This window comes from Eumetopias jubatus, unplaced genomic scaffold, assembly GCF_037043125.1.
Source record: "Eumetopias jubatus isolate StellerSeaLion01/CBP00866 unplaced genomic scaffold, mEumJub1_p1.0 scaffold_8, whole genome shotgun sequence".
Lineage (NCBI taxonomy): Eukaryota > Metazoa > Chordata > Mammalia > Carnivora > Otariidae > Eumetopias > Eumetopias jubatus.
In genome coordinates this window covers 58,348,212-58,636,569 of record NW_028274814.1, presented here as the reverse complement: position 1 = coordinate 58,636,569, position 288,358 = coordinate 58,348,212, and the positions used below count along the sequence as shown (strand labels likewise).

The 288,358-nt window shown below is 38.7% G+C and overlaps 3 protein-coding genes, 1 non-coding gene and 1 pseudogene across 4 annotated transcripts; 2 read left to right on the top strand and 3 right to left on the bottom strand.

The window, feature by feature from the left end:
* Positions 1 to 15,732: 15,732 nt before the first annotated feature.
* On the bottom strand, positions 15,733 to 16,189 carry LOC114216554 (small ribosomal subunit protein uS13 pseudogene; annotated as a pseudogene).
* Positions 16,190 to 54,551: 38,362 nt separating this feature from the next.
* Positions 54,552 to 198,336, top strand: ST8SIA1 (ST8 alpha-N-acetyl-neuraminide alpha-2,8-sialyltransferase 1). The gene is made up of 5 exons (XM_028113253.2): positions 54,552 to 55,242; positions 108,214 to 108,358; positions 143,638 to 143,747; positions 150,240 to 150,332; positions 197,453 to 198,336. The coding sequence occupies exons 1-5, from the start codon at positions 55,007 to 55,009 to the stop codon at positions 197,937 to 197,939; spliced, it is 1,071 nt and encodes a 356-aa protein (XP_027969054.1). The 5' UTR covers positions 54,552 to 55,006; the 3' UTR covers positions 197,940 to 198,336.
* Positions 198,337 to 232,132: 33,796 nt separating this feature from the next.
* Positions 232,133 to 232,239, bottom strand: LOC114216674 (U6 spliceosomal RNA). Its single transcript, XR_003610815.1, has one exon. It is a non-coding gene; the product is annotated as a U6 spliceosomal RNA (small nuclear RNA).
* Positions 232,240 to 233,814: 1,575 nt separating this feature from the next.
* On the top strand, positions 233,815 to 248,777 carry LOC114216579 (sulfotransferase 6B1-like). Its single transcript, XM_028113193.2, has 6 exons — positions 233,815 to 233,959; positions 236,326 to 236,510; positions 238,129 to 238,255; positions 244,006 to 244,100; positions 244,249 to 244,435; positions 248,659 to 248,777. The coding sequence occupies exons 1-6, from the start codon at positions 233,815 to 233,817 to the stop codon at positions 248,775 to 248,777; spliced, it is 858 nt and encodes a 285-aa protein (XP_027968994.2).
* A 15,416-nt stretch (positions 248,778 to 264,193) lies between these two features.
* CMAS (cytidine monophosphate N-acetylneuraminic acid synthetase) lies at positions 264,194 to 284,675 on the bottom strand. Its single transcript, XM_028113254.2, has 8 exons — positions 284,322 to 284,675; positions 277,256 to 277,398; positions 276,957 to 277,112; positions 271,517 to 271,650; positions 269,185 to 269,279; positions 268,650 to 268,821; positions 267,694 to 267,847; positions 264,194 to 264,792 (listed from the first exon to the last, which is right to left on the bottom strand). Exons 1-8 carry the CDS (start codon positions 284,579 to 284,581, stop codon positions 264,602 to 264,604), a joined length of 1,305 nt encoding a protein of 434 aa, XP_027969055.1. The 5' UTR covers positions 284,582 to 284,675; the 3' UTR covers positions 264,194 to 264,601.
* Positions 284,676 to 288,358: the final 3,683 nt, after the last annotated feature.

Below are 288,358 nucleotides of genomic sequence, written 5' to 3'. Positions count from 1 at the left end.
TTTCTCCTCATGTCTACACTCAGATACCCTCTGACAGGAGAGACACTGATCAACTGAGCAATTACCTGAAATAAACAAAGCTAAACCCAAATAGGCTTTTAAAAAATAAGGGGAAAAAAAAATAAGGGAGCCTAAGTTACTTTTAATTGGCAAGTTCAATTCTCCTTTTGCTTCAAGCCTTTACAGGATAAGGCTCAGATCAAGATGAGAAGGCCTCCTTTATTTTCTAGAAAAATAAAGAATGCTTATTTTTTTCTCATCTCGTAGTATTGTAGAGGTGCTGATTCCTCCACAAAAAACATGACTTTAGATGTATTTGTTAATTTTATTTTGTGCAGGCACGAGCTCCCACTGAGAAAATTCTGATTCCAAAAACAATTTCATATATTCATGGTCACACCAGCGTGATGGTCAGTGGCAAGGACATTGCTATATCCTCTACCCAGCCCTGTTTCCTTTTTTCTCCTGGGCACAAAGTTAAATTACATTTAAATTACATCTCAGCCTCCCCAGTAGTCAGGTGAGGTCATATGACTACATTTTAGTCAGTGGAATATGAGTGGAAGTAATATAGGCCACTTCCAGGCCAGGCCTCTAGAACTTCTTATGCAGTCTATGTTGGTCCTTCTTTCACCTGTCAGCTACATCTAGCTGAGGATGCTGGCTGGAAGAGCCACTGGATGGAATGTGCCTGGGCCCCTTGAATGATTGTGTGGAACAGAGCCCCAAACTCTACCTGTTAAGAATTGTGATGGGTCTGGGATTTTACCCTACTTGCAAGATAGCAAGTTAACCCCTTACTGTTTCTTGGATCCTGGCAGAACACCCAAAGCTCCTGAGTCAGAGACAAAGGACTTCATTATTCCTGGCAAAAGCAGTAGCCCAGTGCTTCATATTGGCTTGTGTCTATTCTTGTCTCCCAAGTTCCAATCAGGCAGCACAGGACATATGAGGGATGTCTACACATGCAGTGGAAGGCTTGAACACTGAGTTTGGGGAATTCACCACTTTAATAGTAAGGAGAAGCAAGACTGCACTTTGCCAGGGGGAGGACATTATGTCATTTTTCAAGATGGCTCATAGGAAGTGTAACTCTGAGAATGGCTCTGGTAAAGAATAGTTGGGGTCTTGACATGACCAATAAAACTGGCAATGATACCCAGGGCCCCTGCAGAACTGGGCAGGAAATAAACCTTTAGTAGGTTAAGCCACTGGATTTTGAGTTGCTGTAGTAATTAGCCTATCCTACCTGATACATAGGCTCATCTGGGAAGAACCAACCTTGCTCATCCCAGAAACTGAGAGGTAATCCCTTCTTTTCTTCTGCCTCATGCTTCATTTTCTCTATCTACAGCTGATAAACACCCAGGGGCTGGATTTTTAGACTGAAGGAAGCATCCATTTTTTTCTAAGGTAACTTTTTTTCCCTCAAAAATTATGACTAGAATTCAAGTATCAAGGTTTCATTTTTTTTTAAAGATTTTATTTATTTATTAGAGAGAGAGAGAGAGAGAGAGCACAAGCAGGGGGGAGTGGCAGGCAAGGGAGAGGGAGAAACAGACTCCCTGCTGAGCAGGGGGCTTGATCCCAGGACCCCAGGGTCATGACCTGTGCTGAAGGCGGATGCTTAACTGACTGAGTCACCCAGGCACCCCTCATGGTTTCAGTTTTATTAGATTCAGTGTCAATGTTTTATCTAAATATACACATTTGAAAAATTTGATCAGTGGCAATTCTGAGAAATTGGCAAAAATTTTCAAGGTGTCCCAATTAATGAGCCATTACTAAGCATAATAAATATTATTACTTTTATTTACTAGTGTTTATATACTAGTAGTAATAATAATTATACTATCACTATCATTAAGTTTTTAATACCTATTTCTTTTACTCACAATGGAAAAGTCAAGTGCTAAAAATATTGTAATAGTGGGTATTGTGCAAAAGAACTAGCAGTATGATGTTTTGCAATATCCAGGGAAGCTAGCAAGAACATTAGAATGTATTTCTTCTCCATGAGCTACTGTGGTGAGTTCTTTTAATGTTTAATGCTGAACTAGGAAAATTCACAAGAAGACACATTTTTCTGTGGAAAATAGTGTGAGTTATTACTAGGTCTCATATGGTATAAAAGTACTTTATGTCATATCAAGAGTGAAACAATGGGTTACATTGCTTGAAATAATATTTAACATTTTCCACCACTGATAGGAGTTACAAGTATCATTTGTGTTCATAACGATTGGATCTCTTTCATTTTAAAGATGATACTACTGATCTGCCACCTGTGGAATGAGACATTTGAGTAGCTTTCCAGTAATAGAGATAGATTCATATAGACCCACTCCTCCCACCCCCTTTCTGTCCTGTTAAGGGCAAATTGTACAATATAACCTGAAAACAAAACAAAACAAAACAAAAAATTGGCCCACCAGGGGGATATGAACATACAACTTTTACCTCATTATTGTACGTTGGCACCATTTTCTACTCAAAAGAGCAACCCTGTCACAGATAATAGGTCCCTGCCCCGCGAAGTTCTTTTTTTTTTTAAGATTTTTTAAAAAATTTATTTGACAGAGAGAGACAGCGAGAGAGAGAACACAAGCAGGGGAAGCAGGAGAGGGAGAAGCAGGCTTCCCGCAGAGCAGGGAGCCCAATGTGGGCCTTGATCCTAGGACCCTGGGATCATGACCCAAGCCGAGGGCAGACGCTTAACGACTGAGCCACCCAGGTGCCCCTAACAATATGTTCTTAATCAATTTTCTATTTTCACAGCGTTTCAAGCAGACTGCACTATGAATGCATCGCACTGAGTTATATTTCTGTTCAAATATAGAGACGTAATATATATTTTTCCTCCTAGAATTGATCTTCTGGGGTTCTACATTTTGTAAAAATAAGAATTTCCTATTTGGATTTCTGGATGACTTAATTTATGACTATCCAACCAACTTTGATGTCTGATACCCACTGTGGCAAAACTAGTGACTGTTCATAATGATATATGGGTGGATGCTATTTCCTGAAGTGATTTGTTGATGTTTGTTTCTCCAGCAGATTTATGTTGTCTATTAAGTCTTTCACCACCGTCTGATATAATTAATGACTTGTGAAACTTGCCTCTTGTAGCACAAAATCCATCACATGGCAGGCAATGCAGATGGGCATTCCATGAGATGAGCCAAAATTTTTAACAAAAAGCCTTCCTCAGCCCATTGGGAGCAGATATATGAAGAGTCCTTGCCACCTGGAATTTATTCTCCTTCCCTATTCATTGTCCCAGAACATGGGGCAGCAGCTAGACTTTGATTGTGGCTGAAACGGAAGCTTTGGTTAGCAATAGGGTGAGCCTAGTCCAAACCAGTGTGGTCATCCAAATGTTTTCTTCAGACTTCACTGATATTTGCCAGTACCTTTGTTCTTCATTCACAGCTCTTTCCTTTACTCAGTATTTTATGAAATTCTCTATATATTGTGTTAGGTTATTTCCTAGACATTTAATAGTTTTATTGCTATTGTTCAGGGTATCCTATTTCCTAGTACATTTTATAGTTGGGTGGTGCCGCGATAGAGGAATGTTGTCGATTTTTACATGTTGATCTTGTATTGAGCAAACTTGCTGGACTCCCTTATTCTCTGCACCAGTATTGGTTATTTTGTCTCTTTCCTTCCAATTCTTATACCTCTTATTTCTTTTTCTTGTCTCGTTATGTTGTCCAGGACTTTAGTACTATTTTGAAAAATAAATGGGATAGTAGAGGATGTCTATGTGAATTCTCTTCATGAAATCAGATGATTGCTGTGGCTTGCAGTAGATAGTCTATTAAATTAAGAAGTTCGTTTTCTTAGTTTCCCAAGAGAAACACACTTTTTAATGACTGTATAGTATTCTTTTGCACAAATACATTGTTATTTATTTAGGCAATGTCCTACTGAGAAATATTTAGGTTATTTTCAGAAATGTATTTTTGCTATTACAAAAAATCCTACAGTAATAATCTTTGTACATATTTCTTTCCACATTTGTGTTAAGTATGTATGTAGGAAACCTTTCTTTTCTTTTTTTTTTTTTTTTAAGTAGGCTTGATGCCCAGCATGGAGCCCAATGTGGGGCTCGAACTCAGGACCTTGAGATCAAGACCTGAGCTGAGATCAAGAGTTGGCTGCTTAACTGACTGAGCCACTGACACCCCAGTAGGAAACATTTCTAGAAGCATAACTGCCGAGTGGAGGATGTGTTCTTTAAATTTTTGATAAATGTTATCAAAGAGAGAAAGACCTGAGCATTTATTCATCTTGTTCTGTACATTATTTCAAGTTAACTAAAGACCCTTAGTTGATGAGAGTAGTTGGTTTTATAGAATCCCAAATGAAAATATAGGTAAGGCGATAGCATTATAAATGCATCATTTTGTGATTTTCAAAGCAGTAATTGATTCAAAGAGTGACCATTAATGGATGTCAAAATCTTGAAGGGAAAAGTTGATGATTATAACAGAAGGATCGACAGCCACTGTCTGAATATACTTGTTAGGGTTAACATTGACATAGCCCAATAACCAGACTTTATGAAATATACATGAAGTAGTCTCACAAAAAAGCTTGAACCTGAATCTAGGCTTCTAATATCTAATTTCCAGTTTAATGGGAGGAGAGGGGAAGGAAAAAAATTTAAATAGCACCAGGAGGAAGCAATCAGACAAATCCAATATGGGGACACTCTACAGAAGAACCATCTTATTTCATTCACAAGTCAGTGACATTAATATGAAAGGGAGAAGTGACTTCTAAATTAACAGAGCTTTAAAAAATATAACAAATAGCATGTGTGGACCTTGTTTGGTTCCTGTTTCAAATGAATCTGTGAAAGATATTTTTAAGACAGTTGAGGAAATATTATTACAAGCAAGGTATTAGATGATACTGAAAAATTACTAAACTGTTACAAAAGAAAATAGAATTACATTTATGTCCCTATATTTTAGTGAAACTTATGGAAGGTACCTATGATTCTAAATAAAACAATACCAGGGATTTTCTCGAAAGTACTATAGTACCACCCCTCAAAAAACAAAACAAACCAAAACTAAGCCAAACCCAAACAAAAAACAACAAAAAACAAAAACAGGAAAAAAAGGAAGGAAGAAAAGAAAAAGAGTAGTTGAAACAAATATGGAAAAATGTTGATAATTGTTTAACCTGAGGAATATGCAGGTCAGTTACATGGTTCTCTGTACTTCTGTGTGCACTTTACAACTTTCATCTCAAGTCCTTTTTTTTTAAGATTTTATTTATCTATTTGTCAGAGAGAGTAAAGCAAGGGGAGCGGCAGGCAGAGGGAGAAGCAGGCTTTCTGCTGAGCAAGGAGCCTGATGCAGGACTTGGTCCTAGAACCCTGAGATCATGACCTGAGCCAAAGGCAGACGCTTAACTGACTGAACCACCCAGGTGTCCCATCTCAAATCCTTTTAATTATTACAAATTAGCTAAAGTCTACAGGGTTTAAAAATCTGAAACCAAATTATTTTGCTTTTGTGAATTGCAAATACAAAAAAAAGTCATAATAAAATTTTCTTGATTTTGGAAACTCCAAAGAAATTATAATCCAAATGTCTTAAATTACTCCCCCCACCCTGCCCATCCTCCCAATTCTAATTTCCCAATCTCTTTTCTGCTCAGTCTCAGCCAGATGATTCTCATTCCAGTGTCTGTGTAGATTCAGGGATTATTTAATACAGTGATTCTGAATCTGATGACCAGACTCCTTGAGTTTCTGATTTCATTTGCTTGAGATGAGCTAGGGCAGTGGTCCTCAAATTTTACTGTGCCTTAGAATCCCTGTGAAGGTTCAGGAAAACAGATTGCTGGACCCTACCCCCAAGCTTGCATTTCTAACAAGTTTCCAGGTGATGTTGGTTCTGGTCATGGTCTGGGGACCACAGTCTGATAATTATTGGGCTATGGAACTCACAGTTTTTAAAGGCTTGAAGTTGATTTTAATGCCAGCCAATGCTGAAAATCAAAGCTAGAGAAGCTTCAATGGGTACTGCCTTTAAAGGATATGGTTCTTTTGGGAGCTCAGGAAGTTAATTTAAACAGGCTTCCTCTTTATTTTTTATTGTTATGTTGATCACCATACATTACATCATTAGTTTTTGATGTAGTGTTCCACGATTCATTGTTTGCATATAACACCCAGTGCTCCATTCAGTGTGTGCCCTCCTTAATACCCATCACCAGGCTAACCCATCCTCCCACCCCCCTCCCCTCTAGAACCCTCAGTTTGTTTTTCAGAGTCCATCATCTCTCATGGTTCGTCTCCCCCTCCGATTCACCCCCTTCATTCTTCCCCTCCTGCTATCTTTTTTTTCTTAACATATAATGTATTATTTGTTTCAGAGGTACAGATCTGTGATTCAACAGTCTTGTACAATTCACAGCGCTCACCATAGCACATACCCTCCCCAATGTCTGTCACCCAGCCACCCCATCCCTCCCACCCCCCCCAGCAACCCTCAGTTTGTTTCCTGAGATTAAGAATTCCTCATATCAGTGAGGTCATATGATACATGTCTTTCTCTGATTGACTTATTTTGCTCAGCATAACACCCTCCAGTTCCATCCACATCGTTGCAAATGGCAAGATCTTATTCCTTTTGATGGCTGCATAATATTCCATTGTGTAACATGCTTCCTCTTTAAACAACAGTCTACTCAACACAATCACAATTTCAGCCCCCTGCACCTACCCCACCACAAAATTTAAAATATTCCCAAACTCCTAGAGAAGAGCTATCCCAAACAAAATGATGTTCCCAGAACATAGTACTCAGTAAACTCCAAAGTTGGGAACTCTGGTGACTGAAGGAGATAGACTGAAAAGAAAAACTTTGATTTCAGGTTCATCAGAATGTCCATCTAAGTGAGTTTTTTGAATTCCATGATCTATGAATGTCAATTCGCCAGAGGTAATTATGGTACTGTGTGTTTGCATGTGAGGGAGGAAAAATCCACCTGTGGATACTGTCATCTCTCTCAAGAACACAGACATTTCAGTGATAGCAGACCCAGTTAGGAGGTCTTTTGTGGATCTCTATTTTTGCCTCAATAAGAATATTCAAAACCTCTTCATTTCCATTTACCCTTTGAGTGTGGGCATTCTTTGGCAGCGGCTACCATCCTTTTGTAAGCCCCCAAGTTCAGGTCATGCTACGGAAGCCACTTCAATGTCCTCTTCCTAAGGAAGAGCCTGTGAAATCTGCTTCTCCTGGAAGATTTTCACATAGTCTCCACTTATGTTCCAAGTGGAGAATCAGCCTCAGCAGATTCCTCAACTGAGGCTCCTCTTGTTGAATCTCAAGGGTTTGTCTCTGGGAGCATAGGGTGGATGGATGCTTCTGATATGTGCTCCTCAAGACATGTTTTCCTCAGCCTTTTTTTCAGGACTCGAGTAGCATGTCTTACTCTTATATCTTTATTTTCCCAATTGTGGGATATATCTCAAGTACTTCTTTGCCCACTGCTCTTCCTCTTCTCCTTTCAGAGAGGCTCAGCTGAGTTTTTCACATTTAAATCACTTTTAAAAATCATATCCTGTACTTTTCTACTGTAGAAAATTCCAAGAAATTCCATTTTTGTTTTTAATTCTTCTTTCTTCCCATCCTCAATGATTTTTTTCTCATGTACTCTTCCAGTTTGTTTTGTGGGATCTCCCATTGTAAGAGAAACGAGTCATTAAGGTATGGATCTACTAAATTATCAACTATTAAAGCAAACCTCACCTATCTTCCCCTTTTAAAATTGGCTAATCTGACATAGGAGGTGTTTTTCCATCAACAAAAATCTAATGCAGGCCTACACTTGATCTATTGTTATCCTGCCTGGCTCCCTTTTATCTTGCCTCATCTTGGTTGTGTCTTTCCTTAAGAGTCCCAAATTCCATGCATTTCTTGGCATGTTCCTACAAGGCATGGTTAATACTTACATTGTCCACTTATAATAAACTGTGTTATTTTGAAACTCACCCAATAATTCTTTGAATATTTTACTCTATCCTTGGTCCCCCCACTGAGTCTGTCCAAAAATTTTATTTAGCAATTTTGCATACTTTTCCCAGTCTTCAAGCGTGATTCCCCCAGTTGATCTCACCATGGCCTCTCTACACCTTTAACCCTGTCTCCATTGGAGGACATGCGGTGGGTCATTTCAGATGACTATTGGAGACCTCATCTCTCGTTCTTTTGTCAGATTTTTTTTGGGTTCCAGTCACCCTTTATGCTATAAAACTTGTACATCTTTCTCTTTTCCAATACCTGGGGGTATTGGAAAAGATCTTTTTTTCATTTAAATATATCTATTCTGGTCTCTAAAATCTCATTTTCCCTTTTGTGTCTCTCTTGTTTGCCTTCTGTCCAACTTCTTAAAAAATCTTTCTTCCTTCAGTTTAATCAACTTGTTTTCCTTTAGTTTTCATTTTTTTGCTGTTTTCTGTTCTGATGGTAAGTTAGTCAGACTATTAGTTTGAATCCTGTGTGTGGTGTTCATGTTAAGGACATATCCATAAATTCCTATTTTATTGAATTTTAAAAACCAAGATTAGGAGTAAATTTTTCCACTCTGCCTTGCTTTCTGAAAATTCACGGTTCCTGTTATTTTATGTTTCCTTCTATGGTTTGTAAAGATATTCCCAATTTCCCCCACCTAGTACCTTCTTTTCCTAACTCCTTTTTATATTTCAAGCCATCTTTTACTTCTTTTCTTTTTATTATATTGTGTAGTCCTTCTTCTCCATTTTCACTAGACAGTTTTACTTTCCTTGCCATCTATTTCCACTATGATTTATTAATTGGACCAGGACTCATAGTTGAAATGAAATTCTTTATTTCCAAACATGGAATATTCCCCTGTTATTTTTTTATTAACTGACCTCTAGGTAACTGAATTATGATCTTTATTTATATGACTTTGAAATTATCTGAGAGTAGTTTGGGGGCCAACTCATGACAATTTATGTAAATAATTGATATGTATTTGAGAGAATGTGGTTTGCAGTGTTTGTGCAGTGTTCCATATCACTCCATTAGGTCAGGTTTGTAGGGTGTGCTATTCAGTATTTTATAGCCTTTTTTCTTTTTGTCTGTATTCTATCAGATACTGGGGAAAATGTGTTAAAATTTTTTCCATTTTGATTGTGGATATATTAACTTTCCCTTATAGTTATGTAAAATTTTCCTGTCTATATTTTGTGGTTATATAAATAGACACATATACATTTAAAACTGTTACATTTTCTGATATATTAAACCATTTATTTTTATAAATAAAATGTTTCTCTAGAATCTTAGGTGAAATGTTACATAGAAGTGGTAAAAGTAGACATCCTTTTCTTGTTAATGATCTTAGGGGGAAGGCATTCTTTCACCATTAATTATATTAGCTTTGTGGTTTTTGTAGATGACTTTTATCAGGTTGAGAAATTTCCTTTTATTTCTGGTTTATTGCATGTTTCATTATGAAAGAGTATTGGATTTTAGCAAATGGTTTGTGTATTGTGTGTGTGTCTATTGACTTGATTGTGTAGATTTTGTCCTCTATTCCATAATATGGTGCTTTCCATTGATTGGTTTTCATGGTAAACCAACCTTGCATTCCTCAGATAAACCTCATTTGGTCTTGTTATATAATCTTTTATGTTTTTCTAAATTCAGTTTGGTAGTATTTTGTTGAGAATTTTTACATCTCTATTCATAATGATATATTAATCTGTAGTTTTCTTTTGATATGTATTTGTCTGATTTTGTTATTAGGATAATACTGGCCTCATGGAATGAATGAGTTGGGAAGCGTTCTGTACTGTTCCATCTTTTGGAACAATTTGTGAAGGATTGGTGTTAATTATTTATTTGTTTGGTAGTATTCACCAGTAAACCCATTTAGTCTTTGGTGTGTGTGTGTGTGTGTGTGTGTGTGTGTGTGTGTGTGGTGGGGAGGGTTTTTTTTTTTTTTAAAGATTTTATTTATTTATTTGAGAGAGAGAGAATGAGAGATAGAGAGCACGAGAGAGAAGAGGGTCAGAGGGAGAAGCAGACTCCCCGCTGAGCAGGGAGCCCGATGTGGGACTCAATCCCGGGACTCCAGGATCATGACCTGAGCCAAAGGCAGATGCTTAACCAACTGAGCCACCCAGGCGCCCCTAGGGGAGGGTTTATTACCAATTAAATCTTTTTGCTTGTGATATGTCTATTCAGATTTTCTTTACTTCTTGAATCTATTTTTTTTTAAGATTGTGTTTATTTATTTGACAGAGAGAGAGACAGTGAGAGAGGGAACACAAGCAGTGGGAGTGGGAGAGGGAGAAGCAGGCATCCCACTGAGCAGGGAGCCCGATGTGGGGCTCAATCCCAGGACCCTGGGATCATGACCTGAGCTGAAGGCAGACGCTTAACAGCTTGAATCTATTTTTTAATAGCTCATGTCTTTCTGGGAATTCATCCATCTCACTTAGACTATCTAATTTGTTGCCATTTAACTGTTATAACATTTTTTGGGGAAATTCTTTTTTTCTATAAGATCAGTGGTGATGTCCCTGCTTTCATTCTTGATTTTAGTAAATTGAGTATTGTGCCTTTTTTTTTCCTTTGTCAGTCCAGCTAAAGGTGTGTCAATTTTGTTGATCTTTTCAAAGAACCAGCTTTTGGTTTTATTGATTTTCTCTTTTATTTTTCCAATCTCTATTTCATTTGTTTCCACTCTATTTTTTATTCCTTCCTTCTGCTTACATTTTGTTTAATTTATTCTTTCCTAGTTTCTTTTTTTTTTTAAGATATTTATTTATTCAGAGAAAGAGAGAATGGTAGAGAGCATGAGAGAGAGGAAGGTCAGAGGGAGAAGCAGACTCCCTGCTGAGTAGGGAGCCCGATGTGGGACTCGATCCCAGGACTCCAGATTCATGATCTGAGCCGAAGGCAGTTGCTTAACCAACTGAGCCACCCAGGCGCCCTCTTTCCTAGTTTCTTAAGATGGAAGGTTAGTTTATTAATTTGAGTTTTTTCTTCATTTTTAAAATGTAGATGTTTATAGCTAATAATTTCCCTCTAAACACTGTTTTAACTGCATCTCATGATTTTTGGTGCACTGTAATTTTGTGTTTATTTATTTAACAATATTTTCTAGGTTTCCTTGTGATTTGTTGTTGGACCCATTGGTTATTTAGTATTGTGATGTTGAATTTACACATTTTTTGGAAAATCCCCCAAATTTGCTTCTGTTACAGATTCCTAATTTCATTCCATTGTGGCCAGAGAATATACTTTGTATGGTTTAAACTTTTATAAACTTACTGAGGCTTGTTTTATGGCCTAACATATGGTCTAAGGTGAAGAATGTTCCATATACCCCTGAAACAAATGTGTATTCTGCTGTTGTTGAATGGAGTATTCTGTGTCTGTTAGATCTATTTGGTTTATAGTGTTGTTCAGATCTTCTATTTCCTTGTTGACCTGCCTTGTTCTTCTATCTAGTATAGAAAGTGGGCTATTGAAGTCTCCAATTAATGATAGTGAATTGTTTATTTTTATCTGTCAGTTTTTGTTTCATGCATTTTGGGGCTCTAGTGTTAGGTGCTTATATGTTTATAATTGCTATATTTTCTTGATGAATTGATTCTTTTATCATTATAAAAGCCCTTCTTTGTCTCCAGTAACAATTTTTGTTACTAAGTCTAAATTTTGTTTAATATTAGGATAGCCACTCCAGTTTTCCTTTATTTACTATTTTCACGGTGTATCTTTTACATTCTATCAATCTGTGCTGGAAATTACAATGAACATCTTAACTTAAAACTACCTAATTCATATTAGTACCACCTTAATATGAAAACTTTGACTCAGTACAGTTCTGTTTCCTCACTGCTCCTTTGTGCTATTATCATAGAAAGTACATCTTTATTCATTATAAGCCCTTCAGAACAGTTTTATAGTTATTATTTTATGCAGTTGTCTTTTAAATCAGATAGAAGAAAAGAGTTACAAATTATAGTACATTTATAATGTCTTTTATATTTCTAAATGTAGTTACTTTTATTGATGCTTTTTATTTTTTTATATGGATTTGAGTAATTATTTATTGTCCTTTTATTTCAGCCTGAAAAATTATTATTAGTGTCTCTTGTAGGGTGTATCTACTAGTGATGGATTCTATGTTTCTATTTATCTGGGAATGTCTTAATTTTTCATTTATTTTGAAGGTTAGTTTTGTTGGATATAAAATTGTTGGTTGACAGTCTGTTTCCTTCTTGTCCTACTGTTCTTTGGCTCTGTGATTTCTGATCAAATGTGTGAACTTGTCAATCATTATTTTTCAAATATTTTTTCTTCCCCCTTATCTCTTTTCTCTCCTTCTGGTATCAAATATATGTTGATATACTTAATGGTTTCCCACAGGTCTCTGAAGCTCTGTTCATTTTGTTTATTTTCTTTTCTTTCTATTCCTAAGTGTGGTTAATCTCGATTAACCTAGGTTTAACTTTTCTGGTTCATAGCTATGACAGTTGTGAGGCTCTTGGTTTTCATGGCTTCTACAGAGCTGGTGAATGCAGATGAGACTAGAGAAAGTTAAAACATCACAAGGCTCACTACTGTTACTGTGATTCAGCCTTGAGTAAATGTCCCATGGATTGTTGCAAGCCAGTGGCTAAATTCCAGAATACTGAAAAAGTTGCTTTTGACAATATTTTATTTTATGGAGGACCTGATTTTCAGAGATCCTTATCCGACAATCCTGAAAGTACTTCCCCATGTTTTAAAAATATTTTCAAAAAATGTTAAATTTGTTTTTCTCATTGTGCAGCTTTCTAGATAATTTCTTCTGACCTATTTTACATTTCACTAACTCTCCCTTTAGCTCTACCTCATTTGCTATTAAAATTTCCCAATGAATTTTCCTCTTCCTCCCCCCTTCCACCTTCTTCTTCTTCTTCTTCTTCATAGTATAGTTTCTTTCTTAGTCCCTTTCTTTCTTTCTTTTGTTTGTTTGTTTGTTCATTTCAGGATCCCAAAGAGTTTTCATCTCAATAACTATGTTCCTTTGAGTCAATATTGCCATAGTTTGTAAGAAACTTTTCAAATAAGGACGTAATGATGAAAAAAATAAGTACATCTTATGTTCATGAAATTCATTATTACATTTTTTAACACTAGGAGTTCTGTTTGCAGCCTTTACAAATCTGCTGGTCTTTCTTCATAGTTTTCTGATTCCTGCAGATGCTTTCACATGAGTCATTTATGTTTTCACAGTAATTGTAGAATTATATTTCTGATAACTTCAGTATATAATCTTTTTTATGCCTGTTTCTGCTGTTATTTCTGCTGGTTTTGCTCATTCTACCCTGTTTCTTCCTGTTTCCAGTGATTTTGGGGTGTGATCTGTACATCTTCCCTTTAAAATTATTTGTGGAGGGGCACCTGGGTGGCTCAGTTGGTTAAGCTACTGCCTTCTGCTCAGGTCATGATCCCGGAGTCCTGGGATTGAGTCCCACATTGGGCTTCTGGCTCAGTGGGGAGCCTACTTCTCCCTCTGACCCTCTCCCCTCTCATGCTGTTTCTCTCTCTCTCTCTCTCTCTCTCTCTCCCAAATAAATAAATAAATAAAATCTTTTAAAAAATAAAATTATTTGTGGAAATTCCTTGATGCCTAAGGTGAAGATGAATTCTTACAGAAAGGATTTATGTTTGCATTTGCCAGACTCCAGGGAATACTACAATCTGAGATAATTTTAAACTAAATTCTTAATATAAGATGTTTTCACAATCCAGGAAATATGAACATGATCTAATGATCCATGTGTGCACTTATTTGTGTTTCTAGTTTTTCAGATTCATTCTCACTGCTCTCCTTTTCTGTTCAACTGAGATGCTGTTCTTTATGAGTGTTTCTAGGTTTGGGCTAGTAGAGTGGGTTGACATTGTTTTTACATTTATAGGGCTTAGGGTTTCTTCTTAGTTTCCTGAATTTCTCAGCATAATGACCACAAGCTACTATAGCCAAAATCCTCGTGGCTTACAAAAAATAAAAATGTACTATTTTGTTCATGTCACAGTCAGATATAAGTCAGATGGCTCTCCTGGGTTTATCTCCTTCACAGTTTCTCAAGAAATCTTTCACTTTTAGATAAGGAAGCTGAGGACCTTACAGATTACCTTAAGGGCCAGGACTGGAAGTGGTATACAGAAGTTCCATTGTCCAAAACTAGACATGTGCCCACAAAGAAACTATGAGTAGGAATAGGAACAGCAGTCTCCCTGTGGGTTTGAGATGAAGAAAGAGGATCTGTGAGCACATCTGCTTTACCTCTCCATCCAAGACCATAAACCCCTGAAGGCAATGAGGACAAAATCACAAGTTCTCCAGGTTCAGCAAATACTCAGAGCAAAAGTAGCCTCCTTGCTTGTTTTCCCTCTTGGTTCCTATCTTCAACTAAATTTAGGCCTTGGAATTGCTTACCATCTCCTCTTCTCGTCAAGGCCTTTAAGATAGATGAAAGCATGTAAGCTGTATTCAGCATTTACAGTTGTTTTCAGCTGGAGTGATGGCTCAGAAATCCAGCCAGCCTGTGTTTCAGAAATGGAAGTCATGAAAGCATTTTCCATTGCTTGGGCTTTTTAGGGATATGCTATTCATGTGATTCCCAGGAGCTCAAGTACCCAAAATTAATTGTTTGTTTGGAGCTGATAATTATTAGGTTCTTGTTTTGCAAATCTAAATAATACATGTGTGAAGATAGAAGGAACAGCATTACATAAGTTTTAAGTGATCTTACCTCTAAGCCTCATACCAGCAATTTCAGGAAGAGCCACTTTGTCTTTCTAGGTGAATGGCAAGACCCTTGGCCTTATCCTCTGTCTACTTGGGGCAAAGATGATCTGCTTTTTCATGAAGCTAATCAAAATTACAGATGATTTCCAATTTACCATGATTCGACTTAGGAGTTTTTGACTTTATGATGGTATGCAAGTGATACACATTCAGTAGAAACTGTACTTCAAATTTTGAATTTGGATCTTTTCCTGGGCTAGCGATAGTGGTGTAACCCTCTCTGGTGATGTTGGGGAGAGGCAGCAGCAGCTCCTGGCCAGCCACGTGATCATGAGGGTAAAAAACCAGTACACTGACAACCATTCTGTACCTGTACAGCCATTCTGTTTTCCATTTTTACTACAGTATTCAATAAATAGCATGAGGTATTCAACACTCCATTTTATTTTATTTTTTAAAAGATTTTATTGGGATGTCTGGGTGGCTCAATCAGTTAAGCATCTGCCTTTGGCTCCGGTCATGATCCCTAGGTCCTGGGATCGAGCCCCACATCGGGTTCCCTGCTCCACGGGAAGCCTGCTTCTCCATCTCCCACTCCCCCTGCTTGTGTTCCTGCTCTCACTATCTCTCTCTCTGTCAAATAAATAAATAAATAAAAATTAAAAAAAAATAAGTAAAAGATGTTATTTGTTTATTTGAGAGAGAGAGAGAGTATGAGTGTGGGGAGAGGGAGAAGCAGACTCCCTGCTGAGCAGGGAGCCCAATGGGGGACTCAATCCCAGGACCTGGGGATTATGACCTGAGCCAAAGGCAGATGCTTACCTCACTGAGCCACCCAGGTGCCCCAACACTCTATTTTATTTTATTAAAAAAATTTTTTTTAGGTGTATAAACTATTAACAGACAAAGCCTACAGATTTATTTCTTCTTAGACACACCCACGATGCGGCCACGGCACCCTGTGATCTTGGTGTGCAGGCCTTGGACACCAAGTCCCTGGAAGTGGTGCAGCCCTCTGTGGGCCCTAATCTTCTTCAGTCACTCCAGGTCTTCACTAAGTTTGTTGTCTAGAACATTGGCCAGGACCTGGCTGTACTTTCCATCCTTCATGTTCTTCCATCTGTTCAAAAACCAGTCTGGGATCTTATAGTGGCAAGGATTCTGCATAATGGTGATCACACGGTCTGCCTCATCCTCAGTGAGCTCTTGGCCCTCTTGGTGAGATCGATGTCTGCTTTCCTCAACACCACATGAGCATATCCTCACCCCACACCCTAATTGCAGTGATGGCAAAGGCTATTTTCTGCCACCCATTGATATTGGTGTTGAGTACTTGCAAAATGTGCTGGAACTTCTCAGGGATCACTAGAAACATGGTGGCAGCCCCAGCGACAGCGTGTAGACCTCCTGTGGAAGAGCCCAACACTCTTTTTAAAAAATAGGTTTTTGCATTAGGTGATTGGGCCAACTGTAGGCTAATGTAAGGGTTCTGAGCACATTTTAGGTAGGCTAGGCTAAGCTGTGATGTTCAGTAGGCTAGGTGTATTAAATGCATTTTTGATTTATGATATTTTTACTTTGTGATGAGTTTATCAGGATATAACCCTATCATAAGTAAAGGAGGAGCTGTACTCATTCTAGTTTGCATTTGCCTCTTACTCTTGGGCAGTGCTCTTTCTCCAGTTTTTTCTGACATTCTTATTTTAAATTGGTTCTGTCAACTTAGGCGTGTCCAAGCTCTACATGTGCAGGGATGGGGAAAAGTTCTGTCTTGTTTGAGTTGGACATCAAAGTGGAGAGACTAGAGACCATTTTCTTTATAGTAAGAGGCAGTATGTCTCTTGGATGCAGACTGCCTGGTGTGACCTGATCCCTTTCCTCACCTGCCATGTATACACCTTGGGTAAATCACTTAGCTCTCTTGTGCCTTGATTTCCTTGTCAACAAATTGGGTTAAAGAACAGTAATCCATATCATAGTGTTGATGTGAGTGTTAGGGGAGTTAATATATGTAAAGAATTTAGAACAGCTCTTTGTGCATAGTGAGCATTAAGTGTTACCTGTTATGATGGTTGACATAAAGAACATTTTATTAATCTCATTGTTTCATTCAATCAAGTTACTATTACTATAATAAAAGTAATTTAAAAAATCTGTTCCCAGAACCATAGTCTCAGACTTTTTGATATAGTGACTTTTCTGCCACTCACTACCCCTCCCAACGTGGGTAAGCTACTAAACCTCTCACTGTGTTAGCTTTTCCATTCACAAAAGTGGACATCACAGTAGTGTCCATTTAGAAGGTTGTTTGGAAGACCAGTTGAGTGAATATGTTAAACTCCCAGAAGAGGGTATGGTGTACATTATGCATATAACAAATGTGAACCATCCCCACATCTTGTCACCACCGTTGTAAAAGTCCATATGTCTCCTTTCATCTAAATCCTAACTCTCCTGGACCCATTTGAATACTAAACAGAACTCAGGTATATAAATTATGTTTTATTTTCAACCCTGTAAATTTTTGTATTTGTGAAATACACTAATATACCAGAATATTTTATTAAAAATAACTGTGCTTTTTTTTTTTTTTACAGTTCGGTGAAGTCAGTGATAAATTTCAAAAATCCCTTCTGATTTTCAGGATTGGGTCTCTAAAATGTAATAAAAACTATTAACTATAGAGAACAAACTGATGGTTACCAGAAGGGAGGTGGGTGGGGGATGGGTTAAATAGGTGATGGGCATTAAGGAGGACACTTGTTGTGGTGAGCACAGGGTGATGTATGGAAGTGTCGAGTCACCATATTGTACACTGGAAACTAATATTACACTGTATGTGTAATTACTAACTGGAATTTGAATTAAAACCTTAAAAAATTTAAAAAGAAATGTAAAACAACCAAAACCAAACCAACAAACAAAAAAACCCCTGCCTATTCTAGGGTATAGAGAGAAGGGTTTCAGTGTTTAGAGTAATATGATAATGTTATCCATCTTTCATATATTATGCCAAGTCCTTAAAAATGTCTCACTTGATCCTTATAGCAACCTTATAGGGTAGGTGCTGTTGTTATTCCCATTTATTAATGAATATACTGAATCAGAAAATGATTAAATAAGTTAAATAATTTGCCCAAGGTGACACCACTATTAAATGACTAAAGCACAAAAATTGAATCCAGGAAGTTTGGTTCTCAAACATGGACTCTTAAAATGCTATGATTTGGAGGGAGAAGGATTTTATTTTATTTATTTGTTTTTTAAAATGTGAAATGTTATATATATATATGTATATATTTCTATATATTAAAAAACTTTTTTAAAATCTCTCCACCCAACATGGCATTGAACTAACGACCCCACAATCAAGAGTATATGTTCTACCAACTGAGCCAGCCAGGCACCCTGGGAGAATTTTTTAATCCTGCTTTGAACTTCTTTGACAATTGCTTTCTCTATGGATTCTTTCTTTTCTTAGGACAATATAATCAGATAGATCTAAAGTAGGGGCAGACACTGTGTGATATTTCATAAAGCAAGCAGTTTTCTGGAGGGCCTTTGTGTGTAGAGGAATACTCACTTTTATTTGTATGTCAGTTAATGTCTGTCTAATCCTTAATACAAATTTTTTTCAAATAGTCACATATTTATACAACTATAAATAAAAACTTATTTATGTAGCCAATTAAAACTTCCAAATATTTTAATATAGATTGTAATCATATTTTCATAAGTCTAACAGCAAATTTTCTTAAATGTTTTAAAGTCTTAAAAATGAACATAAAGCAACACAATGATTACAAATTTTTTCTTTAGTTTTATATGCAAACCAGTTTTTTAAATTTTATTTTTTATTTTTTTTAAGATTTTATTTATTAGAGAGAGAATGCACACACAAGCAGGGGTGGGGGGGGGAACGGGCAGAGTGAGAGGGAGAAGCAGTCTCCCTGCTGGGCTCTATCCCAGGACACTGAGATCATGACCTGAGCCAAAGGCAGACACTCAACCATCTGACCCACCCAGGCTCCCCACAAACTAGATTTTCAAGGATGGATATCATGACTCAAAATTGAGCATTATCTTTTTTCTCTTACAGAGAAGGCTGGGTCCATGAAAGCTAGAGAATTTTTCAGCTTCCTTCTTTCTCCCTCATCTACTTGAATACTTTTGTCAGAGTAAGAGTTTCACTCATTTAGATTTTCTCAGCTTTAAAAAATAGCTCTCTCTGTTTTATTTCTTTTATAAATTATCTGTCCACTTAACAAGGTGAACCTAAGTTTGTACTTTCTGTGCTTCTCAAAGGTGAACAATATTACCTGAGTTTAGAGATCCATTTAAAAGTAAATTCAATTTACTAGCTTACTATTATTGCAGGTAAAGAAGTACCAACTTTCCAAGTATTTGAAAATATAATTCTGCTGGTATTTCACACTTAGAGCTGGTCTCCCCCCTTTCTTTTGCTATTATTTTTAATAAGTGCCACAGGAACATTACTACTTTCCTATGGAGACCAGGTGTGCAATCTTCAGTACTGTGGAAGTTTCCACTCCCAGTCACAGGGTTTATTCCTCTTCAGAGTTTATGTGGCTACATAAACCAGGGCTCTGCAGCTTGACTCAGAAACCAACTGCAATGCTCAATATTACTAAATGTAAATACTAAAGTCTGCTAATGGAGCCTGTGGTCTCTTAACACAGAACCAAACATCCTTATGAGAAAACCCCAAATATCAAAACTACAAAAACAAGCAGAAACCCCAAAAAGTACTTGATATAAAAATAGGTATATTTTTATAAGGATGTGGATGTTAAGAGTTACAGATAACAGTTTCCCAACCTTGGCACTCTTGATATTTTAGACTGGGTAATTCTTTTTTGTAGAAAGTGGTCTTGTATATTGTAGAATATTTAGCAGCATCCTGTGCCTGGCCTCTACCCACTAGATGCTAGTAGCACCCTTCCCGCACTTATCACAGCCAAAAATGTCTCCATACGAGCATTGCCAAGGGTCACCTGGAGAACAAAATCTCCTTGGTTGAAAACTCCTGATATATCATATCATAATCCAAACGTATGCTGCTTTACAGAGAATCAGACCCAAATAGAAGCTTTTTAAAAAACTTCTCTTACTATGATATTGCTGAGTAGAGATGGAGAGTAGAGGATTCTCAATACTCCTCTTGCCTCTTTCCCTACTTTTGCAATTAACTACCACATCTACTGGCCCTTCACTCTTAATTGCTTTTTTAAAAAAATAGCTTGATTGATTAATGTAGAAAATGACTGGCTTATAAACTTTTTAAGCCTGGATGCTTTCCATTAGATTTGGCAGAATCCTAACTCAAATGGTCTAATAAACATAGTGAATTTATTCGCTCAAAAACTGGAAAGTTCAAAGGTAGATCTACAGAAATAGATCCAGAGACTTCCATTAGGATACTATTAGGATGCAGTCTCTACACCCATTTCTAAGCTCTGCTTTCTCTGTGTTGGTTCTTTCTCAACTCTGTCCATGTGGTAGTAAGATGGACACTAATATCTTTTTTTTTAAGATTTTATTTATTTATTTATTTTATTTTATTTATTTATTTGACAGAGAGACACAGCGAGAGCAGGAACACAAGCAGGGGGAGTGGGAGAGGGAGAAGCAGGCTTCCTGCGGAGCAGGGAGCCTGACGTGGGACTCAAATCCAGGACCCTGGGATCATGACCCAAGCCGAAGGCAGACGCTTAATGACTGAGCCACCCAGGCGCCCAGACACTAATATCTTTAGATGTACATTCAACTAGTTCAACTTCAGTACAAAAATATTTTCCATTTACTAATAATTTAAAAAAAAATCCTAAAATAGAATCTTATTGACTCTGAGTGACCTGGGTTGGGTCAGTTGCCCATTCCTGAATCAGTCACCATAGTAAGAGAGCCACAGTGTTCTAATTGCCCAAGTTTAGTTCACAAGCCTAATCCTGGAATGGGGTGGAGTCAGTTTCATTTGCATTGCGTGGGCAGATACTACAGGAGGGTTGGCTGTTCCTGTGCTAGGACCGAAAGAAGGGGATTAGAGGCTGCAACAGAAAAAAACCTAAGATGTCCATTCTAAGTATGCTCATTGGGAATGCCAGGAAGAAGATTCTGCCATGTTTTGGTTCATACATTGGAAAACAAGACTCAGTAGACAATGCAATTCATGGAAATTCTCAGATTTTGATATATTGTCTTCTCTTAGCTTTATAGCATACTTGGAAGTCTCTGTGTATTTTCATTGGCATTTTAATAAATACAATTTGATTGGAAGGGTTTGGTGTTTTATTTTAATGAAAGAAGTTATTTCTCTATGCCATGAAGATATCCATGGCACATTATACTGTTATAAGTGTGAAAACACCACATAGTTTATTGATAACTTTATGGTAACCTTTATCTGCCTGATAAAGTTGATTTCAATGTTGTTTTTGATTTTTATGTTGTTTTGATTTTTATGTTGTTTTATGCTTAACATCTTTGGAGAAAGTAGTTTTCCTACCTTTAAGGGATATGAGAACCAGCGTCAGACACACTCAGAAGAGAACATTTAGATAATTTCATTTTCTGAGATAGTTGGTGATGTTTTATATGCAGCTCCAGGGGAAATAATTGACAATATTTTTGTAAGGAAGAAGACTTTAAAAAATCTGTTTCATTGTGTGAGAAAGTTAATACAACTTAGTAAAAGGCAGTAACATTTAGTACCCAGTTGTATTTGTTTTTGCTTTTATATCTACATTATGGGAAATGCATGCTTCCTAAGAAAGTTATAAAAATTTCATACACTCTGTTTCTTCCATTGTATTTTTTCTCTCTTTATCTTGTCTTTCCTTTACAACTCTCTTTTCTCTCCCTTTTTGCACTGTATTATTCTTTTATCCTCTTTTACTTTTCCTTTCTTTTCAATCTGGTCCCTTTGGGTTAGTTTCTTTAGCTCTTAATAGTTTATTGAACAGCATACAATGGTTTTACCTAATTTTTATATGGATATGAAATTGCTACAATTTAAAAATATCTTATCACTTAAAAATTTTTGATCTTCTCATCATTTCTCTGTATAAAAAGGTTTTTTACTAGTGAATAACCCCATGCAGAATTAAACTTTCTATGGTGGATTGTCTTCAAGAGTCTGTTCTCTCCCTTAAAACAATTATTGCTGGATACAAGGCTGAAGCACTCTGGCATAATAAAAAGCACATAGACATAGGATCTAAAATAATGTTTTATTTTAGTTTATTTTAAAACTTATTTTTGTTATAACATTTTAATTTTATATACAGTAAATTTTATGCTTTTGGGTGTCCAGTTCTCTGAGTTGTGAAACACACGTAGAGTCATATAATCACCACAACCACAGTCAAGATATGTAACATTTTCATCATCTGAAAAAAGTTTCTCGTGCTCTCTTTTTGTAATCAGCCCTGTCCTGTCCCAACTTCTGGCAACCACTTATATGTTCGCTATTCCTATAGTTCTGGCTTTCCCATGATGCCATATATTTGGAATGGCTTGGTATGTAGCTTCTTGAATATGGCTTTTTAAACTTAGCATGATACATTTGAGATACATTTCTGTTGTTGTGTATCAGTAGCTCTTTTTAAAAAAATTACTGAGTAATATTCCTTTTTATGGGTGTATCAGAATTTATCACTCACCAGTTAAAAGATATTTGGGTTGTTTCTAGTTTTTGGCAATTATAAGTTAATGCTATAAACATCCAGGTACACATTTTTGAGTGAACATGTTTTTATTTTTCTTGAGTAAATGTCTAGGAATGGGATTGCTGATTCATATAGCAAGTGTATATTTAGCTTTATAAGAAATTGCAAACTGCTTTCCCAAGTGACTGTACCATTTTGTGTTCCCATCAGTCATGTATGAAAGTTTTAGTTGTTTTGCACCCTCATCAGCATTTAATATTGTTAATGGCTTTAAATTTAATTATGCTATTTTAATTGTCCAGTGATACTCACTGTAGTTTTAAATAATTACTCATTATTTATAATGAATAAAGATGAAAAACATCTTTTTAGGTGCTTATTTTTCATTTGTATATCTATTTTGTTAAAGTGTCATTGAAATTTTTTTTTAACTGAGCTATTAATTTGCTTATTGCTGAGTTTTGAGAGTTCTTTATCTATTCTAGATACAAGTCCTTTGTCAGTAATGTGATTTGTAAATATTTTCTCCAAGTCTGTGGCTTCTTTTTTTAAAAAATTAATTTATTTTGTATTTTTAAGAAAGATTTATTTTTCTTTTCTTTCTTTTATTAACATATAATGTATTATTTGTTTGAGGGGTACAGGTCTGTGATTCATCAGTCTTACACAATTCACAGTGCTCACCATAGCACATACCCTCCCCAATGTTTATCACCCAGCCACCCCATCCCTCCCACCCCCCCCTCCACTCCAGCATCAAGTCTGTGGCTTCTAATTTCATTCTCTTAACAGTATATTTCAGAAGCCAAAATATTTTAAACTCAATGAAATCCAGTTCATCAACTTAAAAAAAATTTTTTTTTATGGCTGTGCTTTTGCTGTCATATTTAGGAAATCTTTGCTTAACTTGAGGTCACAAAGATTTTCTCTTGTATTTTAAAATTTGTATACTTTTGTGTTTTATATTTAGGCCTAATTTGAACTAGTTTTTGTTTTAAGTATATGTTATGTATTGAGGTTCTTTTTTTTTTTTTTTTTTTGCATATGGATGTCCAATTGTTCCACTACCACTTGTTGGAATTGCTGTTTTTGCTCCATTAAGTTTCCATTATACCTTTGTAAAAAAGGTATTATCGTCTGTATTTTTGTTGGTCTACTGTAGGCTCCCTCTTCTCTTCCATTGATATAAATGTCTATTTTTCATCAATACCACACAATTTTCATTAGTGTAGCTTTACATTAGATCTTTAAATCAGGTAGTATGAATCCCTAATGTTTTTTTTTTCAAAATTGTTTGACTATTATAGTTCCCTTGGCTTTCCATATACATTTTAGAATCGGTTTATTTCTATTTATACAAAATGCTCCTGGGATTTTTTGGGGGGATTACTTTAAATTTGTAGATAAATGTTGGGGGAATTAGCTATTTAGCAATATTGATCCTTATACTCTATGGATATAGTATATCTCTCCATTTATTTAGGTCTTTTTAAATTTCTTTCACCATTATTTAATATTTTTCAGCATACTGATCCTGCACATATCTCCTTAGGTTTATATTTACTGCATTTATTTTTTGGTGTTATTTTAAATGGTACTTTTTCCTCTCAATTTTGATTTATAATTATCTATTGCTTGTATATAGAAATATAATTAATTTTTATATATTGATCTTCTCTCTTATCACCTTGCTACATTCATTTATTAATTCTAGGAGCTTTTTGTACTTTCCTTTGGATTTTCTATATAGAGAGTGATGTGGGAAACAAAGGTAGAAGAAAAATTATTACATTTCTTTACTATCTACAGCCCATTGACAAGTCCTTGAAACAGGCAGAGTGGCATTCCTCTAGGGACTCAACTGCCTCATTGTTAATACTTTCCTAAGGGCAACAGGCAATCTTAGCCCAACCCCCAGGGTCCTGTAAATCTACTTTAACATATAAAAATTCCTTTAGAAATTTCCTTTATCTCTAAACCCCCCAAGATACATGTTGGCAATCATCCCCCAAGCATATGGCCCACCGATATACATCTGAAGGATCTCATGACTAAGGTTTTATTAGATGGTAATAAATGACCTTTTCCTAACAATAACTAGTCCCCTCAAGGTCCTGGAAATCTTGTTTCCAAAAGTCCTTAGAGACTTACGCTATCCCTAACCCCTCTTCCAATTTATAGGTATATAATCACCACCCCTTATGACCCAATTGCAGCTCTTTCTGCCCATGGGTCCTGTCCCCCGTACTTTAAAAAAATCACCTTTTATGGGGCACCTGGGTGGCTCAGTCATTAAATGTCTGCCTTCGGCTCAGGTCATGATCCCAGGGTCCTGGGCTCGAGCCCCACATCAGGTTCCCTGCTTGGCGGGAAGCCTGCTTCTTCCTCTCCCACTCCCCCTGCTTGTGTTCCTGCTCTGGCTATCTCTCTCTCTGTCAAATAAATAAATCAAATCTTAAAAAATATATAAAAAAATAAATTAAAAAATCACCTTTTTGCGCCAAAGACGTCTCAAGAATTCTTTCTTGGCCTTCGGCTTCAAACCCTAATGTCTTTCCTACATCAGATAGTACGTGTCATTTGGAAATAGAGACAGTTTTATTTGTTCCTTTTCAATCTGTAGGCTACTTACTCTTTTCTTCCTTTATTACACTAGCTAGGACTTCCAGAATGATACTGAGTATGAGGGGTGGAAGCAGACCCTCTTGCTTCATTATTTTTTTTAAAGATTTTATTTATTTATTTGAGAGAGAGAGAGTGAGAGAGCATGAGAGGGGAGAGAGTCAGAGGGAGAAGCAGACTCCCCGCTGAGCTGGGAGCCTGATGCAGGACTCCATCCTGGGACTCCGGGACCATGCCCTGAGCTGAAGGCAGTCGCTCAACCAACTGAGCCAACCTAGGTGCCCCTCTTGCTTCATTATTGATCTTAGCAGGAAGTTTTCAGTCTTTTATTAGTGTGTCTTAGGTAGGATATAGGGTCTGGGGAAGTATTTTTATAGATTTCATTATCATGAGAAAAGCATTCAGTCTTTCATATTTCTAATTTGCTAAAGATTTGTATCATGAATAGCTATTGAATTTTGTAAGTTGCTTTTTTTTGGCATCTACTGAGATGACTAGTTTTTCTTCTGTTAATATTGTGCAGTACATTAATTGATTCTACATTGAAACAGCCTGGAATTACTAGGAAAATACCCACTTGGTCATGATTACTGTCTGTTTAACATGTTACAGATTCTATTTGCTAATAATTTGTTGAAAAAAATTATGATCATATGAAGGATAGTTTTCCATAGTTTTTATTTCTTGTAATTGTCTTTGGTAGTGGTATTAGAGTAAGGCTGGTCTCATATAATAAGCTGAGAAGTGTTCCTTTCTATTCTATTTTCTTGAAGAGATTATATAGAATTGGTATTATTTCTTCTTTGAATGTTGGTAGGGCATGGGGTTTTTATTTTATCTGTTTCTTCTTAAGTGAATTTTGGTAATTCCTTCAAAGAATTATTCAGATTCACTTGAAGAATTTTTCTATTTTATCCACATTTTCTTTTTTTTTTAAGATTTTTATTTATTTATTTGAGAGAGAGAGAGAGAAACAGCATGAGGGGGAAGAGGGTCAGAGGGAGAAGCAGGCTTCCCTCTGAGCTGGGAGCCCGATGTGGGACTCAATCCCAGGACTCCGGGATCATGACCCGAGCCGAAGGCAGTCACTTAACCAACTGAGCCACCCAGGCGCCCTATTTTATCCACATTTTCATATTATAGGCATAGAGAAATAGGTAGCATTCTCTTATTACCTTTTCAAAGTCTATGTGGTCTGTAGTGATACTCCTTCTTTCTTTCTGATATTAGTAATGTGTGTCTACTCTCTTTTTATCCTGATCAATCTAGTGAGAGTTCTATCAATTTTATGAATTTATTTAAATAATTGGCTTTTGGTTTCATTTATTTTTGCCATTTAAAAAATTTCAATGTCATTGATTTTGCTCTTATTTTTGTTAGTTCCTTCCTTCAACTTGCTTTGGTTTCAATTTGTTCTTCATTTTCTTGTTTCTTAAGGTGGAATCTTTTTTTTTTTTAATTCTATTTAGTTAACATATAGCATATTACTAGTTTTAGGGGTAGAATTTAGTGATTCATCAGTTGCATATAACACCAAGTGTTCATTACATCAAGTGCCCTCCTTAATGTCCATCATGCAATTACCCCATCCCCCCCATCTACCTTCCCTTCCACAAGCCTCAGTTTGTTCTCAATAGTGAAGAGTATCTCTTTAGGTGGAATCTTAAATGATTGATTTGAGACCTTTTTTCTTTTCTAATACAACCTATTAATGGTCTATACCTATCTATCTATCTGTCTATCTGTCTATCCATCCATCCATCTCCCATAATCACTGATTTAGTTTCCTGCTACAAATTTTGATATATTACATTTTAATTTTTATTCAGTTTAAATGAGTTTCTAACTTTCCCACAACTTTCTGTTTGCCCCATGTGATATTTAGAAGCAAGCTGTTTAATTTTCACTTTGTTGGCTATCTTCCATTTATCTTTCTATTATTGACGTAATTTAATTCTGTTATGGTCGAGAAATAATTTGTATGATATAACTTCTTGCAAGTATGTTAAGGTTTGTTTTATGGTCAAATATATAGTTTGTCTTGGTGAGTGTTCATGTAAACCTGAAACAAATGTGTACTCTACTTTTGTTGGGTAGAATATTCTATATTCTATAAATATCCATAAATGTTCACTAGGTCAAGTTTGTTCATAGTGTTGCTCAAATTTGTATCCTTGTTGTTTGGCTGTCTTCTTGTTCCGTCAATTACTAAAAGAAGACTCTTTAAGTGTCCAGATATAATTTTGGATTTATTTATTTATTTCTCTAAGTTGTATTAGCGTTTGATCCATAGATTTTGAAATTCTACTATTAGGTGAACACAAATTTAGGATTCTTGTGTATTTTTGGAGAGCTAATCTTTTATAATTATGTAATGCCCCTCTTTATCCATACTTCTTTAATATGAAATATCCTTTGTCCCATATTAATATAATAACTCCAGTTTTCTATTGATTAATAATTGCATGGTGTATTTTTTCCCTCCTCTACTTTTTTTTTTTAAGATTTTATTTATTTATTTGACAGAGAGAGGGACAGCAAGAGAGGGAACACAAGCAGGGGGAGTGGGAGAGGGAGAAGCAGGCTTCCTGCTGAGCAGGGAGCCAGATGAGAGGCTCAATCCCAGGACCCTGGGATCATGACCTGAGCCGAAGGCAGACACTTAACGACTGAGCTACCCAGACACCCCTCCCTGCTCTACTTTTAACATATCTATACCATTGTAGTTAAAGTGAATTTCTTGTAGACCGCATATAGTTGGGCCTCATTTTTTTAAATCCAATTTGAAATTCTTTGTCTTTTAATTAATATACATAGCTTATTTATATTTTATACAAATATTAACCTGTTTGTGGTTCAGTCTGTCATTTTATTATTTTTTCCATCTGTTTCTCATTTTCTGTGTTCTTTTGGATTGTTTGATTTTTTTAAATATTCCATTCATTTCATATTATTGGTTTATTGGATATATATTGTGTGTGTGCAGGTATGCACATGCTGTGTAGGGATTACAGTATACTAACCTAACCTTTCACAGTCTACATAGGGTTAATATTTTGCCACTTCAAACAAAATTTAGAAATCTTCTCTTTATCCTCTTTCTTTTATGTTATACTTGTCATGTTATAAACATAAATAACTGAAAACCCACATCAGAAAATGTTATAATTTTTGCTTTCAATGACTACATATTTAAGGAACTTAGAAGAAAATAATTAAGAAAAAATATTTATCTAAATGCATACCCATTTTTGTTGTTCTTTCTTTATTCATGAAGTTCCAATATTTCCCTGTTACCATTTTCTTTCAGCCAGAAGAACTCCTTTTACCACTTATTTTAGAGAAAATCTGTGGGCAACAAATTCGCTTAGTTTTCTTTCATTTGAGAGTATATTGATTTTGTCATCATTCCTGAAGGTTATTTTTGCTGGACATAGAATGGTGGGTGGATAATACTTTTCTTTCAGTACTTTTAAAGATGTTGTTTCATTGTTTTCTGGCTTCCCTTGTTTCTGATGAGAAATCTGCAGTCATTCAAATTGCTGTTCTTCTATATGCAGTGTGACTTTTATGGCTCCTTTGAAAGGAGCCATAAAAGTCTAGCATCTTCACTCAGCCTTTGCTGAAGAAGATATAACCACTATTTATTCTGGGTTGTAATGGTTGCATTAGGGTGGTTAGCATGTAAAAGATATCTTTCTTGCTAATCTGCCACTTTTCTGTTTCTTTAGCTAGAGAGAGGCAGTTTTCCCTGAGAAAGAGAGAAACTCCTTTTCTTAATTTTTGGTCTTCAGCAATTTTATTGTAATGTGTTTGGGTTTGATTTTCTTTGAATTTATCTGAGCGTTGTTCACTGAGCTACTTAAATACATAGATTTAAGCCTTTCTTCAAATTTGGGAAATTTTCAGTGTAATTTCTTTAGATTTTTTTTCTTTACTAGTTGTTTCTCATTTTCCTTTGTGGTGACAATGATATGACTATTAGACCAATTAATATTGTTTCACAAGTCCCTAAGGCTCTGTTAATTTATTTTCTATTTCTTCCCTCTGTTCTTAAGCTTGGATAATCTCCTTTAATCTAGTGTCTACACTCTTCCCAGTTTCATCTCCATTCTGCTGTTGAGCCCAAGCACTGATTTTTTTATTCCCAATATTGTATTTTTTGGTTCTAAAATTTTTATTTGATTTGTTTTTATAGCTTCTAATTCTGTGCTTAAAATTTCTATCTTTCCATTCATTTCAAGAGTTTTCACCTTTGCTTCAGAGCATAGTCATAACATTAAAGTATTTTTCTGATAGTTTGGATATCTGAGTCATCTAAGCATTGTCCTCTCTTGATTGTTTTCCCTCTCAATAATTAGGTACATTTTCATGGATTTTGGTATTTCGAGTAATTTTAGATTGCATCCTGGACATTTTGAGTAGAATGACATGAACACTGAGTTCTGTTAAAATTCTCTGAAGAAAGTTGATTTGTTTTAAAAGACAATTAGAGTTTCTCTGGTTGCAAGACAAGATGGAGTAGATAAACTTTTCCTTATGCTTTCTAATAAGTACAGCTAAAAATCCTAGACAAAATACATAAAGCATAGAAGACTTTGGAAGGTAGAGAGAAGGCAGAAAGATTAGGGACATGGGACATTTGGAAAATCTGGCAGAGTTTCTCTTTGTTGATTTTGTTGTTGTTGATGATTTATATACCGGGGACTAGATGCTAAAGAGCAACCCAGAAACATTAATGGGCGTAGACCAAAACAAGCGCCAGGGAAAACTGCCTCTCTCTAGCTAAAGGAACAGAAAAGTGGCAGATTAGCAAGAAAGGTATCTTTTACATGCTAACCACCCTAATGCAACCATTACAACCCAGAATAAATAGTGGTTATATCTTCTTCAGCAAAGGCTGAGTGAAGATGCTAGACTTCCCCTTCATCTAGCTGTGATGACACCCCTCCCCCAAACTCTGCTTGAGGTGCAGTAGAAAACACCTGGGGAGCCCGGATTTCCATCCCCACCTGGGAGAAGTGGAAAAGTATCCCTTCTCACCCACCAGCATGGTGTCAGAAAAGGTCTGCTAAATCAGAGGATTGATTTATTGATTTTTATTTTTTTTTAAGATTTTATTTTATTTATTTAGCAGAGAGAGAGATAGCAAGAGCAGGAACACAAGCAGGGGGAGTGCAAGAGGGAGAAGCAGGCTTCCCACTGAGCAGGGAGCCCAACGTGGGGCTCGATCCCAGGACCCTGGGATCATGACCCAAGCCGAAGGCAGATGCTTAACCACTGAGCCACCCAGGCGCCCCTGCTAAATCAGAGGATTTAGATAAGAGTCTCATAACAATATTCAAAATGGGGACGCCTGGGTGGCTCAGTTGGTTAAGCAACTGCCTTCGACTCAGGTCATGATCCTGGAGTCCTGGGATCAAGTCCCGCATTGGGCTCCCTGCTCAGCAGGGAGTCTGCTTCTCCCTCTGACCCTCTTCCCTCTCGTGCTCTCTCTCATTCTCTCTCTGTCAAATAAATAAATAAAATCTTTAAAAAAAAACAATATTCAAAATGTCCAGAGTACTATCAAAATCGTTCATCATTCTAAGAATCAGGAAAATCTTAACTTGAATAAGAAAAGACCATCAGTGCCGATACTGAGATGATGCAGATGTTGGGATTATCTGACAAGGAATTTATTATTTATTGATTTAAAATGGTTTTCTTTTTTTTCTTTTAAGATTTATTTATTTTAGAGTGAGAGAAAGTGTGAGTGAGCAAGAGAGGGAGGTGCAGAAGGAGAGGGAGAGAATCCTCAAGCAGACTCCCTGCTGAGCCAGGAGCCCCACACAGGGCTCAATCCTAGGGTCCGGGGATCATGACCCAAGCCAAAATCAAGAGCCAGCTGCTTACCCATCTAAGCCACCCAGGTGCCCCTCTGACAAGGAATTCAGAGCAGCCATCATAAAAGGCCTTCAACAAACAATTACAAACATATTTGAAATAAATGAAAAAATAGAAAGTCTCAGAGAAAATAGATAATATAAATAAAAGCCTATTTTTCTGGTCCTCTGGCAAGAAAAAGAGGATTTCTCTTTGAGTTTTTGTTATCTGTGCCTACTGCGTAGTGGGCCACCCTTGTGTTAAAGTTGGGTGATAAAGGAGGGAAAAAAAAAATCAGAAAACTCACTGCATTACTGGTCAACACAGTTTTAATTTCTTTTCCTAATCTGCCTGCTATGATTTAATTTTCAGAGCTCTCAGGTGGTTGCTTTTTGTATCATCCAGATACAACATCCAGAGTTGTAATTATGTAATAGTAGATGTACTCCATCTTGGCCAGCATGGGAATCTAACAGCATTTTGAAGTTAGGGTGGTTGCCGACCCACCCTGGGTTCAAAGTAGTGAAAGGAAAATGCCTGAGGAATAAACGGCTGGAAATACAACCCCCTGATTATAACAAACTGCTTTAGTAAAAGTTAAATCACTTATGGGGCCAGGGAAAAATAAAGTGAGACAACATAAAGTTAAAGCAGGTATTTGGAAACAAAAGAAAAATGTGTCCACTTTGCACTTTGCTGGGTTGCACAGTATTGCTAGCTAGAAGGAAGAAAAACTACTTCAGCACAGGTGAGCACCTTGCCTAAAGGGTTTTGTTAAATTCACTCTATTTACTACAACATGAATGAATTTAAATTGACAACAAAATTAATAAAAAAAAAACCCAAATGCAAAATTTTGCAGTGGCATTCTCTATACCCAAGTGCACAAGTGGAATAATTGTGTTTATGAATGGAGGGCTTTGCCATTGCTGGTAATTCTACTTTTTGCTTGATTTTAATTGGTCATGTTGATTAGGAATTTTTAGACTTGCCTAAACCCTCCTCTGTCTCTGGCCTGTGGCATAAAAGTGGGTGACTCATGGAAACTAGCTGCTGCTTATTGTGCTTAAAGCAAGTAGTTCTGATAACTCCCAGCATGTCAGACATGGGGAAAGCTGTTCAGTAAATCCAATAGGCTAAGATGACCAGGATGCTGTGGTTGTCTTGGTTAATTCTTTTCCCTCCAATCTTAGAAGCAAGTCAGGCAAAATTTCCTCTTTCATGAGAATGACATAGACATTCACCATCCTCTCCTAAGGGTAGCTGAACTCTCCTGTATATTTTGACAACCTGGCAAGGTGAGGTTTAGACTCAATCACAGTCAAATGCAAGTTAATATATGCATTAATGATAGCGTGAACGTCTCCCTCTCAGAGGAGGAAGTCCAGAAAGATTTGAGAATAACACTGGTATATTGACTGGTTGAAGATGGTTAATCTGGCTAAGATACAAGGCTGAATTCAATTAGTTGAACATTGGAGAATGACTTGGGTTGGAGGCCACAAGATGCAGTCCACACAAGGCAGGAATTACACTGATATATTTGCCCAGGCTCTGCTAATAAGAAAGAGACACAATACTTTGTGGGGCATTTGGCTGTGGGGAATACCATACACTGTTCCTGGGCATCTTGTTAACCCTAATATATTGAGTGGCAAGAAAAAGAAATCTGAATTTGAATGAGATCTAAAACAAACAAAAAAATCAGGCGTTGAGAAACTTGCAGAGGGCTCTAGCCCCAAACAGTATCATTTGGGTTGGCCTAACGCACAAATTGCTTTGGAGGCTTTTACTGTCTAGACTCATGTAGACTGGAGTCTCTTGCAGAAGTCTTTAATACTCTCCTCTCCTCCCCAAACAGCAGCTTCTGGAATATTGGGTTTATAGTTACATGATGCCAAGAAGAGATGTGACCCTTTTGAGAAACAATTACTGGCTTCTTACTGGGATTTAGTGGATGTTGCTCCCACTAATCAGGGATTTAAAATGATTCTCAGATCCAAAGTACCTTTCTGTCTTGGGTAATGTCAAATTCTACTTCCCATAAGGAAGGAGCATGTCAGAAGAGCTCAGTGTTAAAGTGGAAATGTATGTGGATATAGGAGTACCCCCACCATATACCCATCCATATTCCGTATATTCCTCACTGGCCGTGGCCCTGGGGATTATAGTGTATCCATGACTGTATTGCCTCCCTGCCCTTGGGACTAACAGCTGGAGCTTCCAAAAGTGGCAGCTCTTAGTGCTGAATGGTTTGAATCATAGGTTTTTCTCCTTGGTTTTTTTCTTTCTTGCCTTTTTTTTTTAGATTTTATTTAAATTCAAGTTAGTTAATATATACTATATTATTAGTTTCGGGGGTAGAATTTAGTGATTCTTCCATCGCATAGAACACCCAGTGCTCAGTACATCAAGTGCCCTTCTTAATGCCCACCACCCAATTACCCCATCCTCCCACCCACCTCTCCTCCAGCAACCCTCCCCTCAGTTTGTTCTCTGTAGTTAAGAGTCTCTTACGGTTTGCCTCTCTCTCTCTATCTTATTTTATTTTTCCTTCCCTTCCCCTATGTTCATCAGTTTTGTTTCTTAAATTCCATGTATGAGTGAAATCATACGGTATTTGTCTTTCTCTGATTGGCTTATTTCTCTTAGCAAAATACCCTCCAGTTCCATCCATGTCATTGCAAATGGCAAGATTTCATTCCTTTTGATGGCTGAGTAATATACCATTGTGTTTATATGTGTGTGTGTGTGTGTGTGTATACCTATATGTGTATATGTGTGTGTGTGTGTGTGTGTGTGTGTGTGTGTGTGTGTGTGTGTGTGTGTGTATAACACATACCACATCTTCCTTACCCATTCATCAGTCGGTTGACATCTGGGCTCTTTCCATAGTTTGGCTATTATGGACAAGGTTTCTCTCATTATTAAAGCAAAGTGAATTTTCTGGTTTACTAATAAAAGTTCCCCAATTGCCCAAATTGAGAATGAAATACAATCTAGAAGTTTGCCACATTTGATCACTGGCTCATAAAACCTTGGCTGAAGAAGCAAGGGTAAGTTTGAATAATGGGTCAAAATTGAGGGTGGTGTATGCATAGTACTGCAAGAACTTGACCTTGCCAAGGTCTTGATGTATAGTCACACAACGCTTTATGGGGAATGCAATTATGGAAATACCTGTAGGAATTCCAATGGTGAATTGAAGTGGGCTATGGAGATGCCAACCAGAAAGACCCAGCTGATGGCTCAGAAGGGGACCAGAATGTAGAGGTTGTCCTTGTCCTGTAACCACCTGGTTACTCGAACTGAGCAGCATGAAGATGCTCACGTTATGAAATATTGGGTGGAAAAAATGACAAATTCCTTTGCTTCCTGTTGAAGCTTCTAATAAGGTGAAAGGCTGTATAAATGTCAATAAGAGAAGAACTACCTGAAGATGGCTTTGGCTAAGAGTCTCTGAAGACCCAGCATTTAGGTGACAAGTGAATATATAGAACTCTTACTAGTAGTTGCAGCTGGTTTCGGATGGGTCCTGCTTGGAGTAGACATGTAATCTACTTTGGTTGGTGTTTACCCAGTGACCTAAATGAGAATACCATGTATGGAGTGGCAAGTTATACATTAATCGGTTCCCTAGATTTCACTGGATCAAGGTGTGGATTTATCGGCTGGCAATGTACAAAAATGAACTATAGAGAGTAATAATGAATGGACAGATATCATTGACTATACACAAAGTAAAAGTTGGGTTGAGAACTAGGATGAGCAATTAAAACATCTATTAGTAACCTGGGGGATGATGAGGCAGGAAAGATGCCTGACTCACTTTGGTGAATATATCTTTCATCTGACTATGTGGGTAGTAAAGGGGAGACACTTTTGGACAGTTTCTGGAATGTGGGATGGGAACAAAAGGAGTGGGGCTTGATGCAATCACAATCCTGCCTTCTTCCTAGCTCACAAAATTTTTCTTTGTTTTTCTGTATCCGTATTCGTTGTCTCTGGGACTGCCCTTGTGTGTCTGGAAGAAAGAGATAGTATTCAGAACACTATTTTAATTTCTCTGAATTTGGCTCAGTGCTGTCTCACTGGTTAGTGGTAGAAATAGTTTCATCATCCTTAACCTTTTTTACCCTAGTCCTTTTTCCTGGGCAAACTCTGTCAAGGCTGTGCCCACTGCCTATGCTGTGGTTGGGCAGAGACTCCCACCCAGGAAGGCTGAAACAAGGCAATAAATGAAAACTGTGGGAAAGAAGTATGTAACTGGGTAATGATGCTAGGAAAGGGCATCATCACATCTTAAGAGAACATCTTAGAACCATGAGAATCATACTTTTCAGATGTGGTGTTGAATCATAGCCAATGCGAGGAAAAGCCCCCAGATTTGTTTTCTCCTGACAAGGAGAACTGGATTAAAGCCATACTACAAGACTCACCCAAAGAATGTACTTGGGAAATTTAGAGAAAAGATACTAATCAGCATCTCATGATGACTCACTTGAATAAGAGCAGTTTGCAATTGCCATTATGGGTATGTTATGTTGGTTGTGTTTATTGTACTGGTTCTTTTGCAGTTTCTAGAGAAGACCTACCCTTGAACTGGAGCGTACGTGGCAGATTTGGCATCTGTAGCTGATTTGGTACCTTGTTCAGCTGAGTTGACAGCGTGTTAAGGCAGTTGGGCATGATGGGAGATAATTTGAGGCATCACTGCCTTCCTTGCGTGTCAGGGTCTACTTTGCTCTTTTGACAATATCAGATGTGAACGCAAATACAGTGCTATACAAGTTTGTTTTGATGGAATCAGGATGGTGCTCCAAAAGGTGAATATTGGCTTAATAAGATTATCATATATCACTGATAGTTCATTCCTGGAATTTCAAGAAGAAAAATTGCACACAGTGGCGACATTTGTTGTGCCTTAAATAATATTGGCCAAGATGTACTAAGAGGGACTTGTGGGTTTTGGGAGATGGACTTGACATGTGAAGACAAGTGGAGATAACTCTTGTGGAAGGTTATCATCAGGATAGGAAAGAGCTGTTAAGTCGGACAAGGGTAACTAGTGGGACCACTGCAGTCTTGACAGTTGATCTGAAAAGATGATAAAGCAATATGAGAATGGGCTTATGTATTACTAAATTGATGGAGGATCAGGCTTGCTAACATCTCTGTGGGAAGGCATGAACCTTGACACATTGCTTGCAATAGAATCTGATATACTTGAAAGGGCAGTGCCCATGAGTAAAGGAGGCTCAGTCTGGAAGAATCCATTTGTGGGAAAACTATGGCCAGCCTGAACTGGCAAGATGTCATTAGGAAGTGTGATCTTTATTTTGGTTCCATCACACCCACAGTGCCACCAATTAAAAAAGGTAATTATATTTCCTGTATGTGGTTGGGTTTTGACAAATTAAGGATCATTGCTTACCATGCAGAACAGCCTAAATCTTCTGAATCAGAATCTGCATTTTAAGAGATTCCCCCCCAACTGGTGAATCACAAGTACATCAAAATTTGAAAAACACTGAAATAAGCTTTCTCTATCCTACTCATATTGTAGGATTGCCTCTATTTTTTCAGTAGATCTGGAAGAATCACTAGGAACTTAACCAGTTTTGATACTTTCAAATATATTATCTTGCATAAGAGAGATTTTTCAAATGCCATATATTTACCCAGAACTGCTAGGCTAAGTTTTTGTTGCTCCATTTGCACCCAAACATTTCTATCAGTAGGTGGTAGGGTGTTTGTTTTAGTAAGTATAATAGGAGTTACATCTAAATCCCCATTCTGGCTTCTTTGACCTTATCTCATTGGTATTTTACAACTTTGTATTAGAGTTTTCCTGCAAAACAGAACCAATAGTGTGTGTGTACACACACGCACACATATACATTTATTATGAGGAATTGGCTCACGTCATTTTGGAAGCTGAGAAGTCTACTATCTGCAGGCTGGGGAGTTGGGAAAGCCAGTGGTATAATTCCAGTCTGAGCCTGAAGTCTTGAGAATGAAGGGAGCTGATGGTGTAAATCCCAGTCCAAGGCAGGAGACCAACGTTTCAGCTTAAGCAGGCATGCAGGAAGAAAAGGGGCAAATTTCTCCTTCCTCCGCTTTTTGTTCTGTTCAGGCCCCAGGTGGATTGTGAGATACCTACCCACATAGGGGAGGGTTATCTACTGAGTCCACCGATTGACATGCTAATCTCATCCTGAAACACCATTACAGACACACCCACAGATAATGTTTAATCTGGGCACCCTGTGGTGCAGTCAAGCTGACAAATGAAATTAACCATTATACAACTAAAGAAAATTTTTTTTTTGTTTCTTGTCTTTACTATTCTAGCACTCTGATTACAAGTCTAGGTGGTATGTATATAATTGTAGAATTCTATAAATGGAAAGACCTTCAAAATTCTCAAGCACAATTCTTTGATTTTAGAAGAAACATCTGGCCCAGAAAGATTAGGTGACTTTGTGATCACTGTGGATAGAATTTGGTATGGTGTCCATAATGACATTTGGAAAGAAATGAATATATTATGCCAGATGAAGTAGGCATTTAATCTCCACCAGGTCTCATAAAATAGATTAGTTTACAAAGTGCACAAAGAGTTTATTTGAACATGACCCTGTTCAAAGAATTTGTTTGAACATGACCCTGCTTCTGTATATCCTTACTGACAAGAACAAAGATATTTGGGTATGGAAGAGCAGGGAATTTCTTTGCTTTAGACTGTGAATTTGGGAATACAGACTTGTCTTGATAATTTTTTTTTCATGTTTCATGGGCACTTTGTATAATGTAAAAGTCTATTTCATAGTACACTAGTAGGAATCAGGGGTAGGCATAATCACTGAATCCAGCTTTATCTCTAGTAACACACAAAAGACTGTGCTAAAAAAGTGCTAAAAAAGATGAAGACTGTAAACACTGTGTGAACAGGGACTGTCTGTCTTGTTTCATAGCTTTATTTTTATACCCACCATAGTGGTTTGGCTGTAAAAATGGCCTTTTATTTGTATTTGATTGGTGCCTGCTCTTAAGTAGTTTAAAATCTAATGAGAAGGCGAATCACGTAAATCTAATAGGCAGATAAGAAAAAAGGTGAAAATTCAAGCCAGCTTGCAGTAGTTCTTGGGGCAATGCTAAAAGAAGTTTGTAGATACTGGCATAAAATCACAAGGGGAAAGATGACTGGCCTGGAATGCTGTGGAGGAAAAATAAACGTTTATGAAAAGGATGGGATTTTGAAGTTGGGTAAGATCTGGATAGGCAGAGGCAGTGACAGATTTCAAACTGATGAGGGAGCAGAAGGCAAGCTGAGGATGAAGCACAAACTGACACCCTGCAACCTCCCTGACCGCCCCCCCGCCCCCCCCATGGGATGTGTGTGACATTCCTCCGGGAAACTTCCAACTATCTTAATGTTAATACTTCGCTAGAGGGAAAACAAATTTAGCTTGATAATTCCAAGGCCTCCAGTATCCGGAGGGTCTTCTTTAGCATATGAAAGTCCTTTTGCAGACCTCCCTTTTTCCTTACCTCTCCTAACCCCATAGTATATAATCAATTGCTCCTCACTACCCCAGTGCAGGTCGTTCTGCCCATGGGTCCTGTCTCTGTGCTTTAATACCTTTTTGCACCAAAGATGTCTCAAGAATTCTTTCTTGTCCTTCAGCTCCGGACCTCACCTATATTCAAAAACTACATCAAAACGAAGGGACTTAATGAATGAAGCAAGCACAAGAAAGGTGGGGACACGGAGTAGAATGACTTGGCTGGAAGCAATTGTTTATATGGGGATCTAAGTCTGAGTATAAAGGTTGGTGAGACTATGGTGCATCTTGCCTGCTTGGCTATGAATTTTAAGCAACAGATGTATGTAACTAGGAGTCCTTTTTTGACTGTGGATGATGCAATTAAAAGTTTCTTAGGTTAATATTTCAGTGGTATGCAAGATGGATGAGTGAGATGATTGCATGCAAAGAGAATGATAGGGAACGAAAAAAAATCAGAAGCAGAACTGAGATGGTAGCAGAATGGGAAAATGGATTCTAAAGACACACAAAGAAAAAATCGGCAGACTTCAGTACTAATTAGATGGCATAAGTTCACTAATGCATCATTCTTTCTACCTATAAGCTAGGATTTTCTTAAAGATGAATATTTACCATGCATAAATTTATTTATTTATTTTTTTAAAAGATTTTATTTATTTATTTGACGGGGGAGAGAGAGAGAGAGAGAGAGAGAGAGAGCAAAAGCAGGGGGAACAGCAAAGGGAGAGGGAGAAGCAGGCTCCCCGCTGAGCAGGGAGCCCGATGTAGGGCTCAATCCCAGGACTCTGAGATCATGACCTGAGAGGAAGGCAGATGCTTAACCGACTGAGTGACCTAGGCACCCCTATCATGCATAAATTTAATAATTGTTCTTTTCAGTGTAAAAATGTTAATCCACTTTTATTAAGCAATCTCTGAATGTATATAGGAAGAATAATACCTCAAGTCCCTTCAGTTCTGTTGCTTAGGGTTACTCCCTAAAAAAGCCTAACGAATTTTAAAAAAGTTTGTTAAGGTGTGTCTAGGTAGACCTTGAATAAGAATAAAATGATGTAAATTGTTTAACTTCTACATGCTTCTGAATGCTCCTTTGAAAAATAGGAATAATACTATGTAGTAAATCAGAGAACTGTCCTGAGGATTAAGTGAGTGAAAATGTGTTTAAGTGCCATACTTACTATCTCAATAAATGTTAGATCCCCCTCTACTCTTTCTCCACCTTATATTTAATGCATCTGAAATATCATGTTTTGAAATCATGGAAACTTGCTGTATACCAATATGGCCATTTCTCTTCAAGAAAACTATATTTTTATTTTTATTTTTTTTTAGTGGGGGGGAGAGGGACAGAGGGAGAGGGACAGAGGGACTCTCAAAGCACGTTCCACATGCGCAGTGTGTTATCCTGATGCAGGTCTTGATTTCACAACCCTGAGATCATGACCTGAGCTGAAATCAAGAGTCAGACGCTTAACCGACTGAGCCTCCAAGGTGCCCCTAAAACTATATTTTTGGAAATGATTACATATCAACACACAGAATTTTGATACTCCAGTCATGCCATGAGCAGTCTTCCTTGAATCACCTCAAAAATACATTCCATATGAACAGAGATACATTCTTCTTTTTTTTTTTTAAGATTTATTTATTTGAGAGAGAGAACACAAACGAGCACAGGGAGGAGCATAGGGAGAGAGAAACTTTAGCAGACTCCTCACTGAGCTCAGAGCCCAACGGGGCCTCAGCTCAATCTCACGACCTGAGATCTCAACCCTGAGATCACGACCTGAGCCAAAACCAAGAGTCTGATGCTTAACTGACTGTGCCACCCAGGGGCCCCGAAGGGAGATACATTCTTATACACCATTGATCATGTCTTTACTCAATACTTTATTCCTTTGCCTTCAGTGATACTCTTTGGATTTTCATTCCTCTTCGGTCAAGCCTTTTCCAACTCTTTTACATAATCTTTCTCTTCTATCTGCTCACCTGTAGTTGGGTATTCATAGCTCATTCCTAGGCACTGTTCTCTCCCTCCCTTTTTTCTCCACTAAGCAATTTCATCTTTGTCTCCATCTGTGATTCCAAATAAATATCATGCCCAAATCTCTCTACTGAGTTTTAGATACAAATAGATAGATCCCTGTCTAGATGATATCTCTATCTGGATGCCTCAAAGGCACCTTAAATCAACACATCTAAAAACTCAGGTCCTCAGACCCAAATGGCTCTGCTTCTAGTGTTCGCTATCTTTTAAGAATGGCGCCTTTTGTTATTTAGTCAGAACCTATGAGTTACCCTCAATACCCACATTTCTCTCATGTCTTACTCAAATTCATCTCCAACTCCTGTAAATTTTATCCCCTAAATATTTCTTTAATCAACTTTTTTTCCTTAATCTCTACTGCAAGCATCCCACACTTAATGTCTTCCTGAATATACTTTGGTTCCCCCAATTTTCTTTCTTTCTTTTTAAAATTTATTTTTCATTTTACAAATTGAATAAACATATTTCAAAAAGTCAGGTAGTAGCTTCAAACAGTAAGTAAATAAGTGGGGCACCTGAGTGGCTCAGTCGTTAAGTGTCTGCCTTCGGCTCAGGTCATTTTCCCTGGGATAGAGCCCCGCATCGGGCTCCCTGCTCAACAGGGAGCCTGCTTCTCCCTCTCCCACTCCCCCTGCTTGTGTTCCTTCTCTCGCTGTGTCTCTCTCTGTCAAATAAATAAATAAAATCTTAAAAAATAAATAAATAAGTAGATACGTAAATAAACACATAAATAGTTCTCCCTGCTCCATCTTTTGTTCCCTATTCCACAGAGGCAACACTTTCAGTTCTTTTTGTTGTTTCTTTAGTAGTTACTCCATAATTCTAAATAATATGCTTATATTGCCTTTTCTTGATCTTCAAAGAGTTTATTTATTTATTTGATAGAACACAAGTAGGCAGAGTGGCAGGCAGAGGGAGAGGGGGAAGCAGGCTCCCCACTGAGCAGAGAGCGCTTGATCCCAGGACTCTGGGATCATGACCGGAGCTGAAGGCAGATGCTTAACTGACTGAGCCACCTAGGCACCCCTACCTTTTCTTGATCTTTAAAAAAAACATTGTGTATTGTATTCTTTCTAAGGAAAATGAAGATTTGGTTATCTTATACCGCTATCTTACCCCATCCTTACTCAATATCATTTATCCATTTTTTTGTTAAATTAGCATCTATTATTATTTTATTAAGAATATAGATTTAATGTATAAAAGTTTTTTTTTTTTAAGATTTTATTTATTTAGTTGACAGAGAGAGACACAGCGAGAGAGGGAACACAAGCCAGGGGAATGGGAGAGGGAGAAGCAGGCTTCCCGCTGAGCAGGGAGCCCAATGTGGGACTCGATCCCAGGACCCTGGGATCATGACCTGAGCCGAAGGCAGACACCCCACAAAATTTTTCTTCCTTAAAAAAGGTTTTATTTATTTCTTTATTTGAGAGAGAGAGGAAAAAAAGGGGGGGGCAGAGGGAGAGGGAGAGAGAGAATCTCAAGCAGACTCCAATGAGCACATGAGCTGAGCTGAAATCAACAGTTGGATGCTTAACCAACTGAGCCACCCAGGTGCCCCAAATGTTTCTTTTCTTGCACAGTGTTTTGTTTTATTTGGAGTTCATTATTGCCTCAGTTTTATAATGATTTAGTCTTCTATATACTTACTAGTACTGCATTCCAGCGTAACACAAGTGTCTATTCTCAACACATTCAAACATTCTGCATGGTTTCATCCCGGGAGAAATCCTTTCTCAGGTCCTCTGTTTTCCTGTTCCAATATAGAATTGGTTGTTCTCTTTTCTCCTCTTTTTCAGCAATTTATATGATTTCATTTTTTCTCCTCTCTTAACATATCAGTTATACTTATTTCTAAACATTCTTTAGGGGCTACCCCAGAGATTGCAGTATACATTTTTAGTTAGTTTAAGTCTACCTCCAAATAATGCTATACTGCTTCATTTGTAGTTCAACTACCTTATAGCAGAATATTTCTAATTCCTTCCTCTGGACCCTAATGACATTGCTGTCACTCATTTCACTTATCCATATGCTATAATTACTCTATACTATTACTATTATCTAAAGCTATTATCTTTTTTTAAAGCTTTTGTTTATTTATTTGAGAGAGGGAGAGAGAGAGAGAGAGCACGCACAAGCAGGGGGGAGGGGCAGAGGGAGAGGAAGAAGCAGATTTCCTCTGAGCAGGGAGCCTGACACAGGGCTCGATCCCAAGATCCCGGGATCATGACCTGAGCTGATGGCAGATGCTCAAACAAACTGAGCCACCCAGGCACCCCTAAGCTATTATCTTTTAGATGAATTAAGAATAAGAAAAATAAAATATTTTTATTGTACCTTAATTTATTCCTTCTCTGATGCTCTGGGTTTTTGACCTAAACCATTTCCTTCTCTCAAAGAACTTCTTTTAACAATTTTCAGAGGATAGATCTACTGATGATAGATTCTCCCAGTTTTGCCTGGGAGAGTCTCTATTTCTCCTTCACTTTTGAAGGATATTTCCACTGTACATACAAGAAGTTGGTGATTTCTTTTCTCTCAGCACTTAAATATTTCACTCCACTATCTTCTTAAATGGCTTCTGATGAGAGATCAGTTATAATTCTTTTTTTCTCTCTGTGAATAAGGTGATTTTCTCCCCCTGCCTCAGCTTCTTTCAAGATTTTCGCATTGTTTTTGGTTTCTGTAGTTTGACTATGATATACCCATGAGTAGTTTTTTGGTATTTATCTTGCTTGGTGTTCCCTGAGCTTCCTGGATTTATAGTTTGGTGTCTGTCATTATTTTTGGAAAATTCTCAGCTATTTTTACATTTTTTTCTTTCAAGATTTTACTTAAATTCAAGGTAGTTAACATACAGTGTAGTATTAGTTTCGGGAGTAGAATTTAGTGATTCATCACTCACATACAGCACCCAGTGCTCATCATAAGTGCCCTCCTTAATGCCCATCACCCATTTAACCCATCTCTCCACCCACCTCCCCTCCAGCAACCCTCAGTTTGTTCTCTAAAGTCAAGAGTCTCCTATGGTTTGCCTCCCTCTCTGTTTTTATCTTATTTTATTTCTCCTTCCCTTTCTCTGTATTCATCTGTTTTGTTTCTTAAATTCCACATATGAATGAAATCATATGGTATTTGTCTTTCTCTGACTGACTTATCTCGCTTAGAATAATATTCTTTAGCTCCATCCACATCATTGCAAATGGCAAGATTTCCTTCTTTTGGTGGCTGAGTAATATTCCATTGTGTATATATACCACATTCATCAGTTGATGGACATTTGAGCTTTTTCCATAATTTGGCTATTGTTGATATGCTGTTATAAACATTGGGGTGCATGTGTCCCTTCGAATCAGTTTCTGAATCTTTTGGATATCCTTTGGATAAATACCATTGCTGGGTCATAGGGTCTTTCTATTTTTAACTTTATGAGGAACCTCCATACTGTTTTCCAGAGTGGCTGTACCACTTTGCATTCCCACCAACAGTGTAAGAGGGTTCCCCTTTCTCTGCATCCTCACCAACATCTGTTGTGTCCTGAGTTGTTAATTTTAGGCATTCTGAGTGGTGTTAGGTGGTATCTCATCATGGTTTTGATTTGTATTTTTCTGATGATGAGTTATGTTGAGCATCTTTTCATGTATCTGTTGGCCATTTGTCTTCTTTGGAGAAATGTCTGTTTATGTTTTCTGCCCATTTCTTAACTGGATTATTTATTTTTTGGGTGTTGAGTTTGATAAATTCTTTATAGATTTTGGATACTAGCCCTTTATCTGATATGTCATTTGCATATATCTTCTCCCATTCCATAGGTTCCCTTTTAGTTTTATTGATTGTTTCCTTCACTGTACAGAAGATTTTTATCTTGATGAAGTCCCAATAGTTCATTTTGCTTTTGTTTCCCTTGCCTCTGGTGACGTCTAGTAAGAAGTTGCTGTGGCCGAGGTCAAAGAGGTTTCTGCCTGTATTTTCCTTTAGGATTTTGATAGATTCCTGTTTCACATTTAGATATTTTATCCATTTTGACTTTATTTTTGTGTATGGGGTAAGAAATGGTCCAGTCCATTCTTCTGCATGTTGCTGTCCAATTTTCCTAACAGCATCTGTTGAAGAGACTTGTCTTTTTTCCATTGAATATTCTTTCCTGCTTTGTCAAAGATTAGTTGAACATAGAGTTGAGCGTCCATTTCTGGGTTCTCTCTTCTGTCCCATGGATCTCTGTGTCTATTTTTGTGCCAGTACCATGCTGTCTTGATGATGACAGCTTTGTAATACAGCTTGAAGCCTGGAACTGTGATGCCTTCAGCTTTGGTTTTCTTTTTCAACATTACTTTGGCTATTTGGGGTCTTTTCTGGTTCCATACAAATTTTAGGATTGTTTGTTCTAGCTCTATGAGAAATGCTGGTGTTATTTCGATAGGGATTACACTGAATGTGTAGATTGCTTTGGGTAGGATAGACATTTTAACAATATTTTTTCTTCCAGTCCATGAGCATGGAATGTTTTTCCATTTCTTTGTATCTTCTTCAATTTCTTTCATAAGTATTCTATAGTTTTCAGTGTTCAAATCTTTCACCTCTTTGGTTAGATTTATTCCTATGTATCTTACAGTTTTTGGTGTAGTTGTAAATGGAATCCATTCCTTGATTTCTCTTTCAGCTGCTTCATTATTGGTGTATAGAAATGCAACAGATTTCTGTATGTTGATTTTATATCCTGCGACTTTGCTGAACTCTTGTATCAGTTCTAGCAATTTTTTGGTGGAATCTTTCGGGTTTTCTATATAGAATATCATATGTCATCTGTGAAGAGTGAAAGTTTGACTGCTTCCTTGCCAATTTGGATGCCTTTTATTTCTTTTTGTTGTCTGATTGCTGAGGCTAGGACTTCCAGTACTATGTTGAACAACAGCGGTAAAAGTGGATATCCCTGTCATGTTTCTGACTGTAGGGAAAACGCTCTCAGTTTTTTCCCCATTGAGGATGATATTATCAGCTATTATTACTTTAAATGTTTTTTTCTGTTCCTTTCTCTCTTTTCTTTCTGATATTCCAGTTACATGTATATTACCTTTTGAAATTGCCCCACACTTTAATTTGGGGCATTTCTATTTACATATATTCAAGCTTGCTGACTCTCTTCTCAGCCATATCCAGTCACTAATGAACTCTTCAAAGTGGTTCTTCATTTCCAGTATAGTGAATTTTTTTCCTAGGACTTAAATTTGACTTTTTGTTAGAGCTTCCATCTTTCTGCTTATTAGCAGGCTGTTCTTGCATGTTGTCTACTTTTTTCATTAAAGCCTTTACATCTTAATCATAGTGACTTTAAATTCCCTGTCTGATAATTCCAACACCTGGGTCATATGTTCTATGCTGTGTCTGATTCTGATGCTTGCTTTGTCTCTTCAGGCTGTTTTTTCCCTTGTTTTTTCCCTTGTAGTATGCCTTATCATTTTTTGTTGAAAGCCAGATGTGATGTATTGAGTAATAGGAAAAGAAGTAAGTAGGCCTTAGTATGAACTTTTATGCTAATTTGGCTGGGAGTTCATCTGTGTTTAATGTTTGCTTTATCTAAAAGTGCTGGAGGCTTCAGATTTCTCTAATGTCATTGGTTTTGTCTTATTATTGACTTTGGGGTTCCATAAGTAGAAAAGTCTTTCTACTTTCACAAGTAGATCATAGTTTTTTTTTTTCTTTTTCCAGCTTAAGTGAAACAGGAAGGCTATTGGGGATTGAAGTAGAGAAATGCTCTTCCTTCAGGTAGGATAAGGTTATGATAAGGTCTTTTTCCCTGGAAAGTAGGACTTTGTTATGGAGAATCCTTTGGGCATATTTCACAGTGGTTACTGTTTTTCTCTATCCCTGCCAGAGCACCAAGAGGATCTTTCTCAGTTTTTCACCCTGAAAACCTGGTGGGATTCCTGGCAGTAAAACTCATAGTAGTGTGAAGGCCCACCTGACTCCCAGGAGTTTCTCATCCCTATGCTAGTTCACCCTCAGCTTCCAGCAATTCCACTTTTACTAATTCCAAATTATCACTGAGCTGTTCCCACCAATTTATGACTCCAGCATCTCTTGCTCTAGACAAACAGGCCTCAGCTCAGACTCTGGGTTTGCCTCTTTCTCCAGACTGGAGCTGGTAGTTTGCTTTATGACCTCAGTTCTTTGATGAGTACAAGAAAAGCTGTTGATTTTCAGCTTGTTCAGCTTTCTTATAAGGATGGGAGTTACAACTTCCAAGTTATGTCTGAGTTGAAACTGAAAGCAATTAATTGCTCTTTTGATCTGAGGCACAGCTCTCTCCCTAAGAATTCCCTTTGTCTCTCTCCTGCATGAGAACCCTGGATTTCTGGATCCCTAGCTCCCTCTTTTTGGTAAACCTATTATTTGACTGGAGTATCTCCAGTATCTTCTCAGTGCATGGGAATGAAGTTCTTCAGACTTTGCATTTAAAAAAATGTCTTTACAATCATATGGTTTCACTCATACGTGGAACGTAAGAAATACTGCAGAGGATCAGAGGGAGGGAGGGAAAACTGAATGGGAAGAAATCAGAGAGGAAGACAAACCATGAGAGACCCTTATTAATCATAGGAAACAAACTGAGGGTTGCTGGAGGGAGAGCGGTAGGGGGATGGGGTAACTGGGTAATGGAATTAAGGAGAGTGTGTGATGTGATGAGCCCTGGGTGTTCACGCAACTGATGAATCATTGAACTCTACATCAAAAACTAATGATGCAGAAAAAGCATTTGACAAAGTGCAGCATCCTTTCTTGATCAAAACTTTCAGAGTATAGGGATAGAGGGTACATACCTCAATATCATAAAAGCCATCTACGAAAAACCTACAGCGAGTATCATTCTCAATGGGGAAAAGCTCTCAGCTTTTCCCCTAAGGTCAGGAACGCGGCAGGGATGTCCACTCTCACCACTGCTATTCAACATAGTAATAGAAGTCCTAGCCACAGCAATCAGACAACAAAAAGAAATCAAAGGCATCCAAATCGGCAAAGAGGAAGTCAAACTCTCACTCTTTGCAGATGATATGATACTTTATGTGGAAAACCCAAAAGACTCCACCCCAAAACTGCTAGAACTCATACAGGAATTCAGTAAAGTAGCAGGCTATAAAATCAATGCACAGAAATCAGTGGCATTCCTATACACCAACAACAAGACAGAAGAGAGACAAATCAAGGAGTTGATCCCATTCACAATTGCACCCAAAACCATAAGATACCTAGGAATAAATTTAACCAAAGAGGCAAAGGATCTGTACTCAGAAAACTATAAAATACTCAGGAAAGAAATTGAAGAAGACACAAAAGAAATGGAAAAACGTTCCATGCTCATGGATTGGGAGAATCAACATTGTGAAGATGTCAATGCTACCTAGAGCAATCTACACATTCAATGCAATCCCCATCAAAATACCATCCACTTTTTTCAAAGAAATGGAACAAATAATCCTAGAATTTGTATGGAACCAGAAGAGACCCCGAATAGCCAGAGGAATATTGAAAAAGAAAAGCAAAGCTGGCGACATCACAATTCCGGACTTCCAGCTCTATTACAAAGCTGTCATCATCAAGACAGTATGGTACTGGCACAAAAACAGACACATAGATCAATGGAACAGAATCGAGAGCCCAGAAATGGACCCTCAACTCTATGGTCAACTTATCTTTGACAAAGCAGGAAAGAGTGTCCAGTGGAAAAAAGACAGTCTCTTCAACAAATGGTGTTGGGAAAATTGGACAGCCACATGCAGAAGAATGAAACTGGACCATTTCCTTACACCACACACAAAAATAGACTCCAAATGGTTGAAAGACCTAAACGTGAGACAGGAGTCCATCCAAATCCTAAAGGAGAACACAGGTAGCAACCTCTTCGACCTCAGCCACAGCAACTTCTTCCTAGAAACATCACCAAAGGCACAGGAAGCCAGGGCAAAAATGAACTATTGGGATTTCATCAAGATAAAAAGCTTTTGCACAGCAAAAGAAACAGTCCACAAAACCAAAAGACAACCGACAGAATGGGAGAAAATATTTGCAAATGACATATCAGATAAAGGGCTAGTATCCAAAATCTATAAAGAACTTATCAAACTCAACACCCAAAGAACAAATGATCCAATCAAGAAATGGGCAGAAGACATGAACAGACATTTTTCCAAAGAAGACATCCAAATGGCCAACAGGCACATGAAAAAGTGCTCAACATTGCTCGGCATCAGGGAAATCCAAATCAAAACCTCAATGAGATACCACCTCACACCCGTCAGAAGGGCTAAAATTAACAAGTCAGGGAACGACAGATGTTGGCGGGGATGTGGGGAAAGGGGAACCCTCCTACACTGTTGGTGGGAATGCAAGCTGGTGCAACCCCTCTGGAAAACAGTATGGAGGTTCCTCAAACAGTTGAAATTAGAGCTACCATTCGATCCAGCAATTGCACTACTGGGTATTTACCCCAAAGATACAAATGTAGGGACCCGAAGGGGCACGTGCACCCCAATGTTTATAGCAGCAATGTCCACAATAGCCAAACTGTGGAAAGAGCCAAGATGTCCATCGACAGATGAATGGATAAAGAAGAGGTGGTATATATACACAATGGAATATTATGCAGCCATCAAAAGGAAGGTGATCTTGCCATTTGCAACGACGTGGATGGAACTGGAGGGTGTTATGCTAAGTGAAATAAGTCAATCAGAGAAAGACATGTATCATATGACCTCACTGATATGAGGAATTCTTAATCTCAGGAACAAACTGAGGGTTGCTGGAGTGGTTGGGGGTGGGAGGGATGGGGTGGCTGGGTGATAGACATTGGGGAAGATATGTGCTACAGTGAGCGCTGTGAATTGTGTAAGACTGTTGAATCACAGATCTGAAACAAATAACGCAACATATTTTAAGAAAAAAGAAAAAGAAGAAGATAGCAGGAGAGGAAGAATGAAGGGGAGTAAGTCAGAGGGGGGATGAACCAGGAGAGATGATGGACTCTGAAAACAAACTGAGGGTTCTGGAGGGGAGGAGGGTAGGGGGATGGGTTAGCCTGGTGATGGGTATTAAAGAGGGCACATTCTGCATGGAGCACTGGGTATTATGAACAAACAATGAATCATGGAACACTACACCAAAACAAATTATGTAATATATGGTAATTAACATAACAATAAAAAATTAAAAAAAAACTAATGATGCACTATCTGTTGGCTAATTGAATTTAAATAAATAAAAAAAATGTAAAAAAATAAAATAAGTCTTTATTTTACTTTCACATTTGAGTCATACTTGAGCTGGGTGTAGAATTCTGGTTTGGGAAAAATTTTCACTAAAAATTTTGATGGCCTAACCTCATTTTCCTCTCATTTCCAATGTTGCTTTTGATGAGTCTAACATCATTATTATTTCTACTTCTTTGTATGTATGTGTTTTTCAAAAATCTTTCACAATTTTTTTTTCTAAAATTTCACTGTTATATATTTTGGTAATGGCCTTTTTAATTCATTTTATTGAGTCCTTAATGGACTCTTTAATTTTAGGTTTTTTTGTTTTGTTTTGTTTTTAGTATGACTGTGAAAATTTTCCCCTTTCTGTTTTCTTCCCCTACTGGATTCCTATTAATTGGATGTTAATTTTTCTGTTTGAGTCTATAACATTACCTTAAAAAGAACCCTCTTTTATCTTATTGGCCTGTTTTCTGGGATACTTCCTCAATTTTGTATTTCAACTCTTCTATGAATTGTGTATTTGTGTGTTTACCATATTTTTAATTTTAAAGGACTTTATCTTTGGTTATCTGAATATTCCTTTTGTTCTTGCTTCATGGATTGTCTCTTATTTCTGTGAAAGTATTAATTACAGCTTTTATTGAAGATTCCTTTTGTTTTCTGCATTATCTTTCCCCCTTCTGGGTTTTTTTGCGTGTGTTTCTTATTTTGTCTCTATGTTCAGGTTGGAGATTCCCTTCAAATGTCTGGGGATCCTGGCTCTCTACTCATATCTAAGAATGAAGCTCAAAAAAGAGGTTAGAAACTGAATAGAGCTTTCCTAGTGGTGGGCTTCCCTATAGGGTGTTGGTCAGGGATACTGCTGTCTGATTGGAGAGCTGTACATATCAGAATCTGCAGGTCTTCTTCCTAGTGCTGTTCAATTTCTCTAGAGAGGTAACCTTGTATTCTAAGCCAATTTGGAGGACAAGATCTAGAGGCTTCACTGCTCCTTTTAAAAGACTTTCAAACAAACCTCTTATTTGGTTTCATCTATCACTTCCACCTCCAGGAATGCCTCTTAATTTCTGAGCCTTTCAAGATTACTATAGTGCAAATTAGCTTGATTCTTTTGACTTCTGTCTATACTCCCCCACTGTGCCAACACACACACACACACACACACACACACACACACACACACACACACACACACACCATCACTTGAAGGCTCAGAACTTTCTACATTCTGATAAACCAGTTATCACTTGTTCAGTTGCTTACCTGAGTGTAAATTTTTTGACATCATTTGTCTGCTTTTGTCCTTTTGAGTTTATGCCTCTTTTATTCCTTTATTGTCCTGTTAGTGGAATCACAAGAAAGAGTAGAAATAAGCAAATGCATTTATTCAGATAAACTATATTTATAGCTCTTTTGGTGGCTCATCCAGTTCAGTGTCTAACTTTGGCTCAGGTCATGATGCCTGGGTACTGGGATCAATTCCTGCTTGGGGCTCTGCACTTTGCTGGGAGTCTGCTTATCTCTCTCCCTCTGCCCCTCCCCTGCTCATGCTCCCTCCCTCTCTCTCTCAAATAAATAAATAAAGTCTTTTAAAAAACCCTATATTTATAGCTCTTTTCATTCTACAACCCTATTTGCTTTGGTGTTGTAACTGGCTATGAAAAAGCCATATTTTTATGCTTTTGTCTCTCCATTCCAAGCCATTTTGACAGGATAATGAGAGGAGACTGAAGAAAGGATGCCATTTGATTTTTTTTTACCTCAAATCATTGACAATTTTATTTAATATATTTTTTAAAGATTTTATTTATTTATTTGACAGAGAGAGAGAGAGCATAAGCAGGGGGAGTGGCAGGTAGAGGGAGAGGGAGAAGCAGGCTCTCTGCTGAGCAGGGAGCCCGATGTGGGGCTCGATCCCAGGACCCGGATCATGACCTGAGCCTAAGGCAGACGCTCAACCGACTGAGCCACTCAGGCGCCCCTTATTTAATCTTTTAGTGAGAGATTTCTATGTGACTATTAGTATTTGTCTTCATACCTATTAGCATCCAAGCTGGCTTGTAAATTGTGTCCCATTTACTCTGATCATCTTTCCACATCTTGGTCTCTCTTGACTTCTCAATGAGAGTTTCTCTTTTTCCTCTTTTCTCCATGGCTTCAATTCCATGGTGGTTTTGTCCCTTATACTGACAAGGGTGACTACAATGCTGATGTCACAAAAGTGCCCCCCATCAAGTTTACATATGGCATAAAATAGCTTTGCACATCGTGTTTACTGGTTCAGTAAACAAACATTTATAGAATTTTAAAAGTTGTTTAGTTCCTGAGCAAATGCTACTGTGTACTCAAATGCAGACATAGAAAATAATACCTAAGCTACCTACTAAAAGTTATTTGGATCAAAAGTCTGGGCTTGCCATTTGATATACAAGACCAAATACTGTTACTGCCCAGTTGCTATGACAAAGCTACATATGAAAAATGCTAGCAAAACAACACAACACATCTGAGTGTCTTATTTGTTGAAGTCAGCAAATACTATAGACATTCAGAGCAGGAGGTCAAAGGGAATAGGAGCAGAAACCACAAATGTTTACTGAATTCCTATCCCATGACGCCTGTATTTTAGATGGTTTGGGAACACATTGAGGGAGAAATTTTTAGCCACTTGGGTTGGCCTTTAATGATGTGTTGAATTTGTATGGAGGGAGAAGAAAAATACAACCCATGCAAGAAGAAGGTGGACCCCAAAATACAGTGCCAAAAATGATGCCTGTGTGACTTGGAAAGGTGAGGGCAAGGCCTGTCTAGATTTGGTGTTCATGCTTAGGAAGAGCAGGGAATGCGATTGGATTGTAGTCTGAGGCAAGAGCCAACAAAGGTAAGAGAACCTTCGTTTTCAGAAGAAGGAAAAGTAGCACATTGCATTTCAGAAGTCTCTCAATATAAGACACGACTTTGATGCATTTTTATGATGTTAAATGTGGATACATTTACATAACCCCTTCAGAACTGCAGCATCTTATTTTTGGTTGTTGGTTTATTTGCTATTTGCTCTGCAAGTATCTCTTTTACTTGGGGAAGAAGAGAGAAAATGGGGTGGTTTGTGTTCTATTTATATTGTAGGAAAAAGGATGGCCGGTGATTTATCCATAGCTCTGGCAACTATGGGAAAGATCCCTGGCCTTTCCAGAACAGAAGAAGGTGGGTTGGTTACTTTGCAGGACTTCACGTGATCTTCATTTCAAACAATGTTTATTAGGCTCCACTATGTTAAGATATAACTTTGGAATTTCACAGTTCCTGTCTCTACTGATTTACCTAAATAGGAGAGATTTCTGGGGCATACCTGGTCATGGAAGGCAGTGGGTCATTCTCCTAAGAGACCTTAGTAGTGTTGCAGTATTAAGACTATGGTGGTCGTTCCGTCATTTTTGGTAAATAACTTTCCAGCAACTTCTCAAGTTTCACCTCTCAGTGGAGAAAGATGCTGGAGAAAGATACCAGGCCTCTTAGCAGTCAGCAGAGATTGCGCTGGGGCGCTGCAGCCTGGTCCGCTGAGCAAATGGAGCTATGGCCCTGGATTTTGGTTTCGTGATGACTAAGCTGACCCGGTTAGTAGGCTGCTGGGTTTCTTTGTCCCTGCACTTTCTGCTTGATGAGATGCCTAAGCAAATGGAATAGACAACCGCTAGGAGGTACCCGAGCTATGCGTCTACCGCCGGGGCGAGCAGAAATGGCTAACTGTGGGTCCCTCGGCTCCGCGGGTACAGGCTGGTGGCGCTTTTCCAGGGTCGGGGCTGCGATTAGCTTGTGGGTGGAGCGAAGGAGAGGTCTAAGAACAAACAGCCCTTTAATCTAAAAGGCGGAGGAGGTGAACGCCTCTCCAAGGCATTATCGTCCCCGAGGTCTGCGAGCTTGGGCACCAGCTGGCTGCACATCTGGATGCAGCAGCGCCTTTTGCTGCAGGGCGGAGTCGAGGCTGAGGATCCCGGTGTGCACGCACCTCGTCGTGCGCGCGCGTGCGGGTCCGTGAGCATTGGAGTGTGTGTATCTGACTGTGTGTGTGCGCGCACGCGCGCATGAGTGTCGGCTGGAGCCGCGGCTCCGGGATCGGGTAATGGGGGTGGGGGCCCAGGAAGGAATAAATCTCCGCCGGCCTCCTTGCGCCTCACTGCGGGTTAATAACCAACCAGTTATAGAGAGACGAGGGTGTCGGCGGCAGGGTGACAGCCCCGGCGTGCCGGCTGCGTGTGGAAGGGTCAGGTTATCAGCCAGTCTCTGCCACACTCAAATATATACATACATTGGGGGTGGGAGGTTATTTATTGTTTGCCTCTATCTCCAGAGAACAAGGGCGGGAGGGAGAGGCGCGCGCTCCAGGCGAGCGTCGCGGATCTGAACGGGTCGAAGGAGGCAAATTTGCGGGTGGGGGAGGGCGGGGGAGACCTTGATTTCCACCAATCCCCGGGCATTTGTCTGCGAAGTCCGGGGCGCAGCGGAAGGCTGCGGCGCGCCGCTGAATTAACTGATGAGAGCGAGTTCTTTTCTTCTTCGGGAGGGGTGGGGAGCGAGGGCCCTGGCGGGCAAGGCGGAGAAGCCCGGGGCAGGATAGCGGTCCCGGGCTGTCTTGGAAATTTCCAAGGACTTGGTGCGTCGCGGAGAGCGCATCTGGGGGGTGCTTGGCGGTGCAGCAGCGCAGGAGGCGGGGAGAGGCGGCGAAGGGCGCAGGAGCATCTCTCAGAAGGGGACGCCGCGGACCAGTTGTCAGGGAGGGAGCCGAGCCTCTCCCCGGACCCGCGCCGAGGGCGACAGTGATGCTGCAGAACCCGCGGGAGCGACTCACCGCGGCCGCTCTCTGCGCTTTCAGAGACCTCAGCGCCCGCCTTCTGCAGGGGAAGCGACCATGACCAGAGCTCGTGACTCGCCCCCCGACCACTTCCCCTAGAAAGAAACCCTTGAAAAAGTTGCATTTAAAAAAATCCTTGCGCTGACCTTTGGGGCCGTGGGGGCCGAAGAAACGTGCGTGCGAGTGCAAACAAGAAAGCGAAAGGTGTGTGTGCATGGGGGGCCGGCCGTGGGGGGACCCTCCGCTGCCACTTTGCCTGACGCTGTGCTGAGGCCGCCCCCCGGGACCCCGGGGCTGCGATGAGCCCCTGCAGACGGGCCCGGCGACACACGTCCAGAGGGGCCATGGCAGTACTAGCGTGGAAGTTCCCGCGGGCCCGGCTACCGGTGGGAGCCAGTGCCCTTTGCGTCGTGGTTCTCTGTTGGCTCTACATCTTCCCGGTCTACCGGCTGCCCAACGAGAAGGAGATCGTACAAGGGGTGCTGCAACAGGGCACGGCGTGGAGAAGGAACCAGACGGCGGCGAGAGTCTTCAGGTACTCCTCCCCTCGCGGCTCCTCCCAGCTCGTGTCCTTTACTCCCCGTGCGCCGAGGACAGGGTCACTGGCTAGGACCGCCTTGCAGAGGCATCTCGTTCATCCAGTGCTTCTTGTCCTACTCCCTTTCTTTGCCATGTCTAAACCTGAAGACTTTAGTCAGGGGTCCTTCCCCACCCCTTACACCAAGACATGTGCAGACACCTGCTTTGCCCACATAAAGCCTGTAAGCATTTCTTCCCCAGCCTAAGTTATAGTCAGTGATTCGTCGGTAACTGGTGGGAAGGAGAATCCAGGCGAACTTTGTCCTTTGCACTTAATGAGAATTTATCTCTTGGGCTCTGCAGATGTTTGAAGCTATGGAGAACTAGAAGGTAAGAGGCATCTTCCTGAGGTTAGGTGAGTGGTTGGTAACATAAATCACTAATGAGGGAGTGATGGGCAAATCTTGGGCAGGAAGAAAATGGACACCTCTCCACCATCCTTCTGCTTTGTGCAGTGTGCCCATGACAAAACACAAAGCACTTACTGATCCCCTACTAAGAGCCGGGTACTGTGTGATTTTTATTGAAGACTCAACAACTTTTCCAGTAACAGATATTATTATTCCCATCTTACCAATCACAAACTGAGTCTTCAGAAGGAGTAGTTACTTCCCCGAGGTCATGACATGTCCCTTTGAAGTGTGGGAGCTGAAATTTTCACCACATAAAACTCTACAGCTCCCAGCTTTTTTTGGGGGGGGGCTTAGACTGCGGAGGCCTTCTGGAGGATGGGAGATGGGCTTTAGGTAGAGACTTGAAATCAGAAAACAAACAAAAAGCTCAAGCCAGGTTGGAAATTAAAATGCTGGGGATCACTCAAAGGTTGTAATTTTCCTTCCTTTCTGTGAATTTCAGTTTAAGTGTCTAAAAATAAGTTCTTGGCAGCAGGGGTTGTGTAGTTAGATTGGGAGGGAAGGCAATGCTCCTTCCTCACTTCCCTGGGCATGTTGAGGGGGACACACAGGGGCCTCCACGAGGGCCAGGTGCCCCTTTCCCCTTTAGTCCCTAGGGCCAAAGATGCTGCAGTTGGCTCTTCTTGAGACTGTAGTGGTCTAGGTGGGGAGTGCTTTCCTTTGCTCTGCCTAGGATCTTTGCAAGCAGTATAGACGGGCAGCTGAGAGCCAACTTAAACATTTTCACTACTGTTGGTTACAAATGTTCAGAAACATCTATAAATTACAAAAAACTTTTTAAACAGTTGGTTTCCTTCTCCTCCTTGGTCGGGCCTGCTCCTGGAAAGAAGGTCAAAGAGATAATAGCCAGTTCTTTCAGGGGAAGGCAGATGAATTCTTTGAACTGGGAGGGAAGACTTTCCTTCTCTCTTTTTCTTTAGAATTCAGCTATCATTAAGTTTAAAAATAACCCTACACCCCTTAAAAGTATGTAAGGGCTAATTTTCTCTCGCCTTCACAGTATTGATTGTTGGACTCAAGCACCCGAAAGGCATAGCATCCAGCAATTCTTTTCTCTAAAGACAGAAAGCACTTTTATCCCAAGTAATATAAGGAAATGAGTTAAGAATTTCCCATTGATTTGCAGTGAAAGAGTCCATTTTTGGTATAGGAGGAAGAATAAGGATGCTCTTTTAGAGCATAAATTTCTTTTGCAGGACATAATCAAGTGGAAAATGCTTCATATTCTGAGAAACACAGGCTGATCATTTCTGAGACACATTTGTCCCTTGCTCTTTGTAGCCTGGAGTAATCTTCAGTGTGGCTGTCATTTGGTCTAGTCTCTATGTGCAGAGAATTACTAATTAAAATCCACACAGTATAAAAAACTGCCTAAACACATATCCCTCAAAGTTAGTGTCTGTAAAAGTGTGTAAGATGCACCATTGCTTGTTGAAAAGAGTTTGGGCTTTGGAGTAGAATTCTAGACTAGTAGAATTTCTAGGCTGTGTGTGCCATGACTAGATAGATAAGAAACAGAGTTATCTTTGGCAATCCACTCTATCTCTTTGAGTCTTAGTTTCCATGTATTTTATTTAAATTCAATTAATTAACATATAATATATTATTTGTTTCAGGGGTACAGGTCTGTGCTTCATCAGTCTTATATTACCCAGTCTTATAATACCCAGTGCTCATTACAACACATACCCTCCCCAGTGTCCATCACCCAGTTGCCCCATCCCTCCACCCTTTTCCCCTCCAGCAACACTCAGTTTGTTTCCTAAGATTAAGGGTCTCTTACAGTTTGTCTCCCTCTCTGGTTTTGTCTTGTTTCATTTTTTCCTCTTTTCATAGGGATAATAACATTTACCTTGCAGCGTTGGTATAGGTTTAAATAAAAAAAATGATGCCAAGTGTTTGGCACATTTACCCAGTCAATGGTGTTATTATAATTGTCATGAATTATAATTTTCTGTATATGTTACAACTTAAATAAGGACTTCTGGCCAGCCCATAAGAATTTGGAACATTTTGCCTGCCAAATTTGCAGAGCAACATTACAGGGCAATATACTACCCCCACCCCCCAGCTTCTTTACATTGAACCTAATAAATAGGGACGAGGAGTTTTAAAAGATAAAAGTATCATGCTTTGTTAAGTCAAAAAATTTTTTGTACTCTGCATCTATAATAAAATCTGTTGTTTTAAATGTGGATTTTTAGTTTGTGGGTAGTAGTGTATGTTTTTAAAATATTAGGTCAGCCAGAGGCCTTTATTATGTTAAGAATGCATAACTTTTGCAAACAGGTGGCTGTGTTTTCCAGTCTAAAATACCTTCTGCACAGGGCCACCTGGGGGGCTCAGTCGTTAAGCGTCTGCCTTCAGCTCAGGTCATGATCCCAGGGTCCTGGGATCGAGCCCCGCATCGGGCTCCCTGCTCCGCAGGAAGCCTGCTTCTCCCTCTCCCACTCCCCCCTGCTTGTGTTCCCTCTCTTGCTGTGTCTCTCTCTGTCAAATAAATAAATAAAATCTTAAAAAAAAAAATCTGCACAAATAGAAATATATGTACACAAATATACAATATGCACTTATGTGTGGAGATAAATGCACATTCATAAACTGTGATGTCATGTATATCTATAAATTTATACACATATTCACATATACATATATATCAATAATTACAATCAGATAATTGACCAATATTTAATGAATGACTGTTATACACCAGATATGAGTTAGGCCCTGGGAGTTGGCAGGGAACAGGATGGACAGATTGCTTTCTCTGAGACAACTTACCTTCTACTGGGGGGTCTGACAAAAACAAATGAGTAAAGCAATAGGATGATTTAAAGTACAGTTAAATGCTATGAGGACAAAGGAAAGTGTTTTGTTATGTGTATAAGCATTAGAATTTCAGATTACATTTTGCCCTCTGTGCTTTCATTTACTTTTGTGATTTTCTTCTCTTGGCTCAGACCTTAAGTACGACTTCTCAGAGGGGAACCTTGACAAATCTCATAGGAGAAGGCCGCAAGAAAGTCACAGGACTGCAAAGGTTTTGAACTAGAGAGGAGGTTTTCATAACATCCACATGGCAACAGAAAGATAAAGGAATCAATTGACCATATCATAGAAATATTGGAGAGTTTCTGTGCAACTCTTGTTGCTTCTGAACGAGTAGTCAAGCAGTGTGGGGAAATGCTGAACCAAAGTGGCATTTGTCTCTTCCATCAGGGCCTTACCCACTTCATTTGCTTCTCTGAAAGAAACTTTAGCTCACAATTTATGCTCAAGACTTTATCCTTGGTGTCAGACATAGTAATAATGACAACAGTAACAATAACAAAACTGACAAATTAGGAGCTTATAATGTGCATGACACTATACTAAGTGCTTTACATGTACTGTCTCATTTAATTCTCCTAACAACCTTGTATAAGTGGATACATTAACATCCACATTTGTAGAGAGAAACATGCCCAGGTCCCTGCCATCAAGGGATTTGCTATAATCCCAGGGCCGGGCATATGTGTGTATGATTAACTAACCAGCTGGACATAGGGCCATCAAAGAGAGGCAGCATAGCAGAGAGTAAAACTTATGGACTCGGGAGCTGTCAGAGCATGGTTGGAATCCCAGCTGTATCCCTTTCTGGTTGTATGATCATTGGTAAGTTCAACCCTCAGAGCTTCAGTCTCCCCATTTGTAAAAGGGGTTGTATAATAATTTTACAAGTTCGCAGTGCAAGTTACATGGTGGCATATTGCAAGCACCTAGAACGATGCTTGCCACATACTTCTGTTCAATGCATGGTCGTTATAACAAGAGAAACATGAGCAAAGTGCTGGGGAAGTTCACAGAGCATGGCTTTTAATACTGCTGGAAGGAGGGAAATCAGAGAGGAGGTGGTGTTTGCGCTAATCCTTAAAGGATGATAAAATTGGGTGGTAGTAAGAGTTGAGGGCAGAAGGATATTCAAGGCAGGGAGAACAGCAAAGGCCAAAGCAGGGAGATGTGGAAATTCTTGATGTGCTTCCTGTATGGAAAGGTATTAGTTTTCCCACAGAGAATGTAGTAAGAAGGTAGACTGGGAGGTAGATGGAGGCCAGGTCACCATCTCTGAATGGGCTTGAGGTGTGGTTTGTGAAAAATGAACAAGCATCAAGGAAGTATCCGGGGGTACCGGCCATGTGTCAGCTGTCAGCAGAGTTGGCACCTCACTGTTACTGGTGGACTGGGGGATAGAGGATAACACACCCAAGTGCTCTGAAAATTCTGTATATTCACTGGGTGCTAACCATTACTCTAAGCCACGACATTCCTCCTTCCTTTCCCAAATTCTGAACGAAATACTACTATAAGCGTTTCTAGCTTTATGTACCTTCATTTCTGTCCATATTTTTGAATCTGTGGACCCCAGAAGCTTCAGATATTTCCACAGCTGCCCTGGTGGCCAAAGAAGTGCCCTGGGGGGAGGGGGAGGAGAGGGAGGCAGGTGCAGCACTATGTGTTTATGGGATGTAAGGCTTATGTTTGTTAAGGTGGAGATTTATGGAATTCACTTTAAAAGTAGTTTAGGAAAAAGATAGTTTAATACATTTTGGTGCTTAAGAAAATAAGCTTCGATTATGTTGTGGATTTACAAATGTGAAAAAACTTCATTAGCAATAACCACAATAGCAAGAATAAATCATTAACACTGATCGGACACATAAAATACACCAGGACTGGTTCTAAGTGCTTCTATTTCTTATCTTTTGTTCTCATAGCTACTTTACAAGGTAGATATTTGTATGTTCTTTGTTTTATGGATGAGGAAATGGAGATTCAGAGAGATCCATTAACGCAATGATGGGTCACGTTTCCAACCCAGAGCTATTTGACTCTTAACTAAGCCTTATGCTCATTCCCTGATAATCTTAGATAAATGAGGCACTGCTGCCTCTCTCCCTTATGATCTGGCCATGAATACTTCTCCAGCGTCATCTTTCATCAGCATTCCTCTTTAGGTATAGTAGTACTGGTGAGGGTTCTAGTTGCTGGAACAAGCCAGGCTGTGTTGGTTTTGCTTGTCATTCCCTCTGCCTGGAATGTCTTTCCTTCAAGGCCACAACTCCTCGCTCTTCACCTGGCCAATTCTTACTCATCTCTCGACGGTGCATTTACTGGTTAAGAGCAGAGGTCCCAAAGTTAGTTGTGCTAAAATTCTGATTCTTCCATTCGCTGTGTTCTTGAGCAAGTCAGCCTTCACTGTCTGTTTCCTCATCTGTAAAATGTGGCTTTTTTTTTTTTTTTAATGTGGCATCTTGTAGGATTGTTGTGAGCATTAGAATGGATAATGTGTTGAAAAATGCTTCTGGCATATAATTAGTGCTTAATCCATGTTATCTCTCTTCAAGGTAGCCTCCCTTACTCCTTTCTTCCTTCCCCGGCTGTGTTAGAAGCTTCTCCTGTCTCTTTTTTATTGCCTTGTGCATATTATTGCATTTCTTTAATTATCAAAAAACATTTACTACTATGCGTCTACCACTATTACCGTAGAAGACGCTAGAACTATAGCAGTTAACTTATAATTTACTTTCTTCAAGTTTATGGGCTAATGAGGGGAGACATAATAAATAGATAAATATACAAATACAAATATCTGGTAGTGACAGGTGCATTTTTCATGATGCTGTATTAAAAGTATTAGTTTATTTGTCTGCCTTTTCTGCTGGCTCATTCATATTTGCATTCCCAGAGCTGAGTGCGATTCCTGGCACAGTAATTTTTGTTGAGTTATTGTGTGAATGAACGTTTCAGCAAGGTGTGGGCCCAGATAGCTAATCAGTCAGTCAACAAATACTTAATGAGGTCCAATATTCTGCTTGGCCATGTGGGCATCAAAGGAGAAAATGACATCCTCTCTGTTTTGAAGTTCTTACTCTAGAGCAGAGTTTTTCGTCTCAGCACTACTAATATTTTGGGCTGGAAAATTCTTTGTTGTGGAGGGCTGTCTGTACGTTGTAGAATATTTAGCAACATCCATGGCCTCTGTCTACTAAATGAAACAAATAGATACATCTCCAGATTTAGCAAAATGTCTCCTGGGGGGCAAAATTGCCCCTGGTGGAGAATCACTGCTTTAGAGAAACAAAACCAACCCAACTGATAGGATTTTTTAAAATCCCAGAAAATATGCAATGGAGAGCTAAATCTGGAAACTACAAACCGTAAATGCTTTGATTCCTGGAAGAGGAGTGGATGAATTGTACTTTGGTAGATGGCCAGGTCTTGGTTAAAGAAAGGTAGCAAGAGGGGATGCATTTTGGGAAATTTACTTTAAGCAACTATCTTTATTGAAAGCTTGTGTGAGAGTTGGCTAGGGTTCTCACCACTGCCGCACTGAGACCCTGGCAAAAGGAGCCAGTGGGGCCTCGCTCTGTTCCTCCTTTGGTCTCAGCTCTTTGCAAAGGGACAAGGCATCACTGGGGCATTTGTAGACCCTGGAATTCCCTGCTGAAATGACCCAGGCCCACTTCCCCAGACTGCCTGCCTGTGTGGGGAGTTTCCCTCCACCCCCCCATCCTCAGGGTGGCTTCTCCCGTTGCTGTGTGCACTTCTTGGCCAAAGGATGGCCAAGGAACAGCTCTTTGTGGGAGGCGGAGGCTGTGGAAAGAACTTGGATATGGGACTGGGGGTTCACATGGACACGTGGGGGTGCCCTCCCTGTGTCTCCTTGTTCCAGTATCAAACTTCCTGGAGTTTGAGAAGCCTAAATTTGAACTGGCATCCCAGTTTGTTATGCAGATATATTTGTTCAGGGAAAGGGATAGGAGGTTGGAATATATTTTTTATCTGTTTGTTGATTTGATTGTAACTTTTAAATATTTAGATACATTTGTGCTTTTGTCCTCTGCCTTGCAAACTGAGGTTGTTTTTTGCAACTTGGATGTCTGTTAGTCTTCATTTTGGAGAGAAGAATATAAGGAGCTAGTTGGATCAATCGAATAATTTTATGTTAGTGTAGAGTATGGCCAGTTTGTTGACAAAGTTGTGTTAGGAAGCCAGAGCTGGTGAATTAAGAACATACAGAGTATAACCCACTGAATGAGAAGGTACAAGCCACTCATGTGGAGGTGGGATAGTGGTTGTGGTGGGGTGGGTGAGGGGAGCAGGTAGCCCCCTCAGCATCTGAGCTCCCGCTTTGGGGAAGGGAAACCCATATGGGGTCATTCTGATTGAGGATGCAGTTTTCAATAAACCCCCACAAAAGAAGTAGAGTCACAAGATTTATCAGATCCTAGAATTGAGGGGGTGCAATGAGCTGGAGGAACAACAGCCTCTGGCCTAGGTCATGAACGAGCAGGAGATCCAGAGCAGGGTAGCAAGCACCTATTACTTTTAAGGTGGTTGGAGCAGAGGTCACTAACATTTTTCGGGCTTGACTGTAAGCTGTTATTTTAAAAGATTCCCTGGGAAAAGTAAAGCAGGAACTTATGGCAGGAATCCTAAACTTAAGTTCTTATCTAAATGTCCAGACTGTGTGTGTGAGCAGGGTTATCACACTGTAAAATGTTTAGGCAGCAACTGAGAAAAACAAGTTTTTTTTTTCTTAAAAGTTGTTTTTCTCATCACAGTTATAAATCATCTTGGAAGTGATGCTGACTATGTGTAATTAATGCAATTTCTTTGAGGGAGTTGATAGATTTCTAGTAAAATACAGTACATTTTATCTTTTCATTCCACTTTGGATCTCTTGGGAGTTGTGTGACCTTGGGCAAGCTGCTTAACCTCTCTGTTCCTCTGTTTTGTTATCCAAAAAATGGTATATAATATGCTAACCCACTTCATAGGCTTGTGATGATAATTGAGATAATTATTGTAGAATCCGTAGCCATCCTCCCCTAGCTGGTGAGATGACAGGATGCTTGTTCCCACCTAGAGAGAGTCTAGATTTTGGGGCCCCAGAGAATCAGGTTTTGATCCTGGTTCTGTCATTTATTAACTTTGTGACCTTGAAAATTTTTCCTGACCTCTCTGAGCCTTAGCTGTGGGTGGCGGTACTTACCTTAAGAGGATTAGGTGTTGAATTATTGCTAATTATTAAGCCATAATGATGAGAAAAGCTGCTTCCTGGGACACATCTGATGCCTATTACTTGTACTTTCAGTAATGGAATATCTAATGAAATGTGACCTTATGACACACCCTCTTCTTCCATAGTGTTAGTACTAAGGATGCTGTAAAATGGCCAGTAGAATTTTAAGGAAGAGAACAGGGCCCAGTCATAAATCACCTGTTCATTCATCTGCATTTACTAAATGCCTGTTGTGCACCAGGTACGGGCTGGGATACAGCAGTGGAAGTTAAGACATGATTCCTGATTTTATAAAATTTACAGTCTGGTCTAGTGTCATTAGTTAAGTTAGTAAGAAATTGAGTAATGTAGTGTTCCAAGGGCTACAGTTGGTCTGTTTCAGATAATTATGCGGAGTTTCAAAATGAGTGATTTTGGGCTGTCTTCTCGCTATGGCATTGCATGAGAGGGAAGCAGCCAAGACCAGAGGGACTGTGTCACTCTTTTAATTAGGTGCCAGGAGGAAGCTGAAGTGAATTCAGAGTTACACATTCTCTACTAATCAGGGCTTAAGTAACAGAGTACACTACCAGAGATTTCCAAGTGAGTATAATGAGAACGGGCTTTTGGGGAACAAATTGCGTGTTTCAGTTATTGATACAACAAATATATGCATGATTTTATGTCCCCTGTACTTATTTAAAAAAATCTATAGTGTTCATTATTTGTCTGATTTTGGAAGTAATAGATACTGTAGGAAAAATTTAAATGTAGTAAAAAGGAGGAAAAACCACTCATAATTCCATCCCTCAGAAGTACTTCATTGTGAACACTGTTTCTTTTGTGCGTATTTGTTTGCATATGTGTATTACTAAATTGTATATATTTGTATATTTAGTTTTATATTCTTTTATCCACTCCGTGTTATATCTTTAACATTTTCTCATATAATTAAATAATTTTTAACTGCCAAGCTTGTGATAAAATAGCTTTATGATTTTCATTTTGGAAAAATGTTATTTACTGTGAATTTTTAAAATGTTACTAATTTGGAACAAATTACTTTCTTCCAAAGGATCCTTATAAAGGATATCATATTTGCATGTTAGATTATTTTTTTAAAATATTTCTTCATATATTTGGTAAATACTGAGCATGGGAAATCAAAAGCCTCTTTAAAGAGTTCTGCTTTCTCAAAGTTGGCATTTAAGTGATAAGAGCAGCAGTTTGTGAAAGTAATTGACATTTAATCACCTAGAGACAAACATTGCTAATATTTTGGTATATGGTTTTCCAGAACATTTAGTGCTTCCTCTGTGTGTGTTTATAAAACAAAAATATAATGAATTTGACAGTATATTGTAAAATTTTTAATAACGATACATGTAGATCTACATCATCCCTTTTTATTTATTTTTTTTAATTATTTAAAGTCAGTGTAGTTAACATATACTGTGTTATTAGTTTCAGGGGTAGAAGTTTAGTAATTCATCAGTTGCATATAACACCCAGTGCTCGTTACATCAAGTGCCTTCCTTAATGCCCATCACCCAATTACCCCTTCCCTCCATCCATCTCCCCTCCAGCAAACCTCAGTTTGTTTCCTAGAGTTAAGTGTCTCTTATAGTTTGCCTCTGTCTCTATTTTCATCTTATTTTATTTTTCCTCCCCTATGTTCATCTGTTTTGTTTCTTAAATTCCATATATGAGTGAAATCATATGGTATTTGTCTTTCTCTGACTTATTTCACTTAGAATAATCCCTTCCACTTCCATCCATGTTGATGCAAATGGTGGGTATTCATCCTTTTCTGATGGCTGAGTAATATTCCATTGTATATATGGACCACATCTTCTTTATCCATTCATCTGTTGAAGGGCATCTTGGCTTCTTACACAATTTGACTATTGTGGACATTGCTTCTATAAACATTGGGGTGCGGGTGCCCCTTCTTTTTACTGCACTGTATCTTTGGGTTAAATACCTGGTAGTGCAATCGCTGGGTCATAGGGTAGCTCTATTTTTAACGTCTTGAGGAACCTTCACACTGTTTTCCAAAGTGGCTGTACCAACTCGCATTCCCACCAACGGTGTAAGAGGGTTCCCCTTTCTCCACATCCTCACCAACATCTATTGTTTCTTGAGTTGTTAATTTTAGGCATTCTGACTGGTGTGAGGTGGTATCTCATTGTGGTTTTGATTTGTATTTCCCTGACGCTGAGTGATGTTGAGCAATTTTTCATGTGTCTTTTGGCCATTTGTATACCTCAGCCCTTTTTAATGGCTGTAAGATTTTCCTTTGTTAGAATAGTTAATGATTTATTTAACTAATCCACTATTATTAGATATTCATGTTGTTGCAGTTTCTTACCTTTGTAAATAATGCTGTGATTAACATCTTTGTGTATACATCTTAAATATTTAATCTGTTTATTTTCTTAGCATAAATTTCTAAAAGTAGTTTCTTGGCAGTTTTTTTCCCCCCTACCATCAATTCTTATAACTGGCTTCTTTGGTTGTTCATAGAATATCTTCAGCTTTGGCTAAGGGCAGATTTGAGTTTTCCTCCATTTCAGTGTGGAAAGTGATTGCATAAATAGAAAACATACAATGACTGTTAACATTAAGTGATGAAATTCTTCAGGAATTTTCAAGAAGTGGAAGCATCTAAGAAAAATTCCCATACAACGGGATGTGTACAGTAGCAGTCCCCTCACTGAGCACTGTGGCGACCTCTCTATGAGGAATTTATTTAGTGCCCTGGAAGATGTGCCTTTGTCTGTCATGATTATTCTCTTCATTACAGAACAGATGATAACTAGCTCAGTGTTTCATTCTTGTTTAAAAAGAAATGCCTTTACAGAACCATTTGTACTATTTTCTAGAATTTAAGCAATTAAAAACTGTAATTTAAAAAGAAAGTTTACCTTTTCCTCATGACAAGGTAGAGATTTCAAGGAAAATGATTAATATCTTAAATAAAAAAAATAAAACGATTATATGTTATGACTATTATTTTAAGAGACTCTTTCCTATATACTAAAATTGGAAGTCTTTGGGGGGGATGCTTGGGTGGCTCAGTCAGTTGAGCATCTGCCTTCAGCTCAGGTCGAGGTCTCAGGGTTCTGGGTTTAAGCCCCGTGTTGGCTCTGGGCTCAGCGGGGAGTCTGCTTCTCCCTCTGACCCTCCCCGCTGCTTGTGTGCGCTCTCTCTCTCAAATGGATGAATAAAATCTTTGAAAAAAAATAAAATTGGAAATCTTGGGCTTGAAACTAGAACAGGTCATATGTACCTGTGCAGAGGGTGAGCGTACAGTAGAAAGGCACAAAAATCCCATGATGATATTTTGTTAGGTTGGTTTTTTGGAAGTTGGGTGTTGGTGATTGATTGTGTTGATACTGGACTAAATCATCTCTATCCTGTGTTATTCTCCTCGTTTGCACCTGTTTGAAGCAGGTATACATACTGTTGCTTTGGTGCTTTAAGGTCAGACGTTGAGTCTTGTTTATATTTGTCTGCCTCTGATCCTTCCTCACAGTCTTACTGACTGTCTAACAAGTACTTGTTTTATGAATGAAAACATTACATTTTCTGCATGGCCTGTAGATAGCTGTCTGAATACCCTTCAGGGGTAGTTTCATTTATTACATAATATTAAGACTCCATGCTATTAATATTCACTACCAATTCATTTGTTCACTCCTTCACTCGTTCCTTTTTTCAACAAATAACTATTCAGTGCCTTCTGTGTGCCAGGTACTCCTATTAGGTGCTGAGAATCAAGTAGTTAGCCAAGAAGACATGGGCCTTCCCCTCACAGAATGGATAAGCACACGGCATACATTATAAGAAGAAGAGTGATATTCTCCAGAATAATCTCTCAACTCCTTTTTATGGAGGAAAAACAAGCCTGGGTTTAACTTCACTTTCAGAATTTAGCTGTGTCTGTGTTTGGGCCAAAATCCTTCCTCTGGTCCACTCTGTTTCTGGCCTGCATAGTGATTGTGAGGCCAGAGGCCTTTGTACAGTTTAGTGGTATGACATCTTTTGATTCTGGTTAACCTATGCAACATGTGAAATATTAAGAGAGGAAAAAGCCCTTTAAAAAATTGCTAAAAGATACGAGTCCATGGGGGAAAGCAAAGCCCAATTACTGGTAGAATGAAAGAGACCTAGAAGCAGGCTGGCTTGGATGGGGATTGTTTACTTTGTTTGCAACTGATCCTTTTTAAAGATTTTTTTTTTAAAGATTTTATTTATTTGAGAGAGAGAGCACGAGAGGGGGTAGGGTCAGAGGGAGAAGCAGACTCCTTGCTGAGCAGGGAGCCTGATGTGGGACTCGATCCCAGGACTCCAGGGTCATGACCTGAGCCGAAGGCAGTTGCTTAACCGACTGAGCCATCTAGGTGCCCCTGTATACAACTGATCTTGACTTAACTAGCCACCCTGCCATAATAAAGGAGAGGGAGTTTGACAGAAGGGGGAGGGGCTGGAAATAGAATGCTGTGGATTAAGGAGTCTCAATTTGGGATACAAACACAGTCATTTTAGTTTTTCCTAATAACTGCTCCAACCATGCCATGGTAGCCCTAACTCCTGACTCCCACTCCCCGCCCCACTTAGCTGGCTCTAATGGGTCTTTGGGCTAATGTGGTCAAATTTTATCAATTTTTATCCATCTTAATTATTGGGACAGTCTATTCTGGTGCTTAGCTCAGTTTTGTTTATTTTAATTCTTTAAAAATTTATTTATTTATTTTAGAGAGTGAGAGAGAGAACACGAGCAGGAGGGGCAGAGGGAGAGGGAGAGAAAAGCTCAAGCAGACCCAACGTTGAGTGCAGAGCCCCATGTGGGGCTCGATCTCATGACCCTGAGATCACAACCTGAGCTGAAACCCAGAGTTGGGGGTTCAACCAACTGTGCCACCAGGAGGCCCTCAGTTTTAGTTTATTTTAAAGCACAATGAAAACTCCTGTGGCTACCCTTCCTGCCTGCTTTGGCTCTACCTGAACCTCCAGGAGCATGTAGTGGAAGTGTGAAGGGCCTTTTCTGAGGTAGAACCCTACTCCACCCTGCTCTGGGAGCTACCTCTTCCCCATTGGGTAGGAAAGACATGAATATTCACAGTCCTTTTTCTCTGTTAATGATTATGGCTTCTCAGGTGAATCCTAACAGGCTGCCCACCTCTTCTAAGGCAAACTGGTCTGGTTCCTTCACCTGGTGGCCAGCCTTCTTAGGTGGAATACTAGTAAGCGCTCCATCCACAGGCAGCTCCCCATTCTTGCCACCCTGAAGGGATTTTTTACAGCCCACCGCCTCCCCGTCTCTTTCCATTTCTGTTTCTTCTTTCCAGTTTTGCCCTTAAAAATAAAAATTTTACTAGCAAAAATGGGTTTATTTGGGGATAGTGGAAAATTGCAATTTGGGAAAAGCAACGGTTGGCTAAAACCATAGGCTGGGCCAACAAAGGAGAGGAACATTATTTTATGGAGAAGAAGGAGGAAGTTGAGAGGGGTTGTTCTAAAGGAAAGTCCATTGAAGGACGGCAAAAGTTGAGGGTAATGATGGTTTCCCATTGGCTGCTTTGCAGGGGTAGTTGATTTCTTGTAAGAGATGCAATGTACATCTTTTCTTGTTGGGAACTGTAACTGATGATTCTTCCTTGTTGGTTCTTCTGGGGGGGGGGCGCGTATATAATTGATAATTCTTAAGGTAGAGTGGTACGGTGTGAGGGCTCCCCCTTCTGGCCTCCTGACTCCATCGTAGTGAGGTTTTCCTTGGTTAATCTTCACAGGAGAGAGCACAGAGCCAGGGGAGGGCCAGTGCCGCAAACAGCCCAAGCATAAAATGCCTGTTTCTCTTTATTGAAGACTCTCATTGTCTTTACAAGTGATTCTATTTGAACATCCCCCACCCTTCTTCTTCCTTTGTTGGCAGGGATAGAAGGCACTTGCTCTACATGAGGCAATAGCCTCATGAAAAAACATGGCCCTCCCAAGTCTGTGCCTTTCCCCTGGTCCTACTCCATGTGAATCAGCTGTGTGGTGAGAGGACCGCTTCACGGTCTAGTACCACTTAGAGAACCTGTGGGGAAGTGGTTGGCTCCAACTTCTGGCAGCTTTCTGAACCTAAAAAATAGGGTAATTAGCGAATGTTGGTCTTAGTTCTGGCTTCTGACCATAACTCCCAAATAAGAGAGAAAAACCTCCTATTTTGTTATATTTATTTCTTGGGTACGTTTTTGTACTCTCACAAAATTCAGTCATACTGTTTCTTAAACGATCCCTGTGGGCCCCAGAAATCAGGAAATGCTCAGTGGGTCAGTTCACTTTCATACTGAAGAGGTGATCAAGGTTTCTTATCACAAACAAAGCATTCAATGGGGCTCCTGGGTGGCTCAGTTGGGTAAGCATCTGCCTTCAGCTCAGGTCATGATCTCAGGGTCCTGGGATCAAGCCCCATGTCGGGCTCCCTCCTCAGTGGGGAGTCTGCTTCTCCCTCTCCCTCTGCCTCTCTCCCCCGCTTGTGCTCTCTCTCTCTCTCTCAAATAAATAAATAAAATCTTAAAACAAAAAAACAAACAAGGCGTTCAAGACCCCCCAACCCCTGTTTTGGGGGCTTACCACAAATGTCTCCAATTGTCACCATGCCATTTAGAGTCACTCTTCTGCCAGTTCTTCCTCATTTCCTTTTATTTTTGCTCAGGAAGCTTGGGGGCAGACTGCCAAGTATGCTGGCTAAGCAGACTCCAGCTGGGGAGTGTTATCCCTTTGGGCAGGCACTCCCAGTCTTGATTTTCTTGAGTGCTCCCTCCTCTTTAGGAAAGGGAAGCAGGGCCACTCCTGAACAGGTTCCTCTCACTCCTAATTTCCCTGTATGTTGACCAGAATTGGGGGGTGGTTGTGTGGTGGGGCTGGATCCAGATCACCCCCCCAAACTCTGCTAGGGGTCTGGCCACATATCCAGTGGCCCTCTCAGGTCAGTGAAGGGTACTTAGCAGCGGTGTCTCCAGATTTGGATGTAAACCAGGATTCCAGCATAAAATCCCACTGAACATCCTGTTATAAGAGGAAAAAACCAATAAAGAAACTGGAAGATTGCTCCTAAAGTATCAAATTTCAAGATTTATAACTTTTAAGAGTCTAAAAAAATTCCCTTTGGGCTTTTAGAGTAGAGATAGTCTATGGAAACTTAAGTTCATGTTTCATGAACATTTGTTGAGCACCAATTATGTGCAAGTACTATGCTAGATGCTTTCATGTGCAAAATATCAGTCCATCTTGGTTTTAAAAACTCTAGGTTTGAAAATCAGCTCCATTTCGGGTGCCTGGGTGGCTCAGTTGGTTAAGCGACTGCCTTCGGCTCAGGTCACGATCCTGGAGTCCCGGGATCAAGTCCGGCACTGGACTCCCTGCTCAGCAGTGAGTGTGCTTCTCCCTCGGACCCTCCCCCCTCTCATGCTCTCTCTCGCTATCTCATTCTCTCTCTCAAATAAATAAATAAAATCTTAAAAAAAATAAAAAATAATAAAATCAGCTCCATTTCTGGGGCGCCTGGGTGGCTCAGTCGTTAAGCGTCTGCCTTCAGCTCAGGTCATGGTCCCAGGGTCCTAAGATCGAGCCCCACATCAGGCTCCCTGCTTGGCAGGAAGCCTGCTTCTCCCTCTCCCACTCCCCCTGCTTGTGTTCCTTCTCTCACTGTGTTTCTCTGTCAAATAAATAAATAAAATCTTTATAAAAAAATAAAATCAGCTCCATTTTTTTAAGCAATAATGATATTTTTAGTAGAATAGTTGTTATTTTTTATCTGCCATATGCTAGGCACTGTTTTAAGCACTTTACACAGTGTTATCTTTTGGCATTCACAAATACTCTGTGAGGGAGGTATTATTATCCTTATTTTACAAAGAACCAGGCTGTGAGTAATTATTTCTTTAAGGCCATTTAGATTGTAGGTGGTGCTGACAGCTAGCTTTTAAAGAGTGCTTACTATGTGTCAGACCCTCTTTTAAATACTCCCTGTATGTTAACGTCTTGATAACAGCCCTATAAGATAATCTGCCCCCCCCAAATCACACAAGTTTACTGTTTTATCCTTTTGTAGGATAGAAGTTTAACATGAGTCCCAGTGGGTTAAAATCAAAGTATCAGCAAGCTGCAGTCCTTTCTGGAGGCTCTAGAAGAGGATCCGTTTCCTTCCTCATCTGGGTTGTTGGCAGAATTCACTTCCTTGTGGTTGTATGATGGAGGTGGCCATTTCCTGGCTGGCTGCTAATTGAAGGCTGGCCTCAGCTTCTAGAGGCCACCCTCATTTCTTGGCTCATGAATCCTTTCCTTCTTAAAAGCCCCCAAGAGCAAGTTGGGTCTTTTTTTTTTTTTTAAAGACCTAATTTTTCTAGAGCAGTTTTAGGTTCACAGCAAAATTATGAGGAAAGTTCAGGGATTTCCTGTATACCCCCAGCTGCATATATACATAGCCACCCCAATTATCAGCACCTCCCCCAGAATGCTACCTCAATTGATGAACCTACATTGACACATTATAATCACCCAAAGTCTATAGTTCATCTTTTCAGCCTTGGCATTGTTCATTCTAAGCGTTTGGACAAATGTGTAATGATATGTATCTATCATTATAGTAACACACAAAGTGGTTTTATTGCCCTGAGAATCCATTGTGATCCACCTGTTCATCCCTCCTTTCTCCCTCAATGCTGGGCTGATTTTTTAGTGTTTCCATAGTTTTGCCTTTTCCAGAATGCCATATAGTTGGAATCATATAGTATGTAGCCTTTTCAAATTGGCTTTTTTTCTCTTAGTAATAAGCATTGTTTCCTCTGTGTCTTCATGGCTTGATAACTCACTTCTTTTTAATGCTGAATAATATTCCATTGTATGTACCACAGTTTTTTTTATCCATTCACCTACTGAAGGATGTCTTAGTTGCTTCCAAAGTTTGGCAGTTATGAATTATAAAAAAACCACAAACAGTTTGGCCTCACAGATTTAAGGCATTGGCATACCGATTCAATAAATGTTAAAGAGGTGGATGCCTATCTAATGAATATACAGCTGAATAAACTCCTTTAGGTAAATACCAAAGAGTATGATTGTGGATTGTATGATAACAGTATGTTTAATTTTGTAAGCAACTGCCAAACTGTCTTCCAAAGTGGCTATACCATTTTGCATTCCCACCAGCAATGAGTAAGAGTTCCTGTTGCTCCACATCTTAGCCAGCATTTGGTGTTGTCAGTGTTCTTGATTCTGGCCACTCTAATAGATATGTAGTGGTGTCCTTTTGTTGTTTTAATTTGCATTTCCCTGATGACAAATGATGTGGAGCATCTTTCACATGTTTATTTGCCGTCTGGTGAGGTGTCTGTTAAGGTCTTTAGACCATTAAAAAAAGTTCAAGATGTAATTGGCATATAATGTTATATAATTTTCAGATGTACAACGTCATGATTTGATATTTGTGTATATTGCAAAGTGATCACTACAGTAAGTCCACTTAACATCTGCCACCACATAGTCACAATTTTTTTTTTACTTGTGATAAAAACCTTTAAGATTTACTCTTTTAGCAACTTTAAATATACAATGCAGTATTATGAACTATAGTCACAGTGCTGTACATTACATCCTGAGCACTTACTTATTTTATGGTTGGAATTTTGTACCTTTTGATCATCTCTATCCATTTTGCATACCCCTTACTTCTGGCAACCACCAGTGTGTTCTCTGTATGTATGAGTTTGGTATTTTGTTTTTTTGTCATTGTTGTTATTTGGTGGGGGGCCCATTTTTGAATTGGATTGTTTGTTTTCTTATTATTGAATTTTGAGTGTTTTTTGTATATTTTGAAAAACAATTCTTTATCAGCTGTGTCTTTGCAGATATTTTCTCCCAGTCTGTGGCTTGTCTTCTTGTTCACTTGATGTTGCCTTTCACAGAGCAAAAGTTTTAAATCTTAATGGAGTCCAATTTAGCTATTGTTTCTTTCTTAGATTGTGCCTTTGGTGTTGTATCTAAAATATTGCCATACCCAAGGTCATTTAGGTTTTCTCCTATGTTATCATTTAGGGGTTTTATAGTTCTGCATTTTACATTTAGGTCTGTGATCCATTTTGAGTTAATTTTGTGAAGGTATAAGGTCTGTGTCTAGATTAATTTTTTTTTTTTTTTTGCATGTGGATGTCCAGTTGTTTTAACACTGTTGAAAAGACTAAGACAGTCCTATTTTATTGATAGAGAAACTGAAGCAAAAGGAGCTTTAGGACCTCACTCAAAATTATGCAGTTAGGAAATGGTCTTGCTGGCTCTAGGGCTCATGGGCTTTAGGGCTCTAGGGCCCCTTATTATGCCAGACTGCTCCTTTGCAGTAAGATCAACATTGACATTCAGGGCTTCAAGTTAAATCCTGATGCCTCCTTATATTGTAGTGTCTTATTACAAAGGAAAGAATCTCAAATGGAAAAATTTCAGTCTATAAAAGTGAATTAATTCTTGTTGTATTTGACTATTGTTAATATCCAAGACTATTTTTACTATTTACTCCTCAATGATCCTGCAAATAAAGCAGTGTGCTAAAGCCTTGGGCAAGGTGTCTCTTTCCTTCTTTCTGTCTGGCATCTCTGATTCATCCCAGTGGCTTAATTTTAGAGGTTTTTTGGGCTCTCCTATCTTGCTGTCATAGCCCACTTGGTTATTTCCATTTATATCTGTGAGGTGGATGCCAAAAAATCATACAAACTATGCCATGGTCAGGGGGACTAAAACCTATACAACTGTGAGAAACAGGAGTGGAACAGCCACTGTTTGGAGACTTCTTCTGTGTTACCTAAAAAAGGAAATTATTCTTTGTCTTCTCTCCATTGTTGAAATCCCCAGAAACTTCTTTCGAACTCAGTCACTGTCTCTGAAATTGAATCTGTGTGACAATATTTTGAGTTATTCTGAAGGATAATCTAGAGGTCTAATTTCTTTCTTTTTTTTTTAAGATTTAGTTATTTTTTGACAGAGAGAGAGACAGTGAGAGAGGCAACACAAGCAGGGGGAGTGTGAGAGGGAGAAGCAGGCTTCCTGCAGAGCAGGCAGCCCAATGGGATCATGACCTGAGCCGAAGGCAGACGCTTAATGACTGAGCCACCCAGGCACCCCTAGAGGTCTAATTTCTGTTAGAAGTGCTATTTCTGTCTTTTGAAAATTATTTATAAGGTAATGCATTTTTATTGTAAACATTAAAACTTTATACAGGTGTATATTAAGCAAGCATAAAGGTCTTCTCAGTCTCTTTCCCTAGAGGTAAACAGTGTTAATGTTTTGATACTATCATTATTCCAGGATAGTAGGTGTAAACTAGGACTATTTCAAACTAACCAGGATATATAATTCCCCTACTGTATATGAGTTTTTAAAAATTTAAATCTATAGAAACATCTAATTACACTCCATATACATATATTACACATAGTGATAGCTTCTAATATGGCTCCTAATGATCCCTACCTCCTGGTATTCATGTGTCATCCCCTTCTTTTGAGTGTGGGCTAGATTTAGTGACTTACTTCTAGAACTGAATGGAATACTGCAGAACTGATGGTATGGCAGTTCTGAGATTAGATTTATAAAGACGGTGGCTTCCATTTTGTATGCTCTCTTTCTCTATTAGGTCACTTGTTCTGGGAGAAGCCAGCTCCCATGTTGTGAGGACACTCAGGCAATTTGGAGCTGTGGTAAGGCACTGGTGATGAACATGTGGTAAGAAACTGAGCTGTTTGGTCAACAGCCAGCAAGGAACCAAGGCCACCAAGAGCCACATGAATGAACTGAGAAGTAGACCCTCCAGCCTTAGTTGACTGCAGCTCCCGGCCGATAGCCTGACTGCAAGTTCACGAGAGACCCTGAGCTCATCTAGCTAAGACACTCCTGACCCTCAGAAACTGTGTTAGAAAATAAATCTTTATTGTTTGAAGCTGCTGAATTTTGGAGTAATTTGTTATATAGTAATGGATAACTGATGCATTTATTAAGTAATAATCAAATCATATAAAAATCATTTTTGACAACCTCCTCTTTTTGGAGGATATGGACCCACAACATATGGGTCAGTGGATACCTCATTTAGTATGTGTGGCACAAAGCAACATTATCTTATTTTTAAAAAAAGATGGCGAGAATATGAAATTCCATTTTAGGGTTGACCATAGTGTCTTTCTTTTCTTTATTTTTTAAAATGAGAAATGGCTTAACAAACATCCTGGAATACATTTTTCTGCTTCTGTAATTATCTCTACAGAATAGCTTCTTAAAGGGAAAATTTCAGGGTCATGAAACAAGACATTGAATTTTAAAATTGATATTTATGAATTGTCTTCCAATTGAAGTCATCTCTTTTGTGACCAAGAGCCTGTTGGCTGTTCCAGTATGGAATATAATTAACCTTAAAATGTTTTGCTAGGGCACCTGGGTGGCTCAGTCCATTAAGCATCTGCCTTTGGCTCGGGTCATGATCCCAGGGTCCTGGGATCAAGCCCTGGGTTGGGTCTGGCTCCTTGGTCAACGGGGAGTCTACTTCTTCCTGTGCCCCCACCCTGCTCTCATGCTGTCTCTCACTCTCTCAAATAAATAAATAAAATCTTAAAAAAATGTTTTGCTGGAGCACCTGGGTGGCTCAGTTGGGCTCTCCTAAGCCTTCGGCTTAGGTCATGATCCCAGGGTGCTGGGATCAAGCCCTGCATTGGGCTCCCTGCTAGGCAGGGAGCCTGCTTCTCCCTCTCCCACTCCCCCTGCTTGTGTTCCTGCTCTCTCTATCTATCTCTGTCAAATAAATAAAAAAAAAATGTTTTGCTAATATATAGGTACAAAATTATCTTTTAAGTTTTTATTTACTGAAGTATAATTAACATAAAGTATCATTTTAGTTTCAGATATACATCAAGTGATTCGGTATTTTTATACATTATAAAATGACCTCCACAATAAGACCACCTGTCACCATACAAAGTTATTACAATATTATTGACTACATTCCCTATGCTGTACATTACATTCCTATGGCCTATTTACTTCCTAACTGAAAGTTTGTGTATCTTTAATCCCCTTCACCTATTCCAATTCAACAATGGAAGGAAACAAAAATATCACTTCAAAGAGATACATGCACCTCTATGTTCATTGCAGTATTTACAATAACCAAGATACAGAAGCAACCCAAGTGTCCATTGATGGATGAATGGTTCAAGAAGATGTGATGAACAATAGAATATTATTCAGCCATAAAAACAGAATGAACTCTTGCTATTTGCAACATGGGTGGATCTAGAAGGTATTATATTCTAAGAATCCGGGTTTGTGTTTATGTTCCACATGAGGTCCAAATTGTATCTGGGCTTGAAATCCTCCAAACTCACAAGCTTTTTTGAAGGAGACAGGATGGGAGCCATTCAGGATATCATCCCGAGCCTGAACATAAAGTAAGTTCAGCTGCACGGGGTCTCTCGAGTCCACATTCTGATCGGAGTAGAAGAACTTCCGTCTAAGTAGCAATGTTTCGTGTTCATCTACTCCTTGTTCTCTGAATGTTTGGCTGTGATCCAGCCAATTTAAGTCATCATCCGTGTGAAGCTTGGCCTTCAGCTTCTCCATCTTCCTCTCGCCTCGCAATAGAGTCCTGTCTCTTTTTTAGCGTCCCTGTCCCTTCCTCTTTCTTTTCTTCAATTGTTTCTTGGATTAAAGAGTACTCTTCATAGTTTGTTATTCCTATCCTGCTGCAAATAGTAACCAGGAGTTCCCCAACGGTCTTGTAGTCATCCACCATCACTGTTTTCACGGATCCATCCAGCATCCGGATTTTCTGAGGTCTCTGTTTCTTCTTATATTCCAAAATATCCCCATTTTGCAACATGTAGTAATCCAGTGTTCTGCCTGCTTCCAGCCAAATTCCTTTCCTGGGGTCTTCATCTGAGAGAAACAGCCCATAATCAGAAGCTTGGCCAGTTTGAGCCTCCGGTTACCTGTTCCCTAATGACTCGACATGCATCGTACACGGCTGTAGATGGTTCAAACTGCATGGTCTTCACCACATTGCAGTGGCGGACACAAATCTTTAAGGACAGGACCACCGTTTTCCTAAATGATTTGAAGATCCTCACTTAGAATGTCTTCATCTGTGATGAGAGCCTCCAAGTCTGTGCAATTCTTCCTCTGGCATAGATGCTCTAAAGGCTAAGTTCTACCGGCCTGAATTCTCAGTTTATGTAAAGAGTTGATTTCCTTGAAGATATCCTGAAGAATCTGAGAAGACTTCCAACAGCAATACCTAAAACTTGTTCTATGCAGGGCAAAGAGAAAAGCTCCAGAAATCTCTCTGCATTCCTCTCAAAGCAGTCTTCCAGCAAACCACAGAACCAAGTGACTGTGCCCCTCTTCCACCTCCAAGCCAACTGGATACCTGGCTCAAGCTCAGCCATTTAGAGGCATCTCTGTTTTCAACAAGTTGATCCAGGAGTTTGTGGGCAGCAAGACATCCAAGGGTCCAGGAACCCAGTCCAGATGTTACCCTACAACAGTGCGCGGGGGATGCATTTACTGTCTCATTGCAGAGCGCCTGCCCCGGAGTGCAGCCGCCGTCCCCCTGCACGCCCGGCGACCGCTCCGCTCCCGCAGCCGCCTCAGCCGCTGCCACCGCCGCTGGCTCCGGGCGCGGAACAAGAGACGAGGGCGAGCGCGAGGGCGAGCGCGAGTGCATGGCCCGCGAGCACCGGGAGGGCAGGAAGCGCGTCATCACTTTATAGGTGAAAAATTATAATTTTAAATGAGACTGAGCTTCATTTTACTTTTTATTATTATTATTATTACTGAAGATTTCCTCTCCTATGAAGGGCATTTCTAGGTCTTTTGCCTATTTTTTTCTTGAGTTGTTCATCTCTTCCTTTTTGATACCCAAAGTGTCCTTTGTTAAAGGACTGTGGCTCTTTGCCATATCTGTGGCACATACTTTTCCCAGTTGTCTTTTGTCTTATGTTTATGTTTATAATTTTTTTGTGAAGACTTTAAAAATAATCAACAATCAACTTCATCAGTTTTTTCTTTTATGACTTTTGAACCTTTGTGTCATGATTCCTGCAGCCCAAGATATTTTCATCTAGTATTTTTATGATTTAATATTTTTACATTAAAATTTCTGACCTATGATTTATTTTAGTATAATGAGGGAGAGATCCAGTATTTTCCCTGTATCTTCTAGCATCATTACCCAACAGCAAAAACAAAAATCTTACCTCCTTCCACTCATTTGAAATACCAAGTTTACCCATGCTAGATAATCCTATCTGTGTGGGTCTATTTTGGAAGTCCCACTTTTCTTCCATAGCTTTCTCTGATTAGTTCTATTCTACAGCCATACTGTATCAATTACTGTAGCTTTACAGTATATTTTAATATCTCATAAGGCCAGTTTTTGTTTTTTTTGCCAGAATTTTCTTTGTAATTCTTTCTTATTTTTCTCCTAGGTACAATTGAGATTGCTTTTCAAGTTCAAATGATTTCTGTTGATATTTTTATTTGAATTTCATTAATTGATACATTATTATAAAATTGAAACTTTCTATCCAAGAGTAATATATGTTTACTTATATAGTCAATCCTTATTTTATTTCCCTAAGCAGAGTATATAGTTTTTTTCTTTTAGATTTTGCTCAGTTCTTATTGAGATTACTCCTAGATATTTTGTTTTTGATGCTATTTTTTTTCACCAAGAAGTATCTTGTTTTCATAATTATTTCTGTGATTATTGTTTATATAGGAAAGTTATTAATATTTATTTATAGGAAGTCACCTTATTTAAGTTTCTTAGTGTAGTTTTTTTTTTTTTTTAGTTTATCCTCTTGGGTTTTCCAGATATGCACTTCTATATTTATGTATCTTATACATAATGATAATCTGTTCTCCTTTCTAATATTTACTTCTTGTGTCTTATGTTTTTTAATGGGCATGCTTTCAGCGTTTCTTCAATGAATTCAATGCTGGATTTCTTTTGTCTTCCTCTTCTCTGTCTGTCTTCTGTTGAATCTTAACTTCTCATCAGTTTTTAGCTCTGTGATTTGGGCAAGTTACTGACATGAAGAAAAGTGGAGCTTAGAGAAGTAGGGAGTGGCTGAGCCAGGATGCAAACTCAGGAGTTTCTGGCTTCAGGGCTCACACTCACCTGTTTTCTCTGTTTATTTCCTTCCTCCTTTCCCCGCCTCCCGTCCCCTCCCTTTCCTTCCCTTCCCTTCCCTCTTCCACCCCCCTTCCTTCTCTGTCTCTTTCTCCCCCCTCCTTATCCCCTCCCTCTCTCCCTTCCTTCCCCTGCTTATTGTTTATGGATCCTCGAAATCTAGTCACCAAATTTCATCCCCAAATGCTTTTGGTGGAAATCTGCGATTGATATGATAAGCATCTGGATATACCATTATGGTGATTGGAAGCGAGGTGTGATGGGATGTCTGACTTTAAAAACAGTAGATTTCATCAAATAACATTGCCTTTCTATGAGAGGGTTTATTTTTTTAGAGGCAAGGGGCTTCCTGAATTGGTTTATTTGTTTACCCTAACCACTTTCACCTTTTCCAAATTATTGAAACTTCGTAATTTCTTCGCTACTTCAAGACCTCTTGCTGCGTGTTCTCTTGTCCTTCACTACCGGAAGGTCCTCAGTTTGACAGGAAACACAGATCACTGAGAGAGGCTTAAATCAAATGACTCTGGTTTCTGGAAATGTCATTACTTTAGAAAGGAGCACAGGAGAGAGGGAAAGAAACTAGTTCAGATTTTTGTGGAAGAAAGGAAAGCAAAAGGCAAACAGAAGTTCTCTTCAGAAGAGAGAAAACAGTGATAGGTTTAAAAAGTTGATATGTGTTAAATTTGCTATATTTTGTCTGCATGAATCTTACTTCAGAGAAAGATTGGTTGCTCTAAACTAAGTCTTTTGTTAGTAAGGCACAGGTCTATCTTGGGTGGTTGTGATGGGGATGGATAAAGAGTAGGAGAAATGTCAAAAATAGGAACCTCTTACTTGCAAGTGGTAGTATTTGCAACTCTACTTAGCACATCTTTTTTATTTAACAGATCATTGTTGAATTCCTACTATGATGATAGCTTTGATGGGGGGAGACAAAGAAAGGGTAAGGCATTTTCCCTGATCCAGGTGCTTTTAGCCAGTGGGTCAGACAACTAAGTAGTGGTACTTAGGAGTAGAGAAGAGTGCTGAACTTACTCCTGAAGGATGAATGGTATTTGAATCAGCAGGGAAATGTAATGGCACATTGTGAGCCTGGGAAAGAGACAGGCATGAGAAATGGTTTTGTTTGTAAGTTAGCGCTGAATGGCTGGCTTTGGCAGAATTAGGTGGGTATGAAAATGAAAGAAAATCTTGAGCAGTTAGGAAGAGGTTCAATAAAAGTTTGTGAGCTACTGGAAGTTCTTTGGTATGGAAGTAACTCGATAACTGTGATTAGGAGTACAGATCTGGTAGTGGCATGGGGCAGATTGGCAGAGGCAGGGACAGGAGCTCAGAGGCAGTCAGGCCAAGAGCCCCATGGAGAGTGCAGACAATGGGACTAGCATAGAATGGGCAGATCTAGGAGACTCAGCAGAAAACCCTCTAGATTAAAAAATGATTTAGTAGAGTTAATGGCAAAGAAGGAAGATACACAATAAATATGGTTTGAGCCTCAAGTGCTACTATTCAAAACTAGACTGACAGGCAAATTTAACATTATCTGTATACTCTCATCCTGAATACATCCATCAGTCATGGAATCTGGGCTGAAATGACATTTTTTTTTTCCTGCCAGTTGAGCTAGTTACCATTTAACTTTTTTATCCTTAAAGTTTTTTTCAGTTGTTAGATGGGATGCTTGATGTGTTCCCGTAATGCTTTTATCCATTATATGTTGAATTATCGTCAAATGATCCTCCAGTAGATGCTCCAGTGAGTGAAAAGCCAAAGCTATCACCATGATGGCATAAATAGAGGAAGAGGTTAAAAGCCTGTTAGAAAACATACTGGCTGGCTTCCTTCTCTTCTTTGATAACAGGAGGATCACTGTATTTGAGCTTTTTTTGATGACTAAAGATCTATAATGAGTGCTGGTACTAATGAGCATGGAGGAGGGAAAGGGAGAGTGTAAGGATGGGCTGCTTTGTCAGTTCTTCTGTTTTAGCCCATTTTGCAGTGGATGTTTGTGCACTTGGCAGGATTGAGCTAGTAGGGGTCTGGATAGATGGGAGAGGCATACTCCCTGACATACATATTCTCTTCCTTTATTCTTCTCAGATAAACCAACTCAGTGCTTTAAGGACCACAGAGTGCTTATTCTAGGTGCCCCCCTTGCCCTGCAGCACACCAAAACATAGACACATACACACACGGAACAAATACAACCAAGTACTTTTTCAATAGACAAACTTTTAAAAAATAAAAACCTCTGAATTTGCATTATGAGCAACTACCAGGGTGTAAACAGAGCATATCTGCTTGTGCCAGGTATCTGACCACCAACTGATCAGCCCATATGGCCTACGATACTTTCCCACTGGCACCACATGCCTTTGGCTCCATGGACATCCCAGCATATTCCAGATATAAAAGCACCTGTTGAGAAGTTTAAAGTGTACTTACCATAAAAATCGTCACATTGAGCTTATGCATAAATTAATCACTTCTGGTACAATTTGTGTATATTCCAATGATTCTGTTTTGTTGTTGAACGTCAGAGGTATTTGGCTTAGTTGTCTAGGTTCACTGAAATAGGGTGACTTTTTTTTTTTTTAAAGATTTTATTTATTTGACAGAGAGAGACAACGAGAGCAGGAACACAAGCAGGGGGAGTGGGAGAGGGAGAAGCAGGCTTCCCGCTGAGCAGGGAGCCCGATGTGGGGCTCGATCCCAGGACCCTGGGATCATGACCTGAACTGAAGGCAGATGCTCAACGACTGAGCCACCCAGGCACCCCTGAAATAGGGTGACATTTATGAACAAGTGGTTACCCAAACCCTTTGGCACAGGCTGGAATTCTCCTGCTTCTTATTTTCAGCTCCCTTGGATATTATCCCATTTCTATCCCTGATGCTTTATGTGTAGAAATAACTCCTTCAGCATGTGTTCTGTGCTTTTCCTATTTTCTTTGTTGGCAAACTCAGGTGTGTTTATTTGGTGATTTTAGTGCACTGAGTTTTGTTGTCCTTCTGTATCACCTAGTATTACTTTATGTGGAAAGATGAATTCAAATAATAATGACAATAGCGATAGCTAACTTTAAGCAATGCGACAGGTTCCATGCAAAGGAATTTAAATGCATGATCTTATTTAGTTTTCTCTGCTAATCTATAAGATAGATACTATTTTACTCTTATTTCCAGTTGAGAGAACTGAGGCTTAGTTTATGGGAACATATCCAAAGTCTCTTATGTATTAAGAGATAGGACCAGAATTCAAATTCAGGTTGGCTTGCCTCCAAAGCTTACTAACCATGGACTATTATTATACCAGCACATTTATGGATGAGTCATATTTGAATTGTAAGTAATACAGATAGGTCTCAAATTAAATTTTTCGAAAATTATGGCATAAAATATTGTCATGCAAATGCTGATCTCGACATGCCAAATGGTTAGTCCAATAATGCGGTAGAAACTAAAGCTTTTTGCTAAATTAAAAGCTCTGATTAAGACTTTTAGAGAACCTAAACATTGCAAAGAATATGGGATGCTTGGTTTAGCGGAGTTTTTTGAATTTGCCCATATTGACTACAATGCTTTTTAGAATTTCAAGTATCAAATTATTTTTTAAAATTTGCTTTTTTCCCCATTTCTGTGATGCCCTTACTTGTTTGGCACACCAAATACAAACATAGTCTGCCTTTTAGTTAATTCAACAATGACTAAGGTAATTTATATTTACAAACAAGAGCAGTAGCAATTGAAAATTACAGCCAATTCCCCACAACACTGATGATGCACTGATAAAACATGTCTTTTCTAACAATTGTGGGAATTTCAAAACTGCATGTGTCAGGCACAAAGGAAGCGTTGTTACATAGCCAAGTGTTGCACAGAAGCCAGGCCTCTTTGTAGAATGTTGAATGACATCCTTGGTAAACTCTCAAAATGTGATGATTCTAGTTCTTGAATACTAAATTTTAATAACTCTTAAAAAATGAACTTTGTAGATTGTTAGTAGGTGGTCCTTTGTCACAAATAAGAATCAGAATCTAAGAGACATGCCGTTCATTGGTTATAACTCAAAATCTAAGAGACATGCCTTTGAACAAGTCAGAAGTGTCTGACTGTCTGCATCATCCCTTCATGTCCTGTCAGTAGGACCTGTTGGTCCAGTATCCTGGCCAGAAGCAATCAGGGAAATAGAGGAAGAGGGGGAGCTTTTAAAGCTGGTTGGTTTATCTATGTATTTAGAGGAAAAGGAGGATCTTATTAACATTAACCCATTACCTTTGGAGTATACATTATAATTTATGGAGTATTTCAGTTCATCTTGATTTTCATATAAGTACTCAAAAGTAGGTGTGGGATCTTTATCAGCATCAGCATTTTACAAACAAGTACCAGAGAAAGAGAGTAAGTGACTTGCCCAGCATCATACTTGCTAACTCTTCACTTTTTTGAATGTTACTCTCTGCCTTTTTGCCTGTGGGATAAAGTCTAAACCTCTTCTTTTTTAATAGATTTTATTTATTTGAGAGAGAGAGAAAGAACGCACAAGCAGGGGGAGGGGCAGAGGGAGCAAGGTGCCCGACACGGGACTTGATACAAGGACCCTGGGATCATGACCTGAGCTGAAGGCAGATGCTTAACCGACTGAGCCACCCAGGTGCCCCTAAAGTCTAAACTTCTTAGCTAGCCACATAAAGCCCTTCATAATCTGGTCTTTGCCTACTTTCCAAATTTAATCTCCTGTAAACTATGGCATATTTATTTGCCATGTGTATTCTGCCTTTCTAATCATGCCAAGTCTTGTGGCTCTGTTAATCGTGTTCAGGATTTCCCAAATTTAGGGTTTAATGGGGTAGAAAGTCATCAAATAACCAAATAAATGGACAGTTCTGATAATTTTATATTTTGGCAAATAAGGAAATGATAAAATACCAACTTTTCATTAAAGACTTTATACGTTACCTCAAAATGTAGAAAGCACACAATCTCGGGGAAAAAAACTGGTTGCTAATTAAAAATAAAATACAAAAGCCTCATTCATCGCCTATATTTTCCTCATTTTGCCAGAGACTGTTGAAAAAATTATTCTGGACTGGCACTGGCCTGTGGTGTTTGGGAACTTTGTGCCTTTGTACACGCTGTTTTCTCTGTCAGGAATTCTCTCCTTTTTCCCACGCCACTAGCCTTTGGCCTGTCTGACTAAATCCTCTTAGGCCTTCAATTCTCAGTTTACATGTTGACCTTAGAAAATCTTTTCCCATCTCCCTCCACCTGTTCTCTCCCCATCCCCCACCCCTCCAGTTATCTCTTCTCAGTGGCATTCTGTGCATCTTCTTCCATGCCCTGATAAACTGTGCTGGGGTTTATTTACTACTCTCTCGCCACAAGACCGGAGATTCTAGAAGACAAACTGCATCTTATTCACCCCCTTTCCTAAAGTTTAACACATAGTATTTTGCAAACAGTGTGTAATGAATATTTAACAGATGAATTAATGAGTGAGTAAATGAATAATACCTGTGTGCCCTTCATGCCATTTGTTTGTGTCTTGTGTAACTGCCGTGACCTTCAGTTTTAAATGCAGAGGATCCCTTCGAACAAACACAAATGCTCATTGAATTGAATTAATTTATGGGTTTTGACCTCATCGGTTCTTTTATTTTTCTTTGTTAAGGAGAACTAATTATGTTCTCCATTATCAGAGTGTCTGGGAACAGTCTGCAGCTGCTGTCTGAAATAGCTGCATGGGCGTTAATGCTTCTTTCGGCCCTTCTGGTCAGGTTGTGTTTTTCTTTCTGTCTGTTCACTTTTGATTTACCATGTTGATGATCACATTTTAATTTATTATTATGGCAAAAGGAATGTTGTGTCATGCTATAAAGTACATATGGAGAATATTCAGGATGTTTTGTAGTCTGATCTTTCTAAATCTACAGAGGCTTAAATCCTTCACCTTTTTGTTATTGTTCTTTTTTTAAAATTTTATTTACTTATTTGAGAGAGAGAGAGTGAGTGCACACAAGTGGGGGGGAGGGGCAGAGGGGAGAGGAAGAAACAGACTTGAGCAGGGAGCCCAAGGTGGGCTCCTCACCACCCTGACCCAAGATCATGACCTGAGCTGAAGGCAGATGCCCAACTGACTGAGCCACCCAGGTGCCTCCTTCTCCTTCTCCTTCTTTTTTTTTTAATAATCTCTACACCCAATGTGGGGCTCGAACTCACAAACCTAAGATCAGGTGTCACATGCTCTACTGCCTGAGCCAGCCAGGCGCCACTCTATTAATTGTTCTTTTTAAAAAATTTTGTCAAAACAACTTTTTTTTTGCCTTTTTTAAAAAAAGATTTATTTATTTGAGAGAGAGAGAAAGAGAGCACACAAGCTGGAGGGGCAGAGGAGAGGGAGAGAGAATCTCAAGCAGACTCCACACTGAGCTCAGAGCCCGATGTGGGGCTTGATCTCATGACCCTGAGATCATGACCCTGAGATTATGACCTGAACCAAAACTAAGAATTGGACACTTACCCGACTGTGCCACCCAGGTGCCCCACTTTTTTTTTTTTTTTTGCCTTTTAAAAATTTTTGTCAAAATAACTTATCTAGAAAAGCTAGCTATAGCTTCTCATAAGATTCGGTAGTAATACAAACACTCTCATTTGGGGACATATGACTCCTAGGCAATATAAGTTACTGGATTGAGCATTTTTCCAAATCAAAAGATGACTGTGACTTGCATTTTTCTGATTGACTCTTACTAAGTCAGAGGGGAACTGCTTCTTTGCCTTTCTCACAGACATGCCTCCTGTAGATAGGAAATTGCTGGGATCTCTTCCCTAAGGGTGTACAGCCATGAGAAGCCCAGGCTTCAGTCTGGGCTTGGATCTATACCTTGGAAGAAACATTAGCTTCTCATCTTGAAACTCTTCCTTTGCCTTCTTTAGCATTCCGTTTTGTTATAAAAATAACTTACATTTATAGATTCATAATAATAATAACTACAACTACTTATGAGCACCTTCTATTTACTAGGTACTTTATACACCTTATTTACAATATTTTCAACTAATACTTTGTCACCATTTTATAAATGAGAAAGCTGAACAACAGAAAGTTAAGTGGTTTGGCTGAAGCCATGCAGCAGCAAGTGGCAGAGTTAAAGCTGTATGACCCTAAAGTTTCTATTCTTTTCATTTCACCTTGCTGCCTTCCTTGTCAGGTGACCTGTTTCATAGCTATGTGGTTTTGTGCTGCTGCTTAACTCCTGCAAAGAGAAATAAAATATCTGACTCTTGGGACTGTTTTGAGAACTAAATGGGGTAGCACACATATGAAAGGACCTGGGATAGTGTCTTGTGCATAGTAAGAATGGAGTATTTTTCTTAATTTCTTGTTTTTCCTCTGTGTTGTTCTTTCTCCATTGACCCAACCCTATTCTCCAACCTCAAAATTAGACATCTCCTGATGGTCTGTCCTACCATCTGTTCTATTCTCTTTTGTATTTCTCTACGACATAATGTTAGTCCTCTTGGGTCGCGTAAAGGAATGTGGCTATGACTCAATCTTTCATTATTATTAGAATAAAAAATGTTGGGAGCCAAAGTTTGAGCCTTGGGACATAACCACATTTAGGTGAGGAGAAGAAGTGCTGTTTTGTCAGGAAAGAGAGAAAAAAAAAAACAAATAGGAGGTTGTTGGGTATATTGATACACTGCCATAGATATCCAGGGAGGAGGGGCTTGTTGGAAGGAAGGATTTGGTCAACAATGTCAAATGCCAGAGTGGTCAGGATGAATAAGAAGTGAGGAAAGGCCATTTGATTTGATTTGGTCATTTGGATATATTTGAAGACCTTGGAGAGGGCAATTTCAGGACAGCAAATGGGCAAGTGAAAAGATTGATGAAGATATAGGGGCAGTAGTGCTTTGATGTGTTTGGTTTGTAAGAATTCTCAGAGAGAACTTAGCATATCTTAAAGCTATAGCATATTTGAAGGGATTTTTCCTTAACTTAGGACAAATATAAGTATTTTTATGGACAGAAGTTAAGGATTTAGTTATGAAGGAGATTTTGGGGCACCTGGGTGGTCAGTTAAGTGTCTGCCTTCAGCTCAGGTCATGATCCCAGGGTTCTGGGATCAAGTCCTGCGTCAGGCTCCTTGCTCAGCAGGGAGCCTGCTTCTCCCTCTTCTCCTCCCCCCTGCTCATGCTCGCTCTCTCTCAAATAAATAAATAAAATCTTAAAAAAAATAAAGGAGACTTTGAGGACTCCCTCTCCTCTTCTCCTGAGGCACTTCTTCTTAGAAGTCACTTAAACTCCATCTCTGCTTCTAGGAAACCCAACTTAAGAGAATTGATGCAAAAGGATCCTTATTTTCATTCTGATTTTTCAGTTTCCAAAGATGGCAATGTAGGAACTTGCCTTTTCAGTTTCCAAAGATGACAATGTAGGAACACACCAAATCTACAGCTATGTATGGATCATTTCTCCCTGAAAAAGATCTGAAAACAGATGAACTGTTTCTCCATAACAAAGGATGAAAAGACCACATTAAGACGGTTCTTGACACACCCTCAAAATGGGGACATTATCAAAAATGTCAGGTGGTTTAGACAATCACAGAAGTTTGAGAGACAACCAAGAGCTAGGGCAAGGTTGAATAAGAAAGTTCATCACCTACCCAAGGCCACTTCAAGACAGAGAGGTGGCTGTTTCACTTAATACATAGAAACAAACACAGAGAGTCAAGCAAAATGAGGAAACAGAGAAATATGTTCCCAGTGAAAGAATAAGATCAAAACTTCAGAAAAAGACCTTAATGATATGGAGGTAAGTAATCTACCTGATAAAGAATTCAGAGTTATAGTCATAAAGATGCTCACCGACCTCAGGAGAATGGATAAACACAAAGTGAAAATTTCAACAAAGATAGAAAATATAAGAAAGTACCAAATAGAAGACATAGAGCTTAGGAATAAAGTAACTAAACTGAAAAAATACACCCAAGAGGTTCAACAGCAGACTGGACAAGCAGGAGAATGGGTCAATGAGCTAGAAGATAAAGCAATGGAACTCATCCAGACAGAGCAGCAAAAAGAAAAATAATTTTTAAAAAATGAAGCTAACTTAAGGGACCTCAGGGATAATATCAGGTGGAATTATATTCACATTATAGGGGTCCCTGAAGGAGAAGAAGGAGAAAAAGGAGCAAAAAACGTATTTGAAGAAATAATGGATGAAAACTTCTCTAACCAAGGGAAGGAAATAGACATCTAGATCCAGGAATACTAGAGAATGCCAAATAAGATGAACTCAAAGAATCCACACCAAGACACATTATAATTAAAATGTCAAAAGTTAAAGATAAAAAGAGAATCTTAAAAGCAGCAAGAGAAAAATAAATTGTTACTTATAAGGGAACCCTGTAAGGCTGTCAGAATATTATTCAGCAGAAATTTTGCAGGCCAGAAGATAGTGGCATGACATTAAAATTCCTGAAATGAAGAAACTTCTAACCAAGAATACTCTACCCAGCAAAGTTATCATTCAGAATTGAAGGAGAGATAAAGAGTTTTTCTGACAGGCAAAGGCTAAAGGAGTTCATAATTACTAAACCAGCCTTACAAGAACTGTTGACACACCCACAGCTAGCATCATACTCAATGGTGAAAAGCCAAAAGATTTTCCTCTAAGATCAAAAACAAGACAAGGATGCCCATGTTTGTCACTTTTATTCAACATAGTTTTGGAAGTCCTAGCCACAGCAATTAGGCAAGAAAAGAAAAAGGCAACCAAAAAAAAAAAAAAAAAAAGGAAAAGAAAAAGAAAAAGGCATCCAGTTTGGAAAGGAAGTAAAACTGTCACTATTTGCAGATGACATGATACTATATATAGAAAACCCTAAAGACTTCACCATACAACTGTTAGAACTAATAAATGAATTCAGGAAAGTCTCAGGATAAAAAACATAAAAAAAATCTGTTGTATTTGTATACACTAATAATGAACTACCAGAGAAATCAAGAAAACAAACCTATTTGCAGTCATTACTTAAAAAGGAACAAAATACCCAAGCATAAAATTTAGCCAAGGAGGTGAAAGGCCTATATATTGAAAAACTCTAAGACATTGATGAGAGAAATTGAAGAAGGCACAAATAAATGGAAAGATATTTCATGCTCATTGATTGGAAGAATTACTATTATTAAAATGTCCATACTATTCAAAGCAAGCTACAGATTCAATGTAATCCGTATCAAAATTCCAATGGCATTGTTTTTTCACAGAAATAGAACAGATAATTCTGAAATTTACATGGAACCACAAAAGACCCTAAAGAGCCAAAAAAAAATCTTTTTTTTTTTTTAGGTGGTGCTGTTATATCTTTTTAAATTTTTTTTATTGTTATGTTAATCACCATACATTACATCATTAGTTTTGGATGTAGTGTTCCATGATTCATTGTTTGTGCATAACACCCAGTGCTCCACGCAGAACGTGCCCTCTTTAATACCCATCACCAGGCTAACCCATCCCCCCACCCCCCTCCCCTCTAGAACCCTCAGTTTGTTTTTCAGAGTCCATCGTCTCTCATGGTTCGTCTCCCCGTCCGATTTCCCCCCTTCATTCTTCGCCTCCTGCTATCTTCTTCTTCTTTTTTTTTTTCTTAACATATATTGCATTATTTATTTCAGAGGTACAGGTCTGTGATTCAAGTCTTGCACAATTCACAGCACTCGCCATAGCACATACCCTCCCCAGTGTCTATCACCCAGCCACCCCATCCCTCCCACCCCCCCACCACTCCAGCAACCCTCAGTTTGTTTCCTGAGATTAAGAATTCCTCATATCAGTGAGGTCATATGATACATGTCTTTCTCTGATTGACTTATTTCACTCAGCATAACACCCTCCAGTTCCACCCACGTCGTTGCAAATGGCAAGATCTCATGCCTTTTGATGGCTGCATAATATTCCATTGTGTATATATACCACATCTTCTCTATCCATTCATCTGTCGATGGACATCTTGGCTCTTTCCACAGTTTGGCTATTGTGGACATTGCTGCTGTACAAAAAAACAATCTTGAGAAAGAAGAACAAAGCCAAAGGTACCATGCTCCCTGATTTCAAACTATATTACAAAGCTCTAGTAATCAAAACAGTGTGGTATTGGCGTAAAAACAGACACATAAATCAATGGAACAGAATAGAAAACTCAGATAAACCACACATTTTTGTTCAACTAACTTTAAGACAAATGAGGCAAGAATATAGAATGGGGAAAGGACAGTTTCTCCAATAAATGGTGCTGGGAAAACTGGACAGCTACATGCAAAAGAATGAAACTAGACTACTATCTTGCACCATACACAAAATTAACTCAAAATGGATTAAAAATTTGAATGTAAGACCTGAAACCATAAAATTCCTAGAAAAAAAACATAGGTAGTGGGGCGCCTGGGTGGCTCAGTTGGTTAAGTGACTGCCTTCGGCTCAGGTCATGATCCCAGGGTCCTGGGATCGAGCCCCTCATTGGGCTCCCTGCTCGGCAGGAAGCCTACTTCTTCCTCTCCCACTCCCCCTGCTTGTGTTCCCTCTCTCGCTGTCTCTTTCTGTCAATTAAATAAATAAAATAAAATCTTAAAAAAAAACCCAAACTTTAAAAATAAAAAACACAGGTAGTAAGCTCCTTGACGTCAGTCTTAACAGTGCCTTTTGGGTCTGACTTCAAAGGCAAGGTAACCAAGAGCAAAAATCAGCAAATGGGACTACATCAAACTGAAAAGCTTCTGCACAGTGAAGGAAACCATCAACAAAATGAAAAGGCAGCCTACCAAATGGAAGAAGATATTAAGATATTTGCAGATCACATATACTACATGTGGTTGATATTCAAAATATATGAAGAATGCATACAACTGAGTAAAAAGAAAAAGAAAAACAAAACCAAAAACCAAAAAAAAAAAAAAGGCAGAGGACCTGAATAGACATTTTTCCAAAGAATATATACAGATGGCCAACAGGCACATGAAAAGATGCTCAACATCACTAATCATCAGGGAAGTGCAAATCAAACTATAATGGGCTGTCACTTTACACTTGTTAGAATGGTTGTTGTCAAGAAGACAGGAAATAAGAAGTGTTGGTGAGGATGTAGAGAAAAGGGAACCTTCATGCACTGTTAGTGGGAATGTAAATTGGAGTAGCAACTATGGAAAACAGTCTGGAGGTTCCTCAAAAAATTAAAAATAGAACTATAATATGATCTAGCCATTTTACTACTGAGTATCTGTCAGAAGAAATGAAAATACTAATTCAAAATGAACTCCTTTGTTAATTGCAGCATTATTCACAATAGCCAAGATATGGAAATAACCTAAGTGTCCATTGATGGATGAGTGGATAAAGAAGATGTGGTATATATTTACAATGGAATACAACTCAGCCATAAAATAGGATGAAATCTTGCCATTTGTGACAACATGGTTGGACCTTGAGGGTATATGCTAAGTGAAATTAGAGAAAAGCAAATACTGCATGATTTCACTAAGAGATAGAAATAAAGAAACAAAACAAAACAAAACTCGACTTGTAGATGCAGAGAACAGATTGGTGGTTGCCAGAGTGTAGGGTGGTTCGAGGTGGGGATGCAAAATGGGTGAAGGGAATTAAGAAGTACAAATGTTTAGATATAAAATAAACAAGCCACAGGGATATAATGTACAATATGGGGAATATAGTCAATAATTATTGTATTCTGTATGGTGACAGATGGTAACTAGAATTACTCTCTTGATCATTTTACAATGTATATGAATGTTGAATCCCTATGTTGTACAACTGAAACTAATATAATATCATATGTCAATTATACCTCAGAGAAAAAGGAGACTTGAAGATGCTGTAGATCAGAGATAATTGGTTGGTTAATCTATATAAATTTTGAAGAAATCCTGAGATTATAACATCAAGATGAGAGAGAAAAATCAAATTAATCATATTTTCTCCATGTGGTTGTATTATTTTTTAACTTTTAATTTCTTCTTTACCCTTTTTAATATTTTCCAGATTTTATATACCAATCATGTTACTTTTTATTTTCAATAGCTCTTAAAAATCAGATTTAAAATGATAAGGTAATATAAGTTCACAACACTAAAAAGGCATAGAAACACATAAGATGAAAATTAGAACTCTCCACATAACCCTAAAACCCCATTTCCATTTCTTAAAAGCAGCCACCATCAAAATTATTCCTGGTAGCACACATATGTTTTAAAATCAGAAAATATTGAAAAATCACAGTTAAAGTTAAACTTGAAAAGGATAATACTGCCTGGCCCCTGATTTCCTGACCCCTCTTGAAAGACTAATAAAATTAGAGGAATATAAATAGGAATAAACTTGTAAAAATGAAGAGAATGGAAGAGGAGACAATAGCAGAGAAAAGACATCAACAAAATTTTAGGAGATGAAAAGCAGATGGCTCAGTGATATCTGACCAGGAGAGTACAGAAATCTAAAACTTGTGTGCTTGCAGCTGGGAAGCCAGCAAGAAGGGAGCCAGTTCATGTTCCAGAATTCCTGAAAGACTCAGCAATTAGAGGTGAGTGCTGATGACACTAAAAACGGGAGGATTGGTTGGAAGTATTCTAGATCTCCCTTTACCCACAAACACAAGAAGTTGCCCTTGCACATCTGTTAGAAGACTGGGGATGAAACAGAGACTGTGGATGTGGGACATCAGATGAAAATAGGGGAATTAAGAGAAAGGTTGTGTTATGAAGAGTGAGACCTCAGCCCCACCTTTTCACTAAGCTCCCAGAATATTATCAGTTAGGCTTATATCTTATCAAGAAATTGGGAAGTTCTTCTCTGGGGAAACTGACTACTGTAAGAGAAAAAGCTGTGGATACTGACATTTGGGGATCCCCTTGTGAAATGTCTGGGTCCCTGCTGGATCACACTCTGATGAGGCCTAGCAGTTGGTAATCATCACTACCCAAGTATAAAGAACTTTCATTCAGTTGTTTAGTACCTCATTCTTAAAGGTAATCAGGCAGCTGTGGATCTGTGAATATTTCTAGAAAGCCTCTAACATGAAAAACAGCAAAATGAACCAAGAGAAAAAACATACACCAAACAGACAATGCAGGAAGCAAGAGAACACATAAAAAATGTTCTAACTGGGACTCTCACACACACACAAAATACACTGTATTCACAAAGAGTAAAAGGCTATGAAATAAAACTTTTTGAAGATAAAAAAGAACTTTTTGATATTAAAAATGTGGTAGTGGAAATTAAAAGTCAGATAGATTTGTAAGATAATGTTTAGGAAATCATTTCCCCAAAAGTAGAAAAGAAAAATAAAGAAGTGAAAAATAGAAAAAAAAAAAGATGAGAAGTCTGGATAATAGGAATTCCAGTAAGAGAAATAAAAGAAAGGGAGAGTAGAAGTTATTAAGGAAATACTAGAAGGCTGGTTCTATCAGAAGGACCTATTTCCTGGTTGCAAGGGACCACCAAGTGTCCAGCAAAATGAATGCAAAAAGACCTACCTAATGCATATCATTGTGAAATTTCAGAATCCCTTGTTTAAGATCTTAAGAACTTTCAAAGATGAAACATGATTATAATAAAGTGATTAGATGTCAGTGATGCTAGATTTCTCAGCTAAAACACTGGAAGCTAGGAAACAATGGGTAACAACCTTCAAATCTGAAAAAAAAAATCTAAATTAAGGTTTTGTACCCAGCCAAACTAAGAAGTGTTTTCAGTATTCAAAGCCTCACAAAATGTATTTTGCTTTCACACTTTCTCAAGAAGGAAATAGAGTATATGTTACACCACAATGAGGAAGTAACAACAAAGGGAAAAAATGGATAGAGGAGACTGGGTAATACAAGACAGAAAAGAGGGAAAGCAGTTCCCAAGATGACAGGTGGTTTATCAAAGTTGTAGAGGAAACAGCCCAAATTAGAGCAGAGCAGAGGCTCCAGAAGAGATGTTTCCAAAAAAATTGAGCAGATTGATTTCCTGATGTATTTGACCACATTGAGAAAATGTTATAGTTCTTTGAAGAATGAGAAGAGGAATTATTGAAAGGTACATAATACATGAAGCAAATGAAAAAAGTTAGGCAATAACTAACTCCAGGAAGAGCAGATTTTAAAAAGCCTACAAGAAAGAAAACAGTGATAGTATATACTGCATGACTCAGCTCTTAAATTATACTTGGAGACTTATAATACTATAGTAATATTTCTTTAACTAAACAGTTTTTAAAGATTTTACTTATTTGAGAGAGAGAGAGAGAGCATGAGCAGGGGGAGAGGCAGAGGAAGAAGCAGACTCCCTGCTGAGTGGGGAGCCCAATGTGGTGCTTGATCCCAGGACTCCAGGATCATGACCGAAGCCGAAGGCAGACGCTTAACCAACTAATCCACCCAGGCACCCCTTAACTAGACATTTTTATGTAATTATGTAGGGAATGTGGGGTGAAGAAAGTCTGTGTATGTCTGTTTGGGTTAGGATTAGAAAGTGCTATCTTCATCTTCCATAGTAGTAAGTCAATAGTACAAAAATTTGGAAAATAAAAACAGCAGTATTTGAATGATAATCAAAATATGAAAACTGTTGCCTTTTTGGTCTAGACGTGGGGGTGGGGAATATGAAAGAATCTTATTTTTGTTGCCTTGGGGTACTTTAAACTCTGTACATATTTTGCTTTGCTAAAAGTAAAAAAATTTTAAAAGATGATATAACATCTTCTTTGAGGCAAGGGGACTCTATTAGTATATACCATTTAACTCAGCAAATACTTTTAAAAAATTATCCCAGGAAAATAATTGTGGGTGTGTTCACAAATCTAAGCATGAGAATGTTTACCACAGAGTTGGTTTGTAGCATCAGTAAACTGTAAGCAGATTAAATTCCCATTTCAAGAGGGCAAGCACTGATCTCATCTTGCTTAGTGCTATATCTTGTTTAGTATCTTGGGTCTCTGGAATTGTATCTGACACATACTAGGTACTCAAAAATATTTGTTGAGTATTTACTAAGGGAATAGTTGAATTAATTCATAGGAAAAATGCACACAAAACAGTCCATTAACAGTGGTTATCTTTGTCAGGAGGGATTATCTGTGATAAATTATTTTTGCCTATTTTTCTAACTTTATTTTCAAAAATTTCAAAAATTAACAGTTTAAAGTTACAGATTTCTAAAATTTAAAAAATGGTACATTAACATTTTAAAAGCAACCACTAATAAAGAGGAGAGTGTTGGCAGTCCATGGAGGTGAGGCTGAGATTGTTTTATAACTATACTGTATTTACTTCTGAATTTTCTGATGACTAAGACCAAAGGACCACTTAAAGGGTCAAAATAACTCTCATTGTTTGATAAGTGAAAGCATACATTTTTATGTAATTAGAAAGAAATCTTCCTGACACTAAAGTCAAGGAAGAAGTTATGTAGATAAACAAGACCACAGAAACATAATAGACATTATCTTCAACCTCAGTTTTATGGAAAATTAAATGCTATTCTTGATGTAGCTTTCTTATACTGACCCTCAAAAAAAGCGTAACTTTGTATGGCTTGGTGAAGGCATTTAGACAGGTTGATTAATTAATTCAGAGACTTCTCAAATTTTTTTAGAAGATTTTATTTATTTATTTGACAGAGAGAAACACAGCAAAAGAGGGAACAAAAGCAAAGGGAGTGGGAGAGGGAGAAGCAGGCTTCCTGTGGAGCAGGGAGCCCAATGCGGGGCTGGATCCCAGGACCCTTGGGATCATGACCTGAGCCAAAGGCAGACGCTTAACCACTGAGCCACCCAGGCACCCCAGACTTCTCAATTTTTACATAGGTTACAGTTCCAAAAGAGTTTTTTAAGGCCAAAATGACCAATTTTTTAACCTTTTGTTCCCCAATACATTTCTACCCAATGGAGTGTGGGTTTGTCCTTCTACCTTTTGTTTTATAGCCAATTTGGTACATTTTCTCCAAATGGTTAGATATTCTATTCATTGAAGGATTTTGAGGCAACTAAACCATTTCCTTCATGATCTCATGTGAAGGATTCCTTAGCAGGTCATCCCTCAACACTTGCCCCTGTACCCTGTAATGGGCAGGTTCAGAGTGAACATAGGCAGGCATCCCTGGCTCGCTGCACATTTTCATCAGCAATAGTTGAAACATTGCTTTCAATTTTTTTCAGAATTATCCTAAACTGTCATTGGGTTAATAGACATTCGGCATCTGTGCTTTTTCTTTAGCAATAAAAGCAATCATTTCTGACTTCTCCAGGTGTATGCAATCTTGTTAACCCCTGAGCCCTGAATACATCATAGTATGTTTATCTGGTCTCTAATTTTCAGCCTCTGCTTATCCTTTATCCACAAACTAAAAAAAAATTTCCATTTCATCTATTATTTTCTTTCTCTTTTGCCAATTGTTTCTTTATTCGCTCTTTGTCAAAAGACTCATTTCATCTATATTTGTAATATCCTTTATTTTCTCAATGCTTTGTTTTAAAAAATCATCTCTACTCTTGTTTCCATTTCCAAGCCTACGCTTCTTCTGAACTGTTGCCATCAGCTCTCTCAATACCTCTGTACTTTTCTGTCATGATGGGGGTCAATGATATTCACAAAACAATTCAAAACTAAGTACAAGTGTAGTGAACATAGCAACAAGGTGAGGGATAATGGGTGGATGCGATGAAAATGACTGCCTGATTGTTTTCACAATATGTTGGTGGTAAGCTAAGTTGACATGTTTGACCTGGAAAATATCTGTCCCTGTCTATGAAAGTTTATAGGGTGGATATTTGAAAATAGTTGCTTTATTTTTTTTTTTAAGATTTTATTTATTTATTTGACACAGAGAGAGAGAGCACAAGCAGGGGGAACGGGAGAGGGAGAAGTAGGCTCCCTGCTGAGCAGGGAGCCCGATGCGGGGCTCTATCCCAGGACCCTGGGATCATGACCTGAGCCTAAGTCAGTCGCTTAACCAACTGAGCCACTCAGGCTCTCTGAAAATAGTTGTTTTATGTAATGTGAATAGCTGACTTGCTCATCACTTGACTTCATTATAAAGACTCTAGCTCCGAGTAGCAAATGAGTTAACAAACACACCCTGTCATTGCTCCCAAATACCTGTTCCTTTAACCACACATTTAATGGGAACTAGATGACAGTCAAAGGTTGTTGACCACTTGAAATGCTGATGTTGTGCTGAGTAAAGAGAGACTTGTATGTTTTAGAGAAGCAGGTGGTACAGTTAATATTCTGTTAAGAAAATTGAGAATCCCTGGCTGTGTTGTGTTGTTACACAAACTTCCATCCTGTGGAAATGGGTCATAGCACAAAGCCAAAATTTTTCTCAGAAAATAAATTTGAATCTGTTCAAATACTGGAACAGTTACTCACAGAAATAACAGAAGTGTGTGCCTTAAATCATAAAAGAGACAATTAGGGTTCGGAAAAATTTCAGGACAAATGCTCCAGTCCTGCATCTAATAGGCAGTAGAGCTGAGGTGAATTCAGGGAACTTGACTCCTGAACTTCACCCTCTAGAATTTACCGCTCCCCTGGTTATCTTAATGTTTGTTGATTCAGTTCCTGAGTTTAGAAAAATCTGTGTTTTGGAAAACCCATAATGCAGTTGTCTCCTCCTTTTCGTTTGCTTTGCCTTCCTATAATGTCTGTTCATCTTTCACAGAAATAATCTCAGACTTAGGTGTCATTAGAATAGGAAAAGATGTTTCTGAATAGAATTCTTATATTTAATACATAATGGCTGGCTTCTAGTACAATTGAGGAGCACCATTGACCATGATTACATAAAGAAATCCCTCCTGCATTCCATCATGCTGGGTAAACCTGTACATTGGAGAAATAACCCAATTATAAATAGTGTAATTTGTAATTTGGAGTATTTGCCATTTGGGCAAGTTCAAAACTCAGTGGGGTATGGGGGTTTATGTGTGGACTGGTGGCTTTGATCTGAATCTTATTTTCAGAACGCCATGTTCTCCTGGACAACTGCTCAGCTGCCATCCGGAGTGGACACACCTTCCCTTTCCTATGCTTCTACCCAAACCTGCCGAAGTGAATTCACTGCCTTCCTCCTTTTAGATTTCAGGCCACTGAAAACATACTGTCCAAATTTGGTGCATATCCATTTAGCTATTTTGCCATGATCCTGCTAATAGACTAAGAGAGAAATAATTTTATTTATAAAGATTAAACATATATAATAGGAAAATTTTGTCTTTCAAATCCCTACATTTTCCAAAAGGGGAAAAAAAAACCCAAAATAGTACATATAATGTTTTCTCATTCGTAAGTATAATGGTAAGTGATTAGAGGAGAGTGAAAATTGAGAGCCGAAGGGTGAAATTGCTCTGGATAAGAGAGAGAAGTGATGGAGAGAGGATGGCTGGGGTGGGGTGAGAGGGAAGGATAGGATTGTGTCTGGGGAGAGACAGTCATCCACTGGAAGATTTATGAAGTTCTATGGTGTGGTGACCCTGCCCCCTCCAGTACAATTTCAGTAAAAGCCAAATGTCTTTGTATGATTTTGGATGGATATATTCTGGAGGATCTGTGCATGATGCCACAAGACGGTTAGTGGTGCAGGTAAAGCCACACGTACACCACCCTACATGATCCTCTCCCCCTGACGTGCTCGCCCCATGCTGTATTAGAGCTTCACTGGTTTCCTCCATGTTTTTGAACATACCAGGTAGACTCTTGCTTGAAGGCCTTTGCACTTGCTGTTGACTCTACCTGAGCGCTCTTCTCCCAAACATCCTCACCTCCTTCTGTTCTTTACTCAGTTATCTGACAGTGAGGACTTACTTAGCCCCCTGTTGAAAACTGCATCACCTGCCCCCAAACCACATTTTTTATCTTGTTTGTCTAGCTTCTCCATTAGAATTTAAAAGGGCAATATATTCCCTGTCCCCCTTCCCCAATCTGTCCCTAGTGCCTAGAATAACACTGGGCACATAGAAAGTGCTCAGTAAATACTTGTTGAGTGAATCAAATAATGACTGCTGTCCAAAGGAGCCGAGTTACTTCCTGTTACCAAAACAGCAAACAGGTGATTCTCAAAGATTAATATTAGAATCTTTCTAGCTATATAGATAAGGGCATAAGTAGGAAGACTGAAGAAAAGCATTCATTGAAATCCTTCCTGGAAAAAAATTTATGTGTTTTAATTCAAATAATTATGTGTAGATGTTAAGTACATTACAAAATGAACATGTATTAGGGAAAACTGGATCATCCTTGAAATATTTATGCTCCAAAAGTTCCTCCTTTAAGTCTGCTGTTCCTGTTTTAGAGAAATGCAAATTACACATGGCAGTAATCTACCTTTCTTTGGAACATTTTTCCTTTCTTACACAGTCACTTCAAATGTGAAGAATAAAATGCTGCTAAATAAAAGATTATTTGCTATCTTCAGTAGTATACAAGAGCTGTTTTTCTGTTTTTGTCATCCTGGCAAATTGTCTAGAAGATTAATCTTTGAAGAGACTTCTTATTTTATCTGTAGAAAACATTATTTTAAGCAATAATCTAATGAAAGTATTTCTCCTCCACACCATTCAAGACAATTTTACAGAAAGATATGATGAATACAAATCTTTACCCTGTATTGAGTGTGTATTTTGAGTCTCTTGGGTCAAAGATGTAAGCTATTATAGGGGTCCATACTGTGAACAGAAGGTATTGCCTTTGTCTAGAGAGGGGCCTGTCACCACTTGCTTTCACTCTCCTGCCGTAGGTAGGGCTCTGCTGCTTGTTTGAAGCAACTGCTGCAAGTTCTTGTTCTATATCCTGGACGCTCAGTCATAGTGACTCCTGACTTTTAAGCTTGCCTCAAAACTGACCATTTAAGACAAAGATTCCTTTAAGTTAGGAGGAAAAAATAAGGATGTTGGCTCAAATCCTACCTCCCATAATCTTGGTGAAATCTGCCATTTACTTACTTAGAATAAGAAATATCTCTGATTTCTCTGTAGGCCACCAGATTCTTCACTTAAAGAAAAGCCCTCTTTTATTTGATTTGCTAACTATTTAGCTTCTAGTCTTAATAGAGTGAACATATAGTTTATCATCCAAATAGGGACATGTTTAGGAATGGAAGGGAGGTGGCTATTAATAATTATAACCTAGGATTGTGTGAGGCAAGCTGAGTATTATGGTTCCTAACTATGAGGGAGAGTGAAATGAATACTTATTGAAACCATGATATGTGTTAAGTGCCCTTGGGGGTGCGAGCTTTCTCTCTCTCTCTCTCTCTATATGTACACGTACATACATATATATATATATAAAATCTCACTTTCAAAGCCATCCTCTGATGTGGACCTTGGGCACATTTTCAACCATGAATCTGAGGCTCTGAGACACTAACTCAAAGAGTTAACATATAATAGTCTAAAAGGAATTTTAGGAACTCCAGGAGAGTTTACAATAAGGACTATTGATTTAGCTATCTGGAGGAAATGCATTAGATACATTTTTGGCCAAAAGCCAGGCGTTAAAATCAATAATTGACTGAAGTCAGATATCACTAGAATAGAAAGAACTTTTTGAAGACAAGATTAAACCTGAAACCTTATCAAATATTTTAAAAGTCAAATTTTGAAAGTTTGACGCTACAATGAAGGAAACAGACTTTATCAGCACCATCAACTGGTGGGCCACTCCTCTGGTTCCTGTGCTGCGGGTCAGTGATCCTAAAGGGACACTAACTGCAATCAGACTAACCTTTAGTGCACAGGATAAGGAACTTGGGATTCACCACTCAGCAAATCTCAGAAATCTTTGATCTGTTATTACTGAGCAATGTTTACCAATCTACAGCAGTTATTTTGACAAGCTTTTGTTTTTTGGTCTCCATAGACTAAAACCATAAGGAATTGACTTCACTTTGAGTTTTGGTTAGTGAGAACAAAATGCACCTTGAGATTCTCTTGTTTTTCTAATATTTTCTTCTTTTCTTCCCACTTGTTATTTATTCATTCAATCAACATTTATTAAGCACCTGTTCAGTGTATCAGCCGTTGTTTCCGGAGATGGGGATACAATAGTGACTCGAAGACAAAAGTCTCTCTCCTGACAGAGTTTACATTCTGGGACTTGGGGAGACAGACAATAAGCAAAACTTTAAACATACAGCATATAAATAGTGTTAAGTGCTGTAGAGAAGAATAAAGCAGGTAAGGGGGATGTAAAGAATTCTGTATTATGACTGGGTCATGATGATTTCTCATGGTGTCAGTTTTGGGAGTTTTTCTTTCTCATGGAATTTTTTAGGGGCAAATTTGGCATTTAATTCCTCATGGTAAGATACGAAGTTTACAACTAGGACTCTTTTTCTTGAACAATTCATTGTCTAAATGGAATTAAGTAACTGAAAATTACATATAGCTCCTAAAGTTTAGCTTGTTAATATTTTGAATGCAGCACATCAACTAACTAATTCTACAAAGATTTGAATTATCATGTAATCTCAACCCTGTTATTCTGCCTTACATTATTATTTAAAACTTCATCAATATTTGTTGGCAGAAAAATGCTATGGTATTTTTCCTAAAGTTATCTTCCAAACACACTCTTCTCTCAACATATGCTTTCACTGACAATTTGTTCTCCTATGTAGTCAATAATGCTTCCAAATTCAAAAGTACATAAAATTAAGAAATTTCACAATAAATTTATTATCAGCATTTTCTTCTTACAGAGATACATTTAAACTTCCTCTGACTGATAGAATTTCAATATATAAAACAGATAAAGAGATTTTCACTCTGGTTACTTCTAAATTGCTCATCAGAATTTTATTTTGTTTTTACTTTTTTATTTGAGTATAGTTGACATACAGTGTCACATTAGATTACTTTCAGGTGTACAACATAGTGATGCAACAACTCTAGATGTTATGCTGTGCCCATCACAAGTGTAGCTATCTTGTGTCACCATACAGTGCTGTTACCATTCCATTGATTCTATTCTCTGTGCTGTACATTTTGCTTACCAGATTTTTAAGTTGCATATTTAGTTATAAACTGTAAACTCCGACAACACTCCCTGTGTGTGTTGCTCACATCAATACCCTGTTTAGATATGATGGTGCTATAAGTTTTTACACAAACAGTTGTCACACGCACATTCAGGGATGCAGAAGTGGCATTGAATTGGATGTTTGGCTACTTGACTATTCAGCCTTCCAGTAGCTGGGTATGAAGCTGAAGTGGAATAGCAGCTTTTGGCCAAACATGAAACAGCAGTAGAGCTTCCTTTCACCCCTACTTTCTCAAATTTAGTCACTCCTCGGAAGGGGCCCAGTAGGGAGAGCCATTGGACTGACAGCTTCCCAGCCTTCTTCATCTCTGGTGACTAAAGCATTGAACATGGCATCTGAGAGAGTCTCAGCAAGGTTCATTTTGATACTGGGCATTATTAACTGAGTGAGTGGGTTTTCACCCTCATTTGCCTGTTTAGTTTCCCCAGTACCTTAGTCTTCCTTGCCGGTGGACACAGTCAGTGAAGGTGGTTCTTTTGGCTTAGTTGATACACAGGGCTTTCATTAGAAGGGGATGAGAACCTGAGTGAGTTTTTAGCAAGTGGCTCCCAGGCTTCATATTTACTTTCTTGATGCAACTGTGGCATCATTTGATATGAACTCTGCTGAAGCTTGAATTCGAATAATAAAAAGTATTTAAATTTTGGCTCCGCTACTCAACTTACACTCATCCGAAACTTAATAATCTGCAAATTTAAACCTGAACATAAAAATGGATTTACTGGGGCGCCTGGGTGGCTCAGTTGGTTAAGCGTCTGCCTTCGGTTCAGGTCATGATCCCAGGGGTCCTGGGATCAAGCCCCGCATTGGACTCCCTGCTCGGCGGGAAGCCTGCTTCTCCCTCTCCCACTCCTCCTGCTTGTGTTCCCTCTCTCGCTGTCTCTCTCTGTGTCAAATAAATAAAAATCTTTAAAAAAAATGGATTTACTTTTGCTTTTTTTGACCCTGTGATTTTATTGTCTGCTGCAAAACAGAAGCAAATAATGAGTAGCATCAGTGCAAAACATGAGAAAGGGGTTGGGGACCAAACTGACTAAAAATGCTAAGAGCTGGTGTATGTCTTCTCTCCAGGATCACTGGCGGGTTGGATGGAGGTAAAATCCAGTATTCAACTGTCAACAGTTTCTTAGTATTTGTGTTGTGTACTCTGATGAAGGAATGTGTCTTGCTGTCTCATACCTCTGTAACAGCTTCCCTGCCTCAGATGACTTGCTTCCTCCTTCTTCCTGCCTGCTCCTCCCAGACTACAAAACTCAGAGCAGGAAATCCTTCCTGGAGCCCCGAGTGTGACTTCATGCCCTCTTCTTTCTGAGCAACCACAGCTGTCTGTGCACATCTGCAGTGGTGCTGGTCACATCCTCCTGCCTTCATAAGTAGTGACTTGCTTGTTGGTTGCCCACCTCTTGAGCTTGTTTTCTGAAGACAGGTCTGGTTTTTAATTCAATTTTTATATTCCAAGCACCTAGCACAGTGTTAGGTGAGGACTCCATAAAAACCATGACTACTGCTTCTACTATGGCTACTCTTACTACTGCTGGTGGTACTATTCCTACCACTGCTGTTGCTGTGATTGCTGCTGTGGCCAGTGCTGCTGGTGAGCTAGTGGCACCCTCCCAGGCCTGGGGAGTGCACAAGCTTTCACACTGTGATCCCTTTTGGGCACCTTCCAGAGAGGGGCATGGCAAGGGACGATGAGGCATGCTGGATGGAGGGAAAGCTTTGAGAGTTATGATAGGAGAAGCACTCCCATATTGCAAATGGTGATATGATTATTACAAATTTGCTATAGCTCTTGGATTTTTAAAAATAATTGTACACATGTGACACTTTCATTTTCTGTTGAATATTTGGTTTTCCCACTGATTGCTCTGACCATGGTGATGCTGTAGGAAGAGACGTAAATTTGAGTCCATCTAACACACATTTTATTAATAATCAAGCAAACACTTATTAACCTAATGAACTTGAACAGGTCTCTTGGCCTGAGCTTCAGTTTCATTACAAGTTTATGATAATGTAATTATCTCTTAGTTTTTTTGAGGATGAAAAGAGGAAACCAATGTGAAAGGGATATATAAGCTGCCAGGCTCTAGACAAAATGAGGTGTTATTATATGGCTGTGGCCAATTTTTCCTGTTTGTAGCACTTTGTACTGAATGGCAAGTTTACTTGGTTTGGAGGTGAGAGCTATGGTCTGGTTGGAAGTACCAGATAATGAGGTTAAAAAAAAAAAAAACCAAAACAAGAAAACTGGGAGCAAAGCCATGCCCCCCCACTTCACTACTTATGTGACCCATGATAAGTTCCTGAAAAAAGAATCTTAAAGCTATTTAGCTCCAAGGTCATTCACTGTGAGGATGAAGTGGAAAAATATCTGTAAAGGTGCTGGGTACATTGCAAGTGCTTGGCCATTGTTTAGAAAGCATTCCTTCAGAAGGGCAGAGAATGGTAAAGGTGAATCAAAAAGGTTCTGAACAGGCAGCATGCAGAGGAAAAAGCCTAACTCGTACTGGTGTGACCTGAGTAAGTCCTGTAATGGCCCTAATTCCATTTCCTCAGATATGAATTGGGAGTAATAATAGTTTCTTAATTATCTCTTAGGGTTATTGTAAAAACTGAAAGTGGTAAAATATCACCCGACGTGTAAAAGTGGCTCAAAGATTTAGTTTAGAGTCATGCCTATGGTAATTCTCCTTATTTCCAAAGATGGCCTTTTTTTACTTATTTTTTTAAATCTTTTTTAAAATTATTATGTTAATCAGCATACATTACATCATTAGTTTTTGATGTAGTGTTCCATGATTCATTGTTTGCGTACAACACCCAGTGCTCCACGCAGAATGTGCCCTCTTTAATACCCATCACCAGGCTAACCCATCCCCCCACCCCCCTCCCCTCTAGAACCCTCAGTTTGTTTCTCAGAGTCCATCGTCTCATGGTTCGTCTCCCCCTCCGATTCACCCCCTTCATTCTTCCCTTCCTGGTATCTTTTTCTAAGATAGTCTTTTTTAAAAAATAGATTTTATTTATTTATTTGAGAGAGAGAGAGGACATGAGCAGGGGGAAGGGCAGAGGCAGAAGCAGACTCCTTGCTGAGCAGGGAGCCCAATGTGGGGCTTCATCCCTGGACTCCTGGATCATGACCTGAGCTGAGGGCAGATGCTTAATGGACTGAGCCGCCCAGGCGCCCTCCAAAGGCAGTCTGAAGCCATGTCTAATTTTATAGCGATGGAATATAGTGTCTGGGATACTCTTGACAAAATGCAGGCAAGTCAACTGTGTAACTTGACTGCCTCCATTTCAGGCCACCTTTTGGGTGATGAAACAATGAAAAGAATACATGAAGATGAAGGAGGAGAGGAAAGAGGCACAGCTGGTGAGAAATGGAAAGATGATGTCAGAGCAAGAAGTGATGAAAATTCTAGCAATTTTTTTTAAGTAGGCTTCCATGCCCAACACAGGGCTTGAACTCACGACCCTGAGATCAAGACCTGAGTTGCGAGAGTCGGATGCTTAACCAACTGAACAGCCCAGGCGACCTGCAAATTCTAGCAACTTTGATCAGATGAAGGCTTTCTTCCTGAGCCCCTCTCCCCTGTCCTTTCTATGGAAATCCTTGTAAAGAGGAAGCAAACCAAAGCACGTTGGGAAAAGCCCCATGTGGTGGGGAGAGTGCCAGGGCCCCTGCCTGAGGAAGCAGGCTCCGGACACTGACTCAGTGTATTCTTCAGCGAAGTTGGGACTATGTAATAATGACATGTATTGAAATTGTACTGTGTGTGCCACCTGGACATTTTTAGTGAATTCTCAAAAATAATGTCAGGCCAGTTGTGAAGCTGAGATGTTCCCCAGTTATGGAGTTAGTAGGTGGCAGAGTCAGGATTTGAACCCAAGTACTCCACATTACCTCCCCCTTTCAGCTTTAAGCTTCTACACCATGGTGGCCAAAGATGTCTGAGCAAGCAGATCTGTGGGGGCACCACTCAGAAGTGGTTTATGTTAGCAGTTTGTTTTATTGGTCCTTCTAAAGGTAGAGCTGGGGCATAAGCTCTTTTACCCCTGAGAGCTCAGGGAATAAACAGAGTTGGTTTCTGACAGGTTTTTAAATTGAGAAGAATGTAAATATTGGCTTGTAGACTAGTAACAGGGCTTCCATTGGAGGGGCAAGCAGAAGAGTAGCCTGTGAACTAGCCCAGAGGAGTGAGGTGACCCAGGAGACCCTGGTATTTCGGATGCTAAAGGAGTGGGGATCCCTTCTCAAAGGTCACGGTGCTAAACTGTGCCCAGTACTGCTAAGAGGTTAGACCAAACAAGAACCAAAAAGGCCCATGAGATTTACCAGTTAGAACGCAGATGGCTTCACTAGTGTTTGAAATCAAATCACTCATCGGGCGCCTGGGTTGCTCAGTCGTTAGATGTCTGCCTTCGGCTCGGGTCGTGATCCCAGGATCCTGGGATCGAGTCCCGCATTGGGCTCCCTGCTCTGCGGGAGGCCTACTTCTTCCTCTGCCACTCCCCCTGCTTGTGTTCCTGCTCTTGCTGCATCTCTCTCTGTCAAATAAATAAATCTTAAAAAAAAGAAAAGAAATCAAATCACTCATCTCATTCTGTTTCTATTTAAAAGGATTTGCCCCAGTTGTCGTTCTTTAATTTTGCCCCCAGTTTTGGGGATTGTGGCTTCTTTTGGGCCACTCTGTGCATCCGCTACTTCATACAGCTCATGTAAAGTGCCTTGTCACTGAAATTATCCCCCTGATTGTTAAATCACCATGAAGATACACTTCTGCTGCAGCTGCATAGCTCAACAGTCTCCAGAAGACCCTCCAAATCTTTTCTGGACCAGGCTGTTTAAGTCAATCAACAAATCTGCAATTATAATGATCATGTTTGCCTTCAAACATATTTTAGCTACATCAGAGAGCTAATGTATTTTTTTTAAACTTTTTTTATTAAAAAATATTCCAGTCATGCATTTTGATGGCTGGAAGAGTGAATTAATAGTAGTCTAATCTCCCTGGAGACACAGATGCTTTTGTGAGCTAGCACTGAGGTAAGGCTGCACATCTCGGTGGGAATGACAAGTGAATGAGTCTGCCGCTCGCTTAACCTGCTGTTCTTTTCTCTCTCTATTTTCTCTCCTAGGAAACAGATGGAAGACTGCTGTGACCCCGCCCATCTCTTTGCTATGACTAAAATGAATTCCCCCATGGGGAAGAGCATGTGGTATGATGGGGAGTTTTTATACTCATTCACCATTGACAATTCAACTTATTCTCTCTTCCCCCAGGTTAGTACAGTTTGTTGTTGCCTTTCAATTTAGTTTCCTGTGTATCTTGATATCGTAGGGAAAAGATAATTGAGTTTGCCTAATTAATCAGATCTCCTTCTTTTCATCTCCTTTCTTCTTTTCCTCATTATAAATGTTTTTCTTTATAGCTGTCACCTTTTTTGGTGAAGAAATCACATAATGTTTCCATGCAGGGGCAGAAGTAATAGTTTTCCTAGCCCTTCTGATTTGAGAATATCAGGGCTCATATGAGCCCTTCTCATATGAGACTGAAGGGAGCGAGCAGAGAAGGAAGCAAGATCAGGAATTTTGGAATTCTTGTGTTTCGAGGTTGGCTGTGGAATGATCTTGAAGATTTGCAATACTGGAATGTTTTCTTAGGACTGGTGTTGCTCTCGGGGACTGGGGACCATATGGTCAGAAGTTTGCTTCTTAGAGCTCTTGGATCTTAACCCTGTGGTTAGACACTGTTCTGAAGTGGAGGAGTGGTGGATAGGGAGAGAAAGGATTCCACCACTTTTGAAGTGGTCTCAATCAAGCCTTGTTTACTTAAGGTTTTTCTTCTTGGTTTCCTGTGCAATGAAATCAAATGTTTTACTAAAATATATGCAGTGAAAGGGCAAAGTAGAGAAATCGTTATTTCTAGGGAGCCCTAGTTGGAGAGGGGGATGGTTCTTAGGTGTCATTAGGGAGAAATGGAGAAATGAAGCTTGGCCTCGCCAAGTCTTCAAGCCACTCCTGGTTTGGCCAGATGATCAGGCAGAAAGGGAATCCACAGTTAGAGTTGGCAAACAGAGCTGGACCTTTCGTGTATCTGTATTAATAGCGATGAGTCTTCAAAGGAGGGAGCCGATGAAGCTGAGACACAGGCCCTGCCAAATCCAAAGACACATTCTCTATGAAATAGCCCATCTCTGCTAGTTCATCCCTAGATGTGTTAGTTGAACTTAATGGTCTTAGTGTGTAATGATGTTTTTAAAAAATTTTTTATTTTAAAGTAGGAAAGTAGAAGGTTGAATTCATGGCCATCATCCATGTGTTTTCTCTCTCTTCTCCATTTGCCCTTGGGAAGCTTCTCAGTGTCAAAGGAAATGAGTAAGAATGGTAAAATGTGAGATTGAATTTCTTCTCCATTCCTTACTAACCAAATGCCCCGCTAAGTCACCTAACTCTTCTGAGACTCAGCTTTCTCATCTGTGCAGTGGGGAGAGCAGTACCTGTCCTCCCACCTCACCGATTTGTGGTCAGGATCAAGGTGGATAATGCATGTCGCTGTACTTTGAAAACACACAAAGCATGATGTAATTGTCCTGGTTCATATATCGCATCTTCACATTGAGGAATGAAGGATATGATTGCATTATTCAGGGTTTAAGGCAGGGAAGAGAAATCTTCCTAGGTTTTTTTTAGCAGAAAAATATTTCTTATTGGGAATTAGGTGCTTTAAAAAGCATTAGAAAGAATGGAGAAGTGGTAGTCAAGAGGTGGCTGCTGGAATTACTTAGTTCAAGAATTTACTGCCATAACTGTGGTTAAGAGATCAGAAAACCCTGGCTGCCACTGCTGTTAACATGGTCACAACAGTCTGTGACAGAAACAGGGTCAGGAAGATGGGTTCCTATTCATCTTCTCCTTCCAAATCTCCCTCAAGTGCATCTAATGGGGAAGATTAATTTGCATCTGGAACATTAGTTGCAGAGAAATCCAGGAGGGGCAGTTTTTAAAACAATCAAGCTTCAGGGCACCTGGTGGCTCAGTTGGTTAAGCGACTGCCTTCGGCTCAGGTCATGATCCTGGAGTCCCAGGATCGAGTCCCGCATCGGGCTCCCTGCTCGGCAGGGAGTCTGCTTCTCCCTCTGACACTCCCCCCCTCTCATGCTCTCAGTCTCTTATTCTCTCTCTCAAATAAATAAATAAAATCTTTAAAAAAATAAAATAAAATAAGCTTCAGCAGGAAGCTAGGAAAAAGATGGAATAGAGGGTGAACAGGCCAATCCATGGTACCCTTTATGTACAAAACCTAATATCAACTTGCTATGAAGTGAAGAAGAGATAAGGAAGCAATCTTCTTTAAAGCTCATCAAATAGAAACATTTTTAAAGAAATCCAAAATAGTCTTTTTATACACAAGGGTTTTCAGTCATCCCAACTGACTTCTAACTTTGTGCTAGCAAATAGATTTGAAGAAAAGAGATGATTAAAGAAATACAAACTAGCCTCCTATCTTATCTGTCAGGTGCAGCAGTAAGATCGCAGGAAACATTTCCTTTTTAAAGCGTGTGCACGTGAATTCTGTGCTTCTTTGTGCTGGTTGCAAGACCAAGGAACCATCCCTGAATAATAAGGAAAAATGTTTTTTCTTAGGAAGCAGAAGTCATTACATCATTGTGTGTGTGCAGTCATGACAAAGAGCTAAACCAATTCAACGAGTAGATTTTTTTTAAAGTTACGCGTGTATTTTTCTGCTGAGATTCTGAAATGACTAATTTATAGAAATCCCGGAAAATCAGTTTGCAGCAATAAAAAGGATGGTATATATCCCTGTGCCCTCACTTCATTATTATTCCTTAGTGAAATATTCCTACATTGTTATCAGGAAGCTAAGTTACCGGTTAATTGATATGCTTCATTCATATTCCTATGGGAAGAAAGTTGTGTGTGCTAGTCAGGCAGAAAGGCAACTAAGTGGGCTAGGCTCGATGTTGTTGGTTGAACAAAGCATCCCTTCTTTCCCTGAATTTCAGCAAAATAATGCCAAATCACTCATGTTGTAACTCAGATGTATAACTCTACATCACATTTTAAATTATATAGTTTAAACGGTTAATCTTAATTTTATTACACTTTCCTCCTAAATGCTCAATGTATGTTAGCTGTCATCATTATCATTATTCTGTTGCCTACTTTTATCCACTGTTTTTTTTTTCTTACTCCTGGGGTTGTTGCCAAGAAGCAATACAAGGTCCTGCATGTATTGTGCAAAGTTAACAGGCCCTGAATCAAGGCTGGAGAGTCCAAGGAGGGTCCAAGGAGAGCCAGTGTGCATTTTATTTATTTATTCACTTATTTATTTATTAAAGGTTTTATTTATTTATTTGACAGAGAGTGCATAAGCAGGGGGAGTGGCAGGCAGAGGGAGGGAGAGAAGGGCTCCCTGCTGAGCAAAGAGCCCAATGCAGGACTTGATCCCAGGACCCTGGGATCATGACCTGAGCTGAAGGCTTGAGTGGCTTAACTGACTGAGCCACTCAGGCACCCCGCCAGTGTTCTTTGAGATGCCAGAGTGAATCTCCTTAATTACAATTTTCTTTCTTTCTTTCTTTCTTTCTTTCTTTCTTTCTTTCTTTCTTTCTTTCTTTCTTTCTTTTTCTTTCTTTCTTTCTTTCTTTCTTTCTTTCTTTCTTTTCTTTCTTTCTTTTCTTTCTTTCTTTCTTTCTTTCTTTCTTTCTTTCTTTCTTTCTTTCTTTCTTTCTTTCTTTCTTTCTTTCTTTCTTTCTTTCTTTCTTTCCTTCCTTCCTTCCTTCCTTCCTTCCTTCCTTCCTTCCTTCCTTCTTTCTTTCTTTCCCGTTCTTTTTCTTTCTTTCTTTCTTTTTCTCTCTCTCTCTTTCTTTCTTTCTTTCTTTCTTTCTTTCTTTCTTTCTTTCTTTCTTTCTTTCTTTCTTTCTTTCATTAGTTGTTTCTTATTTGGACCTCTGTAACTTCCTATAGTGTTATTATCAAATTCATTCAGTTCCACCTCATATACAGTTATCTACATGACTACATATCCACATGTTACAGTTTTCTGAAAGTCCTTATCTGCTGATCTCAATACCATCTTGTGAGCTTTTGAGGAACAAGAGTATTATTTCAGTGTTGGTCCTAGTGCAGGATTTCCCACTTGATAGAGATATTCATTTCCAGCTGCTTGTGTTTACCTAGGGCTCCCTGTCTTTATCCTGCCTGGGGTGATCCACTGCAGTGCCCTGGCTTGAGCAGTTGGAGACCAAGCAGGACATTTTGATGCAGCTATTTCCAATGGCTCTATAAATGTATTTTCGTCAAGTATTGGTTGAACATTATTAGGCTTAAAGGGCTGAATTTTAACTCTTACATAGATTTTTCTAGAATATGCAGTGTGTGTGTGTGTGTGTGTGTGTGTGTGTGTGTTTGGAGGGGACATTGTTTTTTTTACACTATATACTATTTTTATCTTTTTTTAAATTAACATATAATGTATTATTTGTTTCAAGGGTCCAGATCTGTGAATCAACAGTCTTATGCAATTCACAGCGCTCACCATAGCACATACCCTCCCCAATGTCTATCACCCAGCCACCCCATCCCTCCCACCCCCACCACTCCAGCAACCCTCAGTTTGTTTCCTGAGATTAAGAGTCTCTTATAGTTTGTTTCCCTCTCTGGTTTTGTCTTGTTTCATTTTTCTGGAGGGGACGTTGTGATGGTAAGTGTTCCTACTTTGAGAATACTCCCATCTCCTGGGTCCCCACTTCCTGCTTTGCCAAAGACTGTCCCTTTTAAGTATGCATGGTCCCATGTGTGTAGATATTACTTAAATAAATACTCTTTTGACCTAAAACGTATTCATGCCCAGAAAAAGCATAAATTTCCTTGGAAATGAGTGAGGGAGCAGCAGGAATGTTAGAAACCACAAGTGTGCAGTTATAATCTGAAAAATATTTCCTTTTGGTGTAATAAAAACACGATCAGCTCACTCTTCTCTTATATTGTGCTGAATCGTCATGTGATATAAATCACAAGCCAGACTAGCCATTTTTTTCTCAGAATATCCACCCAAGGCCATTTGTAAAGAATCACAAAGCATCATTAATGCACCCCAGACACACTCATTTCCAACTCCTCTGGTTGCCATAAGCTCTCTGACGCGTTCCACTTGGCCTGGACCTGCATTTCCCTTGGCCTGTGGGAAACCCAGCAGGACATTCTGAAGTAGTTTTGTCTAAATGGCTTTGTTAAAATGAAAATACACATTTTTTTTTTCCTTTACAGTCATGTGTTTAATAGAATCATCTGAGCTCCTGGATATCCCTGAGTCTCACAGCAATTTTTTTTCCTGCTAATGAAATTTGGATTATACTATTTTTCTATAGCATTTGGTAACTTGTTTTTTTACTTATCAATATTATTGTGATAATTTTTCCAATCACGTACCTTTTTGACTAGAAGGAAACTAAGGGGACTAATGTTTGGTGGGCATAGATCTTTGCCAAGTCTGTGTTAGGTTCATGTTGTCAGGCTTATGTTTGCCTCCTTTATAGTAGAAACTTGGCACAGAAGCTTAGTGGAATAGGGGCTTATTTATCTCCCAAAATAAGGAATTAGCAGGTTGGTAGTTGAGGGTCCGGTGATGGCTATACAGTGCCATCAAGCTCCCAGGCTCCTATCTTGATACTTTAATGTACTTCTTTGATGGCCAAGGGACCTTCCAGTTTGGGTCCAGGATCCCGCTAGGAAGAGGGAGGAAAGAGAAGAGGGAATATGGAACATATTCTGCTGATGTGTCAGTGGTCAGGATTCAATCACGTGGGCATGTCTAGGTGCAAGAGAGGCTGGGAATTTTAGTATTTCAGCTCTAGGCAAATGTGCTACATGTGCTGGCCTATCCTCTCTGCCTCAGTTTCTTCTCATGTTATCTCCTGCTATCGTTATGGCAACAATGTGTGGACGTTCATATGGTCTTCATTTCATGGATGAAACAGACCCAGAAGAGTTAATAACCTTACTCAAGGTTCCAGAGCTGGCAACAGGAAGGGCTGGGACCTGAAACCTGGCCTATCTGATTTCAAAGCTTCCATTGTTTATTATCTTGTTTGTTTTTATTTCCTTAAAAGACATTGGTTCTGGTGGATTAGTTGTTCATTCTTATCACTCAGTCACCTTGAAACCATTTAAAGGTATTTCACTTCCATTATATGAATATTCTTAGAAGAAGTGGAGAAATTTCTTTTGTAGATACTTGAGAGAGAAACATAAAGTGTAGATATGCAGGTTGTAAGATCCTATACAGTACGGTAGCTTCCCTTTGAAACTAGTTTCCAGTATGGCACTGTAGTTTCCCTTTGACTTTGAGCTCCCTAGTGGTCCCTAATGAAAGGAGAAGTAAGACCAGTTACATTATTTTGATTTCTATTAAGTGGGTTCCTGGACCCAGTTTCAACATGTGTGTGGAGGCTTCCCCACATTACCAAGCAATTCTCAGACACCAGCTGGGTGTCTTCCAATTCAAGTCAGTTCTGACACTATCTACCCAGTGATAACATCACGTTCCATAGACAAAGGTCTCAGTCCCACAAGACCACCTTCTACTTCAGATCCCAGTTGCTAAGTCCATGTTGTTACCTATGCTTCTGACTAAATGGCTACAGATCAGAGGTTCCCATTACCTCTCCCTGAGTTTGATTAATTTGTCAGAACAGCTCACAGAACTCAGAAGATCCGCTTACTCACTATATTACAGATTTACTACAAAGGATATTAAAGGGTACAATCAACTGCCAGATGAAGAAGGGCGATGTCCCAGACAAAGGAGCTTCTGTTCTTGTGACACTTGGGGCCCTTCATGGTGGCAGTTGGAAGTCTTCAAGTCCATCAACCTGGAAGCTCTCTGAACCCCATCTTTTTGGGGTTTTATGGAGGCTTCAATACATAGGCATGATGAAATGATTGACCACTGGTGATTGATCCAACCTCTAGCCCCTTTCCCCTCCCCAGAAATCAGGGGGTGGGATTGAAAGCTCCAGTCCTCTATTCATGGTTGGTTCTCTGGCAACCACTGCCACCCTTAGGTGCTTTCCAAAAGTCACCTCATTAAACCTTGTTGTGGAAAGAGGCTTGTTATGAATAACAAGATATCCATTTCATCTTTATAATTCTGAACGGATTTCAGGAACTGAGGGCAAGAGACCAAATATTATGATAACAGGTGCTACCAATGCTCTTATCTCTCAGGAGATTCCAAGGGTTTTGGGAACTGTGAGCCAGGAACTGTGAATGAAGACCAAATGTATATGAGAAATGTTTTTTGATCATCTGAATGATGAAATATATATATATTTCTTATAAACCACAATGTTGCATCTATAATAGAGAAATCCAGGTTCTCAAAGGGAAGCAAGTTAATCTTTGCACATTGCTTCTTTATTAGAGGAATCATTTTCAGATCATTTACTCTATTGCTCTTGGTCAGGTGCCAACATGAGAGAACTGTGTAGGGAATGGAATTTAAAGATCTGGGTTCTAGACCTGTCCTTCATATGATGACATTTATGATTCCTGACAAATCATGTACCTGTTGTCAGCCTGAATTTTATTCAATTCAGGACTAAAAATACCTGGTCTTCATATTTCAGTGTTATGAGAAATCAAGTTAAAATGAGATTATGGATGTAAAAGTGCTTTGTATGAAGGTGCTATACAAACATCTAATACTGTTACTGTTATTATCTGCTAAAGCTTTTATGGCATGCAAGCATTTCTTTGGCATTTTGGTAATACTAGAAACCAATGGAAAAAAAAAAAAACCACTACTAGAAAAGGAGTGAAGTTAATTTTCCAGTCCGGTGAGTAGTAAGAAGAGATAAATCTGTTGAGTCGGGGACTTAGGGAAATATAAAGTAGTAATGGAGAATGCTACAGACTCTACCAGTTGTACTTTTGTGTCATTATAGTTGGATAATAATTATGATAAACTGAAAGTGCAGTATGAGATAAGTTATTTCATTTTTAGTGAATTAAGATCGTGTATCTAAATGAATTCATAGCCAGTATTCTTCAAATTGCTGTGTAACTGAGGAGATGAGGAGAGTGGATCGTCACAGGACGTCTAAATATCTGTTACCTTTGTAGGAAAGGAAAGCGAAGGATTAGAAGTGAGGTTGTACATGGAGTTGCCCCACAGTGGAGCTGAAGGGTAAACTAAGTTTCCTTCTTTTGCAAACGTAGAAATAATTACAAATTAAGACCTTGCTCTAGTGAACATTCACAGATTTTCTACGGTTGAGAACAAAATGAAAATTAAATGTAAGGTGCATTGTGCCAAGGTGCAGAACCTTTCTAAAATATTTGACAGTGTGCAAAATTTAGTACAAAGATTGATTATGGCTCAGGCTTCTAGCTTCCTGGGAACAATTGAAAAGGATGCATGATGCCAATTACCACTGAGTCAAATCTCATTCAGTAGGTCTGATGGGAGTGATAACTTTTTTCAGGAGGTGTTATTGTTCCATATAACATTTTCTTCTTAGCTTTGGTGACATGACAGGGTTTTCCTGTAGAAAAAGCTTGTATATCCTTTTTTTTCTTTTTTCCAATTGATTTCTTCATCTTTGTCCTTCTTATAGGCAAAGGCCCAGCTGTAGAAGGGAATTTCCATCCGATTTTGCTTTAGTTTTGAGCATCTGAATGCCAGTAGGCCTCTCTTTCATTTCTGCTATTGATATGTTTATATGCACTTCTTAATTATATTAGACTTTTTTTTTTTTTAAGATTTTGTTTACTTATTTGACAGAGAGAGAGCGAGCACAAGCAGGGAGAATGGCAGAGGGAGAGGGAGAAGCAGGCTCCCCGCTGAGCAGGGAGCCCGGCTCGGGACTCGATCCCAGCACCCTGGGATCATGACCTGAGCCAAAGGCAGATGCTTAACTAACTGAGCCACCCAGGTGCCCTATATTAGAAATCTCTTAAATGCATAAAGGTGCATTTGATTAACTTAGAGAGAGGTATCATATCAACACTGACTTTCTCTGGCTTAATTAATTTGGTCAGGGAATGAAAAGATACCAGTGAGTACAGAGAACATTTTCTTAATGTTTGTATTTGTTCAAATCAATTCACTCTCTATTCTACTAATTGGCCTGTAATTTTCACATGGAAGATAGCACAGTATGCTTGTCATCCCTCATGGCCTGACTGGTCATATCCTGTGATCTGTAGGGTTCTGAACTTCTGTGTTGATTTGCCCAACAGGATGGGGGAATTGGTGGGGTGAGGATAGCAGTGGACTTCAAGTTCCCACCCTCTAGTCTGGAGATTTTAGTAACTGGCAGCTTCTAAGAGGTAGTGGCCAGAAGAAGGCAGGACCCACCCTTCTAGAGGCTTGGGAATGGATCATTTAGTCAAGACAGACACTCAAGGGAACAAGGTGGGGGTCCCCAGCATTGGCTTCATAATTAGGGACTGTTTTTGAGAACAGGCTGAAGCACAGTTCTGGGACTGTGTGTGAGCTCGGCACTGATTATCTGGAAGGGCACCCTGAGGCTGTGTTTTGAAAATAAGATGGAAGCCAAGTCCCCAGAGCTACACCTCAAGGTCCAGGCTAGAAGACCAAAGGCATAACTTGGTGGTGATTTCCACAGCTGTGGCTGACCACTAGCCAAACCATTCCCCTAATGGCCAGGATTGATCCACATTTCCCTGGGCTCAGGCTGAACATGCAGTGGCCCCAGATGTGGGTTTAGGATGTATATAGAGGCTGAGAATGAAGCCTGATAAAGCAGAATTTTTCAGACAAACGTAAGGTTTTCTCCTATGCCTAGCTCTGTGGAGACTGACAGAACAGAGGGAGCAGCAGCTAAGTAAAGGAGAGAATCTAGGCGGATTGTTAATTAAGACATTGTATTGGCGGCTTGTCAGAAAAATAGGTGAGAGGATAATTGTGGTGGAGAAATGTAGGTGGTGAGAGGGTGGGGGTGTGGGTCACTTCTGCTGACTGTAAAGGAAACAGTGTGCTTTTGGGGGATAACCAACTTTTTATATTCTGAAAACCCCCCTTTTTTTTAAAAAAAAAAGATTTATTATTTTAAAGAGAGAGAGCATGCATGAGCAGGGGAAGGGAAGAGGGAGAGGGAGAGAGAGAATCTCAAGCAGCCTCCCCACCGGGCATGGCGCCCCACGTGGGGCTTGATCTCACAACCTTGAGATCACGACCAGAGCCGAAATCAAGAGTCGAACGCTTAACTGACTGAGACACCCAGGTGCCTCTATTCTGAAAACTCTTATGCATAGGATTTTTTCCCCCTTAAATGCTATTTTTTTCCTATCTACCCAGCCTTAGAGTTTTAGCTCTTTGCTAAGAAAAAAGAAAAGGTGCTGAGAAAAAGGCAATTGCAAATCAAATTTATACAATAATCTTTTTATTTGGGGTATTCTGCTACTAATAAAGCACTGGCTAACAGCTGCTTGTAAAATATACATAATCTAATAATTTTGCTTAAATTTTCTTTTCCTAGGGTTCTGATTTTATACACATTTTGGGTCTAATCAACGGTTCAGATAATAGCCTATATTCTCCAAGTATTGTTAATTCCGAAGCCATAACTTAAATTTGCCAGTTGTTTCTTTTTGTTGGAACCTGACATAGACTTTGACAGCAGCACGGCAGGTCAACAAGAACTGAAATGACTATGGTTCACAGGTCTTCTAGGTGACTGAGACGGGGGGTGCTGGGAGGTTTCCTTAAATCCAAAGGTGTGTGTGTTAGTGGACTCAGGAAAAAATATAGTGCTTCTATATGACCCATGAAATTTAGAACAAATCAAGAATCTACAAAATAAAGTCAGAGTTCAAACTAAATGTAAAAATAAGGCTTTGAAGCATCCGAAATTCCCTTTCACATTTGTTGGACTTACCACCTACAGGAATATGCCCTGCTGCCAGCAAAACTGCTTTCCTAAAATTTTGATGATTCTATATAGAACAAATGTTCAACCATTCCTTCAGGTATTTATTGAGCAACTGCTACTGGGTGCTAAATACTGTGCTAGTTCCTGGGGAAATAATGGTAAAATGGAATGAAAACAGACTCAGTCCCTTCTCCCATTGGGTGCTATCTTCAGTGGCCCATAGGTTCCCTGCCTTTCACATGTTCAGAATTCCGCTCCTGCCCTCTCCGTCCTACCTCATTTCTCTGTCCCAGGTCGTGACCCGTCCAGTCACTTAAGCTGGACACCTGGGTCTTAAGCTTGAATCCATCCTCCATACTAACCACTATCCAAGTCCAATTTTATTTTGTAATTATCTCTTGAATTTATCCCCTCTTTTCTTCTCTACCGCTGGTGAGTTCAGTGTTAGGTGGACTAATTCAAGAACTCTCTAATAGTTTCACTACTATGAACTTGCCTCCCTGCGATATCCTTCGCCCTGCTGCCAACATTATCATTATAAAATGTAAATCTGTTCACTTCTCACTGCCCACGATGGAAGCAAGAGGAAATGGCCCACACAACACACTCACCAAGCTTGTGGGAGCAGTTTTTACTGGAGAAAACTCATGGAGAAGGATTAAGTAGCAGCTAGCAGATACCCTGTTATCTGATACATCAGATAATCTGTGCCTTTTTAGGATTAGAAATGATGAAATTCTAGATGTTCTAGACTCTAGGAAAGGGAACCTGAAAGTGAGCCAGGCTTTTTAGTTGTCTAATTAGGAATAGATGCACTAACCCCTTCCCTGGTGTGGTTCAAAGACTGGTGTGATATAATAGTACTAGAATAGTAATAGAACCTTGTCTTGGCCTGATTCATCAGCTCAGTGTTCATGGGTAATGGAAAGTCCTCTGTAGCCATGACTGGCAGCTAGGGGACAAACCTTGCAGATGCAAATGACATAGCTTGACCAGGAGAGGATGTATCCATCAGCTCATGGTTGGACAAGAGCTGTCCTCTTTCCAGGGATCCTGCTGTTGACCATCTTTATGTCTGTAAAACCTTCCCAGTTCCCTCTCCTAAATCTCTATTACCCTGCCATCTTAATTTAAAATCTGTTCTTTTTAACCCCCGTAATTTGTATATCTCTGGGTTACTGTACTGTTGAATAACAATTATTTGTTCACATGCTTTCTGCTTAGCCGACTGAGCCCCTCGAGGGCAGAACCTTGACAGTTGCCTGGCACATAGCATAGCAGGTGGTAAATGAAAATGTGCTGAATGAGCAATAGAAAGGATGTCTAATCTTTCAAAACCTTTGCAACCACATGTGTCAGCCCAATTCTTTTGCAAGGAGGCGTTCCTCACTAAAATGACCCAGGATCAGTTGCTCCTAGGCAACAGCGTTAGAAGAAGGGGGGGGGTCTGGTGATAACAGTAATGCAGAGTGTTGGATGGTGTGTCCATAGTCACCCTGTTGGTGCTCAGAACTTCATCTTAATCTTGAGATGACAAGGTCATACGGCTTTAAAGTTAAGCCACAGCTTTGGTGCTGGATATGTAGTTACTTTGCTTTTGTTTTGCTATTCTTACTCACTTTTAAAACATATATTTTTTTATTTTTTATTTTATTTACTTATTTTTTGATGAGGGTTTATTTATGTATTGTAGTTTCAAGTTTTTATTTAAATTCCAATTAGTTAACATGTAGTGTAATATTAATTTCAGGAGTAGAATTTAGTGATTCATCACTTATCATATAACACCCTGTACTCATCACAAGTTCCCTCCTTAATCCCCATCACCCATTTAACCCATCCCCCTGCCCACCTCCCTCCAGCAACCCTCAGTTTGTTCTCTATAGTTAAGGGTCTGTTTTATGGTTTTCCTCTCTCTTTTCTTGTTTCCCTATGTTCATCCGTTTCATTTCTTGAATTTCACATATGAATGAAATAATATGGTATTTGTCTTTCTCTAACTGACTTATTTTGCTTAGCATAATACACTCTAGCTCCATCCATGTCGTTGCAAATGGCAAGATTTCATTCTTTTTTAGGGCTGAGTAATATTCCTGTGTGTGTGTATGTGTGTGTGTGTGTGTGCGCATGCACGCACGCTCACGTACACCACATCTTCTTTATTCATCAGTTGATGGACATTTGGGCTCTTTCTGTAGTTTGGCTATTGTTGATAATGCTGCTCTAAACATTGGGGTGCATGTGTCCCTTCAAATCAGTATTTTTGTATTCTTTGGGTAAATACCTAGTAGTGCGATTGCTGGATCATAGGGAAGGCATATATTATTAAGAAGTTGTTATTGAGGGACGCCTCAGTGGCTCAGTCAGTTAAGTGTCTGCCTTCAGCTCAGGTCATGATCCCAGGGTCCTGGGGTCGAGTCCCGCATCAGGCTCCTTGCTCAGTGGGGAGCCTGCTTCTCCCTCTGCCTGCCTGCTCCCCAACCCCCCCCCCCCACTTGTGTTCTCTAATAAATAAATAAATAAAATCTTTTTAAAAAAAGAAATTGTTATTGAATAGAGCTGAAGGACATTTTGAAGTTTGTGAAGATCATTTCTTTCTCTTTCTGATATCTATTTCTTTTTTTTCCCCATTGCCTCCGTCCACCATCCTATTCCAGATGACAATGACCTCTTGCTTGGAATTTTGCAATAGTCTCTTACTGGCCTTCTTGTATCTAATCTGGCTTCCTCTCCGGTCCATTTCCACACTGTAGCCTGAGTTATTGTTTTAAAATGCAAATCAGATAATGCCATCACTTTGCTTAAAACCCTTCATTAGCTTCCCCTTGATTTCACCATAAGACTAGCTCCTTACCGCCCACAGGGCTCTTCCTGATCTGGTCCCTGCCTGTGGCTTCAGCATGCAATTCCACAGTGTTCCTCTCACCTCTTACACTCTGTCTTGTCTTCTTTCACCTCCTCAGAAACACTAGACACTCTCTTTCTCTAGAGGTTTTCAATACACCGTCTCTTTTTCTGGGAGACTCTTGTCTACTTTTACCCGGTTCACTTATGTTAATCCCTTAGATCCTGTTTGAGTATCATTTCCTCCAAGGGGCCTTCCTCCCAAGCACCAGGAACCTCTCATTTGCAACTTTGTAGTCACTTGTTTAAGTATCTGATTCAAGGTTCTGTCTGTCTGTCTGTCTCTCTCTCTCACTTAGCTGGGAAGCTCCCCAGGAACAGTGTTTAATCTGGGAGGTTAATACCTGGGACATACAGAGATTCCTTAAATTTTAGTGGAATGAATGAATGAAAGAAAGAGAGAGAGAGGAAGGAAGGAAGAAAGGGGCTGCTTGGTTTTGCTATAAAATCACCAGCTGTAATTCTGGTAGACCCCACACCCTACGTTTTGGTATAAATATAGAGAGACTTGGAGTGGAAGGGAAAAACCCCCACATTGGAAGCAATCTGTTTTGGGAAACTGAGAAGGACTGTCTCAGACTGGGCCTTAAGAGAAGACTGTGGAGACGGTCTAATAGCGTTACAGTGAGCTGCCTTTGTTACTGCAGCTATGTTTTGCCCATGTGTGGTTATTTATCAATACCAGCCCGAGGTACTGCAGTGAAATCAATCTTATGAGACACCACAGTGGAGAAATTGCTGCCCTTTCGGAAGATTTAAAATCATTATCAGAGATGTCAACTTGGCCAGTCTCTGCCCTCTGTCCAATGAGAAATAAATGGTGGAAGCAGGGATGGAGCCAAGAGCGGGGTGACTTCTGGGTCTCCTCCCTATCGTGAGCTGGCGCCCCCCAAGCTCCAGGCCCCTGTGTTGAGGCCATGGTGCTCTCTGTTTTCCTCAGTCTTTCAACCATCAGATATTCCTGCACCAATTTCCCTACAAAATGAATGTGTGGGATTTGTATTTTGAAATCATGGATATTATAACACCACCATCTTTTAAATTAACATACTGCTTCCCTGCTTGTTTTCACGTTATCTTGGCTCAGCTACTGAAGGAAAACATTTTTTAGTCTTTGTAGCACTGTGAGCCAATAGGTTTAGGAAACAAGCCAATCAATATGGCTTCCAAACAACCTCTTGCCAGAGGCAGTAATAATTTTTTAACCTCTTGGAAATTTAGAGAGGAAAAAAAAATTTCTGTCAGATTATAGACACTAGACTCGTGTAGGCAGTTGGAACAATCATCTTTTGACTTGAAAACTTCGTGACTGTTCTAGAAATTAGTAAAGGACATAAATTAATCCTCTAGAACTTCCTTTTTTTTACATTGTAATCACATTTCATGGAAATAGTCTTGTAACAGAAAGAGTGAAATGCTCTGCAGTATTCAGAAGGAAGAATGGAACAGGTCAAAAATTAAAAGTAAATGATAATCATTAAATTTTTAAGGCATTTTGTAATGTTGTTGCTGACCTTTTCTATAATGAACAAATAGAGGCAAGGAAAGATTTAGAAGACGAAGATTTATGTTTAGGGAAATAAATAGTGGTAAGGATTTATAAGATATGAGGTAGATAAAGTAAGGGCTAGGAAACTGTTGGTAAAAGGCAAACTATTATTTAAATAAAAATAGTGGCAACAAAATGTCATAGATAATGTCATGTCCTTAAAAAAAGAGTGCCTGAAGGAAACACAAATTTTGTGTTTTGGTTGTATTATACCATGGGAGTCTTGGTGAATCATGTTTCCAGATGGTTGAGAGCAGCTGTAAGCAGAACAGTGGAGGGGGGTATATAGTGAATGGAGACGGGCAGATGTGGGGAAGAGGGCACTGAAAAAATCTAGAAAACCAGGAAAGAGATCAGAGCAATATGGTTATTGGAGCTTTCATACTTTAAAGTTATTAATAGCTAATATTTACTGAGTGATTTCTAAATGCCAGGCTTGGCACTTTTTATAATTATCCCTTATTTAATTCTCTTAATGCCTCCATGGAGGTAGTTTCTTTTATTTACCCTCATTTTAGAAGAAGAGAAAGCTGAGGCTAACAAAGGTTCAGTAACCATCCTAAGGTCACATGGTTAGTAAGTGGCAGAATCTCTGACTATATAATTTGTATGCTTAACCGTATGTCCTCCATGACTTGAGATCTATTTCCACTACCTGGGCACTTAGAAGATGACTGACAAATGATTTGATGTATTATGTTATGTGTATAAATATGGAGTCTGTTTTGTTATTGTTCCATCTGCAAAGTGTTCTTCAATTAAGATGTGCTTGAGAAGTTCTGAGGATTAGATTGGCCAACCCCGAACTTTCTATTGCCAGTGCTTCCTTGGGGCTTGGCATTATGTTTAGTACACTTGAAAGGAAATCATTCTAACCTCAAAAATCACCCTGTGAATGTACATTTTTTTCTCACTGGTCAATTATGGGATATGTGAGCCAAATGGTCCATCAAAGCCACTGCTGTCAGAACAATGAAAGCTTCATTTACTTGAGAATCCTACTCGTAAGTGCAAAAAAGAAAAAGGAAATCTCTGTATGCATGGGAAATGTAGACATCATGGGCTTACCCGATAGTATGTGAAAGGCTACCAAAATTCCAAGAGGAACAGGGTGTCTAGGAAGAATGGATGCAAGTGAATATGGCCAAATAAATTGAAAAAAAGATATTTAAAATTTTTTTATTGTTTTTAATTCTAATTCCAGTATAGTTAACATACAGAGTTATATTAGTTTCAGGTGTACCATATAGTGATTCAGCAATTCTATACATTACTCAGTGCTCATCATGAGACGTGTACTCTTAACCCCCTTCACTTATTTCACCCATCCGTCCACCTGTCTCCCCTTTGGTAACATCTGTTTGTTCTCTAGAGTTAAGTCTGTTTTTTGGTTTGTTTTTTTTACTTTTTTTTTTAATATAAAAAAATAAGTAAACCAAATGCTAAAGGCTAGTGCTGCTATGGGGGCCTGTAACACTCGGGGGTAGGCCCACTCTCCGAAGAGAGCAGTCGGGGGGGCGCAAGCCACCTTCCCCACTGGCCTTCCCGCCGTCCTGGAGCCGGTTGCGGCACAGTGCCGTCTTTTTTACGTTTTTTCCTTTGTTTCTTTGGTTTGTTTCTTAAATTCCACATAAGAGTGAAATCATATGGTATTTGTCTTTCTCTGACTAACTCATTTCACTTAGCATTATCCTGTCTAGCTCCATCCATGTTGTTGCAAATGGCAAGATTTCATTCTTTTTGATGGCTGAGTAACGTTCGTTGTGTATATATACCACTTTTCTTTATCCATTCATCTATTGATGGACACTTGGGCTGCTTCCATAATTTGGCTACTGTAAACAATGCTACAATAAATATAGGGAGGCATATATCCTTTTGAATTAGTGTTTTTGTATTCTTTGGTAAATACCCAGTAATGGGATTACTGGATTTAAGGTAGTTCTATTTTTATTTTTTTGAGGACCCTCCATACTGTTTTCCAGTGAGGCTGCACCAGTTTGCATTCCCACCAACAGTGCATGAGGGTTCCATTTTCTCCACATCCTTGTCAACATTTGTTGTTTCTTGTGTTTTTGATTTTAGTCATTCTGACAGGTATAAGGTGATATCTCATTGTAGTTGTGATTTGCATTTCCCTGATAATGAGTGACGATGAGCATCTTTATGTTAGCCATCTGTATGTCTTCTTTGGAAATACGTCTATTCATGTCTTCTGCCCATTTTTCAATTGGATTATTTGTTTTTTTGGTGTTGAGTTGTATAAATTCTTTACATATTTTGGATGCTGACCCTTTATTGGATATGTCATTTGCAAATATCTTTTATTCAGTAGATTGTCTTGGTTTTGTTGAGTGTTCCCTTCACTGTGCAGAAGCTTTTTATTTTGATGTAGTCCCAATAGTTTATTTTTGCTTTTATTCACTTGCCTCAGGAGACATATTTAGAGAAATGTTGCTATGGTTGATGTCAGAGAAATTACTGCCTGTCCTCTCTTTTAGGATTTTTATGGTTTCAGGTCTCACATTTAGGTCCTTAATCCATTTTGAGTTTGTTTTTGTGTATGGTGTAAGAAAGTGGTCCAGTTTCATTCTTCTGCATGTAGCTGTCCAGTTTTCCCAGCACTGTTTGTTGAAGAGACTGTCTTTTTTCCATTGCATATTCCTGCCTCTTTTGTCAAAGGAAAAAAGATATTTTAATGACCTTTCAAAGATGTTTTAATTCAGTAATTATTATCCTACATATAAATAAAGCAATAAATATAAACTGCTTAAAACTATTATGCTATGAGAAATAAGTCAGTCAGAGAAAGACAAATACCATATGATTTCACTCACAGGTGGATTTTAAGAAAAAGCATTTTTATTTTAAATTAGAAATAATAAAGTTTAACTAATTCAGTCTCTAAATATGTAATATTATAGATAAAATGTTTAAGCAATATTAATGAAAATCAAATATATTAGAGAAAACAAAATATTAAAGAGTGGTTCATTATATTTTGGTAATTTGATAAGGTTTTGTGGGTACACTCTAAAGCTGTAGTTTACCAAGAACTTACAATGTGCCAGGCTTTTTGCTATGTGTTTTATATGTATTATCATATAATATTTTATTGTTTCCATTTTACATGTAGAAACGGAAGCTGAGACCTGTTAAGTGACCTGTTCAGATCTCCCAGCTAGCAACTAGTTCCAAGCTGAGATTCCAAACTGAGTCAGAATTTGCACTCAGACCTGTTGAACCAAACTCTTAATTTACCCACTTAAGCCGCATTGCCTTTCCTCTCAGGTTAATATATCATAGAATGATTACAGCACAATAAAGTTTCTCCCCTGGTATGTCTGAAATAGCTGGCATAGTACATACGGAGATTCCCATTGTGTTTTTCTTATGGAAATGGATGAATGTATACTCAGCCGCTTTTATTGATAGGACCCAAGTTGTTTCAAGGTCGCTAGATAGGGAGAGTGAGACATAGGTGCTCTCAGGCACAAGAGGTGCCAGTGAACCTGGTATAGTTTTCTGGTAAGTAATTCAGCAATGTGGATCAGAGGCCTTAAATATGTGCTTATTATCTGACCCAGCAATTCCACATCTAAGGATTTATTTTAAGGAAATAACTGGACAAATGTTCAAGATTACATGTGTCAGGTCAGTGACAGCATGAGGAATCTATGTGGATGGGTTAGGGACAGCAATCTTGTTGAGAGGTGGTCTTTTTTTTTTTAAGATTTTATTTATTTATTTGAGAGAAAGAGTGAGCGAGGGAGAGCACACGGCGGGGGAGGGGCAGAAGGAGAAGCAGACTCCCCACTGAGCAGGGAGCCTGATGTGGGACTTGATACCAGGATCCTGGGATCATAACCTGAGCCGAAGGCAAATGCTTAACCGACTGAGCTACCCAGGCGCTGGAGAGGTGGTCTTGAAGAGGCTCTTGCCCAGTGTTTTAATAAAATTAGGCAAGCTTTATTTTTGTCCAAAGGGAAAAATAGAGTGGGTTGGTCCTTCCTTCCCTATTCACCTTCCTGGATTTGCCACAATTCAAAGATGTTTATGGCAGCATTGTTTAACATAGTGACAAATTGGGAACAACCTAAAATATATACAGTAAGGAAATGGTTAAATTTTGAATCACCTATCCAGTGAAATAGTACACTGGCATTAAAATAATGATGGAAAGATGTCCATAATATCATGTTAAACAGCATGAGTAAGATGATCCCATTTTAGTTAGAAAGTAACAACTGTTTAGGATGAGAGGTCTCAGTCATCGAGGGCTGAGAAATCACTGTGGGTAATATCTGAGTTATCTCTTAATGTTATTTTGAACTGAAATTAGGGAGACTTCAAAAATGCTGTGGTCTGTCTTCTGTCTCTTAGAATCATGAATTTTCACAAACTGCCTTATAAAAAAAGGACCTATTATTTCATTTGGGCCTGGCAAGAAGAGAATCTTTCCCCATCTTTGGCTAAAAGTTCCTTAAAACATGTATTTTTCTGAATAAGATTTATACTTCTCTTTAACCTCCCATCCTGAATAAATATAAGATGCCTAAGACCCTGCCTGGATTCTAGAGTTTAAAATGCAAACTGGCTACAAGCAAGCCAAGTGTGGCTCTCAAATGTATTTTATTCAGCCTTTACAATTAAAAAAATTATTTAAAATATATTGCCAACATTAAAAACTAGGAGATTTCACATAGAATTTAGTAGCACTTGGATAAAAAATTAAAATATCTGGCAGCACTGGGTCCTATGCCCATCAATAGGGTCTGGGCAGTTCCTGATCTTTTTGGTTTTGTCATGTATCCTTTGTTTACCACAGTACTTAGCATTCCCTATTGCCTTCCATGAACTACTCTTATGCTCCTTGCCTGGATTCTGTAGGCATTTGATTTTGGAACTCCTGTGTGCTAGACTGTGTTAGCTCAGATGTGTATCCTTAACCTTTACACCAGTGGTCTGAAATTGTTAACAGATTTGCTTCATTTGCTTATATTCCTGGCATTTCTGGATCAATCAATCAATTAATCAAAACATCTTTGTACTTACTATGGCCACTATATAATGTCAGAGGTTAAGATTTACAAGACATGATTTATACCTTTGAGCAACTTATTCTCCACTTGTGGGGGATGAGTGTATACACAAAATACAAATAGTAGGTAGCAAATAGTACTAAATGCTAAGTGTCTAGAGTGTCAGTTAAAGGGAGTGACATTGCTGTAGGGTTCTTTTTGTGACAGTGGGTAGGATTATGGATGCTGATCCCTGAAGATAAGGTTGGTCAGGGAAAGTTCTGGAGAAGGAAGACATTAGGTTGTATTTGAGAGTTGGTAGGATCTGGTGGGTTACAGACTTCACTGTTCACATGAATTGTTTAGGGGAACTTCAGCTTCTCCAACTCTACCCAGAGCTGAAGTGGGACCAAGAATATGTATCTTTTCTATGCATTTTAGGGTGATTCTGTTATATGTGGGCCACATGATAAAAAAGGGGGAGAAGATGACTCAAGTAGATAGGGTAAAATAAACAGAGATAAGAGTGTGAGTGGAGAATTCAGAGGCTATAAAATTAAGCTGATTCGAGGCTTATATGTGCAAGTCGTGGGAGATGATTGAGGGAGCGATGTAGGGAAGAGAGGAATGCTCTAGGAACAACTTCTTTTCCTTTTTCTCACAAGAAAGAATGACAGATACTTTTTGTTTTTGAGGGAGAGAGAGACAGAAACAGAGTGCACACATGGGCAGGGATGAGGGAAGGGGCAGAGAGAGAGCCCAACGCGGGCTTGATCTTGCCACCCTGAGATCATGACCTGTGCATAAATCAAGAGTTAGTCGCTTAACTGACTGAGCCACCCAGGCGCCCTGACAGATACTTTTTTATTGTTATGTTAATCACTGCACATTACATCATTAGTTTGTGATGTAGTGTTCCATGATTCATTGTTTGTGCATAACACCCAGTGCTCCACGCAGAACGTGCCCTCTTTAATACCCATCACCAGGCTAACCCATCCCCCCATCCCCCTCCCCTCTAGAACCCTCAGTTTGTTTTTCAGAGTCCATTGTCTGTCATGGTTCATCTCCCCCTTCGATTCACCCCCCTTCATTCTTCCCCTTCTGCTATCTTCTTTTTTTTTTTCTTAACATATATTGCATTATTTGTTTCAGAGGTACAGATCTGTGATTCAACAGTCTTGCACAATTCACAGCGCTCACCATAGCACATACCCTCCCCAGTGTCTATCACCCAGCCACCCCATCCCTCCCACCACACCCCCACTCCAGCAACCCTCAGTTTGTTTCCTGAGATTAAGAATTCCTCATATCAGTGAGGTCATATGATACATGTCTTTCTCTGATTGACTTATTTCACTCAGCATAACACCCTCCAGTTCCATCCACGTCGTTGCAAATGGCAAGATCTCATTCCTTTTGATGGCTGCATAATATTCCATTGTGTATATATATACCACATCTTCTTTATCCATTCATCCCAACAGATACTTTTTTGTAAAGGGGGTTGGGGTGGGGAGAAAGCAGAAGGAGCCAGTTGTTCTCAAAGAAAATATTCTCTGCTTGATTTCTTCATTTTGTCATGGAATAGTTATATATGAGACAATACTAGGTTTGCTTTTTTAAGAAATTAATAATTTAATAGTTAATTAGCCAGCAATTGATCCTGGTACTGTTGTTAAGGTGCTCAGTCAGTTAAGTTGGATTAACAGTTTAACAATCTGCTGCATTACTGAGTAATTGCACCCTCTTTATGGTTGAAAACAAAATAGATGTCTTAATTCACTCCACATTTTAGTGCGACAGACATTAAGCTGGAGGTCAGGGGTTTTGCTCCAGTACGTCATAAAAGGCCTAGTATATGGTTGTTTGGAACCCAGTAAATACCTGCCAAATATCTTTAACTGAAATGTGCTTGATATTTGTAGTTCTTAATTTCCAGGTGGGGGAGAGTTTGATTAGATTAGTAGTTTTCTGCACCATCAATTTCCTTGGGGTGTCTAAGTATCACTTTCAGAAATAAGAGGCACCAAGAGAGGTGCCCACCTGCACCTCAAACAGCATCTTCTCTTTTGTTTTTCTATTTTTGTTTTTTAATGGAGATTTTCTGCATAAAATCTTATTTGAAAAACAACAGAAGACTTCCATTGTGAAACAAACAAAAGAACATCAACAATTATAAGTTTGAAAGTCTCTGAGGTACTGAAGAAATGATTTGATTCAATTTCACATGTATTTACAAGCTGCTGTGCACAGCTTTAACACATAATTCTCATGACTCATTGAGCATAAATGAATTCTTATGTTCCTCTGATCTGTTTCAGTTTTTGAGCAATCCTTGAACTTGTAGAAGATCTTATTGGACATAATACCTGCAGACACTTCATGGTTCTTAAGGGTGAAAAATGACTTGGTAGGTAGATAATAGGGTAGGGAGAGTGGGGGGAGGTAGGGGAGGAGACATTGTAGCAGCCTCAACAAATGTAGGGAGACAAGAAATTCAGGCTGTTTTGGAGGAGAAGCACAGTAAATAAAATGGTGTGGAGGGAATATGGAGTGTGAGCATAAGTGATGTGGTATGAAACAAGAAAGAACAAGGAGTTTGGGGTGTTGGGTTCTGAGTGCCTCAATGAAGATCTCAAATGTTTTTGTCTATGGATGGTGGGGCAAGAATGGGACATTTTGTACATTTTTTGTAGGGGAGTGACTTGCACTAGATTTTGTTTATTTAAAGATTTATTGAGGGATAAGCAATATAGAAAGAACTGTGCATATTGAATGTGTGTAATTTTATGTGTTTGGACAATATGTAAACACTTGTGATAGCATCACTTTTGTTTTGGAAGAAAAATTAGTACATGAGAGTGAAGGATAGATAGTGGGCAAGAACTAGAATCCAACAATCGTGGTAAGCCATTACAAAATTTTTGCAATGAGGTGAGGCGCCAGGGTGGCTCAGTGGGTTAGGCTTCTGACTCTTGGTTTTGGCTCAGGTCATGCTCTCATGGGTTATGATCTCATGGGTCATGGGATTGAGCCCTGCCTCGGGCTCTGTGCTCAGCAGGGAGTCTGCCCCTGCCCCCATGTACACATGCTCTCTCTCAGTCTCTCTCTCAAATAAAATAAATCTTTAAAAAAGTTTTGCAATGAGGATGGAAGGAGGAGAGTAGAAGAACCTCTGCAGAGGTAGGTGATAGGGTGATATTGAGAGAAAATGACTCCAAGATTTCTAGGCTGTGTTGCTGAGAAAATACCGGTCCATTAAAAATAAGGTAATAGTATTGATCACTTACTTTGTGCCACATGGAGCTCATTTAATCCTCACAACTGTCTGAGGTGGGTACAAATGAGAACACTAAGGCACTGAGGTTAAATAAGTCGCCAGTGGTCATAGAAGAAACGTTAAGTCAGGACTCAGATATGGTCAGGCAGGGCTCAAGGGCAATGCTTCTCAATAGGAAGATGCACTGTATTTGCAGAGTAAGATTCTTGCGGTGGTACTTCTACCTCCGGAGTTGAGACTGCGAAGTCTAGCAATGAATGGCATGAACTTGATTCCTGCTGCTGCCGCCGCCATTTTGTGCTCTACTACTAAGAATCACTGGAGGCTACCTTTGAAATGTTGTGCGTACCCTTCATAGTCCTTTCCTTTCCACCATGAAAAGTCTCCCCTGTTTGAGAACTTTTGAAATGCAGCCAGCTTCTGGCCTAAAGTAGAGGTACGGGACTTCCTTGCTGCTTTGGCATTCATGGGTCAGAAACAATGTCTAACAAATTTCAGTTAACTGGGAATTGATTATGAAACATTTGATGAATCTGCTTAATGGTCCCATGAACTGATGTAATATTTGGCTTCTAAGGGTTGTGTCCCAACTATAGATTATATGTGAAAAATACATAATACTCCTTGGAATGCTTATGTATTATTTTTTATAATGGATTGAATCAAACATTTTAATGGAGAAATAGTACCCAACACATGACTATATCACATTATTCAATTTCCAGAGATGCATCCTGTGTAGAAAGAATATTAATAATGAGTTTATCTTTTTTAAATCACAATTTTATTAGTGGAATGGGGAATACAAATCTTAGCATCAGCTTTCTAGAAATTCACTTTCATATAATTGAAGGACAGTGAAACTTCTTTGAATGGTATGGATGTGCAAATATTCTATAATTAGTACTTATATATCCCCAGGAAAAGTTTTGGGTAATGTTTTTTAAGGGTTCAATAATTAAATATCTGTAATAAGAAGAATTAGTCTCTGAAATAAATTAATTACTAGATATTTTCATCATAAAAATGCTTACGCATGCAAAGTAAGAAAACAGCAGAAATTGTAATTTGGATTTCCAAGGGGCTAGTTAAATGACTGAAAAAGCAAATACATATTTGCTTATTTACCAGAAAGGACCAAAGCTGCTTTTGATTCAGCTACATCTTGTCATTATTTTGCCTGTTAGCTGGATGCCATACTTACTAGGAATTTGCTTGGGTTGTCAATCCTTAGTTGAAATAATAAAGTGGGGTACAGAGATAAAGAGATGTGCATCTGAAGAATATTGTTGGAGGGTTGGGGGCTTAATTGATGCACTGGTTAGAATGTAGTTAGATCCTTGAGCGGACAGTGCAATTAAATATGTCAAGGAGGGCATAATTAGATGGGTGGCTGAATGGTGTAATTACATTCATAAGAGGGGGGCTGTAATTAGATGTAAGACAGGGGGTGTATTTAGATGCCTCAGTCGAGGATATAATTAACATGTGGGTGAGAAATTAAATTATGTGTGTGGGTGAAGCATAATTATGTGTGGGAGTCCATGTGGATATGTGGGTGAAGGTACATAGAAATGAATGGGTTGGACTATAATTAGAAGTACAAGTTCATATTCCTGTGGACAAAAACTTGAGATTTTCATCAATAAGGGCAAGCATATGTTTTGACATCATGAGTAATAGTCACTGGCATATATAGCGACAGCCTTTCAAGCCACTTCAAGGGTTGCAAATCAAAAGCTCTGCTTTTCTGTTAAGATTTGAGACCCACATCTAACATTGATAGTGATTCCTCTTCTTAATAATGGCACTTGGTAGTGTTCTGAATACTGAGTGGTCTGGTAATTTTTCTAGCTTTAAAACATAACTGCGTGACATGGAAGACTTGTTCCCCTTCCTATCAAAGAGAGCTGTTTGGAGGGAGTAGTCGGGCGAAACAAACAGACAAACAAAGAGTTTTCCTTTGAATTGTGAAGCGTGAAAATAAAAGTCCAACTTTTTTAGCTAAAACAATATCAGCATAAAGTTCCATGTGTAACAAAATAAGGAAAATTTGGCTTGATAGCTTCACTTATTTTTTTAGTTATAAAATAATATTTATTTAGAAATATTTATGGCATGCTCCCTTTCTTCTCCCCTCACCCCCCAATATGAAAACAACCAAGCAAGGAATGTAGGTTACAGGTGAAACAGGAACAGAAGTGGTAGAAGGAGGCTAGAGAAAGAAGAATCTAGAGCAAGGTAGATGCAAAAGTTATTTGGTGCATCTGGAAACTTATATTGAAGCAGTGAGAGTTATGATTGTTGTCATTAACACTGAGTTTATCTTTTTTATCTAATATATCTGAGATATATTAAGTTTAAAACAGTGGACTATTTTGTTGCCATCTTCAAAAGCAAGAGTATTTAAAAATACTACTTTGTTGCTTAGATAAATTCTTGAAATTAAAGATATTTCACTGGCTATTAGTTTGCTTAATCTGATTCAATCTATTACTCAATTCTCATGTCTAGGCACTGCAGAGCCTCCTCTTGTTTGTTCAGAGCTTAGATTGTTTCTGGCCGAGCTCCACTATGGATAGAATTGTCAACCTTAAGGGGTGCCTGGGTGGCTCAGTCAGTTAAGCGTCTGCCTTCGGCTCAGGTCATGATCCCAGGGTCCTGGGATCGAGCCCCGCATCGAGCCCCGCATCGGGCTCCCTGCTCGGCGGGAAGCCTGCTTCTCCTTCTCCCACTCCCCCTGCTTGTATTCCCTTTCTCACTGTCAAATAAATAAATAAAATCTTAAAAAAAAAAAAAAAGAATTGTCAACCTTGAAAATAAAGTAGCCAGTTATTTTACCAGGAAAATGAGTTTATTTAGGAATAGCAGAGCACTTGCAATTTGGGACATGCAAACTGTAATCAACCGTAGACAAGTCTGGAGAACAAAGGAGAGGGGGGTTTGCTTTTAGAGAGGAAAGGAAGGAGTTGAGAGGGGTGGTTCTGAATAAAAATTCATTGGAGGAAAGCAAGAGTTCAGGTTTGTGGTGACTTCTCATTGTCTGGGCTGTTGCTGGGCTAGGACAAAATCTTCTTTTCCCTCCTGCTGGGGGAGGATAATAAGCTTCCTCCTGCCCAGGTAGGTAAAGTATGCTGCAAGTAGTGGTACAGGCTTGAGACCCCTTCTTCAGGACTTCTCAACTCCATTTTGAATGAGGTTTTCCTTTACTCATTTTCACAGAATCCAAGTGGGTCACCTCTGGGATTTTAAACTTTTTGGCTTCCTTGTACTCCCAGAAGCCTAGATATAAGATTAGGTTTTTTGTTTTGTTTTGTTTTGTTTTTTATAACTTGGATGTAGGGACGTTACAGCCTGCCCCCAATATCTGGTTTTGCCCTATAGTGGTTCTATAGAACATTTTTTATTCTTCAGTTTTTATTTCACATCAATGCATGATGCTAATTTTTTACATTTTAGACATGCCTTAAAGACTATTGTAAATTAATTTGTATCAGAGATGTTTTTACTAAAGTGTTGTGTATTCCTGTAAAAGTAGTTACTGCAGCATTGTTTAATCCAGTTCTCTATCTACTAAGTGGTTGACATTTTTTCTTTTCTCCATGTGCCTCCTCCCCTTCCCGCAGGACAAGCTCAGACTCTAAAAGGGTTAGTGATTGACGGTGGTTAACTCACTTCCTCGTAGAGATAGTGTAATTATCATTCAAGACATCTAGTTATGTCTATGGGATAGAAGATGGGTAGGCACAGAGTGTCCTCATGTTAGTAATTGAAGTCACTGGCCCTTAGTGCTTTGTTGTCTTGTGTGATTGCACATGAAGAGGAAGAAGTGAGGCATCTTGCTTTGGAAATGACTTTGGTAAATAATGCTTCATTCACTTAATTATAAAAACCATTTTGGGATGCTCTAGAGCTATTTACATAAGGCACAAAAACCATGGCTTAGATTCTTCAGATTTTAATAGCATTCTTCCAGAAGTCATATTGTAAGCCAGGAATAATTTATCAGGTGGTATTTGTAATTTGCTTCTGAAAAAGTCTTGTAGCCTGTCTTCACCTTCATTTATGCCATAAAACATTAAAGACCCTAATTTTTGTGTTTTTTCTTTCAACTTTCCTAAGATTGTTTAATAGACCAGAAATCTCAGCTACTTTTCTTATGCCTAAAAACTTGAGATCCCAGGTCTCAGGGTCACTTCCTCATAGAGATGTCCTATATAGCACTCTGTACTTTCCTATTATATTTATTAAATTGTTTTTCCTGTTAACATGTTAGCTCCATGAATGGGGTACATGTCCATTTTGTTCACCAGCATATTCTCAGTATACACAGCAGCTTCTGGTCCATCAGAGGTGCTCAACAAATAGTTGTTGAATGAAAAGGTAAGTTGGACATCAGGCTATTTAAGAAGAGACCCAAGCAACGTAGGCCATGGGCCATGATAAGGATAAAGGGATAACTCAAAAAACAAAATTGGCGATGGCTTTATTTATTGGCTCTTATTTAGAGAGTGGCAGGGCTCATGTCTGTTCTTGCAGTTTGGAGATTAAAATATATATCCATTGTGACACTAAGAAAATTCCACTTTAGGGGTGCCTGGGTGGCTCAGTCGTTAAGTGTCTGCTCGATCACGAGCCCCGCATTGAGCTCCCTGCTTGGCGGGAAGCCTGCTTCTCCCTCTCCCACTCTCCATGCTTGTGTTCCTGCTCTCGCTGTGTCTCTCTCTCTGTCACATAAATAAATAAAATCTTAAAAAAAAAAAAATTCCACTTTAGGTAAGGTACTGGTGAAAACAGATTAGATGTTCGACAAAAATCTGATTAAATAATTAACATATTAAACAAATAGTCGATTATCTGCTCTGTGCTTACTTGGGATATAGAGTGTTGAGCAAAAAAGATAGGCTCCTTGCAATGATTCACACAAAAAAATGTACATTTAAAAATTCATTAAATTCAGGTACCTGGCTGGTTCAGTTGGTTAAGCGACTACCTTTGGCTCAGGTCATGATTCCCGGTCCTGGAATTGAGTCCTGCATCAGGCTCCCTGTTCAGCAGGGAATCTGCTTCTCCCTCTGACCCTACCCCCTCTTGTGCTCTCTCTCAAATAAATAAATAAAATCTTTAGAAAAAGTTCATTAAATTCATTGATTCATAGAAGTAGTTGATGTATCCTCAAAGGCCAATGATAAGAAATATTTTGTTCAAGATCAATATAATTCTTTGAAGTTGAAAGTATCTCACCCAAAGATAAACTACATATTATAGTAGTCTAGCAATATACAGATACATTTTTTCCTAGAGAATTAAATTTTTTAGTATATAGTAATGTACTAATGCCATATATAGGACTTCAGAGTTTCTGATGATGTTCAGTGCATCACCTTATTTTAATTCTCATAATCATACTGGAAGACAGATGGGATAGTTATTATCATGCCTGACTTCCTGTGAGGCACTGAGAGTTTGAGGGGACTGGCAATCCAGAATATGAATACCAGATGGTTAATATAATATAGTCATTAAGAAGATGGCCATTAGGGTGCCTGGGTGGCTCAGTTGATTAAGCGACTGCCTTCGGCTCCGGTCATGATCCTAGAGTCCCGGGATCGAGTCCCGCATCAGGCTCCCTGCTCGGTGGGGAGTCTGCTTCTCCCTCTGACCCTCCCCCCTCTCATGTGCTCTCTCTCTCTCATTCTCTCTCTCAAATAAATGAATAAAATCTTAAAAAAAAATCTAGAATCTTAAAAAAAAAAAAAAGAAGATGGCCATTAATAGATGGGACAGTGATAGGCAAAAATATATGGACAAAGATCCGTCAGGTGAATTAGTGGTCCAGCAATATTTTGAGCTCATCCATATGGTTGATCTGCCTAATTCATTCTTTAATTTAGAGAATATTTGTTTGTTGTTTGTTTTTTTTTTAATTGAAGTACAGTTGACACACAGTGTTACATTAGTTTTAGGTGTACAACATAGTGATTCCACAAATCCGTCCATTATGCTATATGCTCACCACAAGTATAGCTACCGTATGTCTGTCCCTATATAACGCTATTACAATACCATTGATTATATTCCCTATCTTGTACCTTTTATTCCCATAACTTGATCATTCCATTACTGGGAGCCTGTATCTCCCAATCCCGTTTACCTATTTTGCTTATTCTCCTGGCTTCCTTCCCTCTGGCAGCCATCAGTTTGTTCTCTGTATTTATGGATCTGTTTTTGCTTTTTGTTTGTTTACTCATTTGTTTTGCTTTTTAGATTCCACGTATAAATGAAATCATATGGTATTTGTCTTTCTCTGTCTAACTTATTTTCACTTAGCATAATACCCTTTAGGTCCATCCATGTCACAAATGACAAGATCTTATTTTTTTTTTATGGCTGAGTAATATTATGTTGTGTGTGTATGTATAGATGTGTGTGTGTGTGTGTGTGTGTGTGTGTGTGTGTGTACCGTGACTTCTTATCCATTCATATACTGATGGACATAGAGTAGTATTTTTTAAGGTTAGCAGGAGGAGTTTTATAGTATACTATATTCTCAGACCCAGTAGACATTTTCTGGCAGGGATGCAAGGAGATACATTTGAAAGGAAAGGATGCAATGCCTTAATAAAAAAACACTCTTTGCCAAAATAATAATATTCATGTGGAAACAGATGACCAAAAGTTCTTTCTAGGTACTGTACCCCAGAAGGAGAACATTGCATTCACATATTCTGGTAGGCACTGACCATTGCCAAGCTGAGATATTCTGTATTTAAAATAGCACAGTGACAGTATTATATCAATTAGTTAAAATTCCACAGTGTTTTCTCAGTTAAGTTTTTCCTCTCTGTAAAGCTTTGGTGAGATGTTATTGTGCCCAGAAGAGTGTGTACATAGGAACTTGAGAAATATTTATTGAAATGAAATTGCTTGTGTGAGGGCCAGCAGTTGACCAAATGGAGAAGTAGCAAGCAAATATTAACAGAAAAAAAGAAATGGCTTCCCCCATCCCTGGCCTTTAGTTCAAGAGCTTTAAAAAAAATTTTTTATAGTATATGAATATAATAGTTACATTTTACAATTGTTAAGGTAGAGTTAGACAAATCACTCTATTATCATGTTTCCCCAAACCCATGGAATCTCAGTATTTTGCGGCTTGAACAAGTCAGTGAACTGTGCTAGAAGAAGGAAAGGGATGAAAGAAGGGAAAGAAGAAAGAAGAAGGGAAGGAACACTGTACCAGGAGCTCAAGGAGATGTATGTACAACATCTCATATAATCCCATATAATCCTGTGATACTAGCCCTCTTTAGAGACAGGAAGTGGAACACTGAGGGGTCAGACAGCCTGCCCTATAGTCCCACAGTCCTACAACCTGGAAGTTAGGAGGTAGGAGGCACCTAGCTTTTTTTCTTTTTTTAAGTTTTGTTTAATTATTATATATAGGGAGAGACTGCACATGAGTGGAGGGAGGGGCAGAAGGAGATGGGGAAGGAGAAAATCTCAAGCAGACTCCCTGCTGAGCACAGAGCCTGACACTGGGCTTGATTCCACAACCCGAGATCATGACCTGAGCCAAAATCAAGAGCCCATTGGCCAACCGACCGAGCCACCCCAGTGCCCCTGGAGACACCTGGCTTTATGTTACTGCTTCTACTTCTGCCCTTTCCCAGATACGCTGCTTCTGTGCCCAGATTCTTGCCTGGAAGCCTGGGGTTGCTAGTCAATCTGGTTCAAGAACTCTTTCTTTTCTCTTTTTTTTTAGATTTATTTATTTTAGTGGGGGAGGGGCACAGGAAGAGGGAGAGAATTCTCAAGTAGACTTCCTGCTGAACATGGAGCCCAACACGGGGCTCAGTCTCAATGATTTTAGAATCATGACCTGAGCCGAAACCAAGAGTTGGATGCTTAACCAACTGAGCTACCCAGGCACCCCTCAAGAACTCTGACAACAATGAGGGAGGGTTTAAGTTGGCTTTTACAAGACAAACTAAATATTATTATTATTATTGTTATTATTAATTATTATTATTATTTTATTATTGGGGGGAGGTAGAGAGAGAGGGAGAATCCCAAGCAGACTCTATGCCCAGTGCAGAGGCCAGTGCAGGGCTTGATCTCACAACCCTGAGATCATGACCTGAGACAATATCAAGAGTCCTATGCTTAAATGACTGAGCCACCCAGGTGCCCCAAGGCAAACTAAATATTAGTTGAGCATGAATGAGCCCACACTTTTAAAATAACTATATACAAATAGATATGCAAATAAACATGTATAACTCACTGAGCTCAGATCAGGCTTCTTTTTTTTTTAAGATTTTATTTATTTATTTAACAGAGACACAATGAGAGAGGGAACACAAGCAGGGGGAGCGGGAGAGCAAGAAGCAGGCTTCCCGCTGAGCAGGGAGCCTGATGTGGGGCTCAATCCCAGGACCCTGGGATCATGACCTGAGCCAAAGGCAGATGCTTAACGACTGAGCCACTCAGGCGCCACTCAGATCAGGCTTCTGTCTATACTGTGAACCAAATCTATCCTTGTTAAGGTTACCAAGTAACCTTCATGTTGTTAAATCCAGGGGGCAATTTTTAGCTATTATTTTACTTTATTAATCTATTTATTATTGCAAATCTATTGTATTTGCTACTATTTTCCCCCTTCTTTTTTGAGAAACTTTTTTTTTAACTTGTCTTCCCAGACACCACACTTTCCTGTTTTTTTTTTTTTTTCTGCCATTTTATTGGCCACTCCTTAGTCTCCTTAGTGTCCTGACTTCTTGTTGGAGTGTCCCAGGATTCAAGTCTTTGACCTCTTCTCTTTTCTGTCTACACCCATTCACCATCTAGTCTCCTAACTTTAGTTCCCTAGTGTATGCTGATCACTCCCAGCTTTCTCCAGGAAAGACCAGTTCCCTGGATGTATTCTCATATTTCAGTTGCCTCCTTGACACTGCCATTTAAATGCCTAAAGGAGATGTCATACATGACATATTTAAAATTGAACTCCAAATCATTTTCCCCAAAACCTGCTCCTCTGTAACCTATACCTCAGTAAATGGCAGGTCCATCTTTACAGCTGTTTTTGCCAAAACCCTTGGCAACATTCTTAATTCCTCTTTTTTCTCTTACTCTATTTCTATTACATCAGCAAATCCTTTTGCTTTTCCTTCAGAATATCTCCAGAATCTGCTCACTTCTCACCGTCCCCACTGCCATCACCCTCGTCCAAGCCACCAGAATCTCTAGTCCACTGTTACAGGAGACTCCTGACTGGTTCCTTTCTTTCTACCCATGACATCTTATAGCCTGTTCACACAGAGGCAGAGTGGTTGTTCCAAAATATGGCATAACGTCACTCCTTTGCTCTCTCTACCTTGACTTGATGTTCATCTTGGAACAAAACCCAAAGTCTCTATCATATCCTTCAAGGCCCTACAGAATCTGTTCTCCAGTCTCTCTGCCAGTTAACTCTCATTTTCTCTTCTACTTATCAATCCCCTGCTTACTCATCTCCAGACACAGTGGGGTCTTTGCTCTTCCTTTTGTACACCATGAATGTTCCTTCCTCAAGGTCAGCAACAGCAGTTCCCCCTGGATGTCCATAATGCCCACCACCTCATTTTCAAGGATTTGCTCACATGTCTCCTTTGAGGTCTTCCCCAGCCACCCTATTCGAATTGCAGTTCTTCAAAAGCCATTTCCTGATTGTTTCATGCCAATGATTTGTTTCTCTCCACAGGCATATCGCCATCTGACATACTGTTCTTTCCACTCATTTGTCTTTACTCATGAGAATGTAAGCTCCATAGGAACAGGGATTATTACATATGTCCCTGTCACCCAGAACAGTGCCTGGAACATAGTAGGCACTCAGTAAATACTTGTGGAATAAATGAATAGCTAATTTGAGCATATAAACTTAAATCTACATCTAACATAGATCTAACCAATGTATTTCTTTTTTTTTGCACTTCTATTTTTTTATATATAAATATATTTTCTTTTTTTAATTTAAATTCAATTAATTAATATATAATGTATTATTTGTTTCAGGGGTACAGGTCTGTGATTCATCAGTCTTATATAATACCCAGTGCTCATTATAACACATACCCTTCCCAATGTCCATCACCCTGTTCCCACATCCCGCCACCCCTTTCCCCTCCAGCAACCCTCAGTTTTGTCCTAAGATTAAGAATCTCTTATGGTTGTGTCTCCCTCTCTGGTTTCGTCTTGTTTCATTTTTTCCTCTCTTCTCCTATGATCCTCTGCCTTGTTTTGGTAGATCTAATCAATGTATTTCTAATGTTGACTTCAAACCCTCCTTAGGACTGACTGAGGAAAATGCCACATATAACCCTGGATCAATCTGGACGTGTTAGAGTGCTGGCCTTTGCCTGTCTTTCTTCTCTCTCTCCCTCTCTGGAGTTCACTAGACTGTTCTTTGTTGCAGTCATGCAGGAAATTCTTAATTGTCTGCGGGTAAATGCTTAGTCTTTACCATTTAAGTACTGTATCTTTATCAACTATATTTTCATAGCACTGGCTGTTCCTTTTACATACTAGAAATAGAGGAAGTAAAATTTTTTCTTGTGCTGCATTAAGTGCTGACCTCAGCTCCTAGTGATCACACAGACTCTTGGAATTTTATTTTTCTGGTTTAATTACTTTGTGCCTATGTGAAGCTCTTATAGTATATATTCATGTATTCCATTTATTCTTCTGGTGTAATCCATATTGGCTTCAAATTCATGCAGAATGGCCTACTTAATATCAGAATGGTTATTTTATGTACCAGTTCTATAGATGTAAGTTCTTCCTCCAAAGAACTGCAACCAATATGTATTGTTTCAGCAAGCAGGAGATTCTGTACTTCGTGGTTCTTGCTGACCCAGCTAAAAGACACTGAAGGACACATTTCACTTCCAGGGGCTATTGCTAAGTTTTGATAGTCCCTGGTACTATAAATAGCACTTCAGGGAACACTCAGGTACACTGGACATTTTCTTTGCAGTTCATTTCAATGTTTGCAGAAAGAAAGTCACATGCTGTCTGGTTTGCACAAGTCCCTTGCCCCTTACCGCCTCCCAAGTTCTAGACAGACCCACCCAGAGTGTACATTTTCTTATAAACACAGCATTTGCTTTCGGCATACTTTATGCCTTTGTTTATACTGCTTCTCTGCCTGGCAAAATCCTATTCATCCTTTAAGATTCATCTCGAGTGAGAAAGCTTTCCCTGAGTTGGCTTGGCAGAAATTTGCCCTTTTCCTCCTGTGTGGGATTCTCCACAGCACTTAGAGCATACGTCTTCTACAACAATTTCAGCATTACATAAGAGTCTGTTAGATAAGTTTCTATGTTCATAGTCCCCCTACATCCCAAACTGAGTCCTGAGGCCTGTGACTTTCTGTATCTTTTTTTATTTACCCCTAACAGCATAGGAAACACTCAGCCATTGTTTGTTGAGTGAATTGCAGTTTGTAGGAATGAATGAAATTGCATTCAGATAGGGAGATAGAATCCATTTGAGCTTGTTCCCAGTTTAATGCCTTTAAAACTAATCCTATGTTTAGTATGGATTTTTCTCTTTTCCCTAGCAGCCACTTTCTACAATGTACATGGTCAGTTTGATTCAAATATGTTATATTTAAATACACTTCAGGAAATTAATTTTTTATTATTTATTTATTTATTTATTTTAGTTTCAAAGGAACAAGATAGTTTATTCCTTACAAACTTCTTGGCATCTTTCTTTCTCCATGCTCTTTTGATCTGCCCAGTCTTCAATCAAATTCTTCCAACGGGTCTGCTGTAAACAATGATTTTGTGAGCGGTTGTGTGTTCTCTGCAGTGAAAACCCGCCTTGTTTTCTGTTGCTAGGCAACCCCATTCCAGCTGCCCTTGAAGAAATGCGCGGTGGTGGGAAATGGTGGGATTCTGAAGAAGAGTGGCTGTGGCCGTCAAATAGATGAAGCAAATTTTGTCATGCGGTAAGAGAGAGCACCCACAGCGCGGCCTCCGCCTTCTCTCCTTTTCCCTACCCCTTCCACAAGCCCTGGGGCCTTTCAAAGCTAGTCACTTGTGATTAATCAGTTGTAACTGCTCTTTAGCTTCTCTTCAAGTTCATATACAAGTGAGTGTAGGAGAGGGCCAGGGAGCAAGGGAACATGCCCAAGAAAGTACAAAACCAAGAAGGGCTCAGATGTCCTGGGGAGACTCAAAAGTAGAAACACTTAGATTTTGCTTTAGATTATATAGTTGGGTGATAAAAACTTCAAAGATTGTTTATAAATAAACGTTTTCATTTATTCATTTCGCTCTACACCCTTTTCATCTTTGTTTTTCACTAAAGCATTTGTGAGTAGCAAGTGGGATTTGAAGACAGATCTGATATGTGTATGGCTGGGACAACTGGAAGGCAGGTGGGGGCAGAACTTTTGAGCAGCGAGGAAGTTTGGTCAAAGGACTAAGCAGAGTGATGACATGTATGTCACTTGAAGGGGAACACAGGAGGCTTCTGCAGGGGTATGTAAAAAACAGCTAAGATGCATCCAGCCAGGGGTAGAGACCATCTACCTGTAGTGGCATCAACCTGCACTGTTGGGTGATTTTGACCAGAAGTGAAGACAGCAAGTGATTGGATTGACATGGGTTTGGGATTGTCTGGGTAAGAGGGAGGAAGGAGGGGAGTGACAACACGGAGAATCCTGGCTAGAGAGAGTATGAGGTGACATACCTTGAAGTCTGGGCTGGATAGGAAGTGGGCTCTGAGGAATATGAACAAGGGAGGAAGGGCACCAAATGGGTCCCAAGGACGATGTGTTTTAGTCTGCTGCCTGCATCTGACCTGGGAGTGGTAGCCTGCTGGGAACTGTTTCTCTAATTGTTTCAAACCTGTGGGGCCCAGATACACAAGTTCCCCTTGGCCCAGAGACAGGTGTTTAAGGGGCATCCCTTGTGTGTTCTGAATGCACCTGCTGGTTTAGGCAGCATGGATCCACAGGAGAGTGCCAAACTGGGGCATGCCCTTCCACAGGCTTTGGCAGGGCAGATGAGTGCTAGGATGCTGGCACATAACACCTGCTGAGTTTGGCATTTTACATCTTTTAAAGGGGGGAATGGGAGCACCATTCCAGGGCAAGCAGCACCAGCAAGGTAGGAAAGTACAAAAATGATACCAGCACCTCCATCCCTGGAGAGAGTTCCAGCAGACCCTTGCCCTTCTGGCAGATGCTTTAAGATTGGCCAATGAATTTCTTTCATATGTGGTCTAGGTGCTTTTCAGCTTGCTGTTTTTGCACTGGGACCCAAGATAATGAGCCTGGGCATGAGCCCTTTTAAGATGGGAGTCTCCGTTTCCTACAGTCCTTTGGGTCTTCTAGGTATAAGCCATGCTGGTTTTCAAAGCCAGATGTTTCAGGGCCTGTCTCTCTGGTGCAGGTCCCAAGGGTTGGGGTACATGATGTGGGGATCAAATACCTTGCTCGTTAGGGATATGCTCCATATTTGTGAGATCCCTCCTACTTGTGACTTGCCATGCCAGGAATAGTGTTTTTGACAAGACTATGTCTCTGCCTCTCCTACCTTTCTTGATTTGGTCCTTTTATCTTTTGTTGTGGAGTTGCTATTCAGCTTATTTTCAGGTCTTTTCCAGGGCGAATTATTCTATAAGTAGCTGTAGATTTGGTGTACCAACGGGAGGAGGTCAGTTCAGGGTCTTCCTATGCCACCATATTGAACCCCTGCAAAGAATAGGACCATTTTCATAATATATTTGTATTTTTTAAAAGCCTCACTTAAGGTTTACAATATGGGAGTAATTAAGTGTTTTTTTTTAAGATTTACCTGAGAAAATTCGGGTAGTATCATATGTTCAAGTTGAACATTTAGTGAGTACATATGATTAGAAAGCACGTAGTATGTCTGATCTTAGACTATAGGGTGCATGGAGAGTTACCGTGAGAGAACAGATCCAAAAATAGCCTTACCTGCACACAGTGATATACCACATTACAGTTCAAAATGTTTTTCAGTATTAGGATATAACAGTATTATAATTTTCTTTGCTTAGACATTTTTAAGTACATTTTCTTATCTTTTTTTTAAGATTTTATTTACTTATTTTAGAGAGAGAGAGCATGAGCAGGGGGGAAGAGGGGGTAGAGGAACAGGGAGAAGCAGACTCTGGAGGAGCAGGGAGCCCGACGCAGGGCTCGATCCCAGGGCCCTAGGATCATGACCTGAGCTGAAGCCAAATGCTTAACCGATTGAACCACCACGCATCCCTCAAGTACATTTTCTAATGCTAAACATCTGTTTCTTGTTTTTCAAAGTAAACATTTGCTCTATAATCCAAAGTAACACTTTAAAAAATAATATTATTGAATACCATTTATCTGGAAGGTCTGCAAGACAAAGGTAACATGCTTGCATCTTGGAGATGATTTGGGTGGCTGAGGGATACAAGTGAGGGCAACATCATTTTGGTGCGGTAGAATTATGCTCAAATGTGTGTTTTACATACTTAAATATGTGTAACACTTTTAAAGTTTTTATTTAAATTCCAGTTAGTTAACATGCAGTGTAATACTAGTTTTAGGTGTGCAATATAGCCATTCAGCACTTCCAGAAACACCCGGTGCTCATCACAACAGGTTCACCCCTCAGTCTCCATCACCTATTCAACCCATTCCCCCCACCCGCCTGCCTCCTCTCTGGTAACCATCAGTTTATTCTCTATAGTTAAGAGTCTGTTTCCCAGTTTGCCTCTCTCTCTCTCTCTCTCTTTTTCCCTATGCTCATTTGTTTTGTCTTCTAAATTCTATATATGAGTGAAATCATATGGTATTTCTCTTTCTCTGATATATTTCACCTAGCACAATACTCCATCCATGTCACTGCAAATGGCAAGATTTTATTCTTTTTGATGGCTAAGTAATATTCCGTTGTCATGGAATGACACTTATCACTTCTTTAACACTTCTTTATCCATTATATATCACTTCTTTATCCATTCATCAATCAATGGACACTTGGGCTGCTTTCCTATTTTGGCTATTGTAAATAACGCTACTATAAACATCAGACTACATGTATCCTTTGAATTTGTGTTTTTGTGTTTTTTGGGTAAATACCTAGTAGTTCAATTGCTGGGTCGTAGGGTAGTTCTAGTTTTAACTTCTTTTTTTTTCTCAAAAAAATTTTAAAAGATTTATTTGAGAGAGAGTGAGAGAGAGAGCACAAACGGTGGGGGGAGGGGTAGAGGAAGAGGGAGAAGCAGACTCCCCGCTGAGAAGGGAGCTTGATGCAGGACTCGATCCCAGGACCCTGGGATCGTGACCTGAGCTGAATGCAGATGCTTAACCAACTAAGCCACCCAGGCACCCTATTTTTAACTTTTTAAGGAACCTCCACAAACTGTACCAGTTTGTATTCCTCCCAACAGTGCAAGAGGGTTCCCCTTTCTGCACATCCTCACCAATACCTGTTGTTTCTTGTGTTGCTGATTTTAGCCATTCTGACAGGTGTGAGGTGATATCTCATTGTAGTTTTAATTTGTAGTTCCCTGATGATGAATGATATGCATAACATTTAAAAAGTAATTTTATGACTTTTTTCTATTTAAAGATTCCTCTTCACCAAGCCCATTCCCCTGCTACCTCTATGCCCCAATTCAAAGAATATTTATCTTTCATCAGTTCTGTGATCACATCTTTTAGGAGCATGAGCACAGTTACTAACACACGTTAGCCATTAATATCTGTTAATTGTGCCAATGAGCGATAATGCAAAGTTTGAAACACTTTTACACAATTATGCCTTATTAGAAACAATTTGTATTAAATGTGCCTTTTATATAAATCTGTTATTATCAATTTAGGAATCGAGGAACTAAAATTACAGTGTGCTTTTTCTAAGAGCTACAAGGAAGTGTCATAGACATTTGCACTTGAAGAACTTAAGACAGATATTTACACCAAAATGCAGTATCATTATTTTCCAGAAATGCATTTATAAAATATTATCTTAATTACGTTAAGCATTTCCTTGTGTTGTAGGATTTGACAATCAGTATCCAGAAGTTTTTCTTGAGCTTTTACTGTAATAGAAGGTATGAAGGAACCCAGGCATATGAGCCATGGATCAACCTACAAGGAACACACAGAAAAACAAAGTATTTGTTCATTAAAACTGACATGTTTCATTAATGACAAAACAGGTTGACTGCACTCTCCAGCAGTATTGAGAGGTTACAGTTTTGGTATAATGTGTTTGATTCTTGAATGTTATGAAGGACCATCAAGATCAAAGCTTCCTTAAGATATAAATGCTCAAATTTTAGCTTATGTTTTATCCTGAAAGTCACCTTCATCTTTGCAAAGATCAGTTAAAATCACAAGACCATAGTCAGCACTCCTGCCACATGAGCCTGGTTGGTAATGCTGAAGCTCACTCCCTCACAAAGGTCTTCAGAAACTACCCGGGATATGGTGTGACCACGAGACTATAGACACCTCAAGAGGAGGCCCTGTGACTTGGCTCTCCCTGCTCCCCAGACCCTTACAGTGACCACTCAATGGGCACTCAGCAAAAGTCACCAACTTGCTGACTAAATAATCTGTGGGTAGCTGCCTGAAGATCCAGCATCTCTTTACTGTAGAGCAGATGAAAGGAAGATTCCAAATCAACTGAGACAAGTTCCACCCAAGATGCCCTGATGTGGTAGGAGTCACAGGACAAATACAAGACAACATCAAGGAACTTGAGCTGATCAGCTGAGTGGTGCACGGACAATTCCCTGTCCTGGGGAAATTTGTAGGGTAAATTTAATAGTTGAGGGATGGCAGAGACCTTAATGTTTATATCTCTTTACCTACAAATAAATGATGTTTTAGTTTAAGTAGTCAAGAGTTAGAGATGCTCTGATATGGTAGGAGTCAAGTTAGAGCTAGGGGTGGAGGGGAGAAATTAGGACAGAGTAATAAAAGAAAACCTAATGGGAACTACAGACTCATTTAGGGTCTTCATAAAAAGTGTATATTTGATTACAGATATATTTCTGATACACGATATTTTTGAGTTTTTACTATGTGTGAGGTATCGAGGTAGGGACTTTTTATACATTTCTTACTGTAATCCTTACAACAACCTCATTTAAGAAAAGTTATTATCCTCATTTTGTGTCATGGGGAAACCAAGGCCAGGCAGATGAATTAACTTGCCTGAAGTTCCAAGGGCAGAAAGCCATGGGATTTGGATTTGTAGTTGCCATATTTTCCATTGTAAACATTCATAAGACATTGTGGCCAAGGAAAGCAATCGGCTCTGGGGTGGTTTTGTGTGTGTGTGTATGTGTGTGTGTGTGTGTGTATGTGTGAGAGAGGGGAGTTACTTATTTTTTTTTTAAAGATTTTATTTATTTATTTATTTGAGAGAGAGAGAGAGAGAGAGGGAAACAGTATGAGAGGAGATAGGGTCAGAGGGAGAAGCAGGCTCCCCGCTGAGCTGGGAGCCTGATGTGGGACTCGATCCCAGGACTCCGGGATCATGACCTGAGCCGAAGGCAGTCGCTTAACCAACTGAGCCACCCAGGCGCCCCTAGGGGAGTTATTTTTGTCACCAGGAAAACATCACCTGTACTCTTTCCCTTGGCTGAACTGGGACAATGGAGAATCAATGCATTTCTTTAGATAACAAATCATTGTGTTTCACCAGTATATTTCTTTCTTTTTTTTTTTTAGAGGTTTTTTTTTTTTAAGATTTTATTTATTTATTTATTTGAGAGAGAGAATGAGATAGAGAGAGAGCATGAGAGGGGAGAGGGTCAGAGGGAGAAGCAGACTCCCCGCTGTGCAGGGAGCCCGATGCGGGACTCGATCCCGGGACTCCAGGATCATGACCTGAGCCGAAGGCAGTCGTTTAACCAACTGAGCCACCCAGGCACCCTCACCAGTATATTTCAACCCATACATTGATCATGTACACAGAAGTTGGACATGCATTGATTTAGGAGGCAGAGTTTGCTCTGAATGTACTGTTATAATTTAGAATTTGGGAACAGAAAGAAAACCACAAGCAAATACAATTCTTCCCTGTGTCTTGAAGTTTCTGGGTATACAGAGAACACTGCAAGCCCTGTGTCCTTAGTGTACCACACCCTCCTGAGCTCTAGTTTCAAGCCTAATACTTCCTGTCCTACCACCCCCAAAATATTTTGAATGGAATAAATTCATTCTAGTTAATGTCTCCTTTTTAATAGATTACTTAACTCTCTAGTTGGCATTTTCCTCTAAAACAGAACTCGTTTTTATGACTGTGTTTTGAAGATGGTTATAGTTAATCATCTAATGACTGTTAAAAGGGAGAGGTGATAAAAATGATTATTTGTGAATTGAGCTAGATCTAGTAAAATTCCTATTTGTCATGATAACTGACTTGATTTAAAAGTTTGTAAATCATTCTAAAATGTTTTGTTTCTCTAGATGCAATCTTCCTCCTTTGTCAAGTGAATACACTAAAGATGTTGGATCCAAAAGTCACTTAGTGACAGCTAACCCCAGCATAATTCGGCAAAGGTAAGAGTTTATGACTTCTGTTTGTGAGGAACTAAAGAGGAAGGGCTTTGAAGTATTTAACATCTTAAGGCAATGAACATAATTCAGTTTGAGAAACAAAGAAGAAAACCATCTGGACAGGCAGGAAGGATGAAGGAGGGAATTGTAAATAAACTTAGCAGGATTATGGGAATCTAAACACTGTTTTATGCTTCTTCTGGGATTCTGTTTCTTGCCTTTAGAGATGGTAGAAATAACATGAGAATCCATTGTTTTACTCAAAGAAGCAATACAGTCATCTGCTTACTCATATCTACTACTTTCTAACGTGTTGGCTTTAGTCCCAACTCATTGATTGGCATTGATTGGTAAACTGAATTAATATTAGTTTTGTTAAAGAATAAAAAAAAGAAATGACCCATCTACTGCATATATATGCATGAAAATAGCAAAATCGTCAGAATATACAGGAATGATATACAGGAAGGATGATATTACATTACCTTATATTGCGTTCAATCAGATTTGGGAAAGCAGATGGAAAATTCTTGCTCCCAAATCAATTCTGGAGATCTTAGACAGCTGCTGTGGAAGCTTTTGGGGGTTGGTCTCCAGTTGACAAAGCCCATCAGTAAACTGTGGGTTGTTTCTCCAAGGATTGCTCATTGTAGAGAATGACTCAATCTCTGTGAAAAGAGAAGTGAAACATTGCCTTACACTCTCCTGCATAGCTAGCAATTAAGACTGAAATACCCAGATGTTGTGGGCTCAGGCACTTGTCATCTAAGGGAATCTTATCCAAGTGACCAGCACATGTGTGTCACTTTATAAGCAATGTTGCACTACTCATTTTGGTTCATGAGTAAGCATTCCCATATAATAGATGTCTAGAAATACAACCAAACAGTTCTTAATTTTGGCAGATACTGTGAAATCACCTCTCCAAAATGTACCATTTACTTTCTCTTTTGTAAAGGATAAGACTGCCTGTTTCCCAATACTAAAAACAACATTATGTACTATTAATCTTTTAAATTTTTGGCAATTTGTTGGGGGAGAGATGATATATTATTTACTTAATATGCATTTCTTTTTTCTGAATACAGCAAGGGCTGAGTGAATATTGACTGTTAGTATTTTCTCTGTGAATTGCCTTCTTATATTTTTTTGCTCATTTTGTGCTGTTTTTCTTTTTTAAAAATATTTTCCTGTTGGTTTATAGGAACTGTTTATATTATAGATATGTTTGCTGTATATGTAGCAAATATTTTCTTCCAGCCTATCATTGATCTTTTAACTGATGTCCTTTTAAAATTTAATATGTTTTATGCAATGAAATTTGTTAGTCTTTTCCTTTATGGCTTCTTTAAAAAAAAACAATGTTTGGATGATCTTCCTTACCCACATTCCTTCCGTTGAAAAAATTATTGTCCTGTATTTTTCTAGTGCATTTATAGTTTCATTTTTCATGTTTAAGAAATTTAATCCAGGGGCGCTGGGGTTGCTCAGCTGGTTGAGCGTCCAACTCTTGATTTCAGCTCAGGTCATGATCTCAGGGTTGTGAGATTGAGCCCCACATCGGGCTCTGAGCTCAGCATGGAGTCTGCTTGAGATTCTCTCTCTCCCTCTGCCTCTACCCCACCCCCTGCTTGTACACACTCTCTCTCTCAAAATAAATCAATAAAATCTTTTTTTTAAAGATTTTATTTATTTATTTGACAGAGAGACACACAGTGAGAGAGGGAACACAAGCAGGGGGAATGGGAGAGGGAGAAGCAGGCTTCCTGCAGAGCAGGGAGCCCGATGCGGTGCTCGATCCCAGGACCCTGGGATCATGACCTGAGCAGAAGGCAGACGCTTAATGACTGAGCCACCCAGGCGCCCCATAAAATCTTTAAAGAAAATTATTTTAAAAATCCATTGTTATTTCCTTGATCATTTTTAAGTTATCTAATTTTTTTGGCGTAAGCTTAAATTGTCACCAAGTATGTACTTTCAGTGTATTCTATATTGTGCATATGCTTTAAATATATATTGCCAAAATCTCAAAAGTGCAGATTTAGCTCCTTGGATGTTACACGTCCTCAGTGTTCTTTGTCAAAGTAACTCGTAAGTTGAGCTTTCTGGCAGAAAAAGGCTGACCACATTTTAATTCAAGTAAGTGTTAAAATCTGACCCATATAATCACCTTACTTCTGAATTCTAATTATTCAACATATAAGTAAGGTATGGGAGTTGCCAAGAGTTTATCCCCTGGATAAAATGAGGTATAACCTCTTTGTATTTCTTATAAGGATCTTTTTGCTTTTTCTCAAGGGACACTCCCTTAGACACTGTGTATCTTGGAAATGTTTTTTTGCTGGCTGGAGTGGTTTTTACACTCTGGGACAATGCGTCATTGTAACATTTGGGTGGTAGGAGGTATGCCTTTTGTGAAGTGGAGGAGGGAAAATTGTGGAAGTAGAGTCTGGAAAAGAGATAGTTGCCTTGACTGGCAGATTAGGCTTCAGCAAGTAAGTTTTAGAAAAGTATGTAAGTGGAAGTTGAGGATTTGGAAGTTTTGAGGGGAGAGGGAAATAACAATGGAAGCTTCATAAGGACAGTGTTGCCAAGGTGCTCATTCAACAATACTTTTTGAAATCTGCTCTGGGACAAGAAATACTAACTTGAATGAGACACAACTGAAGTTCACACCCTGAGGTTGCTCACAGTCAGCAGACATTCCCGTGGTCCTATTGAATGGTCTATACCAGGGTCTTGGGGGTTCCCTGCACCATTTCTGAAATTTATAGAAAAATTTCATACATGTGCATGTATTTTTTTTTTTTTATCAGATTTTCCATGGGTTCCATTACCCACAACTGTTTAAAATTTACTGGCCGATCCTGAGTCATTCTATGGTAGCATGATGTAAAAATAGAGATGAGAGTTCTCAAAGCTTGCTTTCAAAGAGTTTTTCAGTAGAGTTGAAAACTCAGTTAGCCATTTGCCCATACCAGGAGTTCAGTATATATTGGAGCAAATGATTGTTAAAGATAAAAACTGAAACTTAATTGATTGTCCTATTGTGACATTAAGAATTCATTTTTATACTTTGAGGCCCCAACTTGGGAAATGATTATTTGCTGCCACTAGCAAAGAGCAGCAGGATCCTGAGTGTGTGTTTCCATGTAAGCATATTAGGGGTGTTAGTATAGGTGTGAGCAGCTTGGGGTCAAGACTCTTTCATCTGTATTCCTGAGACCCCAACATGTTGTTTGGCATACAAGATGTGCAGACCAAATGTTTATGGAATGAATGAATAAGTGAATAAATATATTTTAAAATCTCCTTTAAACCAAATTTTACAAACCAAATTTGAATGATGTGGTTTGAATTGTCTTATAAAAGGAGATTTTTTTTTCCTTTGGTGTCAGTTAAAATATTTATGGTTTTAAGATGAGGAGATGACTTTTTTAGTAACAGATATTTCAAAATAGTATTAGTGGAATACTCAGGTGGGAAAACTTATTTACTCTTTTTTTTTTTTTAAGTTGACATGAATTAGGAAACAAAAATTTTTAGGACAAATGGAGTGTAAATCAATGGTGGAATTAACATTTTAAAATTTGTAAATGCCTAACTTTTAATTCGTTAGGATGATATGAAACCCCAGTATTTATGTTGAGGTTCTTAATATCAAATAAGGCCTGGGTAATCTCTTCCCATACAATTGGAACAGCCTTCATCCAATGATTATCGCCTCTGATTTTGCTAAAGACAACTGGGACTTGTAGTGATATTAGCAGGGAGAACAATTATTTTATTTATGTACTTTAAAAAATAATTTGAGAATTTAGGAAAATAACTTTGGTCTAAAGAAGATTATAGCAGTTTCTCTTTAAAATTCTATATGACTCACGTCTCAGACTGTGTTCCTAAAACTTCTGTATCTGTTGTGCTGGATGACTTCTTTTTCTTTTCTCTCCAAACTCAGAGCAGCTTATCAGTGTTTACCTCAAGGCTTGGCATTCATTGATAGCCGTTCAGTCTAACGTCTGTCATGATATAAGAGAATTAAAAAGCAGATACTAAAACTGGAACTAGGGGGAGCAAGTAAAAGATGGGGAAGAGATGCCTCTAAAAAGGTACAGATCTTCATGAATTTGTGTCTGAGAGACAATATTACATAGTGGTGAGGAACACAAGTTTGGCTTTAAACAGATTTGTGTTCAAATTCTGGTGCCAGTACTAATGTGCTTCTACTTACTGGCTGTGTAACATTAGTTTCTTAACCTCCCATCTGTCAAGTGAGAATAAAATTGCCTTGAGGTTTGCTGAGAAATATAAATGAGATAATATAACTGTCCAGTAGAAGCTGTTCTGACTGACATCCAGCATCGCTACTCGAGAGGATTCTCCTTTTGGAATACATTTTGTTCTTGGATAAAACATATTTTCAAATGTATTATTGGGCTTGTCAAATTAAGGGACTCTCCAAGGGTATCTTCACACTTCTCCCCCAAACTAAAAAAAAACCCTAAAAAACAGAAAATCAGGGAACTAAAGCCAACCGTGAGATATAAAACTTTGATCTCAATGCTAAGATCAGGAGACCAAATCCAGGACCTACCATACTAATGTATGTCCCATTTTAAGCCCTGATAAGGGACCTAATGTAGTCTCATGTCATTAGCAGCCCTTGGTTTCCAACAGAAGCACAAATTTCTTCTGGAGGAAAACTAAGAATTTCCATATATCACTTTCAAACAAATAATAAGCTCATAAACACTGAAATGTACACCAGCCATTAACACTGAGAGTCCTCAGAGACAAAAAGCAAACGAAAAGTTACAGATATAAATGCCTGAGAAGGTACTGGAATTGTCAGATGTATATAACTAAGTATGAAATCTTTATAAGAAAAAAATAAATCGAATAAGTCAATAAGAGAATATAAAAATTATCGAGGTAACCTTGAACGAGAACTAAGTAGAACTTTTAGAAATGAAATATATGATTGTTGAAATGAACACACATCAGATTAGACATAACTGAAGGAGAATTGGTGAGCTGGAATAAAGGATATAGAAAATATGGAGGAAAGATAACAAACATGGAGGATAGAATGAGAAGGACTACATTAAAGTAGAATTGTGGCATTATAAAGTAGAGGTAAAGATTGAGACTTTTTAATTTTTATTTTATTTTATTTTATTTTTTTGAGACTTTTTTAGAATTAAATAATAACGTAATCCATAAATACAGGAAACACGAAGCATCAAACATTGTCAGCTAAATTAAAAAAGCAAACCTAGACCATCTTAGTAAAACTAAAGATAATAAGAAGCTGTAAAAAGCAGCCAGATAGAAAAGACAGATGACCTGCAAAAGAATAATTAATTAAAAAGCAGAGTTCCTCCAAGAGTAAAAATGGAAATCAGAAAGCAGTGGAAAAGTACCTTCAAAGTACTGAGAGAAGAAATACTCAACATAGAGAGATGTACTCAGCAAATTATTTTTCAAAATAAAAAACATTTTCTGAAAAACAGACATGGAGAGTATTTACCACCATTAGATGTTCCCTGAAAGAAATTCTAAAGAATATATCTCAGGAAAAAAGAATGTTACTTCAGAAGGAAAAGCTGGGATGCAAAGAAATTGGTAAGCATGTAAACAAATCTAAACATACCTCATGCACATAAAATAATAATACATTATCTTTTCGTATGATTTTGATTTGTAGTGTCAAAACAAAAGGCACAACTAAAGTACTGGAAAATAACATCACATAAATTGGGAGGGGGGAGATCAGAGTTGGAAATGTTTTAAAACTCCTTGTTTCAGTTATTCATTGCACAGTAATGCATCACTCTTCATGGCTTAAACAACAACAATTATTTCAGTGTGTTTCACGGTTTTTGTGGGTCAGGAGTTCAGGAAGAACAAGGCAGAGCAGATCTGGCTCATGACCTCTCTCACCCGGTGGCTAGAGTTGAAATGGCAAAGGATTGGAACAGGGAGGCTATCTCCCTTTCTTCATGTAGTCTTAGGGCCCTCCATGGGGTCTCTCCTCATGGGCTAGTTTGGGCTCCCTCACAAATGGACTGTTTACATGATAGCTGGCTTCCCCCAAAGCTAGTATCCGAAGAGAAGAAAGTGGAAGTGTATGGCATTTTTATAACCTCACGTTGGAAGTGACTTCATACTTCCTCTCATACTGAGTATCAGTTCCATCATATTCTGTTGGTTGAAGCAATCACACAGGCCCACCAGGTTCAAGGAGGAAGAGTCCTAGCATAGATCCACCTCTTGTAAGAGGAATATCAAAGTCACATTATTAGAAGAGTATGTATGACAGGATTATGGGCATGATCATCTTTAGAAAATATAATCTGCGACAGTCTGCCCTTAGGCCAAACAATTCATATCCCTGAACCTTCAAAATAAACCCAGCTCCTCCCTGAAGATCCCCCAAGACTTATCCCATGACAGCATAGACTTAAAGTCCCAGGATCTTAACAACAACAAAAACCCATAAAGTTGAAAGAAGTAGCAACAGCAACAAAAACCCAGAAAAGCATAACCTAAAACCAAAAATACGGCAGAAGGGATTTAAATAGGCAACGTTGATTTTTTGAAATGTCTGAGTGGATTCTTTGAAAAGGTGGTAAATAAAAATTATTTTAAAATAAGCTTTTCATTATTTTTCTACACACCTGTTTTAAAAACAAAAAACTCCTAGTGTATACAAATATACATATCATGTTATGGATAATTTGAAAATGACACTCTTTAAACATATAAAAATACATCCGTGGTTTTTTAACTTAAGATACATCTATTGATGGAGTAGTATGCAAGGATACTCTGAAATAAAGTTCATGAATAATTTTAATAAATGGTAAAATGCTCATGTTATAGTATTCAGTGAAAAAATAAGTATATAAATGTGTATGCTTCAACTATAAGTATACAATTATATGCATAGAAAATATCTAAGGAAATAAATCAACAGTTTCCAAATTTGCTGCACAATTTTATAATAGGAAAAAGTCATTAAAAAGCAACCTTTGTTATTTGATATTTTTTCCTAAGAAGAGCTCATTTTGACAGTACAGCAGCCCTATGAGTTAGAGGGGCAGACCACCTGAATAATGCCCCAATTGTGTGTGTGTGTGTGTGTGTGTGTGTGTGTGTGTGTGTTCCTGTCCCTCCTGATCTAAGTGAGATTAGCTTAGACCTCACATTTTGTGTACTGAATTTAGAAAGTCAGAATCTTCTCTGATCTTTCTAGTGACATTGTCCTGGGAGCAGTGGAGGTGAGCATGGCACCAAGGAGCCAGCTCCTAACACAAAATAGTTACTACATCAAGTGTCCATTTATTTCCTTCCTCCCCCCGCCCCTGTCATCTTCTAATCCTTAGCATTAAATAGCAGTTCAGAGCAAATGTTAATCTAAAAGCATTGGTTCATAATTAGTAGATAGATATTGGAGTAGCCTAAATTCTCCTGGTAATTTCATGCAGGTCCATTGAGAATGGGTTACATCCCAGTGATAAAACATTAGGGGTGGACTCAGTGAGAGTACCAGTGTAGGAATCTTTACACGGGATTTATATTCACACCACCATACCAAAAATTTGTACCTGCTCCTCCTCAGCCTCCTTTTTAATATGTACTTCAGTTGTATAGTTTTCCTAATCAGCAGAATGTCAGTGAGTTTCAATTAGAGTGGAAGGAAAGGAAAAAGTGAAGGTGGATTTCTGAAAACCAGTAGGATGGCATTGGCTGTGTGATCTAAGATAAGTTACTCAGCCACTCTCTGCATATAGCATGGCAGGAAAAATGTTGTTAACAGTTGGCACCAGAATTTTGTTTAGCAAGTGTGCTGCTGTGTATGGAACTCTTTTCTTGCAGACTTCTGGGAGTTAGGGAGAGACTCGGGAGCATGGTGTTGATTCCAGAGTTGAACGTGAGTAGTAGAAAATATAGAACCACTGGGATGAGCCAAAAGAGAGGAGATAAGGAATAAAGAAGGCTAGAGAAGGGAGAGGTGGTGAAGGAGCAGGAGAGAAATCCTCTGGGAACCTTAGGCAGGTTGGCTGGAAAAGAACTGAAATGTCTAAAATCAGTTGTAAGTGGTTTTCTGGAAACTATGTGTTCTGATATTATTTCCCCGTGACCTCCCTCTCACCTTCTCTTACTCTTCAGATTTCTAATATATCCAGGCATTTTTATATATGGGGTGTGTGTGTGTGTGTGTGTGTGTGTGTGTGTGTGTGTGTGTGTGTGTAAATGGCGGAGGGACTCTTTCATCTGGGATCAATATGGTCTGTGCTCTGAATAATGGCACTTAGGGGCAGAGAGGGACTTGAAAATGTAATTCTACTAGGAATATTCAGATTGAAATCCTGGCAAGTGCTACACTTGTACTGACTGCATGCCCCTTTGGAATGTGGAGACACCCTCTCGACTCACAAAGATATTCAGTTAGAGCCAAGGCATTTGTGCCCCAGCTTAACTGTGGGAGCCAACCTTAAATGTAAAGTCTGAAACTGGCTAATTATCTTACCAAACTCCATATGTGCTAAGAGCTTCTTTGGGGAAGGTGGTGGGGGTCCATCTGTGAACAGTTCCATTTCATGGAGTTCATTATGTATGCAGTGATTCAGATTGTTCAGCTATTAATGAACTTTACTAATTATCCTCACACAAAAGGCCAAGATGTAGTAATTATTAGTATGTCTGTGAATATTTCTATAGTCTCTGTGAAAATTACTTTATTGTTAAATTTATATTTGTAATTAATTTTACTGGAGCATATGAACCATGTGGATTAAATAGAATATAGTTTTAGAAATTATTAATTATAATTATATTTGATTATATATTGGTTAAAATAATGTTATATATTCTTATTGAAAAATGTTTGGCTTTCAACTTGAATTATAAGAACATGTCTCTAGAAGTTTCTATTACTAAATTGCTTTAATTTGTTTAATAGAAGGATTTTTTTAAATCACAGTTTTAGTGTTTGACTGATCTATAAATCATGATATGCATTTTGCCTTAAGTTTCCATTAGCTCTCATATCTGGATCTCTGTGTGACACAGTGACACACACCTGCACACATAGCAACAGCCAAGGAGGAGAGCATCTTAAAAATCAGAGTTGTGGTGTAAATGATGGACAAGGGCAGAATATAAATTGATAGGACAGATGGCATATTTGATAAATTACTATTGCAAGTACTAGTGAAGGGAAAGGCAGAAGGCAGGCATGCCCACAAAATAAAATGATGTATTTTATTGATTATGAGATGTACCATTTTTTGTATTTTAGTATTTCTGAGACTGAGCTGCCTTTTATAGCCTCTGTTGAGCCGGTAGAAGCTGAAGCATAGTTGACACTGCCTGAGGGAGGAGGACCTTGGTCAGAGCTGCTCCTGTCCTGTCATCTTAATTGATGTTTGTGCATCATTGGCACTGCACGTATCAAGTTTGATTGGCATGTAAAATAATCCCTGAAAAGTTGGAATATCTATTGAGTATTAAAAAAGACATGAAAACTGAACAGTGGGGTGGCCAACTTGATTTATAAGCGAACTGTTATTTCGGGGAAATGATGGAAACAATTCTATATTTTCTTGTAAAGCAGCAAAATAAGAGGGAAGAAAATTACCCACAAAGATGCAACTGTATTAGAAGTGGTTGCTAAGCTGGACGCAAAGTGATTCTCTATATCACATGCCAAAGGGTGCAAGTGAAAGCAGAAAAAAATCTCTCGAGGATACTGCAGGAAGATCCATAGCACTATTGTAAAAACGCTGAGTCCTAGTTTCTTTTTCAGTGTTCTTCTTTTCTGTATTATTGGAAAATAATATGATAGCATCTTCTATGTGATGAAATGTAATGTCTTTTAAATAAACGATACCTGCTAGTTACTCAGAAATTTAAATGATTAGATAAAAGAGATAGGAACCACCCTGTGGAGGAAGAGAGCCACGTAAAAGAGAGTATCCAAAGCTGTGCATAACCGTGAGGCACATGGGACTGGCGCGAGGAGAGGCAGGTGGGGCAGGGATTCACGTCGTCCTGATCTTTCAGGGAGAGCATTGGTGACAGACAAGTTGAAAGATACGCTTCAGTCAGATATGAAGTGGCGGACTTGGCCCGAACCTAGGTCTTTGGACTCTCTTTTCTTGGGAAGTAGTTGGAGATGCCACTTAGGGGGTTATAGTTGGTATCGCAGCTCAGAGAGTTCTGAATAGGAGAGAAAAGAAAACTGAGAGGCCCATAAATGACTTGACTGTTTATTAAAAGGGAAAGGGAGGATTTATTAATTTAGAAATAATTGTGTGAAACTCCTGGGGAGGCAAAAAAAAAAAGCGATTTCTGACTTTGTAACACTATATTATGATATTCTGCCGGCAAAAGGAGGTATAAAAGAGTAGAAGAGGGGTGCCTGGGTGGCTCAGTTGGTTAAGCAACCTGCCTTCGGCTCAGGTCATGATCCTGGAGTCGCGGGATCGAGTCCCGCATCGGGCTCCCTGCTCAGCAGGGAGTCTGCTTCTCCCTCTGACCCTCTGACCCTCTTCCCTCTCGTGCTGTCTATCTCTCATTCTCTCTCTCTCAAATAAATAAATAAAATCTTTAAAAAAAAAAAGAGTAGAAGAATACATGTTCAGTAAATGTTAAAAAACACCACAGGAAGCCACAAGATTACTACTTAAACATGATGAACCAGTAGGAAAAAGACCACAGGCCACTACAAGTTAATACAGGAAACCTTTTTATGAAGATGTAATTCACAATATCTCCTATTTCCAGTTGTTTTTTGGAGCTGTGGAAAACAGAAGCACCCCATCACAAAATGATTCCTTGCAGTGATAGCTTTAACTAACCCCTAACCATTTCCCATCTGGATAAAAGGCAATTACTTGTTTCCAGGATAAATTGTGATTACCCCTTACCATGTTCTCTGCTTCTGTTTTCCTCTATGCTTTGCAGTCAATTCTCACAGCTAAATCATCTCATGATATTTTAACTGTGAGGTATTCTTCTTTAAATTCTTCAAATTACTTTCCTTCAAATGAGGCCAAGTCATTGTCCTTCCTTTCAAGTCACCTCTCTAACACTATGGGGCCCCTTCTCCTCTCGACCGCTCCTGCCATTTCTCCACTAGCATGGACCTTCTATCTTCAGTGACTACATGAGGCTCATGAGCCACACTCCCTATTTGGTGTCTTTTTTTTCTCATATTGGAATAGTTTCTGGTCTTTACTGCCGCCATCACCCCCTGTTAGATGTGTTTACAGTCCAAAGAGGGGGCAGTTAGCTAGTTCTTTCACATACCACCAAGAATTGCCCACCAGTGGATGAGCAATCCCACGGCATTTCTCAAGTCCATTTACTTGCCCACTTCCGGACGACTACCATATCTTCCCCTCCGTCAAACCCCCAGCACATCCTCCTCATCCATCTCCTCCAGGTAATAACCTTGCTTTCTACTTACCTGAGAGAACAGAAGTGATGAGAAGGCAGCCCGCTCTCACCGTAGAATCCCAGTTCCCCCTGTGAATACAAGTACATGTCTTGTTTCTTCTTTTCCTTGTCTTTTAAATGTGTCTCTTTGTAGTAAAACTTTCCAAATCTTAGCCAGTTATTTAAATGGCATTCAGCAATATCAACCATGAATTTCAGTCCTGGCTAATATTTACCTGATGCAAGGTTGTTAACGTAGAATCCTCCTTTACCATCATTTTAAGAATTCCCTTCAGCGGGCGCCTGGGTGGCTCAGTCGTTAAGCATCTGCCTTCGGCTCAGGTCATGATCCCAGGGTCCTGGGATCGAATCCCGCATCGGGCTCCCTGCTCCTTGGGAGCCTGCTTCTCCCTCTGCTTTTCTCTCTCTCCCTCTGTCCCTCATGAATAAATAAATAAAATATTTAAAAAAAGAATTTTTTAAGAATTCCCTTCACTTTCTACCTGTATTGGATCTCCTAATTCATATAACCTGTATCGTCTTCCTTGGATTATTTTTTTCATTTTGGTGGTGCCCATTCTCCCGTAGCTTCCCAGGGAAAGGTACGAAGTTTTGGGATCTTGCATGTCTGAAATTATCTTTATTCTACTCTCATACATGATTGGTATTTTTGCTAGGATTTTATTTCTAGTTTGGAAATCCTTTTCCTTTAGCATTTTGAGGATATTCCTCCAGTGTTTTCTAAATTCCAGTGTTGTTTGAGAAAATGGATGTCATTCTCATTCTTGATCTTTCATATATGACTTGGATTTCTATTTCTCCCTGCATTCCAAACTGGTCTTGTCTTTACTCCCGCTCCCATACCCTTCTCCCCAGCCCCCCACCTCAGTATTTTGAAATTTCATAACGATGTGCCTCATTATTGGCCTGATTTATTCATTGTGCTGGTACTCAGTGGATCTTTTCAGTCTGCAAGTTCATGTCCTTCCACTTTGGAAAAAGTACTTAAGCTGTTTCTTATCTCCACATTGTCAACTGTGGTGTCAGTTGTCAGTTCTCACCTTACTTTACTTGTTAGCCCCACATGATACATTTGATCCCTCTCTCTTTCTGAATTCACGTTTCTCACTTAGCTCCCAAGTCAATACTTTTGATTCTCCTGCTGTTTCAAAAACCACTACTTCTTGGTAGATTTGCTGGCTTCTACTCATCTCTTAACCTTATAAACACTGGAGTGAAGGAATCGATCCTTTAACTTCTCTTTTTCTCTGTTTATTCATTCCCTACAGGATTTTTTGCAGTCTCATGGCTTTAAATGCTATCTATACTCTGATGACTCCTAAATTTGTACTGCATCTAGGATCTATTTCTTTATCTCCAGACTCATATACCCAACTCCCAGCTTGGCTAACCTATTTGGATATCTAATATGAGTATCAAACTTAATGAGTACAGAACTCCTAATTTCCCCTCTCTAAAGCCTGTGTGTTCTACCATTTTCCCCATCTCAATAAACGGAAACTCAATTTTTCCAGTTGCTCAGTTCAAAAGCCTTGGAGTCTTCCTTGGCTTATCTCTTTCTCTCACACCTCACATTTTATTAAATCCAAGACCAAATTATGAGGAGCCTTCTTTCAAGCATTGTAACCATTTCTCACTTTCTCCACTGCCACCACCCTGGTCCAGGCTGCCATGATTTCTCTCCTTAATTATGGCAATAGTTTCCCAACAAATTTTTATGCTTCCACCCTTACTACTTGTGCCATTTAGTAGCTTATTATGTCTCAGCTACAACTCACTTTCCTATACCTTGTTTTGTGATGCTAGACCCAAGACTGTACAAATCACATTTTTCCTTTGCCAGTTGAGTCCCTGTGAGGCTTTCCAATAGTGCCGGTGGGGCACTAGACAAAGGCTGGAGAAGGAAGAGGGGCTTTTGTTCTTCCTGTTGGCCTCCTGTGGGTTTCCTGTCCTCCTGTGGTTCTTGAGAGTATAGCCCTAGCAGCAGCTCCTTCCTATAGCAGTAGCTGATGCCAGTTGGCAATTTTTTCTAGCACTTTCAAACCACTCAACACGGATAAAAGATTCTTACTTTTGACTTTTAGTAATTTGGCATTTGGAATACTACAACCCAGTCTGAACAGTGTAGCCTGTTACGTTGGCATAAAGTAGAAGAATTAATTTCTGTGTGGCCATCCCAAATTCTTATGCTTCCTTCCTCTCTTTTCAGGCATGTTCTTCCTACATGGGCTTGTTTTTCTACCTTGAATTTCTGTTTCAGTCTGTAACAACTATTTTTTGGTGATGCTCTTTCAGCTCAGGGAAGAAATGGCTTATGTTAATTAATTTGGTCAGTTGTTTGCCTCTTACCTGTCAAAGTGTGAAGATGTTAGGGACAGCAGTGGTGATGGTGAAGCAGTTGGAACGTCAGGTCAGGATCCCCAGCAGGGCATGAGGTCTTTGGAAAAGCATATGCTAGTTATATATTTAAATATTTATATTTGGAAAAGTTGGGGAATTTCCCTTTTACTTTCACAATTCCAAATTATAGGAAGCCAAGCTCAGCAATCTTTTTTTTTTGGTCGGGGTTGTTTAGGATTTGTAGAAGATCTGTGACTCTTAGAGGAGGTCACACCCACCTTGAGAAGAACACCAGAATCTGGAAAGACAGTGACCCAAGAGATCTTAATGCTTGTTAAAGAGGAATTTGGGTTAAAAAAAAAAGTCTGAGAAATTCTGCTTTACATTGACCCTTTTCCCCCTTTTGGTTCCCTTCCTCCTGTTCGGGTGATGTGTGTTCCTTGGTTCCAAGAGTCCTGTCCCCAAGGCAGAGCCCTACGATTTAGATCTTCTCAGTGCCCAGTCCTTATCTTTTCTTCTTAAGATGATAACAAGTCATTTGATGAGCAGTTCTTTGTTGACGTATTAATGGTTGATAGTGTGTTAATGGCCCCCCCACACTGGTTTTACTGGTACTATCTGGAGGAAACGAATAATTCTCTACCTAAGGAAATGCAGACACCTTGACTATTTTGGAGGGGGTGGTGTTGGGGAGGCATTTTAAGCAAAGGATTAGAAAGAAATCTTTTTTTTTTTAAGATTTTATTTATTTATTTGAGAGGGAGGGAGGGAGAGCACAGGAGCAGCGGCAGAGGGAGAGGAGAAGCAGACCCTCCTGCTATGCAGGGAGCCCACACAGGGCTCGATTCTAGGACCCTGGGATCATGACCTAAGCTGAAGGCTGACGCTTAACCAACTGAGCCACCCAGGCGCCCCTAGAAAGGAATCTTTAGTGTTGTTTCTATCATACCATTTGTATGGCTAGTTATTCCTAGCTGCCACAAGATTAATGACAGCTTATGGGAAACAGACTCTATTTTTCTGAATTGCAAAGCCCCATCTACTTCTGTCCTGTAAGACCAGAGGCTCTTAGAAGGTTGTCTCCTTCCGGGGTTCCATCTCAGCTCATCATTGCAGCAAATTCTGTGAAACAAAAAGGCTGCATTTTTCAAATATTTGCTAGATAATACCCGTGCCAGATAGCAGTAAAAAGCCCAGAAGGCAGAGGTTTCGTAACACAATTTCTCATTAGATAAAGAAGTTTTCTGATTAAAAGCATTGTGCTACCATGCAAGAGCTTTCAGTTATTATTTGTTTGAACATAATTCTTCTTATTAAAGTAATGTTTGCACACAGAGGCTTAAAGCCCTAGCAGATTGAAACTAGTGGTTATTAGTATTTACATTACCTGACCTCTGTTGCACTTAACCCTGTGGTTTTTGGCTTCCTTGAAATTCTTTTCTCCCTTGTGTCCCCACATACCTCTTTTTCCTCTTTGTTGCTAGCTTCCTTTGCTGGATTTCCTTTCATCTATCCCCTTAATGTTGGTCTTCCCCATTGTTGCCTCTCAGCTCTCTTTTTTCTCGCATTGGCCTTCCCTTGGGGAAAACAAGCATGGTTTTTTGGCATTTATAATACCACAACAACCCAGTCTGAACAATGTAGCCTGTTATGTTGGCATAAAGTAGAAGAATTAATTTCTGTGTGGCCATCCCAAACTTTTATTCTTCACCCTCAGCTGTAATGACCTCTGTGCAGATCTTTTACGGGCCTCGGTCCTCTTCTGTGCTTCAGACAACCATGGGCCTACCAGCTGTCTCTATTTAGAAGCTCCTCACATTCAGTATATCACCAAAGTGAATTAATTATCTTTCCCATTGAATCTTCCTTGTCCCTGTAGCAGTGATTAGTGCCACCCATCCAGTCAGAGGCGACTGACCTTTAAGTCACCCTTGCATCCCCTCATTCCATCATCCATATCTACTCAGCTGTCACTATTACTTTCACGTTATTCATGAACTCTGCCCTGTCTCATTATTTCCACTGTCATTGCCCTAGGCTGAAATGGTGTCTTAAGATCTTCCTTCAGTCCATTTTTTCCCCTACCATACAGATTTGTCTTCTAAAATCCAAAATTAAAAGTTTGTCTGGCTCCCCATTACTTTCTAAATAAGCCACGGCTGATCACCATCCTCCACTGCTTCCGTCCATTTGTCTCAAACTCCACCATCACTCATCACTCCCCAGAGACCTTGCTCACTAGGGCCTCTGCACACATGTGATGCCTTCTGCCTAAATTGTCCTCCTCATGGTCCTTTACAAGGCTTAGCTCTCAAAAGGCTGGACTCTGCCTTTTTTAATCTTTTTGTTCACACAAAGTCAGTCTTCAGCAAGTAACTGGGTTATTATGTGCCATTCTGGTGAAATGCTTTATTCCAACTTAAAGTAAATCACCATAAATTAAAAAAAAATAGACCAAAGAATCATAAGAGAACTGAAAAATAAGGATAAGAGAAAATCAAATGCTAGAATCTGCAGGGAATTTCCACTAACTGCAGTGAGGAGGGAGTTGAGTCAAGAGTCATAATCCTAAACTAAGACTGCTGAACCCAGAATAGCACAGAAATCTGGGAAGAAGATGGGAAAAGACTATGAGTCAACCCCACTCTATCCACTGGCAAAGAAACACAGAAAATCCCAAAGCCATGTGAACCGTTCTTAGCTTGATAGTGTCATGCCTGTCCTTCCCCCCAGCAGTTCTTCTCTTTCTTCATCCACTTGGGAACCATACTTTACAATATATACAACTGCCATGGGTAGAGAGTGACAGGGAAACGCAGTGGTACTTTGCATGCTGTGGTGTGTAAGAGCTTTAGGAAGATGTTCAAGGAGGAAAGATATGAAGAAGAGCCCTAAGAATAGTTTAGCTGGAGGTAAAATTTTTACCTCCATCACTGACTGAAGAAGAACTGAAGCCTATGTATGACTCCCTAGCATTCAGACCAGTTGGAGTAAAAGATCCTCCCTCGATCCAGCAGAACCATGAGATGAATGCTTGCAAGACATTGGAAACCAGGCTCAAAGCTCAACAGTTTGGTGTTCACTGTAGGTCTAGATCCAAGAGAGAAAATGTAGAAACACCTGAATGATTAGTAACTGCAGGTTAGAAGACACCATGCACCCATTCTGTAGTCAGATATTATTCTGGATCAGGTTTTATGATTCTCCCTCTCTCTCTCTCTCTGTTTACTGTTTAAGAAAAATAAATTGAATTTTAAAAATTTGGTATAGATCCTCCAAAACATTCTGCAACATGAGGGAAAGCAATTTAAAGACCCAGAGGGAAAAAAAACAAATAAAAATTCTTTTCCAGAGGGAATAAAAGAAAAACTTCCAAAGCCTTAACTTGATATACTCAATATGAATTGTACTCAAGACAAGGAGTGTTTAGGAGAACTGAGAGTGAGCTGAAGGTGGAGATGCAAAGGGAGATGGCTAGGAGTAGGCAGAATTGCAAAGAAAGGAATAAATTTCACATTGGACACAACAAAGAGCAGAGTTACAGTGCAGAAAGTAAAGTTTGTAATATTTCAACTTTAAGAATGTAGAGAAATAAAACAAAGATGAATATAACAAAACATAAGATGGAGGAAAAAGAAAGGAGACCCAACATGTAGGTTACAGGTTTTCCAAAGAAAAATCAAGAAAGAAAAAAATTAAGCCATCATCAGACCCAATTTATTTACTTATTTTCAAGATTTTATTTATTTATTTGAGAGAGAGAGAGAGCACAAGCAGGGGGAATGGCAGGCAGAGGGAGAAGCAGACTCCCTGCTGAGCAGGGAGCCCGATGCGGGGCTCAATCCCAGGACCTTGAGATCATGACCTAAGCCAAAGGCAGACGCTTAACCGACTGAGCCACCCAGGTACCTCCATCAGACCCAATTAAAAAACTAAAAAAAAAATTTTTTTTAAACAGGACCTGAAACAGGTCCACAGATTAACATCACCTATCACATTCCAGGTCAGATTAATGGGGGAAAGACCCACATTAGACATATTATGACAAGAGTTTTACATTCCAAAGATAACAAGAAAAATTCTATAAATATTCAGTCAAAAAACATGGTTTGCTTATAAAGGAGTAAGAATCAAAGTGGCTTCAGGCTTTTTCTGTATCATTAAATTCCAGGAGAAATGTCACAGTAGGTATAAAGATTTGAGAAGCCAAATTCTTTATCCAGTCAGGTTGTCATTTATATGTAATACAAGGGTTCACAAAATATTTTTGTCAAATACCCTTCTCTCTCTCTCTCTTTTTAAGATTTTTATTTATTAGAGAGAGAGTAAGAGCACATGCGTGCGTGGAACGAGTGGGGGGTGGGGGCAGAGGGAGAGGGAGAAGCAGGCTCCCCACTGAGCAGGGAGCCTGACGAGAGGCTCGATCCCAGGACCCTGGGATCATAACCTGAGTGGAAGGCAGACACTTAACCAACTAAGCCACCCAGGTGTTCCTGTCAAATACCCTTCTTGAATTACTTGGATATTAACATGTTATATGTGTATCTCTATTATAGCTAAGAGGCAACTACACAGAATAAGAAATTTGCAGTATAAGGACTAATAATTAAAAAGTAATTAAAAATGCAGAGACTTTAAAACAGTAAATGTTTTAAAACCAGTTCTAGGGGTAGAGAGGAAAGACTTGATTTGTAGTTTGATGGCTTCTGCAGTATTGTACTGCCATTGTGGCCGATTTCAAACTACTAAAGTGATGTCAAACGTGCAGTCGGAAAGAAAGGTGTGCAATTAACTCTCACATGCCTTTAGGGGCTGGCTGGCTTCAGTTGGATCAATTAGTTCACAATTTGGGGGAAAAACTTTTAAATTTCATCTCAGACCGTATACCAAAATCAATTCTATACTCATTGTATTAGCTACTTAGGGCTACCACAACAAATTACCACAATCTGGGTGGTTTAAACCAAGAGAAATTTACTCTCTTACAGCTCTGGAGGCTAGCAGGTGGGAATCAAGGTATTGGCAAGGCCATGCTCTTTCTGTGTCTCTAGGGAAGTGTCCTTCCTTTCCTCTTCCTCCCTCGCATCTGGTGGGGGCCCACAATCCTTGGAGTTTCTTGGTTTGTAGACTTATCACTCCAATCCTGCCTCTGTTATGTGGCATTCTCCCTCTGTGTGTCTATCTCTGTTTTCTCTTATAAGGATACCAGTCATTGGATTAGGCCACATCCTAATCTGCTATGACCTAATTTCAGTTTAACTAATTACATCACAAATACCCTATTTCCAAACAAGGTTACTTTCTTAGGTTGTGGGTGGACATGGATTTGGGGGTGGGGGTAACACTATGCAACCCAGTATAGGATTAACATAAAATAAAATATAAGAAACAGACCACACAAAAAGTAGCATTGATGTGAATAGTTATTTTTTTCTGAGGATGCACGCAGTACTTTCTGCTGGAAGAAATCATAGGAGGATGTTTTATACATTTGAATCCAAAAATTTTAAATTTCTTCTGGTCAAAAACATGAACAAAATTGAAAACCCAACAATAATTTGGGAAAATACTAATCAGATATAAAAATAAAAAGGATAGGGGCGCCTGGGTGGCCCAGTCGTTAAGCTTCTGCCTTAGGCTCAGGTCATGATCTTAGGGTCCTGGGATTAAGCCCCACATCAGGCTCCCTGCTCCGCGCGGAGTTTGCTTCTCCCTCTCCTGCTCGCCCTGCTTGTGTTCCCTCTCTCACTGTGTCTCTCTCTGTCAAATAAATAAGTGAAATCTTTAAAAAAAATTAAAAAGGGTAAATCTCTTTCATATATAAAAATAGTGTATAAATAGATATAAAAAGCACAGTCTCAGGAGATAATTGGGTATAAAGGTGGAAAAGTCACAGAGGAGTAAATACAGATAGCTGGCTTATGAAGTTAGTAAGTGTTCAACCATATTAGTAATGAAATACATTTACATTAAAACAGCAGCACGCTATCTATTTTTAACTTTTGAAGTAGCAAAAATAAAGAGAAACGATAACAATGATGATGTATATTCTCATGGGAGAATAATGTGAGAGTGAATTAGTGCAACCTTTCTTCTAGAAAAACAAAAGAATTGACATGTATCAAGAACCTTAATAATGTTCCTACCTTTTGAATTCATAATAGCATTTCTAAAAGTCAATCCTAAAGTAATAATCTTCAAATGTATAAAGCATAAAGAAGTAGAAATCAAAAAAAGTATCAAGAATTAAGTATTATCTTGAGCAATTAGAAGTGCTCTATTGAGGATTTATTGCTGAGAATGTAATCTATTCTAGCTAGTTTAAGCATAAAGGGATTTATTTCAATAGATTTTTGAGTTGTCGGGAGGATGATGAAATACGAGGGAGTGGAGAACAGCTCCAAAGCCCCGCTGTTGAACTTGCTGCGCTCAGAGTGCAGAATCAGGAAGCCTCCCACCACACCGTGCAGCCCCAGCTCCAGGGCTGGCTCGACTCCTGCTACTTGAGCCAGAATCTCACTTTAAAAATGGACCCCATCTCTCCCTTCCCTTAACTCAGTTCAGAATTCAAGACAGACAGGTGCCTCCTTGGCCGAACCTACATCACAGCCAGAACCCTGGCTGTAAAGAAGTGTGGGAAATGCAGTTTTAGATTTCCAGTTTTGAGTAGAGGAAGATACAGAAGGAGGTTGAAATGGATAGTGTGTGATCCGGTCCATATATTTGCCACACTCTAAACACCCAAAATATAGGAAATGCATTCAGTGGCTTTCAGTGACTTTGGAGGGGTGCCTGGGTGGTTCGGTCTGTTGAGTGTCTGTTTTCCGCTTGGGTCATGATCCTGGGATCCTGGAATCGAGCACTGCGTCAGGCTCCCCGCTAGGCAGAAAGCCTGCTTCTCTCTCTCCCTCTGCCACTGCGCCTGCTGTGCTCTCTCTTGCTCTCTCTCTCTCTGTCAAATAAATAAATAAACTCTTTAAATGACTTTGGAAATACTTCTTAATTTTTTTATCTAAAAAAGCATGAAATAGAAGCATATTTAATGTATAATCTCAATTATGTAGAAAATATTTGGAGAAAAAACACTCCAGAGAAGTATGTCAGTGCGTTAAAACTTGCATGAGATTGTGGGAGATCTTTTACTTAAGTACACCTTTTACTTTTTCTACAGTGATCATCCTCCACTAAAACAAGCAAACAAATGTTTGTTAACTAAGTACAGGCGTTAGTGACACGAATGGACAGAAAATAAATGTCCATTGTTATTTATTATGTGGTTTTAAGGTTTAAAGAAATCCAGAAAAGGACTGTTACTTTCACTTTAAACTTGGCTTTTTTACAGCAGCCGTGAGTTGTGGTGCTGGTAGAATAGTACAGAGCACAGTTTACCCATTTAGATATAAATTTAGGTGTGTATGTATTTGTCTATGTGATAAATAAGTAAATAGATAAATACATATATTGTATATGTATAGTATTTAAGTATTTATGTTCAAGTACATAAGTTTTATATTTGGGTTCTTTAGAGAAACAGAACCAATAGGAGATACAGATATATTATATATATATTTTTAATTTATTTATTTATATGTAAATTTTTATATGATATAGATATATATTTTAATTAATTTATTTATATATAAATTTTTATATGAAGAGATTTATTATAAAGAATTGGCACTTGCAGTTATGGAAGGTAGGAAGTCCCAGCATCTGCCATCTGCAAGCTGGAGATCCAGGCAAGCTGGTGGTGTAGTTCCAGTCAAAGTCGGAAGGACTAAGAACGAGGAAAACCGATGGTGTAAGATCAAATCCAAATCCAAAGGCCTGAGAACTGATGGTATAAATCCCAGTCCGAAAGCAGAAGGCTGATGTTTCTGCTCAAATAGTCAGACAGAGCCATATTCTTCCTCTGACTTTTTCTTCTATTCAGGCCCTCGATGGGTGGATGATGCCCACCCACACTGGGGCTGGCAACCAGCTTTACTCAGTCTACCATTTCAGATGCTAAGCTCATCTGGAAAACACCCTCACAGACACACCAGAAATCATATTTTAACACATATCTGGGCACCGTGTGATCCAGTCAAGTTGACACATAAAATAAATCACCATAACTATATAGAATCTTTTTCATACTAATATATAAAGAAACTAATTTTATTTATCAATAATAAATAAGTCAATAAGTATAATAATTGCTTGCAAAAAAAATAAGACTCAGACATACAATACATATGGTATTTTCCTAAATAACTAGCAGTAGTATTACTTTTCTTTCGCATAAAGTGCTACTTTTAATTAAAATTCCATTGGTATTTTGAATGAATAATTTTTACAGTTTATCAACTGTAACAAAAATCATTTAAGTTCTTCAGTGTCTTTTCTTTCTCTTCCTTAAGTATTAGAGGTTTTGTTTTTAGAGACCTAAAGCTTTTCCAATGTAAATCAGTTCCTGAAATAAAACTACCCAAGTAGAACAAAAGGGTTTTTTTGTACAATTCTCCCTTGGGAGGAAGCTTCTTTTAGGAAATATCTATCTGGACCCTGCTTTCCAGCTCAGCATATGACCTAGCACAAGACTTTCCTCAGAGATTCTGACTTAACTGCCTCCCCTCATTACAGCACACCTCTTTCAAGGCGATGCTAAAAGGTACAGACTAACATGTGAAAATAAAATTAACCCAATAACAGATATAAACTAAACTAACTTTTTCCTCCAAATTCATCCTTAATGTAAATATATTTGGTCTCTTATCCTAACACATTGTGATTATAGGGCCTGCTATTAATGATTCCAATATATGCACTCTTCTGCTTTTGTTTTTTTTACTTTCTTTCCCATTTTTGAACAATGGGTGAAGAATGTTGGTATTAGCTATATTTTAGAGAGGAGATCAACGCTAAAATTTTTTACTCAGAATACTTTGTTAGCATAGGCAGTGACTGAAGACAGAAATGGAAGAAATTGCTATTTGTCCTGCATCTAATATAGGTGTAAGTAGGGAAAATGGTTTACTTTAAAAGCTGATGTAATTCACTAACACGTGAATCACAACATGAAATGAAAGTAGATGTTCTCTTTTCAACAATTTGTAATATAATTAACTTTTAGGCTCTATTTTTACCTAACCACAGAATCAACTGTTTTTGCAGTTTACTGAGAGGTTTTGTTTGGGGCTGTTTGCAGTTCATGATTTGAAAGAATTTGGAGGTGAGATGAAATGAATGTGTAATTAGTTCTTGAAGTTGAAGAGAGCATGTGAGACACACTTTCTCACCTCCTCTTCTTTGTTATTTTCTTCACCTTGCTATTTCTCTCTCCATCTTTGTTTAACACGGCAGATATATAATGGGATCACTACTAGGGAGGAAAGTGATTTTTGTTCCTTTTCTCCTTTTGCATCTCAAATGCTATGTCACCCTGCTCTTGATTGCCTGATCTTATCTTTCCATTTGTTTTTGGCAATATTTTTTATTCCCCTCCTCTTATTCTTGTCGTTCTCCATTCTCCTGTTCACTGTCTTTTTTTCCTTTATTCACCATCTGCCCTCTTGCCTCCTCTTCTCTTTTCCCAGAGATGGTATAAATTTGAGAGTGAGGGTAGTAATAGCATGGATGAGCAGTGTGTGTGTCTGAAAGGACGGGGTGCTTCTCCAGGAATACTGGCATCCTGAATGGAGCCCATCTTGATGCTGGGAGGTAAATTAAAAATGGCTGAATGTAGTTGTGCCTGCCATGTGATTTTTTGGGAATCATGCCATTTCCATATTTCCAGTAGGAAGATACAGAACACTAAAGGTACTAAGAGAAGAAGGGGCCCAAGGTTGGGAAAAAGCAACTATGAATTACTGGGACACCAGAAGGAATCACAGACTTAAGTAGTGGTGGCCATCTTGGTGTCCAGAAGAACCAGAAGCACCAGGCTGGACCCCAAGGACCAGACAAAGATCAACCACACCACCTTAGAGACAGCTAAAGGACCCACCACTTCTGTGGGGATCCAGAAGGGGAGAGGCCTTCTGAAAGGGGAAAACTGGCTCTGAAGGAATTTTGCATTTTAAATGGATGGAATATTTACCCCAAAGACTATTTTACTTCCAAAGATACTTACTTTTAAAAGATAAATCTAAGGTTTTCTCTTGTCATTAGTAAGAATGGGAGCCTCAGAATAAGATGAAGGCCAGGTGAGGGCGGGTCGCAGGAGGGGAGGGAAGCCAGACTTTCTGAATTGTGCACAAATTTCTATCCTGCTGTTAGAGGTGTACGTGAAAGATGGAAATTATTGTATTAATAGAGGCCAACTCTGAATGGTGAAATGGTTGTGTGATTATTGTTTTATTTTTTCTTCTCTATCTCTATCATTCAACATGTATTTATTGAATATTTACTATATATCAAACACATATTGCTCATCTTTGTGTTCATCTGTATTTCCCAATTTATCTACAATTACACAGTTACTCTGTTTTGCTTTTGTAAAGAGGAAAAAAATAGTTAAATACTATTGTAAAATAAGTCTATCCGATTCATCCATTGTGGTATTTGAATGATACATGTCCTACCATGTGAGTTGTAAGCCAGATCTTGGAGTTGACTCTTCTTTTTCTGAAGATATGCTTTGAGGTTGGTTAATTGTAAATTCCAAGTTTTTCAGGACTCATTTTGTAGAGCTTATGCAGAGCTTAATTCCCAGTAGAAAATCTTTCATTCACAATTTTAGATCTCCATGTTGTGATTATATACAACTCAGCATTCTGTTTTGATCTTCAGAGCTAGAACAAGTTTGCGAATAGCACGATACCCTAGAACTCAAATGATCATATCCAAAATAGATTAAAAGGGTTCATGTGAAAATCAAGTCTGGTAGTTGATTCTAATTTTGAGATAATAATCTCCCTATATAGGACAGATATTTACCACACCAAAAACAGTGGGTGTTCTTTGCAGGTGGATTATGGACATCTTGACATGGTTCTGGCAGCCTGCAAAAGTAGCCTTTGCAAGGTGCAAGGTACAAGGTACAAGTGGCACATAATAGTTAGATCCTTTCATTTGCTTTCCCAGAGCCATCAAATACACTCTCTAGTGGCTCTTGGGGTTTGTAAATGATTCGTTAATGATGATTTCATTTTTAAAAATTCTCATAAGAAGACTCCCCAGGGATGCCTGGGTGGCTCAGTCAGTTAAGCGTCTGCTTTCAGCTCAGGTCATGATCCCAGTGTCCTGGGATTGAGTCCTGCATTGGGTCCTTGCTCAGCGGGGAGCCTGCTCGTCCCTCTGCCTGCCTCTCTCCCTGCTTGTGTGCGCGCGCTCTCTCTCTTTCCCCCTGACAAATAAATAAATAAAATCTTTAAAAATAAAAAAAAGAAGATTCCCCAAATCAGTAGCATTATTTGGCTTGCAATAGCCAAGCATTCAATCTGCCAAATCACCCAACTAAAGGCAGGGTAGGTAAAACATTAAGTCTTCTTTTGTTTCTTCAGATTTTGTCATGACTGCACAGTGGTATCAAATGTTTGTCCTGGCCATTGAGTGTGGCTGACCACCCCCTCACTTGCATAGATACTGAGGGTAGAAGGATCCCCACCTTCATACCCTTCTTGCACTTTTGGTTTAGTTGAGTTTGTGTCACAAAAGAGAAATTTGACTTATTTTCTAACATTTGAGTTGAGAAATAATCAAAGAAATAGACTCTAACTCTAGAAATACAATAAAATTAAAATACTGCATGATTTAGATTTAGGACAGAGATTTTATTGGCAAATTTTTTTAATTAATAATTGAATAATGGAATCTATCATTAATTAAATGTGATAGAACAAATGTGCAGCATATTAAAAATGTTCGTGCAAATGCAAATAGTTCCATTAATTGCTTTAAAAATTACATTATGGAGGACATAAATTCTTTATGATAAAATAGAGATGATGCATTTTATAATATTTTGGACAGATCTCATTCTCTTATATTTAGCTTTTTTCTTTTTCACTATAGAAAAGAGATTTTTTGATATTCTTTCTACTCTAAATAGATCTGTGATAAACTACATGAAATTGACCACTTTCACTGACCTCACATTTATTCTTTCCTTATTTCTAAGTGTTCACTGACAGTTTGGAATATCAGTGAATTATTTAGATTTTTTTCACAAAATAATGACAAATGAGCATACAGTTACATGCACCTCTGTATTCCACAAATGTCTGTGTAAATATATGTTAGGCATATCCAGCCTCGCAAGTGGCTAACTTGCTTCCTTGGAGGTAGTGTTCATTTTTCTAGAGTTTTTTAGGAACTGGTTTCTCATCACTTGTTCTTACAAAGAGAAGAGAAAGGATGGTGATGATTTTATGATGATGTTGTTGGTGATGGTGATAATAATGGTGATGGTGGTGTTGGTCATGATGATGGTAATAGGGATGTGATGGTGAAGGTAACGATAATGGTGATGATGATGTAGATGGTGATGATGGTGATAGTGATGATGATGATGATAGTAATAATGATGATGGTGATGATGAAACCTAAAAATTATAAGAATTTTTATGTGCCAGGTACTATTCTAAGTGCATCACACATATGAACTCACATAGTCCTCACAAGTGACCCTGTAACTAGGTGCTCTTATTAGCTCCATTTTATTCAGATGAGAAAATTGAGGCATAAAGAGATGAAGTAACTTGCTTAAGATCGCACAGTTTACGTGTGGAAGAGGCTGAACGTGCAGTCTTCTCAAAGTACCTTCTCTGTAATTGGAAGTCACATTTGAGACCATCATCTGTATCAGAAATTTTTGTAAGATACAATTATAGCAAAATCGTTGGGCTTTTAAAATGCAATCTGTTTTTTAAAATACAAGATTATTGCTTTGCACCAACATTGGCATAATTTTTTTACTTAAATGGTGATATTCCACAAATTAGAATATAACTCAGTTAATCTTATATGTCTCAAAATGAATCAATATCTGTTTTTAAAGTTCAGTGTGGCTTTAACTTTACATTGGAATTTAGAGAAATAAATATAATTGCTCTTATAAGAACTACAAAAAGGAGAATCATAAAAGAACACTTATGGTCAGAAAAACAAGAACAATCTTATTTTTCTGGGAAAAATGAGATTTTTCTAAACGATTCCTGAGATTAAAAATGATTATATGATCGTTGGAAGGTTGAAGATGGTCAGAAATTACCATATTCTGTTTTCAAGACAGTGAACTAGTGTCTAATGAGGGCTGTGTAGTTAAGAATGCTATTCAGTTCCTAATTATCCATTTTCTGATCTAAGGCAGGGGAACAGTTTGCATAAAAACCAGTGAAAGAAAATGTTGACGAATATAAACGCAATCAAAAGTATCTTTTATATTATCTTAATATTGTTGAAAGAAAAAGCATTTTGTGTTTTTTTTCTATAGCATATTTTGGAGTGAATTAAATGCATTTTGTGACAAAGATGCAAAAATGCTTAGAAATTCACTCATTTCTATATGTATTTATTTATTGAACAATGCATGCCTACACTATGTCAGGCATAATATTAGGGAACCCAAAGATAAAGGACATTCACCTTTTCTGAAAGAATTCAGTAAAGGAGCCATGAAAATTAAAGAGATAATTTCATGACAAGGTGATAAGTACCTTGATAAAAATGAGGTGCTAAAAGAATACAAGTTAGGTACCTAATCCAGGCTTGGTACCACAGAAAACTTTCTATAGCAGATGCCATAAGTTGAGTCCCGAAAGATTAATGAATTAGGGTGAAGGGGGTTTTCACATCAGAGGAAGTAGCATGTGGAGTGCCTTAGAAGCATGGGTGGGTGTGACCTGTTTGAGGAACATCAAGTAGTTAGGTGGGGCAAGGGTAGAGAGTACTGATAAGCAATAGCAAAAAGAGAGGCTAGGGTTGTAGGACCGGGATTATGTCACAAAAGGTTTTGAAATCCAGACTGCTTGGACAAGCTGAGGACAGGCCACTGAAGAACTGCCCTTTAATGGATAGTGACATGATCAAATTGAGGCTTGAAAGAGTTATGTGGGAGCCTTGAGAAAAATGTTTTGGAAACTAAGAGATCAGTTTGGATGCTGTTGCTATGATACAGAGGAAAGTTGATGATCTGAAATAAAACTGTGGCACTGAAGATATGTATTAATTAGGGTGGGGTAACTGTTGTAACAAACTACCACAAACCATGAAGTATTCTCACTCAAATCCAGTGATGGTGTGTAGGGAAGGGGAAGAGTTTTGCTCCATGCTGTGATTTATGAACCCAAATTTCTTCCATCCTGTGGTTCTACCATTCTTCGAGGGCCAAAGAATCCTAGACTATACCCTCTTTATTCTGCGTTGCTGTCAGAGGAATGACTAGAGCAAGTATGGATTTTGGGGAGAGATTGTAGGGTCTAGGCTGGAGGTGTCCTACAGCTGTTCTGCCCAGAACTTAGTCAAATGGCTCTACCTAACCAAAAAGGAATCTGGGAAGTAGTCCTTCTGCATGCCCTGGAAGAAAACAAACTGGGTTTGGTAAGCACATGCCAATATTTAACTGTTTTTGACCTGCAGAATAGCCATTTCATGTAGCTCAACCTATAAATAATAGGGAAAGTGGAATCAAAATGTTATAAAAGGGTAACTTAGTAACAAACTTGGTATAGAAGCAGCAAGAAAGGGAAGACTCATAGCTGGGTTGAGTCATTGGTAGATGGTTGTCCTATTTGCTCAGGTAAGAAATGTGGTTGTTACAAAAGATACTGGAGGGAAGATGCTGAGTTTGAGATGCTCCCCTCAGTTCTCCACAGTACTTGCTCCCTTGTTTTCATAAGACTTCTGCTAAAATATAACTCTAAGTAGCAATGTCCCCACCCTCTTGTTTCCTGCTACTCTGCTTTATTTCTTCATGGCCTTCCCCATATATTGTCCTTTTTTGTTTGTTTGCTTATTGGTTGTCTCTTCTCACCCAAATGAAAGCTCTAAGAGGGCACAGACTTTGTCTATATTGTTCACTTGCTATATCCCACAGTGCGTAGAACAATACCTGGCACATAATAGGTAATCAATCAATAGTTGTTGAGTGTGTAAATGAATCAAAATGGAACTTGCCAGCCATCTGCTGGTTATAGTAAGTGTTAATATTTATTGTTTGCTTACAATGAGACAGATACTGTTCTGAATACTTTTTAAAAAATATTTATTAGAGAGAGAGAGTCTGAAGCACACTCTGTGCTGAGCATGGAGCCCTCCTTGGGGCTCGATCTTATAACCCTGAGATCAAATATAATGCAATCAAAATGGACTGAGCCATTTGACCTGAGCCAAAAACAAGAGTCGGAGGCTTAACCAACTGCACTACCCAGGTGTCCCTTGAATACTTTTCAAGTATTAATTCATATAATAAAACATTCCCATGGACTAGATACAACTAATATCTCTATTTTACAGATGAGGAAACTGAGTACATAAAACTTAAGAAACTTGACCAAACTCACATTAGTAAATATTAGAGATGAGATTCAGATCTAGGTGTTAAAAGACTTCAGTTTTAACCATGGTGCTATTCTGCCATGTAATTTTGGAATGTTAAAACAGCTAGACTGGACATGGAGATTAGGAAGCCATCAGGATGAATTTAGATGTGAACAGAGGTTAGCCTGTCCCTTGAGATTTTTTTTTTTTAAATTGACTTGGAACTCTTATTCTGTATCTGCCATTGAGTTCAATGTTCTTTACAATCTTTTGGGAATTTCCATTAGCTTAAATTTACATGATCATTATTTATTCCAGTTACTTGTTTCCTTAAATTGCCTTCAGATTCCTTGTCTCCTCATCTCCTGTGACTGCTCCCCTCTCTCTGCTCCACATCAAGGCAGACATGGGTTAAAAGTCTCTTTCCTTGATTTTTCCAGTATACCAATTTCTAAAGGCATTATGTATATGTAGCAAAGTTTATAGAAGGTTTGAGGTGGGAGGGGAGTGACTAAAAAACTAGCAAGCAAAGAACATAAAAACTGCACATCAGGCATTTCTTTTCTTTTCTTTTGCTTTTAAAGATTCTATTTATTTATGTGGGAGCGCGCGCGAGAGAAAGCACGAGCAGGGGCAGGGGGAGGGGGAGAAGCAGGCTCCCAGCTGAGCAGGGAGCCTGATGCAGGACTTGATCCCAGGACACTGGGATCATGACCTGAGCCAAAGGCAGACGCTTAACTGACTGAGCCACCCAGGAGCCCCTGGGCATCTCTTTTCTTAAAAGTGTTTTCACCTCCCTGTCATTGAGAATGTCCCACTTGTGTTCCATCTAGTTTCCAACCTCTCAGGATGTCGTTACCCCGTCTCCCTTCATCCCACCCTTCTATTCTCCCTGCCCCCAAATTCCTCTTAACTACTTATACAGAAGAGGTTGGTTTTCACTTATTTCCTTTTGTGCTACTGGGATGTGATCTTAGGACTTCACTGCCCACACCCAGAGCAACCACTACACCTAAACAAAGAGAATTCTTTTTCCACAAGGAACTCTAGTGTCTGTTCTTAAAATATTTTCTACTCCATTACCAGTTTGAGTCCTAGTTTAAGTAATGAAAGTGAACAAATCTCGCAGACCGCATGGGAGATTTAAGAAGAGTTCAACTATGGATGGAAAGAAAGAGATCAGGAAGTAGCTACAGAAAGATGAGGAAATTTTTGTTTGTTGTCAGATTTTTGTTTCCAGTTAGGGAGACTTGGGCAAGAACCCATGTTGGGGGAAGGGCCAGTGAAAAGGAGTGAATGAAGGTAAAGGCAATAAAAGAAGGATAATGTGACCAGATCTCTGAGAAGGTACAAAGGGTTGGAACCCAGATCACAGGTAAATGAATTTATATACGACAGGAGAGATCCGTCTTCCCCTCAGAGGACAGCTACACACTATAACTGAAAGAGTGTTGAATCAAAAATCAGGTTGAGTTGAGCTGGACTCGGGAATCCACATTCTGCCTTGCAGCTGTGAAACTTGGCTTGAGGACATAACCGCTCTTATCCTCAGTTTCCTCAACAGCAGAAAAGGGACAATGCCCCTCTGCACAGAGTTACTACAGGCTTAAATAGGGTAACCTGTGTTAAGCAAGAATCTTATAATAGAATTTACTGATTATTACTGTGATTTGATTATAGGTCTTCTGGTTCTTGTCTCACACTATCACTAATGTCCGAAATAAACAAATCTACTACATACTTTTTTTTTTTATCTGCTTCAGAGGGTTTTGTGATTCCATGGTCTAATCTTCATTTGGAGTTTGGAATGAGTTTGCCATCAAGGTTGTTGCCAACAGGCCAAACCTGGCCATCGTAATTGTGTTGCTTGGCTAGTACTTTTTTCTTTCTTTTTACTCTGAAATCCTTTAGATGAGACATGTGCATTCCATTTTCAGATCCACACTCTCTTGTGGTATGCCTGGCCCCTTCACATATTTTCCCAATCTGCTTGGCCCCTGTGCACAACTGAGTTTTCAACCCATGATCTAGATTGATTGCTACTGAAGTAGCACATGCCGCTGAAAATTTCCATGTTACTAAATGTTCCAGGAGTATCTTCCGTCTTTACTTCACTTGATTTCTCCTCAGCATTTATCAGTTAGTAAACTTCTGTAGCTCTTTACTCCTTCTGTTATTGAAGATTCTTCTGGTTTTCTCTCACCTCTCTGCCAACCTACCCTTTGCTACAACTCTGCCTCTTTGCCCACCATTTAAATGCTATAATTTGTCAGTGTTTTGCCTGTTGGCACATGGCTCTTCTGGGTGATCTCATGTCTATGGTTCAGCATGTCCAAAATTGGGTAATAATATTTTCCTTCAAACTACCTTCTCCTGTTGTGTTACACATCATCATGAAAGGAGCCACCAGAAGTCCAAGCCACCCAAGCCCCCAAACTAAAATCACTCTCACAGCTAGATGGGATAGGTATTTAATAACTGGTACAGAATTCACACCAAACTAGAATGGACACTGTCCTCTATTTCTCACCATTGCTTTCCAGCTGAAGATCAGCCCTGCTTGTCCCATTCACCACAGTCAGCTTTTCCTTCCTCCCCTATAGCCTGAGTGGTGAGACCCTCCCTCACCGTTTCCCCCATGGGCTAATGAATGTTAATTAGTCTCCCTTTTTCCATATGGGTAAAATCTCAACCTTGATTGGCAATAGATGATTCTTTTATCCTGTCCTGTGCCTTATCTCTAGCTATTCCCAAGGCTCTAAAGCTTCACTATATTAAATTGTTTGCATTTCCCTGAACACCACCTTTCTCACCTCTGTGACTTTGCCCACACTACTCTGTCAGACAAGCATACTTTCCCCCTCAGCTCTGTTTACATAGCTAATTCTACTCATTCTTCAAAATTCTGTTAAGATATATCCATCTCTGAAAGGCCTGTCCTGAATTTCTCTCCTCTTAGCAATGTCCAGTCTAGGTTTGGAACCCCCACTTTGCAAATATTTTAAAAGTTTGTATTCTTGGGGCATATTTTAATATGTACTATGTATGAATGGAATAGCTTGGTATAATGTGTTGTTTGCAATCTGGTAAAATATTTTCCTGTGGAATGGCCTCCCCCATAGGATGAGAAAGTACAGAGGAGAAAAGTATTGTGGATCAACACAAAATTAATTTTCACTGACAAAGGAAAAGGAAGCAACAGCTGGGTAAACAAACAGCTGCACAAAGAGACAGAAAAATGACAGTGAGTGACCATGAATACGGCAAATGGTCCAAGATATTACAAAAGCAAGTAAATAATATACGGAAATGAGTTAACCTACTGGAAAATTGCTGAAACATTTGAACAGGAAGTAAATAGTAAGGAAAGTGTTCAAATAAAATTATTATAGAGAAAAACATTGAAACAAATATTCTTTTTAAAATAAATGAACTTTTAATGAAATAAACTTAAGAGAAATTAACTTGAACATTTGTGGCTTTTTTAAATAAATGTGTTTTATACTGCAAGGAGTACATCATAATATTATTAAAAACTTAATGAATAAAATTACCACACTTCTTTTTGTTGTGTTGGAACGAGTGAACAAGAAATTCATGATTGTTTTACTTTGTGTTTATGTGAACACTGAGGAGACTGACCTTTCAAAAGGAAATATTTAACAACACAAGTAGCAACATAAATATATCACCTTCTAAAGAATGAGAGCGTTCCAGACAAAGTTAAAGTTTTCCTTAACCCTCTACCTGCACCCTCATACTCACTGCTGTCCCTAGAGATAACCATTGTTTTCAGCTTAATGTGTATCCTTCCAACGTTTCCCATGCATTTACACACATACATGTAAGTATAGAAAATATATATCTTTATCTTATGTGATAATCCATTACATAAATTTCAGTAGTAATTCTGAAACGTTTTGTTTTTTATATAACATTTTGTTTTGGAACTATTTCCATATCAATACAAATGGAGCTGTGTCATTAAAAGAATTGCCATAACTAAAATTAACAAGTCAGGAAATGACAAATGTTGGCGGGGATGCGGAGAAAGGGGAACCCTCCTCCACTGTTGGTGGGAATGCAAGCTGGTGCAACCACTCTGGAAAACAGTGTGGAGGTTCCTCAAAAAGTTGACAATAGAGCTACCATACGATCCAGCAATTGCACTACTGGGTATTTACCCCCAAGATACAAATGTAGGGATCCAAAGGGGTACGTGCACCCCAATGTTTATAGCAGCAATGTCCACAATAGCCAAACTATGGAAAGAGCCAAGATGTCCATGGACAGATGAATGGATAAAGAAGATGTGGTATATATACACAATGGAATATTATGTAGCCACCAAAAGGAATGAGATCTTGCCATTTGCAGCAACTTGGATGGAACTGGAGGGTGTTATGCTGAGTGAAATAAGTCAATCAGAGAAAGACATGTATCATATGACCTCACTGATATGAGGAATTCTTAATCTCAGGAAACAAACTGAGGGTTGCTGGAGTGGGGGTGGGGTGGGAGGGATGGGGTGGCTGGGTGATAGACATTGGGGAGGGTTTGTGCTATGGTGAGCGCTGTGAATTGTGCAAGACTGTTGAATCACAGATCTGTACCTCTGAAACAAATAATGCAATACATGTTAAGAAAAAAAAAGAAGATAGCAGGAGGGGAAAAATGAAGGGGGGGGAATCGGAGGGGGAGATGAACCACGAGAGACTATGGACTCTGAGAAACAAACTGAGGGTTCTAGAGGGGAGGGGGTGGGGGGATGGGTTAGCCTGGTGATGGGTATTAAAGAGGGCATGTTCTGTGTGGAGCACTGGGTGTTATATGCAAACAATGAATCGTGGAACACTACATCAAAAACTAATGATGTAATGTATGGTGATTAACATAACAATAAAAAATTTAAAAAAAAAGAATTGCCATAAATTATAGTATAGATATAACACTATTTGTGATGGACATTCAGGTTGTTTTTAATTATCTGCATACTTCAGCAAACATTCATGAATATTTACTTAGTGCCATATGCCAGGCACCATTCTTGATGTTGTGGATTTATCAATAAACAAAACAAAGTCCTCCTTGTGGACATTCAAGGAGATACAAACAATAAAAAAAGACATGCATGTATGATAAAATGTCACAGAGCAATAGGTAGGATGAAGAAATGCAACAAAGGTGAGAGATGGGGTGGTCAGGAAAGGCTTCTCTGAGGTGCAGTTATATGAGCCAAGATCTAAGAGAAGTGAGAAGTTATTTTGCAAATATCCAAGGTACCAGCTGAGAAATGGAAGTTCTGAGTCAATTGGTGTTCATATTGAAAATGCCAAAACATCTTCTGAACTGTTTGTAATAATTCTTGCTCCCATTTGAAGCATAAAAGTACCTATTTCTCACACTCTACTGTTTATTATTATGTTGCCTAATTTCTACCAATTGGATATGTGGAAAACTGTAATTTTGCTGTAGCTTTAATTGGTATACTTTAAAAAATTGGTATAAATGTATAACTTTAATGCTGGTGAGATTGTACACATTTTAATATGTACGTTGGCCCTTTGAATTTCTTCATCTCAGACTTGATAGTTCTATGTCATTATCTGTTTTTCTCTTGTGTTATTTGTTTTTATTTATTTTTTAAAGATATTTATTTGAGAGAGAGAGAAAAAGAGAAAGCATGAGCAGGGAGTAGGGGTAGAAGGAGAGGGAAAAGCAGGCTCCCCACTGAGCAGGGAGCCCAGTGTGGAACTCAATCCCAAGACCCTGGGATCATGACCTGAGTCAAAGGCAGACACTTCACCGACTGAGCCACCCAGGCTCTTGTGTTATTTGTATATTATTATTTTTTAGTGGTATTATTTACTTTAATCATGCTAGAAAAGAGAGTCAAGGGACTGGTACTTAATAACCACCTGTCTTTTGTGCATATGTTTTAGACATAATTGACTTTTTTTAAAATTTTTCTTTATTTTTACTTTTGTCCAAATTTTTTATTTAAATTCGTTAGTCAACATGCAGTGTAACTCAGTTTCTGGTGTAGAATTTAGTGATTCATCACTTACAACACCCAGTGCTCATCACAAGTGCCCTCCTTAATGCCCATTACCCATCTAGCCCATCCCCCACTCACTCCCCATCTCACTTTCTTTATTTGTACCTACTTTACATTGGTTTTAAGGCATATATGTATGTTCTCTAAATATCGCTTTTCTCCCATTCACTCTATTTTCTTCTTTGGGAACTCTTTCTATTCATGTTTTGGATCTTTTTATTCTATCTTCTCTGTCTCTTAATCTCTCTTATATTTTCCATCCAGGTGTCATTCTGGGTAGTGTCTTTAGATTTATCTTTCAATGCATTAATTCTCCTTTTGATTCTATCAAATCTACTATTTAATCTTTTCATAAAATATTTATTTTCAAAGGTTATCTTTTTCAGTTTCAGAATTTCCACTTGGTTCTTTATCAAATCTGCCTGATCTTTTTGTATAGTGTTTTGTTTTATGATTCTGATTTGTTCATGTTGTCAATTTTAAAAAATTTTTATTCAACTTATTTAAACTAAAAACAAACAAACCAACAAACAATTTCTCCCATCCTGACCCCTCACCTCTTGCAACCACCAGTCTGTTCTCTGTATCTATGAGTTTGGGTTTTTTGCTTTTCCTTAGATTCCACATATAAGTTCATATGATATTTGTTTTTCTCTGTCTGACTTATTTCACTTAGTGTAATGCCGTCGGGTCTCTCCATGTCTCAAATAGCAAGATTTTATTTTTTATGGCTGAATTATATATATATTATTATATATAATATAATTACACAATTACTTTATCCATTTATCCATTGATGTATACTTAGGTTGTTTTCATATCTTGGCTACTGTAAATAATGCTGCAGTGGACATGCGAGTGCATATATCTTTTTGATAATTTGGTAGTTCTGTTTTTATTTTATTTTATTTTTTTTAGGAACCTCCATACAGTCTTCCATAGTGGTTTCACCAATTTGTACTCCCACCAACAGTGCACAAGAATTTTATTTCCTCCACATTCTCACCAACACCTGTTATTTCTTGTCTTTTTGATAATGGCCATTCTAACAGGTGTGAGGTGATATCTCATTCTTGTTTTGATTTCATTTCCTTAATAATTAATGATGTTGAGCGTCTTTTCATGTATGTACCTGTTGGCCATCTGTAAGTCTACTTTGAAAAATGTATATTCAGATCTGCATATTTTTAAATCAGATTTTGTTTTTTTCTATTGAGTTTATAAGTACTTTATATATTTTGTATATTAGCCCATATCAGATAAAGTGATTGCAAATATGCTCTCCCATTCAGTAAGTTGCTTTTCCATTTTGTTGATGGCTTCCTTTGTTGTGCAGAAGCTTTTTAGTTTTGTAGTCCTACTAGTTTATTTTTGCTTTTGTTGTTTTTGCTTTAGTTCACGGATTCAAAAAATCATCACCAAGACCTATGTCAAGGAGCTTATTTCATGTTTTCTTCTAGGAGTTTTATGGAGTCAAGTTTTAAGTTCAAGTCTTTAATTCATTATCTGTTAATCTTATGTATGATGGAAGATAGTGATCCAGTTTTATTCTTTTGCATGTAGCTGTCCAGTTTTCCCAACACCATTTATTAAAGAGACTGTTCTTTCCCTATTATATATTCTTGATTGTGTTGTAAATTAATTGACCATATATGCATGGGTTTATTTTTGGGCTCTTTATTCTGTTTCATTGATCTATGTGTCTGTTTTTATGCCAGTACTATACTGTTTTAATTACTATAGCTTTTCTTTGAAATCCGAGTGTGATGCATCCAGCCTTATTCTTCTTCCTCAAGATTGCATGGCTATTTGGGATCTTTGATGCTTCAGTACAAATTTTTAGGATTATTTGTTCTGTTCCTGTGAAAAATACCATTAGAATTTGATAGGGATTGCATTGAATCTGTATGTTGTTTTGGGTAGTATAGATATTTTAACAACATCAATTCTTCTAATCCATGAGCATGGAATATTTTTCCAGTTATTTGTGTCTTCTTCAGTTTCTTTCATAAATGTGTTATTAGTTTTTGATAGATCGGTCTTTCACCTTTTTGGTTGAATTTATTCCTAGGCATTATCTTCTTTTTGATGCAGTTGTAAATAGGATTGTTTTTGATATTTTTCTTTTTAATAGTTTGTTACTAGTGTAAAGAAATGCAACAGATTGTTGTATATGGATTTTGTATCCTGCAGCTTTACTGAATTTATTTATTGTATCTAAGTTATTTGTTGGAGTCTTTAGGGTTTATATAATTTCATGTCTTATGCAAATAGTGTTAGTTTTTCTTCTTTCTTTAAAATTTTGATGCCTTTAGTTTCTTTTTCTTACCTAATTGCTCTGGCCAGGACTTCCAATACTAATTTGAATAAAAGTGGTGAGATTGGACATCCTGTCTTGATCCTGATCTTAGAGATCAGGATTATCGGATTATTGAGAATGATATTGGCTGTGAGCTTCTCATATATGGCCATTAATTATGTCGAAGTACATTCCCTCTATACCTGCTTTGTTGAGAGTTTTTATCATAAATGGATGTTGAATTTTGTCAAATGCTTTTTCTGCATCTATTGAGATGATCATATGATTTTTCTTCTTCATTTTGTTAATGTGATGCTATCATGTTGATTGATTTGCAAATGTTGAACCATTCTTGCATCTTCCACTCAGTGGTATGCACTTAAGGTTCCTCCATGTCTTTTCATGGCTTGATAAGTCATTTCTTTTTAGTGCTGAATAATATTCCCTTATACAGATATAATACAGTTTCTTTATCCATTCACCTTGGCAGATCATCTTGATTGCTTCCGAGTTTGGACAATTATGAATAAAGCTGCTATAAACATGTTTGTGCAGGTTTCTGTGTGGATTTAAGTTTTCAGTGCCTTTGGGAAGGTACAAAGGAGCAGGATTGCTGGATCACATAAGAGTGTTTAATTTTATAAGAAACCACCAAACTGTACCATTTTGCATTCCCACCAGCAATGAATGAGAGTTTCTGTTGCTCCACATCCTTATAGGCATTCAGTGTTGGCAGGGTTCTGGATTTTGGTCATTCTCATAGATGTCTAGTAATGATACCTCATTGCTGTATCAATTTGCATTTCCTTGACGATATACAATATGAACATCTTTTCATGTGCTTATTTGCCATCTGGTGAGGTGTCTGTTGAAGTCTTTGGCCCATTTTTAAATTGAGTTATTTGTTTTCTTAATCGTTGAATTTAAAGAGTTCTTTGTATAGTTTGGATAATAGTTCTTTATCTCCTGTGTCTTTGGGGCACATATTTCTCCCAGGATGCAGTTTGTCTTCTTGTTCTCTTGATATTGTCTCTCACAGAAATGTTTTCAATTTTAATGAATTCCAGTTTATCGATTATATCGTGAATGGATTGTGCCTTTGATTTTGTATATAAAATGTTATTGCCACAGCCAAGGTCACCTAGGTTCTCTCATTATTTGTCTTATGGGAGTTTTACAGTTTTGCATTTTACATTTATGATCCATTTTGAGTTAATATTTGTGAAGGCTATCAAGTCTCTGTCTAGATTCAACTTTTTGCATATAGATACCCACTTGTGTCAGCACCAGTTTGTTGAAAACATTATCTTTGTTACACTGTACTACCTTTGCTCCTTTGTCAAAGATCAGCTGACTGCATTTATGTGGGTCAATTTCTGGGTTTTCTGTTCTGTTTCATTGATGTGTCTATTCTTTTGCTAATACCACATTATCTTGATTACTGTAGCTTTATAGTAAATCTTAAAGTCGGGTAGAGCCAGTCCTCCAAGTTTGTTCTTCTCCTTTAATATTATATTGGCTATTCTACATCTTTTGCTTCTCCACATAAATTTCAGAATTAGTTTGTTGATATACACCAAAGAACCTGCTATGTTTTTGATTGGAGTTGCATTGAATCTATAGTTCATGTTGGGAAGAACTAACATCTTGACAATATTGAGTCTTTCTATCCATGAACATGTAGTATCTCTCAAAATCTCATTTATTTAGTTCCTTGATTTCATTCATCAGAGTTTTCTAGTGTTCCTCACATAGGTCTTGTACATATTTTGTTGGATTTATGCTTAAGTATTTCATATTTGGGGGGTGCTAATATAAATGATAATGTATTTTTATTTCTTTTTAAAAAATATTTTATTTATTTATTTGACAGGGAGAGAGAGGGAGTGCACAAGTGGGGGGAATAGCAGAGGGAGAGAGAGAAGCAGACTTCCCACTGAGCAGGGAGCCCAATGTGGGTCTCGATCCCAGGACCCTGGGATCATGACCTGAGCCAAAGGCAGATGCTTAACCAACTGAGCCACCCAGGCGCCCTGTATTTTTTATTTCAAATTCTATTTGTTTATTGCTCATATTTAGGAAAGCAATTGACTCGGTATATTAATCTTATATCCTACAGCCTTGCTGTAATTGTTTACTAGTTCCAGGAAGCTTTTTTTTTTTTTAATTCTTTCAGATTTTATACATAGATGATTGTGTGAAGATGATTGTCTGCAAAGACAGTTTTATGTATTCCTTTCCAAACTGTATATCTTTATTTCATTTTCTTGTTTAGATGTATTAGCAGTGGCTTCCAGTATAATGTTGAAAAGTAGTTGTGAGAGGGGACATCCTTGACTTATTACTGATGATAGTAGGAAAATTTCAAGTTTCTCACCATAAAGTATGATGCTAGGTGTAGATTTTTTGTAACTATTCTTTATCAAGTTGAGGAAGTTCTATGCCTGGTTTAGCTATGGATTTTTAAAAGCTATGCTTTTCTAAGTTATTATTAGGTCCAACAAATCATTTTCTAATTGGTTCTCTTATATATATTCTAGACAGGTAATTATATCATCTGCAAATATTGGCATATTCCCCCTTAAAGACATACTTGAAATACATTTAAAAAAATTTCTTTTTCAGGGCACCTGGGTGGCTCAGTCTGTTAAGCATCTGCCTTCAGCTCAGGTCATGATCCCAGGGTCCTGGGATTGAGTCCCACATTGGGCTGCCTGCTCAGCAGGGAGTCTGCTTCTCTCTCTGCCCCTCTCCCCATGCCCCCGCTCCTGCTCTCTCCTTCAGAAATAAATAAATAAAATCTTTAAAAAAATAAAAAATAATTTTCTAGTGCAGTGTGTGTATCTTTGTGTTGTTGACTTTTCATTTTAGATCAGATGTTATGGCCTATATGATGATAATTGTTTTTATATATATATTTTTTTTTCTTTTGTGCTATGTGGTCCTTTTCAGAAATTTTTCATTTGTGTTTAAAAATATTAAACTTTTTAATTTAAGAGTCTCTATGATTATGGATTTGTGAATATCTAAATTTTAATCAGTTTTTGCTATATACACTTTGAAAATCAAATAGTTTGGCAAAGCTTAAAATGGCAAGAAGCAAATTCTTGTCTCCCATTCCCCCAAGTAATGTTCTAAGATGTTCAAATTCTCTAGTTGATTTTTCTCTTGTTGCATTTTAAAGCAGCATGCTTAATTACAGTTTTAAACTTTTCAGTTTATCTATTGATTTATTATGGAAAAATAAAGGTTTTTGTCTCTTAAAGTGCCACTCACAGCACTCCTCCATACATACTTATACTTTCCTAACTTCTCAATTAAGATATATCACAATTAAGTTAATAGTGCTTACCTTATTGTCTACATAATAATTCACATCTGAGACAAAAAGTCTATTTTATGAGTACTTGATATCCTGTTCAACTCTTAATTTTTTTCTTATTAATTTTCCCCCAGAGCAAATAAAGGCTTTCTACGCAATAGTCACTAATTCATCTCCAGACTCCCAATTAGAGCTGCAAATCTTCTTTCATTACTGTCAACATCTATCAGATGACTATCAGAGGCACGTTTTTGTTGTTGTTGAGACAACTCTCCCGGAAGTGCCCTTTTCCTTTCACTAGAATCTGATTGATAGGTTTCTAGGCCTGCTTTGTAGCTCTTTAGCTGGCGATTTCCTTTACCAGAATCCATCAGTTATCTTCTTAAATTGCCAATAGCTGTTTCTTGTAACCTAAATGTTCTTTTTCTTTTTATAGCATCCTAGTCTTATTAGTGGATGCAGTACACTATTAATATTTCTAAACAAGCTAATTATAGATTTTAAGAGTTTTCTTCTGGCCCTTGAATAACATTGGTTTCCTCTGAGTTCTTTTATTCTTCTACTTTGTTCTCTGACTCTCATGGTGGAGGCTTTCCTTCAATATCTTCTGATCTTGGCTCTCTGTTCTTGTTTAGCAACTGGAAGCTCTGTGAAGACTAGACCTGTCACAGGTAGGCTTTACTTTTGGTTGAGAAGATAGCAAGGTGGCTTTCTTTTGGGTGACTCCCCAATGTCATTATCTGTATCATATCTTTTCTCTTGGGCCAGTGTCAATATTCTACTTGGGAACTATAAGCTTGGCTACCAGTATTGTACAAGTTGAAAAGAATTTCAGTTTCCCCTCGAGCTGGGCCAGCTCTGGGCACACAGTCACTGTTCCTCCATAGAGGCTGATATTCTCTCCCTGCTACCCACAGTGATGATTGACCAGTGCAGGATTTTAGGATTCAGTCCACTTGAATGTCTCTCCTACCCCATAATGTAAACAATCACCTTGTTGATTGTTCCAAGACACCCAACTTCTCAGTATCTTCTGCCTTTAGGCACGGGGCGCTGCTACATTTTAGAGCAGTGCTCAACAAATTAGTTTATATTCTGGTTTCTTTCTGTAAGCATTCTGTTTTTCAGAAGTAACTCAGATTTGGGGATTCACTGAGGGTTTCCCTTCTTTTCTTTTTTCAGGATGGGTGTAGATCTTTAAAAATATTTTTTCTTTCATTTCTAGAAATTTGCTGGAAGAGGGGAGAACTGGACCCTTATCTTTCTTTATTCTCTTCAGTTTGCATCTTGACTGGCATTCTGAAGCTGAACATTTAACACTTTTTATTACCTGCATCTGTGTTTTTGTCCATTATCTGTGTTTTTGTCCATTTTCATATCTTATATCAATATATTTAGACTCTATAATGTTATCAATATTGAGCTTCTATTTTTATATTTGTTGAAAATACTTTTCAGAGTCATTCCCTTTTTATTTTAGTTATCTCATTTTCATGGCAATGAAATTTTGCATCTTGATGTAATCAATTTTGTCAATATTTACCTTTATAGAAAGATAATTTGCAAGTGGCTGATAAATTCACACAATTGTTTTCTTTAGTTTTCCTTGCAATATAGACCTTAAATATCTTGAAATTATTTTGAAATTTTCTTGTCAAATATAAATCTGTTCCCCCTCAAATTTTCATATTGTTAAATAGTTAGCTTGAATGTAACTGTTTAAAATTTCAATGATTTTTCTCTTTATTATCATGTGGGAAATTTATTTGTGAAATGTGCTGTATTTCTGTGCTTTCTGCTATTTTTATTGATATATTTTTCTATTTCATGCCCATATTCATTATATATTAATCATTTCTATTTTTAATAATTCACTGACTGATCTCACTTCATTTTCTTCTTTTTTCAGTTTAATAGTTTTCCATTTGTATAGTATACAACTATTCTGACCTAAGTTGTAAAAATTGAAAGACAAATAAAACTTGTCCCTTGTCTTCAAGGAGTACACAGCCTTGGAGGGTAGAGTTAGTTCATCCTGAGAAGTTCCAAGAAGACTCCTTTGAAAGCTTAAGTTGAAAGGAAAGAATAAGCTTTAGAAGGAGAAGCTTGAGTCTTGATGTTTAGACAGAACTTCACCAGGGCAATGAATGGATAAGCCAAAAGGAAACTATCAATGCCAAAAGATGAGGACAGATGCACATACAGGGATGGCTGGAGTATTGGGTGAAGATAGAGAGAGTATCTGAGAATGAGGCTGGAGAGATAAGCTGGAGCACTACTCTTACAATTCCAGTTGAATTTTGTAATAATTTAGTAAAATTCAAACCACTCCTATTAATCTCTTGATCAGAGTAACAGTAAATATATTAGATGTGCCATAAGTAAGCATTGAATTGATTTGAGTTCTTTTTTTTTTAAGATTTTATTTATTTATTTGAGAGAGAGAGAATGAGAGACAGAGAGCACGAGAGGGAAGAGGGTCAGAGGGAGAAGCAGACTCCCTGCTGAGCAGAGATTCTGATGTGGGACTCGATCCCTGGACTCCAGGATCATGACCCGAGCCGAAGGCAGTCGCTTAACCGACTGAGCCACCCAGGCGCCCGAATTGATTTGAGTTCTTAAATAATGTCATTTGTTGAAAAATGGGGTAGGTAAAAATAATAAAATTTTATATATAGGCTGGTTCTTTAACAGTGTCAAACAATTAAGGCTATAGTAAATCCAAGATGTGTGTTCCTTTTCAAAGTGAAAACTCAAGGGAAAGACTGCCCTCTTCAAGAATAATCAGTCAGCTTTAAGACAGGGAACATAAAATCAATTTCCCTGATTTTATTGGAGCTGTCTGTAATTCTCATTAGTATGTAGTCCACTACAAAAATAAGGATAAGTTCCATTAACCAGCAGAGTGCTGTGGAATAGGAGCCATTCCGCACAGCAATAAGGAAGAAATGGAAGCAAGAAAGGGAACAGATAGAAGTAGACTAATTGCTCTACAATGTTGATAGTGAAATGAAAAAACTAGAATGTAGATCAGGGAAGGGTATGAGCATATGAAGAATTGCCTCATACACTAAGTTCCAACTGTGCTTAGAAGACAAAAAGGAATAATTCAGTAGAGAGGGAGAGGTTAAATGTTTGTGTTTTTAAAAAGATTATGTTTGAGAGAGAGAGAGAGAACACAAGCAAGAGTAGGGGAGCGGCAGAGGGAGAAGGAGAAGCAGACTCCCCACTGAGCAGGGAGCCCAATGCGGGCCTCGATCCCAGGACCCTGGGATCACTGAGCCACCCAGGCACCCTGAGGTTAAATGTTTTAAAGAAGCGAGATCCACTTTAGAACATGAATTTTTTAGAAAATATGAAATGGTTTGTTCCAAGACACAGAGGGGAAGAGGGAGCACTTCTTCCTGTTAGAATTGCAGCAAGGATAAAATTAGAAGATGTAAAGAAAGAGATGTTGAGGGTTAGATGGCAGAGAGCTAGACAGCTTACATGGATGGCTTTGATCTTCTAAATAAGTCTATCAACAGGACCCCTGCACAAGAATCACCAGGGAGTGCTGGATACAAATTCAGCTGGATTACTCATTGGAACCCAGGAAGCTGTAATTTCAGGATATTCTAACTAGAGTTTGAGAACCATGGTTCAAAAGAAGTAGGAGGTTACCTGCAGGGTGTGTTTACATGATTGGGAAAGCATTCATGTTTTAGGAAGACAGCAGAAGATATGGGTGGGCAACAGGGAGAATAGAATTATTAAGCATGGGCTAGTGGAGTTGAGAGGTAGGAATTTGTGTTGGCGAGGCTGGTCCAGCCCCGGAATATGGGTAAATGTGCTTCCATGGCTTCTTCTAGGATAAAGTGATTCCACTTACAAACCCTGTTACCACTATTTTTATTTGTTGCAGCCCAGAGAAAATTGCTAAAGCAGGCTGCTGAGTCAAGGACATGAAGAAACCTGGAGCAATTTTCCTTCTTTGGGGCTCAAGGAACACACCTTTCTTGGCAGGCAGAGTTAATCACACTGATTGCTACACAAAACCCTGTGGATTTGTTTATTCAGAGTTTTAGTTTCACATATTTATGATGAACGCTGCCAACGTGTCAGGCCAGGCTTCCCTCTGTGAGTTGTGGCTCCATTGCATTCTTACGGGCTTCTGCTCCACCTGCACGTAACCCAACACAGGTGACGGCCCTGTGTGAAAGAGAACAAAAGTTGCAAGAGCCGAGTGTAGTTCATTGTCTTTTTTCTCTTTTTATACTTGATCTGTAGCAACCTCCTCACTGGTCTCCAGGCTACCAGCCTCTTCCTTCCCCAGATCACCAGTGACCTTTTTTGACACAGACTGACCACTAAACAAATGAGGAAATATTTGTAAGGCAAATAGTAAGTGCTGTGAGTACTCACGGCGGCTGTGGAGTTTCCCCATCACCACAGGCTGAAGTCCACAAACAAATTAGAGACACTCGAGGTTTTTTGCAACATGTCTTTTTTTTTTTTTTCCTTTTTATTTATTTAACAGAGAGAGAGAGAGAGACACAGCGAGAGAGGGAACACAAGCAGGGGGAGTGGGAGAGGGAGAAGCAGGCCTCCCACGGAGCAGGGAGCCCGATGCGGGGCTCGATCCCAGGACCCCAGGATCATGACCCGAGCCGAAGTCAGACGCCCAACGACTGAGCCACCCAGGCGCCCCTTTTGCAACATGTCTTACCTTCAGCTACTGCCTCCTGTGGCCCAGGGAAACAGGCTCTTTTTCATGATTATTTCAGTACACTGTGCACCCCAGCCTGTGACCAAAGTGTTTCTTCTTATTTTGTTGCTGTACTTCTGTTGATGCTCCACAGGAGCTGTATTTAAATGCCATCCCCTCTCTGAAGCTTTCTCAGGCTCCACTCCTCTAAGGCAGGATTATTTTTTCATCTGTATCCCACAGTACTTTATACAGATATCAACTGTTGCATTTAGAACATTATGTTGTACTCATTTATATTTTTGTTTCCACAACTGGACCTGAATTTCTTTCTTTTTTTTAAAATTTTTTATTAATTTATTTGACACAGAATGAGAGAGAGAGACAGAGAGCAAGCACAAGCAGGGGGAACGGCAGGCAGGGGAGAAGCAGGCTCCCTGCTGAGCAGGGAGCCTGATGTGGGGCTCGATCCCAGGACCCTGGGATCACGACCTGAGCCGAAGGCAGCCGCTTAACTGACTGAGCCACCCAGGCGCCCCATGGACCTGAATTTCTTAAGAACAGAAATTGGGTCATTACATTTTTAATTCCCCAGTACCTGACACATAGGATGTACATCATCAATTTTAGTTGAATACACTTGAACTGGAGATCCTCTTTTTATGGAATCCAAATGGAAAAAACAGGAAAGTAGAGTCCTTTGGAGCAAACAATATGGGCAACTCTGTCAGCATCATTTTATAATAGTAACAAGTGCTTCTTTTTCCATGTAATATTGTAGTTATAATATCAGTTAATCAGAATACTTTTAGGATCATAGAATTTGAAGTATCTTCCAGGTGGTTCCTTTGATTTGCAGTTGAAGAAACCAGTCCTGTGCTTATATCAGACTGCAGAAGTAGTTTTTATCAAAATCCTATCCAATGGGATGCCTGGTGGCTCAGTCGGTTAAGCGTTTGCCTTCGCCTCAGGTCATGATCCCAGGGTCCTGGGATCGAGTCCCGCATCGGGCTCCCTGCTCGGTGGGGAGCCTGCTTCTCCCTCTCCCTCTGCCGCTCCCCCCTGCTCATGTTCTCACTCGCTAGCTCTCTGTCTCAGATAAATAAGTTAAAAAATACTTTTTAAAAATCCTATCCAACCACCAACAACCTTTGTGAATTCATAAGTATTAAACTATTTTTACATTCCAGGCAAATAATTCTGGGAGAACAAAATGTACAGTGCATTTTAGTTCAAAGGGAATTCCATTAAGGAATCTTAAGCTGAATTTAAGATTGTTGGGCTTGGGGAAAGCCAAGCTACTTGATGAGAAATAATTGGTAAGTTCAAGGAAGATTTTAAATATAAGTGAAGCAGTTTTCATGTTCTCCCCCCCCCCCCGCCCCGAGATAATGTGAACTAGCAGGGCCATCAGACAAACAATAGAGTGGGGTTTGATGAGTTCCTTTTCTCAGGGTTTAACTGAGCCTCTTCTTCTCTATAATAGGTTTCAGAATCTGCTGTGGTCCAGAAAGACATTTGTGGACAACATGAAGATTTATAACCACAGTTACATCTACATGCCTGCCTTTTCTATGAAGACAGGGACAGAGCCATCTCTCCGGGTTTATTACACACTGTCAGATGTTGGTGCCAATCAAACAGTGCTCTTTGCCAACCCCAACTTTCTGCGTAGCATTGGAAAGTTCTGGAAAAGTAGGGGAATCCATGCCAAGCGCCTGTCCACAGGACTCTTTCTGGTGAGTGCGGCTCTGGGTCTCTGTGAGGAGGTAGCTATCTATGGTTTCTGGCCCTTCTCTGTGAATATGCATGAGCAGCCCATCAGCCATCACTACTATGATAACGTCTTGCCCTTCTCTGGCTTCCATGCCATGCCAGAGGAATTTCTCCAGCTCTGGTATCTTCATAAAATCGGTGCACTGAGAATGCAGCTAGACCCGTGTGAAGACACTTCACTCCAGCCCACTTCCTAGGGACCATGGAAAAAGAAAGAACCGAGAAAGGGTATTTTTGTTAGGTTTTCTACAGGACTCCAAAAGGAAATGGTCAAGTCATTTCATGGATTCACATGGGCCACTTGGAAAAACAAAACAAAACAAAACAAAAACAAAACAACTATAAAAACCCAAGAGAAACTCTACTTTGGCTTGGAGGACAAATAAGAAATGAAACATCCTATGAAATATTTTGTAGCACATTGTGGATTTGCAACCAGTAACACGCTGATGAGGTGATGTTGGTAAAGCACATTTAGGTGGTTCAAATCTAGAAGATGCAGTTCACAAACAAAACAGAACTCTGGTTGTTGAAGGTGAAGAATTATTCAAGGTGGAATAAAGGAAATGCCAGCGCAAAGTGTTACTGATTATCAACACAATCTGGCTTTAGGAAAAAAACCTATCATATCTTAGAACCATAGGTTTTTAAAAAATGATGATTTATTTTTGCCCTATTTAGGGGCAGTGAGTGGGTGATGAGGTAGCTAAAAAAAAAAAAAAAAAAAAAATCCCTTACTGAGTAATAAAGATATAATACACTACAGCTAATTATTGTGATTTGTTGAACCAAGTCTATGTTAACTCTAGTCTCCTTCCATTTAAAAAATGTTAAGAATTGCTTCCTCCCCTTTTATCGGGTCTACTTAGACGATGTGAAGCATTGTTGAATTTAGACTGTGTTGATTCATAGTCTGGATAACATGAGCCACTTTCCCTCCTTCTCAGAATTGAGGGCATAAACTCAATTTTAGATTTGCATTATTTAAGCCTGTTTGTATTATTATGTTATTTTAGTGCAAAAAGACTACAAATGTGAGTGCATTATTTATTTGCAAATTGGCATAATTGTCTTCATAATTTAGTACTCAGAGATAAAGTAAAGCACAATGATGTTTTAGTCTGGAAACAGACTAGAAGGCACATCCCTTTTCTATCTACCATGGTATAGTCACTCCAAGATACATGCACGCAAATAAAACACAGACTCACGTACACACACACAGTTAAACAAAGCTCATTCCCATGCAGCTCCAAAGGCAGGACCCACATGACCAGGTATGGCAAAAATCTGTAACCATTGTTGAAGAGCTACAGATGAATAAACTACCCACTACCCACTACACCTTGATATAAGACAAGCCAGCTTACTGGCTGCTGCTCGTAATGCTCACACCAGCACGACCCCCCAAATGCTTACCCCAAATGAGCAGAATTGTTTGACTCATTCTGACTCTGCCTAATATCTCATGAGTGAACCCTGTGTTGAGCATGGTCATACACGCATGGTTCATGCAAGTAAAGGGATGTGAATTCATAGATGTTGATTCCCTTGGTAGTAGCAAGTAAGGCTACTTGGAAAGCTTTTTACATAAGCTTTGACAAACTGCGAACAAACTCTACTGACAGATAACTGACAGATTAAATGTGTTTACATGTGCAAGGAAAGTAAAGGAAGCCTCTCACTGTCTTTGTGCTTTGGAATGCCTTAATCTAAAAGGAGACACTAGAAATCACTATTTTTTTATTCTTTTAAATGTTACCAAAATGTAGGTAAATTATGTCAAAATGTTCTGCTTCATTTGTAATGGTAGAAACTTAGTCTACCATATAAATTAAAATAGTTGGCATTTTTTGTTGTGTTCATTTAAAAGACATTGAGACAACAAAGCCCTTGGAAAAATTCTGTATCACCACCAGAATAGATAATTTCTAAGAAAGATTAAATTTTGAGGTTATTATAGAAATCAGCAGTTAAAAAATGACTGGTTGACATAATACAGATTAAACTGATGCTTGGAAAGGTAAGAATTTGAGAGTACTGATTCTGTACAGAACTGATTTGTTATTTTGATCCTATATGGCAGCAAAAATATAATGAGAATGTACAATGAGTGAGCTGTGTTAAATACGCACTAGATGTGAAATCCTAAACGTATTTCCTTTTTAGAGCCATTGTTATTATTTAATAATTACCTTAAAAAGGAATACATTTTTACTTATACACTTCATCAAAGATGTAAAAGGGCTAATGAAAAACACGTGTCACACAAATTAGTACTTTTACTGATAAAGTTGTTAAAATGTAACTAAAGAGCCCCATAAAACCTGTGCCTCACATTTCCACTGAAGCTACTATTTGGAAATTTAACATCTTGTTATGATTTCTGGGATAGATTTATACAATAAACTGTGCAATTTTTAGACTATAAATTTGTGGCTTCTGAAAGGCAGAACAGAAATGGCCCAAGATGATGATATTTAATTAGACCAGTGCTTCTCAACTGGGGTGATTCCCCTCCCTTGTCTGGTGACATTGGCAGTGTGTAGAGACACTTTTGATTGTCGTGATTTGGAGGGTGCTACTGGCATCTAGTGGACAGAGGCCAGGGATCCTGCTAAACATCGTACAGTGAAGAGGTCAGTCCCCCACAGCGAAGAATGACCCAGTCTCAACTATTAGTAGTGTCAAGGTTGAGAAACCCTGGATAAGACCAAAAGAATGCTTTGATTGCTCCAAACTGTCTTCACTTAAGGATAGCTATACATGCTCCCATCATTTGAAATATGACTACAATTGAATGAGAATGGTTTCTTAGAGTAGATTGCAGTTGGCATTATTTTATATTGACTCATAGATATGCCATACATATTCCCTTTTTTATGGTTAGATAGATGTATCTAAACTAGGAGTTGTGACTGTCCTTGTATGTGTGTGTGTGTGTGTGTGTGTGTACACATGTGTGTTGTAGCATAAAGTTATGCCTATCTATCCTTATTGAAATATATGTGTTCCTAAGTGAGGATCTCTCCAGGATTATCTTCCAGAGTAGACTTCTTACTATTAAGAAGTTGAATTCTAAGCGCCTATTATTTTATTCTGTTTATCTGGAATTGGGCCTCATACTTTGCCAAATTTGGTCAATTACATTTTAATACTACTGACCCTTAAGATTAGCTCAGAAGATATTCAGGTTATGGTAGACACACTCCGTAAGAAAATATTTCATTGCTTTCAATGCATCTGCCAAGAGAGGGCATCACCCTCTAACATCAGTCTCATTTTTAAATTGCTTTTTATTGACAAAAAATTAGCTTGCTCCATGGGAGGAAAAGAGGGATAGAGTTATACAATAAACCGTGGGTACCTGATACGATTTTTACCTTTTATCAGCTCCATCAGCCCCAGTTTGGGAATTGCATTGATGCTAAGGATCATGAATAAGGGTGACCTCTGTTTAATTTTAATTGCACTAGAGTAAAATTAAGATAGGTGAAGGATTAAGTCATTCTCTAAGATAGAAAAGTGATTTTTTATATGAAAGATTTTTAAACCGAAGAGGACAATGGATACATATGCTTTAAGTAGAGGATTTGACCAGCAGTTTATATAGCACTGTGCATCTCAACTGCAACCAACACATGGAGTTAACAAGTGCCCATGGGATTTTGTTTCTATATAGTTCACTTTTATTTTAACAATATTCCAAAATGATGCAAATGACCCCAAATGGTAGCTATTCTGACAATACCTGTTTGGCTTCGTGATGTCTCATGTCCTTCTCTTGGCTACAAACTTTGTTTAGGTTATATGTAACTTGTACCTGAAGCAATGGGCAACATAGCTTCACAATCTACAGGGAAAATAACGGAAGAAATCCCAGGATTCCGAGTCTGACAAAAATATTCTTAGGTTAGTCAGAAGCTTTACAGAAGTGTTAGCGATGATTCCCAAATAGAAAAAGATATGAAGAACATTTCTTCTGGTCAGCAACTATCACAGTTTTTATGATGTATTATATACAGCTTTCTATTTTGAAAAATTACCCATCTATAACTTTAATTTTTACTTTTAAAAATAGTGGCTTTGTGAAATTTTTAACTGACAAATCCTTGTTAGGAGGGACCTAAGAGGAAAAAGTGTCACAGTCCACCAAAAACTTTAGGGAATTATGATTGTGTTGTACAAAAACGTTCCCACCAGAACCAGGTAATAATATCTGCTCCCTTTATAGAGTTCCAGGGATCAAGAGCTGTAAAGACTTTTGTGAGAACCCGAGGACAAATATGCGGAGGCATAAGGACTGAGAGCAATACTATGCTTTTTATTTCTTCATCTTCCCAGCATGGAGGTCAACTCTCAGATGATGACTTTTAGTGAGCACACATCAGGAAGTGAGTAAACAACTACAAGGCACCTGGAACTTAGGTCAAGCCTCTAGCAGAGTCTGTAGTAACTAAATATGACCAGCAACTTGGGTCTGTGCCAGGGAGAGATGAGGCAAGTGGAAAGGAGGAGAAAACCCTATTCCCAAGCTCTCAGAGTACATCAGGGTCAGAGAAGTCTCTGCCCTTGACCTTGGCTTTACAGCACTATCTATTCTGTCTTCTACCAGGGAGGCTGGCCTGTCTGTGGGGTCAAGCTAGTAGCCTTGTGACTGGAGACTTAGTGTGGAAATTTGCTGAGAAGCTTAAAATTTTACACTGCCTTAAACAGTTTTTCCCCCCCCTTAAATCTGTGCTCTCTAAATTTGGGTGTCCTGTGACAGAATTCTGGTCACCCTGACCTAATTATGGCCCTGTCAGTGATGATTAAAAATGGACCTTTTTTTCCCACTCAGATGAATTTTCTGAGTTCTCGAAGCTAGGGAGATATCAAATATAGTTGACCCTTGAAGGACACAGATGAGAACTGCACGGGTCTGCTTATACACAGATTTTTTTTTTTTTATAAATATAGTGCAGTTCTGTAAATGTATTTTCCTTATGATTTTCTTAATGACATTTTCTTTTCTCTAGCTTACTTCATTGTAAGAATACAGTATATAATAAAAATAGCATACAAAATATGTGTTAATCAACTGTTGATGTTGTTGATAAGGCTTCCAGTCAATAATAGACATAGTAGTTATGAACTAGTTATGTTTTGGGAGAGTCAAAAGTTATATGCAGATTTTGGACTCCATGGTGGGGTTGACGACCCCGATCCCCACATTGGAGTGGACTGTATTCCATCAGTTCTTATATAGTCTCTTTAAGAGCCAGGGAGACTGATCCAAAAGAATCCAGAAGCCTAGAATGTTTTTTTATGACTCCTAAACATGAGGGCAGAATATTTAGGTTGAGCCCTGTAAGATTCCTGTCTTGTAAGTGGAAAGAGACTTACATGAAGCTACAATGGCTGTAGCCTTTTTTCTTCTTGTCATAAGAAAATGGATACTGTTGGCTTTAACCCCAGCCAAGGCGTGTCTCTTGCATTTGTTACATACCTCCTAGAGGCGAAAGATTGAAACAAGTCATGAAAGGAAAGCTCATTCAAACATAAGACAACCTCTGCTCATCATCACAATAAGGAAAAACTACATGTTTCTGTCTCCCTCTGATTTTCTTCTTTCTGATGCCAACATTTCTGATTTCTTCTCTAAGAAATAAGGAATAAATAACTTATAAATTGACATATAATACCTGTGAACATTTGTGCGATAACCTAAGCCCACAGCTATGAATTTTTTAAAGCATGGGAGAGGAATTATATTTTGTTCATGGTCATTTATGTGCCTACCTCCTCTGTGTTCTTACTGATCTCTGCACTGTGCTAAAATCCTTTCTCATTTTGCTTTCCTGTTAAAGCCGTAGGATATAATCAATGATGCAAAGCTGTCTGGGAGTTTTATAGAATAATATTCAAATATATTGATCATGTCTCTTTCTGCTTCTGTATAATTAGGTTTTCCCCAGTTATTTGTCATTTTAAAAGCATATGTTTCACATGATACCGAAAACATCTAAGAGATATGAGTTTATCCAGGGCAGAGAAAATTGGGAGTCAGATATGTCTGTTTTTCTCTGCATCATAAGCAAAATGGAAACTGGTAATAAGAAAGGGTTTAAGCAAAATGAAAAAGAGAAGATAAAATCAGGGTTTTAATTGTGAAGGACCCCTGGGAGGGATCTTAGTATGAAGCTAAGCACAGAGCACAGAGGCTATTGTCCTTGACTGCAGTCCCAAGAATAGAACCTTTCAAAACATTGTAAAGGAAATATATTGTTATGCAGTTGTGACAGCTCATGATGAAAAGACACTAGAGGAAGTAACGTGAGAGCCAGATGGTGAGACCCTTAGGGAGGAAAATGGAAGAGCGGCACCAGTTTACTTACTTGGCCCTCCTGCCCCCGCTCTGAGCCGTGCTTTCCTTGGTGTCTGAGCTGGGATATGGAAATGCTGCCATTTTCATGGCCCCTTTGCATTTCCACTTTGATGCATACACAAGATTATTATTTAGATCTCCTGTCATGATGAGACAGCGATAGTAGGAAGTGTCACTTTGAACTTGACCCTTTGAAACATGGTCACCATATGCTATGCCAGGTGACAGTTGGAAAGATTTAGATGTGTTTTCTCCCCTCTGTTCTAGTGTAAACACACACACACAGACACACACACACCCTCCATTATTTATGCCCATTGAAAAGAGAAAAATGGCTGACCAGGTGGGGGTGGCAGAGAGTGCCTTAACTTTTCCTGGCTTGGCTCTCACTTCCTTCTGTATTTCCTTCCTGTGCCCCTGTCACTTTAGAGGTGTAGCCATGTTTGTTCCAAGTTGTATCTTTACCATCAGCAAGAACTCTTATAAGTGTAGTGAATGTGACTATTTTATATAAATGCACAATAGAATATAGGCCTTGGAGATGTCTGATAATGGTATGTAAATATTCTTTGTTGAAGTAGTAGAACCCTCTCATAGAGAGCTCCTTAGGTGATAGCTACAGGAAATCTAAAAATGATTAGATTAAAAATGTTTTTATCTCCAGCAAACACTAGCATTCATGGAAGCAAGGAAACAATTTGTTTCTGTTTCTCATTCACTCTTGAGCACCAGTTCTTTGTGCTTTCTTATCCATAAGTTACTATAGACATCCCTCTCATAATATACAGGATTCCACAGTTTGTGGGGATCGGTGGTCACAGGGGTACATCAGAGTCAGAGATATCAGAGGGAAGGGGAGAGGACAAGGAGCAGCTCCATTGAAAAGCTTGTTTAATTTTTTTTAAAAGTCTGAAACATTATTAGAACTCTAGTTACCACACAGCAAAGTTGGTCTGAAAAACTTTGAAAAAAGAAAAGTTTCTCGTTGGTCTCTTTTAACTTGATGATTGTACCTTCTATATCATTCCACGTGTGTGCAAGCTGTTTTTCAGCAAATTTGCAGACTGGAGGTAAGAGAAAAATAGAAAAATTCAAATATTCTTTCTCACACAGTGTAGTTTGACTACCAGGCCATGGATGCAATAATTCTGGAAAAGACTTTTTAGATTAGACCATAAAATTGACATCACCTTTGAAGTATATATGGAATTACTTTTTCCTAATAAACCTAAATTCCATTAGCAGGCGGTGTCGGGGAAAATCAAAGCTCTTCATTTCTTTGTCTTCTTCCTCTTTTTTTTTTTTTTTAAGTTTCATATAAAATGTAGCAGGTAAGAAAAAAACCTTAACTGGTACTTTTTATAGTGTGACTTGAGAAAACAGTATCTATCTTGGTTGGTTCTGCTGAGTGGTTTCTACAGAATCTAAATGCAATGTCATAGGAGGAGGTTTGCTGTAAAAACATGTCTTTTTCTTTGGTGTGTTCATTGTAATTATGGCTGGTAGTGAGAAGGTTCAGTAAGTCTCAATTTCTCTACCTCCCTTACTTGGAGAAAATTTGGAAATGTACCCTGTGAATAAAATGATTTTTTTTATAGCTTGTGAAGTCTTTTTATTTCCCAGAAGCGTATGGGTAATTCTATTTCCTTTTCTATTCCTCTGTTTTGTATCCATATCAGCTCCACTGATTTTTTTTCCTTCTGGATGAAAACTCATGCTGCTTGGTGAGAAAATTATTTTAGAAATACAGAACTTTAAATGCTATGAATAGAATACAAGAAAACAATTGTTACTTTAATGCAGGTAAAAGGCCTTATCTATTGGGCAAAGTAGAAAGAAAATTGAGTGCTTATTTAATGTGATATATGTACATGAGCCTATTTTTTCCAGCGATAAAATCTTCCCTATATGTAATGAGTCGGTATCAGTGTATGTGTCCTAGAGATACTTTAACAAATTCCTAACAAGTTTCAAAATATTTAGATTCCCCTTCTGTTCCTATGAGTGACTTTGACAAGCCCGAGTGTGCCTTCTTGTCTAAATTATTTAGATAATTGCTTCAAACTCCCATTTCCCTTGGGATCTAGTGGCCCAGATCTGCCAGACACTCTCTCAGCAGGAGGGACATCAGGAAAAGTGACCTTGGTCCATCCTTTATCATACATTTCACCTCAGAAATTGATCAGTGTGCTTCATACAGATCTCCTTATTAATTCTCTGCATTCACTGTCACACAACGCCTTTGGGGCGACAGCTATTTTAAGAAGGTCATTCTATTACCTAATGTTAAAACTTCATGGTGTTTAGCTGAATCATTCGGGGGTAAAAAAGGCAGACCTCTAGTATAAATGTGGGTTACTCCAACCTATTCTCAGACCGTATGAGGAAAACAGATTTAACTTGTTTTTACCAACTATCATTAAGTAAAAAAAAATCTAGATATTACTGAGTTCAAGAACATTCAAAAACAAGATATTAAGAATCCAAAAGCATTAATTACTCAAGAATCTCTAAACCTAAAAAGAGGGTAATTACATGTCACAGGCTAGATTTTTGCTTGAAAACTTACTATTTTGGATATACAGATTCTTGATGATACGAAGAACTAAAGATGTAGGACTGTTGAATTGCATCTAGTGGGGTTCATTGTGAATGATCTGGAGAACATGGGATGAAATTGAGACTGTATCCGATTATGCTTAACATGTATAATTCTAAGACATATCTAGTTTCTAGGATTTTGAAAATATGGGAAAACAAAAACCCTTTATGTTTTCTTTTATATAGATAGAATTAAAGTTACTTCTTTACTGCACAAGGGTCATGGTTTCCAGGCATGAATTTAAAAAATCAATATTTGGGAACTTTTTTGTGATAATGCAAATGCAATCAAAAGTTAGATTATAAGACAATCGAGAGTTTATTGGTCTCAAGATAGATTTAATCAGGAAGATTCCAACTTGCATGTGGAGGAAGAGTGAAAAGTAAGAATAAGAATGTTCATTTGGTGGGTCACTTTCATCAACGTCCCACCAGGTGGATTACTGATCTGGGAAATGGTTTGCTGAGTGTTCAACATTGGCCTTTGCTATTACTGGCGGGGCACTCAACGGTTGGTAGAAGCCAGGTTAATGATTCCATGCATCAACCTCCATACCTGCTACCAAAGCCGCTTTGTATAGAAGCCCATTGACAAAGTAGTGGGGTGATTGAGAAAAGAGATTAACTGGTATCCATTTAGCATCCTGTTTTGTCTGGACTTCTTATAAAGGTAGGGTGGTTAATGCCTGGAGAGGCCAAGAGTGATTACCAGTACTTTCCATCATGGGCAATTTGTTCTCACTGAAATAGCCATTTACTTTGGATTTGCCTTTCCTGTCCTCAGTGCTTCTGCCAGTACCACCATCTATGAACCTACATAATGAATTATTTATCATATAGGTATCATATACAACATGGAACATCCTTTTGGCCAAGAAGCACATTTTACAGCAAAGGAGTGTATGCCTATGGAATTACCAGATATTACTCTTTACCATGTTATATAGAACATTCATTCTCAACGGGAGCAATATTGCCTCCACAAGAGGCAAGAGTTGGTTCTAAAGGTCAAAAAAAACAAGATATTATAATGGTTAGAGGAAAAAAGTTCTTAAAAGTTTCCTTGGGTGCAGGGACGGGGGTTAAAGAAAAAGGTTAGAGAAATGCTGATCTAGAAGCTGTTGCCCTACAGAATGTTGGCAGGGCCTAATAGAAACTCATTTTAAGAACCATATGAGAGACAATATCTTCGGGGTTGTGGTACCATCTTATAAGATGTGCTGTGTGTTTTGGACAGTGACCAGTTTTTCCCATATTTAGATACTTGGATCACATTTAGAATATTTGGATCTGGGGACTAAGGGACGGAAGTAGGAGTGACTCCCACAAATAGTAGTACATTGTGCTTCTGTCATGGTTTAATTCAAAATATTTTCCAATTACCTTGTGATTTTTCTTTCACCCATGTGCTTTTAGAAGTATATATTCTAATTTCCCAATAAATGGGGGGAGGGGTTAATGGTATCTTTTGTTATCTTTTTTAGCTTTAATTTTGTCATGATCAAAGGATACACTATGATTTTAACTTTTTAAATGTATTGAGACTTGTTTTATGGCTCAGCTTCCACGATTACTTCAAAAGGAGGTACATTTTACAGTTGCTGTCAGGAGTATACTAAAATTGTTTATTAGGTCAAGTGTATCTTCACTGACATTTTATCTGTTTGCTCTATCAGTTACAGAAAAAGAAGTCTTAAATTCTCCAAAATGATATGCCCACTTCTCCTTTAGTTCTATAAATTATAGCTTTATGTGCTTTGCAGTTCCATAATGAACTATATAAAGTGAGGAGTGTGATTCCAGGCCAAACAACTATGCTGATCCTTTGTACCCAACCATATGAAATTACAAGGCTTTGCCCAGCAGGCCTCCTGGGGAGAAACTGTCCTGCCCGCACCATATTTGTACACAGCCAATGCATTGGTCTTCTGGAGTGGGTTGCAGTCAAGGACTCAGGACCCTTGGGACAGCTACTGACATATGCGTGTCTGCATTCCTACCATAACACCTCAATCTGAAGGCCTCATCAGGTCTATGCAAAGGAACTTTTTTCCACTTTGACTCAATACTTTTCCACTTCTAGTTCTTCCCTTTCTCTCTTCTGGCCTGCAAGTCAATAAAGAGAATCCTTTCATTTAGGGCTCCTGGGCAGTGAGCAATTCCCCCACCTGTACTGCATCTCCCGACTTCCCCGGCGCCCCTCCTCCCCGGTGCTATTTCATGAGGAAAAATGAAACCCTTAGGAACTGGGGCCTGTTTTTGCCTCCCATTTGTAATGTCACAGTAAGTGAATAAAGGCTTGATTGTTATTTTTAATTTGGCTCATTATCCTAATTGACCACCTCGATGACACCTGATTACTTGAAAGATGTGTTTATGACTATTATATTTTCTTCAGGAATTGACCCTTTATTATTACATTTATAACAACATAAATATTATGCTATGAATAAATATCTAGATAAATATATAAAATTTCTTGTGTTACTTCTGGTAACACTACTTGTTTTGAAGTCTACTTTGTCTGACATCAAGAAAGCCTTGCAAGATTTCTTATGCTTAATGCTTTTACGATGTATCTTTTTCTATCCTTTTACTTTCATCCTAGTGTATTTTTAAAATGCATCTCTTCTCCCCCTCCAAAAAAAATAATAAAATAAAATGCATCTCTTGTAAACAACATATAGTTGGGTCTTGGTTAGCTTTGTATATATTTTGACCGTCTCTCCCCTTTAATTGGAATGTCTAACCCCTTTATATTTAAGATAGTTGCTGATATGGCTGGATTTAAGTATAATCATCTTGCTCTTTGTTGTCTCTTTATTCACTGTCCCTTTTTCCTTTCAGGCCACTGTCTTGCTTGCTTTTAAATTAATCGTGTATTTTATTAGTATCTTTTATCTCGTCTATTAGCTTTTAACCTATGCTTTTATTGCAGTTCTTGCTCTAGGGATTATAATATGCATTTTTAATCACAGTATAACTTGAAGTAGTATTATACCACCTTACATAAAATAAAAGAAGTTTACAACAGGATAAGCCACTTTACTCTGGCCTTCCTGTCCTTTTCTCCTATTGTTATATATTATGGACTGAATGTTTGTTTCCCCCTGCCCCTGAGTTCATATGTCGAGACCCTAACCCCCAATGTGATGATATTGAAAGGTGGGGCTTTTGAGAGATAATTAGGATTAGAAGAGGGTCATGAAGGTGGAGCCCTCATGAATGGGTTGAGTGCCCTTGTAAGAGTGACCAGAGAGCTTGCTTCCTCTCTCTGCTCTCTTCCTTGGGAGGATACAACAAGAAGTTGGAAGTTTGAAACCTGGAAGAAAGTCTTCACCAAACTTGACCATGCTGGTACCCTGATCTCGGACTTGCAAGCTACAGAAAGGTGGGAAATAAATTTCTGTTGTTTATAAGCCAGCCAGTATGGAACTTTGCTATAGGTGCCCAAACTGACGTGAAGACAACATGTATATTACTACCATGTATTTTATAAACCCCATGATATAATATTGTTTTTGCTTAAAGTAGGCAGTTATCTTACAAAAATTAGGATACTAAAATATACTTTTTTTAAATTAAAATATACTTTTTTATATTTACCCCATGTCCTAATTTCATGCTTTATAATCCTCTCTGTTGAACTGGTATAATTTCTTGACCACCTGATGAAATTCCTTTAGCTTTCTTTGTAGTGATGATAGGCTGATAGTAAATTCTCTCAGGTTTTGTTTGTCTGAAGATTTCTATAATTCATCTTTATTTTTGAAGTATATTTTACTGGATATAGACTTCTAGCTTGACAGTTTTTACTGTTAGCATTTTAAATATGTCATTTCATTCTCTTCTGGTTTGCCTTGTGTTTGATGAAAATTTTGCTAAAGTTAGCATTGTATTATATATTATGTTTGTTTTTTTCACTCTAGGATTTTTTTTCTTCATCTTTGGCTTTCAGCACTTTGACAGAGGTTTCACCTTTGGATTTAGCAGTAGCAGAGTCCCTAGTTCTAGGTATCACCAAAATGTGCAAAACTATGTGAGTTCTTGTGTTTTTCAAGTCCAGACTTACTAACCTTTTCCCATCAAAATCGGTGGTGGTGGTGGTTTAGTAGGGAGGGGAATGTACTGTTGCACCTGAGGATTTTTCCAGTCCCTTCTGTCCCCATTGCCAACAGCTTGAATGGCTTATTATTATTATTATTATTATTATTTAACAAACAAGCTACCCAATATCTGCGTGGGAGATGAACATCTGGGGAGTTAATACATTTTTAACAAACTTTATTTAGGAATAGTTCATGTACCATACAATTCACCCATTGTAAATATACAGTTTGATTATTTTTAGTAAAATTTATGGTTGTGAATCCATTACTAGCGTACAGTTTTATAACTGTTCTATCATCCCTCAAAAGTTCCCTGGTTCCACTTTATAGTCAACCCCTGCTCTCAGCCCAACAAATCTGGATCTGCTTTTGGTCTCTATAGTTTTGTCTTTTCTGGAAACTATGTAATTGGAATAATAATATATAGTCATTTGTCCCTTCTTTCATTTAGCAAATGTTTTTGAGGTTCATCTATGTCATTGCATGCTTCAGTAGTTTGTTCCTTTTTATTGGGTAACGGTATTCCATTGGATGCATTTAACGCAGTTAGTTTATTAATTCAACAGTTAATGTGCATTTTGATTTAAGTGATTGCCTATTTTGAATAATGCTTCTTTAAACATTTGTGTGTAGATTGCTGATTCATGTGGTAATATTTTCCTTTTAAGAAACTACTAAATTGGGGGCGCCTGGGTGGCTCAGTTGTTAAGTGTCTACCTTTGGCTTGGGTGGTGATCCCGGGGTCCTGGGATCAAGCCCCGCCTTGGGCTCCCTGCTCCGTGGGAAGCCTGCTTCTCCCTCTCCCACTCCCCCTGCTTGTGTTCCCTCTCTCTCGCTGTGTGTCTCTCTGTCAAATAAATAAAATCTTAAAAAAAAAAAACTACTAAATTGTTCTGCAAAGGAGCTCTACCATTTTATACCACCCAATGTAAATGTATGTTTCTTTACATCCTCGACAAGACTTGGTATTATTGGTTTTTTAAAAATAATCCATTTTGGAGAGTATGTAATGATGTCTCTTTGTAGACTTAATGTTCGTTTCTTAATGACTAATGATGTTGAGTATGTATTTGGGGCTTATTAGCCATTTATATATCTCCTTTAGTAAAATATCTATTAAAATCTTTTGCATTGCACATTTGGGAGGGTTCCTCTTATTATTGAGTTCTTAGATTTAAAAAAAATACATTTTGTATACATTTCTTTTCTCAGATAAAATATTTGCAAATATTTTTTCCTTGTCTATGAATTGTTTCTTAATTTTCTTAATGGTGTCTCTTGAAAATCAAAAGTTTTTCATTTTGATGAAGTTCATTTTATGTTTTTCCATGAAGTGTTTTTGATGTTATCTGAAAATAAAGACACATGTATTTCTTTCTTTTAAATAAGTATGCCTTTCACTTCTTACTCTTATTAAACTGGCTAAAACTGCAAACACAATGTTAAATAGAAATGCTGAGAATGGACATCTTTGCCTTGTTCCTGATCTTAAGTAAAAATGTTTTATCTTTCTGGATTAGTATAATGCTAGCTGTAGTTTTTTTTGCATATGCCCTTTATCCAAATGAGAAATTTGATTTCTATCCCTAGTTTATTGAGAGTTGTTGTCATGAATGTTTGTTATTTACTAATGCATTTCTGTGAATTTATTGAGATGATCATCTTTCGTTTCTTTATTCTGTTAATGTGTTGTATTAAAATAATCAATTTTAAGATACTAAACTAATCTTGCATTATTGTAATAAACTCTGCTTTCTCATGTTATTTAAAGTTTTTATGCATTTCAGGATTTGGTCTGCTAATACTTTAGTAAGGATTTTCTATCTGTGCTCATGAGGGATATTGATCTGTTTATTCTCCTTGTGATATCTTTGGCTTTGATAATAGGGTAATACTGACTTCATAGAATAGATTGGGATGTGTTTCCTTCTTTACTTTGTAAAAGAATCTGCCTGAGATTCATATTATTTCTTTACCAAATTGTTGATAGAATTCACTAGTAAAACCATCTGAGCCTTAGTGTTTTTTTTATGGGAGGAATTTCAATTAGTCATTCATATTTCTTCCCTTAATATAGGTATTCAGAATTTACACAAGTATGTTTTGTTAATTTGGGTAATTTGTCTAATTTCTTGCCATAAACTTCTAGATGATATTCTGTTATTATCCTTTCAATTTCTCTAAGTCTAGAGTGATATCTCCACTTTTACTTCTACATGTATAGTTTATGTCTTTCTTTTTTCTTCATGTTTAATCTAGTTAAAGTTTAGCAATTGTTTTTCTCTTTGCAAAAAAGAAATTTTTGGTTTCATACATTCTTTTTTTAAAATTTCATTTCAGGCGCCTGGGTGGTTCAGTCGGTTAAGCGTCTGCCTTTTGCTCAGGTCATGATCCCAGGGTCCTGTGATCGAGCCCCACATCAGGCTCCCTGCTCAGTGGGGATTTTGCTTCTCCCTCTCCTTCTGCTCCTCCCCCTTCTTGTGCTCTCTCTCTCTCTCAAATAAATAAATAAAATCTTTTAAAAAAATAAAATAAAATAAGATTTCATTTGTTTCTGCTTCAAGCTGTGTTACATCCTTCTTTCTACTTTTCTTCAGTTTGATTTTTTTCCTGGAGGGATAAAGATAAAGTGCTATAGTTGTTTAAACAATGATTACTTCTCACTCTTAAGTCTGGGAATCATTGAGGAGAGAGTGGAATTCAGGCTGGATCTTGAAGAGGAATAGTACATTGTGATTATGTATAGGTATAAAAAAATAAGAGGTGATGAGGGAAGACATTCCAGGAAGATGGAATAACACAAGGAATCCAGGCAAGTGCAAAGTATATAGGAAACAATGGATAGTTCACTTTGTGAAAAGTACCAAAAGACCAAATATACCGTCTATAACAATTAATTTAAATGTACTAAAGTCTCCAGCTAAAAGACAAATGTCCCACCGTTGTGTTGGATTTGTCAAATTGGAGTTTCGTCTAATTTGTCTAATTTTATTTAAATATTTTGAAGCTATGTTATTAGGTATATTTAGAACTGTTATATCTTTCTGGTGATTGAACATGTTGAATTTATTCCAGAATACAAGGAGACTTTAATATTAGACAATAATATAATGAATCACATTAACTCAATTAAATCATGAAATGTCATGATTGTATCAGTAGATTAAGAAAAATCATGAGGAAAAATTTAACAATCATTCCTGATTTAAAAAAATTTTTTTTGTCATATTAAGAATAGAAGATATGGGACACCTGGGTGGCTCAGTCAGTTAAGTGTCCAACTCTTGATTTCAGCTCAGGTCATGATCTCAGCGTTGTGCGATTGAGCCCCCTCATCGGGCTCCATGCTGGGCGTGGAGTCTGCTTAAGATTCTCTCCCTCTCTCTACCACCCCTCCCCTCCTCTCTCCCTCTCAAAAAAGAAAAAAGATAATTTTAACTTTATAATGGTATCTACCTAAAAAAGGCATAGCAAAAGTCATTCTTCGTGGTGAAACATTAGAAACATGCCTTTAAAAATAAAGAGTAAGAGTAGGATGTCCTATTATTCAACATTGTCCTTGGGGATCTAGATGGCACAATAAGGAAATAAAAAGAAGTAAACATAAAAGAATTTGAAAGGGAAATGCAAAACTCTTCTTTATGAAAATGATAGGGAAACCTAAAATTATGATCTGATTCACCTATCAAAATTTGGCAAATTTGTAAAATTAATGCACAAATTTATCAAAGTTACCAGATGTAAGATAAACATATGAAAGTCAATTTCATTTTATGTCACTAATAAGAGTTATAAAATACAAAATTATCTACCATAGTAACAAAAATAATGACATGTCAACCTATATTAAACAACAACAGATGCACAGATCTCTTATGGAGTGATTATAAAATGTATTGAAAGACAGTAAAAAAGGTGTACATTAATGGAGAAATGCACTATATTCATGAACAGAAAGATTCTTAAAGATGTCATTGCTCCTAACATTGATCTAGGCCTATGGAGTTTGTTGTATAACCTAACTTGTAACTTATATGGAAAAGGAAGGAGTCAAGAATAGCCAAGATACCCCAAGTTACTATAGTTTCAGCGAGCTTCTCCTTTACTATTAAGGTACATTGTTAAGGTACAATGTTAAGGTACAATGTTAAGGTACGTTGAAAATCAAATTACAATGTGGGTTATGGGAAGCTGTTGGATACCAATTCCAAGTGACTTTCAGCCAGTCCACCATTAACTCAACCATGATCATCCAATTATTTTGCCAATTTCACACAGTGGCATTTTTAGAGATCTCCTTCTTAGATTTCGTGTTGTAGCTTAAAATTATGGAGATAATTTTCAGTTATTAGTAATTATGTATATTATCAGAGTGATGAGCTAATTTTTATCACCTGTGCTCACTCTCTTGATCTCTTTTACACCATAAAACTGTCAATATAATTTTGAAGAAAGTTTCTACCTTAACGGTTTCACAAGGATTTTCAATTTTCCATTATTACCATTTCTATTTTTCCTCAAATGAATTATGTAGCATTGCAAGTAAACAGCTTCTATTCCAAATTATCCTGAAGGTACTGACAACGTAAATCTTATTGACAGTCTTGTACAATGCATGAATAGATCACACCATTTTCTTATTAAAGTGTCTGTTATGTATTCAGAGGGGCACCTGCAAATTTTCTCTGGTTGCATTTCTTGACACATGATAATTTTTTGCTTGAATCTCAGTAGTAGAATATAATACAGCTCTATTGACCTTCTCAGGTCTTGTAGAAAATTAAGTTGTTTTACAGCACAATCTGGAGATATGATCATTCTTCCAAAAAACATCCAATTCATGCTAATCAATGTACAAATCCACTGCATAATTTTCCTGCCTTTTTGCATACATAATAGCTGTCTGTTTTTATGCCAAATTACGGCTCTCTCTCTGTGTAGATATACAATTGTTAGTGTATTTTAATATATATCTTTTTAAAGTATCAAAATGACAGTTAAATTTAACAAAAATGGGACATGCAAAGCCCATGATTGAGCTGATGTGGAACTGAGAAGTGCCCTAAGCGAGTTTGCACCGGTGTGGGCAATGACGCTGTCATGAGTACCACACAGCTAGGAGTGATACGGAGAGGCATCAAATGTAAGATGCGGTTTGATTTCAGAAATGTTAAAATGTGAAAAGGTGTATCTTGGAACCAATAAAACACTTCATCCTCCGTTCTCGGGGTGAAAGAAAAGGCAATTTGGAAAGAGGCAGAGGCACAAGTCAGTGCCGCAGCCGTGGAGAATTAACGAGTTCTCATATCCTGCAACTGGTCTTTCTCCTCAGAAGAATACATTAGAGAAATAAGAAAAGGACCGTGAATTAAAGGAGTCAAGAGATCTCATTCCCTTGAAAGCTTGTTCAGTAAATTCCCGGTCATCTGGGCTCCTTCAGACGGCTGGTTTTGCACACTAGGGGGCTCTAACACACAACGTGTCAAATGAAATGCCGGTAGCCGGTTAAAAAAACAAAACAAAACAAAACACGTTTTCTCAACAAATATTTACTGAGCATGAATTGTTAGGCTCAGAGTGAGGAAAATAAAAACGAGTATGGTCTGTACTCAGCCTATAGGAGATTTACAATTTGGTACGGGAAATGAAGCATGTATGAAAGTTAAAATAAAGGGAGGCATGAGACAGTGCTGGAAAACAAAAACAAAGAATTATAAACTGTCAAAAGAGTAGTGTATCCTTCCTTAGATCAGTTTAAATTTCTTTGACTTGGTAAAAAAATGTAAACATCTCCCTGAGGAAGTGGTCAGACCCTGTATGGGGTTTGTGGGAAGGGTGAGAGCCGAGGCAGCCGCGCCCGGCAAGTGCCCTCGAGGGGGCGCGCTTGTTCACATCACCAGCACTGGCTTTTCTCCTGTCTTCCTCTCCCTCCTTCCCGGCTCTTCATAGACATCCCTTCTTTCTTCGTCTTCGAATTGGAAGATTCCAGACTATAATGACCCGGCAGCGACTCTAATATGTAACCTTAATCTCGCGGCCAAAGCAAATTCTGGGACATCTTTTTTCTCTAGAAAATTTTGCTGCTATCAAGACCACTTACTAATATGATTTCATTTTCTAATGTTGCCAGAATTGCAGCAGGATGTTCAGAGCCCTCTGAATTAGGGAGGCGAATTTAGTAGAGCAGGAGAAGAAACAGGGCTGCAGAAATACTGACCTCCAACCTTTGCCATCACACATACACATTTTTGCCCACTTCGTACTCGGGCTTCTTTGCTGCCTCACTTTCTGAACTCCTAGACCACCCAAAGTTACAATCTCGGGGACATTTTGAAGTTTCGACAGTCTGAGAGGTCTACTCTGTTCTAGGAGGCCAAGGCAAAAAAAATTATTGGCTTTCTCATTTTGGCTTACCCTCTTACTGGAAAAATAGCTATTTGAAGATTTATTTATTCAAAATTTTTAACTTACAAGAACCATCAAACTTAAAAAGTTGTAAAAATTGTGCTCCCATATAACCTTTACTCAGAACCAGCAATCATTAGTATTTTGCCGTATGTGCTTTATTTATCCCTCTAATCGTTATTATTGCTGAAACATTTGAGCATAAGTTGCAGATGCCATAATCCTTTACTCTTTTTTTTTTAAAATTTTATTTATTTATTTATTTGAGAGAGAGCATGAGTGAGAGGGAAAGGGAAAGAGCATCTGAAGCAGACTCCACACTGCACCAGAGTCCAACCCAGGGCTCAATCCCACAACCCAAGATCATGACCTGAGCCAAAACCAAGAGTCTGATACTTAACCAACTGAGCACCCCCTGCCAGGGTCCTCAATCCTTTACTCTTAATTTCTTCAGTATTCATCTCCTAACAGCAAGGACATTTTCCTACATAATCATAGTACAAAAATAATTTCAGAAATTTAATGTTGATGTAATAGTATAATCCAATCTAAACTCATATTCAAATTTTACCAATTGTCCCAATAATGTCCTTTATTTTATTTTTTTTCCTGTTCTAAGATCCCATCTAGGATCACATTTTGCATTTAATTGTCATTGTCTCTTTAGTCTCTTTCAACCTGGAACTATTCCTCTACCTTTCTTTATCTTTAACATTGAAATTTTTTAAGAGTTCAGGTCAATTGAATGTCTCTGAATTTGGATTTGTCTGATATATTCTCAGGATTAGATTTGGTTAATAGATTTTTGACAGGAATACTACATATTCTGAGATGTTATATCAATAGGCATAAGATTCCCCTCCTTAGGGATTGAATTATTTTTAATCCTCAAGCAATATGAGTAAGGCAGTTCCCCACTGCCTGCCCAACAGAGTGTGTTGTCAAGCTTTTAAAATTTTAAATCAGTGTGATAGGTGTAAATGGTATCTTAATATCATTCTTAAAAATAATGTTTATTGGGGCGCCTGGGTGGCTCAGTCGTTAAGCGTCTGCCTTCGGCTCAGGTCATGATCCCAGGGTCCTGGGTTCGAGCCCCGCATCGGGCTCCCTTCTTGGCAGGAGGCCTGCTTCTCCCTCTCCCACTCCCCCGCTTGTGTTCCCTCTCTCGCTGTGTCTCTGTCTGTCAAATGAATAAAATCTTTAAAAAAAAAATGTTTATTAAAGTGAATCCATTTTAAATGCACAGTGTGATGAATTTGACAAACAATGTAAGATCTAGACTATGCCTGTGGCTCTAAAAATTTTCTTGTTACCCTTTCCAGTAAATCTCCCCAAATCCTGGCCCCCCGCAATTGCTGATCTGCTTCCTGACACAATATATCAGGTTTTTGTACTCTAGAATTTCATATAAATGGAATCACATAGTGTGTACACATTTGTGTCTGGAAGGAAGAGGGTACTGGTGGTATTCTTATGATAGATTAGACAAAGAAAATGAGATTTATTATTTTTAATATAGTCCCATTTGTATATACAGGCTAGATGGCCTGTGCATACAAATAGGTTATAAATTTAGATTATAAACAAAGCTGAATTCCTCTAATTTTAAATAAAATACACTCTCTGTTCTAAATTTTCTTTTTGGTCTTACTATGCCAACATACTAAGCCCCGCCCAGAAAGAATGATAGAAATATAGTACCTGTGGAAATCCCAAGAGATCATTTTTATAAGCTCTAACCTTATTATAGGTTAACTTTTTATAAACCTCTGTGACAAAGATTCTATGTCTTCCAAAAGAGTTACTCTCCATTTTATAGAAAATTTCTTTCTCTTTTGGAAACTATAGTGGAATCAATGGTTAGTTCTTAACTTTTCCCTGTGTGATAGATGTTTCTTCCAAGGCTCATGAGAAACAAAAATTGCATCTATGATGCTGTATTTATTACTGACTTCACTTGCTGTTAGTGCTGCTTTTTGCAGATTTTAAGTCCGAGTGTGAGCGTGGTGCACAAGCATATTCATAACTAAGCTTCTTGGTAATGATAATCAATGCATGTTTGGGGTTCAAAAGGAGAAAAGCAATTAATTTTCAGTACCTCAGAGAAACACCCACAGTGTGGGTATAAAATAGTTTCCAAAACTGAACTTCATCTGCATAAAGTATGTCTCTGAATCAACAGCTAAGTGAGAAAATAAAACCCTGATATTTAAAGTCAGTAATACTTTGGTTCAGTTTGCCTTTTGATTAGACAGATTTGGGGGTTCATCGGAAATGACACACTGAGAGGATATGGGGTGGATGTGTGAGTGGCAGGCAGTGAGGTTGGAGAAAATGATGATGTTTCGCCACCAAGACGATAAACGTACAAAATAAATGACCTTAGCAAGAAAGACACAGACATAATTACATGATATTTCCAATAGATTTTTTTAAGATTTATTTATTTTAGGGGCACCTGGGTGGCTCAGTTGGTTAAGCAGCTGCCTTGGGCTCGGGTCGTGATCTCAGGGTCCTGGAATCGAGCCCCGCATCGGGCTCCCTGCTCAGCGGGGAGTCTGCTTCTCTCTCTGACCCTCCCCCCTCTCGTGCTCTCTCTCTGTGTCTCTCAAAAAAATAAATAAAATATTAAAAAAAGATTTATTTATTTTATTTAAAATTTTTTAAGATTTATTTATTTATTTACTTGAGGGGTGGGGCAGGGGGCAGAGGGAGAGAGAGAGAGAATCTTAAAGCAGGCTCCTTGCTGAGCATGGCGCCCGTCCTTGCGGGGCTCAGTCCCACAACGCTGAGATCATGACGTGAGCTGAAACCAAGAGTGGGGTGCTTAACCGACAGAGCCACTCAGGCGCCCAGATATTTCCAATAGTTTCATATTATTAATTGAAAAGTTACGGGGGCAGCTGGGTGGTTCCACTGGTTAAGCATCTGCCTTCGGCTCAGGTCATGATCCTGGGGTCCTGGGATCGAGCCCCGAGCCCTTAGCAGGGAGCCGGCTTCTCCCTCTCCCTCTGCCCCTCCCTCTGCTCGTGCTCTCTCTCTAAAATAAATAAATAAAATATTAAAAAAAAGAAAGAAAAACTATGAATTGACTTGCTGATTGAAAAGACTTCTAACAATTTATAAAGATAAGTACTTAATCAGATAATTTCAGCAGCAATGTTCAAGACCCACCTTATATTGAACATACACACACACACAGTAAGTAGCAAAGAGTCTCGCAGTAATCTTTGATCCTCAGTTTCTGGGTCCTGAAATATTTTCCTCAATAATTTTAACAGCTTCATTGAGGCATATTTGGTATACAAGCAACTGCACATATTTAAAGTATACAGTTGGCATATGGACACACCTGCAAAGTGATCACCTCATTCAACATAATGAGCCCATCAATCATATCCAAAAGATTCCTTGCCCCCCTTCATAGTTCTCCTTCCTGTCCCTCCCCACCATCTTTGAACCTCAGGCAACGCCTGAACCGTATTCTGTCATCATAGACACATTTATATTGTTCAGAATTTTATATAAATAAAATCACACAGTATATACTCTTTGTTTTCTGGCTTCTTTTATCTCGCAAAACTTTTTTGAGATGCATGCATGTAGTGGCATGTTCACTACATTTTATTGAATAGTATTCTGTCACGTGGATGTACAAATTGTTTATTCATTTACCTGCTGATGGACATGTGTTCTTGTTGCCTTCACGTTTTGGCTATTACAAATCAAATTGCTATGAGCTGTGCTTTTCTTAGCGTGGAGAAATTTTTCTCTATCCTCATCTCTCTCTCAAACATAAGAAAACGAAAGATAGCCCGAGAAGCTATGTATTGAAATGAAAGAAATGAAATGCTTATACCTTATACCTTCCCTATTTGCTTAGGGAAGTCAAGATAATTTCTCAATGTTTAATATAAAAAAGAAAGCATATGTCTGTGTCTTAACACTTAGCCCTCTTCACTCTTTTATATCACCTCCCCGGCCTCTGTGGGTGTGACTCTATGCTGTACCATCCCCGACTGAGAACAGACAGACCCCTCACTCTGGACTCCAGGATTCTCCACCGCAGAGACCCAGTCTGATCTTTTAGTCTCACCTTCTGCTGTTGCATTTCTATCTTCAACCTAAGCAGCTGAACTTTTCAGGCACCGTCTCTCTCCTGCAGCACCCCCACACCATTTTCAGAAATCACGACCCACCTCCACTTAGTGAAAATCTTCCTACCTTCAAATCCTTTGTTAAAGGCCACTTCTCCTCAGAGCTATTACTAATCTGTTCGTTAACTTCCACACAGCACTGTGTTTCTATCTCACTCTGGACCCTGGATTCTGCTCTAGGTTTTTGTTTCCCACTAGGGATTATACCTAGGTCTCTGGAAGACCTCAAAAATGCAAATAATATTTTTAGAAATGGAGGAGAGTGAAGAGAATGTATTTATTAGGACAATAAATGGCAGATATAAAATTCTGATATTTAAAGATTTATTACTCAGGACATTTTACTCCCACACGTGTACACTCGCATACACACACACACACACACACTCTTGCACAGATACAACTAGGAGGATATCACATAGTGATTAAGAACAGGGGCTTTCAAGTTAATATTTAACACTGACTGTGGTAGTCTAGCTAAGTGTATTCTTAAGTAAATTACTTAATCCCACTGAGTCTGTTTTTATTACTAAAAAATATGAGTTTAATAGTATTTCTTTAATAGTGTTGTGGGGAGTATTAAATAAAGATAGGTACATAGAACATTTAGCACTAATGCCCGTCATGTAATAAGTACACTATAAATGGAACCCGTTGTGGGGTTGGCACTATGTTTAACATAATATACTTTCCTCTTTTGACCTTCCAAGCACATGAAATTTACTTCAGAACTCCTAGAGATGGGGAAACGGAATTAGCAATTATACAAAAGAAAAGCAAATAAAAGATCATTTTCCATACTGAAAGTAGAATTACGCATCAAGACATGCTCTTGTAAACCAAATTATCATTTTGAAAGAGGATTTGAATACTTCCTTGAACATTCGCTCCCCTCCCCCTTTTAATTTTCTTAGCACATCAAGGCTAGCCTCTTTAACGTCCTAGCCACGCCTTCAAGGTTAGTTACTCTTCTGGGGGTGGGGATAGTAAGATCAATTGGGACAGTCTGCTCCTTTCTGGCCCCGGGGGATTATGGGAGGGAGGGAGGAGTTCTGGAGTTCTGGATTTGCATGACTTGCTGACGGCAGTTGTTGGCAGTTGTCATTTCTCAGTCACCACTGTCACCCATGCTGAGGCCCTTCTTCCAGCTCCAGCACTGCTCTTGGCTTTCCTTCAGAGAGGAGAAAAGCACTCCTCGGCAGGGGTGCTGGAAGGGGCTTCCTGGGGCGTACAATTTTTTTTTTAAGATTTTATTTATTTATTTGACAGAGAGCGAGAGCGAGAGAGGGACCACAAGCGGGGGTGGGGGGGGTGGGGAGTGGGAGAGGGAGAAGCTGTTCCCTCGCTGAGCAGGGAGCCCCATGCGGGGCTCGATCCCAGGATCCTGGGATCACAACCTGAGCCAAAGGCAGACGCCCAAGGACTGAGCCACCCAGGCGCCCCACAATGAGAGCGTTTTTGGCCACCATTCAGTTCTTGAGCTACCAAGTCTCACAGGACCATCCGGTGTTGCTTCTAAACACATTTCTTTCTTTCTTGATCAGGCATCCTTTCAGGCCTCTTCTATCTCAAGATGTGTTAGCTCAAAAAGTTTATCTAGCCCTCATTTCCCCACTCCATTTTCTACAATGAAAAAAATTTCTTATTTGAGAATATGAATAATACATGTTCCCAGTAGAAAAAATGCAAGCAATCATCAACATGTGTATAAGCAAGAAACTGATACTTAAAATCCCTCCATCCTGAGATAACCACCATTAAAATTTAATGCTTCTCTTTTCATATATCTCTTTATGCATATAGACATGCATAAGCATCTATTATACATATATGTAATTTTGCCTAGTTTATATCATATCATGCTTGCTATTTTGTCAGGAAGAATCTTCTTGTTCTCTGTTTTTATTGCCTTTTTCTTCCTTTCATTCTTTGCACACTTCTATAACATTCACACGTGATAAATATTCATATCTTTCTCTTGCTCTATTATCATAGGCACACAAATACATAGTGTGCCATACATATATAGAGAGAAATTGAGGCTTTAGGGCTACTGTCTGCTTTATAAAAACAGGATCGTATTGTGTATATTTTCTTTGTATGCTGCTTATACCTTAAATGCATCTTTTTAATGGTAACACAATATTTCATCGATGGCTGTATCCAAATTTATACAAGCATTTCCTTATTGACAGAAGTAAGACATATGGTAGTAAAACATAGTCTCCAACTTATGATGGTTCAACTTATGATTTTTCAACTTTATGATGGTATGAAAGCAAGATGCATCCAATAGAAACCATACTTGGAATATCAAAATTTGGTCTTTTCCTTGGCTAGTACTATGCAGTACAAGACTCTCTCGTGATGCTGGGCGGTGGCAGTGAGTAGCCCCAGGTCAGCCGCGCCATCACAAGGGTGAACAACTGGTACTGACAACCATTCTTTTTTCCTCTTTCAGTACAGTATTCAATAGATTACATGACATGTTCAACACTGTATTATAAAACAGGTTTGTGTTATATGATTTTGCCCAAGTGTAGGCTAATGTAAGTGTTCTGAGCATGTTTAAGGGAGACTAGGCTAAGCTGTGATGTTTCCCAAATTAGGTGTATTAAGTGCATTTTCAAATTCTGATATTTTCAACTTATCATGCATTTATTGGGACATAGTCCCATCATAAGTTGAGGAAAATCTATGTACTTATTTTCTATTCGGATCTGTAGTTTGTCTCAAACCTTTTGTCACTTTTTTTAATTTTTAAAAATCAGTTTTTAAATCTTTTTCTTAGAGATGATGTCATAGTGTTTGGAAATATTTTCATAATCTTCATTCATTTTTTGATATATGACATCTTTTCCCACTAAATACTTATTTTTTATCCAGTCAAATATGTCTTTTTTTATGCCTTATATTCAAATGTTAAACCTCCTGGATCTGTCTTCTATTTATATTATTTTTACCTTATTTCTTTAATTTTTGCTCCGTGTTTTGTCATTTTTCCTTCAGTAGTTTTTATAGGCTACCTAGTGGGTATTCATCAGTAACCAAGTTTTCCTTTGATTCACTTTCTGAATTTTGAATTCTAAATTTTTCATTTTAAAAGGTCTTTTTTTAAAGGTTTTAGTAGAATCTCCTTAAATGTTCTTATTATTTATTTTCTAAACTTACATTATCACTTATCTCTTCTAGCAATTCTAATTCACTAAATCCTTCCAAATCTGGGTGTTCTGTTCATTATTTTTCTTTCCAGCAGCTGGCTGCAGGATTGTAATTATCAGTCACTTGCTCATGGTTTTACACCCTAAGAGCTCAATTCTGTTAGGTACCCCATGTGGCAGCAAACCTGTCAGTGGTGGGAGATACAGCATGCTCTGCTCCTATGGACCAGAAATGCACCCCCTGACAAATCTACACCTGATCCAGACACCAGGCTAAGGCCTCTCTCCTCCCAAGTGTCCTCACTACAAAGACTAAAAGTCTCAAAGCATCAGAGGGAAAGGGGGAAGAAAAGGAAGAAAGGAAGGAAAGAAGGGAGAAAGGAAGAAAGAAAGACAAAGACAGATGGGAAAAGGAAAGAAAGAGCAGAAAGTTAGGAAGGTTATTTGGTAGATGGCCCCAGCCAACAGTCAGCATCATCTCCTCCTCTTTGTAAGTAGGTCACCTTGGACAACCAGCTCAGTCCTCAGGTTCTTCCAGCCCTAGCTATCATGAGAGACTCTATATGAGAAATGCCCAGTGAAATCATAAAACTATGACAGACAACACATTGTTGTCTTAGGATACTACATTTTAGGAGTGGTTTGTTAGGGGTGCCTGGGTGGCTCAGATGGTTAAGTGCCTGCCTTCGGCTCAGGTCACGATCCCAAGGTTCTGGGATCAAGTCCTGCATCGAGCCCCACATCAAGTCCCACATCGGGCTCCCTGCTCAGCCGGGAGTCTGCTTCACTCTCTGGTCCTCCCCTCCCAGCTTGTGTGCCCTCTAGCTCGCTTGCTCACTCTCTCTCAAATAAATAAATAAAATCTTCTTTTAAAAAAAAAGGAGTGGTGGGCGCCTGGGTGGCTCAGTCGTTAAGCATCTGCCTTCGGCTCGGGTCATGATCCCAGGGTCCTGGGATCGAGCCCCTCATCAGGCTTCCTGCTCCTTGGGAAACCTGCTTCTCCCTCTCCCACTCCCCCTGCTTGGGTTCCCTCTCTCGCTGTGTCTCTCTCTGTCAAATAAATAAATAAAATCTTTAAGAAAAAAAAGGAGTGGTTTATTATTCAGCAAATAGATAATAAAATGGAAATTGGTACTTGGATGTGAGGTGTTTTTGTAACAAAAACCTAAAACATGTAACATTGACTTAGGGACTAGACAGTGAGAGAAGCTTGATAGGCTATCAGGAAACGGTTAACAAATTCTTGGCTAAGTGACTAAGATAATGAGTAAGTGATTATTGGAGGCTAAATGAAAGAGGATGTGAATCACATATGGAAGAACAATTAGCAACACTATTGCCTGAGTAAGTATGGAAAATAGGAAGAGTACTTAACAAACATGTGGCTTTGTGAAGGAGACTATCAGGCAGAATGCTGAAAGTGATAACTGGTATCTTCTATTGCCTGTAATAAAAATAGGAGGGGAGGGGCGCCTGGGTGGCTCAGTTGGTTAAGCGACTGCCTTCGGCTCAGGTCATGATCCTGGAATCCCGGGATCAAGTCCCGCATCGGGCTCCCTGCTCAGTAGGGAGTCTGCTTCTCCCTCTGACCCTCTTCCCTCTTGTGCTCCCTATCTCCCATTCTCTCTCTCTCAAATAAATAAATAAAATCTTTAAAAAAAAATAGGAGGGGAGTTGAACTAAAGAAGAAACTGTTCAGGTTTTAATTAGAATCTAATGGAAATAGAGGGGGTCGTGACAGTCTTTCCAGCTAGCAAAACGGTCTCAAAGTAAGGAATGACCCCAGAACAAAGATCATATCCATAGCACTACCAGCAAAATATGTTCTCAAGGTAAAAATGAAGTTAAGGCTGTGGTCATAAGATCCTTTTATGACACCTCAGAAAGATTAAAACGTGTGTGTTTTAATCTTTAACAGACTTCATAGGTAGGTGACAGGCTTTTAAGAATCTTAAGGGCTTAATTGAATTTAAATAAAATAAGATTTAAGAAAAAGAATCTTAAGGGAAAGAAAGAAAGAAAATCTAAAGGGCACATGTTTCAAACCTTACCTGCTAGACACAAAGATTTCCAAGAACCCTAAAGACATCATCTCCAAACATCCCCATGCTCATCCTAAAAGAGAATGCAGCCTATCCTAGAGATATTTATGGATGTGGCTTTTGTCTCATGGAGGAAGCACCAACAATAATCACAGAAAACCTACATACTGTTTTTTAAGCAAATGAACAAACACAGCCCCCTATGTGGACTTAAAGGGACGGAGGCAGTTTGACAGGAAAAGAGCCATAGGCTCCCAAACTTCTACAGGCATGAGTGAGTCTGAGAAATCAGCTCAGCTGTTGAAGTGTTATTTCTTATGGAGAGGGAAGATGGCTCAGAACCAAGAGCCTAGATCACAGAGCCTAGAGCCTTCGAGACTCACTTATAGGAAGGAGGACTGGACTTAATAAAATTTTTATAGTCCTCCGACAGTTATGTGCTTCCTGTCCTTTGCCTTTTTAAGTGAACCTGTCTCATACCCTTGTTACTGTCTCAACCTGTTGTATGGTGGTTGTGTAGAAGATAACTGGTCTCTTTAATTCACGAGTCTAAAGTTTGAGAGAATCGTACTCTAGAAGTTACGCTCAAAGAGCTTCAGCAAAGGGAATGGCCCCAAAAAGTCACATTGATATCTGGACCTGATTTAGGTAATGGGATCATAGACTGGAAGCCTGACCCGGACCAGTAACAGAGTGGGACCTTGGAGGCCTTGCGAAGGTTGCGAGAGCGTTTTGCTGCCAGGAGGGAAATGAAACATTGGAAGTCAGAGAACCCGGTAAGAGCTAGTTGCCACCAATGGCCCCGGTGAACTACACTTCCCAATGTTCATCCCTGTGCCGTCCTCTCCCACAGTGAGTCTGGGCTGACCCTGTAATCACTGGCGGAATGTTGCTGAAGTGATATCACACGACTAGGTCGTAAGAAACCTTGCAGTTTCTGCTTTGGTCTCTTGGAACACTCCCTCTGGGAGTGCGCCCTTTCAAAATCTAGCCGCCATGCTGGAAAAAGCCCAAGGCAGATGGGAAAGCCACGCATAAGCACTCTGATAGAGAGCCCCATCTAAACTCACAGTAAACAGCCAGAATCGACTGCCCGCCATGTGATCAAGCTGTTTTCTATTTCAAGTCCAGTCAAATCTTCCGAAAAATCCAGTACTTACTACAATTTGACAGCAACTGCCTGAGTGGGTTTTTTTTTTTTTAAAGATTTTATTTATTTATTTGAGAGAGAGCGAGTGAGAGAGAGAGCACGAGTAGGGGGCAGGGGAGAGAGGGGAGGAGCGGAGGGAGGGGGACAAGCAGACTCCCCACCGAGCAGGAAGACCCACACGGGGCTTGATCTCAGGACCCTGGGATCATGACCTGAGCCCAAAGCAGATGTTTAACCCACTGAGCCACCCAGGTGCCCCCTGCCTGAGAGGTTTGAAGCAAGAACAATTAAATTGAACACAGTCAATCCACAGGATTGTGAAAGATAACAAATCAGTTGCTTTGAAGTCATTACATTTTATGGTGGTTTGTAATCAGCAACAAACAGATAAAATACTGTCAAACACCTTTCCAATATGACTATAACCAATTTACACTGCTACCAGTGAAGTATGACAATATCACATGTAAGCAAAGATATGAATCAGCTATACTTCTTATTAATTTTGCTGGTCAGAGATTCTGGTGAATATACCTGTGAATCTATCATAAAAGTAAATGAGGGCTATAAAAAAAAAAGTCAAATGGCTTAGGAAAATGATGAAGCCATGCTTTATGATCCTTTGTTTTTAACACTTCCGCGCAGTATTCTAAAGCATACTGGCAACCTGGTTTACTTAAACTGCCTCAGTTTACTCATCTGTAAAGTAAAAGTAATCCTAGATTCCTGCAGTGCTGCAATGAGCATTAGAAACCTGACAGGGAATTTAGTAGATGCCTAATATAGCTTCTCAAGCTTTTCAAGGCATCTATGAGAGAAAAAGTCTAGATTCTTCCTCTTTTCTTGATTTTCCTGCAGAAAATCCACCAGAGGTCGGTAAAAGATGGGGGGTGGGCTGGGCTAGCGATTGGAGATGGTGGCAGGGCCAGTATCAGACAGAGGAATGAAGTCACCTTGCCCCACTATTCCTTAATCCTTCCTCACCCATGTGTCTCCTCACAACCCCAGAATAAGCAAACATAAAAAAAAAAAAAAAAAAAGACTGTCTAGAAAAGTCACTCCTTCAGAAATCAGACAGGTAAAGCCCAGCAGGGCCACCGGGAGGAGGGAATGGTGAGGACTGAAGCAAACAGGAATGGACAAGCCAGTGTGGTTCAAATGTAATTTTTTGAAGGGCAAAATAAACACAAAATATGCAACCCGAATCCAGCCTGTGGGATTGCTGCTTCTGTGACTTTACTCACTCCTTCTTCCACTGTGTCTAACTGGCCACTCATTCCTAGAGATTCTACCTTGGAGGCACTGTCAGCTCTGCTCTTTTCTTCTCATCCCCATTTGCCTCTGCTTGAGTGTCTGTCTTCAGTCTGCATTAACTGCAACCCGCCTCCATACTGCTAGCAGGTGGGTCTCTTTAGGATGTAATCTGAGCTCCTCACTTGATGCTTCAGATCTTTGGAGGCTCCCATAGCTCTCAGACAATGGTCAGACTTCTTGGTTTAGTGCAAAGGCCTTCCAAGATACAGCCCATTTCTTTACCTTACCTTTTCAGCCTTTCCCAGGGCCTGTGTTATACCTACATTCAACAGTGTAGACTTGGCCCATTTTTTTTGTTTGTTTGTTTTGTTTTTTTAAAGATTTTATTTATTTATTTAAGAGAGAATGTGAGAGAGAGAGAGAGAGAGAGAGAGAGAGCAGGAGAGGGGGGAAGGTCAGAGGGAGAAGCAGACTTCCGGCTGAGCAGGGAGCCCGATGCGGGACTCGATCCCGGGAGTCTGGGATCATGATCTGAGCCGAAGGCAGACGCCTAAGGACTGAGCCACCCAGGCGCCCTAGACTTGGCCTGTTTTTTCATGGGGTTGTTTTATTATTGAGTTGTAAATGTTCTCAGCATTTGAGCCCTCTGGACTCAAATCCCTTACCAGATATATGACTTGCAAATATTTTCTTGAATAAATGAATCTTCATTTGCTTCCTGATTTTGAATCATTACTAGAGATTTTAAATGTTTATTTTTTTTAAAGATTTTATTTATCAATTTATTTTAGAGAGTGAGTGTGCCCATGTGCATATATGAGTGGGGGGAGGGGTAGAGGGGGAGGGAGAAGAAGAGAGAATCTGAAGCAGACTCCGTAGTGAGCCCAGAGCCCGTGGCAGAGCTTAACATGACAGTGAGATCATGACCTGAGCTGAAACCAAGACTTGGACACTTAACCACTGAGTCACCCAGGCGCCCCTAAATGTTTATTTTATTTTTAAAATAATTGTCACTATTTATGGCTGTTTCATCAGGGAGTGGGTCCACAGAGTTTCTCATGCCAACATTGTGGGATTGGATCTTCCCATAATGCTAATTTTAATTTTAATTTCCTCAACAACTAATGATGTTGGACACTTTTCCAAAGGCTTATTCAGGCGTATGCTCTTTTGTTGTTGTTGTTGAGTTGTTTGATTTTTATGTTATTGATTACTAGGAGTTCTTTAAAGAGTCTGTAAATGAGTATAATGTTGAATATATGTAATTACAGTATTTTCTTCCAGTCTGTGGCTTGCCTTTTACTTTTTTTTTTTTCCCCTAAAGATTATTTATTTATTTGACAGAGAGAGAGAGAGATAGTGAGAGTGGGAACACAAACAGGGGGAGTGGGAGAGGGAGAAGCAGGCTTCCTGCGGAGCAGGGAGCCCGATGTGGGGCTCGATCCCAGGACCCTGGGATCATGACCTGAGCTGAAGGCAGACGCTTAACGACTGAGCCACCCAGGCACCCCTGCCCTTTACTTTCTTAATGGTGTCTTTTAATTGACAGAGGCTCTTAATTTAATCAAGCCCAACTATAATCTTTTTCTTTAATGGTTAGTGCTTTTGTATATCATATTTAAGAACTATTTACCTGCCAAAAGGTCATGAAAATATTCTTCTATGTTTTCTTCTAGAAACTTTTTTTTTTCAATTTAATTCTATGGCCCATCTTGAATTTTTCTTTGCATATGATGTAAGGTAAGATTTTTTTTTCTCTCCCATATGGATCCAATTGAACAAAGCAACATTCATTAAAAGGACCATCTTTTTCTTACTGAATTATACCTTTGTCATGAATTAAGTGACCATTTATGTGTGGGTATTTTTCTGTCCTCTTTATTCTGCTCCATTGATCTAGATATGTATCCTTGAGCTCAAACCACTCTGTTTTAATTAGTGTTGCTTTATGATAAAGCTTAAAATTTGATAATCTAAGTCTTACAAGTTTGTTCTATAAGATTTCATTTGCTATTTTTTTATTATGTTATGTTAATCACCATTCAATGCATCATTAGTTTTTGATGTAGTGTTCCATGATTCATTGTTTGCGTATAACACCCAGGGCTCCATGCAGAACGTGCCCTCTTTAATACCCATCACCAGGCTAACCCATCCCCCCACCCCCCTCCCGTCTAAAACCCTCAGTTTGTTTTTCAGAGTCCATCGTCTCTCATGGTTCTTCTCCCCCTCTGATTCCCCCCCTTCATTCTTCCCCTCCTGCTATCTTCTTCTTCTTCTTCTTCTTCTTTTTTTAACATATAATGTATTATTTGTTTCAGAGGTACAGATCTGTGATTCAACAGTCTTGCACAATTCACAGCGCTCACCATAGCACATACCCTCCCCAATGTGTATTACCCAGCCACCCCATCCCTCCCACCCCCCACCACTCCAGCAACCCTCAGTTTGTTTGCTGAGATTAAGAATTCCTCATATCAGTGAGGTCATGTGATACATGTCTTTCTCTGATTGACTTATTTCACTCAGCATAACACCCTCCAGTTCCATCCATGTCGTTGCAAATGGCAAGATTTCGTTCCTTTTGATGGCTATCAGCTGCCTTTTTTGTATGACAAAATGAGAAGGTGCCTGAGAGGAACTAATTCTGAGGAAAGAGAGCATTAAGAACTCAACACTAGTGCAATAACAATGCCCATAATCAGAGTTGCTGGGAGTGAGGGTAGAGAAAGTAGAAGGTAAATGTAATTTACCTTTCTCTGATTGACTTTCTCTGATTTACTTATTTTGCTCAGCATAACACCCTCTAGTTCCATCCACGTTGTTGCAAATGGCAAGATTTTTCATTCCTTTTGATGGCTGCATAATATTCCATTGTGTGTGTGTGTGTGTGTGTGTGTGTGTGTGTGTGTGTGTGTGTGTGTGTGTGTGTGTATAAATATATCACATCTTCTTTATCCATTCACCTGTAAGTGGACATCTGGGCTCTTTCCATAGTTTGGCTATTGTGGACATTGTTGCTATAAACATTGGGGTGCAGGTGCCCCTTTGGATCCCTACATTTGTATCTTTGGGGTAAATACCCAGTAGTGCAATTGCTGGATCGTATGGTAGCTCTATTTTCAACTTTTTGAAGACCCTCCAAAAAATATGGAATGCTTCATGAATTTGCCTGTCATCCTTGCACAGGGGCCATGCTAATCTTCTCTGTATTGTTTCAATTTTAGTATATGTGCTGCTGAAGCAAGCACTTCGTTGGCTATTTTGCTGCTTTTGCATTTTCTATATAAATGCTTGTGAGTTTACACACACACACACACACACACCCCTGCCTGTTGGGATTTTGATCAAACTGAATTGACTTTGTAGATCAATAAGGAGAATTTTGACATTTGAATAATATTGAGTCTTCTGGTCCATGGACATGGTACATTTCTCCTTTTACTTAGGTCTTCTTTAACTAGTTTCAGTAATACTTTGTGGTTTCAATGCCTTGCACATCTTTTGTTAGATTTATTTCTAGGGCGCCTGGGTGGCTCAGTTGGTTAAGCGACTGCCTTCGGCTCAGGTCATGATCCTGGAGTCCTGGGATCGAGTCCCACATCGGGCTCCCTGCTCAGCGGGGAGTCTGCTTCTCCCTCTGACCCAACCCCCTCTCATGCTCTCTCTCTCTCTCTCTCATTCTCTCTCTCAAATAAATAAAATCTTTAAAAAAAAAGATTTATTTCTAGACATTTGGGTTTTCATGTTATTGTAAATAGGGTTTTTCAGATTTTATTTTTCAGTTGGTTTTGCTAGAATGTAGAAATATAATTTGTTTTCATCATCCAGTAACCACGCCCAATTTATATGTTTATTCTAATTGTAATTCTTTAGAATTTCCCATGTATATGATTATTCTGATTTTCATTTCTTCCACTATCATGAATATGTTTCTTCTTCAATTATTTCTTCCACAGTAGATCTCTACTTTTTTATGCTTAGTAAGAAAGCTGATCATTTCCTGGTTGACATACATTTCTTTTGATGGTTAGACAAACAAACAAAAAGATTCCACTGTGGTTCACTGAAGTTATTGGGCACTTTGTTGCCATATCTAATTGAATCCAGAATATAACAATTTAGTGAGAAAAGCGAAGAGTGACTCAGACAAGAATTTGTTTAATTCAACCATAAACTTCCTATATACATCAAAGCTCAAGATATCTCTTTTCTGGCTTGGGTTTCCTGAGTCCCATGTTATCTTTCTTAAAGTATTTCCCATGAAGTTTATCCTTAGTCACAGATTTATCTGCCAATTCTAAGAAAAAATTATATTTTCTCACTCCATTCTCTCCTCTTCCAGCAACACAATACGTATTAACTACTTCCTCTAATATGTGTTAATATTAACAAGACGTTCAACTTTTCCAGTCCTTTCCACAGTGACATAATCCTTTATGGCCACTAATTATTTTCTTATTAAGGCCAAAGGATTTGATTAACTCTAGTCCCTTCAGATAATAATTACATTCTGATAGCTTGATAGCCTTGTATGTAAACTATTTTGAATGTCAAGTTAGAGGGAATCTTTTGCATCATGTTATCAAGAAAATCCAGATGACATCATTTTCACAGTAGACTTTGGCTTGGTTGTGGTTTAAAAATTACTCTTATGAAGAATTGCAAAACGTATATATACATATATTCCTCTAGTTGGAACACCAGCTTGGTAATTCTAGGATTATCCTGCCACTGAGCTAGGATTAACATCAAGGACCTTACTTGTTCTGTTCCTTGTGTAAAGTTAGTGTTTAGTAAATACTTTTTGATTCATTTGAAGAAAGATGTCATTCCAGAACCAGTCAAGTGTTCTTCATAAATTCAAGGGGATCCTCTTTTCTACAATGTCTTCAGAAGAACTTTTAAATTCCCTGGATTTTTTCAATGCAAGAGAAGATGATGTGTTTCTGGTGTCCTATCCAAAATCTGGTAAATTTTATTTTAGTGTATTTTTAAATGTATAAGTACATTTTAAAATGTGTGAAATATAAGAAATAAGAAGTATAATATTCTACTGTATAGAAATATAATAATAATATAATAATGTAATATACTACTCTAGAGAAATATAATAACAATTTTTACAAAACAATTATTTTTCAGAATTTATCCATAGGAAATTTAAGTATCGTAAATGCTTATTTTAATGAAAAAGTTTGACATTAGAAAGCTGAAAACTGTGTTTCGAGAAAATTCAACTGGAGGAATTAGTCCAGTCTTTACTCCAGTCTTGTTTCTCTTTTATTCATTAAAGTATACGGATGTTGATATACATAAAAAGCATAATATCTGTAACATTATAAAGTTCTCTTCATACTTGTGCCAGGCATGGCAATAAGCAATATTTGTTCAATTCATACTTAATGATTGATTTACAAATGAAAACTTCTTTTTTCCCGGGCTAATAAAAAAAACATAAGTATTTTTAGTGTTCAATTTTTTAAATATTTTATTTATTTATTTGAGAGCCAGAGATAGAGCAGGAGCAGGGGGGAAGGAGCAGAGGGAGAGGGAGAAGCAGACTCCCCACTGATGCAGGGCTCTATCCCAGGACCCTGAGATCATGACCTGAGCCGAAGGCACACTCTTAACTGACTGAGACACTCAGGTGCCCCTTTAGTGTTCAATTTTATGCCTTCTTATGCAAAGTTTATTTCCACATATAGTTATACACACATGAAAGGACCATTATGAATAATGTCATTCTGGGGATAATCTAAATTAATTATAGATTCTTTTTAATTTTGAGAGGTGGCCAGGATATATAATATCCAATTGCCTGCTGTGATTTCCAGAAGAGTGGACATATGTGAATGGGCATATGCTTGCTAGCATGATTCAGTAACTAAGAGCTTAGCCCCTTCAAATCGTGTTTACATTTTAGTCCCTTTATCTGATTGTGAGTCAGGCCCAAAGGCCCTCCCCATTAGAAGACACAGAGTTCATATAGATCTTCCAGGGTGTTTTTTGAGAATAAATATAAATCACATATGTAATTATTTTATTGGAAAATGGTGTTGCAAATGGAAATTAAATGATTCTTTCCAGAATACCTCAGTATTCTATGTAGGAGGTTGCTCTGCAAATAAATATACCTTACCCTAAACTGGTATGTTAGTTTAGAAAGTAATTTATGATACTTTTAAGGTTCTTTGAGCAGGTGGCTAGTTTATACCATATATAAACAACCATATATAAAGCTTCCACTGCACATATTGATGCCTATAAATTGATATCACCAGCCAGCTCTGGAGGTCCCCTGAATACAGCCCAAAACTGTATTCTCCCTTCTTCACCAGAATAAATCAATACATCTTGTGAACATAATAGAAATGTCATTACAATATTAGTCATGTTTATATGAATATTATAAGTAGTTGACTTATGAGCATTATAATTTAAAATAGTCTTAAATTTAAAACATCATGCAAATGAGAGCACTGTTTAAATATTTATTCAGTATAAATTAGCGAATATTGTTAACAAATTTCGAATTCGAATTACAAATGAGATCAATGGAAAGGAAATAGGCCTGATTAAAACTTTTTAGGAACATTGCTTTCAAATCAGCAAAGCAACCTCCCCATCCAAACTTCTACTTCCCAGTTCCAGTTTACTATTGTCTACAACACTGGAGCATACCCACATTTGCTTTATGTATTCCTTCTAGACTTCATGGTAGTGTAGGATTGTATCTTTACGCTGTTTGAATATAGCATTTGTTCATTGTTCAAGTGCTTTGTTTGCATGCCTACTCTATGTTTGCCCACAAATAAAAATAAGATCCAGTGGCTATCTTCCAGGGGGAAATGGGGAGGTACACATAAATACAAGCAATAGCAACTAGACTCTGGTGTGCGCTACTTGGGAGGGACAGAAAGGGTAAACAATTATGCCAGGGGAGTGGGGACTCAGAAGACAATTTATAAAAGAGCAAGATGCATGAGCTTGCAGGACCGGTGGGAACTGTGTATGGAAAGATCTGTGTATTTGTGAATTGGAGAAGGTGTTAGAGGTGAGTGTAGCGCAGAAGAGTATTTCAAGCTGAGGAAACAGCATAGACAGTTCTCAGTCTCTTCACACTCTTTAAAGTGTGATTCTTCCTGTAAAATGAATTAACGTCTCTAGCGTTTCAACGAGTGTCTCAGGTTTCAATGGGTGTCAAGAGGTAATAATAACTATAACAAAATTAATGCACTCCTTGCTATTATAACCTCATGCTAATTTTCTATATTTATTTCATCAAGAATTTCATTTAATTTAAAAAATGAATTTTGTTTTATTTTTATGTGAAGGTACTCACTGGATTGCAGAGGTCATTGGGAACATTCCGAATGCTCGAATTAGTTTAACATCTCCTATCGAGTTGGGAGACATTTCTAAATTTGACGAGCTAAAAATGAACTGTAAGAGAAGAGTTATTCCCACGCATTTGAGCTACAACATGCTACCAGTGAATATCAAACAAAAACAATGCAAGGTGAGTTCAGTGGTTAAGGGCAAAGGCTTGGGAGGACCAGAAACTGGGCTTGAGTTCTTGCTCTGCCACTCTCAAGCTCTGTGATCTTGAAAAATTGCTGATGCTCTCTGAGCCTTGGTTTCCTCATTTGATACAGAAACAACAAGATCCATCAAATACAGTGTGGCAAAGATTAAGCTACGTTTTATAAACACATTACAACAAAGACAAGAATAGATGTTTTTCCTTTCATCGGCAAAGAAACTGAAGCTCAGAAAGGGTTAGGGGGGTTCTTAAAACCACCACAGTAAAGACAGAGCCTTAAGGTACAATCCTAAAGGGAAGTGAGACTCTCTGGTTGCACCTGGTTTCCCCAGATGATGACCTTTTCTCTGTTTCCCCCTGCCTAGCCCTCAGAGCTTAGGGGCTACTCGAACATTCCCTGCTCCAGCAGGCCTGTCAGATAGTCAATTCTTCTTGCCATCTTTCCCTGCCGGCCCTCAACCCTACTCAGCCTCCTATGTTTTCTTCCTAATTTTGTCTTCCCGCCTTTTTTTCTGCTTCCAAACTCTCTTACATGAAATGTCTGCTCATTTCACGATATTTAGTTAACATTTAATTTTTTTTCTCAGGGTACTATTCTGCCTCCTCTTCATATCTTTCAACCATCCCCTAATATTTCTTAGAATATTGTACGTGTGTGTTTTTGAGTATCATTGACATACAACATTGTATTAGTTTCGGATGTATCACTTGACGACTCAATATTAGTATATATTGTGAAATGATCTTCACAATAAGTCTATTTAACATGTCGCTACACATAACAACAGAATACTTCTTTTAACCTCTTTTGTCAAAATATGTATTAATGTATTAGTAGTTTGCATTGCCTTTCTCAGGGGATGATACTGACATGTAACGTTGGGTATTCTCCAAAGGCCCTAAAGCATGCTTCTGTCTACCAAAACAGACAAAAAACTCCAATTGGATGGCTAAGGCTTCGCATTCTGCCACTTTATCCCTTTTTGTTAAGACAGGGAGTGGTTTTTTTTTTTTACTTTAAATTTTATTGTTATGTTAATCACCATACATTACATCATTAGTTTTTGATGTAGTGTTCCATGATTCATTGTTTGCGTATAACACCCAGTGCTCCACGCAGAACGTGCCCTCTTTAATACCCATCACCAGGCTAACCCCTCCCCCCACCCCTCCCCTCTAGAACCCTCAGTTTGTTTTTCAGAGTCCAGACAGGGAGTGGATTTTTAAACCGCTTTCAGAGCCTTGGGGTTCTGTGAATCTGCTCAGGACGCAGAGAGCCATTAGAGAAAGCCTGAAGTGTTGAGTTACTCCATGATTTTCTCTTGAGAGAAAGAGAGGATAATGGGGGCAGAACCGGGGGTAAACATGGCTTTTCACTTCTGAGCACAGTGGCCTTTACACATCTCTCAAGAGGAACAGGTGCTGTTCATGTGGGTCACACACGCGACTCCTGGACTATGAACATTGTACAGAAAGATAGTCATGTATTAAACAAATTGTGGCGTGTACAGGTTAAGTCCGGTTGCTTTTTTTTAAGAACATGTTTTGTGTGGGGGCTGTTTCCATCTAAAAATAAACTGATTTTTTTAAACAGATTATCTACATCGTTAGGAATCCAAAAGATACGGCTGTTTCTTTATTCCACTACTACAGAGATAACCCGAATCTCCCTGGCATTGAAACCTGGGCTGCATTTTTCGAGCTTTTCCTAAGAGGAGATGGTAAATATAACAACGATTTTTATTCATCATATACAGTTCCCCTCCAAATGAAAGCATTTTCCAAAAGTTTAACTGGATCCTAACAGCCCACTTTCAGAAATACATTTGAATAGATTTTTTTTTTTTTTTTTTTTTTTTACTTCTAAGCCATTCTTTCTCCCTTTGCTTCTTCAGACTTTCTTATCACCTGTAGAGAGTATAGATTTGCAATTACTTATTGAGCTGGTTGCAGTGTTTTTAAAACAGAGATTAATTCCGATCAAGCATCACTTTTTTTTCATGTAAGATCAGTTTTGTCAGTGAAATAATTATGCATTGATTGGAGTAGAGGAAGATACAGTTGAAACCTGCACAGGCCTCCTGAAATAGGTCTTATGTAGGCCTAAACGGAAAATAAGACAAGACCAACAAACAATACACACACACACACACACACACACACACACACACACACACACAAATTCTCCCTCCCTTCCCCACAAAAAGGGGGAAAAATTCTCCAAATAACAGAAATGAAAGAATTAGCCATCCTCACACTTGGTTTATAACAATGAACAAAAAGCAATTTCTCTTGAAAATACTAAAATGATACATCATTTGATTGAGCTGTGCAGCACACGCATATTGATCCTGTGTAACTATGCATAACCTTTGAATTTATTACTTTTTCCCCGACTCACTGGTACCTGGAGCACTTAAAAACAAAAACGAAAAACAGTTCTCAAACCTGAATTCCCAAGCCTTTCATTAAACAAAAATAATGTACCAAGACAATGCAGAATTTAGAAGAGGCATGATTTAGAAACGGTGTGTACCCATAGGATCTTATCTCTTACAGGGGTTAGAGGTAGACCTGCTTAATTGTTAGTTTCCCTATTTCACTTGCAAATGATTAAGCTTTTACTTGTTAACTTTCAGAGAGGCCACAGCAAGTATAACCTTAACAGGACGGTATTGAGAACTCGCTAGCAACAGAGTTTAACGCTTTCTTTTGCCGTATTCCCTATGGAAGAATATGCTATGCTCATAATATTTCAGCTCCTCTTTTACAAACATTTAGTAGAGTCGTAAAGTTTCAGGAATGACAAGTCTATAAAAGGTCAGCTGGTTAAAATCCCCCACCTATGTAACTAAATCCCCCACCTAAAATCCTCCGCCTTTGTAACATTCCCAAGAATTGGATGGGCTAAAGGTGAACTTCTTAACTTTGACAACAGGTTCACACCCAGCTCCTGCCCCCAAATGACACATTCCATCTCAGTACTGCTAAGATGTTAAAAAAAACCCAAAAAACGAAAAACTTATTATGTGATATAGACACTTAGCTAAGAGCTATTGCAAACACGATCTCATATCATCCTCAGTAGAGCACACGAGCTAGATGTTATCCTCATTTTATAGGTGAGGAAAATGCAGATGTTGGTGGGCCAAATAACTTGCATAACTCATAAGGAGCCAAGGTTTAAATTCAGGTGTCAGCTCTACAACCTTTGCTGTTAGCACCGTGGCATAACTGGTCCACCAAAAGTCTGTTCCTCTGATCACTAATGCCTCTTCCACGCGATGGTCTTCTAAATATTTGAAGATGGTTAGCATGCCTCACTCTGCCTCAATTCCATTTTTGGAATGAACCAAGTTTAAATACATAAATTGTTTAAAAAAAAAACAGATCTTGAGTCTGCTTTTCCTCAGGAAAAGCCATGTTCATCTCCAATTATTACACACTGGGGTTCACTACCTCTCCCACTGCTGCATGAGCTCTCATTTGGCTACATCTCTATTGTGTTGCAGTGCCCAAAGACAAAAAACATCCTCTGGGTATGGTCTGACTAGGGCAGGATAAAGCAGGCCTGTAGTGCTCCTGTTCTAGAAGTTATTTTTCTATGAATGTGGTCACAAAAAGGGCAACTCAGTCCATAGTCAGGGAAGCAAACTATCTGTCATAGGGCATCCACCAACCACCCCATTATCTGATGTCATAGCAGAGTATCTGGGAAGGGCAATTAGTTGGAGAAAATATTCCAGATGATTCTTTTATACCTTCTTAGGTGTGTTAATAGATTTTTAATTGCAAAGGGATCTGCTGTGTATTATACAATCAGGTAATCTAGCCTGGGCAAACCCTGCTGACATCGGGAGTAATCAGTGAATTGCTAAAGCTTTTTAAAATTTACTTAGTGGGAACACTATTTATAAGATGAGGTTGTTTGTTCTCCTGTCAAAGGTAGGTGACTGTATTTCAGGGATGTTCTTCAGTGACTTTTTGAGGAGAGGATTTTTTCTTTTGCCAATGACAACCTGAAAAACAGGCTATGGAGACAGAAGAAGTGGGATCAAGTCTTAACTATAATTTATACCCTCTGTGACTGTGGGCAAATTGCTTAACCATTCTGAGGCCCAGACTTGGATTTTGTAGGTCTATTTAGATGTTCAAATGAGGTCATGACTAGAAATTTATTGTAGAAATCTACTCATTCTATTGGACATAGACTTTTAAAGACAGGCAAAGACTTTTAAATAATTTCACTTTAGGGTGGAAAGATTACAAGGAGGTATTTATCTAGAAAAATTATTTTACAACTGAGGCGTCATGATATCCTGTACCTGTTTCCAAACCATAAATATATACACATTATATGAGGAGACCGTACCATAAAGACATAGATAGCTACACATTTGTCTAATCATCTAATTTACCTTTCAGACAGTTTACAAATACATTTTAGGTTTTTAAATTAAATAGTAACTAGAAACTGTGTTCTGGCAATATCCCAACAGATTAATATCTCAATGAAATAATATCTTGGCATCATACTTTTTTTTTTTTCTGCTAGCCCCTTCTCCAGTCTTATATGAGAACTCCATATTTCCTAGGCACTTCATCCTGGTGAATTTTGGCACAATCATCAGAGTGCTTTCTAGAAAATAGCAATTAAGATATTTGTTGAAACTGGATAGGAGTGGGGCAGAGGGTTTGCAGAAAGTGCGGGAGGTTTGAAATCGCTGATGTGGAGAATAGGAGAATGTGTTAATGCAGGACAAATAGGTTTGCCAGGTAACCTCGGGACCCTTAAGGCTGGAAAAATGAATTTGCAGTGGTGTCAATATAGAGTTGTATAAATTTCTTCACCAGAACTCAGTAGCATTAGGCAAGAAGAAAACAAGGTAAAGTGTTTTGATTGAATCCTGAGTGTTTTTTCAGGTGATTGAAATAAACAATAAGGGAGCAAGGAAGTTGAAGGTTTTGCCCAGAAAACAGTTGCAGAGATGAACAAGGGGAAGAAAATGAAGATTAAAAAGGACACAAATGGTCCAAGTAGGGTATTTGCAGAAGCTGTCCATCAAAGTGTTGGCAGCAAGACCTGAGCTGCCCCAGGAGGTTGTGCTCTAAGATCAGAGTCTTCCGTGACTGCAGGGGACGGATCAGAAAGTCCATTTCTGACAGAGATAAGGCTAGGAAGAGTGATATATTCAAAGGATACGAGTCTTTAAAGAGCCTGGATTATCTCAGAGGGAGTTCTGGAAGTTGATAGGAAGCAGTGAGATTGCTGATGCACAATCCAGACCCTAAGGCACTTGGGTTGGTTGAGAAAGAGCAACTTCTGTTCAGGGGCATTTCGGAGGGAACAAGTAATTCTGGATAACAAACAGAAGGAGGGCCGTCTAGGAGGTGGTAGAAAATTCTGTCATTGAGTGAAGGATGCAGAGAAAAGCATTTCCCAGAAAAGAAAGGTTTTAAGTCTCTGTTTTGGAAACTGTATTTTCTTTAAAGCCATAGGTCTGGTTAATTAAAAAATTAGCCCCAAGTATAATTCTCTACATGGGTAAGAAAGACCCAGGCAGCCTATTTCTTTAGATTCTTTTGTCTTTTTGGAACAAGATGGAGTATAAATTAATTAGTTAATAACAGAATAGCTGGCTCTCAAATGATGATCAAATGATGATCAGGCTATGATCCAAAAGATTATTCTGAAATCTATTTGGGGTATATTGGAATGCATTTTGTGCTGCAAAACCACAATGGGCCGAGTCAATCACACCTAACCACCGGCTGTGACTCTGTGACTCAGGGCCTCTTTCTCAGCCCAGCCGCAGGGTGCACAGAAGTCTGGGCTTCCTGACAGTATCGAGGGCTTCCATTGCATCCTCAGCTCTGGGTGGTGATATTATCCACCAGGGCTGGGCTGGACTGCCACTGCCCAGGGGAGGTGGTGATGCAGGTGGTGACTGTGAGCCTCGCGTGAGGCAATAGAGACTAGTTCACTGCCTAAATTCCTAGGAGAGAAAATCAGTGCTCTTTGCCACCAGGTATTTGTTCCTGGGAGCAGACTGTCTGTTCTTTGGTCAACTCCATATCACTGATATGGTAATTTGGGCCATTCCAAGATAAAGTATTATGTAAGTCACTGAACTGGCAGTGAGAATGCTGGGAACTGGAGACGCATCAGCCCTTCCAAACACCTGTCCTTACTCTACAGCCCTCTGGGTCCACGGGGTGGCAAACCGGGCTCTGTGATGATACCGTTCACAGTCCCGGAAGTTCTCCTTTCACAAATGCCTTACGGTTATTGACTTGCCCCTTTCTTCCCCAGGGGCCAAAGCCGTGAACAATTGCAGTTAGTTAGGAGGAAATTATATGTCAATTTATTCAAAACTTTAATGTTCAAAAGTTATATGGCACAATGTCTGGCAGACACTAATGGCTTCATAAATGCTTATTAAATGAATCAATAGTCAGCATATCTTCAGAAAATTGCGAGTGGAGGAGCTCTTTTATAATTTGGGCATTAGCTAGTATTAAGTCTGTGGATAATAAGGATGCATGGAAAGATGTATGCCCAGTATTTTAAATTACTCTGTTTTATGCTTTAGATTGTCAAACTAATCAACTCTCTGTGGTACAAGAAGTTGCTCACTTTTTGTTTTTTTATCATCACGGTTGATAATTTATTTTGCATGATAATATTTTACTTCAGCATTTTTTTGAAATCTGTCAAATTAACAAAACAATAAAAGAGATAATATCAACTACTGGTAAAGCCCTAACACTGTATTTTTCAGCCCAAGATAATGAATAGAATTCTTTTCTCTTTTCTCTCCCCCCCACTTTTTGAGGAGGTTTATTAACTTTTTATGTTGAGAACTTATAAAAAGCATGTCACTTGACAGGAAGAGAATAATAAATTCTCAATGTTTCTCTACTTCTCCCAAGATCCAAAGTAGTTATCAGAACACAATTATTGGGAAAATGTGTATCTCTGTATTTTTGTTGTCACTTATGATGATGATAAATAGATGTTTACCAAAATAAGAAAAAAACAACACAGCCTTATTAAAAGATACAACCATCCAGCTTCATTTCACAATATTGTATTTAGTTGAAACAGTAGTGTTTTAAAATTGAGCTCTTCTAAGGAAAACTCTTTTTTAAAAATACTTCAGATCTTATTTAATTTTTAATTATTGAGTTTTAGTAAACCTAACTATAAGTTTCTTCATAGATAATGAATGACATGGTATTAACATATGTAATTAACATTTTCTTTCTTTTTCATTTTAAACCTGTATGTTATAGTTAACATACAGCATTATATTAGTTTCAGATGTGTTTCAACAATTCTTAAGTAAAAGTCTTTCACTCCAGAGTCTAATACGTGTGTACGTTACTTTACCTACTTTGGTGAAGTGGGAAGAACCGTGGGATGCCAAGCCATGATCTTGAACATTAACACAGTTCACTTTCCTTCTAGTTGTATATGGATCCTGGTTTGATCACGTTTTAAGCTGGGAAGAGCACAAAAATGACAAAAACATTCTAATTATATTCTATGAAGAAATGAAGAAAGTAAGTCCTTCCTAACATTTCAACAATCAAAATTTAAGTCAAATTAAGTTAAAACAAAAAATCAATAAATTCTGTTTTCAGGGTTGAGGGAATGAATTTGGTGTTTCGATGAGTTACACTTTTAAAAAATAATTTTTCTTTTGCTCAGGATCTTTTTAAAAGCATCAAAAAAATAGTTACTTTCCTCGGCATAAATGTGAGTGATAGCGAAATTAATAAGATTGCTCGGAAAACATCATTCAGTGAAATGAAACATAATGCGGCCAAAGAAAACTGTGATCCAAATCATACTATTTGTGCCCTCACATCTAATAGGAACCTGGTGTTTAGAAAAGGTAAGTCAGAAAAGGATGTGGTACCTTGCTTGGGGCTTATATTTGGTAGTAGTTCCATTTTACCATTTTAAAATCTCTCATTTCATCATCGCGCCCCCTATTTCTTGCACAATGGATTGCTCATTGTCATCCCTCAGTGAACGTTTATTAAACGAATTTCTTAAATCGCATTATTTCCAGACATTGAGATTTCCATGCCCAGTTAGGAACCGAGGGAAAGACACAGGTGTCACACAGGTGGAAATGATAAAACTCCTTGAAGAATGGGCCTCAGGTCTGCAGCCTGGTGCATTTGCTAATAACTTATCTTCAAGTTTGCAAACATACTTGCTTAGTCACAATCAAATGCAGTCTTGTCCCTGCACTGAGGCAGCCCACAGAAAGCATGGTGGAGAGAGGTACATGACACATGCTTTCTTCAGAAGAGAGAAGGGAGCTGATGAGTGTGGACAGTGCACTTTCCCAAAATCACCAAAAAACTCACCCCATAGAAGTAAGGCATAGACAGAGAAGCTAGGAGAGTTATCTCAGGGTGCTTCTCTGCGTGAAAACCCAAAGAGAAGGAAATAAACCTTCTCTACTACTTCCTAACATTGAACTTAGAAGCAGTTTGGGTACATCTGGATATAGAATTGTTTTGAAATCCATGTGAATTTTAGTCCAGATCCAGGGGGAAAAAGTTTGAACATTTTTCAAATTTTTCATCATTTACGATGACAAAATTTTCTACATTTAGGTACTCAGGTTTCCTACTAAAAAACATACCTTTGTTTCCATTTTTTTGGCTCATCTGAATAGAATTCCTCCCAAAACCAGTATGTGCTAACTCATATGGATCAGATAGTGCCTTAACTTTGCAAATTACTTTGGTCTTTTTTTGGTGGTTCATTTTTTATTTTCTTACAGTTGCAAAACCAGGGCTGGGAGGGAGGAGAGAACTCAATTCAGCAAATATTTATTAATAAACTATTTTCTAAGAACTGAGATGCAAAAGTTGAATAAAATAGTCTTGTCCTTCAGAAGATCATAATGTAGGCAGTTAGTTATACAAGGTGATGACAACTATACTAGTAGTATGAGCAAATGTGAGCAGCAACATGAATAAGGGAGAGAGAATTTTTTCCTAGCAAAGTAGGTGAGGAGATGACATTGGATCTGGGACTGGACACATGAGCAAGATTTTACCAGGAAAATGACAGGGAAGAAATACATTGAAGCAAGAGCTAACAACAAGAAGAAAAGCCCCCAACCACCACAGAATTGGATTAGGGTTTTTTTTAGAAAGAGCAGGTAGTCTCCTGTGCTAGAGGCATATATGACGTGTGGAGCAGAATGAGGGAGATAAAAATCGGAGCCAGAGAACAGAGGCTCTGATGCATATTATGAGGGGGTCTCTTCTCCCCCTGGTCTATTTGCTGTTTTAAGAAGGGACCTGAAAATAATAGAGTCAGGTGGAAAGTTGTTTAGAAGAGGGTGAAACCAGAAGCAGAAAGTCCAGTAAGAGGTTGTTGTAATAGGCCAGGTACGAAATATGGAGGCTCATAACTTGGGCAGTGGCGGGGAGCCACTGTGGGGTTGATCTCAGTTCAGAAATCAGTTTAGGAGCCATTGGCAGTTTGTGGAATTAGGTAAAATTCTTCAGGGTGAGTGGAAAGGACTAGAGGAGAAAGGGTTGGAAGGGGAAGCCCTAGAGACCCTAACATCAATGGGAATGAAAGCAGCTAAGACAAGCCAAGAAAGGAAATTAGCCAGAATTACAAGGAAAGCCAGGGTCAAACATGGCCGTTTATCACTCATGAATTGTGAGGGTGGTTTCCATAGTGGTGGTGATGGGAGGCAGATTGAAGGAATTAAAGAGGGAGAAAGAAGGGAAGCAGGAAATAAGGATCACTCTTCTACGAAGTTTGACAATGGAGGACAAGAGCAAGATGACATGGCAGGGTCAAGGAAAAGATTAGGATGGGTGGAAGAGAGAAGATAAAGGGAAAACAGAAAGAATTTTGAAAAAGTGGCATGAAAGGAGGTAAGACAAGCAGACATGAGAAACAGAGATTGGAAGGGATTATGGTAAAGAGAATGCCGAGAAATGTGAAAGCTCTGAGGCTTCACGGAATCCAATGCTCTGTTGATAATCTTTTATCACCGGCCTTTGAGATCTATTAGCAAAATATTCAGTTTTCACCCATCTTATCTGACTAAGTTGGGAAATTTCACTCTAATGAGAACAGAGGCAGTCTTTGACCTGCTCTAGTAGTGATCATAGCAAATACCTCCAGGTGAAACCATATCAATATAATCGTAACTAACAACATTAATTCTAATGAATTTAAGTTCTATCTAAAAGTGGTTTCCTTATATAGGATCTGACAAAACACAGAAGGTTAACACTATACTAGTCACCAGGAGTGCTTATTGCTAAATTTGGACTATATGAGGAATTAAACACTAGGATAGGTCCATTCACTTTATTCCTCTATTAGCTGGATGGGGTGGGAGTGGGGATCCATCCTCTGAAAATAATCATTTCAAATAAACTATTGAAGTCGATGATTCAGACTCCTTGGTGCAAGAGATAGTCCTCACTTTAGAGAGGAGAATTTATGCCTGCAGTTGGCTTAAAAGTCAGAAAAGGAGCTGTTATTCTAGAAACTGACTATGGTGGCCATGGAGATAAGGTGGCAGGCAAAGATACAGAATAGTCCACATAAGTGTCAAAAGTCCCCGGGCCCCTACATACTAAAATTTAGGGGGGGGAAATTACAGGACTATGGAAAGATGTATAGACAGGATGCATGTTGCAATATTGCTCATGACACTGAAAACCTAAAATGCACTTAATAGGCCTCTAATTAGAAAGTGTTAAATGTATTAAATCACATCCATACAGGGGTTTACTATGTAGTCAGGAAAACTATAGAGTGAGAATAGCTGGCATTTACTGCGTGCTTCCTCTGTGCCAGGCACACATTACTGGATTTATCTTAAACTTGACAGCAGACTTTTGAGGGTGGTATTCATATTATTTACATTTTACTAAGATGCCAAGCACCTGAATAACTTGTGCAAAGTCATGCAACTAGTTGCTGGTAGAGTCAAGATTTGAATCCAAGCAGTCTTATTCTACTCCTGGTAACTTTCATTGTTGATATAGAGGTACAAATATGGGAAGATGATGTATAACTGGATCCAGTACACCTAGGACCCAGGGATGAAGCCTGAGGCCAGAAGTGATGAAGGATCATGATGGGCAGGATCCAGGGTTGGGGTTTGGCATAGTGTGAGTGATAGAGGCAAGAAGAGTGGTCCTGAGGGGTTGGTGCTGTGGCCAAGGCTGAGGGTGACTTGTACAATCGGGAGAGGCTGACGTACCGAGTGAAGTATAGATCTGATTTTAATCTCCAAACACACCTTGTTTGAAGGTGAGGACACCATACAAGTAACTTGGTGGTGGTATTTTCAACTCCGTTATCAACATTGGAAAATAAATTTCCTTACAATAAGACCAAAAGGGCTTAATGACGAGCATTGCATAATATATAGAATTGCTGCATCATTGCATTGTACACCGGAACTTGCTGTAACACTGTAGGTTAATTATACTTGAATCAAGAAGAAAGACTGACTGCCCAGCCCTGTGATATGTTATCGGCACAGTTACTGCTTCACAGGTGTGCAGCAGGGGAGTAAGTGACATCATTATGTCTCCTTTGTCTGCTTTTATGGATTTTTTTAAAAGATTTATTTATTTATTTGAGAGAGAGAGGGAGGGAGCACAAGTGGGAAGAGCAGGGAGAGGGAGAGAGAATCTCAAGTAGACTCTGCACTCGAAGCCCCAAACAGGGTTTGATCTCAGGATCCTGAGATCTCGACCTGCACTGAAACCCATAGTCAGGGGCTTAACCAACTGCGCCACCCAGGCACCCCTGCTTTTATGTTTTAACTAAGTTTAGGTGAGACATTTCTTTGCCTGCTATTGTAAAATCTAGGACCTTTATATATTTGAATCTTCTTTTCAAGAAATAACTTTTTAAAATGTACATATTAATATGCAACCATTGCTGAGGAAATTAGAAGCAACAAATGAGCAAATGAGGAAAAGAATAACCCCTCATCATCTTATCATCAAGAAATGAAATCATTCACATTTTATTGCAAATCTGACAAATTTCTTTGGTGAATACTATACATTTAAATTTGTTCTTGTCTGTTTCCAATTTTTCCAGGAGCAGTGGGTGATTGGGTAAACTACTTTACTTCAAAGCAGAGGAGAGTATTTGATGAACTATTCACAGAGAAAATGAAACACAGTGAACTGGCAAGACACTTTGAAGATTACTCTTAATATAAATGGGAAATGAAACCACTTTCCGGGGGCACCTGGGTGGCTCAGTGGGTTAAGCATCTGCCTTCGGCGCAGGTCATGATCCCGGGGTCCCCTCGGGGAGCCTGCTTCTCCCTCTCCCTCTGCCCTTCCCCCTCACTCATGCTTGCTCTCTCACGCTGTCTCTCTCAAATAAATAAATAAAATATTTATTTTTTAAAAAGACCACTTTCTATTTTATGGGATGCAGTACTTGGGGATTACATAGATATTTTTTTACCAATACGAGAAGCAGTTAGTTCTTTCAGTGAGAAATGGACACTTCATGAATGTGTCAAAAGTGTCATGTATGAGAGACTGTTTTTACTATATTTGGTGATAGGAGAGAATTATTAATAAGAGAAAGTATGCGATTTTGAAACGACCGAACTATATATATAAATATATATATATTTCAGGATATTCATAAGGCAAGGACATCACTTCCATTCAGAGAGAGCCTATTACTGCGGGTGTTCTATAAACTGCATTAATGGACAACAAAAGCAGTGAGGGATTATCTAAAATAGGAAATGTCTGAGAAGAATTTATTTTCTCCCTATTTGGACACGATGACCTCTAAACAAACATTTTCATTTCAACACTCCCTGGTGTCTGTGTAGAAATCTTCTCCATTGTCATAACAATGACAAACATAATCTTACTAAGGTGGAACACTTAATAGGTAGATCATATCAAATGATCACAACCTGGTACACTGGTGAAAATGAAGAATGAAAAGATACTCTTTCACATTAAAGTAACACTGGTATGGCATCGCAGTATTTTATCTTTTATAAAGTCAACTAAATTACAGAATTTCTTATTTTCCACTTGGTTTTCCTTGAAGTGTTTATGATTTTTTTCCCAGTATTTCAGAATGTGTTCTTTCTTCCAATAGCATTTCCAGGATTAATTCAATTTCTATTTTTCTCTCTCTCCTGTAATGAGTATTATTCTGCAGCTTTAGTCTAGAAGACATTGTAATGAAATTTCAGTGAACTTAGGTCAGGATTATTACCTAAATGACAATACACCATTTATGAGCATCTACATCATATTGCTTACATCTGTGCCACAGTAAGTGCCTAACTCAAGGCTGCAAAATGATGGGTTGAGTGAGTTAACTCAACCAAACACTTTGCTTTTGTACCTCAGTGTACTGCGAATCTTACTTCTAGTAACAAATCTGTTGGGAGTCTTCTGTATCAGGTTTATCACTATTCAGGAAGTATGAGATCTTCACATATCTCCTATATGTACATATTTGTTACAAATAAAATGTATTCCAGAAAGACAACCAGGTGTGATCTTCGTCAAGTGTTCGTCTTCACACTGGAGTTAATTTCACACTTAGCTCTCCCTGCTGTAGATGTGTAAAGAACGACAAAGCCATCACGGTGAGACGAGGACACGGGACGAGAAAGCAAGGGGAGAAGACAATGACTGCCGGTAAAGGCTCCAAATCCCATGAGACTATAGCATCTTCTCGCGAGATTGAAATGATCACTGAGATGGAAAGAACTGACACGGGACTGTATAAGATACTATAGAATTTTAGATTTGTAGGTAATTTGGGGATCACTGTAATCCAGTTTTGATGGAAAATTGCTTAAGGTTAATAAGCTAGGGGTGTAACCGAGAGCCTTAATTCCCGGATTATTATTAGTCAGTCAGAAATATTTTTTGAGAACTTTCTACGTGCCAGGCCTTAGACTGTAGGGATACATGAACAACTTGAAAGAGTCCCTTCTCTCAAGATACTTACATTGTAGTGCGGATATATGTATTTTAAAGGAAACATTCGAGATATGGCAGGCACCAACAGGTGCGGTAGAGAAGGTAACAGGGTAGCGTGGGAGACAGTGAGGGCAGAGCCACTTCAGCGGGTCCTTGGGCCGGGGGCTCCGACGTGGCGACGCGGGCGGGCCAGCGCAAGAAGGCAATGTCTTCTAGACTCCCTGGGCTTGGAGGCGCGGCGAGCAGTTCAGATTTCGCGCTAGCTGGGGGATTTTCCACAGGGGAGTGGGACGTCCTGACAGACACTTTCACCAGCATGACCGCTGGCTGGGGACGGACCCAGGCGTCCTCAGGGAAACACGGCTATTACAGTGGCCCGGGTGAGAGAAGAAGAGCACGTGGACGGTGACAGTGGTTGTGGCAGAGGAAATGGTGAGACAGGGCCGATTTCAGTCTGTAATATGGCTACTGAGCCAGCTAACCTACTAATGCAGGAGTGAGAGACAGAAAGAGACAGAAGATGAAGCCTAGAGTTTTGGCTGATCAACGGCCTATCTGCGGGGAGCATTTATTCAGATGCAAGGCTTGACAGCTGAGTGAGTTGGGGGGCGGGTTGGCGGAGGGGCGGGGGGAGGTTATGGATCGAGACTTCTGCTATGGCCGCGCCGTGTGAACCGTCTGTTAGATACTAGGTAATTGGTTGCATAGAAGACTCTCCGATGGCTGGGGCGTGCAGCCAGTTCAGGGGGTTTACGGAGCGCCGTGGAAAGGAGCGTCTGCGTGGTGACAGCATTTGCTGGGGACCCGCTGCAGGCTAGTTGCCCCGATACCCACGCCCGCTGGGTTTTCCCCTTTTTTAAAAGTTAAGTTCTGGATCTCCCCGCCTGAACTCTGACCTGCCCACCTTGCTTTTTCACTTCCTTGGAGCTGACAAAAAAAAACTTAACATGCATTTCCTCCTCCAAATTGCCTCTCGCTATTCCCCCGTTGATCCCCTTGGCACTGATTTTTCACTCTTCCTTCTTCTCTCTCTGCCCCTCCTCTCTAGTCAATAAGTAACTGCTAAATCCAACGATTCTGCTAAGGTTTTCTAGGCGGCACCTTTTCACTTCCATGTATTTGTGCCTCAAAGGCATTCCACCCCGTAATTGGTTTAACACCAGCTTTAGGAAAGCCTGCTCTATAACTCTGTCCCCTGTCCGTGTTGTTCTCCATTGTCCCTCACTGGCCCTCCAGGGATCCTTCCCTTCCCACACTTACTCATTCGGGCCTTGTATTAGGAAAATATCTGTCTCCTATTCTAGTCTGTAAGGTCCTTGCCAGTTAAAGCCCATGTTCTTTTCATTTTGGGATCTTGCACCACACACAGCCGGCGACAACCCTCATAATGGGTGGTTCACAAATGCTGGCTGTGAATTGAGTTCACGGACCAGTTTAATTCTACACGTTCTAGAAAACTCAGTTCCAGGACTGTCCCCCACTTCGCCCTTATTTTTATATTCTGCTATTACTGCATGTCTGCATTAGTTCTGTTTGCAACCTGATCCTATATTCTCTTCTATTATTACTTCACTATTCACAGTATGTGAGTCTTTTCCCCCCAATTTTATCATATCCTTACAGAGAGGGTGTCGGTGTCTTCTTCAGTGACTGAGGCAGTGTATTGCCCTCAGGAATTGTCCATCAAAGATGTGTTGAATGAAAGAATGAATTAGTGAATGAATGATTTGAAGAATGAAGGAACACATTTCTGTCTCTACCTGCTTAGCTTCTTGATCCTATGGGCATGAATGCTTACAATCATATTTAATTCCTTGATTTCCCTCCACTTTCCAAATCAAACCAGTCACAAAATACTATTGATTCTTGCTTTTTAATATCTCTTCATTCATTTGGTGTGTAATGAAAGACCTTATCCATCTTCCTTCAAATATAAAGGTAAGCAAAGATGAATCATAAATGTTTGTAAGGATAGACTGTAATTGTCACCCACCTATAGGGTAAATAAATCTGGTGGAGAGGTCTGTGGGGGTTTGCATAATGTCTGTGTGCTTTTAACCTTTCCTTACTTTGTAATAATTTTTCCTTGTAATGTGTAAGATTATAAAATAGAGATGCTTTTTTGTTTTTAAGCAGCTCATTCACACATTTAGGAAATATTAATTATCAGTGTCAAAGAGGAATAATGCAGCATTTAAATAACATTCACATTGGTTTTGTTTATTTTTAATTTAGTTGAATAAAAGAATTATTGGTCCTTTTCTAAATACGCAGACCTAGATGGAATTTTCTAAGGAGTTAGCAGGGGAAGAAGTGGGAAACGGGGCTTCAGACTATTTTGGGTGAAAAGCTACAGGAAACAGGAATAAGTAAGGAGTCATCTATCCATCTAGCAGCCCCGTTGATAATTAGGAAGCTAATTCTAGAGAAACACCATGTCTCTAAACACCATGTAAGTAAGGACAGTTTGGATTATTATCCTTCCAAAGCGCAAGGACCATACATATCCTTCCAAAGCGCAAGCTATAACTAAGCAGATTTGGGTAAATAAATTTGGGCATTTTTGTTGTTGTTCATTTGTAATATAATCATTAGTAGTTTAAAATCTTCATGACTACTGGTATAAGAGTTATGAGGGTTTGCTAATCCTTAATTGTTGACTGGCTGGGTTATCCTTAACCCTGTCATGATAAGGAATATCTCAAACTACAATTCATGAGAGGGGTACAAATCTGAACCAATGTACGTCCGTGACATCCATGTATGTATGTACATTTCTGAACATGTAATTTTATTCAATGCAAGTGTGGTATTTATTTCAAAGGTTTATATTAATTTACAGTATCAAGTTTTGTGAACTAGAGAGGAGGAAATATAGGTCTTTAGATGTTGTCAGTTATTTAGATTGCTCCTTCATTTTGTGAAAGTCTCCTAGTCTATGGGGCTGGATAAATGACAACTGAAGACAGTTGCAGTCATTCCGAAACATCCTTGCAACAACTAGCCAGGTTTGAGGGACAGAGGGCATATTTCTGGGTCATTGACCCAAAGAGAATTTTAATTAAAATAAACTAGTGAAACCAGCTAAGTCCTGCTAGGTAGTATACAGTTGAGCTAGAAAAGGATCCAGAACCGTCGGGTAAATATACAAGTGAATAATGTTAATATTAATTTTGCTCCAGAAGGTCATTCTAGTCAATCCAATAAATATCTCATTTTGTTCTTCTTTTGCTTCCACCTGTACCCTGTTTGGTGAGTGTTTAGCTTCTGATTTATAACTGAGGGTATTAGTCTTCTGTCGCCCGTGGGGTGAAGTCACATTTCTCCTCTGAGATTCATGCAACCTAAGTAGGAATGCCCTGGGCCCTGTAGGGAGTACAGACAAAACTGAGGCCCAAGGGTGATGAGGCTGCAGTGACAGGCTTCGTCACCGTGTTCTTTCTGGGGTGTCAGCCAAGCGAAGGGCCCGATGTGCAGAAAGGGCGAGCAGCCAGTGAGCTGGGCAGGCCTTGTTGATAGCCACACCGTGAGGGACAGCGGCTGCTGGCTCAAGGAAGCTCCTGGCTTCTATCAGAGATGCCGGCTCTCTAAAGTCTGGCCTCGGCCTGGGTCTCTGCTATGAGGTAAACGATCTGAAATTCAAAGAGAACGTGGCCAGTAATACTTATTTCTATAAAATGAGGAGAGTGTACAAAAAGACCCCCAAGGGCCCATGTAGGTCAGACATTTCCCTTGCTCTGAATTGCTTCCCTTGGGGGCACTGTGCCTGAGACGTAGGAAAGATGAGGGGTGCAGGTGCAGGGAGCGGGCAGACGATGGAAGGAACAGGACTCAGACATGGGGTGTCGTTCCCCTGGTCACACTGGGCCCTGTTTTCACTCGGATTCCTATATCTGTTGCTCTCTTCCCGCCAGGACTATAGGCTTTCGGCTAAGCAGACATAACAGGGTTTCCTTCAAGAGAATTAGCCCACTACTTTTTTGGGGGGGAGGAAGAGAGAGACAGAGAGAACACACAAGTGAGGGAGTGGCAGAGGGAGAGACAGAATCTCAAGCAGACTCCGCGCTGAGCACCGGCCCCGACGCAGGGCTCGATCTCACGACCCTGAGATCATGACCTGAGCCGAAATCAAGAGTCGGATGCTTCACTGACCTACCCAGGTGCCCCAGCCCACTACTTTTATATTGATGGAAGAGGGATAGGAAATCCCTTAGAATAGACTCCTGGTGTTGTTCCATACCCTGAAAATATTGAGGAACAAGCCAGAAGGTGTTGCTTCTTCAGAAGTTATATCCAGAAGTGGAGGGTGATAATTCCACTTGTGCAGTTATCCAAAGTGCAATGGCAGAGCTCTAGGGCCTAAATCTCTGTGTGGAATCAGGAATGGAGTCCAAAAAGGAGCTCCAGGGGTTGCCATTGGGAGACAGTGGTCCCTCAATACCTGATGGATCCACCTGCCATGCAGCTCTTCTGGTGGCAGTGAACCTGAAGTGCCCACATAGCCACATAGCCAGTTGGGCTGCATGTTTTGCAAAATGCAATCCTCTGGCTGTGTGGTCAGGCAGGAGGAGAGAGAGACACTATGGCTGAACTTGCTGGCCCTTGACAGACCCCCTCCTCCTTGGTCTCTCACATGGGCTTTAAGACTGGTTTCTGGATGCCCCCAATCAATCATACTTTAATGCTGCCTAGAAGGGTCTCAGTCTAACTTAAAAAGTTTTTTCCTTGAGATTCTTTTCCCCGCCCTACCTTCATATTATTTAAGACAGTTTCTCAGAGAGTATTTTACCGAATTTGCATGAGAATCACCTCCAAGTTATTTTCTTAAGATTCTGTTTGAGAACTGTTGCTCAAAAACAGGAGTTATGGACTCTGGCTGCACATGAGAATAACCTGAAAAAAATCTCTCTTCTCTGGGCCCCACACCCAGAGCTTGGGATTTGATTGGTCTGGGTTAGTTCCAGGCATCTGTTTGATTTTAAAGTTTCCCTCAGTGACTCAAGTATGTAGTCAGGGTTAGGAAGCCCTGAGTTAGCGGGGCCCTCCACAGATGAACAGGTGTGCATGGGAGGGGGAGGGGGACGGAGGGCTGCATGGGACGGGAACACTGAGCCTGCTGGTAATCAGGAAGAAGGTCTCCAGTGTGCATGAAGTATCTGTTAAAGAGGTATGGGCTGGTTCCTGAACTCAGATTCCATCCTTCCTATTCTTCCTGAGCCACATTCTCTCTCTTCCCCTTCCAGGGAAGGAGGTCTTCCCGATGTCATTTCTCTCAAGGATTCTCAAAATTTAGTGCACACGAAAAATCACCTGACAGAATTTTACTGAAATGCAGATTCCCAGGCCTTATCCCAGAGGTCCTGATTCAGGAGCTCTGGCATGTGGCTGGAATATATATGTTAACAACTATTATACTTCATGATGATTATATAGCATTTTGATGAAGATGGTCAGGGGACCACCACACTTTGATAACACTGCCTAGTCCTTCACACCAAAGGTATAATCTGCTACTCTTGGGGAGGTCTCCGTCTCAAATTCTGTCTCTCTGTCACCTCGTGTCTGATCTCTCTGTGCCTCAGTTTCTCCACCTGTAAAATGGAGGACATGAAAGTCGTGCTCTATAGAGGTTGTGAGGATTCAAAGAAGTTAAAACAGAGAGAGGTCATTTTTATGGCCTGAGTTAACCAGATGACCGAATTGGGTAGCTTTGAGAGTATGTATATATTCAGCTCTGGTCCTCTAACACGGCAGTAAATCAGCCATTCCCAGATCCTTATTAGGCCTTAGCCTTCCTCCTCCATTTCCCCATTCACTCAAGACCCCCCAAACATGGTTAGAAGAAACTATTTCTATATGACTTGTGAAGAAAACTAAAAAATACTGAAATTGTACTTTACAAAGAATTTCCTCCAGTGGATATTAATGTTCAAAGTATGAAGGCTGAATGGTGGAAATCTGTTATTAAATCTTAGACTCCATTAGTTGCTTCCAATCAGCTGGTTAAAGCACCCTCTTTTTTTAAAGTTAGCTCTGTGGTGACACCCAGTGGTCAAAATGTTAACCTGCTCAGTGGGGAGTCTGCTTCTCCCTCTCTCTGTCTGCGGCTCCCCCTGCTTGTGCTTTCTCTCCCTCTGTCAAATAAATAAATAAAATCTTAAAAAAAATACATGAGGTATTTTTCTCAGTATACAAATACTTAACATTGCATCTAATTCGTCTTTAAAATTTCAAAAGCATGATGGGCGCCTGGGTGGCTCAGTTGGTTAAGCGACTGCCTTCGGCTCAGGTCATGATCCTGGAGTCCCGAGATCGAGTCCCGCATCGGGCTCCCTGCTCAGCAGGGAGTCTGCTTCTCCCTCTGACTCTCCTCCCTCTCATGCTGTCTCTCATTCTCTCTCAAATAAATAAATAAAATCTTTAAAAAAAAAATTTCAAAAGCATGAAATAGTCCTGCATTAGGAATATCATCAATGAAGCGTGGGCAAACCAAAATACTTCAGTAGTATTTTTAGTAGTAGGACTTTCCCCGACCAGTTCAGTCAGACAAAGCATAGCAGGTCGAGGAAGGTGACATTCGTAACCAGAACTTTCAGACTTGGAGAAAGGGATTCGTAGCAGTATGTGGTAAACAAACGAAAGACACGGGAGAATTTAACAGACTGTTAAGAGGCCACAATAGTTACACCTGGCACTTTAAATAATGAGGAAATAATGCACAATTCAGGTAACAGTAATTACTTTGCTTAGCTCTCATCCCACATTGGCATAAGATGTATTCTGTTCATTCATATGTTCACTCGGGAAATATTTCACAAAGAAGAAGACTGTAAAAGGGAAACTAGTGCCCGGGGGGCTTATGGGGGGGGTGCTCTGGGGATAATGCTTGTAGAAGGGAAAGGGAGAAAGGAGGAGGAGGCAGAGGGGGGAGAGGGGCTGCCACGCAGTCTCAGCAAAGGCTTCAGCTGACCCCACAGGGAGCTCTGAGGCTAGCGTGGCCCTTCAGTGTCACCTCTTATCAGAGCAAAAAGGCCACTTACCCTCTGCCTAGCTACTACGAAGATACGGGCTATCCTGGGAAGCAGGTGCCCATGGCTGAAGCAGTTGTCTTTGAGCCGAAGCAGTACTGCAGAGGGCTGACAGCTGAAGCTTGTCCGCTGACCATCCGTCCTCCCGGCAGTGGGGGGACTCAGTCCTCCAGGCTCGAGGGGGATCTGCACAGCCCATCCCAACACCCATGACGCTGAAGCTGCACGATGCCAACAAGACAGCTGGGCTTTCTGACTTTGGGGAATTTACAGATACACATTAAACCCAATAAATACGCAGGGCTATGAAGGAAGCCTCGGCTTTCAGAGAACACTTATCCAGGATGGAATAAAGAGAGGAAGGCTAGTGCCTCGCTAGTTTCCTCCCCAGAGTAGAAGCGCAGGGAGGATACAAAGGAGAGTGATGATGCTTGGACTGTGAAGCGTTCACTGTAGCCTGTGAGCAGTTTGGCATCCCTGTAAGTTTTTACAAAGGGAAGAGCGAGACAAGTAAGCTGTTCATATAATAGACTGGATTCGAAAGACATTGGGTATTTCAAAGTCGACACAAGGATCAAGCATTTTCTTCAGAAGTCACTCCTCACTTGGTCCTAAAGTTCTGGTCCCATTTCTCACTGCTTCCCTCTGGATCCTGTAGGTGCCCTATACCATGGACCTCTCCCATTCTCTGAACACATTATGCTAACCCCACTTCTCTGCTATTATCCTTTGATACCAATGACATTTTCTAAGGTCCTTCAGGCCCAGCTCAAGTTTCACCTCCTCTTGAAAAGCTTCTCCTGTTTCAAGCCCTTTAAGGGGCTCTCTACCTTTATTCTGAGAAGAAAGTTAAAATCCTTAATGTAACTCACAAGACCCTGGTTTCTGTTTATTTACCTCTCATCCTATTCCCTTACATTTGTCTGTCAGCCTAGGTGGTGAGCCTGGGTCTTGTTTATCTTTTTTTCTTCAGGGACTACCACAATGTCTTTAACATGATAGAGCCTTCATTGTTGAGTTGAAAAAAATGTAAATAGTCCTCACAGAGAAAGTTACTTTATTGAAAGTTGTTCTATTTCAAAGAACTATAGAGTCTAATCAAGAGTACTTCTCAAGTTCATTGATGTACAAAGAAATTTAAGACTTCTGCATTATGATTTTGTAGCCAATTGTTCCCAGAGCCCTAAATACCTATATTTATCATAAATATGGCATATATTTCTTCTATGTAAAATATTTCTTCTTCTAAGTGAAACATCAGTACATCTGGCAGCTAAAGAATTAGAAGAACCATAGAGGCAGTCTATTATAAACCCCTTAGTTCATAGTCAAATAAACTAGCTTGGCAGTGTCAAATGACTTGAAAAATGTTACTTAGCTGGTTTGTGACAAAGTTGAAGCTAAAATACAAATGTCTTAGTTGCTAAATCAATCATCATCATCATCATCAACAACATTTAGAGAACTTACATTAGCCCGGTACTCCTCTAAGTATGCTACTTATATTAGCTGTTTTAATGTTCACAATACTCCCAGCAGTAAGGATGCTAAGGCACAGAGAGGTTGGCTAATTTGCCCAAGTGCAAAATGCATAGTAATTACAACAGCAACCCTCAAATAGATCTTTTTCCAGCTTCTCCAAATCCCAAGCCCAGACATATTGACAAATATAGTAGAATAAAAATAACATTCCTTTGGGGCTTCTGGGGCACAGTGGGTTAAGTGTCAGACACTTGATTTGGCTTGGGTCCTGATCTTAGGGTCGTGAGATTGAGCCCCATGTTAGGCTCCCCATGAGCCCATTGCTTGGGATTCTTTCTCCAGCTGCCCCCCTCCATGCTCTCACTCTCTCTCTCTTTCTCAAATAAATAATCTTAAAAAAAAATAGAGGGCCCCTTGGTGGCTCAGTTGGTTAAGTGTCTAACTGTGGCTCTGGTCATGATCCTCAGGTTTTGGAATCGAGTTCCACATCGGGCTCCCAGCTCAGCAGGGAGTCTGCTTCTCCCTCTTCCTCTGCCCCTCGCTCTGCTTGTGCTCTCTCTCTCTCTCTCTCTCTCTCTCAAATAAATAAATAAATAAATAAATAAATAAATAAATAAATAAATAAAATCTTTAAAAAAAATAGAATTCCTTCTATTAGGAAGTAGACTCTATCTCCTGATGCCTCGATCTGGATTTGATGGTCAGCAACTTGCCTCATTTTGACCATAATCACTGTGGATAGATCATCCAAACAGAAAATCAATAAGGAAACAGCAGACCTGAATAATGCTATAGGACAAATGGACCTAACAAATATATACAGAACAGTCCATCCAGTAGCACAGGATGCATATTCTTTTCAAGCACACATGGAACATTCTCCAGGAGATTTATATGTTTGGCCACAAAGCAATCATTAACAAATTTAGGAATACTGAAATCATATCAAGTATTTTTTTCTGACTACAATGGTATGAAAGTAGAAATCAGTAACATGAAGAAAACTAGAAAATTCACAAATATTTGAAATTAGGGAACACATTCCTAAGCAACTAATGAGTGAAAAAAGAAATAAATATCTTGAGACAAATGAAAATGGAAATGTAACATACCAAAACTTATGGGATGCAGCAAAAGCAGTTCTAAGAGGGGAAGGTATAGCATAGAGTGTATAAAGTGTTTTTTTATATAAATAAATAAATAAATAAATAATAAATAACCTAACTTTTTGCTTCAAAGAGTTAGAGAAAGAACAAACAAAGCCCAAAGTTAGTGGAAAGAAGGAAATAATAAACATTAGAGCAGAAATCAGTGAAATAGGGATTAGAAAGACAATAGAAAAAAATCGACAAAACTAAGAGTCGGTTCTTTGAAAACAAACAAAATTGACAAACCCTTAACTAGACTAACCAAGGAAAAAAGAGAGAGGACTCAAATACAATTATAAATGGAAGAAGAGACAGTAAAGTTGACACCACAGAAACACAAAAGATTGTCAGAGACTACTGGGAACAACTACATGGTAACAAATTGGTCAACCTGGAGAAAATGGATACACTCCCAGAAATATACCTTGTAAGACTGGATTCTCAGGGAGCAGCTAGTAAAGTAAGTAATATGTCTTCTGGGGAGAAATTGTGAGCTGGGCTGCGGGCATAGCCGGGACAAGTGTTTGTATGCCTATGAACAACTGCTTCTTTGTTATATGTTGTCTTTTAGGTCTCATGGACACCGGCTTCATTGGCTTTCAGAAGTAGGTGTTTTGGGGGCCTTTGTCTTTGGGTAGAAGTTTTAAAATTGGGGGCACTAAATATGGGGTCCAAATCCTTTACTCCTATGGAGAAGTTGGGAGTTGGGAGTTTCTGATTGTATGGCGCTGTACTGGGGATGGGGCTTATGGCCGGGCCAGGGGGCCTCAGCCTTTCCTAATGGTTTCAGTGTGAGTATGTTCTCATTTGCCTGATGTACAGGAGTTGCTCACTAGTTTCTGGACTTATTTCAAAGAGAATTGCTCCACACTACATTTGATGTAATAATGGAATATTATATATAATGGAACATTATTCAGCCATAAAAAGAGGAAATCCTGCCATTTGTGACAATATGGTTGAAACTTGAGGGCATTACACTAACTGAAATTTGTCAGATGGAGAAAGACAAATACTGTATGATATCACTTAATGTGGAATCTGAAATAACGGAGAGTACGTTGGTGTTTGCCAAGGGCTAGAGGGTGGGGAAAATAGCTGATGGTGACCAAAGGGTCCAAAGTTTCAGTTATAAGTCAATTCCACATACATCTTGGTGATTATAGTTAACAATACAGTGTAATTACATACATCAAAGTTGTTGAGAGAGTAGAATGTTAAATGTTCTCAAAACAAAAAACCAAAGAAAAGAAAAAAAGAAAGGAATGGTGGCTGTATGAGGTCATGGATGTGTTGACTAACTTTATTGTGATCATTTCCCAATGTCTACATATTTCAAATCATCATGTTGTACATCTTAAACTTACACAATGTTTTATGTCAACTCTGATCTCAATAAATCTAGAAAGAAAGTAACATATGTAATTCAGATGTATAGAGAAAAAATAAAATGAAATAGGCCAAAACTGAAGCTCACCCATTCTTTCCTCAGCAGTTTCAAGTCTACTGATTCACCCAACAAAAGCATTCTTCATTTCTGTCACTGCATCTTATTTCTAGCATTTCATTCTGATTCTTTCTTACAGTTTCTATCTCTCTATGGGCATTACCTATCTGGTCTTTCATGTTGTAGACTTTTTGCATCACATCCCTTTACACGTTAATCATAGCTTTTTAAAATTTCCTATCTGATAATACTAACATCTGTGTCATGTCTGACTCCGGATCTGATGATTGCTTTGTCTCCTTGGACTCTGTTTTTTCTTGCCTTTTGGTATGCCTTAGAATTTTTTTCTTCTTGAAAGCCAGATACGTTTCGAGTAATAGGTACCAAGACAACCAGGTCTTTAGTGTGAAGATTTATCTTAATCTTGCCGGGAGTTGGACTGTATTTGATGCTTCTTGTAGTTGTATGTACGAGACTTCAAATTCCTTCAGTGTCCTTAGCAGCAATGTCCACAATAGCCAAACTATGGAAAGAGCCAAGATGTCCATCGACAGATGAATGGATAAAGAAGATGTGGTATATATATACAATGGAATATTATGCAGCCATCAAAAGGAATGAAATATTGCCATTTGCAACAACATGGATGGAAGCCGAGTGAAATAAGTCAATCAGAGAAAGACATGTATCATATGACCTCACTGATATGAGGAATTCTTAATCTCAGTGTCCTTGTTTTGGCTTTGGGACTTCTTTTGGTATTGTTTCTCAGACAGTTTGTGTTCTGCAGTCTATTCAGCTGTATTAAACTGGTGACATCGGTGTGCTGTAGCATGTGGAAGAGGGGGAGCATTCTAAAATCTTCTAAGTCTTGGTCTTTTAGTGGGCTTGTCTTGAGTGTATGGCCTTCACAAGTGTTTCTGGGCCTCACCGATGGGTACAGCTCTCCTCTTCCTGCCCGCGGTGTTCATGATCTATTTCCTCCATGTCCTCTCCCCTATTGACTATGGAGTTTTTCCCCTTGTAGGTGACACAGGAAGGCTGGAAGGAGGTAGAGTGAAGTGGAATTCCCTTCTCCCAGTTGGGGTAAGCTTGCAGTATTATACCAAAGCCTTCTCCTGCAGAGTAGACCTTTATTAGGGAGAAGGATCTGGGAGGGTTAGAAAGTAGAAGTATGAGACTATCAGTAGAAGTAGTAAACTATTCTTCCAGATTATTCCACATGAACTTGGGGTTCTTGCATGTGCTTGGGATTTTTTTTAATAAAAATTTTAGATAACACATGATTTATAGATAGAATTTCTCATAAATCTAATATGCATGGCACTCAGAAATTATAATCCTTTCTCCTTCTTTAACTAATAAGAGTTGATTTTGAATTCCTTAAGGAAAACCCTAGACCTCAGTTATACTTGTAAATACTTTAACATATTTGTTCCACCTAATCTTTGGTATTCTTATATGCAGTGCTTGAGGTCTTGCTGAAGCTACCAGAATTACTTACTAGTTGCTGTTTGCATTATTAGAACTGAGTATGTTTCGTGTCCTTAAATACTCACCCAGTGTTTCTTTTACTTGCTAGGAAATGAAGTGTCTGATGAGGAGTGCAAATTAAAAGCTAAAAGCTTATCCAAAGTATCAAGCTCAAGATTTGGTATCTGACAAGAGATGAAAAGGTGAAGTTGAGAAGGTTGTGATGTCTCAAAGGTCAGATCAAGACATTTGAGAGGTGAAGTCCAAGAACCTGGCTTATAACGTGAAGAATTTGAGATGCAGTCAGAACTTACAACAGAGACTAGATTCTGGAGTCATTGCATGGAGGCTACAGCTTAAACTTTGAATATAAATGTGGTTCTGGGAAGGACAAGAACTGGGGTTAGAACCTTTGGGAATGGGTACACTTAAGGAATGGGAAAAAATAAAATCAGCAGTGGAAAAGCCAGAAAGGTGGGAGAAAAACCAGAATGAGATACAAAGGAAATTAAGGTAGAAGAGGTTCCTTTTTTCTTCCAGCAATGCCTGGCCTATAAGGTCAGATTCTGCACTGGACAGATGCACCAGTCCTGACAGAGGAAAAGAGCTTCCTGTATTTCTGGGCCTGAATGACTTGCTTCTTGCCAGAATTGAATTCTTTTTACAGTGGAAATAGATGTAAATGTTTCATAGGAAGTGGTTAGTGTTTATTAGGTAAAAGTCCACATTTATGAGATAACACTCCATTCTTGGAATTCACCCAGATAGGAGAGTGCTTTGTGGTGGCTATAAAATTGTAGCGGTAGCCAAATTTTGTATATAAAATTACCATGACCTCAGAGGTAACTGCAAATGATTTACTGCAAACCAATGTACAATCTTTGCAATATATAAATTTCTTTGGAGATCTGTATTTGGATGGAGTGGCCACTATATGTACACATACCTAAAGTACAAGCAGATGCTTTATGCCAGGTACTTAGTAGCTTGTTTCTTGTGCTGACTATATGGTCAGCATTTAAAGGAAATCAGGAATCTTTGGTAAATCCTTGCTATAGCAACAAGACAGTTTTCATCAAGTTTGTGAAATGTAATTTTATTAATTAATAGAAGGGCATGTCTTACCAGACACAATGTCCCCGAATAAATAAAATCTCAGCATCATTAAAAGCACACAAACACACAGTTTAACAGGGTACAATACAAAGTCAATTTCGATGATGTTCTTACTTGCATTTACTAAAAATCTGAGAAAGACTGTATTAATCTCTAAATAATTATCTTGCATAAAGAGAAAAGTAGAGCACAATTATTTCGTAGAAGGTTTTGGGAGTGATAATTTGAGAAAACTTTGCTTTAAAATATATTAAGATACATCACAGGTCAAATCACACTCTCTGTAACATTACAACATGGAATTGTACTTAATCAAAAATAAAGGTGGCTGAAGAAGGCTGTATACTTTCTTTCCTAACATTACACTAATTTCTATTTTTGGCATGAGTTAATAACCTTTTCCATTAGTAGGAAAATGTGCTCTGCAAACTCTCGGAGGGCACCACGGCCACCATTACATTTGCAAATATATCCAACAGCCTTCTGGGCGGTGGAACAGGCATCAGCAGGCACGCCACTTAGGCCCACTTTCTTCAAGCACTCCTCGTCAGACACTTCATTTCCTAGCAAGTAAAAGAAACACGGGGTAAGTATTTGAGGACACAAAACATACGCAGTTCTAATAATGCAAACAGCAACCAGTAAGTAATTCTGGTAGCTTCAGCAAGACCTCAAGCACTGCATGTAAGAATACCAAAGATTAGGTGGAACAAGTATGTTAAAGTATTTACTAGTATATTTGAGGTCTAGGGTTTTCCTTAAGCAATTCAAAATTAACACTTATCAGTTAAAGGAGGAGAAAGGATTATAATTTCTGATTGCCATGCATATTAGATTTATGAGAAATTCTATCTATAAATCATGAATTATCTAAAATTTTTATTAAAAAAACATCCCAAGCACATGCAAGAACCCCAAGTTCATGTGTAATAATTGTAAATGTTTTGGATCATTTATCAGTGTTTTTCTCTTTGCTCCACCCGTTAGCTTTTTAGAGGGAGGGCTAGGAAAGAATTCCTAGACATCATGTTTTACCCCAAGACTCTTCAGCATCTACCTCTAACACATAACTATCTCTAATAGATCAATCTACTTTTTTAAAAAGTGAGACAGTATCATCAAACTAATAAAACCCACAATTCCTTAATATCATCTTGGGGCTCCTGGGTGGCTCGGTGGGTTAAGCATCTGCCTTGGGCTCAGGTCATGATCCCAGGGTCCTGTGATCGAGCCCCATGTCGGGCTCCCTACTCAGCTGGGAGTTTGCTTCTCCCTCTCCTGCTTGTGCTCTCTCTCTCACTCACTCTCTTTCAAATAAATAAATAAAAAATCTTAAAAGAAGTATCACCTAGTAACTTAGTATGTGCTCAAATATCCCATTGTCTCAAATTTTCTCTTTTACAAATTGATCTGTTTGCTTCAGAAGCCAAAGTCCACATACTGCATTCTGTTGATCTATATTTTAAGTACTTTTAATCTGTAACAGTTCTCTTTGATTTGTACATCATTTATTTGTTGAAGAATTACCATCACACTGACAAAACTACACCCTTTCTCCACCTGCCCTGCTCTCTTCCTTTCTGTTTTGTGTTGATAGGATGAATTTCAGAAGCACCCAGTACCTCAGATTCTCCATTCTGAGTATAATTATTATTATACCATAGACCAACTACTACTAATAAAATGCTCATTAAAAAAAGAATTTGTTTTAAATCTGTTCCACATTTATCCAGTGAAAATTTTTAAATGATTAAATGTATTGAAATCTGATTTTTTTCACTGAAAGATGATGAAAATTCAAGTATTTAATTTGCATAATCTACCCCTGAAACTAAGCTGTATTTCGTAAAATTTACCTATATAAGTGTTGATATTTTTAAGGAATACATTTTCTTTTTCTTTTTAAGATTTTATTTATTTATTTGACAGAGAGAGTGAGAGAACACAAGCAGGGGGAGTGGGAGAGGGAAAAGCAGGCTCCCTGCTGAGCAGGCAGCACAATACGGTGCGGGGCTCGATCCCAGGACCCTGGGATCATGACCTGAGCTGAAGGCAGACGCTTAACCATCTGAGCCACCCAGGTGCCCCAGGAAAACATCTTCATACATTTATGTGACCCATGCTAAATAGTGCTCTGATTTTAAATTAAAATTTGAAGCTATTCTCTATTTTCTTGTTTTCTAGCCTCTGCTTTTATAGTTTTTTTTAATGTTATATAAGTAATGCATATTCTTGGTAGAAACATTTTTTTTAAAGTCAAGGCAAAAACCAAATTAATATCATCTTAATTACCACTATTTATGGATAATCACTGTATTCTGGCATATGCAATTACATAATTTTACCGATATAAGTGATACACACTATTATTACCACCTGCAGGCACTCTATCAGGTATTCTATATTATTTTCAATTTTCTTTCCAATAGCCTTATAAAGTTTGACTTGTGTTTATACTATAAATAGGAAAACCAAGGCTTGGAGAAGCTCACTGAGGGTCGCACAGATACTTAGTATACCTGGAATTTGTTATACATTCCACTAAAATTGTTTTCTCCTTACAAAAACTGTGTCATTTTCTATCAAGGGCTCTGTAGTATTCTTCACTGAATCTTTGCATGCGGTTCAAAGGCTAGTCCTGAAGTCTTCAGATGATCTGCTCCCAAAGCATTTCTGTGCTGTTTCTTTTGAGGCCCATATTACCCTTGTAACTACTTATTTCATGCATGGCTTAGGTTATATGTATTTTAATAACTTGTCATCTTTAATATCTAAAATGTAGACATCAGACTGCAAGCTCTGGCAGCAGTAAGTCCCAGCAACCAACCCCAAGCCTGCACATAGCATATCTGCTAAATGCCAACGTGACAACCTTGTGACACCTGACCCTGTCAATACAGATTACAGCACTGGCTTTCATGGTTGCAGAGCATTCCATTTTGTGGATATTCTATGTTTGCAGGATATTTAAGTGGGCTCTTTTTTTTTTTCCTCCATTACTGGCACATTTGTCCAATTTCCTTCCTGGAATTGGGACTTAAGAGTTAATACTAGGGACATTTTAAGAAAGCAAACATCATCCAGAGTGTACTTCCTATATGTGGGGAATCTGCTAAGTGCTTTACCTAGATTATCTCATTGCTTCCCCCAACAGACCTATGACACAGGTACTCTTGACATTTCCAGTTTACAGGGGAGGAAATGAAGGCTTACCTTACCAACACTGACCAGTCAGGTGTGGTCTGACTCAACAGCATGTGTCAGGAATCATTCTACTAGGATACAACTGATACGTACAATCAAACTAACCTCCAGAAATTTAGTACCTTCCTCAGTAGTGTAGAGAGTTCCTATTTCTCTACAATTATGCCAATCTTGGGAATTTTCTTTTTCATTTCTCTATTTCTTAAAAAAAAAAAAAAATCGTGGTCCACTTTATGATGGCTGAATAATAAAATACCAACCAAGATACGCCACTTCTTTCCAGCACAGGCCCATTTCTTTTCTCCACTCATCCAGAACGGCTAGCTTGTCTGGGACATTGACTTCCATTTTGCAATCCAGTTTTAAGGAAGAGAGTGTCTGCTTTGAACAGGCTCTTTCTGAAATTAACCTCACCTTAAAAAATAAAAAAAGAAAAGAAAGAAAGGGCAAAATGAGAAAATAAAGAAAACAAGTATTTCCTAATAAAAATAAAATAACACCTGGTAAATAATGAGAGTCACAAATGAGTGGCCTTCTGAAGGACCAATTAAGTAAAACCAACTGATATTTTAAAATGATGAATCTTTACAACATTTTCTAATAGTCCAATAAAGATAAAAGACACTGTTTTCTACAGTGGGAAGGATCCTATCTGCAGGTTAAAAAATATACATTGTCTGATACTAACCTAAGATTCTCCTATAATTCGATTTATCCAGAGGAAAGTCTACAACCTGTCTCTTGTGCTGCTTAAGAACACATACTTAAGATTTCTAGGGAATTATAAGAAATTATCTCAGCTTTCATATTTGAAAATATATTAAATATTAAGTTACTCTGAATTAAAATTTTCAATAAGAAAAAGCTACATCTTAGAAATCCACAAGATACTTGTTTTTTTTTTTCTAAATGCTGATACCTATTTTTTTGAGATTTTTCTTGTTGAACGATCCTATGGGAATTGCTAGATAGTTCCTATTTAAAAATAATATGTTTATACTTACTGAATAACCAAGAAATATTATTTGCTGATTGACAAATTCCTAATTTTATTCATCTAAGAGTATAAGTATGACAATTTTCTAGGCATGTGAAGGCTAAATTTCAGGTATTTTAATAGAGAATACTAAAAATTTAAATCTCTTATTTCCCTCACATGTTCTTTGACCCTGAATCATCATCTTAAAAAACATCACTATATTCAGGGGGCACATACCTCAATACCACTTTTCTTTAATAAACTTATCCCAATAGCATCTTTTACATCATAAGATATTATTTCTTTTTGGTCTCCTGATATATAAATGTGGCCATTGGTGAGACATCCATCAATATTGCAAACCAAAAGTTTTATCTCCTTAAGCTTCTCTTTGCCAAAATAGCCATATCTAAAAGAAACCAAAATAGACCTCTGAGTACAAGTGCAATACTAATCACTCCCTCTCAAATGGCTAACACCAGTAAGCTTAATAACCATTCCCACTCAATTATTCAAACATTACCCTTAGCATTTACATCACATATACACTTCAGCTTCCAGCGCAAGACCTTTGAGTAGAGTGGTCTAACCAGGCTATGTGTTTCTCAAGTTATTGAATAAGCCATCTATAGGCATATTTTATGTGTATGTCTTCCTCACATGAACGGACTAATTGCAAAGATCCTAAAATGTTTGGAATATCAAAAATTAGTGTCTAGAAAATGCCACATGTCAGGGTCCAGTGCAAAGGCTGTGCAAGTCTTGTTTTTACCTTAATACTCTTTGTTCTGCAATAGGCCAATCAATATCCACATCTATATCCACACTGTGCTCAGCTCGCATTTCGTAGTAGGCCATTTTTCCACCCTAAAGATGGTATAAATGCCATGAGTACTGTTTTTAACATTAATTCACAATACCAAAATGTTTATTATAATACAGAACAATGAATTCATTTCTACAATCCTGAGAAAAATAAATAACCCGGGAAAATGAGTGACATTCAACAAATAATTTTTTGAGGGAAAAGCTTTTTGTTTCCTATATATTCAAACCATACACCATAATATTTTTCAAATTCTATCTACATAGTACAAGCTTCCCATTTTTCTTCACATAGATTTCTATTTGAAGACTGAAAAAAGCAGAAATACACATCTTCCAATATTTTGACACGGAATTTTCTAGAAATCCCCTAACTGTATCTCCTTCTTCTGATAGTCTCTCCCCTCATCATCCAAAGCAGTATAAAGGTTTTCAGAACTTATGTTCCAATTTGCAACTAAGTGGCAAGATAGGGGAGGAAAAATAACTGTAGTATCTATTGTACAGAATTGTCGGGGTGCCTGGTTGGCTTAGTCGTTAAGTGTCTGCCTTCGGCTCAGGTCATGATCCCAGGGTCCTGGGATCGAGCCCCACATCAGGCTCCCTGCTCTGCAGGAAGCCTGCTTCTCCCTCTCCCACTCCCCCTGCTTGTGTTCCCTCTCTTGCTGTGTCTCTCTCTGTCAAATAAATAAAATCTTAAAAAAAAAAAAGAATTGTCTTAGATCCCTGAACTACAGGTGGGAGTGGACAATAATTGTCTGGATCACATGTGAGCAAAGGGAGGGATAAGTTCCTGATCTTGGGGTCTGGGGGCAAAGGGGGAGCACCTTTCCTATGACTGTGATAATTTGAACGTCAAAATCAATTACAGGAAAATTTCATTTTTTAGAATTGTCAGTCTCTTCATAAATCTTATGATGAGATACTTCATTGTTCTCCACACTTTAGGAAAGCGTCAAATAACAGTCCCTTTAGCAAAGAGTTTGCAAAGGGCGCTATCTGTGTGTCAAACCTAATTTTCCTGAACACTCAAACTTAACTAAACTGTCTACAGTTTGCCTATATACTGCCAGAAGACTGTTAAAAATCCTTTTACCTCAGAGCATGAGTCACATTAGAAATTTTACTACAGCGAGTAGAGGGCTTTTTTTAAATGCTGATTTTGAGTAACAATAAGGATCTGAATCCAAATCCCAACAGTACCACTTACTACCCTGAGCCAATTACTTCCTTTTTTCAAAGCAGCCATTCCCTCCTCTATAAAACTGGGCCAGTTTTTTTTTAAAGCTTTATTGAGATATACTTCACATATTATAAAATTTACCCATTTAAAGTGTGCAATTCAGTGGCTTTTAGTATATTCACAGAGTTTTGTGACCATTACCACAATCTAATTTTAGAAAATTTTCACCAAAATAAACTCCATACCCAGTAGCAATCACTCCCCTCCCCTTGTCCCTAGGCAACCACTAATCCACTTCCTGTCTCTACAGATCTCCCTAGTCTGAAGATTTCATTAAAATGGAACATGACATAAATGGTCCTTTGTGACTGACTCTTTCACTTAGCACGGTGTTTTCAAGGTTCATTATGTATCACTACCAGGAATGTCTACTTTATTCCACTGCTATGCAGATTACATGATATAACCTATGTAAAAGTGTTTTGTACAGTCCTTGGTACATAGTAAGGGCTGAATAAATAACTGCTATTAAGTAAAAGGAACAAATAGTATATGATGTAACCACGTAGGCTCTAAAGATGTGAGAGACATCCAACCCCCTTATTTTAAAATGAGACCAATGAGATTCAGAACAGATAAAATGTATATTCAAAGCCACATAGTTAGAGATAGAGAACTATCACCTGGCTTTCCTGACACCCAGCTTGGTGATCTTCCACATCTACGACGTTTTTTTGTCTCTTTTTAAAAGCAATTGATTTTTATTCAACTGTACAACCACAACCTGACAGTAACAAACCATAGATTAAAAATAGAATTTTGAATGGAATAAAATGAATCAGGACATGTATACAACATTCAATATCTGATTCATTTCTTAGTTGTAGCAGAATTCCTTGCTTATTCACTGAACGGATTCCAAAGATTAGTTTACTGTAAGCCTACAGGATAAGTGCCTCAGATGATAAATCTTATCAGTTATTGCCTGTCTTCTAGAAACTGATACTTTCCTTTATGAACTGTGCCATGTCTTCCTTAGAACTGAGCTATACATATAAAAAGGTTTAAGAGATTTTTGCAAAATGAAGGCACAAACCTGTAAATAACCCATCTCTATCAAATGTCTTTTAGCAAAATAAAATGAGCCATTTTCATATAATTCTCCATCCCAGTCTTGTCGACGAGGTCGTTTAGCTGGATTCAAATTCAGAGGCTCAGTCACTTCACGAACTAAAAGCAAAAAGCTATAGTAAGTCTATGTTGCTTTGAATACTGAGTATTCATTTAGTAATTTTCAAAAATAAATAAACTGAAACTGTAAAATATTTTTCTATCTCAATAAATAAATGGATTTTTAAAGGAACAAAATCTCTAATGATGCTGATTTATCTTTGTTAATATTTATTAATTGTTTAATATTATCTAATCATAGAAAAATAAAGTATTTTACAGAGGAATTCTGAATAACTGAAGTTTTAAGGCATTTTTAAAAATACAAGGTTCTGGAAGGACATCAAAGCAACCTTAAGGCAGCTTCAAAAGGACTGAACTTGTCATAAAATATCCTTATTTGAATATTTTAATATATTTCTCATTATTTGCTTCTATAGAAATACAATGTATGTGTTTATACAATGTGGTTGAGAAATTACTTTCATAGAATTATTACAGAAAACTGAAGATTTCCTCATTAAATTATTGAGACTTTTATATTGATAAAAATGTTTGTATATTACATATTCCTACCAGTAATTTAAAAATATACTAAGCATAATAATAAATAATATTTACTTATTACTATCCTTGGTAATGAAGGCTCAGCAACATCAACCTTAGTGATTATAACATGATGTAACAGACAAAGCCCTCAGTACTGGTAAATAGGGATCCTCTTGCCTTTTCACTGTTTTTTTCCCAAAACTGTGTTTATGGATGTGTATTGACATGTACGCATGATTCTGTGTGCGTGTGTGTGTGTGTGTGTTTAAAGTTGGTGATGGTTCAGAATCTTTTTGATTCTACTTTTGGCTGTCACTTATGTGAGTAATGGCTTCTAGAAATAACTTCTATTTACTTCCCTAACTAAACCATCCTCTTTTCAGTCCTAGTCCATCAGTGTTTGATATAATCTAGGAAAAATACTCAGGAAATATGCATTGAATAGCTACATATGGTACAGTTTTACAGGCACGGGATACACAGCAGTGAATACGACTCTCTACTTTCGTGTAGTGTGCGATCTAGTGGTGGAGACAGGCAATAAACAAACTCATTCAAGTGGTACTTTGAAGAAAAGGAATGAGAAGGGCAAGTCTTTCCTAAGTGAACAAGGATCAGTGGCTACCTCTCTCTGGGGATATTTGCTGCATCTGAGGAAGAAGGGAAAGAAGGATCAAACCTGGCATAAGCAGAGGGACTCTGCTGGGGTAAAGAGAAACCAGAAGAGTTTGTCATGGCCCTGTGGACTAGAATCACAGATTGGCTTCTATAAGAGCCCAAACACAGAGCTAGTTCTTGCCACCCAATTATTCCCCTGCAGGACGTTTGCTGAGTGTGCTCTGGCATAAGAAGCTAGGGATGGGCTGGAAGGCAGGGAGAGATCATTATAGTTTTGTGGTGCTTAAGTCCCAAAGTCCTGTTAGCCTGGGGTTATCAGCAATACATACAAGATCCATCTCCTGGCAAGACACCTGCACTAAGAGGTAAAGTGAAACTAAAGCTCAAACCCAGCACAACTCCTAACTGGATCAAAGTGACTGGCTCCATATCCTATCTGTCTGAGAGAAGAAGGAGTATGACTTCCCTGGAGGAAAATAATATATACAGACCCTTGAACAACGCAGGGGCTGGGGTGCCAAACCCCCACATGGTCAAAAATCTACATATAACTTTTGATTCCCCCAAAGCTTAACTCAAAGAGCTTACTGTTGACCAGAAGCCTTACCAATGACATAGTCAATTAACACATATTTTGTATATTACATGTATTGTGTTGTTGCAATAAAATAAGCTAGAGAAAAGAAAGTGCTATTAAGAAAATCATAAGGATGAGAAAATACATTTACAGTACTGTGCTGTATTTATTGAAAAACACTGTGTATGAGTGGACCCGTGCAGCTCAAACCCATGTTGTTCAAGGGTCAACTGTACTCCAATCTCTATGTCAGGAATGTGACAAAATACGAGTCATGAAGAAGTAGAAATACATTACCCATAACTAGAGAAAAACGGTTGTAGAAACAGAACTATAAATGACCCAGATGTCAGAACCTGCAATCGAGGATTTTCAGAGAACTATCATAAATATGTTAAAGATATTATAGGAAAAGATTTAAAAAGATGGAGAATTTCAACAGAGAACAGAATCTCTAAAAAATAGCTACAATATACATTCCAGAATGGAAAACACATATATCTGAAATAATTCACTGGACAGGATTTATAGTGCACTGAACAAGTCAGAAGAAATGATCAATGAACTCAAATATGTCAACAGAAATTACTCAACATGAAGCCCAGAAAGAAAAATCAACAAACAATACAGAACAGACTATGAGAGACATGTGGACCCCATAAAATTGTTTAAGATACACTTAAATCTGAGGCCTAGAAAGAGAGGAGAGAAAAAATGTGAGAGGAGAAATATTTGGAGATAATGGCACAGATTTTTTGCAAACTAATAACAGATATCAACCTAGAGATATGACAAGTTCAGAGAATTCTTTTTTTTTTTTTTAAAGATTTTATTTATTTGACAAAAAGAGCACAAGCAGAAGGAGAGAGAGGGAGAAGCAGGCTCCCTGCTGAGCAAGAAGCCTGATGTGGGACTCAATCCCAGGATCCTGGGATATGACCCGGGCCGAAGGCAGCCGCTTAACCGATTGAGCCACCCAGGCGTCCCCAAGTTCAGAGAATTTTAAATAGGATAAACACAAAAAAAGCCCCCACAGCAATACAAATTGGAGTCAACTATGAAAAATTAAGATAAAGGGAAAAATCTTAAAAGCAGCCTGAGGGAAAAAAGGCATTATATTTAGAGAAACAATGATCAGAATAATAAGCTGATTTCTTTTAAGAAACAAAGGATGGCAGAAAATTATGAAATGACACGTTAATGATGCATCTTCAAAAGAGTAACATCTTAAAGATGCAATCTTAAAAAGCCGAAAGAAAGAAAAGGCAAACCAAAATTTTATATTCAATGAAAATGCCCTTTAAAAATAAGGGTGAGGGGCACCTGGGTGGCTAAGGCGTTAAGTGTCTGCCTTCAGCTCAGGTCATGATCCCAGGGTCCTGGGATCGAGCCCCGCATCAGGCTCCCTGCTAGGCGGGAAGCCTGCTTCTCCCTCTCCCACTCCCCCTGCTTGTGTTCCCTCTCTGGCTGTGTCTCTCTCTGTCAAATAAATAAAGAAAATCTTAAAAAAAAAAATAAGGGTGAATTATAGACATTTTTAGACAAAAGCTGAGAGGAGCTGTTACTAACAGATGTACGCTGTAAGACAGAAGCACATGTAAGTGGTAAGAAATGAAGACTAATAGAAAAAGGTAAACATGCAGGTGAAGATAAATGACTATTTTAAAATAACTTAAAGTACCATTAACTGTTTAAAATAAATAGAACAACAATGTATCTTGGGTCATAATATAGACAGAAATAGATTACGTGACAATTACAGTACAAAAGGCAGGGGCTAAATAGAAATTTACTATTGTTAGCTTCTTAATTATTTGTGAAAATACAAATTCAGGTAGACTATAACAAACTAAGGGTGCAAAGTGTAATCTCTAGAGCAGTGCTGTCGAATAGAAATATAATGGGAGCCGCATCTATCATTTTAAATTTTCTAATGGCTACAGTTTTAAAAAAGCAAAAAGAAGTGAAATTAATTGTAATAATATTTTATTTATCCCTATGTATCTAAAATTTTTTAACATGTAATAAATGTAAGAATTATTAATGAGATATTGCATATACTTCTTTCATACTAATCTTAGAAATCCAATATGTATTTTACACTTAATGCATATCTCAATTTGGATTAACTACATTTCGAGCTAACAGTGCTAGAGGCTACTATATTAGATAGTAAGGTTCTAGCGTGGTGACAAAAAAATACAAAAAGTTATACAATATAAAATGGAATAATTTTTCAAGTACTGATTAATCCAGTAGCACTTTTAGTGATTTTATAAACAGGGACATAAGAATAGACTCACAAAAAAATACCACTCTGGGTTAGAGCCATTGTTCATCAATAGCATTTTGTTTCATAGTGGTTTTGAGAAAATATATGACAAGACAAAGCTCTTGTCTCTAATGTTCACTTCTCGATATTAAAAGATATTTATTCAAACATTTCTAATTTTCTTAAAATTCCTTATGGATCTAATTTTTATGGCTTTGTCATCTATTTAACATACATATTTTTTGGGCTTCTTGAACTTTAATCATATAGTCAATATTCAGTTTAACACTGGGCTTCCTTGATTTGCTTCAAAAATTTGTTTCTTAAGCTTTAATAGAGCCTTCCTAGAAACTATTTCCTCAGAAATCAGAATTTCTGAGACTTGGTAATTAAGTTCAAAGTTAAAATATATAGCTTAACACAGAACCTGGCACAGAGAAGACAATAAATATTTACTGAATGAAATCAATATGTAAATGTATTTACTGATATATTTCATTGGTTTGTGTAACATTCATATTTTGAGATTGAAGAATCTTATTTTCAGCCCTTCTTTATCCTCTTACTTGCTCTTTTTTGCGCTGTCTCTAGTGTCATTGCATCTTCCTTACTGTCTCCTTTAAGTCACACATTCGTTAGAGACAACTAAGCCAGCTGCCCCGTTATTCAACAAATGTCAGAGCACCTAACAGAAATCAAACTGCCTTTCCTTACATATGTTACATTTACCTATTTGTTGGTCATCCTATTCTTTTTTTTAAATTTTATTTTATTATGTTATGTTAGTCACCATACATTACATTATTAGTTTTTGATGTAGTGTTCCATGATTCATTGTTTGTGTATAACACCCAGTGCTCCATTCAACACGGGTCATCTATTCTTTATTCAATATTTTACTAGTTTAGCTAGCTAGAAATCAGGCTCCTGCTAAATACCGTGGAAGTCTTCCTACATCAGGGTTACATATTTTGGGAAGCAATTCCACAATTCATTCTTGAGGTCCTCCAGAACTTTTTGGTAGACTTCTATCCCCACAATCCTAATATGATTTATATGGAGTTTACCAAGCAAGTCTGGAACAAACACAGAAATATTTCACATCTAGAAAAATGACATGCCTGCCTCAGAAGGCAAACAGAGTGTTAAAATGTCCATCTGTAAAAAATAAAGCAGGGAATTTGGTCTGTCCTGTCTAAATAATCACAAGACTTAGAACTGATTATAAATGTCATTACCTACTACAGTTAATAATCACGTGTTGCTCCCTTCATTCTTAAAGAATATTTACATATGAAAAAGCTGAGTCTCCATAAAAGCTAAAATCAAGACTGATATATAACAGAATACCTCCTTTCTGAATTTCACTCCATCGAAACTGATGGCGTCGCACAACAGAGAAAACAGAATCATATCCTTCCTCTCGAATCATTTCTGCAACTTTTTGAAGGTCAGTAGGATGTAAACACGGAGAAGTTGCTTGAATATTTCCTACAATGTCAACCTCTTAAAAAAACAAAACAAATGAAAAGGACATCAAAGTTCTTTGCAAGGGATACAAAGATCTTAAATTCAAATGTGAAAACAAGTCTTATGAAATAATAAGCTGGAAATTACATAAAATTTTGAATAAACTATCAAATGCATACCATTGTGATAATTAAGAAATTCTATGATGGCATCTAGTGAGGTAGAGCTGTCTTTTGAAACTTCAGAACTTCTTCGATGAACTTGGGCACCAAATTGTTTGGCCACATTCTCAATTTCATCATGGTCTGTTGAAACCCATACACTGTATAGATATTAAGAAATAAATATAACAAGCCAAATCATTAAAAGAAACCACTAAAGAAAAAAAGGAGCTCTGCAACCCCAAAATACAACTTATATGATGTTAGGATAGTTTTTATACCATCAAAAAAAATTACAGATCTAATATAATATAAAATTTAAAGAATTATATTTGTATATAAACTATATTGTGTCTGAATAAAAATACAGTACCAGATATAGTATTTGTTTACATATAAAAATACTTGTATATGTATTGTCTTATGTCTTATTTATATAACATTATTTATGTAGCCCTAGATATAGTTTTATAAAATTAGAAAAAATGACACTTGGTATTTTTAAGGCTACTGGTATATTAAGTAAAACAGTAGTGCTAGAAGTTCAAATCTAAAGGATCTAAAGAAGATCCTGCTTCTTATTCCCCATTCAAATCCAAATTACTGTGTGAAGAATTTTAATATACTTGCTAAGGAAAAAAATGGATTTGTATTAGACCATGAAGCTGAAAGAATTTCAAGCTTGGAAGCGACGAAATGCCTAGATCTGGGCTCAAAATAATCAGATAATCCAACTCTCTTGTTTTGCCAACAATGGGTATACTATAAATATATGAACACAAAATTGATGGAGGTATAGCCATTGACAACAATTACAGACACAGAGAACAGAACATGACTTGATGGACTCTGGGAAGTTTAACTTGACTGCACCTTTCATCACATCTTACATGGTTCACCATTTAGACTTTCTAAGATGATGACTATGAGTAAAATGCTACTTTGGGGAAGTGTACTAGTTTCTATTGAAGTTCAGTTTCCTGGATCTTTACAAATTCCCTTTGCTAGAAACAAAAGATGTGACTATTCCTCTAGCCACAATGTTTTATTAGTGATATTACACAAAGACAGTTTAATGACTTACACTCTTTGGCATATGCATTTATTTTTTATCATCTTCATTCAACATCTACTGGGGGTAAGAGGAACTGCATGTTTCAGATGTCTACGCTCAGGTGCCAAGAGTGAAAAGAAAGTGAGAAACTAAAGAAACATTTTTTTTTTTGAGACAGAAGTTTACTAAATACCAAAAAAATTTCTAACATCTCCAGATTTTACTTATTAATTTCCGTTCTTCCCTTTAATATTTGCAGGAGGATTTAAATCTAAAGATAAAGTCAATAATCCCACTAATTTTTTTTTTTTTTTTAAAGCCTAGTAAACAAGATGAGCCATTGGCTAGGGATCAGATTCTCACATTTACTGTCACTCTGGGCAAGGCAGAACACAGAAGCCCCTATTTTCCCATCTTGAAATCTGAACTATTTGGGGCAGATTTTCTACTGGAGAAATGTCATAGTCAAAGGTACATAACAAAGTGAAGTACCAATGAAAACCTAGTTTTAAAAATGAGAAGGTGAAGGCAGGATGGTAAGATGGTAAATACAGTAAAAAGTGAACTGTAAAAGCAAAAGAAATGGTCTTTTGACATCTAATTTATGTCACTGATTGAAATAAATTACTGACGTCGTTTCCTTTATTATCCTGATTTTCTGTAATGAAAATTCAATACCACAGGATTTGGTGATATATTTGAAATGCTTAAAAGGTAAATAAAAAATAAGAGCTTTTGGAAGAGGTTTGCTTTTCTTCTTTCCTCCCTTTTATCATTCATTCATTCCTTCATTCATGAAATGTTTACTGAGTGCCTATTATGTTTCAGGTCCTACTTTGGACACTGGAGATATGCAGTCCATTTTCTTGAGAAACTTTCAGTTCTTAGCCTATTGGTAGAGACAGAGGTCAACATAGTACTATAATACTCTAAACCATCCAGGAAAGAGAGGTAAGGAAGCAATGACTAACTTCTCTACAATGCTTTATTTTTACAAAGTATTTTTATAGTGCCTGCTACATAACATGCTCAATCTATATGTGTTAATAAATGAAACATTAAATGGTTAACAGCATGGGATCTGAAGGAATGGGTTCAAAGCCTAGCTCCATCACATGTTAGCATATATGACCTTAGGTAAGATCCATCATCTCCCTAGGCCTCAATTTTTAGTAAAGTGCATGTGATTTAAAAAAAAAAATACAGGTGATAATAATAGTAATTACCTCATACCATTGTTATAAGGACTAAATACAAACCACAACACACAATAAACATTTAATACATGTTAGCGATTCAAAATAATAAAATAGGAATGGTAATAAAGGAACACATACATGGTCTCATTTAATCCTCAAAGACTCAGTTGGAAGGAAAACTGCTGCTTTCAGAACTTCAAAGGTCCAAATGTCTAATTTATATGTATAAAAATAGCATCCCATATGTAGACTTAAAATACAATGAACATCATTTATTAAAGGGGCTATGTAAGCAGATGGTTTTCCTTTGGCTTAGAGGAATCAGAAGAGGGAGGGCAAAAAGAATGAGCAAGTGAATAAACAGGCCTAATAAAATGTAAAATCAAGTACAGAGTAAATGTCAAAGCCTAATGCTAATGGCTTTAGCCTCAAATGAAGTCATATTCCATCTAACAGGATGAACAGAAATATCAACCCTGATGCCTGTGAATATTATTTCAAAGCGAAGTGTCATTTTAAGGATAACACAGCATAGGCTTATCAAATGAAACTGAAGTTCATGTTTTTTTTTTTCCACAAGTGTGTTAGGCAACATTTACAAAATCAATTTGTTCTGAGGTTTACTAACAGCACTGAACCACTGTTGCAATCAAGCTCTTACAAACTCACCTCTAACAATAACTTTTTACTAAATGAAAAAAATTGTCTTAGCATTTTTCTCAACTGCTAACTATCCAAAGTAGTATGCAAAGTTAGCGACCTTGCAAGTATTGCTAGCTTTGACTCTGAGCAGGCCAGAAAAATCTGTTTCAACGAATAAATCATGGTTTTGAACAAAATAATCTCCAAAGCATCTTCCAGCCCTGAAAAACACAATCGGGCAGGGCAATTTTCTTCACTTCCTTCGTAGGGTAAATATTTATCAAAGAAAGAAAGTAGGAAGGTGAGGGGCAGCAAGGTTGCTCCAAACGTGGATTGTAGCTTCAGAATAAATCAATTAAATCCAAATCAACACATTTTAATTCAGGTTCCAATACGTTAAGCATACCAAGATAAGTAAGAGTACCCGCTCACAAGAACCTCTTCAACCCAGTAGAGCAAGGGTCATCCCAGGCTAAATCTGGCTCACAGCCTGCCTGTTTTCATAAACAAACTTTTAATGGAATACAGCCATGCTCATTCACTTATGTATTGTTATGGCTACTTTCACAACATACAACAGGGCTAAGCAACAGAGACCATTTGGCTTGCAACATCTAAAATATCTAGTATTTGGTGGACCCCTGAAATAGAGAGTAAAGACACAATTCCATTAACTCTTCAAGGTCAAAGCATGTTAGCATTAGGAAGAATTCTGAAGATAATTACAACTTTCCCATTTTACAAGTAAGCAAACTGTGGCCCATGGAAGAGATGAAGATTGTAAAAACCTTCAATATGAGGGGAAAATGTCAAGGATAGATCACATGCTATATGGCACACTCTAAGGGCTGTATATATACTACCTCACTTAATCTCCTCAGCAAGCCTATGAGGTGGATATTTAAGTCCATTCTGCAGATGAGGAAACTGAGGCACAGACGTTAAGTGATTTACCCAAAGTTGCAGTTAACATGTGGTGAAGCTAGAAATTCAGATCCACAGTTTGACTCCAGGGTCTGTGACCTTACCTCGCTGCACAGTGCATGCACTAAAAGAAGGTCTGAACACTGCCGCTCTGTGCAGAAAACAAAGGCACAGTTACTTTTTATGGAGGGGATCAGCAAAAACTTCACTGAGGAAGTGGTGCTAGTCCCTTTTAACTTTTTAGTTGAACTTTCCAGATCCTTAGAAAGGATGCTACATAGCAAACAGCTATGCAAACTAAACAGAGGAACATCACTTCATTACACAATATTCTAAGTTTGAGAAGGCAGAGTCAGACCGATTATGCTCATTTTCCTGGTAAGAAAAATACTGGTTTTATTTCTTCCAATTACTATTATTAGTATAGTAACAGAGACCATAGATGGCTTGAAGTATAAAATATCATTCCAATTGTCAAGATGCTTATACTCTAATCTAGATGTAGTAAATAAAACTGGTACAGAAAACGTTCTCAGGAATCATTTGTTCGTTCATGGATTTTGTACAAATGCATTTTAATAAATGGAAGCAGGAAAATCACTGCTTAATATATAACATATATTTTCCAATCATTTCATAGTAAAATCTCCTATGTCTGCAATAAGGCTATTTGTTGGGTTTTGACTCCCAGCATCTACTCCCCTTTGGTAATCATATTCCAATTTTTCTCTCGATGGAACTGTCACATGGTGCTTCAGGGGGCGTTCCATCACCGGCTCCAAGAGCGGAAGAGGCAGCTAAACTGAACCAATACAAGCACTGGGGACCCAAAGGGGCTCTTTTTGGTTACACTTAAACCTGGAAGGAGTAAAATAAGGGCGTAAACCAAGCTGGATACCAAAGCAGAAAGGGCAGCTTTGATTTGTTAACTATGGCAGTATGGAAAAGAATCCAGCAAAAACTGAACTCAAATTCCCCAAAACAAAGACTGGAGACTTCTTAAAAGCTGGAGTATGTTAAGGAAAAGGTATTGAGAGGGTGATAAAGAGGGTTAGTCCATGTGACTAGGCCGTCTGGGTTTGTTAACTGGTGCTTATCCAGAGGAGAAACACACTTCTAACTTTATGATGGGTGTCAACGTGCAAGTTGAAGCAAGGTGCCCATCGAATTTAGGCCCTTAGTTCTCCCACAGGGACTGGGAAGGAATGAGAGTTATCTACTGGGATGTTTGCATTTCAAAGAGACAGTTTTGGGTGGTAGATTTACATTCCAAAGGATGGAGAAGGGGTTCATAATTATAAGCTTTCAAAAGTAGTTGTTCTGAGAGGGGGTTCAGAGGCAATCTGCCTGTCACCAGGTGGTCCCTAAAACAAACAGTAAATTCTCCTGGCAGCACTGACCTTTCTCAGCCATTTTAAGGGGGGCTAGGATCATCCTAGAAGAATTGCCTTTCGCTGCTGGAAACCATACTAGAGTTTGGACAAGTCGTTATGTGCTGAGTTTTGCAGTTCTCAGCACAATCACCTGACACCATAAAGGGAAAGCCTATCTAGAAGAACCAAGAAATGGAGGATTCTGGTGACAGAGGGCACCATTCCCTTACCCTGCTTTATTTTTCTTGAAAATATTTATCACCACCAAATAGAGTATACACTGTTTGTATATTGCCAGTCCCTAGCTCCATGAGACTAGGGACTGACTCTTGCTACTGCTATCAACTCTGGTTAGGAACACAGTACAGTGCCAGTCACATAGTAGATGGTCAATAAATATTTGCTGAATGAATGAATCATTTTAGCCTCTGAATCTCATTGTATCTGAACAAGCCTTACCCTTCTTCGTTAAGCCAGGCTGAAAGGGATTTCCTGACATGCAACCAAACAAAGAGTTGTAAATGAGTTTTGTTCTTAATTTACTGTGAAAGTGAGTTTTGATCTCTACTTCATTTCACAAAAATGGCATATCACTGCTGCCTGGATGCACCTTCTTCCAGTCTTTTTTTTCCCCCCAGTGTGCACTCTTTGTAAAGGTGAAAAAATGTCCAAAAGTTTGTAAGCCCCAAAAGGACAAGAACCATGTCATTTATCTTGATGTTTCCTTGGATGTGTATGGCAGAAATTAGGGCCAGTAAATGTTTACTGAATTGAACCACATTCCCAAGGCTTTCCCTATCTCTCCTTTGCACACTTCCTATTACATTGCTACATTAGTGTTATCTTCTGGGTGCCCACCCCTATTTAACTCGCTCCACCCAGGGCTTCCTTTGGATTAAAACATTAAGAAAATTAGTAAATTCATACTTTTGGAGTGTCTTTCTTTAAACAAGACTAGTTAAATGAAAATCATAAACCCATATATTAGTGTGGGCAATTAATATGCTCCAAAAACAATCATCTCTTTCAGACCAAAACCCAAACATCAAAAAGTTAAAATAATTTACTTTCCACAGTAACAAATTCAAGCATAATTAGGGTGAAGTTACTATGTGTAAACTCATTCCCGGCACAAAATTCTCTCTCTCTTTAATGAATGACATCAGCTTGTCACCCCTGCCCAAAATGGCATATGGCAATGTCTCTGAATGATGCACAATTAACCTGTCTTTAGGGCAGACGAGGTTCCAAAGATATAATAAAACCATTTATAAGCATATCATAAAACAGCCTGCTGTACATTTTCTCACTATCTCTTACCTATGTACAAAGGTAGGTAGTTTTCTAGATTGTGCTGACTCACAGGCAGATAGCTTGGAGTATTTTTCAAAGGTCAGAAAGGGATTTCCAAGCCGAGCTTGAAACTAGAAAGCCTTGACACCTCACTTCATTCATGAACCTGATCCCTCCCCTAATCGATCGGCACCAAGTGGTTATCACAGGCTGAGCAACAGGGGAACCCTAATTGGCCTCTGTCTACAAGAGTTCACATATTGCCACAGACGTTTCATAGGGGGTGGCCTCCTTTACTTTATCCTGTGAGGTCAACCCGGGCGGCAGAGACGGCTGAAAAGGGGGAAATCTCCCCTTTTACCGATGGCATTCTCAAGGGCAGGGACAGGAACTGTCCCAGGTCAAGACTATTAGCAGCTACGGAACAAGGAAGAAGCTGGAGCACTTCCTCCCCGCGCTGTCAACCAGGGCCCAGACACCCCGGATCTTGCACACCCCTTCCAAGAGCAATTGCCCTGGGAGCCCCAGCCCTTCCAGCGGCCCGGCTCCCGGTTCCGACCCCCACCCAGGCCGCGCCGCCCACTCTCGCACATGCGCACCTCTGGAAGACCCCCGAGTCCAGGGCCGCACGCAGGACCCAGCCAATAAGCGGGACCCCCGCCAGGTGCTTAATGTTCTTCAGGGGGATGCCCTTGCTGCCGCCCCGGGCCAGAATTAGAGCCGCCAGGTGCGGGGGCTTCTCCACACCTCGGCCCTGGCCTCCGCGGGAGTTGCGCTGCAGCTTCGGCGGCCGGCCCCGGGAGGGCCGCCCCCGCGGGTTGGAGACGGAGGTGGCGGCCCCCTTCTCCACCGAGTCCATCTTCCTCCCACGCCTTCTCCCCAGCTTCTCCACATCCGGGAGCTCTTCTCTCGCCACCTCAGCTCGGCGCCGCCCGATCTCCCCGCCCGACCACTCGCGGGGGTGGCTGTTCCTGGCCCTGGCTCCGCCTCCGCAACGGTCCGCCCCTCAACGAGGCACGCCGGGAATTGTAGTCCGCGGCCGTCTCGCCTGGGTCCAGTAGGCGAAGTAGGCTCAGGGATAACTGGAAAAAAGTGCAGCTTCTGGGGGGAGGGGGTTGATATTATACGGAGATTTCTAAACTAGGCAACATAGATTATAGATTTTTTGGTAAAGAACTTCTCCACTTAAGAAATGCAGTGGATTTCCCACTGCACACTCAAATGCACCCTAACACGAATCAATCTTATATTTAAAATTACAATTGTATCTTTTTCTGCTATGTTCCTGAGATTACCTCATTCAAATATCCTACAGGCACCTTCCATTCAATATTAAAAAAACTCAACTTTCCATATGGGCTCAAACTCCTCCTACATCTACCTTTTCTATCAAGATTACTGAACACCTAGCATCGAAAACTTGGAAGTCAACCTTGACTATTCCCTTACAGTGTAGTAATCACCTATTCTTGTTTGTTTGTTGTTGTTGTTCTTATTTTGGTTTATTTGCTATAAATCTCTTCCTTTTAGAAATTGTTACCGCTATTATCTGGTGGAGCTTTCTGATGCCTCCCCAATCGATCGGCACCAAGTGGTTCCTCCTCTGCATTGCAGAGGTGGGTGTGTGGCCCAAGCTGGTGGGTATAGTATCTCATCTTCCTGAACACAGCTGTGGTCTAGGGACAGGCATGTGACCGAGCAGAGCCCATTGGAATCCTTCCCAGAGACTCTGGGGAAGAAAGGATCTTTCTCTTGCTGAGTTTTTGGGTACTAAGAACACTATAAATCTGACTCCTCAGGGCAGGATGAGGGAGAGGGGATGGGGCTTTGCTGTTCTGAAATGGGCTGGGAGACTGAAAAAAAGCTGTGCCAAGACATGCAGGGAGAAGAGAGAAAGAGCCCTGATGGTATCATTTAAACCTCTTGATCCACCAAGAAGCTCAAAGGCACGTATACACATGCACACACAATCTCTTTTTAATAGATTTTTGGGAAAGTGTCTCTGACCTAACACACATTTTGTCTTTCACCACTTTTACAAGCCTGTATCTAGAAATAGAGAGGCTCCTTGTCTGGTAGAGACTAACACATCCAGAAGGCATGGGGCGTGGCATTGCTGTTTCTTTTCAAGGAGGGTTAAAAGGCCTTTATGCTTCTCAGGTTTTGGCCCTTTTGGGGACCCTTCACATCCCTTTGCCTGTGAGGTAGCTGATGGACCAACCCTTGCTTGGACTGGTTCGGGGAGAAGGTGCTGTGCTGACAGATATGGGAAAGGACAGCTGTAAGCAGATATCAGTGCAGGCCTGGAGAAGGGAGATATGCTCCAAGAACCATTCCAGAGCTCTAGGCCAAATGGTCAGTTTGTGCCCCTCCCCCCCGCCACCGCCACTGGCTCTTTGAATAGAACGCTTGCTGTTATTGTGCTTCAGAGACACCAACACTGATTTTTTTTTTTTTTTTTGGTAACCACGTGAGGACATCTACTGCTTCTTACACACCAAAACTCTTTTTTCCTCTCTACCTCAGTAACAACCTTAGTTCCCACTGATAATACAGTTGCCACTCTCCGCAGTAATTCCCTAGAGACTCATAAAGCCTATTGGGCCACCAACTCCTCGGTAGATTGACTCCAGTGGCACATGGGTGTCCTTCAAACTGGGGGCAGAACAAACGCCACCAATGTTACTTATCAATAGTGATTTGCGTAAATGCTGTGAGATCGTGGACTGCTCCGGGAGAGGGACTGTTCCTTCTTAGTAATCGCATCTAGAACAATGTGTGGGTCAGAGTATGTGTCCAGTAAATGTCAGTGAGTTGCATTTCATATTACTTTTTCAGTCTCTGCCCACACATACTTTTGTTTATAGTTGCAATCCTATGATAATAAAGCATTTTGTATTCTTTGTATTGTTACAGTACAATTTTGGTTCGACTTGAGAACTGGCTGATTTCAGTCTGGAGAGAGAGAGAGAGAAGAGAGAGAGAGAGAGGATGGTAGTAAAAGTGGAAAATAATTCATCTAGTTCCAAATATGGCACATAGAATTTTGATAAATATTCTTGCAGTAAAATCAGAATATACTTATTTAATGTATTTTTCTTCTGTGTAATCAATGGGCATAAAGTTTCAGTTAAGCAAGATGAATAAACTCTAGGGATCCGCTGTACAACATTGAACCTATGGTCAACAATAATGTATCACACACTTAAAATTTTAAGACAATACACCTCATGTTAAGTGTTCTTATCACAATAACTTTTTTTCTTTTTTAAAGAGAAAGAATGATTGTGCCAGGAAAAAAGAAATGTTAGCTTGTCTTTGGATTAGTTTGGAGGAATAAAAATAAACCACCCTCAAAGCAAATATTCACATTCATCCTTCCTTTAGAGATGAGTGTGAAGTGTTACTGCCAAATAATAATTCATTCATATTTATAGTGAAAGAATATATTTTCATATTAACTCTTGTTTTATGCTTCTGTATATGAACATACTCAATGCACAGAAGAGTCCTTTCATTCATTCACTTGTTCCCGTTCATTGCATTCCATAAGCCAGGTGCTGTGGTACATGCTAGGAATACCAAACAGAGATGACCAAGATGCGGAGCTTAGCATTCTGAAGGGAAGACAGGCAAACTCTGTGGAGTGTGGTTTGTGTAGTGACAGAAGTGCATGTGCTGAGGTAGGCCAGTACAGGGAGAAGTATTTAGGTGAGAATAAGATCTCTGTTTGCTGTGATAACTTCGAAATACTCTTGGGGCGCCTGGGTGGCTCAGTCATTAAGTGTCTGCCTTCGGCTCAGGTCATGATCCCAGGGTCCTGGGATCGAGCCCCACGTCGGGCTCCCTGCTCGGCGGGAAGCCTGCTTCTCCCTCTCCCACTCCCCCTACTCGGGTTCCCTTTCTCGCTGTCTCTCTCTGTCAAATAAATAAATAAAATCTTAAAAAAAAAAGAAAGAAATACTCTTTAAGGTATAAGAATGTTCTAGGCTGAGGGAACAGCATTGTGGGAGGCACAGAGGAATGAAACAGCATGATAAATTGGGACACTTGAAGTAGGTCACTGTAATTGGGGCACATGATACTTGTTGGTTAGTGGCAAACCATGAGAATAGAGAGGAACAGTGGACCAGATTACAGCACAGAAAGGTATCATGGGCCAAGCTTTGTCAAAGAAGTTATAGAGAGCAGGGATATGACATAATTGACTTCATTCATTCTTTCAACAAATCATTATTGATTTGTGCATCAGGTACTTTTCTGGCACTGGAAAAATACATTGAAGATGATGAAAAGTGCTCAACATCTGAATATATCTCAAAAGTACAACTAACAGGATTTGCTGACAGCAGGATGTTTGGTCTGATTCTTAGCAGAAGGGAGCTGCTATTAACTGAGATGCAAAATACCACCAAAGAACCAGTTTAGGAGACAAAACTAGGCATTCTGTTTTGACATGTCATGTATGAAACACATATCAGACATTCAAGAGATATAAAAGTGGGCTATTGAGTATATGGCCTAAAGTTCACAGGAGAGGTCTAGGAGATAAGTATAACTTTGGAGTCATCATCATACAGAAATATACAGAGCAGTAATACTAGATGACATATAGCAGGTGATGGTAGGTAGAAAA

Bases quoted from the DNA above. Each gene is read 5' to 3' on its own strand.
- ST8SIA1 (XM_028113253.2), top strand. From the start codon at position 55,007: ATGAGCCCCTGCAGACGGGCCCGGCGACACACGTCCAGAGGGGCCATG. The intron at 55,243-108,213 runs GTACTCCTCCCC...TTTCTCTCCTAG, and splicing joins ACGGCGGCGAGAGTCTTCAG to GAAACAGATGGAAGACTGCT. The intron at 108,359-143,637 runs GTTAGTACAGTT...TTCTGTTGCTAG, and splicing joins CTTATTCTCTCTTCCCCCAG to GCAACCCCATTCCAGCTGCC.
- LOC114216579 (XM_028113193.2), top strand. From the start codon at position 233,815: ATGTCATTCCAGAACCAGTCAAGTGTTCTTCATAAATTCAAGGGGATC. The intron at 236,511-238,128 runs GTGAGTTCAGTG...TTTTTTAAACAG, and splicing joins TCAAACAAAAACAATGCAAG to ATTATCTACATCGTTAGGAA. The intron at 244,101-244,248 runs GTAAGTCCTTCC...TCTTTTGCTCAG, and splicing joins TCTATGAAGAAATGAAGAAA to GATCTTTTTAAAAGCATCAA.
- CMAS (XM_028113254.2), bottom strand. From the start codon at position 284,581: ATGGACTCGGTGGAGAAGGGGGCCGCCACCTCCGTCTCCAACCCGCGG. The intron at 267,848-268,649 runs GTATGTGCCCCC...TTATTTTTTAAG, and splicing joins TAAAGAAAAGTGGTATTGAG to GTGAGGTTAATTTCAGAAAG. The intron at 264,793-267,693 runs GTTGGTATTTTA...TTTACTTGCTAG, and splicing joins GAAAGAAGTGGCGTATCTTG to GAAATGAAGTGTCTGACGAG.